At 46.6% G+C, this 288358-nt stretch overlaps 10 protein-coding genes across 16 annotated transcripts; 6 read left to right on the forward strand and 4 right to left on the reverse strand.

Annotated features, from left to right (window-relative positions):
- The first annotated feature begins 3369 nt into the window (after positions 1 to 3369).
- Positions 3370 to 19712, forward strand: LOC146199700 (uncharacterized). Its single transcript, XM_084595199.1, has 2 exons — positions 3370 to 3914; positions 16851 to 19712. The coding sequence occupies exons 1-2, from the start codon at positions 3512 to 3514 to the stop codon at positions 17042 to 17044; spliced, it is 597 nt and encodes a 198-aa protein (XP_084451325.1). The 5' UTR covers positions 3370 to 3511; the 3' UTR covers positions 17045 to 19712.
- Positions 19713 to 23112: 3400 nt separating this feature from the next.
- Positions 23113 to 24815, reverse strand: Nmd3 (60S ribosomal export protein NMD3). The gene has a single exon (XM_084595196.1). The coding sequence runs from the start codon at positions 24718 to 24720 to the stop codon at positions 23188 to 23190; it is 1533 nt and encodes a 510-aa protein (XP_084451322.1). The 5' UTR covers positions 24721 to 24815; the 3' UTR covers positions 23113 to 23187.
- A 239-nt stretch (positions 24816 to 25054) lies between these two features.
- On the forward strand, positions 25055 to 26136 carry LOC146199702 (mitochondrial ribosome and complex I assembly factor AltMIEF1). The gene is made up of 3 exons (XM_084595202.1): positions 25055 to 25196; positions 25322 to 25506; positions 25997 to 26136. The coding sequence occupies exons 2-3, from the start codon at positions 25336 to 25338 to the stop codon at positions 26033 to 26035; spliced, it is 210 nt and encodes a 69-aa protein (XP_084451328.1). The 5' UTR covers positions 25055 to 25196; positions 25322 to 25335; the 3' UTR covers positions 26036 to 26136.
- On the forward strand, positions 25057 to 88639 carry LOC146199703 (NADPH-dependent quinone oxidoreductase VAT1-like). Of its 2 annotated transcripts, none has more exons than XM_084595197.1 (7): positions 25057 to 25196; positions 72256 to 72545; positions 73107 to 73317; positions 75298 to 75468; positions 82546 to 82635; positions 84382 to 84626; positions 86886 to 88639. In XM_084595197.1, the coding sequence occupies exons 2-7, from the start codon at positions 72276 to 72278 to the stop codon at positions 86967 to 86969; spliced, it is 1071 nt and encodes a 356-aa protein (XP_084451323.1). In that variant the 5' UTR covers positions 25057 to 25196; positions 72256 to 72275; the 3' UTR covers positions 86970 to 88639. The 2 variants fall into 2 exon arrangements, with proteins under 2 accessions (XP_084451323.1, XP_084451324.1); XM_084595198.1 differs by lacking the exon at positions 25057 to 25196 and adding an exon at positions 35269 to 35469.
- LOC146199704 (mitochondrial translation release factor in rescue) lies at positions 26040 to 33960 on the forward strand. The gene is made up of 2 exons (XM_084595201.1): positions 26040 to 26283; positions 33661 to 33960. Exons 1-2 carry the CDS (start codon positions 26040 to 26042, stop codon positions 33906 to 33908), a joined length of 492 nt encoding a protein of 163 aa, XP_084451327.1. The 3' UTR covers positions 33909 to 33960.
- A 61-nt stretch (positions 88640 to 88700) lies between the features above and the next one.
- Positions 88701 to 117579, reverse strand: LOC146199705 (formimidoyltransferase-cyclodeaminase-like). Its single transcript, XM_084595195.1, has 13 exons — positions 117392 to 117579; positions 116585 to 116768; positions 112739 to 112867; positions 112541 to 112629; positions 111767 to 111946; positions 109966 to 110085; positions 109619 to 109768; positions 101687 to 101875; positions 100330 to 100491; positions 99780 to 99823; positions 95276 to 95414; positions 93339 to 93434; positions 88701 to 92227 (listed from the first exon to the last, which is right to left on the reverse strand). The coding sequence occupies exons 1-13, from the start codon at positions 117446 to 117448 to the stop codon at positions 92141 to 92143; spliced, it is 1626 nt and encodes a 541-aa protein (XP_084451321.1). The 5' UTR covers positions 117449 to 117579; the 3' UTR covers positions 88701 to 92140.
- Positions 117580 to 126757: 9178 nt separating this feature from the next.
- Positions 126758 to 204723, reverse strand: LOC146199706 (zinc finger MYND domain-containing protein 11). Of its 5 annotated transcripts, none has more exons than XM_084595206.1 (13): positions 204431 to 204723; positions 147729 to 147829; positions 144949 to 145134; positions 142044 to 142190; positions 140644 to 140730; positions 139398 to 139436; positions 134693 to 134876; positions 133155 to 133410; positions 132129 to 132522; positions 131438 to 131533; positions 130776 to 130934; positions 129280 to 129453; positions 126758 to 128445 (listed from the first exon to the last, which is right to left on the reverse strand). In XM_084595206.1, exons 2-13 carry the CDS (start codon positions 147813 to 147815, stop codon positions 128323 to 128325), a joined length of 1932 nt encoding a protein of 643 aa, XP_084451332.1. In that variant the 5' UTR covers positions 147816 to 147829; positions 204431 to 204723; the 3' UTR covers positions 126758 to 128322. The 5 variants fall into 5 exon arrangements, with proteins under 5 accessions (XP_084451332.1, XP_084451333.1, XP_084451329.1 ...); XM_084595207.1 differs by lacking the exon at positions 204431 to 204723 and adding an exon at positions 204222 to 204240; XM_084595203.1 differs by lacking the exon at positions 204431 to 204723 and adding an exon at positions 186798 to 186816.
- A 499-nt stretch (positions 204724 to 205222) lies between these two features.
- LOC146199707 (ATP synthase subunit b, mitochondrial-like) lies at positions 205223 to 206205 on the forward strand. The gene has a single exon (XM_084595210.1). It carries the CDS (start codon positions 205328 to 205330, stop codon positions 206138 to 206140), a length of 813 nt encoding a protein of 270 aa, XP_084451336.1. The 5' UTR covers positions 205223 to 205327; the 3' UTR covers positions 206141 to 206205.
- Positions 206206 to 207546: 1341 nt separating this feature from the next.
- LOC146199708 (uncharacterized) lies at positions 207547 to 239963 on the reverse strand. 2 transcript variants are annotated; one of them, XM_084595208.1, is made up of 7 exons: positions 239685 to 239963; positions 237370 to 237595; positions 231884 to 232018; positions 226222 to 226844; positions 222502 to 222820; positions 220717 to 220806; positions 207547 to 212040 (listed from the first exon to the last, which is right to left on the reverse strand). In XM_084595208.1, exons 2-7 carry the CDS (start codon positions 237533 to 237535, stop codon positions 211943 to 211945), a joined length of 1431 nt encoding a protein of 476 aa, XP_084451334.1. In that variant the 5' UTR covers positions 237536 to 237595; positions 239685 to 239963; the 3' UTR covers positions 207547 to 211942. The 2 variants fall into 2 exon arrangements, with proteins under 2 accessions (XP_084451334.1, XP_084451335.1); XM_084595209.1 differs by lacking the exons at positions 237370 to 237595; positions 239685 to 239963 and adding an exon at positions 236594 to 237193.
- An 87-nt stretch (positions 239964 to 240050) lies between these two features.
- Positions 240051 to 242822, forward strand: LOC146199709 (uncharacterized). The gene has a single exon (XM_084595211.1). It carries the CDS (start codon positions 240385 to 240387, stop codon positions 240835 to 240837), a length of 453 nt encoding a protein of 150 aa, XP_084451337.1. The 5' UTR covers positions 240051 to 240384; the 3' UTR covers positions 240838 to 242822.
- The last annotated feature ends 45536 nt before the right edge of the window (positions 242823 to 288358 follow it).

The raw sequence follows: 288358 nt of genomic DNA on the forward strand, positions 1-288358 counted from the left end.
GAAGGCTGACCGTTATCTGGTCGTCTCCCGGTGTCGTTCCTCGCCTCGTAATCATTAATGCGGTTTTAATTTCCCCGACGCTAAATTCTGAATCTAATTCTGGTTTTTTATCTCCAGTGTATGTTCTAAATTCCTCATTTGCATCATGCATTAGACAGATGTGGCGTGTCGATCGCAGGAGTAGGGCCCTGGAACGGCTGTTGCACCTCCTCGCGGACAAGAGCTAAGCGTAGGCTGCGATGAGGTGCACACTTGCTGCAGCTCTTCATGCACAATCGCACGGATTAGTTCACGCAGCTCATCGGGGTGGTGTCCGACAGGGGTAACTGATATGTGACGGCAGTAGCATGCACGGGCTGGTCATAGGTGGCGGAACGCTGTTGAAGAACCCTTTCCATCGTTGTGGCCTCGGCGAGGAAGGCAGCCACGGTCGTTGGTGGGTTGCGCGCGGTGCCCACGAAGAGCTGTTGCTGTTCCTTAACTCCACGCACTAAGTGACGCAGTTTCTTTTCCTCGGGCATGGCTGGATCAGCTCGTCTGAAGAGGCACGTCATGTCCCCGACGTACGCTTTCGTTCGGAAGCTGGGCGCGGGAGTGGATGGCACGCTCCGCTCGTTCGCGGTGATCAACGCTGGTGTAGGCCTCCAGCAGGCGACGGCGGAACTCTCGCCATGATGTTAAAACGTCCTCGCTGTTTTCAAACCAGGTACGCGCTCCATCCTCGAGGCTGAAATACACATTTCGCAGTTTCACGGTGTCGTCTCACTGGTTGAAGGCAGGCCCACGTCCGAAGTGAACGAACCAGTCCTCTACATCCTCGAAAAGGTTCCCGTGAAACGACTTGAGAACCCTCGGGATCTGCAAGGTATAGTGGGCTGGCGTAGCGCTGGCTGCTTGCGTAGGAACAACAGCGGGTGCTATCATGGCGGTCTCTGATAGTGCAAGCTCCAGAGGGAGTCCTTGGAGCCTCCGGCTAAAGCGGTGTACCGGATGTCAATCGGAGCACGGCTCGCGGAACTGCTGCCTGGAGGGGTTTCTTGCATGGGCTAGTCGTACCCAGCACACGCTCCACCAGACTATCACGTAGCTCTAAACGAAAGTCGCACAGTCCTTGGAGAGAAACGGTCCGATACCTGGATCCAGGCGCAGTCAGCAAACGTTGTTGTTGTTGTTGTTGTTGTTGTCCAAATAACTTACGGCACATACCCACAGAGGGGGATCGGCCAAGAATTGGGTAGCAAAGAATTTTTTTTTTTTTCTGGCCGCAGAACGCTAGCACGAGTCCGACGTCATCGTCTTTTTTGAAGATTAGTGCGCCACCTGGCAACGCTAGGTGGCAGTATAGAACTTCGAAGTCATAACCATCGCTGGGCTTTTGAACCCGCAACAGGTGAGTGAGGAAACTAATTATAAATTACCTAGATGATGATGAATCAACTGGGAAGACTCCCAGCTCTCTAGGAGCTATCCGCCTTTTGGTTGGTCAGGTCGATCAGCCTGGACTGGTCGGTTAGTTGGAGGCTACTAGGGTCTCCTCTTGAGAAGAGAGGGATGGGACTCACTGCAAGCAGATGCGTGCAGGCCCACAAGAGGTGGTGCGTATACGTAAGCTGTGAGGTCTTGCCAGGTGGTGCGGTAAGATAAGGGTGCAGTGTGGGGTGTATTCGAAGTGCAGTAGCGGATGAAATAAGTGTTCTGCAACTTTATTGAACCCCCGTTTGAAAAATTCTCCTGCCTCAACCGGAGGTTCATTTGTGCTGAAACTGTGCACAAAGCTTGCGAGTTGTTCTCCCCTCCTTTACGAATTAAGCTTGACCGTGGTGCTTACTTGGTATGGCCGCGCATGATGAAAAACCAGAACCGTCTGTGGTGAGACTGAGGAGCAAAAAACGCCAGCGCAGTTTCTAGCGAAAGGCAGCTGTGGCGTCACCTTGCGTCGCTGGAGGAAAGCGCTGCGGTTCAAAAGCGTCGAGGCAAGTATGGCACGTTCCTGTAATGGCGCTAGATGGCGGCACTGCTGCCATTCAGCGGAACATTTTTGTTTACGTCTTTTGCTCCTCAGTCTCGTCGCAGACGGCTCTGGTTTCTTGTCATGCGCGGCCAAACCAAGTAAGCACCATGGTCAAACCACGGCCGCTCTGCGCCTCCATTGAGCGGCCGTGGTCAAAAAGGGGACAACAACACGCAAGCTTTGTGCACAGTTTCAGCGCACCTTCGGTTGAGGCGGGGGAATTTTTCAAAAGGGGGTTCGATAAAGTTGCAGAACACTGTATAGGAATTAGAGCGAATCTGTTCTCAGATCGCGCTGTTCCTTGTGTTCAGGGAGTGGTGGGGTGGTGGGTATGCGTCTATACGTTATCATGGTATGTATGTGACGCCGTGGTAGTTGTGAAGTCCTCCATCGGAACTAAGAAAACAAAAGAGTTCGTCTGCGCGATATGTTCCAAACTCATGCCATTGACTAGAAGAAAGCAAAGCCTGAATCTGGCTATTCCGCTTGCGCCCGCATGCAATGCAGTGGCGGTTCAAATTCCTCTTCTCGCTTTTGCTTGGCTTTGTTGTTTCGCCAACCATTTGTCTCCCAAAACGAAACATTCCACCCCCTTCCCTTGGGTGCAGGGCGGTTGTACAATGGTCTTCTTCGGTACCGACAAGCCTTCCCTCTCCAATGGCTAAACCGAAATCAAACAGAATGAATGTGAATGCTCCGAATTGTGCGTGCTCGGCGCTTGATCTGCAGACGACAAGAGAGCAGCTGCTCCTGAACGCGGCCACCTGCTGTCGCGCTGTCTCGCCAAGACTTACCGTCAGGGACTGCCGGAAGTGCGTGACGCTTCGTTCAAATGTAGCTTGCAAGTAAAAAATATATAACGAACATGAAACTTACATATAAGGCAGGCAAAGTGATTCAAACGTGGAGCTTAATTATGGCGAATGTCCAAACAATCTAAAATTTGTCGCGGAGTTAACGTAAAAAAAAAAAAAAAGAAACAGCAGTAAATTAACGGTGTTGATTCCCTGTAAGAAAAGCCGTACTTGTCTTAGTACCAAAAATATGCGACGATGACGGAGTGTGTTCATTCATTCATGAAGAGATTAAAAGGCAAATATTCTTCACTGAGCGCTACGTTTTGGTGCATGGCGTTATCCAAAATGATACACAGCCGGCAATTTTCGCAGTCAGCGGTTTCGCGATATTTGATTTGTCCATTCTAAGCTGCATGCCAATGATAGCTTCCCTTGCCTCTCCAGATAATAGGCTCTTCATTCCGCAGTTTCAATAGGGCCGTTATCGTTCTGAAGCCACACGACCCATTTATTGAACGGCTGCGAACGGGCTGCACGCTTCAGTTCTGAAACAAATGATGACCAGAGCTCGTGCTTTTCGGCGTGCCAGGAACGCAGGTGCCGCGAGTCGCTCGGTGCAGCACGCCAAAACCCGAAACGGTCCGTCGGTTCAAAAAAAGAAAGCTCCAGGCCGCGTTCATTGCAGCTTCTGCAGTGAAACTGTATGCGCCATAGGCTTATCAGCCGCGCTGGCATCGTGTCTCAGTTTTTGCTTGCCTGCCATGAGCACGGGTCAGCGCAGCGAGAAACCCAGCATGCAGTCGCTGCGCGGATTTCGCGCGTCCCGCTTCGATTGACGAGCGAGGAGGAAAGGCCAGAGAAAGAGAGAGCGAAGCCCGAGGGAGAGAGGAGCCGGCTGTTCGTCGGGAGGGCGGGCTTGACGGCACTGCAGCAAGCCGCGGGTTCTGTCAAGATGGCGGAGGGCGATGCGTCGGTCGGAAATGCGGACCAGGGTTTCGGCGGCGAGATTGACCTCACGTGGGCGGACAAGCTGCGTAAGATGGTCTCCAGCGACGCTGAATGGGAAGCCATCATCCTGAAAAAGATGGAGGAAAAGAGGAACCGAGGTGACGTTCGTTTTTCTTGTGCCGCGGCGCCCGGGCTCGCGTTTATGCTAGCCCGTGGCTCACTCGGGAGGAGTGGGGGATGGAACACGCAGCGCTCCTTCGTCCGTGCCCGTTCGTTCGCTGAGATTGTAAACCGATGCGAATTGCTGCATGCAGGTTGCAGCAGGTCGAACTAGCTTGACTTGCATTAATTGCCAGGTTGCGCACCTTCTGACATTTGAAAATCGGAAGTAAAAAAAGCAAAATAGGCCAAGATGAGATGTGAGTCTGCTTTCTGCCTTTTGCCTGCGCATGAAAATGACGTGCGTTTGAAAGCGAGAAGGGTTAGGCTGATTCGGTTCTTGCGGTTGATACAATGCCATTGACTAATGCACCATTCTTTACGTTTATAAATTTCGGTGGCTGTTACCACAGAACACTACAGAAACATCAATATACTCTCATGACAATATGTGTGTCAGTAATTTCGTCAGATTATGTTCGGTGCAAGTACTGATTTCGGGTTGAGGTTAATATTGTCGCGGAATAAGTCTATCAGTAATGCACGCTGTCGGAATCGACATGGCGAAAACGTGCAGAAGCTTTGTATCCTATTCTCCAGGGTGTGCGCAACCATCACACGTGGGGAGACATCTATTCTTCCTATTTCACTTTAAGTAGAGGTGTTCTTTCGTAGTGAAACGCCTATTCGGCTACTGTGGCAGGAATTGCGGTGGGCGATGCTTTGATTCCGTTTACATCCGCGCGGCGTCCCCATTACGCATGCCACAGTTTTATGAAAGCGCGTTCGCTTTATGCGACTGCTCTTGATTTTGCTTGAGAAAAGGAACATTACATAACGGTTATCGTCGCCAGCGTGGTCTACTTTAACTTTGCAGACGAATCGCGTTAAAGACGACGTAACTGAAAGTTGAATCACATAAGAAGCGTAGGCTTTTTTTTTATTATTATTATTCTTTGCGGCAAACAACTGCGTCTTGCAAGCGAGAAAGTGGCAGTGTCGTAAAATCTTGAATCCTAGTTTCAGAAAGGTGCAGCGTCTGAAGCGCCACGTTTCTTGAGGCCTCCTCCTGAGCGCCATCGTATGTAGCGTGCGACAGGCAAAACCGTGGTTTGTGCGTATAAATAGGCAGCATGACTCAATGAATCTTGAGGTTATGGTTATCTACGCTGATTAGCCAAAAAAATTAGGAGGACGCTTCAGTCTTTCCTCAAGAATGTGCGTGATAGCGCCCAACTCATTTTCGTGACGAATTTTTGGCCTTGTTGGCGAAATGTTAAACGTCTCTAGGTGGTTCGTTCTTTTTTTTTTTTTTTTTTTTTTAAGAAAGGAAGACGCACTGAGCCTCGTCTCAATTCTAGGTCGGCACCTGCACTTAAATCGGAGGTGAATATGTCGCCGGCTCCAATCCTTATCGCAAACTTACACCCAGCATGACTAGCAGATGGATGCTGAATGGGAACCAAACTCATATGACGTCTCGAACGGTTACGTCACAGTTTTGTTACGAAATCACGAGCGACACCTAACGCAAAAGAGAGGTGTCATATGTGATTCCTTTCCGTTGCAAGCTTTACCAAATGGAGTTGGCCTTTTAAACGGCTGTTACCTTCGTTATGCTCTGTAGTCCGCTTCGCTATCCTAAACCAATGGTGCCTTCATCTTCGAAATGAGGGGTAGAGCGAAAAAGTGTTGAGGTCACGGCATTTGGCAGCGTGCCGCAGTGCCGAGCGATTCTTGCGCGCACTGGTTTCTGTCAGCGCAGAGCATCAGAGGATGTTGCGCTTGCGTCCGCCGTCTGGTTATTATCGGACAAGCCCGAGGGTTTCTGCTTACCAGCACGGGTGGGCGTACACGCAGCGAATGTTCATCCGCTTTATTATTTTTTGTTTCGTGAGTGAATGGATGTCCTCTGACATTTCACCACTCTTCTGAAGATGCGTTTCGGTATTTCCCTTTTCAGGCATTATGAAATATTAATTCGTTGTAGGTACCTCGAGAGCGGGTGTCTCCAATAGGTGCGCACGAAAGGTTAATGCGCCTTTTGTGTCCAAAGCAAGATTTCGTTTGCAATTCGGCATGCTCGTCGCATCCGTACGCAACGGTGCCCTTTAATAGAATGCAGAAAGGGGCCACTTCTGATGTAAAGAACAAAACTGTTTTTTTTTTTTTTTTTTTTTTAACGCGTGACCAAAAGCTGTTGGGCACTTTACGTAATTCGTATGGTCCAGAACAAAGCGCAACAAGCAATCTAAAGTGTGCCCGTCTTCGTGTTTATAGCACTCTTTTAGAGCCCAACTATGATGATCTGGACCTTGGATACTCCGATTTATTTTCTGTCGGCGTTTTAAAGCCCCTCAAAGTGCCACTTTCAATGCGTCGCCTGCATTGCCGACGACATAGCAGCATGCCGCGAGTGAAATTAGTGTGTTCGTCATTGTACTGCTCACGTCCACCTTGTCACGCTAAGATTCTTCTCTTTGTCCGCGGTGATGTGTTCTGCCAGCATGCGGATGGTAAATTCGTCACGTTTGGGGAAGTACTGCATCGACGCTTGTGCACCAAATGTCGGCCAACTTGTAGTCAAGGCGGGATTTCTCCCTAGAGGAATGATAAAAACCGCCTGCAGAGGCGGTTTGAAGTCAATCCCGTGGTAACGTGGCTTCATCATCGATGCTTTATATGGCCGTGATTTGGCTTTCTGCTTTCCACTGTGCCTCACCACCTCGAAGACGTATCTCGACAGATCGAGAACATGATTGCATTGTCCGCAACCGCGTAAAACATTCTCATGGATTACATAATCATTTTCTCAAATCCCGGTCATCCATGCGTGCTACACATATTTTTGGTGTTATTTAAATGAACCGGGGATGTGAATATGATCACCTAGTGCCCTCCTTATTTTCTTGGCTTCTCCCATGTCCGAGTTGTGGCCTGGTTGTGCGACACTTCACACCGAAACTCGGAGCCGGGTCTGCGCTCATCGATCCAGGCACTTGACTCAGAGGCCTTTCTGATGAACTTCGGTCTAACGCGTCTAGGCCGTCCTGTGTGATCGGTCCGGCCCCTCTGTCCGCCAGCTGTAGTCACAACTCAATAGTGTAATATTTCTCTAGGAGCGATGGGGAAAATTATTTAACTACCCAGCTCCGATTCACGAAATTAAAAAAAAAAATCGAAATAACGAAGCCGTAGTTCGTGCCGTAACATGACAGTTGTGCAGTGCATTGTTACCCGCAGGTTACGAGGCCGTAACCACTAGGGAAGCCTAACTCTGAGAAATTTATCCAACCATGCTATTCTTCAATGCACCCTAACCCACGGGGCGTCGTCTGAAATAATCGAGACCGCTTAAAGAACGAAGAAACGTGAAAAATCGCGCCCATTGAGCGACGATCTAAGCTATGTATGCAGCTGCTGCAGAGTGTTACCGATTAAGAACAGCTTTGCGTGAGCATAAGATATCTACTTCCTCCTGCGATATGACCCGGCTTTTTCGCGCACTAGCGCGTCCGACCAGGCTGAGAAATAATCGATGCTGCGGACGGCCCGACCAAAAAAGAGGGGGTCGATAAAGGTTGTTCATTATGATTTTAGCAGTGAACCCGCGGGGCTCTTTGTACACGAGCTTTTGTGCCTGGCTTGCGCATGGTTAATTATATCGCGCATGCAAAAAGCTTCCAGCATCGTTTCTGCATGCAGTGTCCTTCATTAATGGATGGTGTGTGTCATGTATGGTTACTCGGAAGTTATAGCCAGCTTATCCGCGTCTCTCCTTCGGTCTAATAGCGCCATAGTATTTTTTAATCGATGATCTTGAGCGTTTGGAAATTCTTGTACAGCTGTGTTGCACAAAATTCTAACAGAAACGCAACACTGTGCCTGCATCACTAACAGCGTTAATTAGCAGGTGGTATATCGTGATTGGTAATATACTGTCAACTGCCTGGGCACACTAACGAGCCGGAACAGTTAACTGTCTCTATGAGGAGGGAAAAAAAAAAAAACACCGTTCACTCGGTGCGGTGACACTGACCCCACATTGCTGGTCAAACCGCTCTTCCGTCATATATGCGGTTCTGTGCTTAAGACATGAATTTTGACCTACATGTAGCGCTGGATCGAGTTCACATCCAGGCCGACCATTGCAGTTGATTTCGACCTCGTAAAGCAAATTGACGCCGAAAATGATAGAAAAAATGAAAAATTCTGCGTGGTTGGAGTAGACTGACAAGCTACAATCGATGGCTCTGATCGCTAACCCCATCGTGTGGAAATACATGCTTTATTTCGCACAGCGTCACATCCTTGAAATGGCAGTCTCCTCTCGGCAAAGCGCTCCACCCATGATTGCTGTAAGCGGCACTGCATCATTTCCATGTTTTAAACGTGCCACGGTCAACCGCTTTTAGTGCGACCTTCCTGATAGTTCTCGTCCTCGCATTGATGCTGTCATGTACTGAGGCTGATTCAAGTCCTCATCAGCGGATGTGTCAATCGTTCTCGCTAGCGCGGTTGCGGTGTTCGTGAAAGAAAAAAGAAGAAACGCTTAATTATCTGTGCTTGAACACGGAAGCGCCGATCATGTGATAATTTAAGTACATAAAACACGTAACGATATCGCGATAATCAACGTTACCGTGGGGCCACGCGCACTTCACAGCCTTCACCCCTTCATTGCCGGAACCGCAGTGCTAGTGCGTTCGTACTCAGTTCAGCATCGTATCTTTTTCGTATAGTCTTTCCGTTCGCTTACTCCGCATAGTGTGGAGAGTTGCTCACCTTCATTTTACACTTGATTGAATGAGGCTGCTTTCTTTTTCGCATTTTGTTCTACTGATTCACTCCCATTTTATTCTTGGGGCAGTTCTACGGGCCGAGCTAACTGAGTAGTCTTTGGCACGTATAAGTGACCCTTGTCATTTTGCATGTGAGGACAACGAATTCTTTCGTTGTAACATTTGTGCAAGAGAGAGTCTTGCTGCTTACGAACCAGTTAAGCTTGGTTCCATTAAGCTTGATTCCAGTGAGCTCATATATTTTGAGGTATAATTTGTTGTCAAAAACATTCATTACTTAAATTTGTTGCTTACAGTGGCGCTGTTTCGAAGTGCCGGTAGTTCCTTTTTCCATAGTCCCTGTCCGTTTCGAATAAGCGGCTTCCGGCTTCCGAATGGTGTACTATACGTTTTGCAACTGTGTGCCAGTTGGCCCGAGTCTGCAAACTATCGAGTCAGAGGAAACAATACGCACGTGCTGAGTTGATATGATATGAAAAGGATATGAAAAGGAGGAGGGGGAAGAGGGGGGAAACTGGCCCAGGGCGTTTTCTGCCACACGTGAGGCTGGCAAACATTTTTGCGCGCTCACGTGGCATGAAGTACAGTTCTTTGGCATCATCCATATAATAAGCCTCTGCGCTTGTCAGCTACCCCGCCCTGCTTACGTGGCAAGGAACACCGCTGTTTTGTTTTTGTTTTCTTAATCTAAATATCGACAGAGTGCCTGAGAGCAGGACGGGGGCTTCTTCGCAAGGCCTTCTCTGAGGGGGAGCAGCCGGCACCAAAAAGGGAAAAATCGCGGTCCACGTGCGGCCCTGACGCTCGGCGGTCGCTAGCTGGAACGCTAAATTTAGCGGCGCGAGCCTTTCGACGCCAGACGCGTGCCGCCAATTTGCGCAGGGAACGAAACCGTCGCGAGCACTGGAAGAAGAGGCGAAGAAGTGTAGCGCGAAACTCTATGGCAGCATAGTTCTGTGAACCTATATTCAAATACTTTCTCTCAATTCTGTCGCTTGCATCCCCCCTTCCCGTCGTTCAAGCAGACCACATTGGTCCACTTTAGGTGAAGGGCGGGTTCGCTCCCCGTTGGCTCGCGTTTTCTCCGAGTTCTCTAGATAGCTCTATCGGCAAAAATAGTCATCTCGGCTCATTCGTGCTGCTGCCATGAAAAAAATATATAAAATTTCACCAAAACTGTCACGCTGTAAAGATCTTTGCTTATGTTTGTACTTAGGTGCACATTATAAAAATGGCCTTAAAAAATAGAGTATTGTTCTTTTTTTTTTGTATAAAAGAGAAAGGAAATAATATAATTAAGAACTATGTGGAACATCTATGCGCCTCGCAGTAAAAAAAATAAATAAATAAATAAGGGATGGAGAAAAAGTTCAACCGTCACTTGCGTTCTTCCATGAAATTGTCAGAAGTAGTGTATTTATTCCATTTAAAGCTATCTTCAACCCTGCCAATAAGCATGAAAAGATTTTATAAGCATTGCGAAGGCTTTGGATAATGCATAAGACAAAATCTAGCTAAATCCTGCAAATACTAAATCGAAGTTTTGACGCCTACTTGAAGCCATAAGCACTTCTGTAGATTAAAAACATGCGTTCAGCTTTATTGTTATTTGTATATTTCATTTTATATAATTCAGTACCGTTTAGTGCCTGACATTTATCAAGTACTTAGGACTGTTTTTAGCAGATTCCGATAAAAATCGAATTTGGAGTAATTTTTTTAAAGTTCCAATCAAAGTTGTTCATTCTTTATATTTTAGAATTCGGGCCGATTTCAAGGTAATATGGAGAAAGAACGTACGATTCTAGAGCTTCAAAATGTTTTTTTTTTTTTTTAAATAAAGAACAAGGCCTGCATAATATAGACAAAAGTTTCAGTGGCAGCATTTTATTGTGTCGTGATAGAATGTAGGGCAGAATATTGGCAATTTTTAGGACAAGCGCTCAGTTTTATATTTATTGTTATAATTGTAAAGAACATAATGCAGCACTTTTTTATTCCGTAATAGTTCTGGGGTACTGACGATTCATGAGAAAGATTTTGTTATAGATTTCTTTTTTCATCTAGGCTAAGCTTGTCCTTTTCAGCTTCAAATTTCGGACTATTTTGATGACTTTTGGAGAACGCAGCTGGCAATCTAGAGCTCCCATATTTGTGTGAAATTAAGAGCGCAACCCGCATAATAGAGAAAGATTTAGTGCAAACAACTTAAGGCATCATGTCAGTAAGTGAGGTCGGGAATGAACATTTTTGCAGTGCGTCGCTCTTGAAGCAAAGCTTGAGAATTTTACTAAATCAACTGCAGTAAGAAAGCAGGTTTATAATAGTTTTTACAATAGTAAAAGTTATATAAATATAGTGAGTAAAACTTATAGATGACAAGATTTCGGTGCGGAAGCAGCAGGTCTCCAATCTTGCAATTTTTTTGGTGTTTCAAAAACGGCGTTTTCCACTTCTAGTGATATACGATGTTTTTGCCGAGAAAACTACGCCGTATCTTGCAAAACTAAGGTTCATTCCTTTGTGTCGAGACATTTGCGCACCGCACATTAAATTTCATCGAAAGTAACAAATGGTCATGGGACCTAGATTACCGATCTTTTCTGAACACACCTATATATATATATATATATATATATATATATATATATATATATTGTTGTATTAGCAAAATTTTGAGCAGATTTCACTTGATGTGTTACGTAGGCTTTAAGTGCACATTACCACGTTTCCTATCTTTTTTTTTTTTTTTCAGTGAAGATTTTTCCATGAACTGAAAATTCGCCACGAATTAATGGGGTACATACTTTAGAAAACAAGACTCCCCTGCAGGGGATGCGTCTAAGGAAATCGCTGCAGAAAAATTAGGGAGGCGTTTAGGCTCCCCGCCATGGTGGTGAGGACCGCTCGACTGCTGTGTCCAAGGATGCAGAATCTAATCCCGCGCGCAGCGGCCGCTTTTTTGATGCATGCGAAACGCAAGGCGCCCATGTGCTGTGCGGTGTCAGCGCACGTTAACGAACCCCAGGTGGTCGAAATTTGCAGAGCCCTCCACCCACAAACCATACACAAAACTTAAGCTTAACACGTAAAGGCCCGCTTCAATCAAGCCGTATATATATATATATATATATATATATATATATATATATATATATATATATAGAAAGAGAGAGAGAGAGAGATAAATGAAAGGGAAATGAGGATGCTCGATATGATACATGAGAGAAAGAAGCCAGCAGCTGGCGAGGCCATAGCGGTGGACGTGGAACGTCCTGTGTTACCGCCAGCGTCACGTAGAACGTGATCAAGAGCGAGGGCGAGGTCCGTATACAGACAACATTAATACCCAAGAAAGTAGCAGGGGGGACAGCGGCCGATGTAGCGCAGTTGGAAGAGTACCGGACGCGATATTCGGAGGTCGTGGGTTCGGTTCCCACCATCGGCACGTTGTTTTTTCTTCTACTTTGTGTTTAATTCTCTTCCCCTAAACAGATTAGATTACTAATTTATGTAATTATCGAAGTAAAAAGTTAAAAAAAAAAGACACAGTACAATCCCCAATGCTTTCCTTGGCCTCGCCGACTGCTGGCTTCTTTCATATATATATATATATATACCGGGTGTCCCAACTAACTTGAACCAAGGGATACAAAATAATACATTTGAGGTAAGTCAGTGAAACCAATTGCATTCAACTGCCAGCCTCCTTGCGCACTACAGGCGATTTTTTGTTTTGCAACTACTTAATTAGCTAATTATGTTAATTTTTCTAATTGATTAAATATCGACTTTAGACCAAACATGTGAATTGGAAACTTGTAGAGCACCTTCAGAAACCCCCATTCCATTAATTTCGATAAAGAAAGTCTCACGTGTATCTTTTTTTCTGGGCTCAAAAGAAAGCCCGCGAAATACAAATAATACCACGTGACTAGTGCATTTGTGCGCCGCGATTGTGGTTCTCTCAGTCGTGGTTGGAGCGAACGAAATTAGCTGCGGCCGTGTCTCCTTTGCCCCGTTAAAGCGGCAGGCCGATAGGCCTGCGATGGTTTCTTCGCCCGCGTCCGACAGCCGGCCCATGTGATGGTGCAAGTATCACCGAGAGCGGCGAGCCGACAGCACCGGGATTCTAACAAACCCTCCTTCTTTCCAATCAGCGAACTTTACGGCAAACGGATGAGCGATGAGGTATCAGCCACTGAATCTGCGCATACAGGCTTGGTTTGGGTAAATGGGCGAGATGACATGGGACTCAACTAAAATTAGCGCTGCACCTTCATTTGCCGGTTCTTTATCGTCATCCGCCCGTCGCGATGTAGGCTGCTGCGGTACACAGGCCTGGCCAAGATCGCGGTGACGACGGGCGAGCTCGAGCTCGCTCCAACCATCGCCAACATTTCTGCCTGCCGCTGCAACGGGACCATCGGGTCACGGCTGCAGCTTATTTCGTTCGCTCAAACCACGACTGAGAGCACCACGATCGCTGCGCTCAAATGCGCTAGTCACGTGGTATTATTTGTATTTCGCGGGCTTTCTTTTGAGCCCGGAAAAAAGATACACGCGAGACTTTCTTTATCGCAATTAATGGAATGGGGGTTTCTGAAGGTGCTCTACAACTTTCCAATTCACATTTTTGGTCTAAGGTGAATATTTAAAAAATTAGAAAAATTAACATAATTAGCCAATTAACTAACTGCAAAACAAAAAATTGCCTGTAGTGCGCAAGCAGGCTAGTAGTTGTATGCAACTGGTTTCACTGACCTACCTCAAATATATTATTTTGTAACCCTTGGTTCAAGTTAGCTGGGACACCCGGTATATATATATATATATATATATATATATATATATATATATATATATATATATATGTGAATGTACGGATATGACTCAGAATGCAAGGGTCCTGGCAGGCTGATTCTGATATCCCATTTGAAGTGAGAAACACGAGTTGGCAGATCCTGCCAAATGCAACGTCAGGCAACTCTATACTCCCGGTCAGTGTGCGGTATTGTGAACTGCCAGCTACTGCCTGCCAGCGCCATGCTTGCGATTCTTCGTTCTTCGCTCACAGCTCTAACGTCGAATTTTCTAGTGAACGCGTTATTCCGTTAAATATCACCACAGCTATAGGCATTCGACAGCTTGGCCGGAGCCGCGGGCTGGCATTCTTTCGGCTTGGATTCATCGCTTGAGTAGCGCATTAGTAGCGCTGCTTTCCAAATGCGTGAATGTCAATCATTGGCTGTGAATCAATGGCACTGGTGCGTCATTCTCCTTGTGTACCCATAAAAGGCGGAGCTTAAGTGTCCTCCCAGTTTTTTTTTTCTTTTTCTGCCTCTGATTTTGCAAGTGCGAATCGCGTTTGGAAGGCCGCCTACTGCCTGCGAACTGATTGAATAACTTTATTTGATCAGGGTATTCTTCGCGGTTTCTTCTTTTATAGAGCCTTATACACTGGTTGGTGTCCCTATTCCGGGGCTCCGTACTTGCTTCCGCCGCCCGTAGAGCACGCTGTATCAGACCTCGTTGGTCTTCACAGCGGTCGCTGGCCAGTATTGCATCCCATTGCTCAGCACTAGGGTCTTAGTATGACGTTTACCTGGTTTACCACGTCAATCTTTTGGCACGTCCATGTTATATGATACATCGTGGGTTTTTCGCCACACCACGGGCATAAGGGCAGATGTGCCGTGGGGTTAATAATGTTTCGTTCGTACAGATTCGAGAACGTCCCTGTCTGTAGTGTTATGTTCGCCATATACCTGCCTCTTCGTTGTTGAGATGTTGAGAGAACCTATAATATGCAAGTATCGCCGAGTACTCGCAAGGCACCGGCGTAGGTTCTTCGAGATCGGATGGTCAGGGAGCTCGGCACCGTACATATCCTCGAGCTACCCGATCCGCCTCTTAATTCCCTGCCATTCCTGCGTGTCCCGGCACCCATATGATACTGTGCTGTATGGTCTGATCACTCCTTCAGCGTTTTTTTATTTCATCACAAGCCGCCTCAAGGAGTATACGCATGGCGGCCTTGTGCACCCTGCCGTCTCTAAAATTCCGGCAAGCCATTTGAGAGTCGGTTAGAATTGTTAGTGACCGTCTTTTAGGAAAGCCTTCCGCCACCGCTAGAGCCACGGCGACTTCTTCCGCTTCCGTTACAGAGCAGTCTCTGATCGATGCGCTTGCAACCTCCTTGTGTCTGGAGCATGCGAAGTTTATCACGCGCACTAAAGTACACGTGCTTCCAATTCAGTTCTAGTTCAAGGTTCTTCAGTGCAGCCGCCGGTCGTTACCATCAGCAAAACCTTCCGCAGTGCAGGTCTGAGCTGCTGGCAGTGAATGTCAGTAGATACTATAGATGCATCCCTCGGTTTCGCGCGTGACGTTTCGAAACCTTTTGTGAGCCAAGCTTAAGTATAGTGTAGTATATCATTGCACTGCTTCATCATCGTCAGCCGGACTATATCTCACTGCAGGGTAAGGGTCTCTCATATCCTTGCAATTAGCCCTGAAGAGTGCTGGCTGCATCCACTTGATCCCGAAAACTTCTCATCCGCCCACCTAACTTCCCTACTTCTGCTCAGCGAAGCTGTTAACTATACTGTCATTTCTCCGGTGCTCCTGTGTCCGACACAATGGCCATGAGCGAGGTTTACATGAACTCGTACTTTTGCTTAGCGAAGCTATTAACTATACTGTCCAGTGCTCCTGTGTCCGACAAAATGGCCATGAGCGAGGTTTACATGAACTCGGCCATGTCCTCTATTATAGGGAAAGAGTGAAAACGTATAGAAGACAGTCGAGAACCGATCAACGATTTCCTTTTCAAAACTCGCTCTTTCTTTCGAACAATCAACTCTATCCACATTCTGTCGAGTTCATATATGTGCGTAAGTGCGCTCACCGAAGTATATCTAAAAGGAAATAGAATATTGTTTTTCAGCATTCAGGAAAAATAATGAACGGTTTGGACACGAGGCTCGTGTGTCTTGCTTCATTAAAATTAGTCCGCGGGTGAAATACAGTTGGCGTGCTGAAGTGCTAGAAGGGTGAACAATGCGCACACGCGCCCCTGTTACGTGGATGGTAGGAAAAGTCAGTCGGAGAGAGATATCTATAGGACTATTTTGTGCGTGATTGAAAACGAACAGCGAGAGAAAACACGCGCGGACTAAAGTTAAGATGCACACGCAGTGCGGAGTTTTTTTCCGGCTCTTGTCCAATTTCGGTCAGCAGAGGACTCCCACGACAGGATCAATCTTCCGTGCTTTAGCGGCGGGAACGGGTCGTAGGTTCATAGAATCGAGATAGCTGCGACGGTTCATTGATGACCTCAGATATGGATCTCTTTGGCAGCGTGAGGCACGTACAGAGACAGGTAAGCAGCGGTGGCGTGTGCGAACAAATAAGGGCGATTCGTGATGACCAGCGCGCGCCCTGAGCGAAGCTACAGGTCTAGTTCGATAGCACACGACGTGTGAGCTGCCGAGGCTGGCACAGACAGCCGTGGGTATGGTACCAAGGGACAGCACGCGCCGCTGCAACATCGTCGTCGTAGTAATCGTGGTTGCGCGGCAGAATTATGACGTCATAACCACATGACCTAGTGCGGGAATTTCAAACACGTACCCAACATTTGAAATAAATTTTGCTTGTATAACGAATTGGATAAGGATCCAAATGAAGCTGAAATTGGCGAGGAGGTTCTTATAATTGATGCAGTTCAGAAATAGAAGTAATCAAATGAAATAAATTTGTTGCCGTTCGTATTCAAATCAAGGTTCTCTGCGTGCCAGACGGGCACGCAACGCATACACCGCGGATGATGACCGTTGATACCAAGCGTGATAAAGCCATAGAGGGGCACCCATGGAGTGAACGCGTTGTGGTGCGTATGACTTACTAATGCGTGTTTGGGACGTGCACTGGTGTTACAAGTAATAATTTTAGTAATAATTTTAAAAATGAAATCATTTAAACAACAGAAATCTAAAAAAATATTCGCACAATGAAAAGGCGGCGTTAAAGGCGCTTCGCGTCTGCTCTCAAGGCAACCTTATGCGTCTCTAAATCCCCCCCCCCCCCCCCCCCCCCCCCCCATCCTTTCTCTCTCGGCCTAATTCGCAGAGATGGGCATCGAAACACAAGAGGAGCAACCCTCGGTGCTGGCCTCCGTCGGGGGCCTCTTCAACAAGATCAAGTCATACATCCCGACGCGCAAGGGAGGCGCTGACTTCACATCCACTGGCTCGCAAGGAGGGTCGAACGCGGACAACATGCCCTCCGTCGACGGCAGCAGGGACGTCATGGAGTCCCAGTAGAAGCACGCCCGGTTCCGAGGCCACATTCCAAGAACGCCCTTCCTCGCCACCTCCCCTTTCCCTCCCCGCAGTGGCCAGCAGCCCTTTCGTCTCGATGGGTGTCATTGGCCACGCGACACGAGCGAGGGTGTCGGCAAAAGTGGGGTACCTAAACTTTGAATCTGGCCAGCGTATCTATCATTCGTGTGCGCTGTACTACCATGCGCGGGTACCACCAGCAGACAAAAAGAATACAGTCTGTTGCTTTTGTTATTTCTTGTCTGCCGGAAGAGTGTGTGAAGAACACACGGGAAATTAACTTTGGCCATGTAGTCTCAGCACTTCAGTTTAGGAGTAGCTATAACTGTAGTATCTGTTTTCGTGGTGTTGAATTTTAAGCAGACAGAGGTGGCAGATTATGTGAGAGAGACATTGGAAATAACATAAACTGCAGTGAAATTTTTTACCACTCTGTTCAGACTCGCTCAAATATATATTATATATACATACACCACAGGTGTGGCAGATGTGACTCTCATCAACTCTGGACCAGTCCTGAATTCCAAAAACACCACAGAGGGCTGTAAAATTTGATAGCGTATAAAAACAGCAAAATTCAAAGGTACAGAGGGCCCTAATATTACTGTTGTCATCACATACAAAAAAAGAAAATAAGATGTGCTTTGCTCTCATTCCCTACGGATGCAATGCTAGAGAAGTTGTAAAATGCGTTTACAAAAGACAATCCTCGCCATTATGCGGCATGTCAGTTCTGTGCGCATTGACAGCATACAACGAGCATGAGTCGAAGCATAAACGTAGTCACCAGTGCATGAGACAGCTTGTGCGATTCACAATACTGCCACGTTGGCAAAGCCAATTTTGTTTCCGATGCATGACCAAAAAATGCTCTCATTATTGTGTGCCACTTGATTAAAATACATATATAGCTTGTACCAAGTGCTTGTCACAATTAGTGAGCAACCTTTCTCCATGGATGTTGTATGGAATTGACTACGTCAACAGGTAACCAAGCAAAAGTGCTAACTTCATGGGAATTTTCGTGGGCCTTATGTGATCCTGCACTCGCAATGAACATTGAGACATCATGCATCTAGATAAGGTTGTGAGCTGTTATGAAAACGTACTGTGATGTTTCAAATATCATGGTTTCGTTTGTAGAAACTTTATTATTTATAATGTAATTGTATTACTTTGAACAGATGCCAACTTCTAACAAGCTGCTAGCGCTTTCATTGTTACGGTCTATGTTGTGTGAGGATGAGGTAACAATGACTAAAATGGAAATGTTAGATATGTAGACACTTTCAAACAACCAAGCTTCATTGGAAATGACCCAGCTGTCACGAAATATGTTTGATAGCAGGTACAGGGTCGTCCACTCTTAGCACAAGCACGCAAGAAGATGGTCGCCCTCTTCAAAGAGCCATCGTGTCCGACCCAACCATGTATTGAAGCAACATTGCCTCCACATTTTTCTGCGCATGTGCCAAGTTGCTGCGATGTACTACCGATTCAGACGTAGTGGCACTTTCAAAAGAGCGACTGCATGTTCGCCTGCTTGTGATAAGAATGGACGACCTTGTACATGGGAATGTGTTAGAAGTGCCTGGGCAGCTTGATGGTCTGAGTGTGAAACTGGGTACGGCAGCAGAGATTTTGCTCTCTTGCACATTGAATGTGGTGCTGCAGTCACTTTCTTTTTTCTTCAAACTCTGCATGGGCACTGTGAGGGTGCTTAACCACGTGCCATTTTCATAAACAAATGTCCTAGCAATGTGCTTAACAATCAGTTACTTGCAACACTCTGCAAGTTGCATTGCCTTAGCAATGTCTGATTTATGAAGAATCTAGTCACCTATTTCGCATATCAACACTTTGTTGACCTTTAGTTGCCTAGGATATAATATGTACAAATGTAAGCAGAAACGCCGGGCTGTAGGAGAAATTTAGAGCCTGAAATCCTAAATTTGTTATGCAAACATCCTGATGCAAGACATGCGTGGCCGAAGCTGGAACTTTCATGCTGTGATGCAGTATCAGACACAGCTGTCATTACTGGAAATGCTAACTCTCGGTGTGTTCTACTTCTACATATATACCAGCTACATATATACTTCTTCAAATAGTACCTGTCCTCCTGTAGCTATTGTATGTACTCTCTGCAGCAAGTACCACTATATCCGAGAGGCATTCTTGACTAGCTTGTGCAGTTGCTCTTCTGTACGAAGTGTTGACTTTGAAGTTAGCATTGTCTGTCCACACACTCAACGAAGAATACTTAAAATTTTTATTAAGCATGTAACAACAAGCATGGACTTGAATACAGTCTATAGCCAGGGTTCTAGATTAGAGGTGAAGAACTGGTGGTGCTGATGTCTTTCTACATGTAGACATCTGAAGGACATTTGTGCAGGTTTCACATTAAAGGTGGTATAGCTTGTTTTTAAGAGAAGACTCAGATACTAGTCCTGTTGCTGCTTCCTTGCCTTAGTTGTTAACATCTATGTGCCTAGAGTGCACCTTGTATTGTAACAAGGGCCACTTCTAGCAGAATAGATTGATGCATCTTGCTTTCTTTTTATAAATGTGAGTGCTACATTCTACTTGAGATGTATTTAGCACTATTGTTTTATCTCAATAAAGAAACTATGTGATGTTAACTGCAGTTCTTGCCAAGCATCATTTTTTTTTTGCTCTGCATGGCAGCAGAGTTTTTTCTGCGCCATGTTTTCGCTCCGTGCCACTTGGACCATTTACAGCACAAGCGGTTTCCTGTGTTGCATTTTAGGCACTCGCTCCAATGGCTGCCAACAGCAGGTAAATTTCAACAAACTGGTAGAAACTGGCAGCAACTTTCAGCTCAAGCTACAGTCATTGCTGTGAAAAAGAGCTACAGCTGGGACCATTGGCTTTAAAGTGATATATATTAGTGAATACAGGGGAGGAAGCAGGCTTAAGCCTTTTGGAGCACTGAAAATATGCTTTAGAGCATGTTTCTAGGCTCGAATAGTTTTAATAATGGCAACTTTCACTTTCTGACGTACAAAGACATCCAGTTTGATTACTTTTTATTCAAGGTTGAAGGCTTTGCTAACTATGCATACATATCTTGCAATACATGACAAACAGCTGAAACATGTACAGATCATTTAACTAAATGACCTACAATTTGCAACAAACTAGCAGCAAATGGAATGCCTGCTTCTACATTTCATAACTGGACATTAAGTTTTACTAAAGCTTTTCACTTTTTGATTTGACGTATTCAACTGCGGAGTCTACCACTTTGGTGTGCTCAAGCAATGCCATTGGTTTGGAGTTCACACAGATGAGCATCACATTTCTGCTCACTATCTTGATCCTATGCCTGTGGTGATATTTCTGGGCATCATTATTAGCCGGACTACACCCACTGTAGGGCAAAGGCCTCTCCAATATTCCTTCAATTAACCCGGTCCTGTGATAGCTGCATTCACTTGACCCCTGTGAACTTCTCAACCTTATTTGCCCACCTAACTTTCCGCCGCCCTCTGCTACGCTTTCCTTCCTTGGAATCCAGTTCGTTACTATAAGAGAGCCCCGCCGGGGTGGTGCAGTGGTAAGACGCCCGACTACTGTGCCGGAGTTCCCGGGTTCGAACCCGACCGCGGCGGCTGCGTTTCGATGGAGGCGAAACGAAGAGGCGTCGTGTGCTGTGCGATGTCAGCGCACGTTAAAGATCCCCAGGTGGTCGAAATTACTCCGTAGCCCTCCACTACGGCTCCTCTTTCTCTCTTTCCACTTTCATTCCCACCTTCCTCCCTTCCCTTACGGCGCGGTTCGGGTGTCCACAGAGCAAGTGTGACAGTTACTGCGCCTTTCCCTTCCGTGAACCAATTTATTATTACTATAAGAGACCATCGGTTATCCTCTCTCCACATTACATGTCCTGCCCATGCCCATTTCTTCTTGATTTTCACTAGAACGCTAGTAACTTGAGCTATTTCTCCGACTTATTCTGCACGCTTCCAATCTCTTAGTTTATGAAGAATCTGGAAGGATAGACAGCACTAAATGGTAGCCTTTTCCTCCTTCAGATTCTTTGCTTCATGGCCTTCTGCCAGTTGCTGCTTACATTACTTTAATTAGGCTGGTGCTTCCCTAATTTCAGAACGCTAGCAATGGGCAATGTAGGACTTTCTAACACTCTTGAGAACATTTTCAGTGATAGGCACCTTCGTGGCACCACCCCTATAGCAGTTCAAGTGTTTTTGCGCTGGCAGATGGTACTATGTCACGTGCACAGAGCATTTTTTTGCAATCAATTCTCTCCAGCCATTTGTGGCTCATCTTAAATTTACTTGTGAACAAGCATTTATTACGTTACATGCTTTTGTAGTTAATGAAAATTTTATATTAGGCTCAGTTTGAGATGCATTATAATTCTGCATCTTAAATTTACTTGTGAACAAGCATTTATTACGTTACATGCGTTTGTAGTTAATGAAAATTTTATATTAGGCTCAGTTTGAGATGCATTATAATTCTGCCACCGGTGTGTTGCCATCATTTTGACTATACTATGTACACGCAACTTGCACAACATGCCATCACCTTGTTACACTTCTCACAGTCGCTCAGTCAAATTGCATGGGATCGCATTTTTCAGATGCAATACCATTAATGGCCCACTGTGCAGCAAAACCGTTTTCTGCTAAATTTGAGGGCAAAATATTGAGGCAGCTGGTTTGGAGCAAGCCTCAGTGGAATTTTCAGCCAAAGTGGAATTGACAGCCAAGAGCACACCAAATTCGAATGGGACAGCTGTCTATGTCTGCACTGTTATGGATCAAATAAGCATACAAATTAAACTCGTACACTTGTGCTATCTTCTTACTGACGGCAGCATAAGTGGACTTGAAGATCAACAATGCAGCAGTGTCCCTGAAGGTATCCATTTCAGGTTCCGAGAAAGCTCTTCACATAATGGTAGGCTGCTGCCTCCTATTTTCCATAGCAGCCACTGTTCATTATTAAAATCTCAACTTCCAAGCCTGCATGGTCATTGTGAAAAAGGCCACACCATTACAACAGAGAACACGGTAGTTGTATGCAACTCGAGAAAGCAACTTTGTGCAAGCAATGTCGCTGACCGATTTTCATGCCAAGGATAATGTCTATGATTTTCATGCCAAGGATAATGTCAAGGATAATGATAATGAACTCCCTGATGCCATTGTCACTGAAACAGAACCAAATAAATTCAGGCAATTATTAACAGTACATTTCAAGTACTGAATGATTCTTCCGCGCTTCTTAGTGCCTGTTGTTTTTTCAGGTTGTTCTTGAGCAGCAGTGTCTTTTATGTTGATGTTTAACGTTGATGTTTTGTTTTTAGAATAGTTACAAGATGAACCCTGTACCATGTATTTCTGTTTTATATTATTGTATTATCGACCAATGTATTATGTCACGGTTGTTCCCCCCTTATGTAATGCCCTAACAAAAGGGCCCTTAAGGGTAAATAAATGATGATGATGATGATGACCTGCCAACACAGGGTGCAGCAGATGATTGGGGTTCAGCCCTGTTATAGCATTGTGTTGTATCGCGAGGACGCTCGCTATGTACTGTCATGGCTTATCGCGTTCGTCATGTCTGCGCATGCGCCGGCAGCTCACGCAGGTATAAGACAGCGCGCATTCTCCATATACGGGGGTCGTTATTTTGAGGCTGCGAGCATGCACTTCGTAATAAAGCTTCCTGTTCCTTGGCCTCGAGTCCATATATAACAACCCCAGCTAGATAAAGGTTAACTGTGCCGCCATAAAACCGGTCGACATCATTGGCTGAAGGGCCTTCTTTGAGAGGCATCTACCACATTTGTTTTTTTTTAGTAGTAGCAAACTATAGTAACACAGTTTGGCCAAATAGCCAACATTATGACTTCAATGGCATGGTCAGCAAACCAGCCGTACTCAGCTTTTTGTTTCTAAAGGCATCACAACCTAAACTAACAACACTGTAACCATAAGCTAACCTCCGTGTGCACGTAGTGGCAGATATCAGAAGGCTTAAATAATGCAACACAAACAGTAAGCTTGGATTGAACAATGATTTGTATTACACCAGACCATGCAGAGGCAATTACATAGCCCACTCTACTGGCTGGTGTCTTCACAGTTGTCCCCATCCCCCATTGGATCATCTTCTAACTGAAGATCGTCCAGCATCTCTTGCAGTGTGATGCGAGGTGCGTCACCATCCTCATCATCTGTATCAACAGCAATCTTGTCACTATCCTTGTATATGTTGACGTTCTGACGGTATCCAGCATCTTCTTCAAGGTCCTCGAGAAAATCTGTATAGTCGCGGGCCACACTGCTTGTGTCTGTTTCCATGTCGACTTGGAGACGACGTAGTTTCCAGCGTCGCCTCTGGCACCGAGACATGCGATCTCCATACACTTTCTTCACAAGGACAACCTCTGGAATTTTCTCAGACTTCAATTTCTCAAAGTTTGCATCATTAATGTTGGCATTGGCAAGGTCGAAGCCCATGGCAGAGTCACCAGGCTTCAGTAGATGGCCCAGGTGAGTACGAGTGTGGATATAGTTCTCATGTGTTCCCAGCTCGCAGGAACGAATTATCCATGCATCAGCCAGGACGTGCCTGAAGGACAGTTTTCCCTGGCCAGCGAAAACAGTCCTGTCAACATCTTTCACGAAGTTTATGTCCATGACAACATACTCAGTGAGCTGCTTAGGAGAGCACAAAGCACTGAATGGTTGGCGCCAGAACTGCTGCGAGGTCAACTCTGAAACCTGAAGCGTTGTTGGGTCCAGCAGGTGTATGGCGCTAGTCACCCTAAGGCATATACAGATCTGACTCAAGCTTCCCAGGGACCTAGCAACAGCAGGCGGAAGGCATACTACGTCGTCTTTACACACTGGTGCTATCTCCACCGAAAATGTGTGCTTGTAGTTGAAAACGTTACTGTGGATGTCATGAGAAATCAGCTGCTGTGACGTAACGCACTTGCAAGGCACCATGATCTGGAAGAAATCAACCAGCTTTCGAGCTTCGTCCTTCTTGGTAAAGTAGAAGTCAAGGCCATCATGGCACGCTTTGATGTTGAGACAGTCCTTGTGGGCTTGGTGTTTCAAAATCAGCTGTTCCAAGTAAAAGAAGGTCTTCTTGTGCTGCACTTTCTGCCTGACTTGCACAAGCGCCCGCCAGAAATCTTTGGCTTCTCGCCGGTGGCATTTCTCACACATCTGATGGTTGACCATGAACTCAACGACGAATACTTGCTGCAGCACGGTGCCTCCAAGTACCTCTTTCTGAACGGTCAGCTTAACCTTGATCCGCCGGGAGTGCGGCTCCGTCCACACGAAGTTTGCATCTATCAACCGAACAGTGTTGAGGCCCCTAATCTTTTTTAAACACAGACCGAGTAGCTCTCGCGACTCGAGTGTGGCATATACCCACTGCGCTGGAGGTTGCAGATAACGCTCGCAGCCTCTACAGAAGTAAATGGTGCCTTGCTTGGGGATGCCTTCAGTGATGTCAACGGCAGTGCGCAAGCACGCCACACACATGTTCGATGGATTCGGCTCGATTGGCACACCACACTGACAACAGAGAATCTTGCACTCATTTCCGGAGCTGCCAGTTATGGTAGCGTACTCCATTTCAATCGCTGGAAAGACTACAACTTCGCGAAGTTACCTTGCACGTGCTATTACGTACCAATAAGCGCGGCGGCCATGTTGCGAAAAGAAACTGTTGCGCTTTGTACGCCCCCTGCAGGCTTGTGATCCTCGTGAATGCCTGCAACGCCTGCAACAATACTATAAACGAAAACTAGAAAAACTAAGTTGTTTTTGAATGTATATTTATTTGAGATTTGATTATATAATTTTATAATGTTCATGCTCAACTCTAACTAAATGCAAAGTGCGAAGTCTGCTTGGTCTGCTTTCAAGTCAGCGCAAGTCAATGTCAGAGCTCGCACACTCGAAGGGTGGAAAATAGTGAAAGTAGTGAAAGTGTGTGGAACTGTAAAGTGAAAACGTGTGGAACCACTTTACAGTGAAGTGTTGTCTTTCGCTACCGACGAAAACAACTGACGGATTTGTGGAGTTTGTGTTCCAGCATATCTTTCAAGGTGACATCTCACTGCTTTTTTCTTTTAAGAATATTAGGGTTCTTTCTCTTACAGATTGATCTTGTGTACCAAATGACATACGGTTTAAGATTACTTTAATCGAGATTTTATTTCTCAAACCCTAGTTATCATATATGTGATGCCTCAAGCACCCAGCAAGAAAGCTGTCCTCAGCTTGTACCGAAGCTTGCTACGCTATGGGCATCGCTTAGAGCTGACCGACAAGAACTATTTCTTCAAAAGACTCCGAGAGGAGTTCGAAGCACGAAAAACCATCACGGAACCGAAAGAACTTCAGTTTTACTTGAACGTAAGTCGACCATGAATTCATATGCTTGCACAAAAGGAGTGAAATGAGCGAAATATTTCATTTAATCAAAGATAAAAAAAGCCATCCGGAACGTAGAGCTCCAGAATTGTAATTCAGTTTGTTCTATGATCGCAACATTAATTATGCCGCCGAGATATGCCAGTTCACGGAGCACTAGGAATAGTGAGGCCGAATTACGTAGCGATCAAGACATAAAAGCTGTCCCAAACCTGTTAATTAGCTCCCACGTGTCCGCCAGTCAGAATCGGCCAGTAGGAGCTGGGCTAATTGATCAGTGTGTGACACATTGGTGACAGTTTTTGTGATGTAGTCGTTGCATAACCCCCGCTCGCAAATTTCACATGCTGCATGTACACTGATTTTTCACTTTTTATGAGCATTACTGCACTTTTTAATCCCGGCTCCTCGCTCATTCTCAGCCTTGTACGCGTCGACAAGCAGTGTTACTAATAAGGTTCTCCTTTTATAGAAAGGGAAAGCCTTCCTCGAGAGAAAGCGCCTGGTATGACGAGATGTTAGCCAGACTAGTGAGGACAGCCTCTGGAGTGGCTTTGGCCAGCCTTCGCCCACCACGCCTGAACGCAGCAGCAACGTCCTGCATTGTGAGCATCCGGTGCGCCCACAGCATTGATCGGTCCAAAGTGCCGGTGCTGAACGAAGAGGACCTCGTCGAGCAGTTCGTCCACGGCAGTGGTCCAGGGGGCCAGGCAGTCAACAAGCTGTCCAACTGCGTGGTGCTTTGCCACACACCGACAGGTGCGACTCACTTAGCCATTGGAGAGCTTTCTGGTTAGCCAGTTATGTCTTACTAGGCGCTCAGAATTTTCTGCTGAGACGCGAAAGTGCAACATGTTCAACATGTTTATATACTAATTTATGCCTAGCTGTACAGGCTTGTAGGTCTGCTGGCATTCTTTAGTTTTATGTCTCAAAAGAAGTTTTGGCACTCTTTTTAAAATTCTGTTTACTCTCTAGCCCACTGTGTTAATGGGAACTTGTATTAATATATGTCCACTGTGTACGCAGTCACTACTGAAATATATTTCATATGTAACACATATGGCAAAACATAGGGCTCCTACAATAAAACCGAGGATATAATGTTATAATGTAAGGTTATTTTTGAACAATAGATATTTTCAGAAGTCTGTCAACAAAAGTGGTTTTACCACTTGCTGGGTGCTCTTTTCTGGAAAGAAGTCCAAGGCTGTTACGTATTTTCTGTTCATTATGCAGTTATAAGAAAATGCCATCTGTATGCTTCATATCAGCATACACATCCCCTTGCTATGGTCGGATTGGTGGCAATTTTTAAAGATTTCAATATCAGTTTTACAGTGCATCGATGGGTGCTATTGTGGAATCGATTCCTTGTTGCAAATGTACTCTACGTTGGTGGATTCTCCTAAACTGAATTGTACTAACCGCATTTCCACTTCGAGTTTTTGATCAGTTCGGCTTCACTGTGCCATCGCGCAATTAGCTAGCCTTCCTAGTTAGGTCACATGATGGAGCGATTGCAGTGGTCAGCAACTGCAGTGGTCTCAGTTTCAAACTCTGCACCAAATCGAATTTTTATTCAACACTGAGCTTCCATGAAAACTGTATAGCTTTCCTTTATAGACATTGGCTGTGCTGGGGCAGATCCTATTGTGCAGTCGGTAGCATATTGCCATAGTACTTCAGTCCAGAAATTATTGCAGCTGGTCTGTATATATACACTACCACTGTCTAAAGTCAGACATTACTTTCATTAAGATTCGAGCTTTTATGAAATATAAATGTTGCCATCGCAAGCTTCAACACAATTTTGTGAGCATGGATCCTAGGGGCTAGTTTTGCTGCCACTGACATAAAAGTGGTGATCATAGAGCCCTTTGCCGTGTAGGCAGGCAACGCAAGCTTGAACCAAGTAGTAGAAAATATTTTAAAGTGAATTTTTTTTCTTAGCAATAAATGCGTCTGCCTGACCTCCTACCTAGCCTGCTACCAACCTACACAGAAAAAGCCATAGTACTGAATTTTACTAAAACCAAAAATTGGAGTGACATTTAAAATTACAAATCGTGGAACCATGCTGTCAAAATGGTAAAACTATATATGCGCATCAAATGTACAATAATGTGCTCAAAAGATGAACAAGTGAAAATGTTCTCCCCTTTGCAAGTATCGCGAGCGATAATGCACTGTTCTTAATTAGGTCAGCGCCTGAATGCCACGCACATAATGTGCTACTATCTCGGGCACTTAGTTCTGAACCATCCAGTAAAACATTATGCCATCTAGTCGTCAGCTTGCAGCAATATGAAGCGACTTATGTTAAACCTCTGTTGATGTCAGATCACCACATGAGCAAGCCGGGTGAACAGCAGGTGCAATACAAATCGTTTGAATGATGTCTCCTAACACGGCCTTTGGTTCACCGTGCACTGCTCTGCGGTACCTTGTAGCCGTGGCTCTGCCAGCAGCATCTTTTTCTTATAAGCTTCAAGTGTACTACGACTAAGCATCTGCAATGGATACAGAACCTCAGCTTCAATTTTGCACAAAGTAGTAAAAACAGGACAAAACAGCAGGAGTGAGGAAGTAAGTATTCAGGGTGCAAGTGCACGGTACGCCGCCAAAACGGCGAGTCGTTCGTTTCTCTCCGATCAGTGATGGCGCTTTTCATGGACACTTGTGTCAGCGAACCAAACTTCGGCGGGCGTTTCAAGACCTTTACAATCCAGGTAGAACGAGGAAGATGGCTTACACAGTATGAAAGTGCACTGCACAAGGGGGGCGGAGCCTCAGTTCGCAGGTCGAGCCAACGTTTCGACAAGTGGACTTGTTGAAATGTTGGCTTGAGCTGCAAACTGAGGCTCCCCCCCCCCCCTCTACCCTTGTTCAGTGCTTTAAGACCATTAGGAGCCTGATATGACCTTAAATTTCACTGTGGCCACGTGAGGCTTAGAAGAAAGCTGCAAAAGCAGCTGTTTGAGCCATAGCAGCATGCGTGCATCTTCATTTATTCATCAAAAATTGCAGCCGGTATGGCAGCATCATGGTAGCGTCATGGCAGTTTTGAAGTTTTTGTTCCGGAATAAGTGACTCTGCACTTGACGTGTCTTTTCTTTAATTTGGTGCAAAGAAACGTTATATACATGATGTTTTTCACAACATTTTAATGGCCGAAATTTACATTGAGGAGACGACTTTGTTGGTATTTGTATAGGGCTATCAGAGCTGAACCGGAAACAATCCTTCACTACTACTTTAGGAATATACCTAGACGTTTTACCATTGACAGCTGTGAACCACAGTGTATATGTCTGCTTGAAAACTTGTAACAATACTTTGGGCATTTAGCTATAGGCTGATTATATGTTAGCAAAGATGATAATGGACAAGAGCACTTGGGTACTGCGTGGTAAGTTATGTGCCAGTGAAAAGTTGTTACCATACTGTATCCTTCATGATGTGACAGTGAAATTCTCTAATGTGTTCGTTTTGCACTTAGGTACTTGTCTTGGCAGTGGTGTGCCTTAACATAGTGGTAGTGTTGTACACCTTTTTAATTTAACTTATAGTCATCACATGTTCTTTTTTTTACTGTTTACATATTGTTGCTTTAAACTCTGCTAGATATGTCAGTGAAATCTGCTAAGGTGGATTATACAGCAAGACACACATTATGTATGTAATAGAGCTCAGTGAATAATCAGTTAGCTAAAATTAACTAATCAACTTTTTTACTTTTGAATTTTGTGGCTAACAATACATCAAGAAATTGAAGGCTGTCAACATAAAAGCTGAATCCTGACTAACTTTTTTTTTATCAGCAGTGCAGTTTGAAATATTTAACGGCACAAATTTGCAATTATTAGTTTGTAAAGTTAGCTTCCTGCAATGTCCCTTATTCAAATGGCATCACTTGCACACAGCAGATATGGAAGCCGTCTGCCTATTTTATGCTGTAAAAGCAGTTAATGTAATTTTTACTACAGTGCTACTCCTAGCAATGTTACTTTAAAAATGTGCTTTGCTTGGAGCCTTCTTTAAGCTAAAAAAAGCGTACATTTAATGTTAAACATATCGAAATGCATTGCTGATAAAAAAAAATTTAATACTGGTCTTGGTATTTATATTGACAGCCTATAATTTTTCAATATAATGTTGGCCCTTGAAATCAAAAGTAAGAAGTGGATTAGTTAACTTTAGTTAATTAATCGTTTCATCACTAAGGTATGTCACATACAAATATCCGCCTTGCTGTACAATCAATGTATACACATGCAGCATTCAAGGATCTTTTGCAGGGTTTCATGTAACTATCTGTAAACAGCTAAAAAAAAAAAAAAAAAAACGATATATGAACTGTGCTGCATTGGTTCTGTATGAACTATAATTTGATTAAAAGAACGGTGGAGGAGTGAACTTGTATGAACAAATATTTGTGCACAAAAGAAACTGACAGTCACTAAAACCAAGGTAGCGGAATGTTCCTCCTGGCCCGTGTTTCGACTTTTTTTTTATAGTACACTATAACCTCATTATATGTTTCCGGTTCATGCGATTTCCCGTTTCATACTATCAAAATTGCGGGAAGTAAAAGCCTCCCATAGAATTGCACTACGTAGCTTTCCTCCTGGCTAATACGCTCCCGGATAACAGGATTTCCCGGTTACTACGCTCAAAATTTCAACAAACTGGTCGCTTAACACGTTTAACGACCAACCGGACTTGTACTAACTTGCGAGGGGGCCGAATCCGGGGGCTCGAGATATAGAAAACTTAACAGCGGCGCTCAACCGCTACGGTTGCTTTCCTGTTGTGTCTAAGTGCAAAAGGGCGAAGTATCAAGGAAGGCCAACAAGCCAACACACGAGGCGCACGTTCCCGCGAAAACGCGACTTCATACGGAGAAACACGGCGGCTTCTTAGCCGTGCCTTAGGGGCATATGGGTGAAGGACAACTATATGCGCTTACATACGAACAGTCGGGGTAGGGAATGCAGCATAAGCAAAAACATGGTGACTATATGCCTTCGCGATCGCTTCTCCGCATGTCACTCGTGTAAGAAGGCGAAGCATCCAGAAGTATCCAAGGAAACAATCTTAGCTCGTCATTGCCACCTTCGAACCGGATTTGTTATTAAATCTCTTCCGCGGTGAGGAAATTCGGAAACGCAAATTCGGACTGAATTCTCCAAGAACTGAAAAAGGAACTGTTCATTTTTGATGTCAAGAAATGCTAATTTACACTTTTGTGCAGTGAAAGTGTCAACTCTAAATTACTTCGCGCCTAATTTTACAGACAATATTTAAAAAAATGAGGCAGTTTAGATTATACGTTTTTCTGGGTGATTCATTTTCCCCGCATTTTTTATTTTTTTTTTTAACTGATCAACGAGGTTTTACTCTATATGTAGGTATCTTAATGGTCCCCTCCTCCCTCAACCTTTTCTGGCATGAACATTTGTGTGGAGTTGCAATTGTTTTTGTTTTGAAATAGCTGTGAAGAGAGTTAATAGTGTCTGCCATGTGAACTGCTGAATCACCACTGTAATCTGTATTGCGCTGTAGTCGAAAATACTTTGAACCTTTGAGGTGCTGTGTACAGTCTTCCTGATTTTCAATAATATATCTGAATCATCGACTGCTTGGCACTGCTGCTGCAGAGGAGGAAGCATTTTGAGGGAAAGGGCATGCCCACAATACCTGCTGCTGAAGCGAGCATCTTCATGTAGGCGTTTCGTGTAAATGCAAAGCAACCCCTTCATATATCAACACTTGTGCATCCGAACTCAAGAGCCTGCAAATAATTATTTTAATCCACTGCATATAGTGCAGGTGTTACCGCAGAAAAGCATACATTTGAGATAAACTGCGCAGAATCCCGAGGAAATCATTTACAATCATTACTTAAAAAAGCCTAATTCTAGAGGACCCTCGGTAACAGCCCGTTTAGTTATAAGGGAATGGTTACTCATTAATAACCACCTAAGCACAGCCCTTGTTTACAAAGTGAAGCTAAACGGTTCTTGTAGAAAGTTCGAAGTTCAATACCTGAGGCCACTGCCCATTCAGTGCATTTGCTGTACAAACTGAGCTAGCCAGGAAGATGAACAGATAAGATATTGAAAGAGCGACCTGACCAAGAGCTCAAATCTAGAAAAGTTTGATTTGTGATATTGAAGTAATTTCTCAGCATCCCTTAAAGCAAACACAATGTATACGCTACCAACAAATGCAGTCAGGGCATACTGCTATCATTTCAACATTACACGTTTGCAGCAATCCAGAGCCATACAAATGCAGCAGATGAAAAAAAAAAGAAAAAAAGTACTGATATCTCAGCTCTAAAACTTGCTTTGCGGGGCCTGCTTTGCACAAAGCTGAACAGCCAAGCACGCACAACACGCTCCAGCGGCATGACCGACACGCATGCTCGTTCCCTCTTTGGACTTTTTCTCTGCTTCGCCTCGATGCCATTATACCTGGAAGTCTACGCTCACAGTATTAAAAATCTTGAAGGTTGTCCACAGTTGTGTACAAAGTGAACTTGCAGTATTTTGGGAGGTGTGCTACAACCATCAGCGATTTTTTAGGTGAACTGCCCTTCCCTCACATTGCACATAACGTGGCTGTTTTTTGTTTTTTTTCCATCTGCGAACGCAGTAAACAATAATAAAGCAGGGTGGCATGTTGTCCACCATTCTCATGCAGACATATTTTGCCACCAGTTACATAATTTTTTTTTTTTTTTTTTAATTTCAGGCATGTTTACCTTCTCAATATTTCCTAAGGCCTGAATGTGCTATTTTAGTGGATAAATGTTTATTTTAAAAGGGAACAGGAAATGGGTGTCTGAAGCGATTAAGCCAGTGCATAGATCTTTCAGATCACTTACCATTGACCCCTGCTTGAATGAATCCTTAGAACAAAACAGCACAAAGCTACAGTGAAATACTGGCTTGTAGCACAACTCAGACTTAGATTGGCCAAGTTACTATGACCAGGCAACACATTTTCTCTTACGCATGCTCTCACTGTTTCCTGTCTTCATCGAATATTTGCTTGTGTTTCTCTGGTGCAGGGCAGTGGAGTGCGTTTGCTTTACAGCCGCTGGGTCTGTTTAGAAATGTATACTATATTAGTCGTGGCTTGTTAATACAAACCCTGTTAATATTGACGATTCCAATTTGGGCAATTTTTCTGAGGACCAACCTCCTTCAATGTATTTACGCCTCGTTAACATGGAAACTTGCTGTCCAGACAATGGACAAAAGGGAAATGCACGGAGACCATTGGGGCCCATGTATTTTTGTCGCGTTAATATACCGACAGCGGTGAAACAATATCTCTACTGCACCATCCAGATGTTTCATTTTTTGCACAGTGAGTGCTGGACAATTGATGAACACAATTCAAAATTGTAAACGACTAAGTGATGACCCTTTTCTTTTTTTGGTTTCATGCTTCACAACGCGAAGTTGCTTAGCCAATGCACCTTACCATTTTTTGTATTTTCTGAATGGTTGTGAAAAATCTCTGTAGTGTGTGCAGAGTTGAAAGTGAAATTCAGTAGTCTTCAGCTAACGTAGTGCTGAAGTCATGTATGTGAACAGTTGTGGCAAGAACCAACTGCTCGTTGATATGGCATTAAGCAATTGTAGGCCACTATACATGTCAGGTCTGCACCATGTTGTTTAGTCATAATTTTTTCATGTTAATGGGCGTCCGAAACCGTAATGTCAATTTCACCAGCCGCTACTATGCATACACAGATTGTAATCATAGTGTGATTTATTTTATTTTTCTTTGCGATTCGCTTTTACGAACGACTCGCCTTATGGGCAGCTTTTCTCGGGAACGAAAGGGTCGATATTAACGAGTCACGACTGTATTTCACTTCACGCCACTACTTTGTCAGTACAGTAATTCATATTGTTAGCCTCTCTTGTTTTATCGGTGGTCGTAATGCCGTATTTCAGAGGCTGCTTAGTGGAGGCTAATACCAGGCACCTCCTGCGCATGCGTAGGGGAGGGGCGGGGCCACTGATCGTGCGTTGCCAGCGTCTAGGCCCGAGTTTGGATTTCGGACTTAAGCATGCATTCTTATTTGTTCTGCAATTTGCCTTTCTCCAATAGGTATTGTGGTCCGTTGCCATGAAGCAAGGCTGCTTCACGAGAACCGGAAGCTGGCGAGGAAGATGCTGCTAGAAAAGCTGGATGATCACATCAATGGAGATATGAGTGTTGCAGCTCAGAAGTTGCGGATCAAGAAGGAAAAGCGGCGCAAGCTTGACCGCAAGAATGAAAAGTTGCGCGAGCTCAAGAAGCAGTTCATGGAGAGGCAGAAAAGTGACGTGGACTCTGTCAGTGACCCGCCGTCATGACTAGCTTGTTGTGTATTTGTAGTCATCTGCAATAAATTAAATCGCGTTTTAATTGTTGTCTCTTGTCATTCCTTTATCGTACGGGAGAGACGGGTGGGATGAAGAGAGAGAGAACCGTCTAGGCGCGCGACAGTGACAAGATCAGGCACGGTGACATGCTCGCTTTGCGATGCACACTTCCGATAGCCAGCAATACCCGTATATGCCATTTGCGGCTTTGAAAATGCTGAAGAATCCAAAAATTGTTAATTGTTCCATGCAAAAATTTTCCCAGCCGTTTTATCTCGTCTTTTTTTTTTTTTTTTTTTTTTTGTAGCTAGGGTGCGTGTTCCGAACTTGCGTCGTTTTCAGGAGCGACGTTACCTCATTGACCTCCAGTCACATGATTGGTGAAAGTGCCGGAAGTGGCTACCACTTCTGGTTCTCGCGTTTCCACCAGTCAGATGCACCGTGGTCAGATGACTCGAGGTCAGGGAGATACATTTTCGGAAATGACGCAAACTCGGAATACGGGCCCTGTAGGGCCTGCACCGGCGATCGTTGACGATGGTGTTTGTGAATCGGCACAGTGATCAACAACAGGCAGTGTAATCAGTGTGGCGACGCATGCTCAGATGCAGGCTATAGGTTGGCTCCAAACAGGAGCAGCCCTTTCGTTCTGCGCTCTATACATATGTCCTTACGACTGTACCTGCACGCGCGCACGAAAATAGCATGCTACATTTAATCTGCACTGATTCTCAAATAAAGGAATCCGGAAAGGTCATGATGGCCTGAAACCCAAAACAACTCCTTTAGTGCAAACCCTTTGCAAGTTTAGGCCTGGATCCAGTTGTGGTTGCTTAAAATGCCCACGTCGCATTTTAATCTGCCCATGACAGCATGCAGGAGTACTTTTTAACCGCAGTAAACCGAATCCGGGGAAGCAGCGATATGTAAAAATTTTCACAGCACCACCACTAATGCATTTTTTTAGAGCAATCTTGAAATGGGGGGGGGGGGGGGGAGGGGGGGGGGGAGGGGGGGGGGTCTGCAGTTTTTTATATTTCTCAGCGTAATTTGCGTTCTTGGTGTCTATATACTTTCTCAGCAGAACTTAGCGACTTTAAGCCGTGGCTGATTTGCTGGGAACTTGCTTTGAAAATTGTCGCATTAATGCCCGTGCTCTCAGTAAACAATATTTCTAGAGTAGTTTACCGGGGTCACCGCGTCATGTGAGGCAGCTAAATCACAGATCTGCGATAAAAACGGCGCGTAACGTGGTGCGAAACGACGCTCTTGTTTTACGATTCGTAGGATTGTGTGCCATTTTTTCTGCGCACATACGTGGTATATTTCTTATACGTTTGTAACTGTAAAAAGGCAAAGTTAAAGACGCCACAGACACCCCCACAGTCCTCTTCAAAAGGCAGACGGGGATTTGTAGCTGCTGTCCTTTGCACATATCTTCCCACTATCGCCGCCTCTCGACACGTGAAATCTTGCCGATAAGTTGAGTCGCTGACGTGCAGTCTTTCCAGCCCTTTGCGTCGGTTGAAGTTCAAGACCAGCCCAGCCTGCGGTAAGGCCACAAACTTGTTGCATATCGATAACGCGAGCATATCGCTACTAAAAGTGTTCGACTCCCTGCGAGCATTGAAATGATTAAGCCAGAGCAGCGCACCCTTTGCAGCAGTTATTTTGTAACCGCACTGTGAGGACCTCGTTCGCGTAAAATGGACGGGTATGTAGCGTAAATGGGCAAAATTACATCGAACCGATGTTTTTTACAGCCATAGCTTCACATGGAGAAGCGTGGCGCGTCATTTGATTCAACAGCAAGCGAAATTCTTCGAACATTTCATGTCATGAAAAACACTTTTGTCTTTTTGCTTGCGAAACATGTTTTAGCGTCTGTTTTTTTAGTGCATGTGGTTAGCCTTCCCCAGATCGCAGCTAGCCTATTCTAAAGCTGTCGATAGATAGCCGCCGCCTTGAAATTACGCCTAGCATAGTTTCGCGAACTCGCCGACCGGGCCGTTTCCATGTGTTCAGCATAGGGTGCAAAGATTCTCCGGCGTCGGGGCGCTGGTCATACTTGACTGTGCACACCATTTTTCTTTCTGGTTCGATTGGCAGAAAAAAGCCTTTAAGGGAAGCTGCGCCGGTTTTAGATTTCGATGAGCTTCCAGCGGTCGAATGATTATAGCTTGCAGTTTAAACATGCGAACTATCTTGGCGCTAAGGTTTGAAACAATGGCGCAATTAGTGATTAAAACCGTGACGGCAATCAGGCTTCTCGGCACTGCACAGCGACGAGTGGGGGGAGCATGATGACGTCATTAACGGTACCGGTACGTTTCCTGCATGACACATTTGGTTTCAAGAAGTAAAAGCAGCTGGCGAAAGCAATGTCCTACAAATGTTGTTTAGCCCTATCAGAAAAGGCACAGCAGGATGTGGGCGAAGGCAACGAAAATAAGAAATTTACCGTCTGTGACGTCATCCCTGAGCTTCTCCGCACATCAGTGCTGTGAGGTGATGCTCGAGGTTTAATCGTCGATTATGCCATCAGTTTGAATGGTGGCGCAAAAACACTTTGCATGCGTTACCTACAGCCTACATATTGAATCCTTGAATATCGCAAAATTCTCGAAAAGTGATGCCACTGCTCTTTAAGTCTGCCGACCTTCCCTGAAAAGTGGGAACGGCCTTACACTCCTTAATCTCTCAACTGGAAAGACTAAGTCAGACGGAGACAGGCAGAGCCATCCTAGATTGGGTCGGACTCCAATCAGACAGAGGCCCACAGACGAAAACATCTATCCCACCCAACATAAGGGAACATACTGGTACCACCTTTACCTCGAAACATGCACCTAGACTACAACGAAGAACGCAGAGAACACAGAGCCAAAGCCATCGCTAAAAGAATGAAACGCAAAGCAGTCGATGAAGCTGCTTATGTAGACGCATCATGCGGACGACACGGAGCAGCTGTCTCGGCAGTAGTAAATGGAGAAGGTGCACCTAAAATTGCGGCCTCAACACGCACCCGTGACATTAGTACAGCTGAAGAGGTCGCAATAGCGCTCGCATGCACTGGTACACAGGCCAAAACTATAATCAGCGACAGCAAAACGGCTGTCTGGAATTTTGCAAAAGGACGGATCTCAGAGGAGGCCAAAAAGATTCTTCTCACAAATCCCATTACTAGAACCATATCCATCATATGGATACCAGCACACGAGTCTGTCCCTGGCAACGAAGCTGCGCACCTGCTGGCCCGAGATCTCTACCACCGGGCAGCGGTAGAACAGCCCGAATGCAAGGGAATTAAAGATTGCGCTATCACATACAATGAGATCACAGAATCTTACAAATTAGGTCGAAAAGTATACCCTCCCCCAGATCGGTCTCTCGCTAACGATGAAGCACGCATCTGGAGGCGATTACAAGCCGATAACTACATCTACCCTGTCTGGGTTTTCTTAACACAGACCGGGGAGGAAGAAGATTCTAAATGTAAAAATTGCAGCCAAAAAGGCACGCTAGATCATATAATATGGCAATGCGCCGATTCCCCAGGCGCCGGCATTAACTTGATAGTAGAGAAGCCTGGGAGGTTTGGCTGCGGAGCGATCCCACCGTTCAGCGGCACGCGACCCGCCTGGCGGCTGAGGCCGTGAAGAGTGCTTGTAACCTCACCTGACCTCAGCCTGCGCGGCCCTCCTGACCCGCTCCCCGGCCTGCGTGCCGGGGGCGGGAAATAAGGGGCTTCTTTTCGATGGAAATAAAGTTTTCATTCATTCATTCATTCATTCATTCATTCATTCATTCATTCATTCATTCATTCATTATCGGGGTGTTCATCTAAGTCAGCGGCTCACGTTATCACACCGCCGCTCTGGTTATCTGTCATGTGATTGTCTTTAATGCGATAGCGGAAGGCCCCATTCTTGAGCAAAAAAAGAACACGTGTGTGGCATTTTGTAGTTGGCAGGTGTCATGGCCGGACACAGATCGGTTGACTGGTTGTGTGATGTTGCGAAACAACATGGCGTATGGCCAAATTGGCAGGTGCTGCCCTCTAGGAACCGGGATCTTTAAATGAGGCCTCTAAAATAATGGCGTCGGCCGCCTCTCGTGACCACACGGTAAAGCCCATTCCACCGTTCAACGCCGATTTTACGCTGTTGACCGTCCAGCGACATTGGCTTTAGATGGAAATAGTCGTCCGCTCTTATTTTGAACCTGGTCGCTGTCCTCAAAGTGCAACTGCATCCGGTTCGACTGCGCCCGAAGCTAAGTGGTAGGCCATGCGGAACACCACCTACAGGTTCCTCCGTGCTTGCGCCACTTTGTTTCGGATGTGCGCCGCTGGGCGTCTGGGGGACATGGAGACAAGCCTGCAAACGGCTGCTAGCATAGTGGACCGCTATGCCCGCGGCTGTGGTCTCCAATGCTCACCGCAGAAATCTGATTTCGTGCATCTGCGCCCCTCGCGCTCATGCTCGACTCAAATCTATCTCACCTTGCAAAGCGGTCCCATTCAAGAATCTAAGGAAATCAGAGTTCTTGGGCTCTTTATACACAACCAGAGACGATGCGACACAATACTCGCCAAGCTCCGGCAGGTGGCGGACCAGGTGGGCCGCATGGTCCGCCGGGTTTCCAACAAGCGCGGTGGGTTACGATGCAAGGACGCCTTTCGGCTGGCGAACGCATTCGTGACCAGTCGAATCTTGTATTCGACTCCCTACCTCCACCTGCGTAAACAGGAGGGGGATACTCTCGAAGTTATCCTCCGTAAAATCATGACACGAGCACTGGACCTCCCGGTCTCCACCTCTACCAGCCGTCTCATGGCGCTGGGTATGGTGAATACTTTCAAGGAGCTTCGGGAGGCCCACATCACCAATCAGTACACGCGTCTAACAAAGACAGAGTCGGGTCGCCGTCTTCTTGCCCGACTTCACATCCAACACACCCAACTCACAGAGGAGAGATGTCGCATTCCCGAAAAATGGAGACGCGCCCTCCATGTGCGACCTCTCCCCGCCAACATGTCCAAAGAGGACCATAATGGTCGGCGCCTGGCGCGGGCGGAAGCCTTGGACCGCCATTATGGAAGCAAACCAGGAGTTTTCTATGTGGATGTCTCCGGCCCAAACCCTAGGGGTTGGTACACAGCCGCGGTCATCCACAAGGGCAAAACAGTAGATGGCCTTACGTTCAAGGCCCAGTCACCAACACACGCAGAAGAGGTTGCCATCGCCCTCGCAGCCTCTGACTCCTCCTCCAAATACATCATAACCGACTCGCGAGGGGCTTGTCGGAACGTCCAGCAAGGGTGGACTGCTCCTCTAGCTTACCGCATATACAAAAATTGCAGTCGAGATTCGGATCCCGCGTACCGATCTCTCGTTTGGGCTCCAGGTCACCAAGGTCTCCAAGGGAATGAGGCAGCTGACGTCGCCGCCTGCGCGCTTTCTCTCCGGGCATTTCCCACGGGACCCGACGTGGACCGGGATTTTGATTTCAGCCCAGTGTACAAATTTAAAGAAATATGTGAATATTACAGATCTACGCACCAAACTCTTCCCACCCCGTGCAAAGGGCTGGGGAAGGCTAACGAGCGGGCGCTCCTGCGCCTGCTCACCAATACAATGTTGTGCCCGGCTACTCTAAAACATTTTGATCCGCAATTCGACGGGCTGTGCTCGCACTGTGGGGAGGTGTCTGACATCTACCACATGGTGTGGGTCTGCCAGAAAACCCCATCTTTGCCCCCTATCCCCAACCCCACCCGAGAGAACTGGGAGGCGACCCTGTCCGGCTGCTGCACCCTAGAGGCCCAAAAGGTCTTAACACAGCGCGCCCGGGCTGCGGCAAACGCCAATGGAGTGCCTGTCCAGGCATCCCACCTAGTGTACATACCTATATGTATTATAATAATAAATGTTTTCACCACCACCACCACCGCTGTATTGTTCGATTGTATTGGACCGAAAACTTCACGCTCTTCTCGTTCATTCGGCGGTTTTTCTGGTATGGCGATCAATGACGCTGATTGTCCATGCTTGTGGCGATCTGCTGCCGAGCAGGGCCTTCGAATCGGAGTGCGGTCTGTCGGTTCTCACATGTCTTGAGCTCTGCAGCTCCAGCAGGGGCTTCTCCAAAACTCTGAAGACAGCAATGGTAAGACGTACGCCCGCTCACTATGCCAGAATTCCCGGGTTCGACCCCGACTGCGGCGGCTGCGATAAGAGGCGTCCGTGTGCTGTGCGATGTAAGCGCACATAAAAGATCCCCAGGTGGTCGAACTTACTGCCTAGCCCTCCACTACGGCTCCTCTTTCTCTCCGCTTTCACTTCCACCTTCCTCCCTTACCTTACGGAGCGGTTCAGGTGTCCACAGAAACAAGTGTGACAGATACTGCGCCTTTCCCTTTCTGTGAACCAATTATTATTATTGTGTGGGAAAGGCTGCCTGGGAAGGGGAGGTGGTGAAGGTTGGCAGTTCCTGGCCCTACGGGGCTGGGACGGTAGGTCAACGCCGCTTGCGGCGGGGGCTAGCCAGCCACCGAATTTTATCTGTTGTAGGCCGTCATTGCACCCGCCACTGCTTCGGTGGTGGTACTCGCAGTGGTACTGTTGGACCACGGAGCAGCTCCAATGACTGTCCTCCTGTCCCCAGCAGAGATGCTTATGGGAACAAGGTTAAGAATGTTTATTCCAGCCCATCCCAGTGCTTTATTCCAGCTCCAGAAAAAACTTCAAACAAGGCGGCAGGCACAGCACTGGCACGCAGACCAGCATGCTCGAGATGTGCCCCTATTAAGCAAGAACCAGCCAGAGTGGTTTTGGCATGGACAGAAATGGCAGAAAGCAGTCATAACGCAAAGTAGGCCCAGAGCCACGAAGGTATACAGTTACAGCAGCCAATGGTCAAGCGTGCATGCCTAACCGACATTGCCTACGAGTGCGGCGCTGCTGAAGCGATCCCCAGACAACACCTGAAGACTATACTATCCTGTTGAGTCGACAAAAGAATATGAGCCGCACTATCCCTCATACACGATAGCCCTGCCTGACTGTCCCTCAAACCTGAGAACTGTGCCATTTCGAGCACTCCCGAAGATGACGCGCTCAGGAAGGTCAGTGAGAATTCCTTCAAGATTCCTCATCTGTTTATTTTAATTTTTTTTTCGTTCTGTCAATTCTTGTGTGATGGCGTGTTATGTAATCAGTAGCGCCCCCTACGAATCCCTTCGTTTTTGTTATTTTTTTTTACTCAATAACCGCCGCCCCCAACATGGAGTAGGCCAGAGTCATGTCCTCTCACCGTGACGTCCGTTCTCTGTCGTATCATCTGGCATATAATCTGCAGTCATCTAGATATAGCAGACAAGTCGTGCGTTTGTCGACCGCCCTCAGTCGACCTAATATGCTCTTCACAAGTGCCGCAGAAGACTTGTCGGCCCACCGAGGGCCCATCGTAGTCCTCCACCCTTCACCCCTTTCCCCCCCCCCCCCCCCCTTCACTTGATTCTGTCAGGATTCAATAAAGTTGTTACCTACCCCTCGCGCACGCCTCAGGGGTTCACGTAGGGAGCGAGCAGACGACTTTCCCTGCTACCATAAGTGTGTCCGTGAAGTTCCGGCCGTTGTGGCCAAGATCGACCGAAATGAAGACCTGCGCAGATAATGGAGTGCTATGTAAAGTCCTTTAGTGCTATGGGACCGCGTGCGCTACCTTTCGTTACCTCTCTCGCCGTTGAGGGCGCTCAGTTGACCTGTTCGTTAAGGCTCCTCTATAGAGGAGCCTTACTGTTCGTTAGTGTTCCTGTATACGCTCCCAGCGGGAGCATATTGCCGCAATATCATCGTACTGGCGCCGCCATGTGGCAAGCTCGGGAGACTGGCACGCGCTCGTCTTCTTCGCTCTCGGTGCTCGCCCGCCAGTCGGTTCCGTGCCTGATCTTGCCGGTGCTTTTACTTAATCCTAAGTAAACCTGCTGAACCAGTTTCACTGGCTTCTGTGACATTTTTGGTGGAGGTGCGGGGTAAATCCCATGTACGAAGAGCCTCTGGCTGCCCCCTACGCCCATCTACACACCGTGGACACGACACCTGTGCACAAGGCGAGCCGTCGCTTGAGAGGCTTAGCACCCGAGTGTGGTCCTCTTGTTTCCCCACCGCGAACCACGATGACTACAGCGGCAATTCAGACCACCACTCAGTTTCCCGTGAGTGCCCAGCAGCTGATCTGCCATACTCCACGTATGCCCACGCCGTTTCATGGTGACAAGTTCGAAGACGTTGAGGACTGGCTGACCAGCTACGACCGGGTCGCTGTGTTTAATGCGTGGGACGAAGAGCGAAAATTGCAGAATGTTTATTTCGCACTAGAAGACGCCGCCAAGATGTGGTTCGAAAACCATGAGGCTACCATTTCCACGTGGCAGGATTTCCGGCGGCAGCTGCTTGCAACATTTGGCAACGATGCAAGAAAAGAGATGGCCGAACTCGCTCTACAGTCCCGAGCACAGCGGCCTAATGAAAGCGTTGCTATGTTTGTGGAAGAAATGACTCGGCTTTTCAACCGGGCGGACCCGTCCATGTCGGAGGTAAAGAAGGTGCGCGACCTTATGCAAGGCGTCAAGGAGCAGCTGTTCGTTGGCCTTGTACGTGATCCTCCACGTACTGTTGCTGATTTTACGAAAGAAGCAACAAGCATCGAGCGTGCCTTGAATCAGCGCTTTGTACATTTCGATCGCTCTGCGAACATTGCTGCTGTAGACTTCCGCTTGCCAATGGCCGGAAACGACAGGGAAGCCCTTCGCGAGCTTATCCGAAGCATCGTGCGCGAAGAGCTGCAAAAGCTGTCCTCTCTCGAACAACATCCATGTGTTGGGGGCATCTCGGATATTGTGCGCGAAGAGCTCCGCCAAGCAGTGCCATCAGTGCCATCAATACCATCACCCCAGCCGCCTGCGCCACAGATCATGACTTACAGCGACGTGTTGCGTACCCCTGCGCCTGAACAATTGGCACCCAGCAACCCTGCTCCTCCCGCACGTCCTCCACCGCAATATCCAGTTTCGACTGGTGTGCCTGAACCTCGACCACCCGTTCGCAAAGCACACGCGTAGCGCACGCCGAACAATCTGCCTTTGTGCTTCCACTGCGGCGAAGCCGGTCACGTTCTGCGCCACTGCCCGTACCGTCGGATGGGCTTGCGCGGATTTTCCCCGGATGCCCCTCGGCCGCGCTATGGCGAACGACCTCGGGATATCGACCAATACCTCAGCGACCACGTCCCACCTGCGTCCCTCCAGCGACGCCAGTCCAGGTCACCACCGCCGAGACAGTTTTCCACCAGCCGCCGTTCTTTCCTCAGGCAGTCCCCAAGTCCGCACCGGGAAAACTGAAGACGGCGACCCTCGGGGGTAGGGCCGCCGTCGATGGACACTACGACCAACATCCTCCGCTCACCGATTCGATCACACAGACCGACCTCCGACCCTTCGCTCCGACCAACAGTCCGACCACTTTTCGACGATCGCCGAAGTTTTCCTCCGACGCCCCCAATCGACGCACCGCACGACCAACGAGTCCGAGGACCTCCCGACGATCACAGAAGCTTACCTTCGACGCCGTAATTCGACGCAACGAACGACCCGTCAGCCCGACGATCCCTGACACGCCACACTTTGTCGACGGTGAGCTACATTCCGCCGAAATACCGATCGTCGTTGATAACCACAACACGACTGCCCTTGTAGATACCGGCGCTGATTTTTGCGTTATGAGTCATGGCCTTGCTACCATTCTGCGAAAAGTCCTGACTCCTTGGCAAGGAGCCCCGATAAAGACAGCCGGAGGGCACGTGGTAACGCCGCTCGGAGTGTGCACCGCTCGCGTCGAGATTCACCACGTAACTTTCTCGTGCTGCTTTGTTGCGCTAGCAGAGTGCTCCAAGGACCTGATTCTCGGCCTTGATTTTCTTAGAGAAAACGAAGCAATCATCGACCTCCGTGACTTCATGGTGACGTTTTCCACTCACCGCGCAATTTCCGACGAGTACAGACAGCACAACGACGACTACACAGACAGGCCAGTTTTGCGAGTGTGCGACGACCATGTCACTCTACCTCCACGCACCAGCTTGTTTGTTACAGTGCAGTGCGACAAACCTCCCGCCTTGCAAGGCCTCGCGGAAACGAACGTGAATTTATTGTTGAGCCTACAAGTCTGCGTCGCTCGGGGGATCTTTGCCTTGAGAAATAAACGAACTGAACTGCTTTTAACGAACTTTAGTGCCGAATACCGCCATTTACCGCAAGGTACAGCTATCGCTTATTTTGACGAAGTCAGTGCGCCATCCGCCCATTGCGCCCTTTCGCTGGCCAACGAGAACCCTCCCGAGAGCACTGGACATACTGTTCAAACTGACGTGAACCCAGCTTTGTCTCTTACCCAGAAACGCCGCCTTCAAGCAATTCTGGACACTTACCGTGACTGCTTTGCCGTCACTTCCAAAGTGAAGCAGACATCAGTAACGAAACATCGAATTATAGTTGATCCCACCGAGCGCCCTATCCGCCAACACCCCTACCGAGTACCGCCGAAAGAACGAGAGGCTATTCGGGCGCAAGTTGATGAAATGCTCCGCGATGATGTCATCCAGCCGTCCACAAGTCCATGGGCCTCACCAGTTGTGCTGGTCGCTAAAAAAAACGGAGCACTCAGATTCTGCGTCGACTATAGGAGGCTTAACAAAATTACGAAAAAGGACGTCTACCCATTGCCTCGAATCGATGACTCGTTCGACCGACTTCGCCACGCCCGATACTTTTCATCGCTCGATCTACGCAGCGGGTACTGGCAGATCGAAGTCGATGAACGTGATCGAGAGAAAATCGCATTCATTACTCCTGACGGACTGTACGAATTTAAGGTGCTTCCATTCGGTTTGTGTTCCGCTCCCGCAAACTTTCAAAGAATGATGGACACTGTCCTAGCCGGCCTGAAATGGCAGACGTGCCTCGTCTACCTTGACGACGTTGTCATTTTCTCTGCGACTTACGAAGAGCACCTCAAACGATTGACGGCCGTGCTAAATGCCATCCGCGGGGCCGGACTCTCACTAAAACCAGAAAAATGCCACTTTGCATTCCAACAGCTCAAGTTCCTGGGTCACGTCGTGAGTGCTGAGGGAATTAGCCCTGATCCAGAGAAGACGGCTGCCGTAGCTGCTTTCCCGACCCCCACTGATAAAAGTTCCTTGCGTCGGTTTTTGGGCCTCTGTGCTTATTACAGGAGATTTGTGCACGACTTCTCCCGAATAGCGGAACCATTGACTCGTCTAACAAAGGACGACCAGCCTTTCATCTGGGCCGACGAGCAGCAAAGGGCCTTCGAGGAGCTTCGCAAGCGCCTTCAAACAACGCCCGTACTTGGCCACTTCGACGATGAGGCCGACACAGAATTGCATACCGACGCCAGTAACGTTGGCCTCGGTGCAGTTCTCGTTCAGTGGCAAGAAGGCGTTGAGCGGGTGATTGCTTACGCCAGCCGCACCCTGTCTCGTTCCGAAGCGAATTATTCTACTACCGAAAAGGAGTGCCTTGCAGTTGTGTGGGCGGTAACAAAATTTCGGCCGTATTTGTATGGTCGGCCGTTTAGAGTGGTCAGCGACCACCACTCACTCTGTTGGTTAGCGAACCTTAAAGATCCTTCAGGCAGGTTAGCCCGCTGGAGTCTCCGCTTACAGGAGTTCGACGTCACTATTGTGTACAAGTCCGGCAAGAAACACAGTGACGCTGACTGCCTATCCCGAAACCCTATCCCGTGCTCTTCAAGTGAAACAGATGACTCCGTCTTTCTCGGCGCTCTCTCGACGCCAGATCTCGCTCAACAGCAGCGAGACGACACCGAACTGCGGCCCCTCATCGATTACCTCGAAGGAACCGCCTCATCGCCGCCTCGCCTTTTCACGTGTGGCCTGTCATCATTCTGCTTGCGTGACGGCGTCCTCTATAAGAAAAACTACGCTTCCACAGACATTCAGTATCTGCTGGTTGTCCCAACGCCGCTCCGTACCGACGTTTTGCAGGCATGCCACGACGAGCTTTCTGCCGGACATCTCGGTTTTTCGCGCACCTTGGCACGAGTACGACAAAAGTACTACTGGCCCAAGCTTGCCGCTATGGTTCAGCGCTATGTTAGGACGTGCCGTGATTGCCTTTAAAATAATGGCATACGAACAGTAACTGTACTGTTCGTATGCCATTATTTTAAAGATTCTAAAAAAAAGAACTTTTAGTTTTTGTATTGTATCGGAAAGTTTGTTAATTGGTATAATACTTTTCACTCGCCAGACGACATACCGCGATTCTGCTTTGTGCGACGGCAGCGCAGATGAATTAACAGCGCGCAACTGCTGGAGCGTTCAGCGTGTCAGGAGGTGGATTTTCATGCTGCAAATTCAAACGTCTTTAGAAGTGCGTACACACGCACAAATTATTTGTCTGCGCTTTTCCACTCTTATGCCAGGCGTTTTTCCTTGCTCCGTTTTGCAGAATGGTACGCTGTGTAACTCACTTTATGCCATGGAACAAGTCGCTTCCAAGAAGAACGCCTTTTTGTTTCGCCTCCATCGAAACGCAGCCGCCGGCGGTCGGGATCGAACCCGGGAACTCCGGCACAGTGGTCGGGCGTCTTACCACTTTACCACCGCGGCGGGGCAATAAACTAAAAGGCGCAGTATACTTTAGGTTTTGGGGAAAGGAAGGCCCAGTATACTTCGGGTAGAGACCACAGGTATCTTAGACACTCACACTTCGTTAGGTTAAGGTCACTTGAAGGTCAAATTTAGTGCCACGCTAAGACCGGTCCTACCTAGCGTAGTTAGCATTTAGCTTCTAAGAAAGGAAAGGATCAGTATTTGTCAAGGTCACTTTAAGGTGAAAACCGGCGTCACTCACCATGACCAAGCATGACCACGCAGTGGGGAGCCAGTTTTTGTACTTCCACAAAATCCCGTTACGTCGAAACATATATGACACGTAACCACCAAGCCACGCTACTTTACAGACCATCTCAGTATTTTCGTTGCCGGAATCGATAAAGATGCCATGTCTCACAATGTGTTTAATCCGAGCTTGACAATGAGCGTAGCCATGCACATGAAGCTTTCGATTCCCTCCAGGTTTAACCAAAGTTAAACCACCAGCTAATTTTTAGGAACAGTGTTCTGCAGACCTAAAGTATCTCATATGGCAATGCGCATCGTGTTCACGGGGAAGAAACAAAATTACGCATATTCCACACGACTGCATGCCCATCCCAACAGATCAGATTCTATCAAGCACCTCAATACAACATTCCATTGCCACTTATGGCAGTTAGAGCGGCCTGCTTCGAGTAGTGTGAGAGAGGTCGACTTACAGCGCACAAATCGGCAGCATGACAAGTAACGAGAAACAACAAGAACCGTGAAGGCGAAGCTACACTCCCATCCCTCCTAACTCCCTAATTGCCCAAACAGCGACCGAGAGCCATCCCTTCATTCAAATAAAGGCTTCATTTCATTCATTCATTATGCGATGCGGACGCTTTCCTGCTCCATTTGATCAGCTCTCCATATGACTATTTTCGTATAAGTCGAGAAATAGGTAGGTAGGTGAAAACTTTATTGATGAGCCTTAAATAAGTTACGTCCTAGGGTTGGTCTGGCTCTTGATCTCGGGAGGTGGCCAACAGTCCATGACGTGCGGCGATCTGTCCAGCCCACTCTATACCAGCCGCCCTTGTGACGCCGGTTCGGAGCTGGAGACCGCGATCTCCCAACCCTCTTTGTCCGTGAGGTTCCAGCGAGATGGTGGTTGAAATTCTCAACATTGATATAAAATGTGGTCAAAGTTGGCTCTCGGAGCTCCAAAAAGAGAGCATTCGGGTTTGTAATGGCCTGGTGGATAAGGGCTAACAAAGTCGATGAAGGGAATGTGCGAGCCTGCCGTCTCCAGGTAGTTTGCTGTTCTTTCGAGAGGGAGATGTGTGGTGGGGGATAGACAAGTCTGTTCCCTATAATGGAGCGTTATTTCATGATAGGTGACGAGCCGGTCCCTAACGCTACCCTGCGTCCACGATGTGCGCTGCTCGGTTTACGTACGCTCGAGCAAGATAGTGGGCCACTTCGTTGCCGGGGCTACCTGCGTGGGCTGGCAGCCAAACTATTTGAACTGATCTGGGCTCTGTAGAGCAAGAATTGATCATTTTTCGTATGGGAGAATGAATCTGTCCCCGTGCGAAATTCGTGATTGCTGTTTTAGAGTCGCTCAGAAGGAGTGTGGCAGCGGAGAAGGAAATGGCAATTGCTATGACTGCTTCTTCAGCTTCAAGTGAGATGTTGTTTTCATCGAGCACGAGGCTATGTGTTTGAGGTCATGCGACGCTACACTGATGGCGTAAGCCGAATTGTGGATGTACTCAGCCGCGTCCACGTAGACCGCGTCTTTGTCAATTGCATGAGCTTTAGTAATGCCTTGGCGCGAGCTTCGCGTCTGGCCTAGTTGTAAACTGGGTGTACGTTTTCGGGCAGAGGATGAATTATGAGTTTGTCCCTAATGTGTGTTGGGATGGGGCGGGTGTTGTTGGGGGGCGGACCTGATGGCTGAATCTTTAGAGAGGCGAGAATGTGTCTACCTGTATCTGTAGACGATAGTCTGCCTATCTGAGCGGTGAGCTTCAGTTCTTGGAGTGTATTGTGTACTCCCATGCGTAGGAGATGGGTGGTGGGAGCTTGTTGTGGGAGATTTAAGGCTGACTTGTATGCCTGTCTTATTAGTGCATCTACCTTCTCCTCTTCCGTCTTTGTGAGGTAGAGGTAGGGAAGTGAGTAAACCATCCGACTAACCACGAAAGCCTGCACCAGCCGCCTAAAAGGTGAGAAGACGCCTGAACTGCGCCGTAAGAAAAGGGAGGAAGGTGGAGTGAAAGTGAAAAGAAAGAAAGAAAGAAAGAAAGAAAGAAAGAAAGAAAGAAGAAAGAAAGAAAGAAAGAAAGAAAGAAAGAAAGAAAGAAAGAAAGAAAGAAAGAAAGAAAGAAAGAAAGAAAGAAAGAAAGAAAGAAAGAAAGAAAGAAAGAAAGAAAGAAAGAAAGAAAGAAAGAAAGAAAGAAAGAGGAGCAGTAGGGGAGAGTTTCGGAGTAATTTCGACCACCTGGGCATCTTAACATGCGCTGACATCGCACAGTACACGGATGCCTCTTCGTTTCGCCGCCATCGTCGGGATCGAACCCGGCGAGGAACATGTACCTGAAGAATCACTGGGTGACCAAAGAGCGATTTTCGCATGCGCAGTGAAGCTCCATAACGAGGCACGTGACGTCACGAGTCGGTGCAGCGGTGGAAACCGCCGCGGTGTAGCGGCGGAGCACCCGTGGAACGGCGCGGTTGGTTTCCATGGTTACTGCGCATGCGCAGTTGTGGCCTTGTACAGGCACGCCAAAATTCGCTTCTACTAGCTTAGTGTAGGTTTTGCTACAAAGTATCGGATTGTAGGAAAGGGTAGCAGCGGCAGTATCTGCAACTTCTCGGCGGACACCTGAAGCCGAAGAGAATGGAGAATGGTAGGGTTAAAAGAAGAGCTAAAGACATGCCGTAGTGGATCGGTCCGAGTAGTTTAGACCTACTGGGGATATTTAACATGCACTTACATTACGCAGCACGCGAACGCCCTAGTGTTTCGCTTCCATCGAAACATCGGCCGCCGCCGTATGGAATCCCCAGTACCAGCAGCGAACTGACCACAGGGGCTCAGGTTGCTGCTCGGACGCAGTTTTTGCTCGCAGCGAGCGGCGAATGAGTTTTTCTAGTATATGGTTATAAAAGTATATCTGTTGCAATGTGTTGAGCTGAAGTCTTAGCAATCATGGTATGATTCCCGTAAGGCCAAGTGAAGACCCGGTGCTTTAATCAAAACGTCACTGGCACGGCTACTTGTGCTGGCCAATACAACCACCCGGGCTGACCGTTATTGTTAGCGAGAAGAAGCTGTAGCCGTAGTGGCTAGATCGCTGGCAGCGGACTTCCTGCGGCCTGCGCAGAGGCCACAGCCGTGATCAGTGCTCCTAGGAAGTTGCTGCCGGGGGTCGTCTCTAAATTAAAAAAAATAGTTTTGCATACCGCGCTACCTTTTACGTAGATGCACAAGAAAGAATTGAGGGTTTAAGCATGCTTGAAACCTAGTGATAGAGCGAAAACTGAAAATGTTGCAGGGATAAAGCAATGCAGTCGTCTCGGAAAGCGTCAGTTTGACCTTAAAGTGACCTTGACAGCTCCTGCGGCCTTCCTTTTTATAAACGAATTTGAATCAAAGCAAAAGCTTCACTACACTAAGTAGAGCCGGCCTTCGCGCGACTCTAAATGTGACCTTCGAATGAATGAATTAAAAACTTTATTTGGCCAAAGGAAATTCTCCCGGCGTGGGTGGGGCCCTCCTTTGCCGTCTTGCGCGCTCTGTCGATCAGCTTGAGCTGGTCATCGGGCGTCGAGCAGGACAGCGCAGCTCCGGTGTTGGTGGTGGTGGTGGTCGTGGAAAATGTTGGGAGCCTTAAGTGATTACATACTAATGACGGATCGGCTCCTGGCTACATGCTGTGGCCGGAAGCTGGAGTTTCCCAGCGACTCCCGAAGCCCAGTCCGTCAGACGCTTTTGAACGGCCAGGTCAGAGCTATGGGAGGCTGTGGTGTCCGGTGTTGGTGAGGTGTTTATTGGCGCTACTTGTGTTTTTTGACATGCCCATGTAACATGGTAGAGTGTAGGGGGTTCCCCGTATAGTGGGCATTTATTCTCATATGTTGTGGGATGGTGTCCACGCTATGAATCATCTCGAAAAGGTAATTTTTCTTGCCTTGAGTATACGGAATAACACAGAGGATATGTGACCACTGCTTCTTGCGAGCCCGTAATTATTTGTGTAGCCTCCTCGCCCTAGTGGGTGATAGCGAGAGCGATTGCCGTTTCCTCAGCCTCGAGAATGTTGTTGCTCTTGATCGAGGCGCAGTTGATTTCCCTAAGCTGGTGATCAACCACGCTGGCTACTGCTCCGTATGGTTCTTTGTATGTGGTCGCGTCGACGTACAATGTGTGTTTTTTTTTTTTCCTGCGAATTAAGCTTCTTTCGCGTGCCTCCGTTCTTGCCTCTTCTGGCCTTGTGCATTTACAGATGCATGTTTTTCGGAATCGGGTTGACCTTAATTATCATTCTTACCTCCTTCGGTACGCTCCCCGTGCTGATTAGTTCTGTGCAAGCATCTCTCATACCCAGTTTATTCAGCGTGTTTCTTCCCGTTTGCGTCTGCATGAGTCTTATTTTCTGCGCGGCAAAGTGAGCCTCGACTGTGTTATTTATGCCCAGTTTAGAGAATTTTCCGTCGAGGTGTTGGCCGGTAGCCCAAGAGCGCATTTGCAGGGTTTCCTCAGGATTGCCTCCAGTTGTTCCTTTTCCTGTTCGAGCGCAATTTGGTAGGGGACACCATATACAACGACTTACAACGAGGGCCTGTACCAGCTTACATGTGTCTTCCTCGGACATGCCTCGTCTTCAGTTGGAGGTTCTTGCGATCATTCGCGTGATCTGCGCTGTGGTATTTGCTAGCTGCTTGATTGTTTGCTCTATACGGCAGTTGCTTTGTATCCGCATGCCTAGGATTTTGATTTGCAACACTTCCGGGATTTTCTTCCCCCCTATGTAGACGTCTATGGAGTTGTGCAGATCGTACCCTCTTCTGTGGACTCTGAGCACCTCAGATTTCTCCGGGGAACTTTCAAGTCCGCAATGTCGGGCGTATGCGTTGACAGTATCTGCTGCTCTTTGCGGACAGATGGCATGCCTGGCTCCTTCAATTTCTTCGAGTTTCTTTGCTAAGCACTGTGACCGAACGCTCCGCATGTGCTATTTCGGACGATAACGGCCGATCGTCCCACGTCGGCCGTCAGTGTTTTGTGCAGTGTGCCGCATGCGTGCGTCGTAAAAAGTGACATGGACACAGAGTCATTACGGAGGCCCGCTCGATATGCCGAGTGCTCTGGGACCTAAGACATCTGCGGGTGGGCCTCGAGCAAACTTGTGTATATTATGCCATAGTGTATATACTTATTTTTTATTTTTACCTACCCTGTCCCTTCTCCTTATCGCTCACCTCTGATTTCCTCTACCCCTTCCTCGCTATCCCTTTATTTCCGCCGCCCCAGTTCAGGTGCTTCATATATCAGATACCGGGGCTGGCAAACATCTTTTCCTTCCTTTTGTATATATATATATATATAATAACCACTACAACAACAACAACAACAACAACTGAGAGAAAGCCCTGTGTTGTGCGATGTCAGTGCATGTATGTTAAAGGCCCTCAAGTGGCCAGAATTAATCCACAGCCCTCCACTATGGGACTTCTTTCACTCTTTACGCTCTCACTATCACCTGCATCCCTTCTCTCAAGTCTGACAGATACTGCGCATTGTGCCGGAGTACCCGGGTTCGAACCCGACCTCGGCGGCTGCGTTTCGATGGAGGCGAAACGAAGAGGCGTCCGTGTGCTGTGCGATGTCAGCGCACGTTAAAGATCCCCAGGTGGTCGAAATTACTCCGTAGCCCTCCACTACGGCTCCTCTTTCTCTCTTTCCACTTTCATTCCCACCTTCTTCCCTTCCCTTACGGCGCGGTTGCGGTGTCCACAGAAAACAAGTGAGACAGTTACCGCGCCTTCCCTTCCTATAAATAAATCAGTTCAGGCAGCGGAGGTGGCTCAGCTACAAAGCCAGTAGCAGGCCCGTGCATTTTCTTTTCCTTCTTCCTACAGCCACAACAACTGTGGATTTATAGCTCCTTCAAATGGCCATGAGCTCATGGCGCTCGGCGACCTCTAGGGCTCTTGTCACAACCCGGATGTGTGTTCGAGTCGGAGATGAACAACGCGGCCTCCCACTGCTCTTAATTCGAGACCTGCAAACCTGCGGACATCGGTGAACTTCGATGCGTTCAATGAAATGCTGGTTGTGTTCGACAAGGGACGCGCGTGTGCCGTCACGATAGGGAGCCTACATATACCAAGGCGGTACATGTAGGCTCTCTACGGCACGACAGGTCATGACGTCACCAGAGCGTCCGATCCAGGAGTGCGTGCGGCGCCTTTCATTTGCCGTTTCTTCGAACGCCGCACCCCGTGGCCACACCGCATAGCAAACAGAAGACAACCCAATGTCTTGGACGCGTTAGTACAGCAGGCATCAGCGGCGTTTGAAATTAATTTACGGGGTAGAAAAGGCGCTGTATCTATCACAATTCTTCGCTGACACATGCACCACGCCGTAAAGGAAGGGTGGAAGGTAAGATGTGAAAGAAGATATTGAGATAGAGGTACCGTCGTGGAGGGATACGATACACCGCGCTATAATGTCTTTCGCGTCATCGCACTTTAGTAGGGAGCAGAGGTGGGCATTTGACCTCAAAAAGTGCAACCTCACCTCAACCTCAATAAAAGTTTCCTGATCTCACTCAACCTCAACCTCACGCTTTGAGGTTGAGGTTTGACAAGGGGACCTCGCCTCAATTTTTCTGATGCCACCACCGACCTCACTCAACCTCACTTCAAACTCATACTGTGAGTTTGAGGTCGGTCGCTCGAACTCAAAAAAAAAAAAAAAATTAATAATAAATAAATAAATAAAAGGTTTTTCATTTTAGAACGCTAACTACAAAATGTCATGGCACAAGTCATGTGCGGTGACACGCCAGAATGACGACATAAATTTTAAACAGCATTGAATATGACGAGGCTTACTTGTAAAGTAAAAAAAATTAAATGAACAATTGCCAGCGGGGCTACTGATTCATAGCAGACTGACCTAATAACGGCAGTATAATTGGTCAGTTTCAACTCTTCAAATTTTATTTTTATTTGTTTTGACATGGTGACTTTTAACCTATTTCCCGCTGTAATGCTTATGTGTCCTTGGTGCTGCTGGATGCGAACTCCCGAAGGTCTGCAGTGAAACGTCGCACATATCTGTGACCGTCAAATAGTGTTTCCTCATGACAATCAAGTCATAATTTCTTGGTGAAGACATTTTCCTGCGATTTGAAATCGAATCGGATGACAAAATCACAAACAATCTAATGTTTCTTCAGTGTAACGTCTCTGTTACAAAAAAAAAAGTAGACCGACCACTTGCTTATATATGGAAGTTGTAGTACCATAACATTCTTTTATCAAACTGACTTCTGACGTGGGACTTATCACAAGAGGCGGACAGAACAAAATGTTGCCATATGCAGAGACGCTTAGTTACGAAAAGGTAAAGCGTGCTTGAATTTTGACATTGCGCTACTTTCGATAATCCTGACGAGTGGGTTGTGCTGTATAGAACAAACGCCGTGACAAATTATTGGAAAGATTACCCTCCCTTCGATAATACTGACAAGTGGGTTGTGCTGTATAGAACAAACGCCGTGACAATTATTGGAAAGATTACCCTCCCTTCTACTTATAATAACTAACGGTGAATTTGCAGCCCCAAAACATTCCTTTGATCATTGATGTAAGTTAAAGAAATAATACGTTGGATTAGGGATAATTCGCACATTACCTTGAGATGCCGAGGGAAGCTCAAAAGCTGGTTTCCTTGTCCGCACAGTTTCTTGACGCAGTGGTTGCATTCCAAGTTTACAGTGCTTTTCGTTTCTTTTGCGTGGCTATTGTAACGGAAATGGCCTTCGATGTCTTCGTCAATTCGACAACTGCGCGCGCACACATCATCGTCGGTATATTTAGATTTTTTCGCTATATCTGCCATAACTACACCTGCCATAACCGCAACCATGTAATGCACCCTCGACGCCGAACGCAACAATGCGATAGACCTCGAAGAAGGGCATACCTCAGCTGGAAAGGGCGGAAACTTCCGTCATAAATTACACCAAGTCGTCGACCACGGCATGGCTGCGTGTCTTCGCTTGAAAAAGACGGCCACGGTAAATGGCGAAGAACACAGCATGTCGTTTAGATGCTGCCTTTTTTTTTTTTTTTTTTGCCGATTTCGGGCGGCTCACCGACGCCGTTTGGGGGCGACTTCCAAGCAGACGTTCCAGGAACGATTGGTGTCGATGAGAACGTGGGGCTAAGACACCAGCTTCTAGTCGGGACGAGAGAACCACGCCCACTGGGAGGAGGAAGCTCGAACACTTAACCCATGCTACGGGAGTTGTTTTGGTTTTCTTCGACTACACAATATTCGTCAAGAGAGGAAGACTAGTGGGTGGTGAGCAGGGTGGCAACGCGTCTACAGGGAGGAAGAGCAGAGTTTGAACACTGTATCTTTCCTTTATACTAACATAAGAAGCCTTCTTCCTAAACGCGATGCCCTCACAAGTCTCATAGACACTACCCAGTGCAATGTCGTCGTACTAACTGAAACCTGACTAAATGAACTAATAGATTATAAAGAAGTGCAGACAATTTTCCCGAGCTTCGATATTTTCCGCCGCGATCGAGTAGGCAGGCGAGGCGGAGGCGTGCTGATAGCCACCTATCGTAACCTTCAATGTTTTAATCTACAGATTGACTCACCCCTTGAAATACTGTTCATCTGCTCTCGTACCTCATTTCCGCCCATGATAATCTGCAGTACTTACCGCGCTCCAGACAGCGACGCCTCGTTCATTCCACTATTTCATGATGCTATTAAGAATAAAATGAACAGTCTTGTAAAACAATACATCCCTACAATTACTGTAAGTGAGCGCGTTAATACCCCTTGGTTCAATAATACATTAAAGAGTCTTAATAACAAGAAGAAAAGATTATTTCGAGCAGCCAGACGAAATAACAACCCTAACACATGGCAGAAGTATTACGTAGCCGAAAAACAATTTAGCGCCCATGTTTTTAAAGCTAAACAATCATTTTTTAATACCACGCTCCCTGAAATGCTACGCAAAAATCCTCGTCAATTCTGGAAATGTATCAATCCTAACCCTAACAACCCAATAACACTTCATGATGATGATATGGCTACAATTGCGGAGCCTGATGTTGCTGAAGTATTAAATATGACCTTCAGTTCTGTATTTACTCGTGAACCAGATGGCGACCTACCAGATTTTCCATCCTTTGGTTTTCCTGCTATGCCCGATATATCATTCGAACCCCACGGCATTGTTAAATTAATTGATTCTTTGAAACTAACATCATCAGCAGGTATTGATGATATTAACGCAAAGGTACTAAAAAATACAAAACATATCACAAGTGTGCTGTTGTCTCATATCTTTCAGCAGTCGCTTTCATCAGGCATTGTACCGCACGACTGGAAAATGGGTAAAGTCATTCCAGTACCAAAAAAAGGGCCTTCATCTTCTCGTCATAATTACCGTCCTATATCCATTACTAGCGCACCGTCTAAACTAATGGAACATGTAATCTTTTCTCACGTTATGAAATTTCTTTTATCTGTTAATTTCTTTCACGCCAGCCAACATGGTTTTATAAAGGGCTTTTCTTGCGACACACAGTTAGCCCTATTTATTAATGACCTAAGCTCTAACCTTGATCACAACATTCTAGTGGACGCCCTCTTCTGAGATTTCGAAAAGGCGTTTGACAAAGTTCCCCACCGGCGGCATTTTTTGAAACTTTCACGGCTTAATCTCAATTTCTTGGTACTTGACTGGCTTCGTAACTTTCTAACTAACCGGCAACAGTTTGTCCTCGCTAATAAATGCTCTTCTTCTCACTCCTCTGTTATATCTGGGGTACCCCAGGGCACAGTCCTGGGGCCCCTGCTTTTTCTTATCTATATAAACGACCTGCCAACTGACATATGCTCTAACATACGCCTATTTGCTGACGATTGTGTTGTGTACCGTCCCATAATCACTCACAGTGATCGCCAACTTCTTCAATCTGACATTGATCGCATTTTAACTTGGTGCAGTAAATGGCTCATGTCTCTTAACGTGAAAAAAACTTCTTTACTTTCTTTTCACAGGCGTCCCTCTGAACCACCTTTTAAGTACCTAATAGCTAATTCAGAAATTGCAGCAGTAACCACATATAAATACCTTGGCCTTCACTTAACACATGATCTTAAGTGGACATACCACGTAAATCAAATTTCTAAAGAAGCAAATCGAGTCCTGGGGTATTTTCGGCGAACACTACGTCTAGCACCACCATCGTTAAAATCACTAGCCTATGTACGGCCCAAACTAGAATATGCATGCGCTATTTGGGACAATAATCAACTTAATCTTTCTAACACGCTAGAAGCAATACAAAACCGCGCCGCTAGATTCATCTTCTCTGCATATTCTTATCATGAAAGCGTAAAGAAACTAAAATGCAATGCTCATTTATCAAATTTAGCTAACCGGTGTAGCATCGCAAGACTATCTCTTTTTCATAAATTCTATTATCATCTTCCCCGCGAATCTGTTATCATCCCTGCATACCGCATCTCCAGCCGCACGAACCACGAAAAGACAACCCATCCTCCGCAAGCCTGCACATCTGCGCATCTATATTCGTTTTTCGTTCGCACAGCAAAAGACTGGAATGACTTGCCTGCCGACGTCGTGCTCCATACAGACCCATCAATGTTCAAAGCATCACTCGAAGCAATAATATGCCCTGTAACCCACTCCCTCATGTAATACCCCTTGAATGGGGCCTTTGAGGTCGAAATAAATAAATAGCGTTTCCCTCCTGCGAAACGATGAGATGCCTGCATGGTCGACAAGCGACAGAAGTCTGCGCAGCCGCCGTGGCGTTCCGAGAAGCGAGAAGGGCCTGTCTTTATATTTCTTTAGACCAACAGGATACGCCAGTCGGAGGTATAGCGCACAACCAAAAGCTAAAGAAGCAAAAAAAAAAAAAAAAAGAAAAAAAAGAATGTTGCGAGAGGAAGAATCTGAGAATTGTCTTTTTTGATTTTTTGTTTTTTTTTTTTCTTAGGAGGAGGAGGGGGGGGGGGGGGGTAAGGGTGACGACTGGCCGTACCGCAGAAAAGCGGCCGGTTGTGAGTAAACGCCGGTGCACAAACGCGACAGGGGGCACTGGTAAGTGACCACACAAAACGAAAACCAGAAATGAGGAAAAATAGGGGTGGTGCAAGTGTACTGAAAAACTAAAGAGAAGAGGAGACGCAGATCTTCACTCGCGCATACACACGCTTGAGCACCGAGCACAAATCTCGCTCTCGCGCCCACACTGCCACTGTCCTTGTAACTCTCGGCCCCCTTGAAAGAAACGCACTTAAAAATACCTAAAACTCACAAACTCCCAGAGGCGCGCGTATGTGCAGTGGCTTACTTTCCAAGAAATGCCGAGGGGTTCCCGGGTCCGCGCTTTGTCCGCTAGTTGAGATCGGACAGCGGCTTCGGAGCCGAAAGAGCAGAAGCCAGCTTACGAACAAAAGGCGCGCCCGCCACTTTGGCTACAAGCTGTAAAACGGAGGGGAGGCCCTCGATAAACAAACATGTAAATGAAAAAGGCGCAAGCTCACGTAGGGTATGAGAATGACTGCAAGCAGTCGTCAGTCACCTGTCTGTTTTCAATGATTCTTCGAGAAGGGCACATTAAATTTATATTTTTATGTAAGGGTTAATTTAATGTCTAGGGAATAATAATAATAATAATAATAATAATAATAATAATAATAATAATAATAATAATAATAATAATAATAATAATAATAATAATAATAATAATAATAATAATAATAATAATAATAATAATAATAATAATAAAAGAGTGGATTGCACTGATGCAACTACGATCTACCGTCCTATTGCTTTCTTTCGTTTTAACTCGTACCATATACAATAGCAAAAGCAGATTTTATTTACTAAAATAAAGTCTTCGTGGGGTTACTTCTCGTCAAGCCATTTATCTCTGGTCTCTTCTGCATCCTTGTTTTTTCCACATGCCTCTCTGAAACCTCCTCTCTCGTGCCATCCTCCCCAAGCAATTCCTTGGTTGCTGGATCTTGCGCTTCCCTCTTTTCTACTATTCTAGCTTTTTTTTTTTTTCGAGAAGTTGACATACCCACGTAGGTCTGGAAATCCTTCGAGTTTGCGCAGACTTTCTTCACTTCCCAAACTCGCTCGGAATGGTGGCGGGATCTTGTTTCACCTTCTTTCGAGTCTGCAGCCGTCGTCCAACCCCACTCGTTTGCCGCGCTGCGCTTTAGCCCCCCCCCCCCCCCCCCCCGCCCCTCCTTTTTTTCGTGTCGAACGCAAACGCACAGACGCAAACTGTTCGTTACGTGCGCGTTGGTAGCCAAAAGAGTGTACACGACAGGCATAATGAAAGGTGTTTTTCCGGCTATTTTATCGCTGTGGGAAACAATAATTTCGACCTCACAAGCCGACCTCACTCAACCTCAAACTCACGCATGAGGTTGAGGTCTCATTTGCTGACTTCACTCAAAAATATTTCAGGTGTTGCCGACCTCACCTCAACCTCACCTCACTCCGTGAGGTTGAGGTCATTTTGAGGTTAAGGTTAACCTCATGAGGTCGAAACCTCATGAGGTTGCCCACCTCTGGTAGGGAGCCTACATGTGCGTCTTTTAAAAGACGGAGGCGCACGACATGTATACTCTCTACACTTTAGTGGTTTAAAGTGCCCCCTAGAATTTTTTAAAGCCCCCGTTACAACCAGCTCCTTTTCAGTTTGACTGGGCATTCCGGTATCCAGAACGTCCAACGCAGTTTCAACGCTGGCCTGGGGAGATGTATACACCCCGGTTACTACGACCCCCGTCTTACACAGCAACGGCAGTAGTGGCGTCGACGGCGGCGTCATTTGTTTGAGCCCGTTCCGTTGAACGCATCAAGTTCACCAACGTTTTAGTTGGTAGTGGTAAAGACATTCATTGCATCTAAATATGGGGGACACTTAAGCTCCACCTTTAAGGGTATGACGCAATAGCATAGGCTACCAGCTCATTATTATTATTTCTTATTCACTCTTTATCAAACTATATATTCAGTATTTTCAAAGAAACAGAAGCACTGCTGAGATCTGCATTGGAGAAATGCGGAAGCATGTGAGTTAGCTGCTCTTTAGATGCTCTTAGAGTGTCATGACTCCGAAATTTTTAGTCATGACGACTTTAATTGGCTTATACAAGTTATGGACTCCGCAGTCATGCACATTAATTGAATTTTCGATTTGACTGACTCATACCTAAACTATAGTGACTCGCATGATATGGCTAGGTGTAACATGAAATTTATATACCACTTGTCATTACAGACATTCACTACCAGTCTCGTGAATGGGGCTGGCGGAAGGGTGGCTGATCCTGGCCCTTATGAGGCTGGGACAGGTAGGTCACCGCCGCTTGCGGCGGGGGGGCTGGCCTGCCGCCGTATTTTATCTGTTGTAGGCTGTCATTGCACCCGCCACCGCTTTGGTGGTGGACGACGGCTGTTGCGGCGCGCGTCTTTCTCTCCTTCTTATTTTTCTTTCATCGCTTTTTTTCTCTTCTGTCCGCACAGGTGGCTCAGCTACAGAGCCAGTAGCAGGCCCGTGCATTTTCCTTTCCTTCTTCCTACAGTCACAACTGCCAGATCTCTATCCCTCGCCTTTCCCTTCCTATAAATCAATCAATCTCCATCCCTCTCAAGCGGACACTACACTGGACTTTACATTCACCGCGTCTTCTTCAGCGCTGGGAAGTCATTTCTAATTCTTGGGGTAGTGATCACTTGCCCATCTTGCTCACTCTCAATCGTAAACGTCTTCGCGTTCGGACAACACGTTCGTTTTCAACTGGGACAAGTTTCGTGCTAATACTACGACCCCCTTCTCGGATATTTACTCCTTCCTGTCTGTACTCCGAGATGCCTGCACTCAAGCTCTCGAATATATCCCCTGTGACGATTCCACAGTTGGCATGTATATATGCTCACCTGGCTAACCTTTGGCGTCGCGCAATCACCTCACGCAACGTTTTCGGACTCGCGGAAAGCGTCACAAAGATCTCGTACTTCTTCGACGACAATTCAAGCTTATCGGGGCATACCAGCTTCACCAGCAAAGTGAGGCTTGACACTTTACTTGCGACCGCCTTGGACAAGTACCGAGCCTATCACAACTTTGGCGCATTTTTCGTGGCCTAAATGGCAAGGCACGCGGGGACCCACCTCTTGCCGAGCTCCTTCTCAATGACAACCGGCTGATGTTGAAGATGAAGTTATACGCACCTTTTTCCCACACGCCAGCCTAAGCCTAACGCCTCCACCAGCAGTTTCCATTTTCCCAGTCAGAAACCCTGATCCAGTCGTGGATCGCCCATTCTCAAAGGGAGAACTGCAAGCAGCCCTCGGAAGAGGCCGAGCTCGCGCCACACCCGGGCATGACCGAGTCAGTTGGCAGGAGCTTCGCAATCTCGACTCGGCAGCCCAGGATGCTCTTCTCGACATCATTAATTCTTACTGGGAGACCGGAGCGATACCGGATGATCTTAAGCTTTCTCTTATTCTTCCTATCCCTAAACCTGGCAAAAACCCTCGATTTTCTAGTAATTTGCGTCTAATCGCCCTGACTTCACATCTTTGTAAACTCATCGAGCGCCTGCTGTGTACCCGAATTAGTCACTACATTGAATACCTTAGTCCTGGATTTCATCCAGCTCAAGCCGGCTTCCGCCCTAATCTCGGAACTCATGACTGCCTTTAGCTTTTGCTATATCCTGGAGGAACTCGCCAAACGCTTTACTCGTGCCCAAATCTGGATCCGCAATTTTTTGACATCTAGACCCATTCAGCTACATGGCAAAGCTCCGGGATGGGTGCCCAAAACCTATTACTTGGTTAGGGGTGTACCTCAGGGCTCCATTCTCGGACCCATATTGTTCAACTTGGCCATGACACGCGTCGCCAAGAATGTGGAACTCGGCACAAACGCAGGATTCGCTATATATGTCGATGATATATTACTGTCTGGACTGCAGCAGCAGATTACGTAGACAAATATTCTATGCAGACTGAACTTCAGGCGGCCCTTCTTTGTCTTGAAGATACACTAACCAAAATTGGCCTCGAACTCGCTCCACATAAAACAGAATTGATTAGTATCGACGGAAAACATAAATCCAGCCCCAGTATGCAAATCCATCTTCACATCGGAGGCAACACCATCACCTCCTCAAATGGGCAAATCCGCATTCTTGGCCTGCCCATCTCAAGCTGAAACAGTCCCCAGAAATGGGTTCATCAACTACAATGCCTTGGCCAGCAATGCTACACACTATTCGTCGCCTGTCCAACCGGCACGGCGGTGCGCGGCAACATGCCTGCCGTACGATGGCCCGAGCAGCGGTGGTCGGAAAAATCCTCTATGGCACACCCGTCCTCCAACTGTCGAAGACTGACTTCGCTAAGGTCGAACGCCTTCATCGCGCAACACTACGCACTATTACCGGTCTACCTATAAGCACAATCCTATAGCTGAACTTGAGCGTTTGGCCGCTCTTCCACCGCTCGCTACCATCGTTTCCGAGTCACAGACGCGTCATCGAATACGTCTAGAGAACACTGTCCAAGGGCGTCGCCTGCTGGCCTGGGGTGAACAGCGTAACGACAAAACACCAGCCCTATATGCATCACTTCCCCCTTGGGAGATGCCAGTAGTCACACGCCTTCATCGCCGACCTATAGACCGCGATTTTGTCATTCCCCTGGAGCTCCTCGCTGCCCATCACCGACAAGAGCGAATCCCTGATACGACTGACATATACACCGACGCTTCGATTACAAGCGAATTTGCATCTATGGGCTGGCTATGCGATGACAACCCTTCCCTTTCAGACGCTTATGCCTGCCACCTACCTCAAGGTACCCCTCTTCATGCTGAACTCACGATTTGGGGAGCCTTGTCAGGAGTGCCTTGCACCGGAACTGGTTCAATACGTATTCTTACTGATTCCTATGAAGATTACAAGGAAATCGCTACTACGGGTTCACAAGATGCAACTGCTACGGCCATACAGCGCCTTCTTAAACGCCACCAACTCGCGACCAGAATTGTCGTTATTCAGTGGACCCTAGGTCATTCGGACGAATCAGGGGGCAATGGGGCGGCACACGCCGCGGCTGCCTTGGCAGGTGGGATGTCCACATTTACTGCCCCACCCCCTTTGCTTCATCCTTACTCGACCTTGGGCGGGCAACACACCCCTTCTCTTGCCCTTATGCACTATTCTCGGACCTCTTCGTAGCCTCAGTCAGCATCGCATCCAGATGGCCTCACCAGATCCACCTTTTACGCGAAAAACCCACCTCACCCGAAGTCGAGAAGTCTTTTTGAATAAGCTTATCGCCCATGCGGCTTACACGCCACGTATTATAGCCCGCTGGCGTCAGTATACAGAGGAAATGATTGCGTGCCCCCCATGTACGACTCCAACGCGCGGCGGCATATCTCATCTACTCTGGTATTGCCCTGCTTTTTCTACTGGCTGCTCCGAGATCAAACCCTACCGCCTTAAATACCGTTCCCTTCTAGAAACTGATGCCAATGTAGCGACTCGCGTGGCATGCGTCTGGCACGTGCCGAAGAGAAGGAAGCAGCGCCGGCACGAGAGCTGAGGAACGCTAGCGACCTTCGCCTCGGCCGGACGCTGCCGTCGTCACCTCTTCAGCTTCTCCTCAAATAAATGTGGCACGGTCGCCCCTGTCTGGCGATCTCTACACTAACACGCAGATGATATTTGCCGAGTATGGCTCCCTTAGTGGCCTGGTTAGAGCAATATGATTTTAGTGACGACCTAAACAATGAAGATTCTGTCTACTCCCTTTTGCCCCCATCCATGGCCATGAGCCTTCTCATTCAATAAAGGACATTCAATCAATCAATCAATCGTTTTAATGGGATGTCATATCACACGTTACATTTTGCTTGCATGTTTTGCTTCTCTTTTTGCTTCCACGTTTTGCGGAGCTGTTTTCGCAAACATAGCCAAGTAAGGCGTTCGCCTTAATAATCCACAGCATTTCATCCTTAATGAAACTGAATATTATGTTCTCCACTGTAATTTAACGCAATCCATCCTCATTTTTACATAATCTACTCTGGCCCAGTCTTCAATCCAAAGTACCGTTAGTCAAACAATCTACGCCAATCCAACTTGTTTTACCCCTCACCCAGCTCTGTGTAAGCTATAGTCCTTCTTTATCTACCCTTAATCAAACTGAATGCAAGGTAACTAACCTCGATTCGCTTGCCGCGTTTCTGCTACAGCATTCCATGATGTTGGGGTTTTCGTACAACAATCTAATAAAAACTCTTGCATAAAACCATTCTTTCGCGCGCAAATCTGCTTCGCCCGCTGGATGTTGTTCAGAACTTTATTTTTCCACCGATGTAGGAGGCCCCCTACTCTCCGCCCCCGGCACGCAGGCCTATGGGACGGCGGAGGCCGGGGCCTCCGCGACTAAAGACAGGCGAAACGACAGTGTTTCTTCGCGGATAGCTTGCTTCTGGTTGGCGGGGGACTCGCTGCCGTGAGGATTTAGCGAAAAATCCTTCTTAAGAGTACTTTGGAAGACGCCCCAGAAGAAAACTGCTTCCCAGCAGTCCAAGAAAACATGCTCGATGGTTTCCTCCTTTTTGCATAGAATACGGTGGACTCCAGAAGGCCGAAATATTTATTTGCTTTGAAACCACGGTTTAGGCGTCAAAGTCCCGCTGTGTAATCTAAAGAAGAATGTTTTAGCTGCAGGAGTAATGTCCTTAGTTTTTATCCCGTAAGAACGTCTTGACCATGCAGGGCCTGCACTGTACATGGTCCTATGCAATGATGGTGGTAATAATAAGTCACAGATTATCTTTGCTACGCTTTTTTCGCGTCATATGGCTAATGCAATCAGATGAAAGTCGTTTGTAAATTGACACGCTGGTACAACTTCTTTTGAATACCGACAAATATTTTCTTGAGTACAATCAGATATAGCTGGCAAAACTCTGCCCAGTCTCAACTGAATAACAGCACGTAAAAGGGGATTTGGGGCATCTCTAAAGAAAATATGGTGGTTAGCTAACTACCGTGCAAAGAAGTGGCATAAACCAAGACCTCCAGCACGTACTCTTCGGAACAGGTTAGTTCGGATTCTTCTTTGTCAAGAGGAACCCCACACAAACACTGCAGACACCCTATGCAACTTTTGCACATTAATACAGGAACAATGTAGCACTTTTATCACACACCACAGCTTGTTGACCGAGAAAAGGTTGCAAACTGCGGCGTCCAAACATTCAGAGGTTCATTCCGCAAAATATTCCTTTTTCTTCTCTCAATTCTTCAGCCTTATTTCGTCAATAAGGCTCACTGTCAGCGTAAAATTCAAGAAGGACCCTAAGTACTAAGGCGGAGTTGTCCATGTAACATTGGCGAATACAGTTGCGCCAAAATTCCAAGCACTTTTTCCAATTAACCACACTGTCACCTGCTTCGCAGAAAGCTTTATCTTTTCTACCAACTTTCAAAATCGTTTTGTAATTTCAGCAGAAAACAGCAACATCATTTGCGTATATTCAAGAACAAGAATCTCTTCTCTGTGCAGTCAAAATCCTGTATTGCAATTCTTGTGGAGGATACTTAAACAGACCGATTCAGTGATACAAAACAACAATGGTTAGAGAAGGCACCCTTGGCGACAGAACGTTAGAACCGAGTTCTGTTTCCAACCTTTTAGTTCACAGTAAGGTGTGTTGTGTGTGTGTGGGGGGGGGGGCTGTAAGCCATTTTCATTCCACTGATATTGTGAGTAGCCATCAGACCTGCGGTATCATTGCGCCATCCCAGCGGGCGGTTTTTACGCGACAGGTCGTTCCATCGAATAGCCCCCGCCGCTGTACACGACGCTCAGGAAAAATGTGATGGACACTTAAGATCTCACTGATGGGACAGTGAGATGGGCTGCCCCATTTGTTCCTCTTCCAGTTCATCGCGGAGTCGAAAGGCGAAGACGAAGCTTATAAGGCCGCCTAATTTTTGTTGCCGACGCTTCACCTTTATCTTCTGCCTTTGTTGCAAAGACGGGCGCGCATTGTGTTGCAGCAGCCATGGACACTTAGAACCGAGCCGTAATTATCGATTGTTCCTGCAACCGTAAATGCTACCTGACGAGCACTCAGCTGCGTTTCAGGCTAAGAGCTATGCGTCATAAAGAACGGAGCGGTGCTGCTAAAGGAATGCCTGCTCGCCACCATAGTCGATCTATAGATTTATAAGGTAAGAGGTGTTGCGATATATGTTCTTGTCCACTTATCAGTTCGCGTGTCTGATGACAAAATGCGAGGACACAGTATGGTTGCGAGGTGTTTAAGGTCCAACTTTGACGGCGTATAGTCGAAGACGGCGCATTAATGTCATCCATCTGGGATTCTTTGCCGTGCATTGATATATTGCGCAGAACACGGGCGCATTTTGGTAATCGATTTCGCAAGTCTTTGGGTTCAGTGATTGGACACTAAATGCATTAAGCCACCGCGGCTGGTCCTAAATTCGAGAACAAATCGCTTCTAGGAGCATAGCTACAGCCAAGCGATTTTCTTTCCTCCAAGGTTATAGACACATGCTGTTAAGCAGATTTTATTATACAAGCTTTGCCGAAGTGCGGAAAGCGCAATCGTACCTATACTAATTTTATTTGTAAGGGCATTGAGGTGGAGAATAAAGTTGCTAAGTTTTCACAGTAATGCTGGCAGCCGCCTGGGCAAGTCACAATTATCTAACTGTAGACAGTGTAGCAGTGCAGAAAACATTTATTAGGCTATACCTTGTATAGCCTAATAAGGTAGATTGGACAGGCTATGAAGAGAGTCCAGCCTTGTTTGACGTTCCGACAGGCCCCTGGCGAGTCGCGGTTATTATGTATCTTCAATCAGAATGTGAGGCCGCGCGAGTAATTGCGGCATCTTCTACGTGCAATGCACTGTGGACCCTGAAGGCGAGGCACGTTAACTGTGTTGCTGTTGCAGCGGCAGCAGCAAAAATGGAAACGTATTTTTTTGCGGAGAAATGAAGTTTGCGGTAGAGAGAGAGAGAGCCACGATGACTCATTGGTTGATGCGCTCGGCTAGACTCTTAATCTGGTTTCACATACGCGTCAAAAACTTTCCAGTTATAAGTGGAACTTCCATTTATAATTGGGACTTTGGGACTCTGTACTGAATCAGAGTACCCAGATTTGAAACCGACCGCGAAGGCCGCGTTTCGATTGAAGCCAGTAATAGTAGTAAAAGCATTTATTGAAACAGAGGACACTAATGCTTTAAAGGGGGCTAGTTGTTTGTTGTGTCATTTGGGGCTATAGCTGGTTGTGTTGTGTAGTTGGTTGTGTTGAGTTGTGTTGCCTTGGGGCTAGGCGGTTGTTGTTGTGTTGGGCTAGTTGTGTCTCATGTCGTGTATTTTTTTATCCCGTTTGTCTGTTTTGTCAAGTTAGCGCACTCCTTTAATTATTAAACACAGAAGAGCTTGCACCACTCAGGCCACTAGGACCCGACCCGGCCCCACTAGATCTCTCACAGATATCTCCACAGTGCGGGCAGCGCCCATCGCTCTTGAGATCAAAGTGTTTTAGATACGGTAGGACACAGAAGAGTTCCTGTCTGCAGGCACCGCATAGCTCGCTCGCTGTTCATACTTACTCGGACGCCTGGTAGGGGCCGGGTAGAGGCAGAGGCGGTGGCTGTCTCAGTAATGGATTACGATTTCTCCGAACCACGTTTGATGAGTCTCGGAGCCAGGAGAGCTAGGAGCCCGACTTGTAAGCGCTCGAACGGTCGCATGAGCGGGCTCACTGCCTCGTAGGCTCTGGCGGCTTAGGTGATGCTTGTCTGAGTTGGATCAGCGGCAGCCCGTCTTAAAATTTGGGAGTCAAGAGGTGATTTTTCGCCGGCCAGATAAATGTTCACGGGCCCGACGAGAATGCACGTGATAACTTTTCTCGATTCTTCAGATTCGCCGCAGCGACAACTATTGCAACTTCCTCCGCTCGCGTTGAATTTTTAGGACCGGAAAGATAGCCCATCGAGATTCATTCCCTGGCGGAGTACAGAAGCCGTGTAGAATCCCGTGGGCAACGGCCCTGTCATGTCCACGCAATAGACGCGCTGTTTAAATCAATATCACCTCAAGCGAGCATGACCACGCTTGTCGTCCGCTGTCGCGTGAAGTCGTGTCCATGTTACGCGGGAACGGAGCGACTCAGAACATATGACACCACAGCTCTCCGACTGCAGCCAGTTGGCAGGCCCGTGCATTTTCTTTCCCTCCTTCCTACAAATGCAACACACACAACAGTTATTGCAGCACAACATTAAAGAGCAGCTGCATCACTTTTCGAGAATTTTGGGATATTAAAGGTTTCAAATCTACATAAGCTGTAGGTAATGCATGCAAAGTGTTCTTGCGCTAGCATTCAAACTGATGGCGTAATCGACGATTACACCTCGAGCTTCTCCTCACAGCACTAAAGTTCTGCGAAGAAGTTCAGTGATGACGTCACGGACGGTACTATTTCTCATGTTCGTTGCCTTCGCCCACGTTCTGCTGCACATTTTCTGACGGTGCTAATCAACATTTCTAGGGCTTTGTTTTCGGCAGCCTTCTTTTCATTTCTTCAAACCAAGTGTGTCTATGCAGAAAACGTACCGGTACCGTCAATGACGTCATCGTGCTTCGCTGAGCAGTGCGGTGAAGCCTGATAGCCGTGGCGAATTTAATCGCTAATTGCGCCATTGTTTCAAATGCTAGCGCCAAGATATTTCGCATGCTTTAATTACAAGTTATAATCATTCAACCGCTCGAAACACATCGAAATCTAAAACTGGTGCACCTTCCCTTTAAGCATGGGGAGTACTGTATACGTGGCCAGGTTGGCCAAACCCATCTGATGTGTCAGCGCTGATTTCCTATACTCTACGTCAGCAGAGTAGGGGGGGGGGGGGGGGGGGCTAAGAACACACGTGTCACCCTAATGAATTGTGATGAGCAATAATTAAAGGTTATCTGTAAATTGTGGGGAACATGCAGAAATCTTACATTTGACTGAATTAGAAATATCGCCTCTATCGATTTCTTCCTTTATAACGTGATTATCAAAATCATTTCAGGGTCATTGAAACCGGTTATGATGATGCTTTCTGTCTGTGTCAGTCTGCCTTGACTCCTTGAGCACATACCACCTGGTTCATAGTGCGTTCTGCATAATTATCTGTACAATCGCAAACACCATAAGAAAATAGGCAAGGGTCAGGTAGCGTCATTCTTCAGAAAGGTCGGAAACGTCGACAATAATCTGTGTGTGTGTGTGTGTGTGTGTGTGTGTGTGTGTGTGTGTGTGTGTGTGTGTGTGTGTGTGTGTGTGTGTGTGTGTGTGTGTGTGTGTGTGTGTGTGTGTGTGTGTGTGTGTGTGTGTGTGTGTGTGTGTGTGTGTGTGTGTGTGTGTGTGTGTGTGTGTGTGTGTGTGTGTGTGTGTGTGTGTGTGTGTGTGTGTGTGTGTGTGTGTGTGTGTGTGTGTGTGTGTGTGTGTGTGTGTGTGTGTGTGTGTGTGTGTGTGTGTGTGTGTGTGTGTGTGTGTGTGTGTGTGTGTGTGTGTGTGTGTGTGTGTGTGTGTGTGTGTGTGTGTGTGTGTGTGTGTGTGTGTGTGTGTGTGTGTGTGTGTGTGTGTGTGTGTGTGTGTGTGTGTGTGTGTGTGTGTGTGTGTGTGTGTGTGTGTGTGTGTGTGTGTGTGTGTGTGTGTGTGTGTGTGTGTGTGTGTGTGTGTGTGTGTGTGTGTGTGTGTGTGTGTGTGTGTGTGTGTGTGTGTGTGTGTGTGTGTGTGTGTGTGTGTGTGTGTGTGTGTGTGTGTGTGTGTGTGTGTGTGTGTGTGTGTGTGTGTGTGTGTGTGTGTGTGTGTGTGTGTGTGTGTGTGTGTGTGTGTGTGTGAGAGAGAGAGAGAGAGAGAGAGAGAGAGAGAGCGAAACACTGATCAGGAGCCAAATTCTCAACCCATTTTGTGTATATGCTCTGTGTACTGTGAATGTCTCCAGAGTGGAGACATTCTCTCGCACGTACATCGTGTTCTCAGCGCGCGCAGCACTCCGATAACACGCGCGGTTGCCGCCACGGGTAAGCGGGAGGGGGTTGGGGAAAGGAGCGCGCGGCCCCAGCTGTGAAGCTGGTTACAGGGACAACGCCGCCGACTGCGAAACGCAGGAACGGGCGTCAAAGAGCTGCGCTCTAAAAGTACGTATCTTACGTGAGGATGAATAGCCTGGAATGCATGCACTAGAGAGACACAAGGACAGGACCGCAGACCTTTCCAGAAAGTGATGTCTGGGCGTCGCCATCTTGCTCGCTGGACTGTTTGTGCAACTGTTGCAAGGACACTGTGCCTTTTCTTGACAGTCCACGTAACAGGCTTCAGGCATACGAGCACTTTTAGAACGCAATGCCGAATGCCCTTCAGAGGAAACCCTGGAACCATAAATGTCGACCTGCTGTAATGACGTTGTGGACAATGGCTTTACACTTGCTGGCCACCTGCGATACCACGCTCATGTTTAAGGCTGTTGACAGTGTTAGGTTTTTTTACAGTATAGTTCTTGACGCCACTCGCTCGAGGGCATTCTTTGAAAGGCATCCGTCGGTGCGTTCATATGGTATATCGACTATAAAAATCAATCATGCTTGAGAAAACATGCCAGAGAAGCTATTGGACCAAAATTGGCAGCTTTTTTTTTTTTTATAGCTGGGGCTTGATTTCAGTTCCAATATCGAACTTGAATAAAGCCCTTGTGTTCGCTTCATTTCTCGCATGCATGGATTGTTCTCTTGAAAGTTCTTCATTAAGGGCTCCTGACTTAATTAAAATGCATTTTAATTAGCACAGCGATATATACAACACGAAAGAACGCTAGCGACTGGCTGTGGTAGTTTGCATCTTTTCGTGTCGCCTGATATCTCCTTGACAACGCGGTCAGCGAAGAAACTTTTTTTTTCTTCCATGCGACAGTATACGGGAACGAGAGAGGATGAAAAAGGGGAGAGCAGATACGTAAGCATGTCGCATGTGACAACTTGAATAAGCGAAATTGAAACCTGGGCTCAAAGTCGGCATAGTGCTAAGTTAGAAGACTTCTCCGTGCTCTAGGCGGTTTAACTGCGCAAGAAGCGTGTCGAGCCGCTGGCTTATAATTAAGGCATTCAATCTGTGTGAAGCCATTAAAAGCGATAACGAGATGTGATAATGGCGGACAAGAAATCGAGATATTACTGGCTGGGCGCATCGCCAAGGAAGGTTTAAACCCTTAGGGCCAATATGATGCACGACCAGGGCCCGTATTCAGATTTTCTATCGTGCCGTTTTTGCCATTTTCGCCCCTATCTGATTGGTGAAAACGCTGGAAGCGGAAGTGGTGGCAATCAAACTGACATTCGCTTCCGTTGTTTCCACCAATCAGGCGACTCTAAGCGAGGGCGAAAACGACAGTTCTGAAAAAGACGCAAGCTCGAAATACAGTTCCAAGCCTGGCCTATTTCCCCCGTGAATATTATTTTAAGCCCCTTCTTTACAGTATACGGTCTACTGTTAAAGGGAAGATGAGACGATGTGGCTGCCGGGTTTTACAAAGCATTCATGAGAGAGGCGGCGACAAACAATCGCACAAGGTGCTGCAGTAAGCACGGCCGGCTGCTCTTTCCGAACATGCACATTCAGTTCAGTCGTTCAGTCGTGTCCGACTCTTCGTGACCCTATGGACCATGTCACATCACGCTTTCCGGTCTCTCACTATCTTCCTAACATCACATAACTTCATCTGCAATGCCTCGAGGATGCCATCTAACCATCGCGTTCGCTGCCTACCCCTTCTCCGGCGACCCTCAACCTTTCCCAACATCAAATCTTTCTCCAGCGACTCCTCTCTTCTCATCAGATGACCAAAGTAGCTGAGCTTTAACTTTAGAATTTGACCCTCCAATGAGCAGTCAGGGTTTATGGTCGACAATATCGACTGATTTGACCTCTGGCAGTCCAAGCAACTCTCAAGAGTCTTCGCCAGCACCACAATTCAAACGCGTCAGTTCTTCGACGGTCAGCCTTTTTCACAGTCCAACTGCACATAGTTCCGGCCATTCTGGCCAGTTGTCGGCTCCAGCGTTTTGCAAAGTGTTTAGGCGAGGCGATGGCACGTTCCCTTTAACAGTGGACCGTACTGTACATTGTAGCCGCATCGGTTACATTTAGGCCCCGAAGAAAGACGTAGGCATCCTTCCTGATGCACGGCGCCGTTCTCGCAGGGGCGTATCCGAGAGCGAGCATGGCCGAACCGAGCGTGCGCTCCGAGGTCGTCTTGACGGGCTTCGGCGGCTACGACAAGCTGACGGTGCGCGAGAGTGAGGCCCCGGCCAGAGCATCGCTGCGCGACGACGAGCTGCTGGTCCGTGTCAAGGCGTGCGGGGCCAACTTCGCCGACAACTACGTCCGCATTGGCCTCTACGTGCACGGACACAAGCGGCCTCCGTTCGTCCTGGGAATGGAGGCCGCCGGGGATGTGCTCCGGGTCGGCAGTGACGTCACTCGCTTCAAGGTACCATTACTTTCGTCAGTATTTGTACTGAATGTGGCGTTGCACGTGGATGCTTCTTTTGCGTAAGGTACCGGGTCGTCCGCATACAATTTTCATGCAGATGAGGGATTCCGTTGTGTATATTTCTTAGTGCCTCGTTATGACTAGGTACTCATACCGGTTTGTGTAAAATAACTCGGTACTCAATTGGATTTATTTCGGGCGTTTTACAGAAGTGTACGAGAAAATGAACTTTGGATATTTCTTTTTGTGTGTGCCTGCAATGAGCGAAGCTCTTTTGCTAAAAAGTAAATGAGCAGCAGTCCCGCTTTTGTTCAACCTTCCTTATTACGGTTATTGTGGCTAGATACCTGGTTTGGCTTAACCGAACATAGCGTAACATCACCTGCCCCATAAAAGAAAGAACCTGATCCAACTAAACCCTGAGTGGAAGCTGTGTAGCTTATATCACCCGACTTGGACTTCTCATGTGCTTCTCATGCAGATCGTTATTACAGCATAGCTAAACCAGCGTGTCAACATAGTAAAAGTGTTTCGCTGGACCCGTTCGCGTTGGCGCAGGCTGGCGATCGCGTGATGTGCTGGTGTTTCACATACGGCTTGTGGACGAACCTGGCAGTGGTACCCGAGCGAGACTGCTTCGCCATCCCGCGTGGCATGAGCTACAGCGAGGCGGCCGCCTTCCCCATCAACTACGCCACCGCCTACCTCGCCATCTGCGACTATGGGGGTCTTCGCAAGGGTCACAAGGTGCTCGTACAGGCAGCTGCAGGTATGAACCCCACGCATTACACTTTTTTAACTGCTCTCTTATGTAATCGTGGTCTGCGTGAATTGAACACGAAAGAGACATAGCCGGCGTATGCTGATGCACAGCAAAGAATAAGGATGGTAACTGAAAAGAAACTTGGGATCACTGCAGAAATTGCTTTAGAACAATGCGAAAGCATTGTTCCGTTGGTGTGGCGTTGGTGGCTCCGAGTCGACGCCTTTCTACATCAACTTACCCGAATGGCATAGCTCAGCTCATTTTGCCTCATGACCCATGACTCGTGAATTGCATGACTCGACACTTTCATGTCATGTTACGATACAACAATTCTTTATACCAAGATTTACAACTCTCATCCTGTCATTTATTGATGATGCCCCTTGGTGATGACGTCGCGAGGGCACCAACTTCTGGGGACACAGTTTGCAAACACTTCAATGCCAACATAGTCTATTAAAGCTTTCGCATTATAAGTTAGTGTGAAAATTCACTTTCATGCTGGCCCGATACCATAGCGTCCTGTTGCGCTAAAGCTCGGAGAAAGCGTGGCTGCACATGTGATTGCGCTTGAGTGCGATTGCAGAACAAAGTGCTGGAACAAAATTTCTAGCGAACAGTGCGAGAACTAGTCGCGTTTGCACAAGAGTTAAAATGACGATAAGTTACGGGTTAAAATGACGTTGCGATATTCCACTGACTCCAAGGAAGTCATATGAGTGATATTCTTCGATATTGATTAATGTAAAATAGTAATGTAATCGTGGAAATAAATGATTAGAAAGTCGAAGAAAAAGCGACCACATGCCGTGGGTAGAATAAAAAATTAGAAGGGTTCAACAGCTGCGGGTGATCGAGCGTTCTTCTTCTTCTTCTTCTCCTCCTTCTACTTCTTCTTTTTCTTCTTTTTCTCCTTCGCAATTAGACGCGGCTCTCGCGCATGCGCATAACGGGCGGGGCACACTCACGCGAAACAAAAAATTTAAATGTCGCGGATTCTGATCCCACCGGCGGCATGTAGTTGTTTTTTCTTCTAGTTTCTAATAATTCATCTCCATGATTACATTATCATTTCACACTGGTCAACACCAAAAAAAAAAAAAAAGAAACATGATTGATATCAGTGGCTGTTGCCTCCCTTTCCATGTACTTAACATAGCAAAAGGAAAAAAACAAACAGCAAGGGTTAGATAGCATAACTGTAACTCTGTACAGTGCCCACTGATGTATTGTTTGCAATTAAAATTTAACTTTCAAAAAGCTCGCTGTTGCAAGTTACTGCAGCGCTGCATCGTTTTGAGCTATAGTCACCTGTTGCATCCTTCGAGGAAGCATTCGGGTGGTCATATCATTTCCGAAATGATGGTGACGTTCGATAATTGCGGCTGTATACTTGTGGCTGTGCCTTGTTTGCGATGATGAAAATAGCGGCTACAATGGGTTGGGTGGGTAATAAGAGAGAAAAGCACTCGTATTATTTATTTGGTTGCACGCGCTCACTGCTTAAAACAATCCCGGATTGTCTTCAGCAACTTTCGCTCATATGTTAGATCCGAGGAAGGAATTAATTGAATTAATTGCTGATTTAGCTGCTTTTCACCGAAATTAGACTGTTGAAAAGAACCTCGCTTTTCATAGTGCGCGCACCATTTCCCCTCTGTTCATTTACAATGCGCTTACAATGTATATAAAAGCCAACCTGCCACAGTACATTTTCTGATCCTGAGCGACGTCGCGTTATGCCGTAACAACACTTCGAAAGAAGCGTCCCGCTTTGGTCTCCGCTTAGGAGACAATTTGGCGTCGCTTATTAGCATATTCGTAGTTTTAGCGCTTAGGTTCCGCTGTCATGGCCATTCGTGTTTACCACCTATGGACTTTATCACGTGAGTGGAGACGTGAGAAAACGTTCTTTGTTCGGACTGAGATTTTCTAGTCACCGTGGCGCTGTCTGATATTGGCCGTGCGTGCTTTCTTCGCAAGGCGGCGTGGGATGGGCTGCCACTCAGCTGTGCCACACCGTAGAGGATGTGACTGTGTTCGGGACTTCGTCGGCGTCCAAGTTCTCTCTCACGCAGCAGAACGGAGTCACGTACGCGATAGACTACCACGCGGAAGATTTCGTAGCCGCCGTGAAAAGAATTGAGCCCAAAGGTAGGTACAGTCTGCATGGCGTTTATGCATGCCCGCAGAAAGCGCTGCGTTACGATTGCATAAACGAAAAAATGAACTGACCAATAGTTGCACTCGCCTGTCGAAACACGAAGCCATGCTTGGCTTTTTTCGTGCGTGATTTCATTTTTGGACGTTAGCGCCCAACATATTTCGTTTAATTCTTTTCTTGAATTTAGCTCCGAGGAAAGAAATAAGGATTGTGCGTTATTTAGCCGGGCATGTACCTATGTGGCAGTCAGAAGTGCAGCAACAGCTTGGGTCTTGCCAAATGCTGATGCCGCTCACAGTGTTTAGTAACTGTAAGAAGGGTGTAGAAGCCCACCTGAACGGGACCTTGCTCTATCACTCATTGATCGGCGTAAGACAGAGACATGTGAACAGTGAAGGCAGTAGGCAAGGGGACAAAGCAGTCAGCATGGCGCACCCGTTGTGTCTTGTCAATTTAACGTGCCGACGCGCATCTGTCTTATCACGCGAAGCGTATACAGCTCGTTCGGTCAAAAAGTCGTCGGCGCTTCTCATGTCCGAAATATTCGCGCGGAAAAATCCTGATTGGTCTACAAGGTTGTGACGTCACATCCGCATGACCTCTTGCGGGAAATTCAAGCACTCCACTTCCCAAATAAAGCTATATAAGGAATCGAGGAAGTGTCCAAATTAACCAAAATTGGCGAGGAGGTCCTCTAATTAAGGTTGATATTATAAGCAATTCAATGAAATAAATCTGTCTATGTTCGGATTCAAACCCAGGTCCTCTGCATGCCAGACGGACACGCAACCCATACGCCACGAAGGGTTCTTTTTTTTTTTTTTTTCTTATTGCCGGTAACAAAAGTTCAGATAACAATAAAACTAGTTAGCCTAACTTTGGCTGACGTGAAAAATTAAAACTGCTTAATGCGCACCAGTTCATCAAATACACTTATCCACGCAGGTGACTCAGGGAGCGCCAGGTAGATTTCCCGCATGTAAGCCACACTGTGAACGAAGTTTTCACGAACGGAACGAACATGAACATCTGCATGGCGCACTGCCATTCTATTCAACCAGGTACTGTGGAGGCTCAGGAGCATACACGTGTCTAGGGGCACGTCACCATGGCTCTCGACAGGAAGAAACTTGTTCCCGTGTGACGTTATGGGCAACTGTTTATTTAGACTTCGCTGTAAAATGCCCCAGTGGAATACTGCATCCGCCTAAGTCACTTTGGGACATTAAACCCCACAAACCTACTGCATCCCAGCAGTCTATAAATATATGTTCGATGGTTTCTGGATTTTTTTTCCTGTTTTTTTTTTTTACAGGGTAAGCAATTAGTATTTCAGGATACAAATATGCCTTTCTGATACAGTCGTACCTTTACTGGAAGTGTATTCGGATGCAACTTAAAGAAGAAATATATAACACTAGCCCTTAAAGGCATTCTCTTAACTCTCTTTAACACATCTTTCCCTGGGCCTTCACAGTAAACTGACCTGTACAATCGAGTTGGTAACAGTTTATCTAGTAAATCTGAGTACAATTTTCATTTCCTCACAGAGCATAAGTTATCCATACTGAACTATGCGTGCAACAGCGGAAGGAAACTGTAGTGTATCTTTATCGCATTGTCACGACACTGCATTTCTTGCGCCATCACTTATCAGCCACGCAAGTAGCGGTGGGCGTATCACTCGTTCTTCATGCTATAAAAACGGCTGTGCATCAATAAAGATTGTTCAGTTCCACCCTGGCGTCCGACTGAGTTACAACAGCTGGCGACGAGGCGGCGACGGTGACGGCCGGCGATGGCCGTCGGCAGGATCGGCGAGTACCGTCTCGGCACGAACGCGTCATGGGACGAATACGTCGAGCGCCTGGAAATGTTCTGCGAAGCGAACCAGATAACGAAGGAAGAGCAGAAGAGGGCAGTCCTGCTGAGTTGCTGCGGCGAAGAGGCGTACGGGCTCATCGTAACTTTGGTGAAGCCAGCAAGACCGACAACAGCAACTTACGATGAAATTAAGACAGCGGTTCGCAAGCACCTGCATCCGAGGCCTTCAGAGCTGTACGCAAGATTTTTGTTCTACAGAAGAAACCAGGCTGCCGAGGAATCTGTTGCGGACTACGTAACGGCGCTGCGGAAGCTAGCCGAAGACTGCGGGTTCAGCGACAAGCAACTCCCACTGGACATCATGATGCGGGATCGTTTCGTATGTGGTCTCCAAAACGAAGGAGTTCAGCAGCGACTACTCGCAGAAAGCGACCTTACATTTACGGTTGCATACGACTTGGCCGCGACCGCAGAAGCAACAGCCAAGCAACAGCAAGACATACGGAAGCAAGGCCGAGACGAGACAGCGGACAACCAGGGTGTGATACAAGTAACCCGCCCGAAACAAGCCTTCAAGAGAGAGAGCTGGAACTGCTACCGGTGCAACGGTAAGCACGCTCCTCATTTATGCCGTTTCAGAAAAGCGACATGCTTCAAATGCAAAAACGTTGGCCACATAGCAAAGGCTTGCCGTTCAAAAGACGAACCTAGAGAGGCCCGGAAGACCATACGTCAGGAAAAAAGGGCAAATAACGACAAGGGCGTGTACGAAATGAGTGCATTATTTTCACTCTGCGAAGTGAATGAGCAGGACCAGAAGTTCATTGTTCAAGTCGTAATTGAAGGGCATGAAGTCCCGATGGAGGTTGATTCCGGAGCGTCGTGCTCAATTGTGAGTGAAGACACATTTCGAGCAATCGAGGGAAGCGGGTGTAAAATTCCGCTGAAAGATTCCGGAACAACTATCGTAACATGGTCCAAAGAGGCGTTACCTGTTTTGGGTCGTGCAGTAGTCTTTGTGGAATTCAAAGGCCGGAAGGCAAAGCTACCTTTGCTGGTAGTAAAGAAGCAAGGCAACAGCCTTATTGGACGAAACTGGTTTACTCCGTTAGGCATTGGCTTGCGAGGAATCCAACAAATGAGCGTGGAAGACGTGCCTTCAAGATTTTGTGAAGTGTTTCGCAGGGACCTTCCTGGCTTCAACGGACCCCCAGTTCATATCGAGCTGAAAGACTACGCCCAACCAGTGTTTCTCAAAAGTCGACCAGTGCCACTGGCACTCAAGGATGCCGTGGCCGAAGAAATTGACCGCTTGGTGCAACAAGGCGTATGGGAACCCGTTGAATACTCAAACTGGGCTACGCCACTGGTAGTGGTAAGAAAAAAAGACGGCACTTTGCGTTTGTGCGGCGACTATCGTAGCACAGTAAACAAGTCTCTAAAAAACAGCGGGTACCTACTGCCCACTACAATGGAAATGCTGACTACTTTGGGTTCAAGCAAGTGGTTTACTAAGCTAGATCTAGCCCAGGCTTATCAACAGCTTACGCTAGACGACGAGTCGGCTGAGGTGCTCACAGTTAACACGATTAAAGGACTTTTCAAGGTTAAACGTTTACCTTTTGGTATCTCAGTGGCTCCGTGGGTGTTTCAACGCGTCATCGACACACTCTTAGCAGGCATTCCCGGCGTGAAAGCTTATCTCGATGACATCTTGATATCTGGAAGCAATGCCGAGGAGCACGCCGAGCGATTGCAGACCGTACTAGAGCGTCTTCAGAAGGCACAGCTAAGAGTAAATAAAGAAAAGTGTGAATTCAAACAAACAAGCATTGAATTTTTGGGTCACAAGATTGATGACGCAGGCATACACCCCGGTCAAAGCAAGACGGACGCCATCCAGCAAGCGCCGGCGCCCAAGAGCAAGAGAGAGCTGCAAGCTTTCTTGGGGTTGCTCAATTTTTACAGCAGTTTCCTCAAGGGAAAGACGGAAGCGGCCGAGCCACTGTACAGACTCCTCGATCGTGACCATGAATGGGAGTGGACAGGTGAGCACCAATGTGCCTTTGACAAGCTGAAACAATTGCTCAGCTCAGACTCTGTACTAGCTCCTTATGACAGCAAGCGTCCTTTGGTTTTGTGTTGCGACGCATCTCCTGTTGGGGTGGGGGCAGTACTAGCTCATCGTGCAGATGATGGAAAAGAGCAGCCTATTGCCTATGCTTCACGAACTCTTGGCTGTAGTGAGCGAAACTATGCCCAAATTGATAAAGAGGGATTGGCTGTGGTATTCGGCGTAAAAAGGTTCCACCAGTATCTGGCAGGACGAGAATTTACGGTGATAACTGATCACAAGCCGCTACTCGGCTTGTTTAACCCAGACAAGCGAGTGCCCGAAGTTCTGTCGCCCAGAATGCTTCGTTGGATTTTGTTGTTGTCTGCATATAACTATCGCTTGGAGTACAGACGAGGCGAAGACAACGCCAATGCCGATGCACTTAGTCGTCTGCCAGCTCCGGGAGACGAAGATGAGCCACAACCACCTGGAGACGTGCTGCTGTTAGAAGCTGTTGAAGACGCGCCACTGCAGGCGACGGACATCGCAAAGCTGATCAAGACGGACAAAGTCCTATCCACGGTAAAGGAATGGCTGCTCAGTGGCTGGCCTTCAACGCAACTGGACAGCAAGTTCGCGCCTTACGAGGTGAGGAAGACTGAATTGTCTCTGCATCGTGATTGCGTACTGTGGGGGAATCGCGTAGTCATTCCGAACGCAGCTAGAGAAAGGGTGCTTCAACTCCTGCATGCCAATCACCCAGGGATGAGTGCCATGAAAGCTTCAGCTAGAGGACTCATGTGGTGGCCGAAAATGGACCACGAAATTGAGGAATTCGTGCGGCACTGTCAACCATGCCAGAGTAATCGGCAAAGCGATCCGAAGGCTCCAGTGCATTTTTGGATAAAGCCAGATCAACCTTGGAGTCGACTACACATTGACTTCGCGGGCCCCGTCAAGGGAGAAGTATTTTTAGTCGTAGTGGACGCATATAGCAACTGGGCAGAGGTCGAAATCATGCCTTCCATGAAGGCTACGGCGGTTATCACCAGTTTAAGAAAGATGTTCGCGACTCATGGCGTGCCAGATGTTATCGTTTCAGATAACGGCACAGCCTTCACAAGCTCAGAGATGCAAACATTTTTGAAGTGTAATGGTGTGCGTGCAGTTTTCACTGCACCTTATCATCCAGCCAGCAACGGCAGGGCGGAGAGGATGGTAAGAGAAGTTAAAGAAGCATTAAAGAAGCAGCAGGAAGGGTCGACGCAGTGCAAGATTTCGCGGTTCCTGTTTAAACAGCACACGACGCCGCATGCCATCACAGGGAAATCTCCGGCAGAGTTGATGTTCGGGCGTAGGCTGAGGACAGCGTTGGACAAGCTTCATCCGGATAGGCAACACGTGCCTGAGCTCCCACGGCCAGATACTAAAAGGTTTCGTGTCGGTGACTCAGTTTATGCTAAAAGCTTTTGTCCAGGTCCAAGGTGGAAAGCGGCCAGGGTTGTGGCTGTGAGAGGCCCTGTGTCGTACACGGTTCTGCTGGACAACGGTGAGCGCCATCACAGGCACCGGAACCAGTTGAGGTGCGCCTGGACCAGACCCGAGCCTGACCAACTCACAAGTGCGGACTACCACGTCAGGCTCCCTCCTACTGCCAGGCGGCCAGAGAAATCGCCTGCCACCGCGGAAGCAACGCCGGAAGCACGTTCAGGTCAAGCTACACAGGAATCAATCGAACCGAGAAGATCAGCACGTGTTCGACGACCTGTTGTGCGTTACGGCAATAATGATTAGCCAACATCATGATTGTGTTAATAATCTTAGGGGAAAGGAATGTAGTGTATCTTTATCGCATCGTCACGACACTGCATTTCTTGCGCCATCACTTATCAGCCACGCAAGTAGCGGTGGGCGTATCACTCGTTCTTCATGCTATAAAAACGGCTGTGCATCAATAAAGATTGTTCAGTTCCACCCTGGCGTCCGACTGAGTTACAACAGAAACAACTTCATGAAATCAATAGTGGTGGCAATAAATGCAGGAAGCACTTTTGCCTGTCGAACGTGCATTATTGTACGCAAAAAAAAAAAAAAAAAAAAAAAAAACTATCACTTTGGTCACGCAGAGAAAAAAAAAAAAAACTCGACACTATCTGCCTTATAAACAAATGAGAAAGACCAAGTCCTGCATCATGAACCGGATGAATAAGATTGGTGGAGCCGACCCTCTCCCAAGTTGATCCCCATATGAATACCGCAAACACCCGGGGCATTCTCTGCACATTTGTTCTGGACATGAACGATACCTGTGGACATGATAACCGGCCGCGCGTGTTATCCGATTGCTGCGCGCTCCTGCCAGTGCAGTGCCACCACCGTTTGCCGCTATGTGTACCCCCCCCCCCCCTTTCTGCGTGGCGGCGACGGTGTTCTCCAAGTTATTCGGTTGCCGAAGCGCCGGCTCGCTATCAGCGAATCACGGTGCGTGCATCCCAAGTCGAAACGCAGGTACGTGATTCGCTAGCGACGTCAGCGGCATCAGTGAGTCGCTGCTATCTATTCGTCGTCCAATGCTCCTATGGGCCCACGCGCTGCCTCCCGCAACCTTCATTTCTCCGACCACAAAGCTTCTTTCATGACAGCTAAGAACTGTTAGTGGAGTGTTTCTTGGAAGAATACGCGTGAAAAATAAAAACAAAAATTGTCTGTACATACATATCTTGCTGGAAATATTTGCCTCGATCTATCAAAAAGCTGGAACAGCTGATGAGCTGCGCTAAAATTTCGCATTAAGAAGTAACGTAATCATCGGCATTTTTTTTTTTTTTTGTTTCAGTGTTGGGTACAACTGGCAGTACTTCGTGCAGACGTTGGTATTTCGTGAAAGGCTGAGGCTGTTGTGTCGATGTTGGACCGCGAAAGTCACATATGTACAACCCAAGCTCAGCCCAGCCAACTATCAAAATAGGTTAAGCTTGGCTTTTCTTGGTCGGGATAGCGACGCTAGCGCGAATTTGTGCTGAAGTTTTGCCTCCTGTGAATGCCATGCTTGGTCGTCTGAAGTGGAGATTCGGTGCGCTTACGTCAGTTTTGTTAACGCCTCGTTGCCGAGTGTGCGTCGCATGGCGTGAGTTTAAAATAAGTAAAGGCGCGCATTGATGAGACGAGGCGTGGCGCTTCATTGCAGGCGTTGACATCATCCTGGACTGCCTCTCTGGAGGAGAGTTCACCCGTGGTCTGACCTTGCTCAAGCCCATGGGACGCGCCATTCACATCGGTCAGCTTTCTCGTTATTTTTATTGTTTGAGCAAGTTCGCATACGCGCTCGGTTTGTGTCATGGTCATGTAGAGATAGTAAAGTAAAGCGTGACCATGACATGCTATTGTCATTCTTCTCCCTCTCTTAGAGCGAATTGTGTGCGTAAAGCAAGCGTTTCAACCTCATACTTTTTTCGACAAGAAAAGCTACGCAGAATCAGCAAAATAATGAGAGCGATGCGTGTACATGCTCAGGATCGCGTATCATATATGACGTGCTGTACGCGCGTGCATGCATAAGTAATTGAACCATGAACGAGCCGCATTCGGCACTCACTGTTCCAACAATTTAGGGAGTATACCTCTTCTCTAGATCGCGTCATTTGTTAGCAATTTGTTAGTTCCAAGGTATTGCGAGCAAAAGGAAGCGACGGGAAATACTACACCGCGGTGGATTGTCGCTGCATAGCGATCGTTATGTGAGCCCATTCGAAAAGGATGGCGTTAAAGCTACTCTTCTCGACACGCACACCAAGGGCGACGCTTAGACTTCAGTCAAAGTTTACGTATTTCTGCGGTACTCCCATATGCATGAAAACGAGGTGAGGCATACTATAGTATGAAAACGGCTTTATGCCTATTTCGAGACGGTGGTGAATTCTTTGTGGTCTTTAAAGTAAAACATGGCATTTTTCGACGCGATAATGCGAAACTTATGCTTTATTTTTCAAGAGTTTGTCACAGTCTAGCCTAGCACTTCTGAGAGTGCGTTTGTGGTGTGCCCATGATGCACCGTCCGCACTTTTGTGCATTATCTCATTTATCCTTCCATATAAAAACACAGACCATCCTATTCTCTTCCCAGGAGTACAGTTTCTGGCGAAAATATGCTGCCAACCGGCTTTAATGTGATAGCATTCGAGCTCCTGTCACACCAGAATTCCGTCGCCGTCATAGCGATCCCTGGTTGGTCGAGGTAGGGTTGAAGCCTTGAAGGTTCGGTGGCCGCAAAGGACTAGTCACAAAGTATCACCCACAGGTGTCATGCACAAGAGTCAAATTGGAAAACAGCCCCCTTGGTACAAATTTGGGTTTCTACTTGCTCATCATACCAAAAACCGGCCGCCGTCAGAGACGAAATTTCCCGATTTATGAAGGCAGTGACGCCATGACAGAGATCACGTGACTACGAAGGACCGGTGACAGAGCGTCACCCACAGCAGTCGCATCCCATAATGGCCCCGTGGCCCACTCGAAAAATGTGAGGCCCTACCTCAACACATCACCTGTGCTGACGAATGGGGCAGGGAACATTACACAAAACAGAAAGGAAATGCAGCTGAGAACTTGAATGTTTAAAGAACCTGTTATAAAGAACCCCTTCTAAAGAACCACTGATCAGGGTATGACTTTTTACCAAACAAGCCCATAGTTTCGATCAGATATCGGATAGTCTCTGCAAAATACTACAGCGATGCGCGCGACGAAAAGCAGCAAAAATTAAATCAAAGCACTCTCATGTTTCCCTTCGAAAGCCAATTTCCCTGCTCTCTACTCTGACCGCCGATCCTGGACGGTGACGTCAGTACCCACGACGGCATTCACTGGCCCGTCTATCTGAATGACGGGTGAAGGTTGGGCGCACGCCACTAACCTCTCGCTCGGTAATCCCTCCTTCTTTCAACCTCCCTTTTATACTTTTGACAAATGCTGTTAGTGTACATATGTGACGGCCAGGCGGCGGTTGTCATCCCACCACACGCAGGCCTGTCTGGCATGGTGTGGGGCCAGTACTTTAGCCCGTGGAAGGCGTTCAAGACCTGGTGGCAGACCAAGCTGGTGAACGTGTTAAACCTGTGCAAGCAGAGTAATGCCGTGTGCGGCCTCAGCCTCGCCGCGGTCTCCGAGGGCGACCCGCAGCGCATGTTGGACGTCATGCAGCGACTCACCGAACTCTATGAGCAGGGCAAGATCAAGCCGCACATCGACTCCGAGTGGTCCTTCAAAGACGTGCGTGCATTTCTCTTAGTACTAAACGTCCGCGATCGGTACCGCAATAACAGTGATAGCGTAAAAAAGAACACGCTACGTGTTGTAAAATACGATGGAACGTAGTAAATACACAGGACACCATGCGAGCGCTGTCATCTCGCGTGGCAACTGCGCTGTAGTTAGTGGGGTCGACATAGCCGGACTAGTGAGGCAGTGTAAGTAAAGGCCCTTCGGACAGAGTCCGAAAAACACGGTATACTCGAACCCATCCAAAAAGTAACGGTAATGTATGTGCGCAGTGACGCACGGCGAAGCATGTCGCTCGAGTTTTGAAGACAAGTGTCTGAACGTCTCTTTATGTAGAAGAGTTGTTCAATACGTTGTGCCTCCTGGGCTGTTTCACCATATCGATATGAGATGCGCTCTTGTGAAAGAATGTATTCTTAAGCAAGGGCTATACCTTCCTCGCCATTGAGGACACGCCGCAGGTGACCTTGGTACCGGGACGAAGAAAGAACCCGAAACCGAACCTAAATGAGCACAAGCGAAACTGATGCGTGCATGATGCATCGCCACCAGAGAGGCGCGTGTGTAAAGTTCCTAGTTTCCTAGTATGAACAGTAGGCGAAGCCAGCGCGCACCGAGAAGCCTAGCTGTAAAACCCCTCAATAAACTAAAAGTAGCGCCAACATGTGAAGTTTGCCGCCCGCCTCCTCTCCTGCGCTCTCCTTCGTCGTTCGACCCTCTCATTGGCCGAGCGCCGTCACGTGTGCGCGCGCGCTTTTTTTTTTTGCTGGGCGTGCAGCTTCCTCCTTTCCAGCGGGGCTGGTGGCGCGCGCGCGGCACATATCGCCGTGTGTTTTGCTGCCACGCGGACTGCTACTAAATCGTTCCCGCTGGCTATTTAATTTTTTTTTTTTCAAGCATGTTGCGCTCTTTGGCCGGCGGCTGATAGAAGCACGGTGGTGAAGGCGAGTTCAACCAACGCAGACATCGCGTACAAATGGTGTCACGCACTGACAGTTGAAAACGGAACCGTTTCAGCGCAAAATATAAAAAAAAAGCGGCTACCACGCTTCTCAAATTTCACGGCAGCTTACAATTCAGTCCAACCTGCAAAGAAACCACACAGACTGCAGCTCCGCAGCCTAGTTAAGTTTCTTTCAAGCATGTTGCGCACTTTTGTCAACGGCTGACGGACTCAAGGAGGTGAAGGCGAGTTAAATCGACGCCAAAATCGTGTACGTATGGTGACACACCATGGCAGCTGAACACGGCACCGTCTCAACGCCAAATATAAAAAAAATAGCTGCTACCTCCCTCCCCAAGTTTACCGGTAGTTCACAAGTCAATCAAAGCTGCAAAGACTCCACACAGACTGCAGCTTCCGCCGCCTATAGTTAATTTGATCTGCAGCTGAAGTTGAAAATACATGGAAGACAGCTGCTGCCACACTTCTCAAGTTTACCGGCAGCTCGCAATCCAGTCAACGCTGCAAAGAAACCATACACAGACTGTTCCAAAATTGTTCCTGTCCGCCGCCTAGTTACAAATTTTATAAAGCATGCCGCTGAGTGGCCAAATGTGACGAACTACGGACACACGGAGATGACGGCGAGTTGAACCAACGCCGAAATCGCGTATATGTGGTGTATGACACTCACAGCTGAAACTATTCTGGCGGGAAATCCCTGTCAACATTCGGTAATTATGTTTCAGCAGGAAGTAATATTTTAACCTGAACACATTGCGACAAAATGCAAAGCTCTGGTGAGACCCGGCGCACGGCCGCTTCGATCGGCGCGCGCGCGGCGCTGATCGAGACGGCTGTGAAGGGCGCCTGCTCCGGAGATCGCGCGCTAGTCGCGCACCCCGTAGGTGGAGCCACGGTCGAAATGCGAGAGGAGGAGCGGCGCCGCCGGAGGAGGAGAGGAGATGGCGCTACTTTTAGTTTATTGAGGGGTTTTACCTAGCTGCGCTTTGTCCCGCAGGTTGAGTGGCGCGCGTGTAGTCCTTGTGACGTAGTGCGAGCGAGAGCGCCGCGGTTGTTTAATCCTCCGGAGCTCGGAACCCTTTGTAAACAGTGAGGGCGGCGGAAGGTAGCGATCCTGCACCGCTCTTGGACGTTGCATTCTCCCCCGAGCGACAGTGCGGATGGGTTGTCTTTGGGCAAGATGAGACGCCCAAAGGCAAAGAGGTTCAGTCTCTAGATATGACAGCTAGGTTACTTCAACCCTTACGACTTGTTGCTGATTATTGTTACTCCTTCTGACGCAGGCTGCCAAGGCCATGGAACAGATTGTGGAGAGAAGAAACGTGGGCAAAATAATACTCTTGCCTCCCGAAGATCGGGGACACTGACCGCGAAGAAACGGAGTGAAACATGGTGAACAAAGATGCAGAAAAGGCTCTCCCCGGCTATATATTCCATAAACGCTTTCTTTCTCGGGTAAAATGCCATTGTTTCAGATGCGAATCGTTACACAAGAGCTCGCAACTGTGTGCGCAGTACAGGCGTTGTACATTATTCAGAACAGCAGAGGGCAACTCGTCACAGCTAGGGCTACGATACCTTGGTAGCACGCATACTGCAGCACGACTCACTGTGCCTTTGTCAGCAATGTTACCACCTTCTGCGCTGTAACAATGACGCGGTCTACTCAGTACATTTTTCAGGGCGAACTAAATTGAATACAATCGAAAGTGGACAGCGCCATATTTCGAATTATCTTTTACGTTGTTGGAGGCAAAAGCTGATACTGTCTTGTGCTGTCAGCCTGTGCAAGAGATCGCACGACTACATCCAAGCCCAAAGTTGTAAGCTAGGACGGCAATGCCCATAGTGATGCCTAGCGAGTTCTCTTTCAGTTTACCAAATGTCACACACTACCGACCGCCTAGGGTTCCTGTAAAAGTCACTTTGCTGTTAGGCGATAGTGTCATGCGGCGAAGTAGCTATCAAGTGGGAATAAATAGGGAAGCGAGGACGATGATATGGAACAGGCATGTTTGTTTGCATAGGATAGCACGGCGTCCTAACGGAGAAAAAGAATAAAAGGGAGCAACAGAAAAATTTTTGTCTGCAGCGCCAATGCCTCCTATTCAGCAAAATTATCTCAAAACCAACAATCACGACTAAAGATGCGCGTACGAACGCACGCATGCACGCGCAGGTACACATAGGTGCACAGTTTGCATATTAACTTATGTAACTATTGCAAATTTATTGTTACTTTATTTCAGTGATATAAAATCTGGGATATAGACCAAATTTGGTGGCACGTTCTCTTTTTCCAACTCACTCCAGTGTAAACGCCAGAAATTTTAGCTAATCCTTCGAAACAACAATATCCCGAGTGCATCTGGTATGCATAGTTAATGGTGGCATGATAGAGAAGAATTTATTTCACAACAGTTTCCTATTGCTTTTGTATGGAACCTGATAAACATCGAAATAATGAGTAGTAGTATACAATAGTTTAGAGGTAATCAACAGTTATAAAAAATAGGTGGACTATATTGCTTCTAACACTACCTCAGCATATTCAAAGCACAAAATTCAAAACAATATCCACGGAACACATACCATGAATTTGGACCCAGCTGTTGGCCAGGTATTGTTGTCTTGCACTATGTTTGGAGCTCGGAAATTAGACAGAAAATAATTTTGCAGCCTGTTTAGCATTTGGCACAAGCACACATTCGTGCATAAATCTGAAGCCCTTCCCTGTGCTAAGAGGAGTCGTGCAGTCCATTGATTACAGTGGCGTTTGTTGTCTATACATAGGCGAGGCATGTACAGTAGAGTGGAACACGAGGATGTGCGGGCGAGGTACAAAAGGAAGTGCATTTGCTATATGCAGCAGGGTATAAAGTACAGTTGACATATGCAAATATCTGTCATGTGTGCTATTGCAATGGTGAAGTCTTGTAAATAAATAATGCACAAGGCTTTTACCTTGTAACTAACTCGCCACTGGCTACAGGTCCAAAAACTGCTCTGTATTTTGCTTGATACACTAAAAATAAATACAAAAAAAAGTACTGCCACCTCATGCAAGTTGAAAAGCAACATACACAGCAGCCAGTATATGCACAGGGTTCTTTACATTCTTCACATGTTTTATTGCTTGTACAAATGGATTGTTTGATCACACAGTTTGGCATAAAACACATTACAACTGCAGTCACAAAGCAGACATGCATATAGGGCAAAAATAAAAACTGAGCACACATTAAGATAAAAATATATTTGTATCACCGGGGGTGCATCTTCAGGTTAGAGAGTGACAGGATGCTGTTCACAACCACAAAAATCACACTGAACTTGTCTGCTATGCTCTTGTTTAATGCCATGCTGCCTCCTCGTCATCTCTGCACAGTTTGTGGGCTTGCCGCAGATTGCACTTGCTGAGCATGGTAGTGTATGACAAATGATGGGCAGGACACACACCCGAAAAACTCAATGCACTAGTAACACTTACTTTTGCCACCACGATAAGATGTCAGCAGAACCCACATTTGAGAGTTAACAAATGCACGGTGTAAAAAAAAAAAAACAATTGAACATGCAGTTTTGCAGTGCATAATACTGTTTTGTTTGTGCTGATGTTCATTTTGGACGGTCAGCTAATACAATAGAACCTAGTTGATACATTCCCGGTTCATACGATTTCCTATTTGATATGCTCAAAATCGCGGGCCGTAAAAAATATTCCATAGAGTTGCAATATTTTTCTCTCGGGTAATACATTCCGAATAACACTATTTCTCGGTTACTACGTTCAAGATTTTTACAAATTGTGGTTTTATAATACGTTTTGTGATAAACCGGACAAGTGCCAACGAACGTTCACGACATGAAAAACTGATCAACGGCGCTCATCTGCCACAGTCGCTTTTCTGCAGCGCCTAGGTGCGAAGGGGCGAAGCATCAACAAAAGCCAACGAGCTAAGATACGAGGTACCCGTTCCAGCGGAAACGACTTTATGAAGAAAAACACGGTGGCATCATTGCGGTGCTTTGGGAGTATAGGGGTGAACTATTTAATAACTACAAATATTCGCCTCCATACTAGCGGGCCAGGTCTGGAGGATGCAGCATTAAAAAAACGCTGCGACTGTCATTCATCGTTATGGCTTCTCCACGTATTAACGGTGTAAGGGGGCGAAGCATCGGGAAGCAACCAAGGGAGCGATTACAGCTCGTCATTGCCTTCTACGAACCGGATTTGTTACTAAATTTCTTCCACGTTTAATACAACCCAATTAAAGGCTGAATTCTGCAGGAGATAAACAAGGACCTGTTCACATTTGATGTTGATATGCGTGCACTTTTATGCAGTGAAAGACTCAATTCTAAAAGCCTTTGTACCGGTGCGGACAAAAGTAAACAGAGCATGCTATGATGAAAAAACAGCGCTACAGACGTGGACGGAGGTCAAGAATGAACAGGACGGGCGCTGACTCGCAACTGAAGTTTATTGAAAAAACACAAAGTATAAATAACCCAGCCAAGCAGCACCAAACCACACATATTAAACAAAAAAAAAACCAAATTATGATGACCCCACACACACACAACATTCAAGAAACCCAACCTCATTATCTGTTAATGCGATTGACGGTTCATTAACACATTTTTCACCCAATCGCCAGGCATATCATGCGATTGGGTGAAAAATGTGTTAGTGAACCGTCAATCGCTTTAACAGATAATGAGGTTGGGTTTCTTGAATGTTGTGTGTGTGTGGGGTCATCATAATTTGGTTTTCTTTTTTTGTTTAATGTGTGGTTTGGTGCTGCTTGGCTGGGTTATTTATACTCTGTGTTTTTTCAATAAACTTCAGTTGCAAGTCAGCGCCCGTCCTGTTTGTTCTTGACCTCTGTCAACGTCTGTAGCGCTGTTTTTTCATCATGTCACCATACCAACTCACCCAGATGTCTCTTCTATTAGAGCATGCTATTTTCTGCTACCATTTCTCACGAGTTGCATAACTGAAACTGGCAGTCGTGCTATCTGCGAACCGGTAGTAGACACCAGTGCCCTTTCACTTGGACAAATACTGTTTTCTTATCTCCAGTGCAGAAGGCGCAATTTTAATTTGAACTAAAAAGCGTGCTCCGTTTACTTATGTCCGCACCTGTACCTCATTCAACAGTTACATTTTTCAAAATCAGGCAGTTTGGATCACAGGTTTTCCTGGATAATAAGATTTTCCCCTGTTTTTTTTCTTTCTTTTTTTTTTCTTTTTTTTTTTTTTTTAAAACAAGGCTTTACTGTAGTTTCTGGTAAGGAATATCATCACGTGAGATTTGTAGTGCTCAAAAGTACAAGTTGTCTCTTCAGTGATAAAAAATATTGCGTGATGTCATTGCTTTGCATGAAATGCAGTACTGAAGGAACGTTTAAATACAGGGAGTAAGTGGTACGACATCAGCCTCTTATGCATAACCTTCTTGGTTTCAGCCTTGAAATCAGTGCCAAACTATTGCTTTGAAGATTGTTTGAAAGTGCGCTAACATTATATGGACTTCCAGTTTCACACACTGTGGTGGCAGGAAAAACAAATGCATCAGCTCAAAATCATGTCACATGCACTAATATACTCTCTGAAAAGTTATACAAATCAAGCTATACAGCTTCAACGCTGCCAATGAAAGACTTTGAGTCAAAGCAATAGTCACAAATGCATGCAAGTTGCAAGTTGAGCACAAATCTCAACCAGGACACTGAGTTTAGCAACTAGTACACTGCAGCAATGATATACCCACCTGCATTAAACTACATCAATAAGGTCACTGATTGCATCCCAAGTAAAAAAACTGACACAACTCCCAAATATTGTCATTTAAGCTACATGAAATTTCACGTGCTAGTAACAGAAGTGTGTAAACTGTCTGAAATTAAATAATGAATACAAAAAATCAAAATGTAGGGCTCAAGGAATGTGGACTTTTCCAAAGCTAAATAAGTTGCAAACAACGAGTAACTTTGCCACTATGACAACTGTCAGTATAAACCTATGCCTGCCATATCATTTCTAATAAATGGACGTAAGCGTTTTTTCTCACAGAGTTATGCTTATCAGGCTTGTCACGGCAACTTTGGGGGGCTCGCAGTCTTATTGCACATAATTATCAATGCCGCAAAGGGGCACTAAAAGGAATAAAACATCTTTGCAAAAATAAAACTACCGATTTTTTTTACTCACCACCAGTAACTTCATCGCATACATAAAACTGTGACTTTTACAGCCCTTGCCCGCAAAATGCTGAGAAAGGCTGCAAACGTTTGTTACTTTATGCACCCAGCCAGGTGCGCTCAAATGCAGTCAGGGAGCAATATAAGCTGCAGTACGAGAGTAAACTGTAAATCCATCAGGTATAAAAGTGTATATGTGTATATTATACTGTAAAATGCCTCTCAAAAGTTATGCCTTTCCCATAAAAACACACGCGGGTGCGCCCTGAAGGAAGTACAAGGAGGGAATGACCTGCATTAAGTAACATGTAAGCTGCTGCATCCACTCCTAAGATATACGCTTCTCTAGAATGCCGAGAACTTCAGCACAACCTTTTATTGCTTCTTCACGGTACTGTTCGATTTCTTTCAAAACCTGCAAAGCAAAAAATAAATATTGGCTCAGTGGTTTCTAAGGTAAGAAGTCACCCTTCAATCGTTCCTTTGTGACGAGCGCCAGCCAGCAGCAGGCTATGTGACACAAGTGTAACTGTTATCCCCGCAGGATCTAACTATTTCGCAAAACAAATTTAAACAATCCCACAGTGCTTCCCAACCTGCACTGGCACATAAAACCCCTGGAGAAAATTATGGCAAACAAGCAGTCTCTTATCAGTTATCAAAACCCTTCAATACGCTACAAAAAGATAACACTGGTATTGCCATCACATTGATTCACGTGTGTTTCATGCGTTACCTATGAATGAACAGATAATGTGACTATCAAGTGCTGCCTTTCTTTTTCTTGTAATGATAGTACACCCTTGTTAGGAGTAAAGAGTCAAGGGTTTCATATTCCCAACTGTGCTATGCACCTCTTTATGTACTGCCAATGCTTAAGGTCTCGCGAAGGTGAAAGGAACTCTCGAGAAGCACTCAATCTCGTGCCTCTTAAACTTAGGACTTCCAGGAGTGCTTACAAGAGCCCCACAACACAGCTTGAAGCCCCCTTAGCCTCCGAACTTTTGACAAAGGCTGTACACTGTCATTTTGCGCTTATTTTTCACTTTCGTTGCACATATTTCCAGCTGTTATGCAACCAGTGTTCAGGAAACATCCATAAATTAATAGCTAACAACCACGTTTGCAGTGCGTTCCATGATCTTTATGTAAAAAAACTAGATATCAGTGAGTTTCCCCCGCATCAATTTTCTCCAATAGGGGTGGAAGTCGCCTTCTCCATTGGTGACATCCCTTTAAACCTGCCCCTGAAGTCAACACTGCTGTGATGGCCAATGGACAATATATAATTTACACTGTGACACACAAACTATGGCCAGCCTTTCAATAAGATAACTGACAACTGCAAAAGTCAATTTTGCCACTTCCATTTTTATTTTGATGTGCATCGAAAAGATAAAAAAACCTCAACAGTAATAAAAAGCTGACATGCATCAATATCGCTCTTAGATTTTCACCCCAGACAGGACACAACGCTCTTTGCCGTCGGTTAGAGTGCAAAAGAAGTACAACACTAGTATACACACCTCGTCTCTGTAAACTTCATCCTGCAGTCCCTGACAGTTTAGAATGACGTTCCAGTAAGCACCAAACACACCAGTTTCCAGGCAGCGTGCACCAACCTAGAGTTGAGTACAACATGATTTACAACATGAAAGCTGACTGCCTGTTTGAAGGCCAAACTTCGTAACTTGTACGGCTTAATCACTGCTGAGCCCCCTAGCCATCAATTACCACTTTGTTGTTAAATACAAATTACAGTCTAAGACCTGCAACATTCCTTGATAACGGCAAGGAAAGAATGCCTTATGCAAGAAAGTATCATCGAAAAGCATTAATTTTAAAAATGTGACTCAAGAATGATGTGCAATGACATTTACTGCTATTTTTTCTTACTAAAAGGCTGGTTTGGTTTGATTATGTTTGTGGGGTTTAACGTCCCAAAGCGACTCTGGCTACGAGAAATGCCGTAGTGGAGGACTCGGGAAATTTCGACCCCCTGGGGCTCATTAATGTGCACTGACATCGCACAGCACACGGGCGCCTTGCTTTACGCCTCCATTGAAAAGTGGCCACCGAGGCCGGGATTCGATCCCGCATACTTAGGCACAGTAGTCAAGCGCCGTAACCACTGCGCAACCACGGCGGGTCTGAAAAAGTTGGCCACTGCTAGTCAGTGTAACAGCTTACGAGAATATTCAGTGCTTGGAGATGTTTACATTACAAGTTGCTGATGAATTGAATGTAATCAAACTATCTAGCATTATTTTCTAGCTTTCATCTCTTGTATATACATTCACTATTTATTAAGCACTAACTTTTTTTTCTCTACAGGCTTTACTAGTACAGAGCTTTTGAGATAACTGGGCGTTCTTGCACTGTTTAAGCACTACTTCGTTTTCACCTAATGTGGAAAGGAATAGGGTGGCAGTATGTGCATTAAAAGTTCTCAAAGCAGTCAGTGAGACAAAACTGAAAACCGACAGCTCTATTTCACAGCACATGGACACCTTGCTTTTCACCTCCTTCAATAAAATTCAAATTAACTAATTCAGATTGAACAGGCTGCCTTTACTACATGGAAGATATACTGTCACACCTCAAGAACAGTTTTGTTTAATATGATTAGTTATATAAATTTTCATCCTGGCACAGTTCAGTATGAACTACAGTTTGTTTAATTTCATACATGCAGTTCCAAACAGTTTTTACACCAACGTCTATCAGCAAGGTCCGCCTGCAGTCTGCTTTCTCTAGATTATAACTGGGCTGTGCAGGAGCGTTGCTAGTTCTTCTGATTCCATGATCCGTTTACACCCACTGCTTAATCATTTAGTGCTACGATGCAACTACTATCACGAACTGCTGTCACTCATGCCTACATATGTTAAGTAGACAAGTGTCTCTCTAATACCAACTGTAAAAAACGAAGTGCATGTCTTGAACTTGATGCTTACAGCATCTTCAAAAGATGCCTGAAGCGGAAGGCATGGAGGAAGTAACAAACAAGGATTAGAAACACAAGACAAGCACTGTCTTTTGCTTCTTTTTTATTTGGCCTATCATTTTTGTTTCGTGCAGTTTACCCCAAAAGTCATGCTCTACCAACAAGCTCCACTGGGGTAATCCCAGTAATTGTAGTTAAGTGCTTGTGGCGTGGAATAAAAGCATTCTGGACATAAAACCACCAGACTGTTTCTATTTTCCAAAATTTTGCCTTATGGCCCATGCCTGTAACATACTACTCTGGTTTACTCCTGGCCATAGCCAGTGAAAAAATGACCAAGGCACCAGCCTCAGTTGCCATTAAGCACTGTACTGTATGTCCGCCTTCTTTACGAAGGTTACTGCCACTTTCAAACAGACATACATATCGTCCTTATCTTTATCTTTGAGTGAAAAACCTTATTCAAAACTGCTGTAGTTCCCTGAGGCTAATAAGACTGCGGTCAATCAGCCTCACCTGTAAATCTGCCCGTGCACCGATGTTGATGATGGAGGCCAGTTCTTTGGCAGTGTCCCACAGTTTGCTCACAGACCGAGCCACTCCAAGTGGGACGGCAATGGCCTTCTTCAGGCCTGCCTGCATTGCAGCCTCACGACTGCCATGGTGCCATCGCAATGTCACTTACGAGAAAGGAAAAGAACTTCACAAGCAAACACAATTCTTATAGTCTTCTGAACAAATGAGAGCCATCATAGACATGCCACGTGTAGAGGAAACCTGATATTAGATCCGTCTTCTCTTTCTATTTGGGGATTTGTTGTGTAGTCAGCCTTCACCCGCAAATTCAAACTGGGCATCCCTGATCTAGGTCCATTCCCTGATCTCCATTCTCTCGATGTGGTAAGACAAGCAAGAATAGTTGATGGAAGACAGTGCGTAATATTGCATCCTAAGAAAAACACGTAAATTTTTTAAACAATTAACAGCCCTGAAGTTTCTGCCATTTTTAAGGCATCCCAGCAGGAACTTTCAGGCTGCTGTTTTTAAAGCTTTGATGGGAGCTTTTTTTTGGGGGGGGGCAGATAAAGGTTCTCACTGCAGACAGCACCAGCGTTTTATTTTGCTATTAATTTAACCAGGCTCATCAATTTTCAAAGAGATGAGAACAATGCCCAACATGGTGTATCAAAGGCACCACAATGGTCATCACAGCCATCCAACTGCATAAATGTTGCCTGCCATGTTTCATGCGCTCCCTTTTAAGACCCTGTTCTCCAGAAAATTTGGCATCAGCATTGGTTCTGTGAATGAAAAATCACAAGAATGCCGCTGGCAGGTGGCAGTTGGAAGGTTGTGCAATGTCACGAGACCACATTACAATAGTGACCACTTGGATAACTCCTTTGAGGTGGGAGGGTGAGATGGAAATCAAACCCTCAGAGACCCTTGGATCTCAAGTCAGACATGTGCGGCCTGGTTAAAGCAGGGGCTCGCAGGGGTTCATACCATCTCGGGTAGTTTAGCAAGTGTAATGTGGTAGCTTATGGCTGTACGCTAATTAGCATTTTGAGATAATAGGAGCACGGATAAGTTAAAAGATTAGTGGTTAAGTGAGTATTAAAGTGCAGATTTAAAAATAAGGACCTACAAAAGGAGTAACAAATGGGATCCATTAAAAGTGTGGCAATATGCCCTAAAAGGGATAACTTGTATCTTTTAACCATATCACAGAACTCTGCACAGCTTATTGTTAATTTTATTGCGAAAGCAATACTACTCGCACTTTCAAGCCTTCGCGTGACCTGGCCGCAGTTACGTCTTACCCACGTGACGCTGTGACGTCACACCCCACGTGACAGCTGGCAGGAGCTGCCAACTTGGGTCTCTCGTTTCACATGCGACGGTTATGTCAGAATCAGTCTGCTAGGACCCTGGCATTCACGTTACCCCTATAGGCCACTAAGGCACGCTCATATGGGTTGGCTTCTAGGCGAGCTCAAAAACACGTTCAACGCCATTTGGACAAGCTAGAAAGAAGGAAATGGACATCTTTTTGTGCAAAATTAGATCCTAGAAAGCCATTATCTAAAGTATGGAGTATTGTACGAAGCTTAAGAAGTCAGCCTTCACAACTACATCCTTTCGAGTGCGTGGCTCTAAATGCCAATACTACTTGTCTTCATGTAGCAGAGACTTTCTGTTCAAAGATGATTGCTCCATTAGCAGCTCCTTCACTGCAAAATGTGCTCCCCACCTTTGTCCCGTCGCCCAACACTTCTTTCCTAGACGAATTGTTCACTATGGAAGAACTCCAAGCTACGCTAGCAGTTACCAACAAAAGATCCTGCCCAGGGCCTGACCATGTTAGCTACACTTCGCTGTCGCGTCTCGGAAGAAAAGCCAAAACTCAGCTGCTTACAATCTATAACAACTCTTGGATAACTGGCAGCCTTGTAGAGAGCTGGAAGACTGCGCGCGTAATACCCGTTCTTAAACCTGGTAAGCCATCAATTGATCTAAACTCTTATCGTCCTATTGCACTGCTAAGCTGTGTTGGGAAATTGATGGAAAAAATGGTTCATTCACGCCTTACCTGGGACTTGACGAATAGGGGAATTTACCCTCCATCAATGTCTGGCTTCCGAAAAGGCCGAAGCAGTATTGATAATGTTATTGCTCTTGCCAACTGTGTCAGGCGCAGCAAAGCTGAGCGGTCTCTAATTATTGCCGTTTTTCTTGACGTTAAAGGAGCATTTGATAATGTCACGCACGAGGCGATTCATTCAGCCTTGCGTTCAATTGGCATTGCTGGACGAATGTATAACTGGCTTTCTGATTATCTTCGGGATAGGACCATTTACATGTCAACAGATCAAGGTGACACGTCCTTACATCATGTGTCTCGTGGCGTTCCTCAGGGAGGGATTTTAAGTCCAACCCTCTTCAATATATCTCTTCTTGGATTGGACAGGTCCTTGCCACCTACTGTTCAAATCTCCCTCTACGCAGATGACATCTGCATATGGTGCTCCGGAAGAAACAGGCGCATTGTGCATGCTCGGCTACAAAAAGCAATAGTTGGCATTGCATTATTTTTAAACAAGCGAGGTCTTGTTATATCTCCAGAAAAGTGCGCAGCAATTTCATTTTCACGACGTGATCTCTCCCGTTATGTACTGAAAGTTGCTGGCACTCCTATACCGTATGTCAACCATCAAAAATTTCTAGGTGTGACCTTTGATAGATCTCTTTCATGGTCACCACACGTTCAACAACTTAAGACCAAACTCTCTTCATACGCATCTATATTCCGTATGCTCTCAACGACCAGAAGAGGTTGCTCTACCGATTCCTTATTACGGCTTTATGGAGCACTTTGTGAAGGTCTTCTGCGGTATAGCCTCCCTGTTCTTCAAGGCCTCTCGCAGTCAAGCATTAAGCTACTTGAGGCCATGCAGGCCAAAGCTTTGAGAGTGTGCCTTGGTCTTCCAAAAAACACTTCCACAGTGGGAACTCTGGCGGAGAGCAGACGTCTGCCTGTAACCGTGCTGATACCGCAGGAGCTGCTTCGCGCCCAGCTGCGCTTTGCACGTGAACCTACCCACCCATTTTCAGAGCGAAGCATGACATCACTCTCCAATCTACTGCCTGCGCAATATCAACGCGCAGTACCGTCATCTTTCCCACCATGGAGGTTTGCTTCATGGCAAATTTCGACAACTATACCTGGCATCAAAAGAAAAGCCCACACCCCAGGACCCGCACTTAAATACTTCGCCCTTGAGCACATCTGTGCACGCTACAGTCATCATTGCCACATCTATACTGATGGCTCTGTCACAGCTATTTCTTCATCCATCGGCGTGTGGATACCATCAATGCACACCACAATCTCGGCAACACTCAGTCATCGCACTTCAGCTGTGGCTACTGAGTTAACAGCTCTGAGAGAAGCAATTATATATATTCTACAACAACGCCCTGCAGCATGGGTTATCTTCAGCGATTGCCGCGCTGCACTACAATTGCTTAAATCATCAAGAATTCAGGAAGAGCTCGTCATTGACATAAATAAGCTACACACAGAGGCCTATGACCTGAGTCACAGCATTGTGCTACAGTGGTTACCTGCTCACTGCGGCATCGCGGGCAACGACCTCGCAGACGCCGCTGCAAAAGAACTAAAAGATTTCTCAAGGACAATTTCAATACCATTTTCACGAAGAGATGCAGCAAGACTTGTAGCAACTGAATCATGGCGATTGCAACGCTCTCTGTGGTGTGACCCGAACCATCAATATCGACCTCTACACCGAATAGATCCCACTTGCGTCTTTCGAATTCCTCACAATTTGAACAGGTGGCATCGAAACTGTCCACACAGAATCCGCTTAAATGTGTCATACACAAACTACTTCCTACATAAAATAGGCATAGCGAGCAGGCCTCTGTGCTCTACATGTGATGTGTGTGAAAATTTTGAACATTTGGTAACCTCCTGTCAACGGTTTACTGCACATCGCAGGACACTGCGCAATAATTTAAGCTTACCTAAAGAAACAACCTTGCGCCTTGAACCTTGTGATTATGTGCGTGTGAAAGTTAACTTTTCTTAAGGACACAGGGTTGATCAATACCCTTTAAAACTCATCTGTGTGTGCTTATGTGCGTGTGAAAGTGTGCGACACCGATTCTCTTTTTTTCTCATTTATTTCCCCTTCCCCTCCCACACTCTGTCACCCTCATCCCTCAACCCTCATCAGGAGTAGCATGCTAGGCTTACCACCAGGCAGACATCTCCTGTTGCCATTAAAATATATCTCTCTCTCTCTCTCTCTCTCTCTCATATGGGTTGGTTACAGTGGGGATTTATATGTGGGCTGAGGAAGAAGAAAAAGAGAAGAAGAAGAACGCTCAGTCACCCGCAGCTAATGCTTTCACTCAATATTTGGTTCAGCAGCGTTGAACCCGTGTAATTTTTATGCTTTCGCGCTCTGTGGGAGAATATTGTGGAACTCACACTTCTTCCTCTTCAGGGGTGTTCTTTGGTAACTTGTGGGCGGCCTGTACAACAACAAAGATAGATAAAAGGAGGCAACATTAACTACAATGCAATGTGGCAGTTACACATAATAAACTGGTCACATACAAAACCAGATGGCAGAACACAGCCAATTCATCCATCAAATTTAGTGAGTTGCTATGTCTGGATTATTACTATCACCTCCTTCCAAGAACCACAGCCAATGAATCAATAGACACATCACAGATCCTCCTTTTTATTGTTTAACCCTTTTTTCAGTGTTCACTTTCAATTTTTTATCGTATAACGTGTGCTGAATTAAACTTAAGCAGGAGGTAAAAAAGAGTTGAATAAGATAATGCGCTGAAAATTCCTATCAAATATGTGTGCGTGAGCATTAGAAAAAGAATTAAAGTGAGTTATGATTGCCTACACACAAAAGCAGTTGTCGAATTGTTGAGGAGCAACAACACACCCACGCTGTTTTTTTAGTTTCCAAAATTAAAGAACAGGTGCAAATGACTGAATGATCAGACAAGGCCGTCACCATGTAGTCATTGAAGGCCCCTGTGTCGGCATCCACCATGGGCAGCAGATCGTCCATGGTGTGATGCATGATGGGGATCAGCCTTCGCATCTGCTCGTCGTAGCGCTCCCATTGTCGCTTCCCATACGTCATCTTGCCCACCATGGCTCCAAGTGCGGCACCCTGCAACCAGACATAGAAAACATATGAGAAACTTGTCCAATGCACAGATGGAGTCGTGAAATATGATGTAATCGCCTTTGGTGTCCACCAAAGGGAGGTGACACAGCCGTCATTCACAAAATCTTTGTTAATGAAGAAACATTCATCTTGGTGACTTTGCCCAAGCTTAGTGCTCTACCAACCTAACCTAACCAAGATGACTAGCACATGGCCGACCGAAACTGAATAGTTCAGCTTTACGTGAGGATAGTGATCGTTGAGTGTAGTTTGAAAACCAAGATTTCCAAAATCTTACTACACCTGTGGGGATTCCCTTAGGCCCACTAGACAAGAAGGTTGTGTTATCATCGTAACCTCTACCATCAGATGGTTATATCTACAACATAATGGAGGCCTCTCCTATCGATATCTAATGAACCCTGCATTGCACCAGCTTTAGCTGTCATATTCCCCAAAACTTCATATCATCTGTCCACCCAACACACTTAGCAACTTTCGTTACCTTTTTCTCCACCTTCAGGACATGGTGATGCTGAATGTTAGGTTTTTTGAAGAATGGAGGCATTTACTGCTATTGCATTAATACCCAATACTACCAAGCAACTGAAACCTTTAAAGATCGACTTCAACACTCTGTCCATCTCCTGATGCTATTACTCCCATTCATTAATGAAAGATACAAAAAAACAGGCACAAATAGAAGGCAAACAATTAACCACTGCACTAGCAACTTAAACTGAAAAGAACAGTAGAGCGAGAGCAATGCATTTCAGTCTTTGCAGATCACAAATTACGATGAGCAGAGAAGCATACCCAAGGCTCTGAATATACATGGTGTGCACTTTGGGCTCTACTTAATGAAAGCCTGCTATTAAGCTAAAGTACAAGACAGGTGTGCATCTCTTTTTTTTTTTTTTGTCAGCCAGTGAAACAAACAAAAATAGTAGCAATGCAACAAAATGTTTCTGCACAATTACAGGTACTACAGGTTTCCACCCTTGGTGCTGCATTCGATAAAAGTCTTTGAACCTTGTTTACTAAGCTTTCTTATAGTGCTTTTTTTTTTTTTTTTTCTGTATTGGCGCATCTCAGAGAGTTCATTAGCAAGCATACTTTAGTGAAAGGTCAAAACACTGGGGGTCAAAATGACACAAAAAGATCATTAAAAGAAAAAAAAAAATGCAAGATGACATACAAGAGAGGCTACGGCAGCAGCAACGGAACCACCGCCAGGGGTAGGGGTCCTGGCTCCAACTATGTGTATGAAGTCGGACAATGTTTTCCGTGCCAATGGTCCCAGCCTGTCATCGGGCAGCATGTATTCGATGATGCGCTCTGCTGGCTCAAATGGACCCAGTGAGTTGAGTCCAAGCCGATTGATGGCCTACAGGTTAAGCAGAAAAGCGAACATGTCACGGGTTGTGGAAGAAATATAGCACAAACCATCAACACCTTGAAAATGCAACAAGTTTAGAATATAAAGGCAATGACAGACACTTTCATTTAAGAAGGCTGCCAGCACTTCATGGAAAAAATTCAAGACTTTAATATTCATCTGCACTGTCCTCAGCATGAAGGAGACTTTAGAATGTACCAGAACACCAACAAAAAAGATGGAGGTAGCCGAAACCTCTCCATTGTCACCGTCGCTTTCAAATTATTTGCCTCAAGACATTTATGCCCTGCAAGCCACTCTGGAAGCTGCAGTGGAAGCTGGCTACCACATGTGCTATCTGACGTAGAGAATAAAAACAGCATGGAAGGGACAGAATACAGTGAGAGACATGAACTATGTCTTGTCTCGCCCACACTTCTTTTTGCAGCGCCATACCACCTAGCCCGGAGCGCCACCTTAATGATCTATTGCATCAGGCATCATTGCCATGTTTAGAATGCTTTACCCCACTGCAGTTACAAGCCATGAAGAAGCCGTCCTGGCATCTAACCGCTGTTGCACATTTATGTCACATGCACCCAAGCTTGGCCTGCTCACATACATTAGCCCACCTTCCATTGGTCGCTAGCCCTATCATACAATCATAGTCTGACAAAAATATGAATGCTCTTAGCGGGAAGTCATGTTTCCGGAAACATATTGTCACGGTGTGAAGTCTCTGATCAGAAGTCACCGCGGGACACAGGAGTAACAGAAGTCACAGTGCGGCAGGAAACTAGCAGGCCCGCTTCGACTTCAGTTTCTTCGCCTCGAGGAGACGAACGTCGGTTTCTTCGCCTCGAGGAGGCACACGCTCGCGATCAGCACAGAGGGAAAATAAAGAATGCAGCGTGTCATTGCCCCCCGGGTACAAGAAGCATCGTCCCGATGCTGGGAGTGTGGGTAGAGATAAAGAAAAAACCATTGCACGAAGGGCAGTTGCTCACACACAGAAAGAGTCAACACTATCGGTCGTAATACGGTTTCAGGCGGACCACGTGGACCACGTCCGGGAGCGTGGAGCGTCGGGACTTTTTAAATCCATCAGGAACAACCTCATAGTTTAGGTCCCCAACTTGGCTTACCACTTTGTACGGGCCAAAGTAACGACACAGCAGTTTCTCGCTGAGGCCTCATCGACGTATAGGAAACCAAACCCAGACGCGGTCTCCAGCTGTGTACCGGGCGTCACGGTGTCGGAGGTTGTATCGCTGGGCATCGCGGCGTTGCTGATTCTGAATTCGCAGCCTGGCCAGCTGACGGGCTTCTTCGGCGAGGTGCAGAAAGGTGTGAACATCTGGTTGTTGGTTGCCGTCGTCTAGATGTGGTAACATGGCATCAAGCATTGTGGTCACTTCGTGGCCATGGACCAGACGGAAAGGTGTCATGTTCGTTGTTTCCTGGACCGCTGTATTGTATGCAAAGGTAACGTACGGGAGCACTTCATCCCACGTTTTGTGCTCTACGTCGACATACATTGAGAGCATGTCAGCGAGTGTTTTGTTCAAGCGTTCGGTCAAGCCGTTCGTTTGAGGATGGTAAGGTGTTGCTTTCCTGTGTTCAGTATGACTGTGAATTAAAATCTGCTGCAGCAATTCGGCTGTAAATGCGGCTCCTCTGTCAGTAATCAAAATCTCCGGTGCGCCATGGCGCAGGACAACGCAATTGATGAAAAGCTTTGCAACCTCTAAGGCAGTACCGTTGGGTAGAGCGGAGGTTTCCGCGTATCGTGTAAGGTAATCCGTGGCAATAATGACCCACCGGTTACCGGAGTGTGAAAGGGGAAATGGTCCCAGCATGTCCATGCCAATCTGCTGGAAAGGCCTCGACGGTGGGTCTATTGGCTTCAAGAGTCCGGTGGGCTTAGTCGGCGGCACCTTACGACGCTGACAGTTGCGACACGTTTTCACATAGTGTGAAACGTCTGAGTGAAGTCGAGGCCAGTAGTACTTTTCCTTGAGCCTTGCAAGCGTGCGCGTGACTCCCAAATGTCCAGAGGTTGGTTCATCGTGGCAAGCTTGTAAGATTTCATCACGTAGACACATAGGTACAACAATCAGGTACGGCGTTTGGCTGGCGGAAAAGTTTTTCTTCATGAGGACACCATTGCGCACACATAACGATGACAGAGCACGCTTGAAAGCTCTCGGAGCGGTTGTACATGCACCGTTTAGATAGTCCATGATGTGACGAAGTTCGGGATCTGCAGATTGTCTTTCAGCGAGGCACTCTGTGCTGATGGCATTTAGCAGTATGGCCTCATCAGGAATTTCATCTGCGGGGGGATCTACAGGGGCCCGTGAGAGGCAGTCTGCGTCCGAATGCTGACGGCCAGATTTGTATGTGACAGTTATGTCGAATTCCTGTAATCGTAGACTCCATCTTACAAGACGGGTTGAAGGGTCCTTTAGGGTTGCAAGCCAGCATAGGGCATGGTGGTCAGTTACTAACTTGAATGGTTTCCCGTAAAGGTATGGCCGGAACTTCGACGTCGCCCACACAATGGCGAGACATTCTTTCTCTGTTGCGGAATAGTTCGCTTCCGCTTTAGATAGACAGCGACTGGCGTAAGCGATTACACGTTCTTGGCCGCCCTGGATTTGAACTAGAACGGCGCCCAGGCCTATGTTGCTTGCATCGGTGTGAAGCTCCGTGTCGGCGTTTTCGTCGAAGTGAGCCAATATGGGAGGTGTTTGTAGGCAGCGTTGAAGCTCTTTGAATGCTTGTTCCTGTGGTGCGTCCCAAGTGAAAGGCGTGTCTGTCTTTGTCAGACGTGTTAGGGGCTCGGCGAGTCGAGCGAAATCTTTGACGTAGCGCCGGTAGTAGGCACATAAGCCAAGAAATCGTCGAACAGCTTTCTGGTCTTTGGGCGGAGGGAAGTTGGCAATAGCTGTCGTTTTCTCTGGATCCGGCAGGACACCAGCGTGGCTTACGACGTGCCCCAAGAACTTGAGCTCCGTATAAGCAAAATGACATTTCTCGTTCTTTAACGTAAGGCCAGAGGATGTTATGGCTTGCAAAACAGTTTCAAGGCGCCGAAGGTGCTCCTCGAACGTTGGAGCGAAGACCACAACGTCGTCAAGGTAAACGAGACATGTCTGCCACTTGAGATCTGCAAGTACGGTGTCCATAAGCCGTTGGAAAGTAGCCGGAGCAGAGCAGAGACCAAAGGGCATAGCCTTGAACTTGTAGAGCCCATCCGGAGTAATAAACGCAGTTTTCTCGCGGTCCCTCTCATCTACCTCTATTTGCCAGTATCCGGATTTCAAGTCCATTGAAGAGAAATATTTCGCGGAGCAGAGACGATCCAAAGCATCGTCGATACGTGGCAGGGGATAGACGTCTTTCTTTGTAACTTTGTTTAGCCGGCGGTAATCCACACAAAACCTCAGCGTACCATCCTTTTTCTTCACGAGAATGACAGGTGCAGCCCATGGACTCCGCGAGGGCTGGATGACATCGTCGCGAAGCATCTCTTTCACTTGGCGGGTGATAGCAGCGCGTTCAGTAGGAGACACTCGGTAAGGTGACTGTCTGAGAGGTGGCACGGTATCATCCGTAATAATGCGATGCTTGGCGAGATCGGTTCTGCCAACACGTGAAGAGTTGAAGAAGGTCGCCCGATAGCGCTGGAGGAGCTGGTTCACTTGGCGATGGTGCAGTTGAGAAAGTGCAGGGTTAATGTCGAAGTGTAAATCGGTGGTAGGCCTCTCCATTTCAGTAAATGACAGCGTCGCAAGTCCAGAGGCTTTTCGAACATGCGTGATACCGCAAATATGGGCCACTACAGTCCCAGTGCTTAAATGCTGGTGCTCACCGCCAAAATTTGTGAGTAGGACGTCTGCTTTGCCGTCTTCGAGGCGAACGACTCCTCTGGCTACAGCAAGACTGCGTTCGAAAAGTAAGATCTGTTTACTCTCCACGACACCTTCAAAGTTTCGCAGTGTATTCGCAGCCACAGACGTCATCACGCTGGAACGGGGCGGAATAGTGACGTGATCATCAAGGATGTGCAGTGCTGTCGGTCGCTCTGAAGCACTGTGTATTGCGTTCTCAGTCGATAAGGTCACTGACTTAGTCTGCAGGTCGATAACGGCTCCATTCTCTGCTAAGAAATCCATGCCAAGGATGACGTCGCGGGAACACTGGACAAGTACGACGAAGGTTGCTAAGTATGTTTCTTCTTGCACAGTTACCCTAGAAGTGCAGGTACCGGTCGGCGTTATCAAGTGGCCTCCGGCGGTACGAATTTGTGGGCCTGTCCAGGGTGTAGTCACCTTTTTCAGAGTGGCGGCGAAAGGCCCACTCATCACAGAATAATCGGCGCCGGTATCCACAAGCGCTGTCACGTCGGTTCCGTCCACTGAAATGTTCAGGTCGGCGGTTACGGCTGTGGTGTTACCGGAACGTCGCGGGGTCCGGTCACGGCTGCGGTGTGGTACTAGCTGATTTCGTGTCGTCGGAGAACTGGAGCGCCGAGGCAGCGGATCATTGTGGGGCGCGTCGTGTCGTCGTGAAACGGAGTGGCCATCCCGTTGCAGCGGTGGAGGAGCTTGAGAATTTCGTCGATGAGCAACCTTCCCTCCAAAGGTTGCCGCGTCTAGTTTTCCCGATGGGGGCTAGGGGAGCGGACCCGCGTCAGGCCGGCATTACCACGTGTCTGCGAGGAGTATTGGCCCGGTGAAGGCGACCGCGAGTAGTCATAGGGCGTTCCGGATGATTCAGCCAGGTACGCGTCAATGGCAGGGGGTCGTTCACCACGCTGCGGCTTTCGCGCGTCGGCGCTAAATCCCGGCAGACCCATTCGTCGGTAATAGCAATCGCGGAACAGGTGACCAGCTTCGCCACAGTGGAAGCACAGCGGGCGATTATCGCGAGTGCGCCAGACGTCGCTTTTGCGTGGACGCACCTGAGAAATTCGAGCGGGAGGCGCTTGACGAGTGTATACAGGGGCTGCTTGGTGCTGACTTGGAGGTGGATGCTGACTGGGAGGTGGACAGGCACGACGAGTGACTGCGGCGTAGGTCATGGCCTGCTGTGGTGGCATTGTCGGGAGTGGCTCGGGTGGGTTGAGTGCCTGGTTGACCTCTTCCCGAACCATCTGAGAAAGGCTGGATACTTGAGGGGGTGCTGCCGTCGAAAATAGTTTTTGCAGCTCCTCGCGGACGATGGCCCGTATGGTCTCACGGAGCACGTCAGTGCTACCAGTGTCCGCGATGGCGGCAGCAATAGGGATGGACGGCCGCTCGTAGTGCTTAGATCGCATCTCTAGAGCCCTCTCAATGGTAGTGGCCTCGGATACAAATTCCCCGATGGTCTTGGGGGGGCATCGCACTAATCCAACGAAGATCTGTTCCTTAATTCCCTTCATAAGATATCGAAGTTTTTTTTCTTCGGACATGTTTGGATCAGCGCGACGGAATAGCCTCGTCATGTCCTCGAAGTGCTCGAAGTAAACGAGGACGCTCTCGTTAGGGAGCTGAACTCTCGTCTGTAGGAGCAGCTCGGCGCGTTCTTTCCGAAAAACGGTGGTGAAAGCTTGCAGAAACTGGTCCTTGAAGGAACTCCACGTTGGGATAGTAGTCTCATGATTTTCAAACCATGTGCGAGCTGAACCGTCAAGCGAAAAAAATACATGTTGCAGTTTCTGGTCGTCGCCCCAGCGATTGTACTGGGCTACTCGCTCAAATTTATCTAGCCAGTCTTCCGGGTCGTCGCCGGGAAAGGCTTGGAAGATGGGTATCTCCCGCGGCTGCTGCAACACGAAGGAGGGGGCAGTGGTGTTTACCTGCGTCATTACGGGTGGTTGTGTTGTCTCCGAAGGTGGTGCTGGAGAAGATGGTGGCGGCCTCGCAGTACGAGAAAATTGTAGAGGCGCGAATTCAGGATCAAGCCCTCAAAGCCGTCGGCTACTCTGATGGGTAGGCGTAATCTCGATGGTAGGAGATCCTTGAGGGCTGGAGTCTCGGCTGGTTGGAGGTGTTCGGAGCATGGGTTGCGTTACCCAGCACCTCCACCAGATGTCACGGTGTGAAGTCTCTGATCAGAAGTCACCGCGGGACACAGGAGTAACAGAAGTCACAGTGCGGCAGGAAACTAGCAGGCCCGCTTCGACTTCAGTTTCTTCGCCTCGAGGAGACGAACGTCGGTTTCTTCGCCTCGAGGAGGCACACGCTCGCGATCAGCACAGAGGGAAAATAAAGAATGCAGCGTGTCAATATTAACTTTCATGGAACATTTTCATTTGTCACAATTTTGAGAACGTGAACCGAGAAATTGTGTGAACCCAGAGCTTATTAAGCAGGGTTCTACTGTATCTGCCATTGCAAAGCATTTCAAAAATTCATAAAATCAAGTGTCTTTCCTTCTATTCGTTTCCTTAACAATAATTAATCATGACCACAAGGGTTTTGGCTAGCAGAATTGGAAATTGAATTAACACTTTTCAACTTTAACGAAAAAATTGTACCAATGTGCGACATGAAGTTGTGAAGAAAGGTCAGTATGATACAGCATATGCCAATCTTGCTTCAAATTACAAATACATTTTTGGGCAGTTTTGCACGTCATAAAGTGACTTAAATGGACATGCTGCTCGAAATTGCTGTTTTCCTAACATGGAATGATGAATGAAAATCACATCACTTCAAAGAGCTCGCTTTCCTCTTTCCAAATCTGTTTCTAGTAAACCCAATGCTTGTTTGTTCTAAATACCATCCGTAAATAAAAAACGGTGCATAATTGTGCACCTTTTGGACATGACTTAAAGCATAATAGAGATGTGCGCAATGATATTTTCTTGTCTTTAACATTCCGCTGCATTCAATTTTGCAAATTAATATTATTCCCTTTACAAGCGACATATCAAAGCAATTTTATATCGAATGTTTTATTTTATAGTGTATCATTTTACTTTATACCTGCAAAAGTTAGGTTTTCTGGCTACAACACTAATCACTGAGCGATCACATGTCTCTGCTTTTCAAAAACAGATGCATTCAAGCTGAATTTAGTGCTTAGTTGCAAAACAATCAAAAGTGCCCACAATAATGACTGAACCTTGAGCACTGCAGCTCTCTCACTCAAAACCTCCTAACGAAAACTGCAGACATACAATGCAGCCAGAATTTCCAAAAATTTGGCAGAGTTTGCGCAAGTCAAATGAAGCATGGATTCATGATCCAAGATGATGTTCTGGCTTTCATCGTTTGAGGATATGTTGCGCTGGCACAAAAATGTGATGCCAAAATGCTGACTGAGTATGCGTGTTGAACTGTGCAAAATAGAAAGTTGCACATCAGCACACTTCTATTTCGAATCCCCTTTTTTGCTGCTTGCTTCTGAAGCTACAGTAAGTATATAAATATAAAATGAAGCTCTTGGAAAGTGGGAAAAGTTCCTTTCACGTCACTAAAACAAATGTGCAAGCTATGGCATCACAAAAATGCAACAACGGAATATGATCAGTCCATATTTGCCTATACGCACACAGTAAATGTATATGTAGGAATACCGGAATGAAAGCAAACAGGAAAAAACTGCCGCTTACTTTAAGCGGCTTTTCACAGCCACTGCACTCATGTTTCAGCCAAATGCGTTCACAAACAAAGACAGAAATTTACGGAAGCAAAAGCCATGCTTCTATTTTTTTTTCTAATGTGACGGTTAATCAGAAGCCAAGTAATCCCTCACCAGATGAACCTTCTGATCCTCTTCGAGGACGAAGAGATTCTCCTTCTTCATGTAGAATTCAGCAGCCGCGAGAATGGCTTTCAGTGGTACAACGCCCACTATCTGTGAGCCAGTGACAGCTAGCTTCAAAGACTTTGCAATTCTTGTGATCTGGAACAGTTGTGAAGGTCAATCGCATGTAATCTGCACATCATAACTAAAGACTTTGCAATTCTTGTGATCTGGAACAGTTGTGAAGGTCAATCGCATGTAATCTGCACATCATAACTTAATGGCATTCAAAACGACACGGATGAAAGAAGGAAGTGTTGAGTGAATTTTCAGAAAAATGTGGTGACAATGCTTACCTCCTCATACACCACGTGAACTGGCGTGACGTCGTGATCTAAAACATTCACTGAAACTTGTGCAATGTTGCTTTCTTCGAGCCACCAGCCGACAGCCTGAGTGCTCTTGAGGAGACCGGACTGCGGAGGAAAGCACAAATGGTAAACAAGCTCTCTGAGAGGACTGTCTAGTGCACTTTTGGGGCACATATGTACCTCATGAGAGCATAGACACCAAATTTTGGCGGTTTGTTCTTTTCAATAACGCACAAAGCAAAAGTATAAATGGATCACCGTGTGGTACTCACCAAGGACAGCTAAACAGTTTATTGTTAAATTTCTCTCATGCTATTTTTGCTCTAAATGATAGAACTGATGTCGAGGTTCAATATAGGTCATACAATAAAAAAACTGCTCTAAAAACGCTGTTTCTCCATGGATTACCCTGTCAATTCTTGAGGAAGGTAGGCTTAAGCCCTGTAGTAAATGAAAACAAACAAGCAATTACGTCACACTTTTTTTATGCGTGAGCTATAATGAACATTGGCATCACATTGGTCATTGCTGGTGAAACTGAAAGCAGAACAAGACAGAAGAAATTCGGTTATAAATTATTTAGCTGTCTTAGACAAATACCACATGGTGATCCATGTGCTTGTTAATGACTTCTTACTGTAACAAAGAATAAAACGTGCAGCCTAAATTTAGTCTATACTTACTTAGGGTACCAGGAAATGAGCTGGAAGGTTGTTTGTAAATGCGTTGTGTGCAGAATGAATGCTTTTGAGCATTAGAGCAAAGCAAAGCTCCTTGAAACAGAGCAAGTGATTAATAATTAGTTCTTAAAAACTAGGTATATTGAAATTTGCAGGCTGATTGGCCAGTGCATAGAGGCAGTTTTTGCAACTATTCTTTATCAAGATATATGTCATGAGTACGGCAATGTCATGGTGAGTGACAGGCCACTGAAGGTTGCCATTAGCTGCAGTCATGGAGGCTAAACTTTCAGTAGCTGCAAAAGTTGTCTGCTCGTGTTGCTGTGTGAGCCACTCATGTGTGCATAAGCGAGGCCAATGCCGTCACACACATGGCTTCGTTTTACAGCCGTCGTATCTCTATGTTGTTGGCAGCCGAGCTTCGAGCACAAACAATAAAGAAGAGGAAGGCAGTGACCTACAAACATGCGGGAGGAAGAAAAGCCAAGCTCAGGAAAAAACCAAACGTCAACCAACGACTAATTTATGAGTAGGTGCAGACACCAACTGGTTCCTTTATATTTTTTAACAATATTTATTGCCTCAGGGCATCAAAGGAGCATGTCATGAAGGGTGAAGAGATGACTAAATTAATGCAAAAACAATGTTTGCTAATTTTATGCAATCCAGGAGTAAGCGATGGTGTGGCCTGCATCCAGGGAACTATGGAGTCTTGGAGTGCATGAATTGAGAGGGAAGAGAAGGAATGCCATTTTGAATCACTGATGGTGGTGATGAAGCGCGCTCAAAAATGTTTGTGATAGAGTGACTTGCAAGAATAGTACTTACTGCTTATTTGCTTTGCTTAAACTTGGTAAATGGCATTTCGAGAGCCCTTTAAGTTGCAAGTGAACTTTAAAGGAGAGGGAGAGTTTTTCTTTCTATTGAAATAGAATATTCAGCCACTCACTGAATAAAACAATCTTTACAAAACATACTTGAATCCCATCCATTCAACAGATCTGCACTAGAGTTCTCAGAACTCCCCAAGAGCACCTTATGTATGAAGTTGTCCAGAAAATCTTGGACACTTGTATATATAAAAGTGCCACCTAGTTTTTACTCACCTGGCCTTTTCCCCTTCCCTCCTCTCGAATGTCAAGTGCAATGCGGTGTGCCTGCTCCTTGGTGGAAAGCACGTTGATATTGTATGCAATGAGAAACTTGCGGGCTCCAGACATTGTGGCTCCCCACTGGGGCACAAATTCGGCTGGCCCATAGTCGGGTCTCCATTCAGGCTTCAGGATCTGCATAAGCACAGGAATGCATAGAATCTATAGGAAATGGTACATGGGCAACGCGATCTACAAACGGTGCTGAAAACATTCGTTGATTTGAAGGTGAATTCCAGCCTTGCAGCAAAGCATATAGGAGCAAAAGCTCTAGTCTTTGATATTGTTCAACCGTGTGACGAATATTCTGTGAGTTAGTGTAAGCCTGGAGGAATAAGAGCAGGTTACAGCTGCATCCACACACTTGAAACGCCACATGGGGAACTTGAACCCTATATGCTAACTATTGCATCCAGTCCATGGATCTCAGTGAACATTTCCTTTCCACCACTACATTTTGTGCGATATGTTTTTGGGTTAAAATGAAACTTGGTTTCTTGCACAGCCTGTGTTCAAATAGTTCTTGCTTTTAAAGCTCTTACCACAGCTCAGCCTTTAAACACTACATTTTCCACAAACAAAAACAATGACAATCAAATGAGTTTGCAGGGGGCAACCCTATGATATTTTAGGTTCTTGCTTTTAGTACAATGTCCCCCTCATTAGTGCAGAAGCCAGCTGGAAATGTCGATCACCTTTAGAGCAGTGTGTAAAAGATAGGACTCACACCTTTTCACACAGTCCTTCGTATTCTCCTGAACGAATTTGAGGCACACTCCGCCTGTAGTCATGCTGCGATGCAAAGCCGTAGAGATAAACTGCAATGCAAAAGTGATGTAGGCAACGAAGTTAGTTTCTTGTGAATAACATGCGGGTAAGTTTGCAAAAAAGCAGGAACAACCTGGGAAAAAAAAAAACAATACTTGCCTGGCACATTTAACTCCGCTGCAAGTTTCTCTCCAAACTTTCTGGCACAATAGACACACTCTTCCATTTCAACACCTTGCACAGGAATGAATGGACATACATCTAGTGCCCCAAGTCTTGCATGCTCCCCTGTGTAAACAAAATGAACAAACTTCAAGTAAATGAACATAGAATCCTGGTGCATGTGACCGATGCACCAAACGTGTAATGTGGTCTGGGTCCCCAAAGAGCACAAATATGCATACATCAGCCAAATTATGAGTTGATGGCCCCAGGCTCAAACTACCAAGGTTAGATCAGGTCAAGCTAGGCTAGGCTAGGTTAGGCTGCGCTGGGCTGTGTAGGATTGGGTTGGGTTGGGTTTTGGGAGGTTTAACGTCCCAAAGCGACTCAGGCTATGAGAGATGCTGTATTAGAGGGCTCCAGAAATTTTGATCACCTGGGTTCTTTAACATGCACTGACATCGCACAGCACACAGGTGCCTTGCTTGTTGCCCTCATCAAAAAGCAGCTGCCGTGGCCAAGGTTCGATTTTGAATCCTTGCACATAATAGTCGGGCCCCCTAACCACTGCACTCACTCCCACAGCAGGACTAAGTCAGGCTATAGGTTTAGATCATGTCAAGTCAGGCTAGGCTAGACTAGGCTAGGCTGGGTTAGGATAGGTTAAGTGAAGCTAGGTTAGGTTAGGTAAGATTAGATTGCTGATGTTCTAAATAAAACACTCAGTTCAGTTTTGACTAATAAACCGCTTGACAGTTTTCTCTGTCCACCATACCTTACGCACCCACCCATGCAAAATGTCATATTTCCTCCCATGGGCATTGTTAAAAGTCATTAAATAACTGAAAAACTTGTCATACGCAGGTGTAGATTATATTAACGCCAAAGTTCTGAAAAATACTAAACATACGTGTAGCCTGTTTTTGCTACTCATCTTTCAGGATTCGCTCAACACTGGTTTAATTGCACATGACTGACGGGTGGGCAAGATCATCCCAGTTTCAAGGAAGGAAGCTGTTTATCCCTGCATAACTATCGCCTGATTTCAATAGCAAGCGTCTCTGCAAAAATAATGGAACATATTTTACGTTCTCAGAGTGCTAAGCTTTTAACATATTTGAATAAGTTTCTTAACCCAAATCAGTGTCGTTTCCACAAAAATCTTTCTTGTGACACTCAGCTTGTTCTTTTCCTGCACAACCTACACTTAAACTTAACGAGGAGCATTTAGACTGTCCCGCCACGGTGGCGCAGTGGTTAAGGTGCCCAACTAGTGTTCCGGAGAATGCCCGGGTTAGATCCCGACTGCTGCCAGCTGCGTTTCAATGGAGGCGAAACGGAAAGGCGTCCATGTTCTGTGCAATGTCAGTGCGCGTTAAAGATATCCAGGTGGTCGATATCACTCATACCCTTCACTACAGCACCTCTCTCTCTCTTGCCGCTGTCTCTCGCACCTTCCTCCCTTCCCTTACAGCACGGTACAGGTGTCTACAGAATAAGTGTAGCAGATACAGTGCCTTTCCTTTCCTGTCAACCAATAATAATAATAATAATAATAATAATAATAATAATAATAATAATAATAATAATAATAATAATAATAATAATAATAATAATTATTATTATTATTATTATTATTATTATTATTATTATTATTATTATTATTATTATTATTATTAAGACTGACGTAGTATCTTTAGATTTCGAAAAGCTGTTTGATAAGGTTCCCCATTGTCGTCTTTTATTAAAGTTATGACGTCTTAACATTCACCCGTGTGTTCCGGGCTGGATTCGAGGATTTTTAACTAACTGTCAGCAGTTCATGGGTGCCAACTCACATCCATCTTCTATAACATCCGTGCTTTATGGTGTACCACAAGGTACAGTGCTCGTGCCTCTTCTTTCCTTAATATACATTAATGACCTGCATCATAATATTCTTTCTCATACCCACTCCTTTGCTGATTGTGTCATTTACCGACCAATAACGAACCCCAGCGATAATCTCGCATTACAATGTGACCTTTCTCATGAACAGGACTAATGTAACACTTGGCTCATGTCATTAAATGTCTCTAAAGCTGTCCACCTGCCCATTCACTGCAATCTTAAGTATGTTGTTCCTGATTACAGCATCAATAACATCCAGACTGCAAAAACTGAATCTGTCAAATACCTCGGTGTCCATACTTTATGTGACTTAAAATGGACAAATCATGTTAACCAAATAATAAATCCTCCTAACCGTGCTCTAGGTCATATACCACATAATCTTTCTCCCGGTTCTGCCTTTATTGAACAACCTGCTTTCCAAATGTTTGCACAGCCTAAGATATGCCAATGCTATTTTTGACCCATACCAAAATAACCTTACATATGCCCTTGAGTTTTTTGAGCATCTTAACAGTAAAAGCACAAATATACTTGCCCTCAGCCTAGCAGTGTAGGATAGAGCATCATAACCTTTTTCATAAATTTTTCCATGCTTTGCCCTCTGATAACCTGTGACTAAAAGGAGCCGACCGCATCTCCCACTCCAGCCACATTAATACAGTGCATTCCACACAAGCGCATACTACTTTACAGCAGTCATTTTTGCAGACATCATGAGAATGGCCCACCAAAGTCGCCACAATCACTGACACGAAACCATTCAAATACTCATTAAAAATATTTCGTGATTTTCATTATACTTGTTCGCTACTGTAAAGCACACTCGCTCATGTTATGTCTCACCAGAGACCTTTTAGGAATAAATGTATAAATAAAAGAATTCATTCCAACCCATGACTCAATTCAAGCCTACAACTCGTTGCAACAACTCACAACTCTTTTGGTATACCACACTCATTTCGACTCACAACTCATCTGGACACATTCAACTCATTTCGACTCATGATTCATCTGGGCTCACTCATTCATTCTGACCCACAACTCATCTGGATTCACTCACTCATCTCGACTCATGACTCATATGAGCTGACTGATCTGTGGAATTTTTTCAGCACAAGTGACTCCGACAAAACAATCATTTTTAGGCAGGAGACTAGTTTTTGTGCTTCAAGGAATTTGTTGATCATTTTTCATAATGTGAGTGAGGTCCCACATGTGATTTTAACCTTGTTATAAAGCATAAGCAAAGGTCTGGTTTGTGGGGTTTAACATCCCAAAGCGACTCAGGCTATGAGAGACGCCGTAGTGGAGGACTTCGGACATTTCGACCACCTGGGGTTCTTTAACGTGCACTGACATCGCACAGCACACAGGCTCCTTGCTTTTCACCTCCATCTAAAAGCGGCCGCCGAGGCTAAGTAATCAGTAGGCATAAACATATGAATGCGATTCCAGACTCACAATTTAGATCATGATTTGAATAAAACTCTGTATCTACTCTTACCTCTGATCATGATTTGAATGTGAGCCCGAGTGAGTCGTCTTATGAGCGATTCCGGTGGCCTTTGCAATTATGTTTTTGAATTATTTTAAGTTTTTAATCTGAAGTCAGTGGTAAATATGATCCTACCAAACAAAAATTAATCTCTAAACAGAGCACATTTCTAGCATAACGCAACGAAAGCCAAGAATGCCTTGTTTAGAACTACACGCAGCACTAATGGACAATTAACTTGACATTGAAGGCCTCGTGAAATCAACACTGATGTGCCCAGTGCACATATAGGCACTACATTTGCTAATGCTTGCATCACACATGCATTCATGCAGCATGATGGTGGCTCATGCATATATATTCACGAAAATCCTGCATATGTGGTTTTATTCACTATGAGGTCATGGCTTCACTAAAAATGCCAAGGAGACAGTACGCACTGCTGCAATATGTACCTTTATGCTTTGTCATGTCAATGCGCTTGTAGGCCACCCTGGCCGCATTGAGTGCTCCTTGGATGACTGCATCAGGTGAACCCACGAACGTGTACACAGTGCGATTGGTGGAAGAACCAGGATCTACACCTAATAAGGACACACCCTGTGTCGACTTGATGGCTTTTGTTATTTCGTCAATGATCTGAAATTGAACAAATTCATATTTTAAATGAGGTTAAGTTCTGCCTGTTTGCGACATATGCAGTCTCGTACGATCGAGTCAAATTAAGGCCGGGGATGTTTTCATGTGACTCTCATGGATACATATGCAAGTCATTATTATAGCAGTTATTCGCCCGGGTTACACAAAATCATACTTAAAATTTTATGTGCTAGAGTCGCAAGGTCGTAAGCATTTACCTCTCATCAGAAAGATACACGAAGGTACGCGCCGCGCTGATAAAAATTGATTTTACGGAGAAATATCTATTGGGAAGAGTACGTTAATGTCGATATACGCACTTAAACAAACATCGATTACGACGGCAAGCTCCACTGAAGCGCAACCGGTTTCGAAAACTCGCGGTCAAGTCGTGGCAGGGACACATACATGCGAGAGTATGCGCATGTTTGCATAGAATTAGGCACGCCACCTGCTCTCATGTGTTCGCTATGTGTGGCAATGCGCATACGTGATGCGTTCCGGATATACAAAAACATGAACTGTTTACTCATGTATACCATGCGCATGTATCGGCGCGACGAGACAACCAGCACAGGCAGCGAAGAGTGAAACTGATCGCCGTTGGAGTGGAAAGCACCCACCTCTTGATCCTGACCCTCGGAAAAGTTAGGCACGCACTCCACAATCTTTGTGCGCATATTGGAGCTCTGCAGGCGCCAAGAGAAGCAGGCTCTTCGGCTGGTGGACGCTGCTACACAGAGCAATTGCAGTTACTCTTATCGTCTGCTAGGGAACCTTGTCAAAGCGTCTCCGGCGTCGCGCAACAGCGGCGCCGCCTGCCTTGCAAAACACGCGAAGCGTGAGCCTACAGCAGCGCCATCCAGGCATTATCGCATTATCGTGAAGGCAAGGTGTTATCGTAAACGTCTGAAGCTTTCTTTTTTATTATTGACGGTTTATTATTGGCCGTTTCAAATGATCGTTTTTTCCGTAGTTGCGAAGTGGCCGTGTACAGTACAAAGGTACAAACGTCGCTTTATAAAGCGCGAATTTTAATTAAGCTACTGATGTTATGCTTCATGTTATACAGCCAGTCCCAACCTTCCTGGAGCTTTCCCTGTAGCGAGAGGTAATGAAGAAAGGGGTACAAACGGGGGAGATAAAAAATGAAGTGAGTAAAGCGGAGTTTTGCGCGTTCGCGTGTAAGCTAGCTTTGGAGTGCCAGTGGGACGTATAGTAGCTGCAGTAACATCACAGAGCACGCTTCGGTGCTCAAACACTTGTCACGCCTTACGCCGAAAAAGAAAAAAAAAATGGAAATTCGTTATACACATGCTGGCACACGTTGCGTACGAATTCAGTAACTCTTCCCCGCGGAACGCGCGAGATTATTTTAAAACACTGAAGCGTGCTCGTAATGTTATGGCCGCATCTGTACATTTGCAGACTTCATAAGCGGACGGCTTTTACCTGTGCTGCCTGCCCCTGGTACGCCTGAGCCATTAAGAAATTGGGAGAGATAAGCAACGACGTCGTCTCGTTGTTTCCATCGTTCCGCAGCATCCTTATCAGCCCTTGACTGCCCCTCCAGACTACTGCCACAATGCGCAAACAGAAGACTGGAAAGCAAGAGCAGCCGTACCAAGGGTACCTGCTTTAACGGCTAGCCTTTCTGGACTGATTTCAACGCGCGTTTTTCTGATCGTTCTGCCAGAAATTTTGCCATGTTACGAACCGCACCTGTGTGATTTTTGTTTGTTTGTTTAAAAGGCAGCAGGTCGATCTGCAAGAGATTATCATTAATCTTTTCTCTCAAGGTATATGAGTTCTGCTTGTGCAGGAACACCCTAGAAAGGCGCGAGAATAAAAGACAAGAATGACGAGTGTCCCACAAAAAGTTTAATACAGTCTCATTCGGTAAGCATTTACAATCTCTCCATGCAGTCTAACACAAGAACATGTTCTGCGCAAAGCAGATTACATCACAAGACAACATACTACATAACAGTTTACACACACTATGGTTGCATGCCAAAATGATGGCACAATGTCAACATTTAATATATGGACACGCTCTAGTCACAATGAACAAGTGTAGAGAACAAAAACCGGTGCACAATTTATACAAAATGAGTCTGCAATACGTATGCGACACTGAACCTCCCTTCACGACTATGCGATGTGCCACCAAACACCACCATTTGCACTTTTGTTTTGCCTAACTGTACCAAGAATGCACATGAATGATGAAATGTCGACCACACACTGCAGTCCACGTCCATAACCACAAGAAGTATCAGTGCTACACTGCCTATAATGGGGACCCTAAGGAACAACCAAACTCAAAACCTCCTATGTATGGTACTGGCAACTGCACCTTTACTTCCTTGTGCCCAGTAAAAGTAGTAGTTTGGGTCCGCTACTCATACCAAGACAGACCAATGCACCCATGTAATGCTACCACCTGTGTGCTTTTTACAAGAGAAAAACAAGCTGTTACAGTTGACGAGTTCTCTCCAGCATTCCTCCTGGACCAGTGAATTACTTAGCTATCTCTCGTTCCCTGATAACGTTTTATTGCTAGAAAGACAACTGTGTGGTTTGACTGTGGCCTTGGTACAGCCTCTGGGTGCGTGACAGCTGCTAAAGAATGAAATTGCTTGGGAAGAAAACTAAAGCCCATCCAGGGTGATTGCGGAAATAGGTTAGTTGCCAAAATATTATGTCTGAAATGTGAATCTACTGCTACAGTGTGCGGTAATCAGACAGTACAGGGTTCTTCTCAGCTCGCACTAGAACTTGTAGCTGCTCCTATCCATATCGCTGATTTCCTTCCACACGGTGACTCAATATCACACTCTTTTTACAAACAGTTGTTTTGCAAACCACTTTAAACTTGGAAGAGGCAGTGTCAGCCCTTTATGTTTCGATGGCCATCAATCTGTAGTTTACCATTCATACAATTTGCAGCAATCGAAGGCAAGTTCTTGTCTGTATGATCTACTGACTTGCATAAACTCTTCCGAACACACAAGCAGACGATGCCAGGCACAAGCATGCATAAAATGAACCTAACTTGTCAAATATCATTCATCATAAGCGCCACTGCACTTTTCACGAAAGCCTACATTATAACGCTCCCTGGTGTGATCTCTCTTTGTCTTTATAGGGCCGTTCACTCAAATACAGTTGAAAAACAGGGCTGCATCCTTCCATTGGCCACTTAACTGTTGTCGCCTGAATGGTTCATTGCACATAAACAGTAATAAAATTAGCATTTCTCATGGACTCTCAACTGCAATTTGAAGGCCGAGTATGGACACAAAACTGCACAGCGGAAAATGTTCCCAATTCCGGGTTACACGGTTACAGCAGTTGGCAGCACCAGCTGCTTGCAATGCAAGAACACAAATATAGCAGTAATTCTCTTCCAGGTCTTCAGAGTAAAGCGTAAATGTTAAATAGCCTTCACACTTAGTAATGAACATTTTGTATTTGCATTGATTGAAAACACACAAAATAAACAGCAGTGCATTACACCTAGTAACAAGTGGTGCATACCAACATAAATTTAGATTCTGCGCCCCCTATTACAAGGAGCAGAGAGGCAACATTCTCACAAGAAGCATCATACTGCACTTTTTAAGAAGCTGATAAATTACATAACCAAGGTTGAAAATATGATACAAGCTGCCAAAAAGAAAAAAACGAAAACATCTGTCAGCGCAGAGTTCAACACAAGCAAACAAGACACTAAGACAAAGCAAAACAATGATACCAGTTTGAGCACAGAAATAATTCCAGGCACACACTAAATTATGCAAGTCTTTGTTCACATTAATGACAATATTCCATATAATTACAAAAAAAATCCCTTTCAGGGAATTTTGGTCAACAAGTGTCTGTCATACAGCTATGCAACCACAAGCAATGCCAACACTGACTCGCGATATTCTTCAAAAAATTTGTACTTCAGGGCAATTCAAATTCCAAAATCTTGGCTCATTCGCTCTGTGCCAAACAATTTCAGAACTGCCTTCATTTTGGTCTTTCAAACTGCCCAACTTTTTGACTGGCTTGGTCGCTTCTCACCAAGAGTTTGCCTTGGCTTCCTATTGGCAAGAAAATTCACTTAATTCATTACACTCCTGCCTTACTGTGTCCCCGTGCTTCACAACAGTTCAGTTACTAGTAGTTTGGCAAGGCAGCTACAGCGCGGGCTTTTCCTTTCAAGCGATCAAGAATGCACACGTGCGATTTTGAGTGAGTGACCTGAAAAATCTTGCTTCCTTGTAGCATGCGCTCTTCGAGAAACAGTTTAACAAGTAGAATATCATTAAATACCAACACATACAAGACGCTGGTCCTCACAACATGGCCAGACTAAGCACACTGCATCAGGTGTGAAGAATATGGCTGCTTTGAAGTGTGATGCCACCAGATGTATAATACCGACGACTGCAAAGCACCGAGGTACTTATGAGGATCAAATGTGCATGGAATTCGATCCATTCTAGAATAAATATTTAGTTTGCCTTGGACCATATTTACTCATTTCGATAATTCAGGTTAATAATAATTCAAACAAAAGTAATGTGTTGCCCCAATATGTTCCAATTATTGCGAGTCGATAGTAACAGCAACAATGTTCAAGCAACACCCTCTACAACCATGCTATCCTTCAGCAGTCTTCAAAGAGAAAGGGATACCAATCACTAATGCAGTGACTGAAAAATGTATTCATTCAAACAATATGCCCAACCAAAGGAAGGTAAAAATCGCCAATCCTTGAAAGAACTTGTTTCCATATAAGCAGGACACAATAAATGAGACTTTGGAGAGAAACTTGAAATTATTTCTATAGAATATTCTCCAGAGAGAAAATTGTCAATGTGTCATTTTAGCCAAGTACCTTTTCACCGGTGCTGCCAACTGCACCTGTTTTAGTTTTGGTTCAAAACAGCACACCAAAATAAGAATTCTAGAATAAGTTTAAAAAGATTCGAAAGTGTAAAATCTACTATGAATGTAGTGCATTGTTGACATCTTGAGTAGCCTGTACAAAGAGAAAATAAATATAGCGCAAGTGAATTTTGACAAATGTAAGCTTGCATAAAGTGTAAAAGGAAGCCTATATGGCTTGCAACACAAAGGAGTGATAAGAGTGATAAGACCCAAGGCTATTATCAGCAGCCTCAGTAGCAGCAGCAGCAGCAGCAGCTAGATATCATCTACTGCAGCACAAGAGCTAATCATAACTCCAAAACATTCTTAACCTGGCAATATCATTTCGGGGTTTCAACTTCACTACCGAGCCCATAAAGATACAGTCCCATCCAATACACCTCCACCTATCATATACTGCTGCCCCCTTTCCCAATGGTTGACCGTTAATTTTATGTCTACCGCTGTACTTTGTTTTGGTCCCTAAGTGTGTGCTCCAGTTGAGTAATTACTTTGAAGAGAAATGTCATCAGAAAAATGGACATTATAAACATGCCTTCCATTAATCCTTGCACCTAGCTTTTTTCAAGAAACACTTGTCCCAGACGTGCAGTGACTGACAGGAGAGGGAAGGTGCCTTCCTGCTTGGCAGGAGATTGCCAGGGTTTAGCATGCCAAAGCTACAAACTCTGGAGATCATTGCAGCACAATGCTTTCGCTTAGGCTCAACCAGATGAAGTGCTCTAGTGCAAAATTTTGGTACATGCAGCATTTATAAATTTCTCCTCTCCTTTAAGAATTCCATCGCAAGACAGTCACGAGCAAATACTACTAATGTGAACTAAAAGAAAAAAAGAAAAAAGAAAGGTATGCTCCTGTTCCTTGGCTAGCAGTCTGAAAAAAAAAAAAAGAAGTAATGACGATGGGTTTGACTGCCCATTATTTGCTAGTGCCGATTCCAAGCTAGGCAATTACTTCCTTAGCCCATTACTCCCTTGCCGATAATACTAGATCTTTTAATCCAAGGAAAGAGCATTTTGAAAATGGTGCTGGAAAACAAAATATAATCAGCAGCATTGCATGGCATTTTGAACAGCTTCAGTAATGATAACTGTTCAATAATACTAGATCTTTTAATCCAAGAAAAGAACATTTTAAAAATGCTGCTGGAAAACAAAATGTAATCAGCAGCGTTGCATGGCATTTTGATCAGCTTCAGTAATGATAACTGTTAAAAAAAAAAGAATGTCTTTTCAGATGAAAAGAATGCCTGCACGGTGCAAAGATTGTACTGCATCATAACCCACTTTTTGAAGCAACCTCTTAGGAAAAAAGAGATTCTGCCAACCATGAAGAGGGCAGCGATAAAACTGCTTTAAGAATGTTGCGGAACTAGCGCAACTACCCACAACCTTCACAAGTGTGCGCATAAAAAAGCAATCAAAACCATCAAACAGAACAAAAAGGAAGCTCCCGAATTCTCAGATGGGACTCACTAGCCTCTGATTTTAATCAAATGCGCAGCGCGCCTGCTCTTACTCAAAACAGTTAAAAGCTAATAGTGTCACCCCATTCAAGCAGTTTCATTCACAAGCAAACACTACAGCATGGGTGAAACAACACCTTTACCCTTGAATACAATGTTGCAGTCAGCTCAGCCATGCGGCCAATGGGAAGGCTTAGCTCAATAACACGGACACAACAAAGCACATCCCTCTCAACTCTTTACAATCATTGTTCAAAAAAGAAAAGGCAACTAACTTGCACTACAGCATCATCAAGAGCACAAGAAACAAAGACTTGCACAATGGAGATTTAGGTATACATGCCACATTAAAGCACATGCAAGAACAGCTGCTGAGAAAAGCAGTTACTGATTACCAAAGCCACACGGTTAAAAGACCGCAATGAACATCTTAAAAAGCAAGCTTGTATAGGCCAAAATTTGCACTAAGCACACTATTAAAATGAAAAAGAGACGGGAAAAGGATCAGATTTCCTTTAACCACCGCCGTGGTCTATGTGAAATGACTAGGATGGTAATGCCTTCAGCCAACATGAACGACACTCTAGCGTGCATCACGCATCATGACATTACGGTCGCAACATTACGTCGTCTTCTTCGTCTACAGCAAAGCTCCAGCACTTAGCCCTTAAGCCTGAGAAAAAGAAAATAAAAAAATTGGGTCAGGCCAGCCCTAACATGGTGGGTGCACAGTAAATCCACTGGATTACTTTCTTCCACCAAAAACTATGCCTTGACTATCGCGGTATTACGTCTGCTCAAGTAACAAAATGATATAGTTACACATACTGAAAACTGCTGTCACTAAAAAATAAAGAAGGGGCCAAACTATATTTACAGCGTACTGAGCCAATGCTCACTTTCAAGCAGGAGGTCTGTGAATTGCAATAGGTAATTTTAAAGCTGATAACTGCAGCAAGTTTACAGAGCTCTCCGATAGGTCTAGGCCTGCATCTCCTAAGAGAAAGTTCAATGCGATCACTGCAAGAGTGTAAGAAGTAAAATGGGAATGGCAAGCGCTTGTAGCATTTCCAGCATACATAACCCAAGGCAGATAACATTCCGTGTAAACCACTTCTGAAAAATTGGTATGCAGCGCAGAAAATAAAACTTGTAAATAAGCGGGCCAGATTTTCAACTCCAGTAATTTTCCCAAACCTGAAGGAACGAAGTTATTTGCACAACCAGGACATTCCTCTTGTAAAATCACACTGAGAGAATCTGAAGAAAGCTTTTCTAACTCAATAAATTTCCAACCAAGGTTACAGCCATGATCACCTAAACATCAGATAAAAAAATATAACAAAACAAGAAATATCATAACCTCTGCCAATCATTCGTCATCATTCACAGTACGTCCGCTGCCATAGGCCTCTCACACCATTAACCACTCATTCATACCATCTAAAATTGCCACGTAGACTCCCTAAGGTTAGATGCCCATAACAAAAAACTGTGCGTTGATCTTGTGCAATGAGGAGGAGCTCTGTGGTAGCAAATTTCATTTTATGACATGGTTCGTCATTACTTTGTGCGCGATAAAAATGTGCGTCGATGTGCGGCTGGACCTATACACTTTTGCCAAATCCAGCCTAAAACAGCACAGTCAACACTGTGCGACATAAATCTGCTTGCTGCTATCGAATTATACAGTCGAACTCAGATACATCGAACCTGAAGGGGATCACGATAGCATGATACAATTCAACACATAAACAACAGCAATAGATATTAATGAAAAAGCATACATATATAAACAGTGCACCTGTGGCCCCCTTTCTTCTTGTTTGTTGCATTTTGTGCTCTGTATTTTCAGTACAAACCTTTACCAACTCACCAAATTCAATGTTTCACTACAGTTTTTAAGCTTAACTGCAATTTAGAACAGTGGTTCTCAGACAAGGATGTGCCAGGAACCCCTTGTGTACCAGTGGAAGTGGTGGGGGACCCCTTGAGAATAAGTGAGAGGGAGGAGGAGAGAATCTTGTGCGAACTGTTGCTGCAGTTCCGGGAGCAAGTGGTGGAATTGGGATTCAGTCGAGGCTAAATTGGCCTCTAAAAAAACATGCACGATAAGCCAATGCGCCGCGACCTGCAGAGGACGTGGGGAAGAGCCAACGCGTCGGCGCCGGTATGCATGCCACTAGAAGATCCGGATTCGACTTCTCCCAACACTGTGCTGCTCAGCTGCCCAATCATCAGCCGAGACGCTTTGCTTTGCAGCTCCGTCCAGCAGTACGCCCAGAGCTCGAGCTTCATGCATCAACAAACGCCATGCACTCTCCCTCTCTAGCACACGTGTACTCTCAGTTTCTTCACTCCTCTCACATTTCTTTCACTTTGAGAAGCTGAAGTCAACTTTGAACATGCCTGCTTTTAACCCTACAAAACTGCATCTAGCCAGGTCAGAGCAACTTTTTACTTTTATGGGCATGGGCTTTGCAGAACCCGAAAATCATTCGCGGATCCCTTGGGGTCTGCAGACCCTCATCCGAGAATCACTGATCTAAAGCAATACGCTGCACTGACACTAGTAGTGTGTTCCTTGCAGCAATAAGCCACTCGTCAGTGTATAGGTATACTAGATGCTGCTAGGCCTTACGTGCTTCGCACTAAGTAATAGCAGATGGTCCTTTGGAACTGGCCAATCCACACCACACTACACCCAATCCTGTTACCGGTACACAAATAAATAGAATAAGATCATCAAAGTAAAGACACAGCTGTCCTCTGCAATGCCTTGGGCAGCAAAGCACCCCAGGAAAAGTAGAAGACAGGCTCACTCGGGGAAACTTTCCGTGGTCCCTCCAAAGCTCCCACGGGTTCCGAAAGCTGCTCTGCGAGTTCCGTTCGCCCCCACTGGACTTCATGTGTGCAGCGCATAGAATCCGCGCACGGGCTCCATCTGCGGGCTGCACGCGCACCCAGGAAGATCTATGAAAGCTATGGAGGGATTATATTTTGGTGCAGAGTGAGCTGGTGTGTTTCGGCTCCGTGGCTGTGAAGTTACGGAGCCGAAACACTCCAGCTCACTCTGCAGCAAAATATAGTCCCTCCAAAGCCTTCATAGATCTTGCTGGATGCACGTGCAGCCCACAGATGGAGCCCGTGCGCGGACTCTATGCGCTGCACACATGAAGTCCAGTGGGAGCAAACGGAACCCACAGAAGTAGCTTACAGAACCCATGGGTTCCGTTGAACTCAGTTTGAGAACCCCTCCTTCAAGGTAAGCTCTACCCCTGTAGCTTTGGCTGCACAGCAACAGAAAGCTGTCCCAAATATAGTTAGGTTGGGACGTGGTGTGGAAAATGAGCGAGAAACCAAAGACCACCCTCGAGTACAACCCAAGGTCACCTCGCCATGTGCTTTCAAAAACACTAGCACTTGCAGCACGGAGCCAAGCAGCTGAGAAAAGTGATAAAAGAGTGCCACTAAGTGCTACTTGATGAGTCGTTTTCTGTTGTTCCAAACTTTCCTATAAATTTACACTTAATGTTCAAGTGGATAATCTGTGTATTTAAAGCAGGACAATATTAGGAAATATTTGGGTTTGATATATCTGGGTTCAACTGTATTGTTTGCTCTCATCTTTAAGCAGCATGATTAGTAAGATCAGCAAATAAGTAACTGCAGCCAGTGCGTGATTTTTTTTTTTTAATAGAAATAAATTCATGCAAGTATTTGGCCACAGCAATTCCATAGGCGTTCAGTGTCTTCAGTACACAAGTTTGTAATGGGGGACAGTTAACACTAGAGACAATGCTTCGCATGTGCGCACGTTTCAAGATATTACATTAACAATGACACAATAAACAATGCAACCACACTGCCATCCTCTGAATCCACTTTGGTAGAGAAGGTCAGAAAACTAGTGTGCAACAATACAAATAATTTAAATTTGATAATGCAGTCGTATCTGCCAGTCATCCGAGTGTGTGCGCGTATCTTTAAAAAAAAAATACAGGCGAGTGTAATTATACTAGCACTGTAGTATTGCATGTATTCCAAGACCATTGTTTATATTATACAACGAAACTGCAGTAAAATTAAACATTTTCTTCCTGCAAGTTCCACTCAAGCACAGTCCACCATATATACAACACAACTGATGACATACTCTAGACTCTGACTGCTCATACTGACATGAGGAGGTGTTATCTTGCATAAGCTACTGCTTGCCTCTGTAAATGTACGCATTCTTGGAGCGTGATACAGAAGCTCCAAGATTTAATGTAGTAGGAAAGCGTTGCAAAATGTCACTCTGCGGAAAGAGGGAAATGCTCCAAGCCTCAGTTAACCAGGTAGAAGTTAAATCTGGACAAATAACAGTAAAAGCTTCAGTTGCCAATGCCACGGTCGTAACTCGTCGAGTCAGGTTCTATGTACAAACAGGTCAGATATGCACTCTGAAGTCTCTTGAACAGCTGGCAAAGGATGGGACGAGTTTGCACCTCAACGCACCTTAACACCACAGAACACTTGCTTCCCACAAAACCTGGTCGCATGATGGTAAACTCGAGAGCCTTCTCCACCCATGAAACAGCAGTACAATGTTTCAGTCAAACGCCCTTCATTGTATGAAAAGCCCACTCAAGGTGAAAAAAGAGCTTTTTCAACTGCAGCCGGTGTTTTTTTTTTTTAATCTGATATTTTTGCAGGCAGATTACATCTTGAAGTCAAATGCACAGAACAATACAAAAGCTGGGGCTGGTGTTCGTGTATCGCCCCAATTTTACGTCTCTTCTAAAGCAAGGAAGTTTCCGAGAGTTAAGGGAAATAATCTATGATTAATTACATAACAACCGGAAGTACATCCAATCTCGCTGTCAAACTTAGTATTGCACCGGTCAGAAGAGAACTGTGCTGAACAGTGAAAAAGCTCCAGCTCTTTTATTTCCCCCATTGGGCCACTCACAATGATTTTCATTGGCAACCCTTACAAAAAAAATAAAAAGAACCACTTCGCCCTGAAATTAGAAACGAGTTCATAGAAAAAGTACAGGAGGATGGTCTCTGCATGATGGTGGTGTGAAGAAGTCTCGTTGTGAGATGCGCGACTGGTGAATGAGAGTGGGGAGGAGACGAATGATGACTGCTGTACAATCACTGCTTGCGTCGGCAAGAGCGCTTGTGTTCTTTGTGCCAGTGAACCTGCTGACACTCGACACTGCAGTACAGGGTGTTCCAGCAGCAGTGGTAGATTGCTTCCGCTTCACAGTTGTAGCACTGTAAAAGTGGGTTTGGCACTTAGAAAAGCTGAACGGAGTGAAGCGACATTCCACATAGTTTCCCAATGATACAATTCTGACTGAAGCCGATTGGAACGACCTGCAAGGCTATAAAAATTGACATGAAAAGTTTTTCAGGGTGAAGAGGAGACGACATTCACTGAACTTCACTCCACCCTCCTTCCCCATGGGTGCGCCTGCTCTCAAGCACCCTCAGACTGTATCACGCAAGTCCACAGGTACAGTATGGTCCACTGCTAAAGAGAGCGCAAGATTAGCCTAGACTCTTTGCAAAGCGCTGCCGCCGACCACAGGCAAAAATGGACGACACCAAGTGCTTGTCCAGGAAGAGCAGTCGGCTGTGCTTACTACGCATATACACCTTGTGCAATAGTTTGTCGTTGGCTCTCTAGGGAGTGCTTTGTAAAGTGCGGCATCAACACTGCCTCATGTTCCCTTTAACAGTGGACCGTACTGTACAGTTGGCAGGAAGAGTTTATACAGCACGCACATGCTCGAGAATAAATTTGCTACAGTGTAGCCTTGGAAACCGATGCTAGCAGTGAAGCATGCACATTCTTTCCCCACTTGCAAGCATTTCAGGTGACTGGCACGTGTGACTTAACTTAAATGATCAAATCAACGCTTCTGCGCACGTGACTTGAAGACCATTGCTTGCTTGTTGTGTTATAAGGCAAAAGCCGAGCACCCTCGGACATCAGAATGACACAGAAGTCCTCATTTACAGCATATGTAATGGTAATAGTGATGGTGTTCGCCTGAAATAAGGGAAAGAAATTGCTCACCCAGCTACTGGGCAGCACGCACTTACCCACTGCTTCTTCTTGGTGTCTGAAATTTCCTGCCGGTGTCGCTCCTGGAGCTTCAGGATGTCCTGTTCGCGGACCTCCTTGTCCCGGGCCTTGTGCTGCTCCAGTTCCACGCGCATACGTTCCAGCACCGAGCTCACTTCCTTCAGCTTCTCGGCCTCGCACTGTTTTTGGACCTGCACAACAGCCAGAATGTTGCACACAATTCTTGCAGTACCCTTATATGAAACAAAGCAGAGATCGTCAATCTCTGCAGCCCTGGTAACACCCCTTTCTTTCTAATGACCTTAATGACCTCAATGGCTTTCTAATGATCTCGACTAATCCCAAGTGCCTAGTCTTCCACTCCTTCCTGTCTCGCAGGCAAAAAAGCCGCACAGCATCAAAGACTGCCAAACCTCTGTTAAAGGGACAGTCTACAGCTGAAGACGAGTATAAAGAGATAGTGGCACATTCTGGTAGATATCTCACCACTTGGTGGCAGTATGGAGGGAAAAACTCGCGGTTTAACCCGGAATTTATATTTTAAATTGATTAAGAAGGTCAGCTTTTAGCAGATGATGGCGCCACTAAATGGCTTCTGTTTGTAGCATCTGAAGTGAATATAGTACGTTTTATGACTATGCCATAGCGTCATACAGACAGGTATTGGTGTTTATATCGACTTAAGACAGCCTAATATATTTTTTCTTCCAAACTCTTAAAGCTACTCTTATTCCTTAATCTTGCTTGAATTGCTCTTAAAATGAATTCAGAAAATCACACAACCAAAGACGCTGCCATGCTTGTAGGCGGCGGTGCCATCAGCAGCGCTGCTACAGGCAGAAACAGTTGTCGATATCTGCGGTAGATGCCACCGCGTTTACTTAGTTTATTTATTCATTTCATTCTTTTTAAATCTATTTTAGTACACTCAATTATAATTTTAACAAAATCTGCCCATATTAGATAATCACATGTTCCGGACGCGACCTAGGCAGCGGGGCAGTCGTCATGTTTATAGAGTTGTATAGAGTTACTATAAAAACTTCATGTCGTGTCCAAGATGTAAGTGTTTGCAAGACGCAGACTACCAGCGAGAAAATGAGATTACGGTAGTAAAAAATTAAATCTTGAATGTTTCTGCTGTATTTCTCAGCTCCACAGCCGGTTATTCGTTAATTTGAGGATAGAGCTTTCGAATGAAGCAGAAAAAAAAATTGTTGAAAAAGTCAGTAGACTGTCCCTTTAGGAACGACAAGCTACTGCAATACAATTAGTCCAAAAATAAAGTGGACACAAGAAAAAGAGGGAGTTAAAGCACATGCTTGAAGAATCAAAATAGCCCTTCAATGGATGACATGGGTTTCATGGTGCTCCTTTTAAAAACCCCAGACAAAAAGGAGCAAATATTCAGACATTTTTTTCTATTGACCTGTTGACACATCATAGGGGCATCAATCATGAAAGTATGCATCAATGCGCACTGACTATTCCAGGAATGCGCAGGCATACACACCTCTTCCCGGACCTGCTGCACCAGGTGCTCCTTCTCCTCCCTGTACTTAGCCTCCAGCTTCTCACGAAGCTCCCTGAACGCCTGTCGGTACTTTGTGTCACAGTCGCATTTCACTGGGACCTCTTCCATGCTAGATGTCTTGCTCGTACATGCCAGCATCTGAGAGCACATTAAAGAAATAAAAAAAAAAAAGAAATACATCATCTTTCTTTCAGACCCTTGTATGCACCACTCAATTCTCCTCAATATGTTGGCACTGAAAAGGATTGACCCTCAACATTTGATTCCATTCATTTACCTAAGATGGCTGCTGCTGTCATATTTTGTTCACAAGAAACATTTACATTCACAAATGCTTACATTTTTATGATGACAATTTCACACTGTTATCAGTGACCACTTACATGGACTCTTGTGATGACAATGATTTGATTTTAATGACAAAGGGGCAGTTTGGCAGAGAATGCCATTGCTTGACTTCCACAAACATTTATACCTCAATTTTGTTCACGACAAACACTTACATCATTAAATACATTACCAATGACAAATGCAGGTGGAACATCATTCTAACTTCTTGATTTTATTAAGAATCCTGTAGAAATCTAGGTAGCAGAATGTTTTTATCTAGACTGCACAATGCACCCATGCAGCAAACAAACCTTTTTCTGCGTCTGTGTTGATGTGGAAACTCTACTGCTGGGGGATTCTTGACAGGATGATGACACTACATTATGGTCCTCAGATGATGACTCGTCCTGGAACGAAAAGGTGATTGGTTTAGAAGTAAAAAACCGCATAATTAACAAGGTCCACCCTCCTTTGCTAAGCATTAACCAGCTTTCTTTTTATGCCAAACAGTGACCTTGCCATCGAATGTTTTATTCGCCTGGTGCTCTAATTTTGGTCTCCAATGAAAGCAACCCACAAAGAATTATGAATGATCATAAACTTAACACAACTGCTACAGCGTAGCAAATGTCTTTTTGGACTCGTCCCAACATATAAGGTGTTGCCAGGGAAGGCAGGCTAAAAATATACATACAATATACAAATATAAAATAATAATAATAATAATAATAATAATAATAATAATAATAATAATAATAATAATAATAATAATAATAATAATATACATATAGCCTTCAGACATTAAACCTTGCTTCCTCTGCTCTGTTCTTATTTTGTGTTCATTACAAATACTTACAAAATCAAGTGAAACAGTGGTCTAATGAACTATAGCATACTTATTAATCCCTACTTACATTAAAAGATACCACTGTTACCCGAGTACTTTCATTTCATCTGTATTGCCGATTCAGACCTTGCAGTATGCGCAATCAGGCAGCTTACTTTTAAGCGGAGTCTTTTTGGGGGTGATGACGAAGATGGTGCCTCTTCCTCAGAGGACTCTTCCTGTTCTTCAGAGCCAGACTTTTCCTCTTCCTCCTCCTCCTCATCATCATCCTCTTCTTCCTTCTCCTCTTCCTCATCTCCAGATGTGGAGTGGGTAGGTGCGGGAGGGGGTGGAGAAGGTGGAACCACACGAGGAGGCCGGCCCCTCTTTCGTGGCACACCAGTCGGTGCCGTGCTTTCACCAGCACGGCCGCCCCTTCGCTGCTGCTCCAGCAGCTGCTGGTGCCGACGCAGCTCGTCTAAGGCCTTGTTGAGCGCCGTCGTGCGCTTGGCCGCTATCACCTTCAGGCTTGTCGTGATTGGCTTAATGTTTGCCTGGTCCACAAGTGCCCTGGGGAAGGTTGCAAATGAGCCTCAGTCAGCAGCTCTTTTCAAGACCAAAGAAGAAGGTTAATGGAAAGAATGTTGGTCCATCTTTATCACTAATGGTGGCTACAGGCATAAAATGGTGCTTGAAATTCTCGAGAACCACAGCCCTCCTCTCCCTGGTAACCGGATCCAGAAGCTACATGGCTGCCACTGCCCACCATTCTCAGCACAACCATCATCCTTCTCCTGGTGTCCTGTGTATTTGCCTTTGCAATGTATTAACAAAAAATCACATATGAGCACTTGGCGCAGCTAGCTTCGGAGATATTGCAAATGAACACACAGAAGAAAGGGGAGGAAGCAATTGTTAAACTTATTTAAATCATACCGTGCACATGTAAGCGGGTCCCAGAGAAGCGCCTAGAGCTTTTGGATGGCTGCTGCTCATGCAAATCCATTACAAATGCTGATGGTAACATTGCGTTGCAGCATACCAACTCCTGCCATCTCTAGGCTAGGGACACCAAGCATTATCTAACTAGTGAATCTTCAACAACTGCTACCCTTTTGTGTAGCAGTGAGATGAGAGCCAAACTTGAAAGCTCCTACATCACACTATGCACCTCAGAAGCCAGAAAGCGAGAAAGTACTAACCTCTGATGGTAGCCACCAAAGAAGCGAACGTCATAGCACTGGTCGTCGACTCGGATGACCTTGGCTGGCCAGAAGGGGAAGCCTTTCTGCTTGGCAAAGACCAAATCGTGTGGCGGGTCGCATGGCTGGCAGAACCAGTACTTGTCACGCTTCTCGTTGGACATGCGGTAGCAGGCGCTGCACTGCCGGATTTCGTTGAGGTCATAGCTGCAGTCGCGCAACATTTGACGGGCCATGTCGGCCATGCAACTGTGTACTGCAGAGGAAGAGAGAGAGAGGCGGATGGCAAAAAAGATGCGTTTAAAGAACCGTATGTTCGCTGATGGCCGCAGCTGGCTGCCGACATGTCTTGACAAGAGCATAGATACTGTAGATTTCAGCTTGCAAAATGGTATTCCTGATAACTGTGCTGCTAAATGAAATAAGCAAAACATTTAACAAGCGTTTTGATGAAAACTTAAGATACACAGCGTTCTGCAAGCACAGCCTCAGTCCCGCCCATTCGCATTGGACGTAGATGATTCATTATTTAAGCATGCGGCTAATTCAAAACAAAGCTCCGACCTCCTAAGCATCATGGCTAAAAAAAATGCCCCGTCAATTCTAACTTAAACATATTTTAAAGCAATTTTCGGCCCCCTAGGACTTATTGAAATTGTGAAAAGCTGATTGGCACGGGCAAAAAAAAAGAAAATCTCTTTCCCCCTCTACTCCCTTCATTTTATCAGGACAAAAACCAGCTCATGCATGTATGTAGTTTTCTCTGCCACTCTAGCGTCTGAGCAGAACTTCGCAAAAGCACTTCACAGTATTCTTTGCATGACAACAAATTCTCTACAGGTCTCCTATGAATGACATCTTGCAGATCCACCTCATTTAGCTAGTTGTTCCTACTAATGAAAAGCACGCACAAACTGACAGACCCACATGTTTACCTTAACTTGTTGCATTTACTTGTGACATACGTAATGTTTCCAAAATCTCAACTATGAGGATAACAGAAAAGTTTCAGATTAGTTTTCTCTGCCACTCTAGCGTCTGAGCAGAACTTCGCAAAAGCACTTCACAGTATTCTTTGCATGACAACAAATTCTCTACAGGTCTCCTATGAATGACATCTTGCAGATCCACCTCATTTAGCTAGTTGTTCCTACTAATGAAAAGCACGCACAAAGTGACAGACCCACATGTTTACCTTAACTTGTTGCATTTACTTGTGACATATGTAATGTTTCCAAAATCTCAACTATGAGGATAACAGAAAAGTTTCAGATTAAATACCACAAGGTGCTGTACGGTGCTGTAAAGCTTCAAGTGCTGCCGCCTGAAAGTCTGTCTATGGCATTGCTGGCAGTAGATAGGAGCAATCAAACTAGGCTACACAGCGAAATACTTTCACCTTTTAAACGCTGCCATCAGAAAGCAAGAAAATTAAGACGTTCAACTAACTACAGTATAGTTATACAGCACACTCTTTTCCCAACAACAGTCAAAGTAGAAACCCACAAGCACACAGACACAAAAGAAAGCCTACGCACTGCCGTAATAGATGACAACGTTGTGAACGATGGTCTGCGCATCAGCATGGAACTCCTCGAGGCTCATATACTCGCTGTTTCGCGTTTTCTCCTCCATTGTGATGAGGTCCATTTTCTGGTAGATCAGATGGTTCTGCTTCCAAGCATCCCCTTCAGCCGACAGCAGCCGATGCAGGTCTTTCGTCTAAGCAGCGGGGGACAAGCAAGGCACGCACCAGTCCTTGAACGCAGCACACATCCACCAATCAGGCACAAGAGCTTACAACCACACATGGCTCAGGAATGCAGAGTGGCCGGTATCCGAACAGAGAAGAAACGACGTTCAAATCTGTTAGCGCAATGTATTCTTCAACTGAGCACCCGCACGTTGCGTTGAAACAGCTAATTCACTGCATCGAGCAGGCCGTTTCATCATCTTGCATGCGTTTCACGTAAATTTGCCAGGCAGTAACTTCGCGTAGCTTTCGACACGATGAATCTGTGCTCGCAAATCAAAGAAATGTTCTCAAGGACACTGATGTTGTGTCTGTTTCTACATTGAGTGCCTTGCAATTGTACGAAAACAAAGGATGTGAAATGTTTCTAAAACTGATGATGTGCTAAACCATTACTGCAGTGTCTGCAGGAGGTACAAGAAGGTATCACGAACTATTATTCAGCCAATACAGAAATGCTTCTGAAACTTGTGGGGTAAGAACAGATTGCCATTGAACATCTTATATGTTGCACACTGAATACAAACATAGAAAGGTTTCCTTTCTTCAGAAACTTGCAAAGTAAGGTTGAATTGCTTTTGAACATCATAAATGTGGCAACTGCACCAGCATAATGTTGTTCCTTTCTGCCATTTTCAAAATGGAATTGCAAGAAGTAAATGAAATCACAAAGTTTCTATCGCGATTCCACTGTGGCTCTTTGTGTCAGCCACAAAGACCACATTTAGCCTCACTGTTAAAGAAATTATCACTATGTATACTTCTTGTGCGGGCTGGTACTTTATATTACGAGGCCTTACTAGAAAAGGTGGCAATACCAACAGCTAAATCAAAACAAATTTCAATGCTGTAAAATTGTTTACAGTGAAAGTATTTGAAATGATAAGTATTTTACAGTGGGTAGCAGTTTACATCGCCGGTTTTCAATCCATCAGACAATTCACTATTTGAAATATTTAAAAATATGTTATGGAACAAATGCATTCTATCTGCTCAGAAACTAATTTCTACTCTGGTTCCATTGGTTTCTTTTTTTTTTTTTTTTTTTTTTTTTTTTTTTTTTTTTCCGATAAGAAATAAAGAGCTAATTAGAGAGCCTTCTCTCCTTTCATCCTCCTCCCTCCAATATAGCCGAAACAGGCATTTTCATTTTTTTTTCTATACACAAATTCAATACACAAAAGTTTACAGTTGCGCACACTGCTATCACACTAGAAAAAATTGACGCCGTCGTGCCCTGCACTGCTGCACTGTGGCCAGATCTAAGACGTGGGTGTCATAGTCTACTGATAAAAATGGCCCCAACTGCACGCAGTAGCAACCACCTGGAGGCAAAATGAAAAGCAAACCCCACATTGCACTCAAAAATGGTGCAATGAAAACAAAGGTTGCAAAGAGCATGGGTTTTTGGCTTGGTTTATGCTTTCCTTTAGTCCTTGTGCTCTATATTAATTAACAGGGCACTTATACTTTAGCAGCAGCACTTGTGACAGCCAACTTTCTAACATCAAATCAATCGAGTTTGCACGTAATTGAGGCTGGGCCATGTGCCATGCATTCGCAAGGTTTGGTCAGCATAACAGGCAGGTAGCCCCAGAGATCAGAACCTGCTAGGCCTTTGTTCCACTAAAAACAACCGCTTTACGCATCCAATTTGGAAGCTCCGTGGTTTTAAACAGACACTACACAATCCCCAGTAGGCACATCCAAAGAAGTCCCTACTTCCTTTGCAACCAAAAATTTTCATTAAGAGTTGAGTGGTATGAGCAGGTAAACAAAATGTAAAAATATATGCCCAAGACTGAAAGTGCCGAATATCTGCCAAACCCAAAGTTTTTTTTCTTTTTCAAACACTATACATGCACAGGCCTGGTGCATTGTATGGCCCGCAATGCACCTCAATGCTCAACGACCCCGTAAAGGACTGATCATCATCTGCCATTACGACCACCACGGGGCAGAATGCTCTCCCCCTAATCTCAAACAGCGTTCTACAAAAATTGTTTGCATCCAGGCATGGTTTGGTTTGGTTTGTGAGGTTTAACGTCTCAAAACTACTCAGGCTATGAGAGACGCCGTAGTGAAGGGCTCCGGAAATTTCGACCACCTGAGGTTCTTTAACATGCACTGACATCGCTCAGCACACGAGCGCCTTGCTTTTTCACCTCCATCTAAAAGCGGCCGCCGCGGCCGGGATTCGATCCCGCATCCTTGGGCAGAGTAAGGGTAGTCAAGCACCCTAACTACTGCACCACCACGGCAGCGCGAATTGACACAGGAAAAGCCTCTGCTGAGCAAGGAAAGCACGGTAGGATACACTGTGTGGCCTTTGTAGTATACAGGCCACATGCAATGGTTGGCTGCAAGTTAGGTAGCAATGTCTGTTCAACGCACTTTCATTTCTTTCTTATTCTTCCACTGGTCAGTTTCCATGCCACTCTACATCCCAGAGCTGGGCAAAGATGGTGCACGCATCAGGTGGCCGCAAAAGTACCACACACAAGACACACGAAGCCAACAAGCTTTCACACTGTGGGTCAAGCAAGCAGTGAAGCTGCTGCCGATGTCCAGATGCCTTCCCAGCATGAGTGGCCACACTATGCAGCTTGGCAGTCATTGCTAGACATTGCGTTTTTGCCTGCCACAAGTCTTGCCAATGAGAAGATTTAAAAGTGTGTGCGTGCAAATGGTGACGGGGCAACCATGACATAAGCACGTGCATGTATCCTCACTGTGCAACTTAAGCCAATTTCCAGTGAGTCTGGAGCCACATGATATGAAATTATCAAACGTGGCTCGTGCATTCGACTTTTGCGCTAAGTGAAGGGAAGCTACTTAACCACTTCCGTTTCACGACTATCATGGCACGGGCAGTTCAATGACCAAGCCCTTCAAAGCCTGTTGTGTATATGTGCCCATTCCAGGTACACAAATGCTAAATTCAACTAATACAATGCTAAATTAAATTGTTTCTAAATTCTAAACTGATCTGTACAGAGAGAAAAAAGGTTCCTCTATTTATGCTTGTGCCCTGGTCGCACGAAGAGGGTGTGCCACTACAGTCAAGCACTTATTACCGATAGCAGCCCTTACAAAGGTCTCAAGTGTTGGCCCCCTGAGGCCTTTCCCTCGCTATGCAATGGCTGCAACAGTTGTTTTAGGTGTAATTGTGAAAAAAATTAAACATCAGGTTTTCTACAGAGCCATTCTTGGGTGTGAATTTCAAGCGAGTCAAAATGGAAATGGAAAATTCAAATACCCAAGAAAAAGTTAAATCTCACTCACAAGTGTTCGAATTATACTATTTCTTCGGGATAACTAAGATGTACAGCTAGTTATCAGATGTTTCTCATAATAATATGCCATCCCTACAGCAAAGGGCATGACGTAAGGGCATGACATAAGAATGAACTGAAAAGCTACAGACTTTGTCATAAGTGTAGAGCTCGGGGGGTCTGCTTCTGAGCCACTTTGTGCAGCTTGTAATGGATTTCCAGCGTTCCGAATATTTTGACGGTAAGAAGATTTTTTGTCCTACGCTAAACAATTGAAATGACCTCCACTAATGCTAAATCGGCACCACTACAGGGCTCAGAAGCAAACCCCCTGGGCTCTACACTTTTGACAAAGGCTGTATGTGCAAAGGCACAGCAAGTAAACATTTATTGCACTCAGCTTTTGAAAAAAAAAAAAAAAAAGGAAAGATGTGCCAACCTTTTAACTTTTATTGTTCAATAGTTCCTTTTTCTTCAATTGCTGCAATTATAACTAGAAGTACCCTAATGATTCAAGGTGGCAGGTATAAAAAACGTCACACCATTCTCCCTAACAGGGTATCTGCAACATACACTAAGAATTTTGCTGTCCAAAGTTTCATTTCTTTTCATTTTTTCAAGCACGTACCACCACAACACGCATGTATAAAGGTGTACTGTGAAGTAGTCAGCGTGTTCCCTTGGGCAAAATTTGTTTCAAAGCCCAAAAGTGTGGCCTATAAATTTACCCAGCGCCAAGGCTTACGATTTTCCTGGCACGCATTGATTCAATGTACAATGACAGCGAGCCTTCTGTGCGTAACTAGCTTGAGAACACGAGCACAGCACACCCAAGGCTATACCAGCCATGTAGCATTACCACAACCACTGCGGTCGCCAAAACCAACAATATGCGACTTCTACTGCCGAGCAGAGCCTCTTACAGCATTTCATGCTTGCGGCTTATATGAAGCACAGCGTGGTTGGCTGCATGCGCATTCAAACTGCACGAAAATAAGAGTGACTGTGTTTTGAGCAAACAGGGCAATAAAATGATCCCACAAAAAGAAAATAAACTTTTGGACAGCAAAATGAGTAAACACAGGAGTGCATTCATTCAAGCCAGCAGCCACACTCAAGCAAGCAGTGCTAGCAGAGAAAAAAAAAGAACAGTGGTAGAGGAGGAGAAGGAGGGGAAAGGGGCATGAAGATGCTTGATTGAGGTGGTTCCTTTACCTGGGCCTGCCGTGGCAGATGAGGGCTTTGAGGGGCAATCTATCAGATTCCACATGAAAAGTGCACATGTGTCAGCTGTCTCACGCCATGAGAAGGCTTGCACAAAACTCAAGACAATATGGGCTAAACAACATGATGAATGGCATAGGTTCTAGGTCAGACTTTAGAAACAAGTCCACAATCGACCTGGTTTGTAGACCTAGGAAGCCTGCTTGCTTGACTGGGTGCATTCTGCCTTTCCTTCTCGATTGTGCGTTCATGCAAGAGCAACATGAGCACACAACAGGCCAATCAGAAACCAATCAATCAGATCTATCAGATGCACTGCACTCGAAGATTCTCCTCCTTGGCTGGATCAAAAGCATAATATAGCATAGCTTTGACAGAATGGTGCCCAATACCACATATTACAGAGGCTTAAATGACTATAGCAGCACAGATTTTTTTAAAGAAAAGAAATAAAATTACAAATAAATTACTTCCAACTAAGGTGCCTAAACAGCTAGCAGGCATTGTTGAGATGTGACAAGCTTGTCAATGTTCCTTGATCTACATTAAAGTGTGAGGCAACAAGTAGCAGTGCCAAACCGTTTCATTTTTCTCTTACCATTTTGAAATATGGCCCTTTGTTTAGTCGACTTACCTTGAAGAAGTAATTGAAAAAGCCATAATCTCTTAAGCTACCGAACAGCACTATAACTTCGCCATGGCCAAGCATACACAATAAAGACTATAGGTATCACTAGTACGAAATGCCTTCTTTTTCCATTTAACTAATGCGTTCTAGAGTCAAATAGCCATCAAAAACTTCTGTTCTAAAAACTCGTAATTTGCAATAAGATTTTACAAAGCAGGAAGCTAAAAAGCGAGTAATCAATCTCTTGCACAAGCATGTTGCAACAAAAACCTCTATTACCCAATCACAGGTTATAGCCACTTGAGTGAACATGACTTTACAATTTCTTTAATTTTTTTTTTTGCCTTAAGAGCTGGTCACAGCATCCCTTGAACATTTCACATGGCACCATGTGCAAGCAAGGTCACTAGCTGTATGCTTCAAGGCAGAATGCCCTCCAGGCTAGCATTCCTGGGAGAGTGCACTATTACAAAGCACATGCTGTGATGATATAACACATACAAGGCATTTCCTACAAAAAAAAAAAAAAAAATGCTTTTTGCAGGAAAATGAAATGTCATGCACACCTGTTGAGCATGAAAAGAGAACCAAATCAAGAGCATGCCATACCTTGTCTTTGAGGCGAAGACATGTGTAGCTGAGAAGAATGTTCATGTCGTCCACTTTCAGCTTCAGTGGGTCCTTTTCTTTTAATTGCTGCACCGAAAACAAGCTGACTGTCAAATTTCTCCTCATTGCGGTGAAACCTCACCAACCCTGTCAGTAAAACCTCATTAATTCAACCTCCATTAATTCAGAAATTCGGATAACTCGAACTAGGAGCGTTGATCCTGGCCTGTGTAAGTCTTTGGCATCGGTAAATTCGGACAAGAGCAGGCTCGCACTTGGACTGGGAACTGAATCAAGGTATGACTCGCACGGCCAGTGATTGCCTAAGTAGAACTCTCGAAACCTGAACCGCCCGAAACAGCGATGCCCGCGCACTTCGAATGCGCTATGACAGGCACGACGACAGTCGAAGTTCCCCACTTCAGAAATGTACCTCCCACAGAGTTTCGTTTTCACTTTTCTTAACTTCACGCCAGCCCGTTGCTGTGACCGAATGTGCATATTAGCCAGCCGCATCGTTTCGGATGCTGGTTGGCATGCCATTGTTTTATTTTTATTTTAGAATGGTGTCACGTTGTTCTAACACCTACACATATATCCCTCGCGTGCGTCCACACACTGCTTACAGAATGCTGAAACTGCGCGTACGGGACACGCGCAGTGAAGCATCCTCAAAATATAACAAGACTGTTTTGTTATCAGGCACCGCTGACGCTGCATCGCACTGCAAAAAGGGTAGTGGAGACCTTTATGACTTTGGATCACTTAAACATTCCTGGCAGTGCGCGCACCAAAGCCCTTGACAAAAACCGGGAAGTCTCATTCTCGCTTGGTTTTCATCTCAAATGCAGACATGTCATACGGTGTCCATTGGGTAAATTTATTGAGTTTTTTTTTTCAGGCTTTTTGGATAAATTGCATTTTTGGTTCATTTGAACATTTTTTTTATAGCTTCTTGAAGCTGAATTAACGAGAGTTTACTGTATAAGTGGAACTGAAACACACTTGCCAGCCCTTTTCAGAGTTTCAGTCGACTGCTTTTAATTACACTATGCGGCACATAGGTGTCTGCATCATTCACTATCTTATAGCTAAACAGTGTGGCAACGCAGAGACAAGTCAACAGCTATATCTCCCGTCGTTTGAAGCAGCTGCATTTTTGCATGCTTGAGTAGGCCTCAACAATAAAAACAATGCTGCACAACGCAGCTACTGACACTTCAGTATCCACCCAGAATAGTTTTGAGCCAGAGAGCAGAAGCTTAGTGCATTACGTGCAACAAAATATCATAAGGATGTTGCTATCCACTGTAGAGACTCACTAATGCTGCGTCAGATAAGATCAACACTACAAGCATCCCAAACACAAAATTAACGAGAAGCAATTAACAGCCACTCACACAGCATACGGTGCAGACAAACTTGTCCTCATTGGAGAGGTCTTCTTTGACACACACAATGTGGTACACCCGATGACAGGTGGTGCAGAGAAGCACGTCACCACCCCTGTGGCACTCAAAGCAATACCAGTCATGGCTGTCTCGCTGCTGCAAATAGAAAAAAAAAAAAAGAAATTCGAGGACACTTTGGAGACTAAAGTGATGAAAGGCGAAAGCCTGAGTGCTGCATTCTGCTACACGACTGTTGCGCATGTTGCGAAGAATGCTGCTACGAGTAAAGCGAATGACTACTCTTTCACATTCTGCGAGTGCATTTATTCAGTGAATTCTGCTTGGCAGTGACGAAATCGCGCTCCTTGTATCTTCGCAGTTCTACGTTTACTGTTCTGTTGTTGATTTTACCGGGTGTGCAGTATTAATTAGCGTTAAATTAATTAATTAGATACATGCTATTAATTAGTAAATATTAATTAGGCGCTAATTAGAAGTAGTAATTGATTAACAGTTAGTAGTCAGCAGTTAGCATTTAATTACGCGACTGTCACTAATTAGTACTTAACACTTAATTAGTTATTAATTTGCACTTATTAATGAATTAGTCATTATTGTTTGATTAGTGCTTAATTGGTCATTAATTAACAGTTGCTCATTGGCATATTTATTTATTTATTTATTTATTTATAATACCCTCAGGGTACAGTTGTACGTTACAGAGGGGAGGGGCGCATACAGGATATATATATAGAACAGAAGGTTAACAAAAGCGTACAAATCTGAAAAACAAAGCAAATAAAAAAAGAACAAGGTACATGTGCAATTTAGGAAATTTAGGAAAACGGCATAGGTGTTAAAAACAACAATATAAAAATATAATGAGCAACAGTATACAATGATGTTATGCAAATAACCATACAGTAAGTTTTAAAACTAGGCAAAAAAGAAAGATTGCAGCGCGGATTTAAATTTTTGTTCTTCAGTTATACTTGTTAGTGATGCAGAGAGGTTATTCCAATCATTACAGGTGCGGGGAAGAAAGGAGTTAAAATAGGCATATATGGCCATATAAGGCACGCATTCGCGTATACTGTGGTGGTGCTCTATGATTGGTTGAGACCTTCATGACGTCATCCCGTCTCAACCAATTAGAGCCGCCGCAAAAGCATGACACTTTTGCTGACGACAACGATGAGGCAATAAAGGCTTTCGCCTTAAATGCTACAAGCACATTCACTATACCGAACTCAGGCCAGGTTTCAAAAAGCCAATGAAAAAGACAGAAAACAAAGAAAACTGGCCATCACAATGTAATGCATGCATCCCTAAACCAGATGGGCAATGCAAACATTCAAAGCTATACTGCTTTTCATACATCAGGTGCAACGTAGCGAAAGCTACGCAAGTAGTCCGCAAGAAAAAAAAACAGGAGGCGTATCACTACGCTCTCGTTCTGTGGCCGAGTGGTTCCTGAGGAAACGGGCTCTATTCCGAGCATACACGTTTGCAATAACTTGCTTCGCATGCCTAGACATCTTCGCAGTGCGGATCTTGTAGAAAAAATGCGCACCGAAGAACCATTTCCTCAAAAAGAGATGCGCAGCATGAAGGGCACAGCCAGCGCCATCTAGTGGCACAGCTGGCAAGGTTGCAGGACAGCGAAAACGCGGCACGAACGAAAACGACATAAAAAACATACAAATTCACCGAATCCGACCATTTCTCCCTAAAAAAGGTGCTTTTCATGAAGTTGATGGCAAATGTAAGATGCATTAAGCTTGCAGACAAAGCAACTATCATTTCCTCTCGTCAAGAGCAGGCACTATATTTCATCACGGATGCGGAGAGCGCAAACAAGAGCTGTAGCTTTGGCAGTGTTGCACTTGATGTATGAAACGGAGTATGGTGTGTCACAAGCCCTTCGACCAGCCATTATATATAACTTGGCGTGAATGACTCATGATACAAAACGGATCATGTGCAGCCTATTTCGGTGCATGTTCAGTACATGTAACCTATATTCTGTTGAACTTAAACAAAGAGTTAATTTTTTATTCAGTGCAGTCAGCAATTAAAATGCATCCTCTGAAGCATTTTTTTTCTTTTCTTGTTATTTTTATACAGAGGAATGCAATAATGCTAGCTACATTCATTAAGAGCAAGTGTGGATGTCATTTTGTCCATCAAAAAGCAAGGCATAACAAAAATACATACATGAACTGTGCTAAATGAGCAAAAATAAAAGTGTGGCATTGCTCTTGCTACATTAAAAAAAGGACTATGATACTACTTTCATTTTTTCTCAACATACCATTAACAATTTATACCATATTTATATTAGTGCACCAACTAAAGGGTGCTTGCCCAAAATTTCAAGGCCAAAATAATGACTATGCTCAGTTTAGTCTTCCATACATAAATATATTTTAGGGAATAATAATATTATTCATTAAAGCTTGGAATACTTGTTAGCTTCAGATTAATGGTTGCATGCATTTCGAACAGGCTACAACATACAACACTCTGCAATGTCAGGCTTGATGTTAAAACCCTTAACAGCAACAGCAGTAAGCTCTTCTCGTGCCAAAGGACAAGAATTGTCAGAGATTAGCATGCTACATTTGGTATCCCGCCTCAGATGGTGGCACAGCTGGCCAGCTGTACATGTCTGCACATACAGTGACATCACAGCAATGTTACAACCCTAAGCAATCGAAAAAATGTCATTCAGAATACATCTCAACAATATTATTAGCAAGCCACAAGAAATGCTTCACGACAGATGCATTTTAGAGCAGGAAAAAAAAGTGAAATGCGAAAGACATGTGTCACAGTTCCTTTAACCATGATAAGCCAAGTTCAGGCACTGCACATGCAAATGAACAAAAAAAGAACAAATATTAACACGCACCACCGGTTGCTCGGGCAGCTGGAAGGCTTCTTGTTCGACGCCCACTTTAGAGCCCTTGGAGCCGACCTTTTTCTTGGAGACAAGTAGGCCGTCCCGCACAGCAAACCCAAGTTGCCGCTCTGTGTCTGCTACATTTAGGTGGTGCTTTCGACGCATGTAGTTGGCCACACGGTCCAGGTTGCTCACCTGAGTATCACCACCATTAGAAAAATCACTGCAAACATGACGTGACCAAACAGTTAAAAGCAATAGCTAAGTTCCCAATTTATCTTGCCGCCGGGACGAGAACATAAGCATGTAGTGCCTGGATAAGCGATGCCTCAAACACAAATGAAAATAATGGGAAAAAAACCAGTAAAAAAGAAGAGAAGAATGCGCACTGAAGAAAAGAAATATGCCGTTCATCAGAATAACAAGTAGTCGTTTAGGCAATTTTGCAAGTCATGGGTCGTATGCAAGTGCCACAATAAGTACTGCAAAAGACCTCTCAAGATTGAGGACAGCGTTATGCTCCAAACTGCTACCTTTGTCGGTGCAGGCCTAGAATTTGCATGTGTGCATAAATGCATGCATCTGTGTTGTGTGCACGCACATGCATTCGTGTGAGTCCCCGATTTAAATATTTTTTTTGGCATAAAATAAAAAGCAGAGCTACACTAAGCTTTTCTCTGGGAATTTATGCCCCATAAATAATAATAAATCTTTTGCCTTTGAGTGACTGACATCAGGTTTACACACAAGAGAACTGTAATAAACTTCATGCCACCTAATCATTGTGACAAGAATCTTCATGGCTGAAGAAGTAGTAGCAGAGGTAAAAATAAAAAGGAAATAACAGAGCACAACCCCGTCAATCTGCGAGCGGCACACCAGAGATGTCACTGGTGTCACTGGCTCTCGGTGTGAAGGCCCAGGACATTAACAACCTCTCTTCTTGTTGCCTGCCTGCCTCAACATTGAGCTTCACAGCGTTTATAAGACACATGAATCAATATAGTATAGAATGCCTAAGAAACCTATTCAATGAATACATTCACATGTTTATTTCTGCAAAAAGAAAGGGAAATAGAGATGTACAATATTTAAGGAATAAAAAATAGCTCTAATGGAAACAGAAACACAGGAAACCCTTTTGTGGCATGAATGCTCAGATTGCCACATTTCCCCTCTTTTCCGTTTACAGTCGCACCCCTTCTTCATTACCATCTCTTAAGCTCTAAACGCTTTTTATCTTTTCAATAATATGCCATGCTTGCCATCATTATTACCGCATTAGTCGATTCTAAGCAACCCCTTTTTCCCCAATCGCAAAACCCAAAGTGAGGGGGGCTACTTAGATTCTAAAAATCTAAAATTTAAATACCCTTCTCCCTCCCGCATCTTTCCCATCTATACCTTGACATGGCGGGGACGAGAAATAATTTATTTGGTAAAGAAACTTGGCTAACACCTTCCGCAAACATGAATGCAGTGCATTTAAGTTTAAGCCTTAAATTTTTAAACAACAACACTCAACAATGCGCTCAGCATTGGGGAGTAGCCCATGTGCAAGAGTAAGTAATATACTCTTATGCAGTCGTTTGTGACAAAACCTGTTGTAGTTGTGTCCCCTCCATGAATTTTTTTTTCATCCAAAAGCCTTCTGTTCACTTTCAACTGATTATACCCCATTCATTTGACACCATCTGTAAAATTACGCATGCATGTAGAAATATATCTGGGAGTTAGCGGGCCAACTTGCCAATCATGTTCTTTCATGGGAACGTGCAGTAATGCTATACGCAGGGTGCATGCAATAAGTAATTCCGGCGGGTGGGAAGTGCCTGCACAACAGCAGTTGAAGTCATGTCCCCCTGTTTAGCTGTGACATCTCGACAGTGACCCCTCAAAATTGTACCAGTATCCAACAACTACTCTTTTCAAGTTCCCTCACATTTTCATGTTTCCCGAGACTATTCCAGTCAAAATTCCCTGACCACAGGTCAGGTGAAAAAACGCGATTAAAATGGATCCATTATAATCGCGTTTTCTCACCTGATCTGTGGTCACGGAATTTTGACTGGAATAGTCTGGGGAAATATGAAATGTGAGGGAACTTGAAAAGAGTAGCTTGATGGAGACTGGCAGAATTTTGAGGGGTCACTGTCAAGGATTGCTAATATTCAAAGCAGCAATAAAATTATTATTATTATTATTATTATTATTATTATTATTATTATTATTATTATTATTATTATTATTATTATTATTATTATTATTATTATTATTATTATTATTATTATTATTATTATTATTATTATTATTATTATTGGTGAAATGGCAAATGTTGCAATGAGAAAGATTTTCTCTCCTTTTCTGGCAGGGCTGACTTTGTCCTGAAGAAATTCCAACTTCAAACTGTGATTAATGGAGTAAGTGTTGCCCCTGGCATTTACCTAGCAGGCCAACTACTCAATCACGATTTAGTCATGGGACCTTGTATAGTGTGACACGCAAAACACACGCTGCACTTGAACCTGTATAACACTCAATTTACACTAGAAGTGACGCACTTAGTTTTTTGCGACATCCGTGAGATGTACTCTTAAGTCACGCACTGCCTTTCACAGTGTGCAAAGACAGCTGTTCTGCAAACTGTCTGTGTGGTGGCTGTGCGACTTTTCGCTTCTGACCCCTAGATGACGAAATTCCTCTCATAGCTAATGCTATACAAGGACCGCATTACAGCTTGGCAAAGTGCATGCAGAAATTACTAAAGTTTTAAAATGTCAGAAACATACCTGCTTTTGTTGCCGTATCGAATCAATGGCATCCCAGAGATGTTGGACTGTCTGTGGGCAGGAGAGTCTACGCTTACACGTGGCCATGTTGGGGCCCACTTCTGTAAACCAGAGAAGAGCATAGTACGCCAATGAAAGAAAGCACTGGTCAGGCACAAGCACAACACCAAAAGCCACACTTGATCAATGCTTGCCCATCTGGTGACTACGTCTTATTAATGGCCTGCAATATATAAGCTAGTATTTTTATTACTAATGACTACCTGTGTCACACATTATCCACCAATGCTAAAAACATCTGCTGCAAAATTATTTGTTTACTGTTGTCAGAGTGGACCTCTCCAGAGTCCCCACCACCTCTATATACATGTGTTCCTCATGGCAAGGCATTTGCTAGACAGAGCATGTTTGTCATCAATAAGATCAATTTGCTTTCATGCTGCAGCAATTGGATCTGCTTCAAGAATAGTTTCGCTATACATCTGCATTTCTCCCACATAGACAGCAGCCGGTTGCATGGGTGGAACTTCGTGCACTGGACAGCAGGCACTGGGCGCATGGGTGCGCATGGGTATAGGTTGCAATGGAGCAAGAAATAGGCAACAGGATGCGGGAAAAGTGCCACGCGGCGAATAATCGCGCCGCGGCTACAGTGGAACAAGCACAGGGGCACGTCGTTTCTAGACCGCGCGGGCATCGGTCGTATCGACCGTGATCGCATCGCACTTTTAAAGCGCGTCCTCGATGTAGCCTACAGTGCTTCTCAGCAATCTGAGATCGATTGAACGACAGCTGCGCGCTACTATCACGCGCTACGACGACTACCTGGATCAGCGCGGCTCGAGCGAGGAGACATTGCACGGTGGCCTTCAAGTAGCGGGAATGCAAGTTTCGTTGGCGCAGGGATGTGCCACACAGCCGCACAAAAGAGCCAGTCCCCCGGCGAAAACTGTAAATGGTGCTAATCGGTCACCCCAATGCGGTCCCAGCAAAAGTTCTTGTGAATTTCCGAAGGGGCCTCGGCTAAGTTCGCGTTTGTTCACGCTGCGACTATCGTAGTCGCTATCGACATATCGTCGACAGCGATTACGATATCGCTATCGACGATACGTTTTATTAGCCGGCCAGCACACTGCAGTGTAGGGTAGGCACCCTACACTGCAGTGACATCGAGGCACCCTAATGCAGTGCGCCTTTCAGCGCCCGACGGCGGCGGGCGATCTGAAACAGTGTCAACGGAGCGTTGTTAAGTGCCTCGCGAGTGCACATGCAAGGTTTCGTTGTTCTTACGCAAAGCTTATGCAGCTGTTTCGGTCGAAAAGCCGTCGGCGTACGTAGGGTAGCAGCAGTCGACTGCACGTCGCAAATATTCGTGCGGGCAAATCCTGATTGGTGGACAGGATTATTACGTCACAACCACGTGACCTCGTGCGGCAATCCAATTGGTGAAGGGTCCAAATGAGGCTAAAATTGGCGAGGAGGTTCCTCTTCGGGTTCGAACTCAGGTCTTCTGCATGGCAGACGGCATGCAACGCATAGTCCGCGAAGGGCACCTATGGAGTGAACGTGTTGTGGTGCGTATGACTTACTAATGTGTGTTTGGGATGTGTACTGATGTTAAAAGTAATATTAACTAAAAATTTGAAATAATTTAAACAAGAAAAATAAAAAAATGCGCAATGAAAAGGCGGTGTTAAATTCACTCCGCGTCTCCTCTTCCGCCCCCTAACTTTTGTCCGTGGCACGGCATTGAAGCGATGCTTATTCCTTTTCACATTTATGAAGTGAGTGAAGTGAAGTGAAGTGAAGTGAAGTGAAGTGAAGTGAAGTGAAGCTATGCTTATTCCTTTTCACATTTATGAAGTGAAGTGAAGTGAAGCGATGCTTATTCCTTTTCACATTTAGGAAGTGAAGTGAAGTGAAGCGATGCTTATTCCTTTTCACATTTATGAAGTGAAGTGAAGTGAAGCGACGCTTATTCCTTTTCACATTTATGAAGTGAAGTGAGTGAGGTGAAGCGATGCTTATTCCTTTTCACATTTATGACTTTCCAAACACGTTCTGCATACACGGCAAAACGCAAAATAGTGCAGTATCTACACACACCAATACGACAGCAAGACCGAAAATGATACATGTCAGGATACGTTCGTTAGCTAATTATAGTGACATATACCCTTTGTATGCGTCATGCACTCGCACCTCTATATTGGCCCAAGCACAATCACATCCACGACAGGGCTCGGCTGCCTGAGCGCGGCCTGATTGCATGTGGCGGTCGTGGCCAGCGCTGCTCAGTGTGATACTCAAATACTATGTAAACATTGTTGATTCAGCTACTCCATTGTGTGTGTGTGCTTTCGTTGCCGACATTCGTCCAAACAAAAAAAAAAAAAAAAAAAAAACAAAGAGAGAGAGAGAGAGAGAGAGAGTAATTTTAAAATTTTCAGGCCGCTCGGCTCGGTGTTTTCTTAGTTCGCAGAAGTAGGTTACGAAGAAAGGAGGGAAAGTATACAGGCTGCCATTTTTTTATATATATCGCTGAATGAAGTGTTATTATAGCATCACAATCGCAATCTTTCAAACACTACCATCGGGTCGTAAAGCTAGAGACCGCTCGATACGGACAGTTTAATTACGTCATCATTATGGTCATTATTTGCCAGCAGATAAAAAAAATTCTGCTCGCTGCAAAAATACTTTGCTTCTTTTATGTACCGGCTGGTCTATATTTTTGTTGTTATTGTTCTGTTTATAGATTTGCATTTTAAAGTCGACCAGCTGGTTTATTATTTTTTTTCTGTTCGTACATTTGTATTTTAAATAAAATACGGGGGATGTCGGTTCGGTCTGTGCAGGTGGTTCGTATAGCAAGGCGGGCATTAATATGTATACACCTTACAGAGCTTAATGATTAGACAATTGGTTTGGTTTGGTTCGTGGGGTTTAACGTCCCAAAGCGGCTCGGGCTATGAGAGACGCCGTAGTGGAGGGCTCCGTAAATTTCGACCACCTGGGGTTCTTTAACGTGCACTGACATCGCACAGCACACGGGCACCTTGCTTTTCGCCTCCATCGAAAAGCGGCCGCCGAGGCCGGGATTCGATCCCGCGTCCTTGGGAACAGTAGTCGAGTGCCGTAACCATTGCGCCACCCCGGCGGGGCGATTAGCAATTAACTAGCTATAGTTACTTCCTTTTATTTCAATGGGTTTAGGGAAGGTCACTCAAGAAAAAATAATTCGCACGAATTAAACAAAACAGCTAAGGACTCGCGACATTCGCTCAACGCGCTTAAAATAAAGTAAGGTGAGGAACCTGTCAGGAAAATGCTACACGACAAGCGGTACTTAATAAAAGTGGGAACGATTTAGCAGGATGATCGTAACGCGGAAATGGAAAAAGCATTCAGGCACTTAATGAGTGGTTCAAGCGGGCAGAAAGAACAGGAAATCGTCACTGGCTACTCAACGAACTCCGTAAAAAAATCCAAAATATATCTTCCCCGGCGAGACTTCGTTATGACAATATATATATATATATATATATATATATATATATATATATATATATATATATATATATATATATATACCGGGTGTCCCAGCTAACTTGAACCAAGGGTTACAAAATAATATATTTTAGGTAGGTCAATAAAACCAGTTGCATACAACTGGCAGTCGCCTTGCGCACTACAGGAAATTTTTTGTTTTGCAATTACTTAATTAGCTAATTATGTTAATTTTTCTAATTTATGAAATATTCATCTTAGACCAGAAATGTGAATTGGAAAGTTGTAGAGCACCTTCAGAAACCCCCATTTTATTAATTGCGATAAAGAAAATCTCACGTGTATCTTTTTTTTCCGGGCTCAGAAGAAAGCCCGCGAAATACAAATAATACCACGTGACTAGTGCATTTGCGCGCCCCGATTGTGGTGCTCTCAGTCGTGGTTTGAGCGAACGAAATCAGCTGCGGCCGTGTCTTCTTGGCCCATTAAAGCGGCAGGCCGATATGCCTGCGATGGCTTCTTCGCCCGCGTCAGACAGCCGGCCCACGTGACGGTGCAGTAGCAGCGAGAGCGGCGAGCCGACACCACCGACATTCTAACAAGGCCTCCTTCTCTCCCATCAGCGAACGTCACGACAAACGAATGAGCATGCAGGCTTGAGTAAAGGGGCGAGATGACATCATGTGACTCGACTAAAATTAGCGCTGCACCTTCATTTGCCTGTTCTTTATCGTCATCCGCCTGTCGTGATGTAGGCTGCTGCGGTGAGCAGGCCTGGCCAAAATTGCAGTGGCGACGGGCGAGCTCGAGCTCGCTCGAACCATCGCCAACATTTCTGCCTGCCGCTGCAACGGGACCATCGGGTCACGGCTGCAGCTGATTTCGTTCGCTCAAACCACGACTGAGAGCACCACAATCGCGGCGCACAAATGCGCTAGTCACGTGGTATTATTCGTATTTCGCGGGCTTTCTTCTGAGTCCGGAAAAAAAGATACACGTGAGACTTTCTTTATAGCAATCAATGGAATGGGGGTTTCTGAAGGTGCTCTACAACTTTCCAATTCACATTTCTGGTCTAAAGTCGATATTTAATAAAGTAGAGAAATTAACATAATTAGCTAATTAAGTAATTGCCAAACAAAAAATTGCCTGTAGTGCGCAAACAGGCTGGCAGTTGTATGCAATTGGTTTCACTGACCTACCTGAAATATATTATTTTGTAACCCTTGGTTCAAGTTAGCTGGGACACCCGGTATATAAAGCCCCAGTAACTTTGTTCAATTTTTGACGACGTAAGGGAAACACTTTTTAGAACAATAACGAATGAAGTTTACAACAACTCCGCGCAAAAAAAAAAAAAAAAAAAAAAAAAAAAAAAAAAAAAAAAAAAAAAGCACTGCTCGGAAAGCTTCATAACGAGTGGCGCGTGCGTACTCCGGCATCACTTCGTGTCTGCTCGTTGACCCTTTGCGCGTTCCCCCGACCCTCGAATCACCCCGATCACACGCAAACACATGTATCTCGTAGGGAGGCGTCCATCCCTCGGAGACGGTAAGAGGGTCTCAGTGTTCTGCCGCGGAGATGTCTTGCCGAAAATAGCAGAACTGCTATTCACACAATGGATGGAAGAGGAGCACGGATATGGGATCAAATCCCGGCCACAACGGCAGCTTTTCGGTGGAGACGAAAAGCAAAGCACCCGTGTGCTGTGCGATGTCAGTGCACGTTAACGAACCCCAGGTGGTCGAAATTTCCGGAGTCCTCCACTACGGTGTCTCATAGCCTGAGTCGCTTTGGGACGTTAAACCCCATAAACCAAAACACAAAACGTCCGTGTACGGTGCTATATACTGCTCGAAATTAATCCCGAACACTCCATTATGGGTGTCTCTTTTTTCCCCTCTTCAACTCACTACTTCACCCGCTTTCCTTCACGGCGTGCTCAAGTGTACGCCGAGAGGTACCTTACTTCCCTCATTCTCGACTCCTGCCCCGCTGTATTTCATTACGAAGAGTGGGAGGCCGATCTGCCCTACCGTGACAACTCTGGAAGCCACCGTGCGCCATCTTCTCCTGCCACTATATAGTGCCCCAGGATCATGATTGTTTTCTCCTCTCTTTCATTTCTGTATTTCCGCTCTTTTTTTTTTTAATCCATGTTCCTTTATCTTGATTGGCTTAAGACTGCGATAGCTGCGCTGGGGCAGGCATTCACTCATATTCACTCATACTTTCTTTTGTTGTTGCTGTTGTTGTGGCTGTAGGAAGAAGGAAAAGAAAATGCACGGGCCTGCTACTGGCTCTGTAGCTGAGCCACCTCCGCTGCCTCGTGCACACAGAAGAGAAAAATGAAGAAGAAAGAAAAAGAATAGGGAGGGAAAGACGCGCGCCGCAACAACAGCCGTCGTCCACCACCAAAGCGGTGGCGGGCGCAGTGACGGCCTACAACAGATAAAAATTCCGTGGCTGGCTAGCCCCCGCCGCAAGCGGCGTTGACCTACTGTCCAAGCTCCGTAGGGCCAGGAACAGCCAACCGGAGCGTCGAATACGTTCTTTTAGTTCACAGAGAGAATCTTGGCCGCGAACGTCTACCGCCATAAGCACAAGCGGAAAGAGATAGTCGGGAAGGAACGCTTTTCGATCAATGTTCATCGAAGGCAGCGAAAGAGTGCTACACGAACAGCTAGAAACATTATATAACAACTTAAACACATAAAGTGCGCGGCGGCTTACAGCTGCGTGGCCGAAAGCCATCCCGCAGTCCACCCCTCCCCCCTCTCTCACACACAAGCACGCACACATTATTCATCGCATTTGGCTTACGTGCACAGCGTGTTGCCAGAGCTACAGCGGCTCTCCTGCCACGCTGGGCTCGGTAGTGCTTCTCGAGTCACGTTGGCGACCTTCTGACATTTCGCGACCGTAAGTGCACAGCCCGCGTGGGCCGCAAGTCAACGCCGCGTCCCCTTCCATACACTGCTCTTTCTGACGCTGGCGAAGGAAGTCCATACAAATGACGCGCCTACCCTCCCTCATTTCATCACACTGACGCGCCATGTGCGACACACTGAGAATGAGACGGTTATTGCGCCTCTCACAACCTCATAACCAATTTTCGAGAGACAAAATTAAGCGGCGAAGAGCACCTAAAAGCGCTTGCCTAACTTCCCTCTCCATTCTGAAATGTCCCTTAGACCCTGGTAAGGAAGGCAGTTGACATTCAAGGAATATGAGATGGCTACACATTCGGATGACGAGCCTGCCGACGCTGATGCGGTCATTCCCCCTTCGGTGCTGCATGGATCACAGAGTTCTAGATCGAGACATGACGAGAGAGAGAGAGAAAAGGGGGTGGGGGGGGGGGGGGGGGGGGGCCTTGGCGCATGCTATAGCGTTAGACAATCCCTTCCCGTTAGCTTACAACCCCCCCCTCCCCCCAGTGGTATATATTGCCACCACGTAACAATATAATATGCGTTTAGGGGCAGGGGGGGGGGGTGGGGGGGGGGGGGGTTGTAAGCTAACGGGAAGGGATTGTCTAACGCTATAACATGCGCCAAGCCCCCCCCCCCCCCCCCCCCCCACCCCTGCCCCTAAACGCATATTATATTGTTTCCACTGCCATTTTTACGCACACACGTTCATACACTACCAGTGCGATCCCAGCCTTCGATATACAGCCGCCCAAATATTTAACTGGCCTGAGTGACGGCCGGATTTTCTATCATTCTGATCGTTACAGAGGAGCTAACCTTCGAAAAGTACAAGTATCAAGGCATATATAGATTAATCTTGACCTTCTAACAAGTTTTATCCGCCCTAATGCGCACGAGAACAGAAAAGGCGGCCATCGCTCACGCCAGTTAAAGATTCGGGCGGCTGTACATGTATGCTATTGTTCCGTTCTCTTCACGCTGGAGCCCCTCGTGCCTTCCGGCGCTATTAATTATGTTTGGCCGACGTTCAGACGTTGTATTAACGTTAGGGCCATACAAAACCAGCAGAAACCCGTGGGAGCCCTGACGTCAAAGCTACGCAACGACTTCTCTCAACCAACGAGGCTTTTTCATGACGTACAACGCCGACGCGATCTTCACCACAACGCGATAGCGTAGCTCGTCCGTCAAGAGTGCGCAGGCTAAAGCGTGAAATTTGTTACAGTAAAGGCGGAATAAGTAGAGCATGCTGCGTTCTAGGAACAACTGAGGAGAGGCGCACATCGGTCAGCGGCATTTTGACTGTACAGTCGACGTGCACTCTTGTGTAGAGCGCTCGGGAGTCACACGTCCCTGTAAATAATGCCAGATATCGCCGCAACTGGTAGGTTCTTGCGGCACTACTCGAGTGAAAATAGTGCCACAGGTAGCCGCAACCAAGATAGACACTAGCACCTAGCCCAGAAGTCTGGAGTTGGAGCCTATTTTCGGCTTTTGTAGCCTGGTATGTCTTGTTCGAACGCTCTATACAAGGGTGACGTCGACTGTACGCTCTCCCTCCGCTTTGAAATAGGCAAGCGACACGCTTCAGATGTGGAGTTGTAACAGGGGCATAAATGCGTTTTCCCCGCTTAATCGCGGCTGACAGTCCAAACCGCGGCTGACAACAAAAAAAAAAAAAAAAAAAAAAAAAGTATAGTGAAGAAATGTAGCGCGGTCTGGTTGGACAAAATTAAATTGGTTTTAAATGTGTCCAAAAGTAGTGTGGTAGTTTTTAAAACCACAACCCCCTAATATGTTTCATTAAACCACCGCTCGGCATCCACTTCCTGTCATCTTCCCCTACTTTTATTTGGTCTCATATGGGTGTAAAGTGCATAGGAGCGGGTGTGGTGTGTCGATCTCCGCAAGTTTTCTAGTGACTGCGCTCGGTTCGTTGTTTGTCAGTCACACTTATCACAATTCCAGGCTGGAGCACCTTTCAGAGCATTGAAACTGTTTCTCAGGCTCAGTATAAGACCATTTGTAAATCTGTTCCGTTTTCAGAGCATTTCCGCAGTGTTCGTTTTGCTGTTTGGACAGCTCGCTCAGAGGGACCATTTGTTTGGGCGTACCTCGGACTTTATGTTACATGCTCGAATCTCCCGGTCATTGCTGAATATATTGAACTCTTGCACTGCGTATCAAGGTCCGCTTGTCGGTTTCCAGTATGTTGGGGGACTCCATGAGTGGCAGACCATTATTTCGTGATGAGCGATGCTTTCTTTTGGTGATTCATCATGAAGTGCCTTAAGTCTGAATACAATTAGGCTTTCCCAAAATATGAGTTTATATTATATAGCTTCCATAGAGCGTAAATTACCCGTAACGGTTCACTTGCGAACACTGTAAATACAACTGCATGACTATTTCGTTACTCCTAATGTTCTCTACGGTACAGAAAGAGCGCCAAAGAAAGGTGTCTATAGCCTTCTGGTTATGAGAAAAACATAATTAAGGAGTGCGGGTCTCGCCAGCAAAAAAATCAACGTGACAGAAGAGCTCGAATCAACTGGCGAGAAAGCGCACAGACGCGTCATTCTCATCAAAGCGTGTAAACCAATTCTCTACCGCGCGTACATGGACGTCCAGAGAGGAAGGGAAAGGAGGAGGGGGGAATTTCGGATGCAATATTTTACACAGCTTGTTCAGAGCGCTCAACTGCCACATATCCGAACAAAATGTCCTTCACGACAGCGAGCCTATTTATTTTATGCGTTACGAACTAACTTGGCCGGTCGCATCACGGTCGAAGATAGCCAATGCCTCTGTGAGACGTTTTCCATTTCCGAATTAAAGCATATTTATGCAGTGCTTGCGCGAGAAGTTGGGTTTTGGCTTGGTTTAAATTGCCGGCTACATATAGCTGAAAATCTTGACCCTTCCAGACAAAATTTTGGCCATCCATGCCCCCAAACCTGACCAATGAATCTACCCCTCAAAAAGGTGTAAGTAGCATCCTTACTGTGTGAACCATTTCAAGACGACTGAGATATTACCTCACAATTATTTCGACTTCAGTATACATTTGTTTTATCTGTACAATTTAGACTGCAAGCAGTACGGATTTACAGGTTGCTTTCCAACCCCCCCCCCCCCCCCCCCCTACCTTCTCTACCTCACCCCGGTTGTCTATAAAACTCCTTTCAAGGATGAAGGCGCGCACTAAATGTCTGGCCCCAAAGTGACACGCTGATACTTTTCCTACGGCGCTGCCTCTATCGTTTCAGTCTTAACATCGTTATACAGCTTTAGCCTCTACGATGCCTTGCCTATTCGCTCCTGTTTTGCTAGCGTAGCTCTTTCCTTGTATTGTATGCTAATTTAGCCATCGGTTTTAATATCCGGAAATGCTGACTAATAGCATGCGCGTCAAACTACGAACAAGCAGATCGAGAAAGTTGAGGAAATGACGACGCGTGCGCGAAAGGCAGCCGCGAACCTTCCCTTGCATATCATGGTAACGCAACGTCGGCTGAGGGAAAGAGAAACAGAAGCTGGTCAAACGGTCAAACGACGCAGACGACGCAAAGCTGGAGCTTGGTGAGGGAGGGTTGCCCCAACGTCAGCCCACGCTATGCACGCAAGGTCGACGTCGTCACGCCTCCCCGCGTCGCGGGCGCACGACTAGCGCGACGGCCAGCGCCAGCGCGGCGCACACATCGCCTCCAGCGCCACGCGGCGGACTGACGGAGTAGCGACAGCCGACAGGAGCAGCAGCAGGCGGCAGTTGGGTTCGTCCCCGCGGCGGCGCAGGTCGGTCGGGGCGGGTCAGCGGCATCGGCAGCCGCGCGTGCGACGCCAGAGGCCGCGGGCTCTAGCACAGCGATACGGCCGCGCGCGCTAAACGCTGCCACATCGGCGGTGCCCCCTCCTGGCGTCGCCGGCAGCGAGGGCACTGACTGCTGCACCATCGCTGTTGCCGGGGCCGCTCTGCTCCGTCGATTGAGGGGGAAAACGCGCTGGGTTTCGCGGGAGCAGAACGATGGGACACTTCTGGGGGTTTGTCACCGTTCGCTGCCCGCTAGGCGTTACAAAGTATTGAGGGACTCTGGTGTTACTGAACACTTTCGAGCTGGTGATCTCTGTTTTTATTTTATTCAGAGCTCCTTTTTTTTTTTTTTTTTTCAAGTTCTAGTCGTTTTAAAGGTGGTATGCAAAACATTTAGGACATAACAAGGCAGGACATCTCCATCAAGCTGCGAGCGGCCTATGATCAAAGCACAGAAGAAACTGTGGCACGTTTCGCTATTAAACGCAAAATGAGGAAAAAGAAAACTGGTGTTTCCCTTCGAGTTCGTTTCCCTGGTCGACACTGTTTTGTTTTGTGGGGTTTAAGGTCCCAAAGAGATTCAGGCTATGAAAGACGCCGTAGTGGCGGACTCCGGAAATTTCGACCAACTGGGGTTCTTTGTAGTAATACCGACGCAAGAAACGGGCCGGAGCTGCATTCAATTTCATTTATTTCCGTCTGGCATAAACATACAGAGAGAGGAGCTGTGTAAAAATCGTTTAATTTCTGTTCCCGGCTAATTACCGAGCATAGCACCGAAATCGCGCCGAACTCGAGGCCGAACAGTTCCGAAAAAACGGAAATTCCCCGTCCGAACGGTATGCGCAGCAAATAACAGTATTAATCAAAATAACAATGCTTATTGCATACAACTTCACAAGCAGGCGAACCCGTCCTCGCTAACGTGAAGTTTGTTGGTCTTGGGCCGAAAAATAAAACCGTTTCAAATGTAGTCGGATATGTGAATAGATAAAAGGTGAAAAAAAAAAAAATATTGAAGCAGATATTTCAGAGATACGTATTAATTTACAAGGGATACAAGATCAAAAAAGAAAGAAAAGCGAGATGAATATCGTGGCGTATTCCACTGGTCGATTTTAGCTGGGCTCCTGAATCAAAACAGAGCGAATCGGCCTTGGTCGACTAGCCAAACAGGCAGAGCGCACGGCGGAAGTAATGCTAAACCGGTTTCGGAAGTTGAGGTCGTATCCTATCACAACATGTGTTGTGACTACTCATCTCCACCAGTATCCGGTGGACATATATACGTAGACGAAGGTGCGGCACTCCTAACTTGCGTCCGCAGGCGGTTAACGCTCTATATGTTGTTTGATCGACGCACTTGGATATAAGCGCGCGAGAAAACGCGCGATGCCACTGAAAACAGCCAAAAGGAAAAACTCCTGCAACTTTCGGAAGTGACGACATCGCCGACTATAAAAGGTCCAGCGAGATCCGAACCTGATCAGCAGAGTAAGAGCGCTCCGTGGCACAAGGAGTCTTGTGCAAGAAGCTGGACCCACATAGTGGCCTCGCTCCGAGCACCTCTTTGTAAATAGATAAATGAATGCTTTTCACCACCACCACCAAACGATCAGCGGAATACGCGCAACCTAGGTGGACCAGTAAAATTCGAACTTGTCATCGCGGTGCAAGAAAGACTGCTCCGACACGACCGGTGGAAATTGCTGTTAAGTGAAAGAGTTCATTCAAACAATTAGGGTTGCCCTATCAGACAATTGAAAAAATGACTGTTTTAGTCTTTCGTGCATAATAAAATTACTTTCAAAAAGGAATCAAATTACATTTACTAATTACTTCTTGTACTTCGTCTCAGAAGATATCTGCAGCACTGCGAAAGGCAGAAGGAGCCCTTGCAATTGTGCTCTTAAACTGCCTCTCGCCCCTGCGCACTATAATAGAATTGTGCTCCTACTGTCACCCCTGCCAATTTGTGGGGCGAGAGGCGCGTAGTAGCACAATTGCCTATTGTGCGCGTGATCCTAATTGTACCGGGGTGCCTCTGCGTTTCGCAGTGCTGCAAACATCTGAGACGAAGTATAAAGTCGCGCGTATTTAATTCATCCACATTACCCCTTACTGCTTCAAAAATAATGAAATTACATAACAATAACTTCCGAAGGGTAACACCTTTACTCATAAATTAAATTTTGGATTTTGATACATACAGAACGAAGATAAACAGAGTGAAAGACGGACAACATGCCTCATTCTAGACGCTAAGCAGTAAGTACACATTCGTTGGTATATTCGCCAAAATTACGTCCCAGACAACCATTCCCACCCTCTTCTTTCCGAACATACGCGCCATTACAAAGATAATACAACAGCAGCAAAACAACGAAAACAGAGGCATGGTCGTACACTCGTCATTTTCACTGCTCTGACGACCCCAACGAGCGGCGAACCCACCCCACCGTCTTGCTGTCCGGGGCTGTCTGCCTCCGCTGTTTGAAGCCCATCTGGGTCAGGCTATTTATTACTTTGGTGGACCTACAAATATGGCCGCGCCAGCTTGCGCTCGGTAATGGTCGTGCCACAGGCATCTCCGACACTATGATTAAAACACTGTGGTACTAGCTTGACGCACCTATAGAAATAATTTAGCTGTAACTCGATGGAGTCGCATACCTAAATGGCCCAACTCATATACTACCGACTGTCGACATATACCACGAATCAGTATACGTATCAGCAGTCAGTCGGCTGACAGTCCGACTGCTGGTTTCTACTTGGCACAGTCTGCAGACAGGGTTGTCTTCACCGTCAGTCATGATACTAAGAACAGTAAAGCGCCCTGACAGGTCAACTTTGCACTTTAAAGCACGAAGCCAATAAAGAAAAAAAAAGGCCATCACTCAGTCATATGCACTTTTTCCACTCCATTCCCGTGACGTCGTGCACTCAGAATGCAAAAACTATGAAGAACTCTGATCGGCAGTATACCGGTTCTGCACTCAATACTGCCCAAATTATAGCGACAAAAATACACAGGCCCGAATGGGCTCTGTGCTAGCTCTCCTTGTCCACTCTCCGGACAGACAAGAGTCTGCATAATAACGGGGCATAAACAAACAGTGAAGAAGTTGGGTTCATACATAGAAAAACAGTCCATATCAATGACTGTCGCAAAACGATGCAAGACACCCATTAAGGTCTGTCTATGGGGTGATCATAGAAAGCGCTTTCTTCAGCCTTTTCTAATGAATCGACAGAATGCGAGTCGAGTTCGTTAGTTGAGGGAAAGAGCGAGATTTGTGAAGGAAACGCGTTGCTAGTTCTCATGGAGGAAGAGGAGGATCCGACTCGACTTTTGTCGAGATCAGGTAGGCGCAGCTTCTTACAGGCGTAGACATGCGCGCGGTTTTTCGGGTGATTGACAACAAAAGTATCACAAGCACATTGAAAACTCATGCAGTTTTACACATGGTGAGAAGACTCCAAAGGACAGTGACAAAATGGAGCCCATACGGCACCCCCTTTTAAAGAAAGGCTTCGCTTCTAGAGTCAATTCCACACTGAATACAACTTGGCAGATACCCGATAAACAATAGCCAAGAAAGTCGTGAAATTGGCCGCGAAAAAGACAGGCGAAGTTTTTAAACATAGAGTTTCTTACTCTTACCTAGAGGGAAAGCTGTGCTGCGCCGTCTATAGGAGTTTACACGGAGTTTCCAGACGGCCAGTTCAGCCACCATGGGCGCTCAAAGCATCATGGGCCGGAGAGCTACCGAGTGCAGAACTACAACTTTTGGCCAAAACTAATGCAAAGATAAACGTTGTTCTACCGTAAATAATGTCCTAAGATTGAATAGTGTGACTATAAATTGTAAAAAGAGAGAGAAACAGCATGTCAGTGTGAGATTTGTCCAATATAAGCGATGGCTCTTTCTCCTATTGGCTTAGTTTTGAGCCGCACAAATACCAATATTTCGCACTTAATAGGCAAACTTTGCAATAAAAAACGTTATGAAAATATTTATGGTTGTACAATCACATAAGGAAGTTTTTAGTGGCATTTCGAAAAACAGAAACCATTTATTGGCGACGTCTGCTTTTGCGCCTTCGCTACTATGGCTTTCGCGGTCTATGTACGCACCTTCAGATGATGATGATGATGACGAAAAAGAAACATCGTGTAACGCCACTCCACGTACCCGAGAAATTTGTGGTGCGGGCGGAGTCTGACTTTGGACTCCATCTTACCTTATATATGTCCCGCAACAAGTAGCACACCGGCCCATGATTCTTAGCGCGCCCATGGTGGCTGAAGTGCAGCGCCCTCAGCTTTCCCTGTTAGTGTAAGGAGTTTTTAAAGGCAGATACTGTGGCTCAAAGCCAGATACTTTGGCAACGTCTAAAAAAAGAAGCGAGCATGTAGCCAGGTTATGTTTAAAGAGCCCTTACGGAGGCTCTTTCTCAAGAAAAGTAAATTGTAGAAAATTCTTTAAGAAAGGCACCAGGTACAAAGCCACATGGTCGCGGCGATATGATCGAATAGTTACCAGGGAAAAACGACATAGTAATCAGCAAGTGTTGCCCGATAATTTATCCAATGGCTGGTAAAACAGAAATGCGTGTCGATAGTCATCATTTTTGTCTCCTTTTCCGTCCGTGAAGGGGGCATAGCAATTGCAGTCTTAATAGCAGGCGAAATACTTCCTAAGTAGATATAAAACCATTCAGCATTACAAGATGAACGCCGGACAGAGCACCGATGGTTCGTTTACGCATGGCTATCGAAATACCGCCGATGCCGGGAGATTTGTTCGGCCTCAATGCAGAGATAGTATACTGCACAGTCTATCTGGGTTAATTTTGGAAGAAATATGGCTGCGACCCAGTTGTAGTTTCGTAACAAGTTATTCAGCGCTACATAAAAGACACGGCCACACGAAATACGCAGGACGGGCGCTGGTGTCCGTGTCTTTTATGTAGCGCTGAATAACTTGTTACGAAACCATGCTTCACCAACTAGCCCAGAAACGTGTTTTGCTGAGCGGGATGTAAGTGTGCACACGTGTCAGGAACAGTAATACAACCGTCCATACTATATGAAGGGCAAACCGCGGGATAGTTTTTCAGAGCGGAGCCGACACACAGAAGAGGCTGCCTTTTGGGTTTTACAGTACCGGTACAGTTCGGCGAGGCTGCCTTTTGGGTTGTACAGTATTGGTACAATTCGGTAAAGCAGCTGCGTGAGCAAAGCCAGATGCACAGACAGGCTTCGTTCGAAGAGCAGAACGCTTTCACAGCCCGGGTAGCTGCGTGTTCGCCTCCTATCTGTTGTCCCTTGCCTCTTTTGTGTGTATGTGCAGTAACTCTACGACCAACATGGAATGAAGCCTTCGCGACTGCGCACAAGCGGTTCATGTTGCTAAGCGGCTTCGAAAGCACCGGCGTGCGATTCGTTAGTTGTTATTTTGAAGGCAAACAAGTGAATGCTTCAAGGAAACATGTCTCAGACTGGTATGGCAAAATGGTACACAGAATTCTGTTCAGGTGTACGGGTATTTAAGCTGCCTTGATATTATACACCGCAGAACTGGCCATATGAAAGACTTCATATGGCCAGTTAATTTGTGTGTGTGTGTGTGTGTGTGTGTGTGTGTGTGTGTGTGTGTGTGTGTGTGTGTGTGTGTGTGTGTGTGTGTGTGTGTGTGTGTGTGTGTGTGTGTGTGTGTGTGTGTGTGTGTGTGTGTGTGTGTGTGTGTGTGTGTGTGTGTGTGTGTGTGTGTGTGTGTGTGTGTGTGTGTGTGTGTGTGTGTGTGTGCGCGCGCGTGCGTGCGTGCGTGCGTGCGTGCGTGCGTGCGTGCGTGCGTGCGTGCGTGCGTGCGTGCGTGCGTGCCCTCACAGTTCGAGTTTGAGGTGAGGTTGAAGGGGACCTAAACCTCTACTGTTGAAGTCGTTTTTTTTTGTTTTTTGTTTTGTTTTTTTGCGACGCTGACCGAACGCTTCTCGTGAGGAAAACTAGAGACCGCAATTCCTGAGGCGAGAACTGCGCCAACGTCGAACTTTCCAAGTTCTCATCTATCACCTGCCAACCTTGTTGAAGTTTCGGTCGAGGGTGTTTCTGTCATGGCCCTTATTGACACTGGTGCTGCGATTTAGGTAATGGACGCAAAAATCTGTAGCTGTTCAAAGAAAGGCAAGAGCGACGACGAGAGCCAAGAGAGGGCGACCGGCACTCAGACAGGGTTGAGCGGTCAGGTGAAAAATGACTTGCTGCAGGCTCAGTATAGGCTCGGAATGCTGAGGCGTCGAGTACCGGTACCCAAAAGCTGGAGCAGATAGTGCTGACACTGGGAGAAGGTTTCGGCAATAGCGGGCAATATGCCCAGTCAGTCCACAAATGTAACCAGTTGGCCGAAATTATCTGCTGTGCGCCAGAAATTGCGTGGTCTTGGAGCCGGTCGAAAATAGGGTGTTGGCGCTTGCACAAGCACTGGCGGTAAGGTGTAAGCTGGCGGCCGAGGTCTTACAACGATGTCGTAGTATGTCGAGCGACCGGCGACAGGCCTTGGGATGACATCGTCATAGGTTATAGGAAAGGCGACAAGTCTTGAAACTGCATCGGCGTATAGACCTTTGCAACGAGGGCCTCCTAGGCGTCACCATATTGCTCGCTGGGCTGTTGTGTGCGTCTGACGTCAACACGGTGGAGGCGGCAGCAGAACCGGTTTGCAACAGTTCAGAGAGGAGGCATTTAGAGGAGTAGCAGCGACAGCAGCTGATGACGAACAGGACAGATGGAAGCACCTCAGCAACCTGCTCCTGAGTAGACTGCCGCAATGCCGAATAAAGGCTTTAATTTGCTGCTGCAACGAGGGGTTCTCGTCTGCAGGCGTCGGTCCGGCAAGCGATTGAGCCTATGCTTGGGGCTGACGCGTCAACTTTCACGGGCTCGGGCTTACCCGAAAGCCCGGGGCCAGGCCAACTAATTTTTGGCGGGCCCAGGCTGAACACGCGACTGTAAAAGATGGGCCTGGGCCGGGCTCAGGCCTGCGAATGAACGGCTGGTTTTATCGAATGCAATACCAGGTAAACATTGGGCCAGTTCATGACTATTTCCAGACTGCAAACTATTTTTTTTTAATACACGGTAATGCGACATGACATGTTAGGCATGTCCGTAACGAGAAAACGAAAACAATATGAAAAGTAAGCGAATATGCATATAAAACATGACATACATATTGTGAAGTTCGCTGTACTTTTCGAGGAGCCATTGTGTCCTCTGTGTAGAACGCATGACAAGAAGTATCGGTTTTGAGATTTCGCGGTACACCTCTGGTCCCTGGTCGCGGCCATCCCGGAGCTTCTGGGAATACTTATCGTCAAGGGCAGCCCGACGGAGGGTCGGCAGCGGGTGTATTGTCGCCGGCGGTGCCGCCGCCAAATGACCCGTTTTCACCCCTGTTCCCCTTCGTGCCGTCGATGCCTTCTCTGCGCGCAGCTCTCTGCAGTAGCCGTATTGTTCGAGAGCGCCTGCATTTTCTGCCCATTTTTGAAGAAGCAGGTATGCGGTGGGCGACGCGTGTGCGCGCGCGCGCGCGCGTGTGTGTGTGTGTGTGTGTGTGTGTGTGTGTGTGTGTGTGTGTGTGTGTGTGTGTGTGTGTGTGTGTGTGTGTGTGTGTGTGTGTGTGTGTGTGTGTGTGTGTGTGTGTGTGTGTGTGTGTGTATGTGTGTGTGTGTGTGTGTGTGTGTGTGTGTGTGTGTGTGTGTGTGTGTGTGTGTGTGTGTGTGTGTGCGTGTGTGTGCGCGCGTGCGTGCGTGCGTGCGAGGCACCAAAGGGTTCTGTATGCGCCGGAAAAGGCTGTAACTTTTGTTTTTCCTTTTTGTTTTTACCCAGAACGGAGCGGCCTAGGAGAAGGAGGTGACGAACCTTGGAATGTCAAGAACCTTTAGCTTCAGCTGAAGTAGATCATCACAGGCTGAAGACACGTGCTATGAGAAAACCACCGGCTTAGCATTTCACAGAAACCAGCGTGACTCGATCTGGCCGTGCATGGTTCGGCGAACGGCGTCAGTTTGTCGCGGACACAGAGAGCATGCAGCTTGCTGACCTCCGATGCGATTCCTCAGGATCGCGTTGAGAGGGCAATCGACGCACAGCGAGACCTTCTTCAGTTTAGCAGTGCCCCAGAGCCTTCCTATACGATTGGGAACAAAAGGACGCGGTTTCTGCGTAAGCTGCCCGGCTTGAGTCGCGACAACACGTGTCAGGCCTGATGCGCCCACAAGGCGGTCGCGCACGGCCACCTCCCCCCTCAATCAAGATACTACCGGAGGCGTGTCCACAAACGCGCGTGTGTGAATATGTGCAAGTGATGTGTTCAAGGACACTCTCCCGGGGGCCTCCATCTTTCCAGGGACTTTTAGGGAGCCCGAGCAGTATAAAACTCGGACACGAACGTATACCTAAGTAGACGATCCTCCAGACGTATTCGTTGCTCTGACTCGTAAAATAAATGCACCCTTATAATTTCTACTAACCCCGACCTTCTTCACTCAGCGGCACCCCTGCCCTGGCTGGGTCGTTCGTCGTCTTGCCAGAGGATGGTCCAAGAGGAACCGGTATCCCACATCTAACAACGCGAAACGCGCGGAGCCCGACTCCATCTCGCCCGTGCCGCGTTTCGATAAACGGGAAATGCAAGGCACCCGCGTTTCGGTGCGACATTAGGACCATTCTTTTTTAACTTACGTCGACTATACCAGTGTATACCCTGTGTTGTGTTCTCTGTTTGTCTATGTTGCGTCGCAGTTCTGGGTATTATGCAGTGATCAGGTACATCAGTAGACCAACGATCGAACGCTCTAAACACTGAAGCACCGCGTTGTGGTGCATAATGAAGCGGCACATGTTTCCACAAGTTTCTTGCAGCAAGAGACGGTCTAAAGTTTTGAACAGCGGCGGTCCAACGGGAAAAGTTCGCCGAAGAATGAAAAACGCCTGCAACTTTTTCACTTTCTCTCCTACTCTCGACGTGAGATTTGGGTGGGCATGCACCGCTGACCAAACTAGCCGATAGGGTTTAATTCATGTGACCCTGTCATCTTGTCAAGAAGCCAAGATACAATGCGTCACTCCCCTCTACCTGCTCAAACTGTAAAGTATTTTACAATATCGCGGTGGCTAGCTAGCTTACGAGAGTGCTTGTGCGCGCGGTGATAGCTGCGAAGTTTAGAGGGGGTCCATCCAATATTTGTGAGCAGCTCTGAAATAAAAGTAAAGCAATATGCTCGTCAATACTTGACACGCAGCGGCCGGGTGCATATCTTGCAGAAGCAGTGTTAGGGCAAAAAGGGTCATCGTCTCCAAATAAAGGGCCAGTAAATACGAATAGCACGCTGCATGAACGAATTAAACACGGGGGAGCGAGAAAACAAGAGCAGAAATCACTAATATGCATGTCAAGGGACGGTGCCTAGCAAGCGAAGCAAATTTGTGCGCATAGCTAGTCTTTTTCTTTCTTTTTTTTTTTTTTTTTTTTTTTACATTTCGGATATATGCGCACAATTTGTGCACGTAGACCGGAAGTAGCTGCGAGCCCATTTTGTGCCCAAATAATTCTGTGCGAGCCGAGCGCGTACATGAGAGTGCCAGGGGAAACAAAGGCGGAGGCACCCCGGTCCAATCAGGATCCCGTGCACTGCAATAGGCAATTGTGCTCCTACGCGCCTTTCCTCCCCTTCCCCCTCCCCTCCCCCCCAAGTTAACGGGAGTGACAGTATGAGCACAATTCTCTATTACTGTGCGCAGGGGCGATAGGCACTTAGGAGCACAATTGCAAGGGCTCTTCTGCCATTCCCAGTGCTGCAGATAACCACAACTACAAGAGAAGGAATGGGGTCGCTCTCATAGTAAACAGAAGAATGGGCAAAGCAGTGCTAGGGTACAACCCCAAAAACGACCGAATGATTTCACATCGGATCCAAGGTCACCCTTTCAACATAACAGTTATCCAAGTCTATGCACCGACCACTACTGCTGAAGAAGCTGACGTTGAGAGATTTTATGCGGACCTATGCCTTTTAGACCGCACCCCATCATCAGACGTCGTTTTTCTCACAGGAGATTGGAATGCTAAGGTAGGGAGTGAAGAAATATCCGGAATTACAGGCAAGTTCGGTCTTGGTGAGCCAAATGAAGCTGGGCAGAGGCTAGTAGAGTTTTGTCAAGAAAACAACCTGACCATAGCGAATACTCATTTTCAACAGCACAAGAGGCGCCTGTACACATGGACTTCACCGGACGGTCTGTACAGGAATCAGATCGATTATATTATTTGCCGGCAGAGATCGAGAAGCGCTATACAAGCAGTAAAAACAAGGCCTGGGGCCGATTGTGGCACCGATCATCAGCTTCTTGTTGCCAAGATTAAGCTTCGATTGAGGAAAACGCAGAAAACTAGAAGGCCTTTCAGGTATAATCTGGATCAAGTTCCATTAGAATATGCTGTGGAAGTGAGGAATCGATTTCAAGAATTAGATCTAGAAGACAAAGAGCCAGAAGAGATGTGGACTGATGTTCGCGATATAATACAAGAAGTTGCTACTAAGGTAGTTCCAAAGCAAAAGAAGTGCAAGAAAGCAATCTGGTTATCTGAAGAGGCTTTGCAAATAGCTGAGGAAAGGAGGATGGCAAAAGTTATGGGGGAAAGAGAAAGATACAAGGTTATCAGTGCGGATTTTCAGAAAATAGCAAGGAGAGATAAGAATGCCTTCCTGAAAATACAGTGCCAAGCAGTTGAGGACGACAGCCAATTAAGGAACACAAGAGCTCTATATAAGAAAATCAAAGATATCAAAGGAAGCTTCTGTGCTAAGCTGGGCATGATAAAGGACAAACAAGGCAAGGACCTCACTGAAGCCGCAGAGATAAAGAAGAGGTGGCAGGAATACACAGAAGAACTGTACAAGAAGGACCCGAATGTGCAAACCCAACATAAGACGGTTGTGATAACTGATCTCGAGCCGGGCATCCTGAAGAGTGAAGTTTAATGGGCCTTAGCCAGCCTTGCTAAGAACAAAGCTAGCGGAATTGATAGCATTCCAGATGAGTTGCTTCAAAACCTCAACCATGACGCTGTTAACATTCTGCATACATTATGTCAGAAGATTTGGACAACCCTGCAGTGGCCACAGGATTGGAGGAGGTCAGTTTACATCCCCATTCCAAAGAAAGGCAGTGCCAATGATTGTTCCAACTACCACACGATCGCGCTTATTTCGCATGCTAGCAAGGTGATGTTGAAAATCCTCCAAGGTAGGCTGCAGCAGTATGTGGATCGGGAGCTTCCGGACGTGCAAGCTGGGTTTCGCAAGGGCAGAGGAACTAGAGACCAAGTTGCCAACCTTCGCTGGATCATGGAAAAAGCAAGAGAGTTCCAGAAACCCATCTACTTCTGCTTTATTGATTATGCGAAAGCGTTTGACTGCGTAGATCACAGCAGATTGTGGCAAGCTCTCCAAGAGATGGGAGTTCCAATTCACCTCATCTGTCTCCTCAGGAACCTGTATGAAGGGCAAGAGGCCACAGTCAGAACTGGGCATGGTCTTACTGATTGGTTTCCGATTGAGAAAGGAGTGAGGCAAGGCTGCATACTGTCGCCCTGCCTATTTAACCTATATGCAGAGTGCATCATGAGGAAGGCCGGTCTGGACGAGTCTTCAGCTGGAGTGAAGATTGCTGGAAAACGTATCAACAATCTTAGATATGCGGATGATACCACTTTAATTGCAGAAAGTGAAGCGGAACTCAAGATACTTCTGATGCGCGTACAAGAAGAGAGTGAGAAGTTTGGGCTTAAACTGAACATTAAAAAGACAAAGATCATGGCGTCTTGCCCTATCAAGTCCTGGAGCATCAAGGGACAAGAAGTGGAAGCTGTGACAGATTTTCTCTTCTTGGGCTCCAAGATTACCTCGGAAGGAGACTGCAGCCATGAAATTAGGAGACGCTTGCTTCTGGGAAAGAGAACAATGGTTAGCCTTGACCGCCTAGTAAAGAGCAGACATTAGTCTGCCAACCAAGATCCGTATAACTCGTGCTATGGTCTTTGTGATGTATGGATGCGAGAGTTGGACTGTGGAAAAGGCTGACCGCCGAAGAATTGACGCGTTTGAATTGTGGTGCTGGCGAAGACTCTTGAGAGTTCCTTGGACTGCCAGAAGATCAAATCAGTCAATATTGTCGACCATAAACCCTGACTGCTCATTGGAGGGTCAAATTCTAAAGTTAAAGCTCAGCTACTTTGGTCATCTGATGAGAAGAGAGGAGTCGCTGGAGAAAGATTTGATGTTGGGAAAGGTTGAGGGTTGCCGGAGAAGGGGTAGGCAGCGAACGCGATGGTTAGATGGCATCCTCGAGGCACTGCAGATGAAGTTATGTGATGTTAGGAAGATAGTGAGAAACCGGAAAGCGTGGCGTGACATGGTCAATAGGGTCACGAAGAGTCGGACACGACTGAACGACTGAACTGAACTGAGGTCAAACAATGGGGCTCAATCCTTATGGACTATTTGTGGCGCGAACTCGTATGGCGTAGCGATCATGGTAGCGGTATGGTATTTTGCGAGCTCTCTCTCCCTCGTGATGAACCACGTCTTAGCTCTCATATGAAGATCCGTCACAAATAACGTAAAGTTTATTCTTCCTCCTCTTGTCAAGGAGACCTCGTATCGTAGACATTGTACAAAGCATCAAACATCGCACTCCATATGCCATCCTAAACATCGATGTAAGAGGAGCACTGCACAACTGATGTCGGACCAGATTTATTTCTCCGACATTGCAGCTCGCCAGCGTGGCGGCTGGTTATCCACTGGCTGTTGGCTGGTTATGCTCGATAACCCAAAACCCCAATACAGCTGCTAACAACGGAGATATCGTTGGGCGCGCGTTGTCGAGGTATCGCGCATTGTACTCTCCGCGAAGATCTTCCCACGATCTCGGAAGTCACAATACTTCAACAACAGTGAAACGTTCGCTATCACGTCAATCACCCGTGAGTCAGCAACCTCTCTTCAAATGCGGGAACACTACGAGTGGCGTCACGCCCCGCCTGCCTAGATACAGAGAAGCACTGCAGCAGGTGTTAGTCATATCCAACACAGATGAGACGATCGCGCAACGAATGTCAGGTTCTACTGAACACTGAAATGAGCAAAGGTTCCCTATCGCACACCCATCGTGCCAAAAGGTAGCACGCACAACACCGCCCGTAAGGTGCGGAGAGAGCTGCACTCACCGAAAAGGCGGAATGATCTGTAGGAGAACATGCCCGACAGGACCATAGCAGTTGCCGGGGAAAGCGTCCTTCTTCTCGCGTACGCAATTTTGGCGCGGTTAGAAGCGTCGTCGCGCTCACGTGGGCCGACTTGGCGTTTCTTAGTCCGACTCGGGCGACGGCATGCGCGCACGAAATGAGACGCAGGATGCACCACCCGCAACATACAGCACAGGAGGCTCCAAAATGCTCCAAAACGGTTCTTGCAGGGCGAGTCGCAACCAGCAGTCACCGCGAACGCGCGTACTTCGCTGTCACGCACACAACCAACGCGCGCGCGCACACACACACACAAGGCGACGCGTCGTTTCTTCCGAGTAGTGAGTGCCTCAGTCCGCGAGGCAAGCGGCCACCGGTTTCCCGCGCTTCACCCGTCGGCAACGCGGTTTATGGCACCAAACCGAAGCCGCGCCACAGTCTGCACCCCAACCCGAAACAAGAACTGATAAAGCGCCCCTTCTAACCACGAATAGAAAAAAGAAAAAGCCCCCCAAAAAATGCGGGAGGAGGAGTCGGGAGAAAGTAAGAGATAGCAGAACGAAGGATTGACAACAGAGGCGACAACAGCGTCGATGATTCTCCTTGGTTGAGAGCGAAAGAGGGAAACGCAGAACAGAAGCCGTTGCCCTACTGTTGTAAAGTGGCCGCCGCCCGCGGGATGAGGTAGGGTAGGCTGCACGCGGAAGCAGGGAGTGAGGGGAGAAATAAGTGGGTTGAAAAGGAGACAGGCCAACTCTGTAACCAAGGTCAGTGCTACTGAGGATGCTGATGGCGCGCCGGCCTGTGTGCCTGGGGAGGGGGTAGGGTGGCTGCAAAAAGAGGCAATGTGCGCTTCGGCTTTTTTCTGCGCGACTCCCACGGTCGTGCGGCGTCCTTTTCTTTATCTCCCCCGCAGTGCTACAGCAGCAGCAATTGTGGCGACCATGTTCCTTCCGGCTAACAAGCCGATAATTGCCGACACGCATTTAAACCTGACGGCGGCGCCTCCCTTTGAACGGGGAAGAAAAAGAATAACGAGCAAGAAAGAAGCCTGTCCAGGACAGGAGCAGAACGCGGCCTGGGTGTCGCAGCGCCCAACCGACCCGAAGGAGAAAACTCACAAAAACAGAGTCGTCGGTGGGTAGACGGAAGAAGAATGCCCAGCGGGAGGGCTATTGAGGGTGTTTGGGGAGCTGAGAAGCCAAATGACAAGCAGAGGCGGCTGCCAAGCAACAACGCATCTCCCCCGGCGATGACCACCTATCGGTCACTCGCAGCGGGGCCCTGGAGTGGCTGTCAGTTCCACTACCGAAACACGGCACATAGCGGATTAAGAAACTTCGATATGCGCTCGCCAGGTGTGACGAACAGGCGAGGCGATAAACAATAACAGCGGGGAACGCAAACAGTTTAGGGTCTAGACGGAGAGTCGGAAAAGGATGTGAAACCGGAGCGCTCTTCTCCATCAACTAACTGCACTCGTCCAGGCGAAGACGGGAGTGATACTTGAACGCCAATGTGTACACAAGTCATCCATCACCAGCGCCGCATCCCTAACAGAACGTTGCAGATGGAGCATCTTCCAGCACGTATGCGTAGCAACGACGTAGCAGCATCTCGGCACATGTGATGCTCGAAACCTGGCGCACAAGGCTAACAACAGGACACAGTCCTATCTGAGCCATGATGGAACATAAATATTATATTATTAAATCCAAACACTTTCCCTCTCCATCTGCCTTTGATAACCAAGTACGTCATCGTTCACACCGAGATTGGGCATCCGGCACAACTAAATAAAAGGAAACTAATTGTTGCTCTAAATTTGTCCTGCATTGCCACGCATGGAGAGAAAGCAAATAATGGAGTCAATCAAACGGAGGGGCAGTTAATTTGTTGGGCCTTTTTCACTTAAGGCGCGGTTCACAAGCGAAGACTGCAACGCAGCTGCCTGCACACACGAAGAGTCTATACGCCCGGAGAAAAGAGAATGAGGATCGGAGCTCGCCGAAGCTGGCTGTGTGTAATATGGGGGAGGACCTGCAATCGATAAGTCGATACCGAGCGCTTAAATCACCTCGTCGCTCCACGTATACACTTACGTGCTAGAGGCACACGCGAAGCCCGCTAGAGCGGCCGCCTGACCGGGGCTGTTCTTCCCGGGCAGGTTTCAATCAAGCCGGAGGGTTCGACCTCTGGACCACGATATCTGGCACCAGAGGCAACCTGTTTCGATCGACTTCCAGCAAACACGTGCCAGGCAGGATCGTTATGCGCATAAGGCGTAGGTTTTGTGTGCGTATGTACGTCTAGGCAATGTCTACAAAGCACACGCGCGCGTATTTTTTTTTATTTTTTTTATTGGTTGGGTTGTTGCCTTTCAATACCGTCCGTCCTTGCCTGACCGTTGGTGCGCTAGGCTTCCTTGACGTCAGGAAGAGAGCAGTCAGCATATTGGGCGGAAAATTACAACTCGCGCTCGTTGTATGACTGCTTTGATGACGAGCCACGGATAAATAAAAGAAGCTAATGTATGCCACACATGATTACGTCTGATTATGTTAAACACGCGTATGAATTAACGACAAAGTAAAAACAACGGCCCAATAGGTACGAGTCACTTGCTTGGTCGCCTATGGCGGTCCACGTAAAAAAAAAGTATAAAAATGAAATGGGAGTTAACACAATCCACCGCAGTGACTCTGATGCGGAGTACATGGGTTCGAACTGACCGCGGCGGCCGCGTTTCGATAGATGTGCAACGCAAATGAGTCCCTGTGCTGTGCGAATCCATTGCAAGTTATAAATCCCCAGGAGGTCGAAATTATTCCAAGAGCGCTTTACTGTGGCAGCTCTCTCTATCTCGTCTTTCATTTACACCGTCCTCCCTTCCCTTACAGCGCCGGTCAGGTATCCAAGGAGATGTGTGAGAGATGCTGCGCCAGTTGTCTTATAAACCAAACCCTTTTTGTTGTTGTTGTTGTTGTTGTTGGCTTGCGAAAGCTGTTGCCCCAACCTTCCAGCACTCTTCGTGCAAGTTCGATTACACAGCCTGTGATCACGCACCGCATAATATTTGCGCTCTAAAATGGCTTAAACCGGTGGGCGGTGGGAGGGAACAGTGCTATGCTCAGAACACAGTGCAACAAGCTCAGGGATAATAGGACGCTGATTCTACCCCGCCAACAGTGGCGCATAACCAGTACCTCGGCGAGAAAGCAGGCGCCGCTCACTGCACAGCCGTCAACGCCCCCTCCCTCCCCCTGTTTCAATCAGAAGTCTAAGTCTGCCTCTGCCTGCGTGTTCACTGTGCACCGCCCTCGCGGCGGAAAGGGAAGTCAATTCAAGTTCGGGAGGGCGGAAGGGGTGCGCCCGGCCGCGCCGCGGAGACGCAGCGCATCCGCTGTGCGTGGGTCGCATTCCCCGTTCGTTCTTTGTATTCACGGCATTCTATGGTCATAAATGAATTGATCGGTTGCAATCGCTGGGTTTCACATATTTTTCACTCGCCTGATACAATGTTTTCCACGCCGCCAAATGCGCTTTACGAAGCGTAGCGACGCGACGTTTGGATCGCTGCCGTCCGGATTTTTCGCAAGGCGTTCTTCCCAAAAGAGGACACACAACCTTCCCCCTGTTGCCCCGCCGGGGTGGTGCAGTGGTAAGACGCCCGACTACTGTGCCGGAGTTCCCGGGTTCGAACCCGACCGCGGCGGCTGCGTTTCGATGGAGGCGAAACGAAGAGGCGTCGTGTGCTGTGCGATGTCAGCGCACGTTAAAGATCCCCAGGTGGTCGAAATTACTCCGTAGCCCTCCACTACGGCTCCTCTTTCTCTCTTTCCACTTTCATTCCCACCCTCCTCCCTTCCCTTACGGCGCGGTTCGGGTGTCCACAGAGCAAGTGTGACAGTTACTGCGCCTTTCCCTTCCTGTGAACCAATTCATTCAACCTTCCCCCTGCGTTCGCGATCCTTACCAACGCGACAAAAAAAAAGAAAAAGAAAAAAAAAAAAGAAATCGGGAAACTCGTAGCCATCTGCAGTATCTGGTGCCAATCGGCATGCCCAACAAAAGGAATGCGCGTGAACTAAAATCACCGCGCGCGCCCAGTGGGCCGCGCTCGTGGACACAGTTGATCATATACAATCTTTATTTAACCTGTGGTATATATTTCCCCGTCTTTCCTTCCACGCTCTGCCGCCATTTTCCTTCTCAGTGCACGTTAAAAAACCCCAGGTGGTCGAAATTTCCGGAGTCCTCCACTACGGCGTCTCTCATAGCCTGAGTCGCTTTGGGACGTTAAACCCCACAAACCAACCAACCAACCTTCTCCTTTTGGGCATTTTCCTTTGCCATAGTTATTCGTGGACACTGGACAAATTTTGCATTCGTTACACGCCATCTTGCTCCAAACAAGTGGTCGAGTGGCTCGCTGCCAACTGTTACCTCACCCCACTCTAGCTTAATTTTGCGGCAGAGAATTTGAAAGTACGGTTAAAGAACTAGCATTCAAGTCGGGATTTGAGGCAGGAGTCCCTGGCAGACTTATTATATCAATGTCTTGTGTGTGTTTGTGTTGTCTTGCGAAAGTCAGGCAATAAAGAAAAAAAAATAGGATTGAGGTAGGACGTTATTTCAGTGAAAGAGAAAAGTAGGCATGATATAATCCCTTCATGACTTTTGTTTTGTCACTAGAAAAGCATCCAGCGATGGGTCCGCAATAAGCTTTGAGAGCTTTGTGACCTTTCTGGCAGGAAGGAAAGCACGCATGTGCATTAAAAACCACAGATCGCTTTTTGAGCCGTGCTATAATGGAGTTTTTCGCTCTCACAGCTGTATTCGCGACCGCGTGCGAGCACAGCGTGGACAGAGCGATCAGTATGCATATGCCATCCTTTCCTTTATGTCGAGAAAAGTGGCAATCGTCTCATCATAAAGATAGCTAAATATTTTCAAAAGTCTTCTGCCTAATAACAGTTGCCTGCGGCAGTGTCAAGCCCCGGTAATCATTCTTGAGTTGTCAGGCTTTTCGCATTTCGTTCAGATTTATTATTTTTTTTTTTTTTTCATTTTCGACTCCCGCTTCATTCATTTTTATTCTTCTTCCATAGTCATTCCATCCCTCTCCGCTGCTCAATACCCAATCCACGCGATTTTCAATTACATGGGTCTATGTTTTTCTTTGTTCTCTTAATTCTCTGAACTTGTCCTAGTCCGTAATTTTCATTTTGTTCAAGACTGATTTCTGATTTGTTGTCTCAAAGGTGGCAGATACAGTGGTCGTTACAGCGTGTATCCTGTGTTCGTCCACTTTTCATTCCATATATGTTCCTACCCAGGGTTAGGTCTGGCGAGGCGTTTGTACATCTGCTGTTGCATATAGTCTCGTGCTACCTTATCGATTGCTCAGGACAGTTAGGCTAAGATTTTGGACTGCCTGGCATACCATGTTGCCTCTGGGGCTAGCTCTAGTGTATCCCCATCTCTCTCTCTCTCCTGCAGGTGTGGTGCGCTACTGTCAGCGCACGTTAAAGATCCCCAGGTGGTCGAAATTACTCCGTAGACCTCCACTACGGCTCCTCTTTCTCTCTTTCCACTTTCACTCCCATCTTCCTCCCTTCCCTTACGGCGCGGTTGCGGTGTCCACAGAAAACGAGTGAGACAGTTACCGCGTCTTTCCCTTCCTATAGATACAAAAAAAAAAGTCCCCTACTATTAATAGCTATAGGCTTTATTTGGCCGCTAGTTGCAAAGCCTTGATAAGTAACTCCGGTATACCGATGCCTTTATCTTTGGTTGGGGTGTATACATTAAGTAGAAACAGACTTGTATCTCCTCGTTTCTTGGGCACAACCTCTAGGAGGACATAGCCTTCCTTATAATTTTCTGTTGTATCATATCCTGGTGGTATATAGATATGCCTTAGCCCGGTAATTTGAAAGGGCAACTAGCTTGTTGCATTGCAATAATGTGCTGTGGACGTGGTTGTTAGTTTAGTTCAGTGGGGTTTAATGGCACATAGGCTACTAAGGCCATCACGCGCCAAGCGCGAGGTTTAGTCTGTTATGCGTGTGATGGGTCTGAAAGTCCTTTAGGAATGAAACAACACATGATGTATTTACAAGTGAGTCACCTCCTAGAAGTAGGCGAGGATGAAAAGGAATGTGTTCATTGAAGAATTGTGGGAAGATTTTTTTTTTTTCATCTTGTCCAATTTTTGCATGAGCAAGAATATATAAAGCTGTGTGTAAGGTGTGTGTGTCCGATGCGCAGGCGACATACGATGACTTCAATGAAACGTTCTTTATGAGAGCATGACTTCTATTCTCCTATGGGCGGTTTTACCAAGTGAAGCTTATTTTTCAATTCTTTATTCCATTCTGACTGCCAGTTTTCTCTCAACTTGTAGTGCACTAACTTTAAGCTGTCCTTGTAGGGAATGCGTACTTTCTTAATTGTTTCGTGTTGTGCTTGTGCAGCACACTCATCTGCTCTCTCATTGCTTTTAATTACAACATGACTTGGAACCCAGCACAGCATTATGCTCTGTCCCTGTGCTGTGGCTTTTGCTATGTTTTGTATGATATTTCCAATCAATGGTGCAAATGAATTTGCAGGGTGAAGTGCTGTGAGTGCACTTACGGAATCGGTGTAAACGACACTTTTCTTCATATTTTCGTTTATTGTTTTTTTCTACTGCTACGGCGATCGCATAGCGCTCGGCAGTGAAAATGGAAACGCACTGAGGTAACCCTACTATTTTTTTCTTGTTTCTCTTCTACTATGGCACTGCCTACATGAAATGCTGCTTTAGAACCATCAGTGTAAAATGATTTATAATTTCTGTATTTATCACTGAGGGTCAAAACCTCTTGCAACAGGTGTTCGTGTGGTGCCCGTTTTTTTTTTTTTTTTTTTTTTGTAGAATTTATAAGTGTTAAGTCACATACATCGGGGAAACTGTACCAAGGCGGCAGTGGGTGGCTTGAAGTCGAAATTGCACATTCCCCTGTTTGCGCCGCAAGCCTCTGCAATTCCACTGCCATACCTCAAATTCTTGCGAGGAGGTCACACTATTAAATCCACCCTCTGCTGTAATGATGTTAAGCCGTTCTCGAATGCGGTTAGATTTTCCGTCACTCGTTGGAGCATAGCCATTACTTGGATTTGGAACGGATTGAATCCCACTAGGCATCTATTTTAGCATTTTCGTTTCCTATCCAGCCTCTAGGTTGTCTACCCTATCTCCAAGTTACCTACTCTTTCGATGAGTGCATTATAAGGTCAACCCTAAATGGTGCGGCCTTTGCTGGCTGCGGTACATCACCTGCAGAGGGCAGCTCGTTTGTTTTTTGGTGCGGAAGGAGCGGGTTTTTCAGCTGCGGGTTTGTCTCTCTCCATAGCCTCGCGCACGCGGGCGTGGGTGTTCTTAGAGGGGTTTCCGCAGATGTTGGCTGTGACTGCGGTTGTTGTTGTTGTGGCTGCAGGAAGAAGGAAAAGAAAATGCATGGGCCTGCAGCTACTGGCTCTGTAGCTGAGCCACCTCCGCTGCCTAGTGCGGACAGAGGAGAAAATAGAGAAGAAAAAAAAAGAAGAGGGAGAGAAAGACGCGCGCCGCAACAACGGCCGTCATCCACCACCATCGAAGCGGTGGCGGGTGCAATGACGGTCTACAACAGATGTGGCTGGTTAGCCCCCACCGCGAGCGGCGTTGGCCCACTGTCCCAACCCCGTAGGGCCAGAAACTGCCACCAGGACGTTTGCTCTCTCGAGGTCATTGAGAAGCAAGATGGTTGTGCGCCGTTTCAAAATTGTGCCACGAACTAGCGCGTAGGGATACTTTTCATTTTTAGTAGAGGACTATACTTGCGCAGTCTTTGCAGCGTTGCACTTAACGATCTCAAACGTGCAGTGGTGGCGTACAGCAGCATGTGAAATACATCGACATCAATGCCCTTCATTATGTATTTTATCTTGGAAGCCTCATCCAGCCCACGAGCGTCTTTTGCGACAAAAACCGTTATACAACTATACTCCATCCCATAACTACTTTCAGCACTGCGGAAGCTAGGAGGCTTCTTCAGCCAACGACGAGGCTGTTCTCCACGCTAAATCGTCTGCTCGCGGCGTACGCGGTATGGTCTTATTAAGACTCGTATGGTCTTAATCAGTTCGGCGCTTCGTTCTTGTTTACCTTCTGGAGCCTAGACGAGGCGCAGAATGGCCCCATGTATTGTGCTGCTGAGACGATCGAGAAGAAGAGCTCTTGATAACCCAGTAGGAAGAGGCCACATCTCGTAGGGGCCAGGATGGAGAGAAGGGAGTTCAGCAGCAATGGAGTTGTGTCCGTCGGATTCGCGCCGCAACGACATTGCGACTGAATAGAAATGTTTCGCTCGGGTCGCATTATGTGAAACAGCCTTAAGAAAAAGCTTCTCAAAGACGCCGTAGGAAGCAACGTTGGCAGGTGGCATGAATGGGTCATGGCGGTCGTGGTCCCTTTGACAGATATGACAGACCAAACCCAAAAGAGAATCTTCTGAAGTTTTGAATGGCATGTTGAATGACGTCACGCTGCTTCTCACATCCACATCATAAGTTCAGCGTATGCAAGCGAGGCCGTGGCGATAATTTGAGCCTATAGTGGCGACATCTGGTTTTTCTATCTGAAACCATTTATTTTTTTAATAATAATCATTATTATTATTATTATTATTATTATTATTATTATTATTATTATTATTATTATTATTATTATTGGTTCATAGGAAAGGAAAGGCACAGCATCTGTCACACTTGTCCTGTGGACACCTGAACCGCGCCGGAAGGGGAGGGAGGGAGGTGGGGCAGTTCCTGGCCCTACGGGGCTGGGACGGTACGCTAACTCCGCTTGCGGCGGGGGCTAGCCAGCCACCGAATTTGTGTCTGTTCTAGGCCGTCATTGCACCAGCCACCGTTTCGGTGGTGGACGACGGCTGTTGTTGCAGCGCGCGTCTTTCTTCTCCCTCTTCCTTTTCTTTCTTTCTCTATTTTCTCCTGTCTGCACGAGGCAGCGAAGGTGGCTCAGCTACAGAGCCAGTAGCCGGCCCGTGCATTTTCTTTTCCCTTCTTCCTACAGCCGCAACAACAACCGAATTTGAATCTGTTGTAGGCCGTCATTGCGCCCGCCACCGCTTAGGTGGTGGACGACGGCTGTTGCGGAGCGCGTCTTTCTCTCCCTCTTCTTTTTCTTTTTTCTCTACTTTATCTTTTCTGTCTGCACGAGGCAGCGGAGGGCCCCGCCGGGGTGGTGCAGTGGTAAGACACCAGACTACTGTGCCGGAGTACCCGGGTTCGAACCCGACCTCGGCGGCTGCGTTTCGATGGAGGCGAAACGAAGAGGCGTCCGTGTGCTGTGCGATGTCAGCGCACGTTAAAGATCCCCAGGTGGTCGAAATTACTCCGTAGCCCTTCACTACGGCTCCTCTTTCTCTCCTTCCAATTTCACCCCTACCTTCTTCCCTTCCCTTACGGCGCGGTTGCGGTGTCCACAGAAAACAAGTGAGACAGTTACCGCGCCTTACCCTTCCTATAAATAAATCAGAGGCAACGGAGGGAAGGGTGGCAGTTCCAGGCCCTAGGGGGCTGGGACGGTAGGTCAACGCCGCTTGCGGCGGGGGCTAGCCAGCCACTGATTTTTATCTGTTGTAGGCCGTCATTGCACCCGCCACCGCTTCGGTGGTGGTGGACGACGGCTGTTGTTGCGGCGCGCGTCTCTCTCCCTCTTCTTTTCTTTCTTGTCTGTTTTCTCTCCTGTCCGCCCCGCCTGGGTGGTGCAGTGGTAAGACGCCAGACTACTGTGCCGGACCTCGAGCCCGACCTCGGCGGCTGCGTTTCGATGGAGGCGAAGCGAAGAGGCGTCCATGTGCTGTGCGATGACAGCGCACGTTAAAGATCCCCAGGCGATCGAAAATGCTCCGTAGCTCTGAACTACGGCTCCTCCTTCTCTCTTTCCACCTTCACTCCCACCTTCCTCCCTTCCCTTACGGCGCGGTTATGGTGTCCACAGAAAATAAGAGACAGTTACCGCGCCTTTCCCTTCCTATAAATCAATCTCTTCTGTCCGCACGAGGCAGCGGAGGTGGCTCAGCTACAGAACCAGTAGCAGGCCCGTGCATTTTAACGCGGTAGCGTTAAGGAGCTCGTGTCGCAGAAAAGCCGGTGTCGTCGGCGTCCATGAGCGATAAATCCCGGCATGCACTTCATAAATAAACATGCACTTCATAAATAAAAAGCAAGTTCCAAGATGGGCTGGGTGGGAATCGAGCCAGGGTCTCCGGAGTGTGAGACGGAGACGCTACCACTCAGCCACGAGTTTTTTTTTTCTTTATTGCCTGTTTTGAGTACACATCAATTCAAAAAGGATCCACAATAATGGTAAAACTCGCAACAACCAGACTTCGGCTGTCACGAAAGGTTTAAAATTTTTTGAGGACAGCCAGTTCATCGAGCACACTGATCCAGTCAGGTGGATCAGAAAGCACCCGATACGTTTCTCTAAGGAGCAGCACACTCTCGATAAAGTTCTCGCGTACAGAACGCGTGTTGGCATCTGCATGTTGCACTCAGCCACGAGTTCGATGCTTGAAAGCGGTACAAAAGCGCTTCTAGTGAATGCGGTGTTGCCGTAGAAACATGCCGTAGAACGTTATACTGCAGTGTATATCGGTAATTATGAGCATGTTACTTACAGAAGTCGCAGTTACACGGGTAAATGTAATTTGGTTCACATGAAGCGAAAGGCGCAGTAACTGTCACACTTGCTTTGTGGACACCCGAACCGCGCCGTAAGGGAAGAAAGGAGGGTAGGAATGAAAGTGGAAAGAGAGAAAGAGGAGCCGTAGTGGAGGGCTACGCAGTAATTTCGACCACCTGGGGATCTTTAACGTGCGCTGACATCGCACAGCACACGGACATCACTTCGTTTCGCCTCCATCGAAACGCAGCCGCCGTGGTCGGGTTCGAACCCGGGAACTCCGGCACAGTAGTCGGGCGTCTTAGCGAAGTACGTTTCCGCTACATTTCTTCTGCAGTCTGCGCACATGCAGAGCCATCTTGCGGCAAACACAGATGAACCCCTCCTCGCAATGTGCGGCGCTGCCCCGACACGTGGCGCGCCACTCGCCCCTGATGTTTCGCCGTGCACCCTCACAGGTTGTAGAATCAAGCGTCTTTCCTTTCTTTAGATCACTATCTTCGCTCACCCGCTTCTCCCCTTCGGGCCGCGCTGGTACCGGTGCGAGGATGCCCCAATACCCTTGCGTTTACTAGTAAAGTTTTCTCGACGAGGTGCAATAACGCTATCGCGTTAAAATAAATTGGTTCACAGGAAGGGAAAGGCGCAGTAACTGTCACACTTGCTCTGTGGACACCCGAACCGCGCCGTAAGGGAAGGGAGGAGGGTGGGAATGAAAGTGGAAAGAGAGAAAGAGGAGCCGTAGTGGAGGGCTACGGAGTAATTTCGACCACCTGGGGATCTTTAACGTGCGCTGACATCGCACAGCACACGACGCCTCTTCGTTTCGCCTCCATCGAAACGCAGCCGCCGCGGTCGGGTTCGAACCCGGGAACTCCGGCACAGTAGTCGGGCGTCTTACCACTGCACCACCCCGGCGGGGCCGCTATCGCGTTCCACTCTTGAAGGCGAAGCTTAAGCGTCCTCCAAATTTTTCTTTTCTTTCTTCCTACAGCCACAACAAAAGCAACAGCCTCTTCGTTTCGCCCCCATGGAAACGCAGCCGCCGGCGGCCGGGAGTAGTCGGGCACCTTAACCACTGCACCACCGCGGCGGGGCATTTATTTTATTAACGAGCCGAGCTTCTTTTTTAGGCATAGGCGAGACAGAATCATCACTCAAGACATAAAATAAATTTTGCGCTCATTGATGCTGATGTAGGTGAGGTAAGCACAACGCGCTGTTTACGATTAACGAGCACACGACGAGCGAGAGGTCCAGCATCGAAGCGCGCCGCCACGTTGGCAAGGTAATTCTATAGCACGCGGATCGCGAATGCTAAGCTCGAGAAATAGCGTATAAAAAGCGAACGGACTCTAAGGCTCGATCTGAAATAACTTTTCATAAATGCACACTTCCGCAAATGTCATGCCATATGGCCATTTGATGCGGCACTGCGTTACGTAGCGTCAGAACGTCGCATATCTGCACTCATCGCAGTTTTGGTAGTGCTGAAGAAAGCTTCTGGGATACATAGTATATCAGAGGTAGCCGAATATATACTCTACAACACCTAGCACCCTAAACGCATAGAAATCAGTTTACTAGAATGTCACGACGGCTTAGAGTTCAAGAAACTGAACATAAAATGGATGGAACTTACCTCAACGAGGATGCACTCGCGCTACGCTGATTACAAGGCGAGAATCGTCCCTTCCCTTACAACACCAACACCGCCTACCTTGAGACCTCGTGCGAGCACGTATACAGACCTCGTCTCTCGCATGGGCCGCGCGCTCTCACCCAAATTGCAGAGGTGACTTTACGGATTCGAATACTGGCACCTTCTCAAGCGAAAGGCGCACCGGGTTCCCCTGCAGCGTAACGTGTGGTTGCACCGTTGCACAGCTGCGCTTGTCACTCGAGCCAGCCTTTATTTCCGCTCGTTTTGCAGAAAGGCAACGCATTCGCATGCTCAGTGTGCGTACCAACTGATTTACCCTGCCTTTTGCCACTATCAGCTACCAGAACCCAGCCGTTTGTCCAAGTCACAGAGCATGCACTGGATGTAGTACTCTATCGTTAGTATACTCCATTCTTGAAGGCTGTCGAGTGCCTCTTTTCCTATGATTTTGCAAGAAAACGTGCCAATATCTCTGAAGTAGGTGTCTCATGATGTTTTGCAGAAATACCTACACCTCGTACACGGTACTACAATGCTCTAGAATATGCTTGAGCACTGTAACGGTACACACCGAGCGAAGAGGCTGGTGCATGTCTGCCTGCGCGCGCGCTTTTGTGTGTGTGTGTGTGTGTGTGTGTGTGTGTGTGTGTGTGTGTGTGTGTGTGTGTGTGTGTATGTGTGTGTGTGTGTGTGTGTGTGTGTGTGCGTGTGTGTGTGTGTGTGTGTGTGTGCGTGCGTGCGTGCGTGTGTGTGTGTGTGTGTGTGTGAGTGAGTGAGTGAGTGAGTGAGTGAGTGAGTGAGTGAGTGAGTGAGTGAGTGAGTGAGTGAGTGAGTGAGAGGGGGGGGGGGGCATCGCACCGGATGCGCTAATTTTCGTGACGCCGTAGACGTCGGTGCGTAAATCCAATCACAGGATTTTGTTTTGGCGTGACCTAAATTGGCTGTGCCCAATGAAGGATGCGATGAAGGTTGCAAACCTCACTTTCTGAATTGAAGTTAATTCCATAAAGTTGCCGCTTCGATTCTCCCGAGATGTAGGCGTTGCGGGAACTTGACCTGTTTGACCATGACGCCTGCCCTCCTCGAGCGAGAAAATTCCCATGGGAAAATTATGGTTGCTGGAAAACCACTTAGGATCACGTTTTCTTTTATTGGCAAAGAAATCTCGTGGAACGAAACGCACTGCGCAGAAAGGACTGCTATCTCTTTCCTCCGAAGAGGCGTCCGTGTGCTGTGCGATGTCAGAGCACGTTAAGATCCCCAGGTGGTCGAAATTACTCCGTAGCCCTCCACTACGGCTCCTCTTTCTCTCTTTCCACTTTCACTCCCACCCTCCTCCCTTCCCTTACGGCACGGTTCAGGTGTCCACAGAAAACAAGTGAGACATTTACCTTTCCCTTCCTATAAATCAATCAATCAATCTCTTTCCTCAAACTGCTAATAACTGTTGCCCACCCCTCCCTTGAAATGTCGAGGATTAGTGCTGCTCCGTTGACTGGATAAGTTACCCGCCGCAGTGGCTCAGCAGATAAGACGCTCGGCTACTGAATCGGAGTACCCGGGTTTGAACCTTACCGCTGGCGGCCGCGTTTCGACGGAGCGAAACGCAAAGGCGTTCGTGTGCTGTGATATGTCAGTGCACGTCAGCTGGTCGAAATTACTCCTTAGCCCACTGCTATGGCAACCCTTTCTTTCTCTTTCTCCTTTCAATCCCATTCCTACCTTACCTTATAACGCGGTTCAGGCGTTCACGGAGATGTGTGAAAGATACTGCAGCACCTTTCCTCTTATATGGACAAATTTAGATTGAGAAAAATAAATAAGCGATAACAAGTCACCAATTTAGACAGGCATTCGCATATCATTTCCGTAAACGGGAGGATGTTCCCCAAAATTCGTCTGAGCGAATATGCCAGGGAGGAGCACACTCGTAATAATAAGGGAGAAATAATTCATTGGAATCCAGCCGAACGTAGCCACGTGGCTACAATGGGCAGCTGTGGAGTTTGCACAGAAACTTCGTCGCTGCAGGAAAATTTGTCCCGGTCCAGTGGCCAGTACGAAAAGCGACACCGGGACAATACCAACGCTGTATCCGAATTCCACATTAGGTACGCCGTGACGGTATCTACCTGTAGCCAGAAGGCCATGGCTTCCATGGGGCGTACGCATGCTTCGCGCGTGAAGCAACAAGTGATTCGGCGAATGAGTCAAATGCCGGGCGAACGCCTCCGCAGTCGCATATGGCGCTTTAGATGTAGTTATTAGACCTTCCTCAGCGACCAAAACTTTGGCAGCGACGGCGTAGGGCTCAACGAAGCTACAGTGAAGATGGGCTAGCAAACAAGCAGCGCGTGTAGTCACAATAGTACAAAAGTAAAAAAAGAAGAAAAAAGAAAAAAAAACAGGTCAGCCGCATTACGCTATGAGCAACTCCGCCTTCTCATCAACCCCGCTGCGGTGGCTCCGCGGTTATGGCGGTCGACTACTAAACCCACTGGTGCCGGATCAAATCCAGGCAGCGGCGGTCGGTTTTCGATAGAGCAAGGCGCCTGTGGTCAAAATTCCCGGAGCCCTCTGCTACGGCATCCTTCATAGAATCGCTTTGGGACGTTAAACATATATAAACCAAACCTCTAAACCAGCCTTATCATCAAGATCTGATCTATACCTATAAAGAAATTGTGCAAGTATACGACAAAAGATGAACAGGCAAGCCTTTCGATAAAGCTAAACACACACACACACACACACACACACACACACACACACACACACACACACACACACACACACACACACACACACACACACACACACACACACACACACACACACACACACACACACACACACACACACACACACACACACACACACACACACACACACACACACACACACACACACGCTCGCTTCTTTAGCTGCTTGTGCAGTTCCCTCTCACATGAACGACGGCGCGACAACGCACTCCCCTCCCTCTCAAATAAAAGTATAACGAAGAGTTACGTGTACACTATCGCAAAATAGAGGGCGCGCAGCGGTCGGCACAGGTACTAGACATATCGCGCATAAGAATCCAATCTCTGTATACTCACGGGCGTCTTCTACGTTTCGCCCTTCTCGAAATGTAGTCGCCGTGACGCTTCCCGTGATGACGCGAACTTGTGCACAACGGCTGAACGGCGCAGCTGTGTAAGGCACGGGCATCGCGACGAGCATTAGCACGAACAAAAGCTCACGCTGTCTTGTCAGCGTTGGAAAAGCGCGTCGCGAGCCGCTCGCTCCGGAAGCGACAGGGTCGTCCTCGCGGAGAGAGCGCGCAAGGGACGCGCGCCCGCCCGACACACGGCACCCGGCCGTATCGATCAACACAGCCAGCTGGAACACCGCCCTGCAGAGCGATGCCCCCAATACTTCCGGCTCAAAACGGAGATTCTTTGTGCACTCATTGCTAGATGAGTCAAAACCACACGTTTACTTTGGAACTGCCCACTGGAAGATGGACAAAAGTGAGTCTGAAATCTCACCTTATCTTTCAGCCATTCGCAATCGCCCTGCTGCGGCAGCTGACCTTTGCAGTAGCCGTTAGTCTACAGCCATCTCTCTATCTATATCAGCGTATCTCCAGATCTGGCGAAGTGGACGTCACTGCCGGCCACTCAGCGGCTCGATGAATGCAAGGAATCGGCAAACCCTCGCTACAGACGCGGTAAATGTGATGTGACCCCAATCAAGCAGCCATCGTCGGAGCCGCATGTATGACGCGGCAAAAAGAAAAAAAAATTAAAAGAACTTTGGACCGGAAAAAAGGCCGGTCCAAAGCTGTCACGCAACTGCGACGACTGTGACTCGTAAAGCTTAACGACGTACCACATGTGTAGACTGCGACCGTCCACACTGCGTGATCATAGAGCGAAACAACGGTGAGCTCTCAGCCGTATACGGCCAGGAAGAGGCTCTGCAGCCGGGCGAGAAATGCCGCTTTCACCGCGTATTGTGAGCTAATGGTGTATTCCAATGGGCGATAGCCCTCAGAATTCGCTAAGAAGCAAGGCTAGTCCAGGAACCATATACCGTCTCGTTCCAATCAGAACTCCGGAAAGGAATCCAAATCGTCCACTGAAGCATGCTTTTTAGTTTAGCGGCAAAAGAAAACTTGCTCCGGATCGCTAACACTTCGCCACTGACTGGGGCTCACGATTGCAACAAGCAATCGGCAAAGTGCTCAAAATACGCTCCTCACGAAAGCGTTCTCACTTCGCCAACTTCTATCAGGCAACTTGATCGCACAAGCAATTCGTCGGCGACGTCGTGTCAACGGACTTCACACTCGCAACTAATCCAAAGTATGCGGTAGACAATTGTTCTGGCAGAGGCACACCGATCTGCATGGAGTTTAGCAAGCCGCGCAATGAGTAAGCAATGCATATGCATGCATGCGTTTCCTTGACCACAAGAAAAATCACAATGAAACTGCAAGAAGAAACGGAAACGTCATGCAAGCCAATAAACGCGCAGGTGCAAAACAAACGCAATAACACAGACTCTCGCCATTTAACACTCAAACGCGAACCCATCGTCACCCACTATAGCAAGCATCATCAAACCCGTTATGCGCTGAATTATCATTTGTATTGCACGATGATGGTCTAAATTAATCAAGAGCCTCTTCACTGCGCGGCGTCTCTCATACACCTCATGTGTCGTTCAGGGACGTTGAACAGCGTAATTTAGAGTTAAAACCAGTTCCGATTTCGCGAACCAACGTTGATCGCTCGCCGTGCGATGGCATCGTGCGATGAGCTGAGCGCCGCCAAAGCACCGCCGTTCATCGCGCCGCTCAGGTTCTGTGTTTGTAGAAAACCGCGGTCATTGCACAAAAGCAGCTCGCGCGAGAGAGAGAAAGCACTTTATTAGAGTATGGATAATCGGGTGAGACGCAGATCCCCCTTTCATCGTCTATCTCCCCTCTGGACGTCGGCCGGAGTCAGTTGGCTTTCTAAACAGTCGCCGAGGACTGTGCGGGTACGTAGTTTCCGCTCTGGCTCTTTTTTTTTTCTTTTTTTTTGCGAGTTTTTTGTTTCCCCATGGCCGGACTCGAGCGGCGGCTCGCCGCCGTCGCTGGAGTCCGGCCGTGGTTTTCCTCGCACTGTTTAGCGAATAACCTGCAGACGCTCGCTTCGTCTGGAGCGCGCATACGAGAGCATCGAGATAGTTTAGTGAAGGCTTGATAATATAATAAAGGACAAGAAAGGCTGCTGTTGCTCGATATTGCTAATAAGTATCGAGAGAAGCGGGAGAAGTCACTTCTCACAAGTCTCTGTGCATATATACTAGGTGTGGCACCACTGCTCTGTGACTAATGGGATGCGTCACCAAGAAGCCCTGTGATCAGTGTTTTTATTGTACTTGTTAAAAAGTATGTACTCGCGTAACTACATTTCCCTTGACCGAAAAAAGAGGAGGCGCTAACAGAACATAACAATAAAGACGCGCCGCTCCTCCCCGTAGTTTCGTGCGGGTGCGCCAGCGGTAAACGAAAGGCGATAGCGTCGTCATAGCGCGACGCTTGGTTAGGGAACACCGCCCTTGCTGGGGCAGCGCCTCGTTTTGCCTCACCGCCGCAGCCGCCACCGCATACAATGAGAGCATCCGACTTCTTCTGATCGAATCAGGCAAGTACCCCAAACAAATTTTGTATTACAAAATACTAACGACAAAATGGAATTTATGTGCGAAATTTAAGCTGCGAGGATTGCGCGGTTTAGCTGCGAGAAGCATTATACAGCGCGCTGGTAATTGTGCAAGACGCCGTATACAGCGGGGCACGAACTGCATGGGTTCGCAAATACGTAGTACGTTTTTTGTTAGGCCTGCAAGACCCGACATTAAGAACGTCCACTAGCGTATATAGAGCTCGTTCGGTCGAAAATCTATCGCCGTACCACAGTTATTATTATTATTATTATTATTATTATTATTATTATTATTATTATTATTATTATTATTATTATTATTATTATTAATAATAATAATAATAATAATTGGTTCACAGGAAGGGAAGGGCGCAGTATCTGTCCCACTAATTTCTGTGGACACCTGACCGCGAAGGTGGGAGTGAAAGTGTAAAGAGAAAAGAGCGTAGCGGAGGGCTCCGACCTAGGGATCTTTACCGTGCGCTGACATCGCACAGCACATGGACGCCTCTTCGTTTCGCCTCCACCGAAACGCAGCTGCCGGCGGTTGGGATCGAACCCGGTACTCCTGCACAGTAGTCGGGCATCTTAACCACTGCACCACCGCAGCGGGGTCCATACCCCAGTTTCGGTTCGAGTTTTGTTGACTGTCAATAGGTTTATAGGAAAGGAAAGGTACAGTATCCGACATGCTTTTCGGTGGACACCTAAACCGCACCGTAAGCGAAGAAAAGTGGGAGTGAACGAAGGGCTGCCGTAGTGGAGGGCTCCGGAGTATTTTTGACCACCTAGGTATCTTTAACATGAACTGACATCTCACAGCACACGGACTACTCTCCGTTTCGCCTCCTATAGAAACGCAGCCGCCGGCGGTCGGGTTCGAACCCGGGTACATTGAGCCTCCGCGGCGTAGCCGGGTTTTGTCGGAAGTGTTTGGAACGTGCTAAGAGGGCTATAGTTGAGAGGGTGTCTCATTCACACTGGCGACTCCTGAAGGTCGCGAGACCATTTCGTCGACTCGCGACAAGCGACGATCTATACCGAGTGTTCATACCTGCATGCGACTATATATACCTTCACGACAACCCTCTCTCCGAACGATATTTGAACGAAGAGCCGACTTTTGCACCTTCTCGCGGCCCCTTTCGTCTGCTACAACGCTCGGGGTAAATCAGCTCAGACTCCTTTGAGGTATGAATATGTGCAAATATTTCAGCGAGGAAGATCTTACGGTTATGCCCATGTGCAGTGCTGTTTCGGCAGCCAAAAGAGCTCTATTTCGACGAATAAGGAAGCGGCGGTGGTGGGCGTGCGGATCGCGAAGTAGCAGATCACGAAACGTCACATACCCTAGTTTCGAGCGCTTTACGAAGAATACGGATACAAACGCCAGCGAGAGCGCTCCATCCTCATTGTGATCCTTGATACATGCACGCCCAATAACTGCGTGCGCAGCAGGTCGTGCACACGCGCGCATGCACTATTGAATTTTCCCGCCTTATCTGAAGGAGACGGAAGCTCCGCGGTTTGGATGAGGAGCTCTGCTACTTGAAGTCGCGTCGCAAGAAATCGGTCAGTGAGCGACACCCTCAAAGGATTACTGGCGACTTGTTCGGGTCTCCCCCTCCGTGACGAATTCAGTAGCGCGACTTCCGCGGGTCGCCCGTTCACACTTGCTACTCACGGGGATCGTGAGACCGTTTTGGTCGAAAAGCAACTGTCGCAAACGGTCGCATTGGTCGAAAAGCGACAGTCGCAGGCCGCTCAACCACTGCTCCGTTTTCCAGCTTTGCTACTGCTAGCTAGTCGCAAACCGGCAAACAATCAGCGGTTCAGCTGAGGTGAACGTAAGTTAGCTTTACTGTATGTGAACAGTCAGGATAGGCAAAATCTGGAAAGCGACCCGCAGGTCATATTTGCGAGTGTGAACATCGGTCGAGCTGCACGGCTCTCTGGTCGCATGCGACAGCCCGTCGCGCACACCCTTCGCGACTCGCAAGTGTGAATAGACAGGCTTTACAGCGCGGTTTAGGTATCCACAGAGAACATGTGACCGATACTGGGCCTTTATTTTCCCGTAAACCAATTTACAAATAAGTTCTAGGTGTCCGCCGAAAACCGAGACAAATAAAACACCTTTCTTTCCCCAAAAGCCAACTTAAACAAGAAATATTTTAAAATCGCAGAATGAATAGGCGGTGTTAAAAGCGCTATATAGCGTTTACTTTTACGGCGAAACCTGAGCGGACCTTCTTCTTTTTTTTTTCTTTTTTTTTTTTTTAGAGCGCAGCTCTTTGGCGCCTGTTCCTGGGTTCCCCGTCGGCGTCGCCGTCGGCCTCGTAACCAGCTCCGCCCCCCTCTTCCTGCGTGGCGCCGACCGCGCGTGTTATCTGATTGCTTCGCGCGCTCCCCCGTTCGCCGCTGCTTATACCTCCCGCCCCCCTTCCCCGCTCTTCCTGCGGGTGCTCTCCGGTTGCCGATCACGGTGTGTGCATCCCAATCTTTACTCGCTAGCGGCGCCGGCGGCATCAGTCAGTCGCTGCTATCTGTTCGTCACGCAACGCTGCCTCCCGCAACCTCCCGATAACTTAATTGCTCTCTTCATTTCTGTTAGTGGAGTGTTTCTTGAAGGAATACCTGTGAAAAATTAAAAAAAAAGTTGTCTGTAATTGTACATACGCGTCTGCTCGAAATATTTGCCTCAATCTATCGAAAAGGTGGAACAGCTGATGAGCTGCGCTCAAATTTCGCATTAAGAAGTAACATATTCGCCGCCAATTTTTCCAATAACTTTGTTCCACTAGCCTTGATGAAAGAAGACCTCTTTTGCTCCCTCATGCAGGCAGATATTTACAATCGTGGTAAACCGACAGACTCGGTGGAGACATACAATATATCTCCGCAACGGCTTCTCGCCTTTTCACCTCAAAGCGTCGATCGAGGCGTATATTGTCGCGGTCGAGACGCGACGCGATACCCCTACGCCATTCCCACCGCAAGGAAACGGGTCCGTGTCCATGACCCAGATATGTCATCACGAGCACGTGAGTTAGTTCGGAAGGGGTGCATTCGAACGCAATTCCCCCATCAACCCATATCGCAAAGAGGACTCATGTTTCAAGCACGAATCGCGCGAGAGACAGGATATACGTTCTGTTAATTGGAGCGAAAAACAACGAGCGCGAAACGAGCAATCGCACGGCGCTTCAGAGGCTCCTTCGGAATGCTCCTTCGTGCTTTACACGTGCTCCGCAGTTACGGGTTCCGCCGACGTAAATGCGCACAACCGCCGCCATTCAGCTAATCAGAGATTCCCGAGCAGTGCTATAACTGCATGCCTTCTAAAGCATGTTCGTGAGAATTCGCAACACCATTTCGAATCCGATTTCCTATAATATACCTCAGATGGCGTCAACTACCATCCCTGTCCATTGAATCTAAAACAGCCCCGTCCTGATCTAACCCGGCAGTTCAGCTTGGATAACGTTCTCGGAACAGTGGACCGGTTTGAAGCGAAGCTTCCACTGGGCAACGACGTTTCACCAGGTGTATACCTGAGCATGACACTTTGCTGGCCGCCTCTTTCATATCCACTGTCTCCCGCGCAGCGCGCAGTGCACCACAGCTGGCCCGCAGCCTCGACACATGCGCGCAGGCGACGAAAATCAAGGGAACAACGACCGACGAATTCAGTCCCCGAGTCGCTAACAGCAGTCGCGCGGTGGCTGCATGGGAACAGGATGCGAGACGTTCGGCGGGAACACGATGAAAGTTCATGAGGTGGGTTCCTCGCCTGGAATAACTTAAAATGGAATACGCGTGCAGGAAATGTCGATGCTACAAACTTTACATAGTAGTGTTACATAGTGATGTTACATAGCGTTTCCGGATAAGATGGACCAAGGTTAAAAGAAAAACTTTAGCGTTCTTCTCAACTCAAATCAAGTTAGTGTTATTTTGAATTATAAGCGCCTACCTACATTAAATAATAAACCTTTTTTAAAACATCGATCGCTCTAAGCGCTCAGGTGTGAATCGAAAAGTTGTCCAGCGCCAAGAAAATAGTCCAACCCAGGTGTTTTCGACGAGATCGCCACAGCGCAGCCTCCGTTTTTATCCGGCAAATACAGAAGCCTGCGAAGTTTAAAAAGATACCACGTGATGGCGCGCTCAGTACGTCCGAATTAGTCCCAATGCGCCGCGATTAAAGCGCTCTCATACGCGGTTAAGTAAAGCGCTTCCAGATTGGCGTATCTTCTGTGATGTTCACAACAGGGATTCGCCCGCCCCAGTGGTACAGCGGTTAAGGCGCTCGACTGTTGTGCCCAAAGATACGGGATCGAATCCCGCGGCCGCTTTTCGATGGAGGCGAAAAGCAAGGCGCCCGTATGCTGTGCGATGTCAGTGCACGTTAAAGAACCCCAGGCGGTCGAAATTTCCGAAGCCCTCCAGTCTCTTATAGCTTGAGGCACTTGAGGACGTTTAAACCCCTTAAACTTAATCGTGATTCGTGACAACAGGGCTTCGCATTTCCGTTGTGTCGGAGATAAGCGCCAGAGATGCAGCAGATGCGCCGGAAAAACACGCGCTTTCAGCAGTCCTTGCCACTTCCTTCGCGACAGCAGCAGAAAAGCGAAGCTCTATCGTGAATAGCGTATAGCGTATTGTTACCAAGTCGCTGGTGAGAGCACTGTAATCGCGGAGCATGGGCACACGGAGCCCCGCTGTCACCTGGGCCGGCTTGCACGATAAAGTCCGAGCTAAGTCCAGACTTAAATGGTGTCTTTAGAAAGACCAAGCTTATTTAAGACGGCTCGTGTTCCGAACGTCGAACGCTTCGGGTTCATGTTCACCAGAGTGGCTTCCCAGAATGGTCTCAGCAACCACTTGGGGCATTTTTCCTCGTAACACAATCTTAAGCCGCAAAAAGCAATGGCACGGATTTTACACAACGCAAAATTGACGGAATGTGTACATTTTACGACAGGGACAGTGCCAGCGCATCCCTGTATTCCCCTAATTTCTCTACTTAGACACCTGGCGTCCTTGTGTCTTAACCAAGACAGCACTAGAGTCGTAATCATACAAGCGACTTATTCAAATCAGGACTGAAGCCCAGTCTTGGCTCCATGGTCTTAAGCGGCCATGCTAGTGGCCTATTCTTTAGACTCCAGTTAAGTCTGGACTTAGCTAAGACAGTCGTAAGATTGTTTTGTGCAAGCGGGCCTTGCACGATAAAGTCCCAGCTAAGTCCAGACTTAAATGGTGTCTTTAGAAAGACCAAGCTTATTTAAGACGGCTCGTGTTCCGAACGTCGAACGCTTCGGGTTCATGTTCACCAGAGTGGCTTACCAGAACGGCCTCAACAACCACTTGGGGCATTTTTCCTCGTAACACAATCTTATGCCGCAAAAAGCAATGGCACGGATTTTACACAACGCAAAATTGACGGAATGTGTACATCTTAAAGCAGGGACAGTGCCAGAGCATCCCTGTATTTCCCTAATTTCTTTCCTTAGACACCTGGCGTCCTTGCGTCTTAACCAAGACAGCACTAGAGTCGTAATCATACGAGCGACCAAGTCAGGACTGAAGCCTCTTTACTCCAGTCTTAAGCCGCCATGCTAGTGGCCTATTCTTTAGACTCCAGTTAAGTCTGGACTTAGCTAAGACAGTCTTAAGATTGTTTTGTGCAAGCGGGCCCAGGAGTGCTAAATCCGCTACATATACACCGCCTCGCACGGGTTCTGGACGGTCACGCCATGGGAACACCGGCATGCCAGGAAATCAGCCGTTATAACACGATCGCTCTGCACATACACGCCTCTCATCCTCCTCCAGGTCCAGTGGATGAAAATAAGCTGCCAGCTTCTACTACGCACGCGGACTTCATGTTAGCCATGGGCGCAAGCGGACAGATGCCAGCAGCTGTCCAGCGTATACACTTGCCGCGCTTACCTCTTCGCAGGCGCGGTTGGCTCTTCGCGGAACCAGATCACGCTTGAGTCATCCGCATCCGTTTGTCGTCAACTGCCTGAAGGGCACTCTATACGCCATGTGTATATTGTGGTGGTGATGACGACGACGATTTGTTATGACCATGCCCTATATGAAGTGGGTGGGCGCCTTCGAGAGATGCGCCTCATCGTCCTATAGGCTGGATATCGAGGTACCTGAAATGACGCAGATCTGAGAATCGTCGCTTTAAGCAAGAGCAGCAAGAGCTTCTTTCGAGCCCCTACGCACTTTTCTTCTTTATACGCTTGGGCCATTGGGCCGCAAATCCCAACGTTTCGCGGTGCGGCCGGGAAAAATCTGCGAACAGCCACCACGTTGGCATCACGCCAGGCGCTGTTGCGGTCTGCAACACTACACGAGTTGGTCGAGACCAGCCTTCACCAGTTTGCGAAGTGGGGCAAACGGAGCGAGTATATAGCTATAAAACGAGATATATATGGAACCCGAGTATAGGCCAGAGTGCTTTAGTCAAGAATGAGGGCTAACTCATGCATAAAATGGGAGTCGATGCACGGATACAGTTCGGAGAGCTCGAAAGGCTTTCGAAACTTGGAAGCAGGCTGGTGCCGATTACCTTCAGATGCTGCAGAGAAAAAAAAAAAAAAAAAAGAAAAAAAAAAAAAACGCAATTGAAGTTTAACAAGCCTCGTTAGAGAAATGTCGCGTGTGGATGTGATAGTACTCAACTCGGTGCCATATTCGACGTGGCTCCGCAATCCTTGATGTGCTTTAATTTTAGTTGCAAATTGTTAACGGTCACTTGGCGATCTAATAATCACGCTACTGCTATGCGCCACCCCCACTGATAAAAAATTACCATCCGATTATGAAACAACAGCTTAAACTTGAGCTTCGTTGGCAACCGGCTTTCTTCCTTTGAATATGAGAAGTTTGTGCGAGCTATAATCGAACACTAGCGGACCAGGACGGCTCTTCAACACCTCCGCACGCAGATCCCCGTCGGCGTACAACGCGGAGCGTATTTAAAATTACCTGATTGTTTTTGTTTTTTCCCTTCCGAAGTACCTCTTCACCGTATATGCACAGCCAAGTGCGGCTGAAAATTACACTTTTTGCGTCATCACCGCCACTATCTTTAAGCTGACTACACCCACTGCAAAGCAGGGGCCCCTTCTGTATCCCTCCACTTAACCCCTTCCTGCGCCAGATATATGTTTCCATCTAATCGCCGCAAAGTTCCTAATCTCATTCGTCCCCTATGGCTTTCTGCCGCCACTGAAATGCTTCACTTCCCTTGGAATCCAGTCTCTTAACCTTAGAGCTCATCGGTTACTTTGTCTTGTCCTGCAGGCCTATTTCTTCTTGATTTCGACTACTATAGCATATCATTAACTCGCGTTCGTTTCATGACCCACTCTGCAGCACGTTTCCTGTCTCTTAACGCTGCACGTGATTTTGGACGAGATTTTGGACGGAGAAAAGTGTGAAACGTTTCCTATAAACTAGCGGACGCTATAACTAACATAACGCACATAACATAACGTAGATATTGAGTGAGACAGAAAAGAAGAACAGAGATACAAAATGCAATACGCATGAGACAGCAGAGAAACAAGGGGGCACTGTTAACGATAGAGTGCCACGGGATCCAGGCGCGCGCTACCGGTATACCAGCAACTTGCCCAGAACATGCGCTCAGTTCTGAAGCCTGCGTCACTTCCGCAGGGTTGAAGACTGGGCAAGTTCCGCAGGGCATGTGCCTGCGTGCGTGCGTGCGTGCGCGCCGTGCGCGCTTGGCCGCGGCGGCCTAATTTCGACGGAGGTGAAAAGCAAATGGCGTGTGGGTGCAGGCCGATGTCTTTGCACCTCAAAGGGACAGCGTGGACAAACTGAAGTTGACCAGTTCCGATATTTGGCTTAGTGCATTCTGGAGGCAAAGGCTCCACCTTCACTGAAGGCTAAACTATATTCTATAACATAGGTGAGGCCACACATTAAACACAGTTACCCCTTTTTGGGTGCAAAAAGGGTGCTCCAATTTCCTCGGGCTAAACACCTACGTGAAAAGCGGCGAGAGTTAAGGCACGGCAGTTAACAATCGCGGGTTTCCGGTTGGCTACCCTGCGTTGTGTAAAATGGAAGAGGGGCATATAAGGAAAAGCGAAAAATAAATGCGGCCTGAAAGCCAAAAACCGCTGCACCAGTGTCCCGAGCCAACAGAACCCAGCATCCGCTTTTCGACGCCAAACAAATGAATCTGCACAACGAAGGGTGTTTCACGGTGAAGCAGTGCTGCTCTACCCATTGGGTACGTGCTATAGCCCGGGGACAGCGTTACACCTTTAAGGGTGTAAAAATATTTAGTGTGCAAGAAACGAAACGCAGGATTCGTCATCACGTGTCGACTTCGCAGGTGAACAGCGGCACAGCACGTCGAGTTTCAAAGCGACAGCATTTGAAAGCTCGATCGGAAAAGAAATGCGGCGTAGGTAGGTCGCATAATTGCCAACACCGGAAGTGACAACTGTATACGTTTCGATGTATATTTATGGAGTTCGCATCGCCGCCTCTAGACGCCTTCGGGGAAGCATACTGGACACCCCGAACAGATTGGTTGTGTGCAGAAAGGCGTAGAGGACCGCAAACACAACCATGAAAAAGTTACACAAAACTCACGTCAAGACATCAACAGCTTGTCGCCGTGAATTTCGTTTTCAACGCGGACTTCAGAGGCTACAGGCCGTATTTTGATTCACTTCAAAACAATGCTCACGGAATCATTTTCTTTGAAGACATTACGAACTTCATTCGAGAGGCGGCGATATTTTTAAACGCATCTTTCTCAGCAATGACAGCACACAAGGAGGAGTCGGGAATGTCGGTCAAGACATCTACAGAGCGCCTACTACAGTCGGGCGCGCAGAATTACGACGCATGATTGAGGCCCACCTCTCTAGTCAATGTGTAGTTCAAGACATCTATACAGAACACCTTCTATAGTTGGGTGTGCACATTAAGATGAAAAGCTGATTGAGAATTTGAGGCCCACCTCTCAAGTCAGTGTGCCAGATTGTCTGGAACAAACGCTGGGCACAAGGTACTTGGACTTGAAAATCAATTGTCCTTGGTAAGCGGAAGCAAGATAAGACCAGGGCTTTTGTATCACACCAGTTGGGAAACGCCGCTTCAAAAAGTGACTAGATTTTGTATGCATTTTTCGGGTGTGCCTAAGAATTGTCGCGCCATCTAGAAGAGGTCAATAGAAGCCCTCTGCTACTGACGCCTCAGGTCATTCTCATGAATAAAGGTTTATGAATGAATGAATGAATGAATGAATGAATGAATGAATGAATGAATGAATGAATGAATGAATGAATGAACATTGCCTTTTGGAAATACTTTTTTTCTTTCTTCTTTTCCATATTAATTAACTCCGGCTGCTATCTCTAAGAATTTTCGCTACTGCAAGTATTCAACTTTATTTTCCATGTGTTGTGCATTTATCAATAAGCTGAAAGTTTACAACTTAAACGCAGTTTCCTTTAATGGCCGCGGGCGCCGCTATTATTCGTATACACCCGAATTTTGACCAACCAAAATTGCCGCTTTTTTTTTTTTTTTTTTTTATACATGGGCCCTATGAGAAGTTTCGCAACTGGTAATATTGAAGAGCTCTGGATAAGACAACCCGAAGGAGTGAAGGGGCAAGTATGGGGCGCTGCATGCCCCTCCAAAACATGCATCCGGAAGATCATCAAGCAAGGAGTGCGAGGACCAACATTATGATCAGGAACTGGTCTAAATTAGAGGAGCCTTCTTCGCAGATGCTGCTGGTCCCAACGTTAATAGAAATTGGCTGGTCCTGTAGGAGAGGCATCGACAATATCGGTAATGCATGAGGGACATATGATCATTAGACTTTCTATTAGGCACAGGAAAATTGCAGAGTTGGAAGAGGAGGCGACTGCCATGGCAGCTTCGCATCCCTAGTTCCGAATATATCATTATGGATTCGCAGACTATACGTACAGCAATTATATTCGGGGCAGAATTGCGCCGCTAGCCTGCAAAATCCTGAAACAATACGGGGTGTGCGCTTCGAGCAAAGAACCTTCTTTGGGTACTGGGTCATCAGGGTGTGGAGGGAAATGAGTCTGCACAAGCTGCCGTACGGGCTTCTCTCCCCCAAGGTCTCTTCTTCTCCCTCCTTGAAGACTCGGACTATACAGCCGTTACTAAACTACGCTGATGCATACAGCACTTGCGCTTATCAAGACAAAAGTTCCTGGGTCAAGCCAGGGGATTAGATAACTTAGAACATTGTAATTTACACCGATTACAAACAACGTCATTCATTAATACAGGTAAAGCGTCATGCTATCGAGCCTAAATCTTTCTCAGCCGAGTGTAAAGTTTGTAGGCAGAAAGTAGATTTGTACCATATGACCATATATGGCTGCCAAGATAGCAATCAACGTGGGAAGGATGGGAGACAGCACAGTACACTTCGAGGACCAGCGAGCCCTCGTGAAAAGAGCGGGGGTGGCTTAGCAAACGGAATCCCGGACTAAGAATCAGACCAACCTGCTTATAATTACCTCTCTTTTCCTTTCAATAAAATGCTCTCATCATCATCAGCAGCAGCAGCAGCAATGACAACGTCGCCTTTTACTGCTCGACGTCAACGAATTTTTCAATGAGGACGAAAATCGGGTGCAGTTGTCCTTCAGTGCCGCTTTGAAGCATGGCGTGTGGTCAAAATTATCCGGATTCCACTGCGCGTAGTTTTTCTCTCTGCCCTTCTTTCACAGCCTTCTCCATCACTTCTGAACCCAGGGCCCGGAGGGAATTCAATCCCGACTGCGGCATTTGCCTTTCGTTGGAGGCGATGCCAAAGCATCCGCGTACTGTGTTATGTCAGCGCATGATAAAGAACCTCAGGTTGTCGAAATTACCCGGAGCCCCCAAATATGGCGTCCCCAATAGCTCAAGTCGTTTCGGAACGTTAAACCTCATAAACCAAAACCTATTTCACTCAAGGACGACTGGGCGAGTTGGTAACGGTTCATTTTAAACCAGCCAAAGGACGAGACACAGGGAAGAAGAGAACAGGACAAGGCTGGACTAACAACTGAATATTTATTAAAGGGAAAAAGACAACGAAGACTCGTTCTGAAAAGCGCGCGCACAACCCAGCCGGTGAAATGGCAGGAAATTGAGAGGAAGAAAATTCAAAGTTAAGGCCTAACTAACGACTTTTTTAATAAAGCGAATTTCATTGCCGTCTTCTTTCCCTTCCCTCACTAAGCGGCTGAGGTGTCAACCGACACGTTGCGGCATCCTTTCCTTTACACAACAACAACACACACAAAAAAACTGTAAATTGGTTTGCAGGTACGGAAAAGTGCAATATCTGTCGCATTTCTCGGTCGACACCTAACCGCGCCCTAGTGGAAAGAAGGAAGGTGGGATCGAAGGAAGAGAAAAATAGGTGCCGTATTAGTGGAGGGCTACGGAAAATTTTCGGCCACCTGGGGGCCTTTAACGTGCATTGACATCCCACAGCACACGGACGCCTTTGCGTTTCGCCTCCATCGAAAAGCGGCCGCTGCGGTCGGGTTCAATCCCAGGACAGGAAAGAGCATCGTGAACACCGTCTCCGAATATACGACAGTTATCGCTGTACCGCGAAGATCGTATATAGTAAAAGTTCCACTGCGCGCTCTCTGCAATGACCAATAAACTGAACTTTCATGGCGACGCGCTCTCTGCACGATTCACCCTCTCCAGTACTCGGATCACACGCAGCCACAAACGGGCACAGGCATGAGGAGGAAGCAGTGGTCCGTTCTCTACGTAAACCCTCGAGAGAAAAAAAGAAGAAAAAAAAATGTGGATACCGGGCACGCCATTGTTGCGCCCATCTCCCTATCTGCAGGCATCAACCAACGTCGATGGCACGATAATTGCCTGTCAAATGCTGGGCTGAGCCTCAGACAGACATCGATCGCTGGCGTTCGCGCAACACAGGCACGTAAGTACTACGTCTGTAGCGCTTCTTCCACCGTTGTTATGGATCAACAGGCCGATGCACCCCGTAAAGACTAGACTCACACACGCAGTTTCCCGTGGACATTACTTTGTCTCGCCACAACTGCGCCTGCATTACACCGTGCTGAAATATTCACGTATCTAGTATACAAGGCGCGTCTTCATTTCACAGACCCAAGTGGCAATTACTGCGTAAGGTAAAACTGTCTACAGAATTCTGGCATGCTGTTTTGCGGTGTTGCTGCCAGTTGGTTTTCTTCCAGATTCGAGCGTTTGTCGATACATGCGGCGGCAGCCCACTGATATTTGCAGACAACTTCCCTCCAGCTTAGCCCGGTGTGCACTGAAATTCCGTAAAGAGTTTTCGCACATAATTACCATATACTAAAGCGACGTTAACGACATGCGGCAACGTTATACTGAATGTCTCGGTTTACTTCTGTGGATGCTTGGAAGAGGAGTCGACAGGTTGTCAGCGGGACGACCCGTGGGCTTATCCGCCGCAACTGCTGTTATACGAACAGGTACGAACAGAAAGGAGAAGAGTAACAAGATGATATATACATAACGTTCAGTGCCTACGTATGTGGATAAGGTAACGGATACAACCTATAATCCGGCCTTTGAGCAAAGAATTTTGCCATCCAAACCGAATACACTCCCGCATGAAAAAATCACTCCAATAGCGATCAACCGATTCCCGTTCGCTTACAGTGTGATATGGTGAACAATGCCGCACAAGCCAATGGATTCATTAGAATGATTGAACTGACCAGTCCTTTACAACGCCACGAGAATGGTGCAACCAAATAGCGTTCGAAGAACGCTGTAACCGCTATCTCGCCGCGATAACAGCGAGTACACGCTGAAATCGTAGCTCGCCACAAAAGAGATATGCTCGTTTCACGGCTCGCTTTTCACCTCTACTTCGCCGAACATGCAGTTAAGAAGGTAGCACTGGCTTGCTTGCAAATAACACTACACCGACTTTTCTAGGGGCACTACTACTGTCGAGTGACTGCGAGTGTGATATACGTTCAATGTGACCAGTCTAAGTGATGATATGAGCCATCGATGGTTTCATAACACGTAGCACATTATCCACAGCGTGTTTGGCGAGCTTCCTGTTTTTTTTTGTTTTTTTTTTTTTTTTCACCTAAGCGTAGGGGGCAGAACGTACAGGGTCACTCAATATAAAAGGGAACGAAGAACACTCATCAAATTATTACTCCTTAATTATATCCAGCAAGCATGCCTTTTCGACTAGAATTCATACTATTAAAAGGTCGTTTTCGGCTTCAGCAGAGATACAACGAAGTTCGCCTCTTTTGCCACAACCGGGAGCTCCTTCACCCGCTGGTTTGAATAAAAAGTTGTACTCTCTCTCCCCCTTTCCTATTGAGCGCTCCTCTTATATACATGCAATCCGGAAACTAAACGTAATGACAAGCCTGTGGGACTACACCGCTACAAAGTTCATGCTTGAAAGCCGAGATCCTGCAACAATCACCGCCGGAAGTTCATGCGACGTGGCACCGGTTACCTTTCCTTTTTATCGACATGGCGTTTTTGTGCGGTTATTTGCACCTTTGAAACTGCTACCTGAGCTAAACAGTAGGCCAGATTATAATCACGTTGATTTTATTGTTAACGAAGGTTAGTCAGCACTGCGGTAGGCAAAACACAACTACCGAGACACGAGTAAAGAACACTTATATTTCTGAAATTCCATAACTCTGCTTTTCCGTATCCTTTCTAAGACTGGAAATGGGGCAGAGAAGTGCAAAAATTTGCTTATACGGTTCAATGCAGGATGGAGCAGCGACAAAGGACGTTACATTTTTTTGTATTATGGCCCCTAGCAAAACGTAATGTGCTGCGCATGTACTACCAACATGGGATAGCTTTTATTAATCTTAATCAACTGTTAGATATTTCAGGTTCTGTTAGTTCAGAGCTCAAGTATAACAAGTATAACTGAACAGATGTGCAAGCGCATCTGTGGCGGAAAAATTCGTCTGAAAACCACTTCTCACCGGGAAGATTTAAAGCATTCAGGAACAAGCTTAACGGGATCGAATAATAATCCACAAACGCATAGAATCAAGCTCGGTACAGCACAGCGGGCAGAGATGACGGACATTGGGTGGCCAAAAGAGCGAGAAATAGCTTCAAGGAACCGTCCGGAAACGCCGGGCGAGCCAACGACGTGCGTACGGGCCGGCAACTAAGAACCGGTTGATTGTTCCTGTGCCCCAAATTGACGCTGAAGTGCCGCACCTCGGTGGCTGTGAATCAGTTTCTACACAGCCATGAGCAGCGTGTATGAGAGCTGTTTGCTCCGAAATGGTGGTCACGGAACAACAACTCCTTCAAGCAATCACTTATCTGCTTTCGTTTCCCTTTTGTCGCCAACACATTCTGTAAACCAGATGCATATACGTGTGATGCTCTCTGCTTTCTGTTTGCTTTTCGTCGTCGCCGATGTGCGCAGTTGGACTCGTAGCATGACCCACACCAGCGGCGGCATGCCCTCGACTAACATAACCCAGCTGCTCTGCCTCTGACCGATCGCAGCGGGTGAAGCGGCACGTATAATCCCCCTACTCCCGAGTTCTGTTCTGGCCGCTCAATGAGGCGTGCGCAGCAGGATCGAAGGCGGCCCGGGACAGGATGCGGCGGGCGCGAACGTTGTCACATGCTAGCGCGGACGGTATGCCCGCACGATTGCCCCGCTGATGTGTCCATGCACGGGTTATCAACCAAGAAAGTGATCTAGCAGAAGGCACTCACAGCGCAGATGCACACAAAGGCACACGCTCGGACCGCGAGCATTTGTTGATATCGCTAGGGCGAGTTCGGCCGCACGCGCGCCAGTGGGGGGGCAACCTGCGCTACGCGGCCGCCGTTAGGGTGGGGAGGCAACGAGGAAGGTGTAACGGGAATGAGGCAGAGATCACGCTTCGAAAGGAACCGAATCCGTGACAGAATAGAGAACTTACGTTTGCCGAAGCCCGAATGGCGCGAAGGTAACTCCGTCTGTGTACGTCTGCCACAGCTCTGGGCAAGCGCAGAAATTGATTACGTCACGATTCTGTGCTCTCTCGTACCAGCCCAAGAGCGAAGTAAAAACGATAAAAGGCGGCATGGACGGAGCTGTTGTAGCGGCTGGGAGCGTGCCGAGCGGGCTCACGTCTGTAGAAAAGTAGAAATGCGAAATAAAACCGCGATGAGACGAAGCGATGCAAGATAGGAGAGGCTCTCGCGGGCCCTTCGGAGCCCGTAACTTCGCCAACTTTGCTTTGTCAAAATTATTTGGTATTATTTTGGCAAATACGTCTTGCTTTTATCGTAGCGGCGTCGCGTCGAGCACTGCGTTTAGCTGGGCTGTAGCTGGGCTTAAGTTACTGAGGTCTTTTGGGTTATCACTGCGTCGCTGCGCAGGGTGGATTTTGTTGCAAGTTCAACCTGCGCAGGATCACAAGCGCTCACAAGCGAATAAAAGTGTAATCCTGTAAACGCGGATACAAACTCGGACAACCATTTCCAGCCCCATGCTTCTTTCTCTTTTCTTTTTTTTATTTGAAAACACGTTTAACGAAGGCGCTGCAGTACTCCTATTTTAGAAAAAATCCGTGTGCAAATGGTATGTTTTCAAATATTGTTAAAACAAGTAATTTTGCTACTGGATTGTGTTTACATAAAATTAGGAATAATACGATTTGTCTGTTTTGTTTTTAAAGGTTGTTGTACATACCTGATCGTCCACGGCTTGTAACCGGCACGACCGCATTGGGATTGACATCACTTCACGTCTCCTCCTAGCGCCTCCTAGGCAGAGGACGTTCGGGGTCAACTTCTCCTGCTTTTAGTGCCCGTAAAGCTTCGAAACACCAAATATGTTGCAACTTGCTGCAGTCAAGCATCTTTCTCGACTTCCTGCGAACACCATCTTGAGAGTATCGCTGCCAGCAGCATTGGCTCGCTCATCGAGCACCCAACCTGCTCAACCTGCCTTCACTAAAGATGGCCGTGAAATCCTTCACGTCCCCAATGAGCCCCCCGAGCGAGACTTGGTGAACTTCCCTCGACTCAAGAGACCTCTCTACCCTGGCAAGGTGAGGATGGGTTTCATCCCAGACGAATGGTTTCAAGCTTTCTACCACAAGACTGGCGTCACCGGTCCATACTTGTTCGGTACCGGACTGTCCGTCTACTTACTTTCCAAGGAGATTATGATTGTGGAGCACGAGTTTGTTACTGGCACCGTTCTCGCACTTATGGCCTTTATAGCTGTCAAGAAGTTTGGACCCGGGGTGAGGGCCTACCTTGAGAAAGAGTGCGACAAAGAGGAGCAGGAGATAGACCAGTTCCGACTTAATGGTATCGAGACCTTCAAGGATTCAATCAAGCAAGAGGAGGTCGCTCAGTGGCAGGCGCAGGGCCAGAGCCACTTGTTCCAGGCGAAACGCGAAAACGTCGCCCTGCAGCTAGAAGCTGAGTTCCGCAAACGCCAGATGACCGTATACAACGAGGTGAAGAGGAGGCTCGACTACCACCTCGAGGTGCAGAATGTCACGCGAAGGCTGCAGCAAAAGCACATGGTCGACTGGATCGTCAACAACGTCCTCAAGAGCATCACGCCGCAGCAGGAGAAGGACTCTCTGCAAAAGTGCATCACCGACCTTAAGGGCCTGGCGGCTAGGGCATAGAGCCGGCGTTTGTGTGGGAGATAAGGGAGCAGCAGCAGGAATAAAGACATCATCGTTAGGCTGTACGTTGGCTCTGCTCGCTTGATGGCCTGTTTTCTGGTCTCGCTGTTCACCTGCAGCAGAAGGGTGCGACTTCCGTGTGGTCGTGCGGGTCTCGTGTTTATTTTTCAGAACTGTTCTTTGAACGGAGCATATCGCAGAGCGAAGGAAACGCATAGCCGTCCCGATGGTAGTGCAAACATCTCTTTGAAAGGCAGGCCAAAGGGCCAGCATGTCATTTAATAGGGCATGTATTTGTGTAGTAAATTTTGCTACTATTCAGTCACCATCCGTCATTCGGTAAACTGCACCTGCGCATATGGTACAAGGCATGCAATCTGTTGGCGCGTAATCTGCTTCGACCTGTCATGTCAGCATGCCATTTACCAGTGTATCATATTTTTTTGTGTGTAATAGGCAGCCCTCACATTTAGATGCTTGCAACGAAAAAGTAGGTATATGACTCACCCTTATGTAAGGCACACTTCTGTCTACCCTAGTTATGGCAATGGAAGTATACTCTTGGTGCCTGTGAGGAAATTCATTATGCAAAATGATAGAAAGATAAAGGCACCACTCCTTGCCCAAAGCAACACTTTGCAAAGGATTTGTCTTCAAATGTGCTACCGAAAAGTTGTTTCTAGTGGCAGCGCTGTGGAAACACCCTTTTCGCACTCAAATGCTGCTCCGATTGTTGCCGTGTTCGGGCGCCATGCGGCACAGTACACACAAGTGGAAGACACACATGTAGTAGCCATGAAATGTAAATGGCAACTGAAAAGTGAGCCGGCTTATCCTAGCTTGTCATGGCAGTGTGGATGGCCGAGGAGTTCGGATAGTGCCATCTTTTGGTATTAATGCTTAGGGTCTGTGCAACGACTGCAAGTTTCATAGTCATAACGTCACTACTGTTGCAGTCTCGCAATGTTCAAATAGGAATGTTGTGCAAAGCTAAAAGGAAAAGCATATAAGAGATACTAGCAAAATTCCTGTAAAAAAAAAAATGTGTCTTTTACATTGGAAAATAGAGAACATTTGTTCAATACATTCTGCTTCCGTTCAGCCATTACTCATCCTTCGGTAATCTGCATACACAGCTTCAAGGCATGCAATCTGTTTGATGTTGGCTTCTTTGGCATACCAATTTTTCCCTTTCATTCTCGTACAAGAACATACTGGCAGAGTAAAAGCTAAGGATCTCGTACAATGACGACTATTGTCAGCAAACGTAAGTTTCAGTTGTGCTTTCAATGACTGCTTCTGAAAAGACCAATACTTGCATAAACAGCATATGCCAAATTAGTGACCCACAATACTGAATGCCAGTTTGGTGTTAGAATTGATGTGAAAGTGACCACTGAACCTGATTACAAGTCGATCGCTTTTATTCTGGAAGAAAAAAAAAGGTTCAATTCCAACTCAAGGCAGCTTTATCAATTACAAATATGTCTTGAAAACTGCAAGCAGTTATTTAGGAAGTTAACATGTGGCCAGCAAATGCCATGCAATCATGATGGTGTACGCAATTTCCACGTTACTGCAACCCCACACAGAAACATGCCCCAAAAATGACACAGTAGCGAATAAAAATGACGTGCAACCTGCACGTTTTCCCAACATTTCCTAATGAATGTCTCAGTATCAAGGTCAAATTCATATACAGAAGAATACAGCGTAGCAGTGACAGGGACAAGAAAGACATGCAAAAAAACTTCTTGTCCTTACCACTACTGCACTGTATTCGTCTGCATCATGAACAAGCCAGCCACTACGTTTTAGGCAAATTCATATACTTCAAAAATGGCACTCGCTTATTTCACTTTGCTTCAACAGCCCCTGTTGTCCTAGAAATTGGCCAGAGTATAAAATAAAGCATGTAACGTTTTCAGTCGAGGTGTTCCCGTATGCAAACCTTCGGCCTCTTATACTGGCATGCAAGTGGAAAAAGTCGTGCTCTACACTTATCGAAATGTGCTGTTTCGATAAAATGTACAATAATCGTCCCCACAAAGGGAAAACGAATAAGCCAGCAGCAAGGCCATGATAATTGTGAGCCACACTTAAAGAAATGGAACAATCGGGTTTTTTTGCACGTTTTAAGCCCCTGGACAATAGCGCGCGCTTACTTCGTCGCAATTGTTTGAACTGCACACGAAGCATAAAGGCCCTAATCTTGCAGGGGTCGTATTCAGTGTTGGCGTTATTATCGAAAGTGTCGCTGTCTCCCTGACCTCAAGTCATCGGATGACTCAAGGTAAGGGAGATAGTGACACTTTCGATAACAACACAGACTTGAAATACGGCCCCTGTTGTGCTTATGCACTTAACAAAAAAAAAAAAAAATTCTACATTCAAATAATTTCGACAATTATTCACACAGGATAACAATGCCAAAACATTTAGGCTTATGAAAGTAAAGACCCTAAATACGTCTGTGCATCTATAAAGGTAACTGTGATGTGTACAAATAAGCTTGTTTTTTCCCCACAAAATTCAAACCTGCGGCACTGATATTAATGCCTTTTTTTTTTGTTTAGTTTTTTATATACAGTGATTAGGAAGCCCACCTGAAAAGTTGTGCAAGGGTGTGTCCTTGTTCCTCTAGAAGGAAAGGTGACTTAGAGACTGCACGGTATTGAACTGGTCTTTAGAATGGTTGCTTGCTACTGCGCTAAAGAACTACGGAAGACTACAACAATTTTGCATACAACATGCCAATCAAACCCTCAACAAGGAACACTGCAGAATGACCAAGGAGGAAGTTCGTGACAGCAGTTTTCGTATTCCTTCCCACAAAAGCACAGCAACAGTGACCTTACAGTGCACACAAAGGATCACTCTGTTAGCCATTCACACCACGCATTTTGAAGCAGTCGCGAGATAAATGCACTAGCACACTTGCAGCGTGCAGCAAGTCGTCAGAAGTGCTCAAGTCTTTCTTCAACGCCGCTTAAAAATGAGTGCGAATCTATGAAAAGGCACGTCACAATTCTGTGGAAAAAGAAATGTCTTGCATCAAAGCACTGCACTTATATACATAGGCTAGCTGGCTACAGCTCTTCATAGTGTGTGCGTGGTTAATAGGATATTTGTAGTTCACCGGACACAGTTGCTGATCAGGCATTTTGGATGAGGACATTTGCATAAAGAAAAACAGAATGTTGCACATTTTTCCCTGACCAAAGAGAGCAAGAGAGCAAAAAAAAAACAAAAAACACCACACATCTCACTTTTGAGTCGCAATACACATCATACTTAGAGCCTCCTTCAATATATCGCTTTTGCAATGTTCCACACATTGCTAGTCGTAGTAGAGAGAGAGAACAACTTTTATTTAAAATGCCTGCAGAATCGGTTAGGCTCCCTCCAAGCAGGGGCTAGTCGTAGTAAGTGAGCAAGAATTCTGCCTTCAAAGACAAATAACTGCCCCCCCCCCCCCCCCCCTTTTTTTTTTACACTTTCAGAGGTAATTAAGTTAGGGGCCACTTAAGTTTGAATGTTGAGCTTTCCAACATCCGACAAAAACAGGACCTGAATGCGTGTTGTTGATATATGATGTTAGGATGCCCGGGAGAAAAGCAATAATGAAATTAAGTCACGCTTCACATAGTTAACCAACTTATGAAAAAAATCAGACAACACTGTCTGAAAATATTCTTCAAGATCTGATGAGCAACATAATAAAACTCGGTGCCTTCAAGCATATTTCCATTCATCAGCTACTTCCACTGAGGAAGATTCAGAAGCATGTGTGAAATTGCTCTGTGGCCTTGTACAGTTATATATTATCGAACTGAATATGTCCTCCTCAATCCAAGGAAACTTGTTCTATTTTTTTATTGCAGTCGATAGGGTATATTTCTGGCAGTAGTGATTTATGAAAATGCTTGTGCTATAATGATGATGTAAGCATGACTTGCTAGATTTTAAACGGAGAAAAATACAAGAGTACACAACCTGGAACTGCACAGAGCACTTTTCTCTGCATCAACGCACTGCTGTACGTACCATCCATGAAAAAAAAAAAAAAAAAAAAAAAAAAAAAAGAATATATCAATGCTTCCCCACGTTTTCTTCTTTGACTCTCTCTTCTCTTATGTTAAAAAACTGCACCCACTGTTGGGCATTTACAGCTGCCAGGATTCGATTTTTTCAAAATACTTGTATAATCACTGCATGTTCAACAACTAAATAGTAATCTATACGGGACTTTGCACGGTGCAAAAAAAACAAGTTGCCGCATTCAACACACATCCACTAGCTTTTTCTCTCTAAGTGTTAAAAACCTTGACCTAATTTTGCTGGGTCGCGGCTAACGCACCTTCAAACTGCAGTTTTTCTTTTACTGCTAGCAATTATTTGCATGGAACTCTTTCTTCAAGCAAAGTAAATCAAAACTGACAGTGGGAAATGGTACTTGCAACATAGCTCACAAAATTTTGTGCAAAAATAAAAATAAAGTTCAACGGAACTACACCAGTTAATATAGCTGGCAATAATGTAAGAAGAAAGCAAAATCAAAGCTGGTGCTGAACTGCAAAAAATATATGACTACTACCGTAAGCCAACACACTGAAGTGTTGCTATCAAAAGTTCATTTCCTGTGCAAACAACGGTTCTGGCAACAGCACAGCCATCTCTTGTATAGGTATGTACAGCAAAGAGAAGGGAACAGACCGGTCTGTTCACAATATACAATGTGTGGACCTGTGCTCGTATTAGACATAGCTCAAGCAGAACATTCTTCTCGTATTTACAACCTGAACAACAACTCGAGCTCGAACGTTTTTGTCACACACCCAATGGCAATATTAAAATTAAAATTCAGCAACAGAAGGTGGCGGAAGCAAAACACAACTCGTAAAATAAAAAAGGACCAAAAAAAGTAGAGGAGGTAAAGCTTCTCGTATAAAAATGTCCAGCACGTCCACGTGAAAAACAAAAGACCAAGTCGCAAGCAGCAGCAATTACTGCATTGCAGAAATAAGAACAAGCCTTCCGCACACAACACCAGGTCAGCACGAAAGGCCCAAACACAGAATCAATGGTTCTGATCTCTCTATTCTACAGCGTGCCCAGGTAATATAGGCTCCTCTGAGTAGGCAATGCTTTTTCTGCTCTCGACTGTTAGATTAAACATTCTCATTGCTTTTTACCAATTAGACGCTTTACAGTCAAAGATGCCGCTTAGAACTGGGAACTGCCAAAACTGAACAAAAGGCAAGCACAGAGCTGGGTGAAAATAAACGCAAATACATATATCTGTGATATTTCTTTCAACGTGGCATCATTCTCAAGCAGCAGCACGTGCAAAGAGGGTGAAAATTTTTTCTATGCCTCTATATCAGCACTACTTGTACCTTGGAATCCAAGGAGCAGAAAAGCACCAAAAAAAAATTAAATTAATAAAAATCGAGGAAGGTGTCATCACACAAACCTAAAGATAACAAGGCTCAACAAAGCACCTGGAACAACACAGTGCCGCAACAACGCAACACGAAACAGAGACGTGTGTTTGTGTCACAGCAAAAAGTGGCAATGCCAGCAGTGCTGTCCATTGTCTTCGCGGTGCATTTGTTCCCGAACATCCTTGTGGCTCTCTCTTGTGGCGGCGTCCAGCAACAAAGCGGGACCAACATAACGTCGAGCTTCCCCAGCCCCCGACGACAGGACGGCTCTGGGCCCCGGCTGCGTAGAGGGGTTATTCTGATCCGCAGTCGCCGCGCAGTTGTGACTCGCGTGCGCTGCACCCCTGGCCTGTGGTCAGACGGGGGTCTGGTGCGGCACGAAGCCACTGCTCGCAGCATGCAGCGACATGGGGGGCAGGGGAGCCTGGCGTTGATGGTTCTGCTTCGCCGCCGCTGAAAGCCAAGGACGAAATTCAATGAGAAACAAACAACCAAAAGGCATAGCCCACCTGTAGCTTGCACACTTGTCTTTCAAAACTTAAGCTGCTGTCAGCCAATCAATATTCAACAATTTGTACATTCAGTTGCTCCCCCATTTTGGCAAGCATCACCTTGGCCTCTCTGAGTATTGCCTGTAGGAGGCTCAGCTAAAGAGCAATCATTGAAATGCTTACTAGTGGCCCTAGCATACTAAGCAAAAAATAAAAAATATTAAAAAAAAAAAAGAGACTTCCCAGCAAACCTTGAATAATACCATCCAAAGCTCCATAAGGCCATGAAGCCAGAGGCAAGCAGAGTGTCAAGGAGTGGTTTTGAAAAAAACTCACCAGCTGTAAGAATAATTGATTACAGCGTGCACACATTTTTAGCTCTGACGTTATTCTTACTGCCATGATTAAGGCCCCTACCTTCCTGCGGAACAAAATATTAAATCCCACAGAAAATTCTACAGGGGGTTCAAGAATGCACCCCGGGTTAGTTTAAAGCTAACAATGTGCAGTCTATTTTTTTTTTTTTTTTTAGCTTTTCAATGTAGCTAAAGCATCCTTCACCATTAAGCTCAAGAGCTGGTAGAAGAAGCCAACTTTTCAATGACCTTGGGGCAAAGAGTGCAGCGTGCAAAGGAGAAGGTGGCTATGGATATGCGAAGAAGGAGAGCTGGAAACAGAGCAGCATAGACACAGCAGTTATGGCAGTGTTGCCTCTAAAATGTGGTCAAACTATATGGTGCTTCCGTATTTTAGTGTGCCGTTTATATTTTCCTAGTAGGCCTTGCTGCTCTGCGCAATTTGAGATTGCATTATAATGGTAATACAGTCGTGCCTCGTCAATACGACCCCCGTTAATATGGACGACTCGAATTATGGACAGCTTTTCTAGGGACCAAACTTTTCCCATGCATTTACGTCTCGTTAATATGGAAACTCGCTGTCCGGACAACGGACAAGCAGAAAATGCACAGATACCATTAGGGCCCATGTACTTTTGTCGCGTTAATATGGACAGTCATGAAAACGAAATCGTTACGCTGCTTATAAGATAATTTCTCCTCTAGATTTTTTTTGTTGACAGGCACCATATGAACGTAGTGCCAATGACTGATTGATAACCCTTTTCGCTTGTGGTTTCATATTTTACACTGCGAAGCTGCGTAGCCGATGAACATTGCGATTTTTTTGTATTGCGTGAATTCACTTGAACAATACTCTGACATCAGCTTACGCCTTGTAGAAAGTTGGATTCAGCAACTTTCAGCCGACTGAATGCTGACACGTAGCAGGGGTTTATGGGAGATGAAAAGTGTAAGTAATTTATTACTGAAACGGCATCGAGAACAACGTGCACCTGCATTGCAATACTTTCAATTGCATCGAATTTGAAGCATAACAGTGACTCGGGTAATGTTCTTGTAGCTCCTAAAGCCAACTTCACTGGCCTACATTATACACAAAAGCAGACCTTATCTTTAGCAGGTTTTTCTTTTTTTTTTTTTTTCTTTTTTTAGAAAAAAATTCCGATTTGTTATTACGAACGACTCGCTTTATGAACAGATTTGTGTGGAAACCTATATTAACGAGGCACGACTGTAATACTCTCTTTTTTTAACTCCAGCAGAATTCCCAAGCCCAAACTCCGGCTTTCAACATATTCGTGCAAATAAGGTAAAATAGCAACTTTTCCATCTAGTAGTTTCTACCAATGCATTTAGCAACAATAGCCCCCGAAAAAAAATAAACAGAACGTGGCCATTAACACGATACCGAAAGAAATGCTCAAACCATGATTTTTCATGGAATCATGGAAAACTAGGGGGCTTAGCAATCATCCCTCCATCTTTCCACCCTCTGCCGGACACTATGGCATCAAGAGAAGATGCTATGACTAGACGACAGGCATGATAACCGTCCAGTGAAGCACAAACTGCACTTGTGAACTATCTAAACTCAGTCAAACTTCATGATGCAAGAAGGAAAAGGAAGTCGTGAAGAGAAATAAAATGCACGCATTCCTACGGTACTTTCATCCAGCATTCAAGGACGTGGGTGAAAATATGTTCTTCGTATGCATAAAGAAAGGAGCGCCCACTCCTGCTCATGGCATTAAATGAATCGCACCTCTAAAAATTGCCGCCGTTCAAAATCTCAAGGCCATGATTTAGATGCAAGAACCAGTTATACGTGTTGCCCGAGAGATATCTGACATGAACATGGATTCATCCATGATTAAGGCACCTATTCTTCCGCAGCGGAAAATTTTAAATTTTGTAAAGTGCTAAAATAATCCACGATGTCCTGCAGGGAGCATCCGGGGCTTTAGCACATGCAGCCTTTTGCATAAAAGCTGCTGTTCTCAGTTCTGTACTCGCTTGCCCTTCTTTGCCATCCCTATTCCTCATGGCTGTCACTGCCTTCTCTGCTTTTCCAACCCCCTGCTTCCCAGGTTTGCAGTCAATCCTTGTAGCCATGCATGCCAAGCGATATGTCTCAATGGCTGGGGTCACAGATAAGTTGGCTTTTCCCTGTAACTCACAATGCGAGTGGGCGAGCTTTCTGTAGACATCTCCGAGAATGAGGAAAATGGGATTCGCGGTATATCTGCAGTGGTGGAAATGACAATGGGCTCTTAGCAGCAGTATTTTGGAGTATCTTGCCTCCTACAGCACATAATAATAAAAAAATGGGAGCTTTAACAAAATTCCAAGCTTTGGAAATAGCAAGTTCAGGTTTACCCTGTAACCACACATGCACAAAAAAATAATTGACTCTGCACCCAAGTTTCGTCACTAGGAGCAAATTGCTGAACGCTGTTACTTTCACCAAGAGTGAAAAATGACTAGCTGTACTAGTAAAATATCTGCACAAAATGCAATAATCAATAGGAGCGTGCGAATACTCGAATAACTGAATATGAATAGAAGAACGAGTACTCAAGTTTGCAGTTCACGAATCGAGTATTCGGATTAGTGAATAATATATTTTATGGCACGCTAGCACCGGCACAGGGAATACGAGATACAGCAAGACTTCATTAATTTGACCCCCTTTATTTCAGATAATTCAAACAAGGAGCGCTGCCTTCAGTCGATACCTATGTAAAACAGTGGCATTGGACGCTCATTAAATTGGAAGGGAGGAGGGGGAGGAGGTCACATCAAGGCGTGACTCACGAAGCCAGTGATCATCCAAATAGACCTCCTTGAACATAAACTGCTTGGAACAGTGATACCCGCAAACATCAGGAGTGCATTCTGTAGCAGGTGCGACGGCTACAGAAAGTACCCCTTTCGCCGGCGTCCCGCCGGGGTGGTGCAGTTAGTTAGGGCGCTCGACTACTGTGCTCAAGAATGTGGGATCGAATCCCGGGCGCAGTGGCTGCTTTTCAATCAAGGCGCAAAGCAAGGCGCCCGTGTGAAATGTACAATGTCAGTGCACGTTAAAGAACCCCAGGAGGTCGAAAATTCCGGAGCCCTCCACTACGGCGTCTCTTATAGCCAGAGTTGCTTTGGGACGTTTAATTCCAAAACCAAACCAAACCAACCTTTTGCCGAAATGTAGTCCAGCAGCATAGTTTCAGTTTTGCTTCTCTTAAATTCACACCATCTCGCCGCTGCTATTGGGCGTGAGCATCGGCCAGTCGTGCCATCTCGGACACTGCTTTGCACGTCACTGGCCTTTTAGTTGGATGCTTTGCACTGATTGATTAGCTTCGATAGCTCGGTCAGTTCTGTCCTATCTGTTGGTTTCGAGCCTTTCGTTCTTTCACGTTTCTTAATTTGGTCGTTTGTCTCCTTAGACAGGTTACCGCTATTGTGCCTACCTATATTACCTCCTACATCTACCACGCCCTCCGTTATGATAGTTGTATTTCCCACTTTCAATTTCCCTCTCTCAAGTCCACAGGGTGTCTCGCAAACCCCTATCCAAAATTCCTGACTTTTTCAGGTTTTCCCCGATTATTTCAGTTCAAATTCCCTGACGAGTGAAGAGGCTAAAAAATGTAGCTGCAGATGATAATGAGCATAGACAAATAATTCACAACGAAAAGATATTTATTAATCATATTCTGCGATTTACAATAGCGAAAAGGCTGTCATTAGTGCTAATGGCCATAAAGAATGTCAAAAGTTTAATGAAAATCGAAAGTGCACTGATGCCAGCCTCAGAACACGCAACCGCCCACACCGCAAACAGCCGAACCAATCCAATCTAATCCAATATGGCTGCACGCGTGTTTGGCAGCACAGCTTGCCGATCGCTTTCGCGCCAGCCGCTGCCGGCGCAATTATTCCTGCTTTTTGTCGCATACTACTCTAACACAGCGCTTCCACATATTTTATTGAGTACCCACCTCACGTTCAACTTGGTTTTTATATTGTGGCAGCTCAGCAATGTGCTTACGTCAAAGTAATATATCGCACTTTGCCTTGCGGAGCGGCTGCCGCGCGCTGGAGAGACAGCACACAAAAAAATCTGCATGAATAACATACATGCTGTGCGCTAGCTTGAAATGAACATGCACTGCAGAATGTATTGTACCATTTTCCTTGGCAAAATTTCTGATGGTTTCCCTGACAATTCACGGATTTTTCCCAGTGCATAAAATTTCCCTGACAATTAACAGTTTTCCCATTTGCTAGACACCCTGATTCACATGCTTCCTCCATGCTTCTAGTAATGCTGACCAGTCACGTTTTGAGGACGCTTCACTTCCCGTGAGTCTCCGCACAGTCCGTGTGGTGAAGCATCCTCAAAACGCAACTGGGCTGTTTGTGAAGAGGCACCACTGCTAATGTGTCGCACTGTGAAAAGGGCCGTGTAGGCATTACAGTTTATCCCGGATATACTGAACTAGGATATATCGAATTATTGCTTATATCAAACTCTCAAAATATCCCCTTGAAAATTTCATGCAGGATTATAGGTGTAATGTTCGCGCATATCAAACTGCTGCTCAGAGGGATATTCAATATATCGAACTGCATGCCACGCCCCTGCAAGATGCGCCTCTCCTAATGGTGCCCCCCTATGATCATTTCTTTGACGCAGATCCGGGTCATCTGAAAAACCTTGGGATCCTCCTGACACCGCTAACACTGTAGAACCGTTTGATGGGGTGAACGCAGAGTCCATTTGAAAGTGGATTATGTCTGGTGTGACCGTTTTCAACGCGACACTGCTATCATGTGGGGTCGAGCTAAAATACAATGCAACGGCTGTCTTGCGGTGAAGCCAGCCTAGAGATGTGGAAATCAACAGCACCCTATTATGACCGAGTTATTACAGGGTTTCTAGTGTGCCGGTACCGCAGTTACACCTTTTATAGCGAACGGTGGCGTTTCCCAAAGCACCTTCCGCAGCAGCTTTGATGTGAGCCTCAACCACGACGGCACATGCGCTATCCTGCTCTGGACGCTAGGTGCAGGCAGCGTGAGCTTTGACACGCCGGTCAATTTGTCCTGCCAAATATTTAGAGCATGTGCTCGTGTCCACAGAGCGGCAGTAGGAATGTGCTCTTCCTTTTTGGGGCCTGCATGGGTGCACATACGTGCACCACACTGGTCGCCACTCCTGAGGCGAGCTGTGGGCTGCTGTATGCCGGCATGCAGCATAACACTGCAAGAAGCGTGCCACTAGCTTGGGTACAACATACATACTGACTGTTCTGTATTACAAAGTAGCTCATCTCCTGGCATGTTTTATTATATAGAACTATTTCACAATCCCCTTCGAGTTCGATATATCTGGAATCGGCTGTAGAGAGATTTAGCATGCCTGTGACACACCAGCGTCGACATGTATCAGTTTACCGAGCGCCCGTTGCACACGGCCAGTGGGAAGGGTGAAGAAAGGTGTGGCCACTGCATGTGCGTAGAAAGGGTCTGGTAAACTGGTACACTTCTAGGTAGGCTAGTATGTATCCGGATGTATGCTAAAAGCCTATACTGACAATTTCTAAATTGTATTACAGCGCAAACCACAAGAAGCGACGACGACAGACAGAGTGAAAAGAGTCCCTTCTTGTGGTTCGCGCTGTAATACAAGTTAGATATGAACCAACTAGCCCGCCAAGCAACCGTTCTGGAATGACAATTTCGCTCAACAATCCTGATAGTACACACAAAGGCTGTGTTGTTATCTCAAATGTTTGGTTTGGTTTGTAGGGTTTAACGTCCCAAAGCGACTCAGGCCGTGGGTTATCTCAAATGTATAGACATTAGCATTCCAGGTCTTCATTAAATAAAACTACTGTGATACAAAGAGTTCTTGGCAGTTCTTTTTTTTTTTAACTTCCAATACTTCATACTTTATGGCAATTCAAACGTTCTACCTGGTCCCATGAAGACTGACTAAAGATTCCTTGAAGGCATCGTGTATATTTCGATTCGATTTGATATTCGATTAGAGAGTTAGTATTATTTGGCATTTACACACACCCCTAACAGTTATGTTTCTCAAACTAAAGCCCCTAGGTAGTATTTCAAGCCTGCCTTCAATGATACTGAAGAGGCATAAAGCGGTACATCATTATCGAAATGCAACGAGACCACTAAAAAAGAAGAAAAAAAAAAAGAAACGAATCGGGTGACAATGTGGGTAGCACCACCAATACACATCCCTAGAGAATGCTCGGAAAGCAGCGCTAGTATAGGAATTCCATCAGAATACTTCTTCCTTGGCAACACACAACGCGCTTATGCTCGAACATCGGTTCTACCACGCCCAGCCCTACGTTGCTGCATTTGAACAGTAAACATAGGAGTGATAACTGTAGTAATACTTTATTTTTAGCCACATCGACAACGCAATAAAAGTAAGTGGTAGTCATATCCAAAGGTGTTTGAAGCGTGCTTTCACAAGAATGGCAGACAGCTGCACCTTCAGAAACTTTATGAGGAAATTTCTCAAATAATGCTCATCATGGACTCCATTACAGGTGCAGATGACTTCTCATTGCTGCAGTGCTGCAAGCCCACAAAAGTGAATGCGCGAAGGCGAAACAACATAACAAGAGGGAAAGCGTGCGGACAGTATTTCATGGATACACCTGCATGATTTGGGTCCGAGGCCTTTGTTTCAGACTTCCACATTTTCCTGTTCAATACGGTCAAGGGGAAAATTCTACCAGACGAAAACTGGGCAAGGTAAAGCAGTCGCCACGAATACACTGCTAGTGTGCTTTCGTGCTGTGACTGTGCCCGCTCAGCTACAAACCGTTTCTGTGCATGCCACACATCGTGGGAACCGAAAAAGGCAGGAGCACTGGTGTTCATTCATTGTGTTCGTTAGCAAATTCACTGTATTGATGGCCAATGGGAAATGCACTTCCGTTTTCTCGACAGCGAGCGTTTTCTCGTCCGTCGCCAACAAATTTCTTTTACACCGTTATTGCGTGCTGGCGGTTGGCCACATAAAGAATGTGCAGGTTTTATTTATGCAACAAGCGCAATATCATTCATATCGAGCCAGCAGGCGCCCGTTTATGAGTGCTGCAATTTTGGTATGCAAGTTCTGGGGAGCACAATAAAGCGTGGTTTTCAGGCAGTCTTTCGGTACTTGGAGTGTTAACATGCTGTGAAACTTAAACCGAACAGCAGGTTCTCCTCGTCACCTATTCAAAATTTGAAATATTTCCATAACCACGCTTTCTGTGAGACAGTCATTGGAGGAACATGCTGCCGGCATGTAAAAGAGCTGCCCTCACTTTCGGTATCATCTCCGCCAAAGTCTTTCAATGACCTTTTGGTACAGATACAATTCGAAAGTGAGTAGAATCTCAATTTTCAGCAGATGATTCGAGGAAAAAAATAATGATATTCATGAACATACGGTGATATCGATTTTGACAGGCACCAAAGTCATCACTCAGCCCAGATAAGAGCTGACATGAGCCATGTATCAGCGTGATTGAAGGGTAGGGAATCGAGCATGTCAAAGCATCAGCAAAACTTAATTCACTTCATGCGGATAATCAGACTCCTGTTATTCTATCATTTGTACTAATCTCTAATACCATCAGAAAAAGAGCATGTGACCACTAAAACAGTTTCGCGAAAAATGCTAAAATCCGCAATCTTTTGCAGAATCCCAAGAAACTTGTGCAAGGTAAAGCCCAACCAAAGAAATGGTAGCACGGTCTGTCACTTTGGATACAAAATTAGCAGCTGAAGTTTTCACAACTCCTGCCGCTAGCAATGTTTCCACTGCGGCCCCTGACATGAATCTCGGCGTTTTTGATCCCGCACCACAGTGGGTGATCACACACTTCCAATTCTTTTGCAGATCACAGACAAACATCCCATTCAAGCACAGTAACTCATAAGACAGAATCAAATGCCAGCTCTCAGTGAAAGTTGCACTCAACAAACCTACTACTTAAATTAAAGAAGCATTTTTCTTCTCTCTTGAAAGCAATGTGACAATCAGCGCAGACCTGTCAGTAAAATTACATGGATGAGCACATTTGCTTTGTAAAACTGGAAATTTGCTTTGTGGGAGTCAGGGAAGTCGACTTTTGGCTAGCAACATAGTGCCACTGCTACTAACTGGCCAATCTGCCCATTTGCGGAGTCGACAAAAAAAGTGCGAGACGAAACTAACAGCGAAGCGCTAATATGCAATTCTCGCTTACCTTTACTTGGGTACCTTTTTTCTTTTGTCTCCGTGTAGTGAGGTGCTGGAGCGTCATCAATGGAACGAAATCTAAAGCGACTTTCAAAGCCTGCAGAAGAAGAAAAAAAACAAAAAGCACGCACACATTGCAACTTTAATGTGGGTTTCTCTCTTGCAGCAAGCTCAAAAACATGACAGCATGCAGCATATATTTTGCGCCGAATGCCGCCGAAAGCACTCGGCAGTAAAAGTGCTTCAACGAAATTGCAACTACCTGTGGTTTGTGCAAAAAGATAGTGGGCCCTGTTTTAAAATGTTATTTTTCCTTGGGTACGGTAGAAGTTCAAATGTCTGTCCCTTAGCATTTGACAATAATGGCCATTAAGGTAAGTGAGCGTGAAATGCCAAATTCAACTAAGATTGATACTACACTGGTAATTAGTACAAAAACTGGCAGTAACCCCTAAAGTGGGCTCTGGCTTATGACCGAGCTCTTACGAGGCTGAGTCAAAGCTCATTATGGTAAAACTGAGGTGATAGCATGCTTATAAGGGGAATTGAACAGTTTGTTGGCTGAACCTATGCCCAAAACACACACAGAAAAAAAACTGCGCTTACAATATCCTGTGCGAATTGGAAAACTCTTAGGAAGCAAGTCTAAATGCTGCCTGTTTCTTCAATAGTTGCCCCTTCATCAAATCAAATTGCATTGGCTGTAGCTTACAACCATCCCTTAACTGTACGCATAACCATTTACTCTGGCCAACTTAAATAATTAATTATCCCAACAGGCAGAATACCCCTACCATTTCAGGCAGAAAAGGAATGTGACAGCACTGCATTGTCTGAGCAAAAACTCGGGTGCATCAGTAACCCCCTAATGTCCAACCAACAAGAGCACGAAAAAAAAGTCAGACTCTGAGAGTGTCATCACAAGTGGCCCACCCCTACATTGCAGAAACAAAATATTGATAGATAAAGAAAAACAAAAAACATGACTACTGCAGAATCAAATATTTTTGTTGCAGTAATCTTAGTGCCTAAGAACAGAAAGACTGTGCACAAATATTCAAGCACATAGAATAATGAATGCCGCAATTCGCAACTGTACTATCGCCTCGCAATGTAAAAGTACAACCCAACGCATTCTTTACTCCATCTCACAAGTTGTCTACAGCCCAACGAAAGGTGAGGTCAATCTGGGCCAATCAGGAAGGCACGCACCACAGGATTGTATCCTGCGTGACAGCTGCCCCTATTAAAAATTGATGGCGGAACAGATGCGTAGGGAAGGCAATGGCATGGTGTGCGCCATCCCCGCTGGCCCAAATCGACCTTACAGTGCTGCCGACAGCGTGAAAGATGGCGTATAGGCTCTTTTGCCATAAGCCTGCTTCTGCAGTGAGTGCTCTTCGAGCAGGCATATTTCTAGCAGCTGGCACCTGAAACTTGCTTTAATAAATAAACTGAGAAAGGAACTTAGTACAATAATTTAAGGAAATGATATGCCATATTCACTCGCATAATGAACACTTCATACTTTGGCTATAAGACAATATGGTTTTTCTGAATATTTAACCCGGCGCAGTAAAGGCATTCTATCGTATGTTCGAAAATAAGCGACAATTCATGTTTTTACGGTATGTACCGTATGTAATATGCCAAGTATTATGGGGTTAAACAGGAGGAACAAATGACAACAGTTTGCATTTTTACGATATGCACGATATGTAATACGCCAGGCATACTTAAAAATAGGCGACATACAAACAGAAGGAAGCAGGAAAATTCAGCCCCTTCCCACCTGAGGAGGCCGACACGGAGTTCCTGACGGAGGAGCTCCTCTGCGGTGGTGTGGGTGACGGCCGTGTGGGGGCCACCAAGGCCGTGGGCTTTGCTGCCTGGTGTGGTGGCTGTGGAGGGGCACCCCTCTGGGGAAGCTGCGGGGGTGCACTAGTGGGCAGGGGTGGAGGGGCACTGGTGGGCAGCGGGGGTGGCCCACTCGTAGGCAGGGGAGGCGGCGCAGTGGTGGGCAGCGGTGGCGGCTGTCCCCTTGGCGGAGGCGGTGGGCGCCCCACGGGTGCTTGGCCACGCGCAGGGGGAGCAGGAGGCACCGCTCGTACCTGCAGTCGAGCGAAACTCCACTGCTTGCAAAGGGGGCTAAGAGAGTGCGAAGAGTTTTATGAAAGCTTCTAAAAAAATGGCAGGCCTTATTACAGCATGCATATGTATAGGATGCCCTATTTTGTAATCGACAATGAGCAACAGGGTGATTCTAATAATTACACGATAGCTAATCGGGCGAGTTGATGATACATTTTCCAAAAAATAACCCAAACAATGAGGACGAAGGGTAGAAAAACAGAGGACAAGCTTGTCCTGTGTTTTTCTACCCTTCGTCCCCATTGTTTGCGCTGTTATTTTTTGGAAAATCTAATTAGTTACATTCAAATTCCAGTTCATTCTGCATATTCTTTTAATTACTGCAATATGTGCTCATTTTCAGTGGAATCAGTCAGTCAGGCAGAGTGGACAAACGGTAAGCATCAAGTGGAATGTGGCAGAAATACAACAGGCTCTTGTTAAGGCAAATTCAGTAGAGACAAATTGTCGGATATGATGAGCAACGCAAGACTGGTTCCCCATAGAACTCAATGTAAAAAAAAAAATTTATTTAAGATGGATTGTTTCATGTGACCTTTGGTAAAGATATTTCGTAGCAACCACAAACCCCGGTAACCCCGCCCCAATATGGTTTCTGCGGACCTTTGGGGAAAACTGCGGTGGTAGGACATGGTCTGACCTCGGCACTGTCAATGTATCACGTGCTGCGTGCTGCCACTGACAGACTAAATGTCACATACGGGCAAAGCACGCCTGCCTGTTGCATGGAGGCTTAGAAAAACTGTGTGGCCTCATTTTCAACCAACCTGTCATCGCAAATCGTGTGGAGCAGAGATGGTCAATCGCATTTGTGCACCACCTGTGGTGCACCAAAACAGGTATGCCACAAGTGAAGCAAGATAAGAGAGATACTGGCTACCCTGTTGATCATTTTCGAAGCACTCAAAGCAAGATCGAGAGCAAACATTAGCAAAATAAGAACAGCAGCCACTGTGGGATACAGTGAGAAAGAAGAAATGGTGAAAAAAAGAGAACTAGACCAAAGCCATTTTAAGGTAGAATGTGACATAGTTCCATGCTCTCTGCATTCAGCATACTTATTTTATGCACAGTGCAACAAAAGCTCCATTAGCATTTATCATTTTTTTTGGAAGGTCACACATGGACACCCCTAGCTCTCACAGTGAAGCCCAACTCATGCGTCCTCCATTTATGCGACAACCCCCGCTTTACAACAGACTGGCATGGGCACGGCGAATCCACCATGGGGATAATGCATTAAAATACTTCGATTATATGACGAAAAATTACGCACCCCTCCGCTTAGTGTGACAGCCGGTGGCCGCTGTCCAAAATTTATCGGCAGATACCATGTCAGACCATACAGCATGCAATCGCGATCAAGACTGAGATAAGTGCACACAACGGTGTGATCCTGCGCACGACAGCCTGTAGTGACAGCTCTACCAGTGGCTCTCGACTCTGCGCGTGCTACCTGCTACAATCAGCAATAACCAGTTGTATGAGTGCATTTTTATTGCTTTGAGCTGTGCATATGCCATCATGCCATAAAAAAGCTTATCTACTTTCGCCGAAAACGTAACAAATCACACAGAGTTAGCACTTGCTCTTCATAATGTTTGTTCTCACCCCTTATTAATACCCCTCAGAGATTCTTTAAGATAATATAACGAAACAAAAAGAAAAGGGAGATGGGTGTATGCATCGGTGCCAACTTGCACTTTGGAGCCAACTTTTCTTTAATTCCTTTCCCCCCCCCCCCCCCCCCCCCCCCCCCCCCCCCCCCCCCCAGTGAAGGGTACGAGTTTGGGGATCGGCATATATGTGGCAATGTATGGTCATATTGCACATTTTGACACTTGTGGTGCTTTGAGAATATGTTCCAAGAAATTGCATAATTTTTGAAACCTTAATCTGAAGAAAAAAAAAATGCAGAAAATATTCCTGATCTCTCACAGGACCAGGCGCTTTCATAATGAAGGGGAAAGAATCACAATGAATTTTGGCAGAAAGAGTAGCAGGCACGTTTATAAGGCGAACGCATCATTTTGGCGAGATTTCCAATCATACAACACCCGGATTATAGAACGGTTTCCCGCGGTCCCTTGAAAGTTTTATAACTGATGTTCTACTTAAATCTGTTTTAGTGTCACATCTGTTTGTTAAGGTGAACTTTTGAGAAGACATATTTTCTGATCCCTTCATGTTTGCCTGAACAGAAGTATGCTTAATTACATATCGTAACGGCTTTGCATTCATTACGTGCATTCCACCCACAAGTATGCTTAATAACATATCGTAACGGCTTTGCATTCATTACGTGCATTCCACCCACTGCTTGCAAAAAAAAAAAAAAAAAAAAAAAAAAAAAAAAAAACAACTGGGAGCACAAGACTCGGAAAAGAGGGCAACCAAAAAGTGCGAGCTCAATATTGTTATTTTCTATTTGCAAGTATGATTAGAAATGTAAATTCATGATCAAAGTAGCATGTGGCCAATATTATTGAGGACAAAAAGGGCAAAGGGGCACAGCTTTAACACTTAAAGTTCAAGTGATGGCTCCTGAAACTGTTTTAGCTTGTCTTCTTGTGCAAGCAGTACCAGAATCACTGAGCCTTGCTCACCAGAAGTGCTAAATGCAAGTACTAACTGCGCGCCAATTTCTACCATCTATAGAAGTCTTCATCATCAATGTCATTAAATTTAAATTTTTTCCAAAAAGTGCATTGGCTGCATATTGCCCCTTTTTTTCATGCTGGCCATTTTAAAAGGCAGACGGCGATTTGCTCCTGGTCTCATGATAATTTTTTTCCACCATCGCGAAACGAGGCTGTCTGGCTCACGTAAGGCTGCCACCAACCATGAACAAGCATGAGTTGTCACGAAATTTCAAAGTAATGATGATTCTTCTTAAGCTAAGCCCAGAGAGAGTCCTCTGCAGTGTCACCATGTTGGGTCACTTTAGACGCACCCTCTAAGCCTTGAAAACCGCCATCATTGACGACCTCACAGTTAATATTAATACCATAAAACCCTCTCTTTTGTGCGTGCCTGCAAGCACACATACAACACCGCCAGTGGATCTTGAAACAAAAATTTAATTTGCAAGACTGCAAATTCTGAATGCCTATTTTCATTCAAACTTCGGGCTACTCTAACTTAAATTTCCCAGTCCTGACTAACCTGAACTAGACCGACCATATATGATTATAAACCAGAAGTGGACAAAATGCGTATCACAATCAAAGTAACAGGATCATCTAAAATCAAATGCCTCCAGGCCTGGACTGCACAAGTGTACCATTAGTCCTCTGGATGTATCAACCAAAGCCCCAGTGATAGCAACTATCTCTGGAAAGATGTAGACAATATGGCGAACCTTGTGTGCCTGGTGAAGGTTGCTGGGCACGCTGACATTGCGTGGCGGGGGAGGAGGGCCCGTAGGCTTGAGCTGAGGGCCCCCCGACAGGTCATTGCCGTCCCGAGAGTCTGGGGCTCCAAAGCTCTGCCTACGCGCCAAAGGAGGAGCAGCATTGGGCACCGCCAACCGGCTGCCTGCCACGGTGCCAAACTTGGACGCCGTGCTCGCCACCGCTGTGGTGATCACGGCGGGGCTCTTTGGCGGTGGCGGGGGCTTGACAGCGGGTGCACGCAGAGGCCGCTTGGCCCCGCCCCCTAGGCTCGACTGGGAGGCGGACCTTGTCACCCCCGGGGGCTTGCTCGGGAGCGGAGGGCCCGTCCTACTGCGACCTGATGACGGAGCGGGACCACTGTCTGGCGTTGCCATGGCACCGAGGCTGGGCTTGTGGCTTGACGGGGGAGGAGCAGGGGGAGGGCCACGTGGGCTTACGTCAGCTGGGAACGGTGCAGGTGCACGACGAACCGGTGGCGTTTCACTGGGCAACTGCGGTCTACCACCAAGGGCAGGACTAGAAGAAGGAGGTTGTCGGGGAGGAGGGCCAGAAGGCGCATTGCCTGCAGCAGATGACGAATGTCCAGCCCCTAGAAATAAAGCGACAGACACAAAAAACAAACACTGCATCAGTATTTACAGTTTCCAATAACTTTTAAGCCCGTGCCAATTTCGAGGTTGATCTGGTACAACCCAAGTAGGTGTAGGAGATGGAAGATATGGTGCGGCACGTTACACCAAGCATGACTGGTACACTAATATAGGGGTACCTCCAAATGTGAACCTCACAGCCCAACTAACCAATGAATCGATCTTAGATTTCAATAGAACTTCCATTTCATGCATTTACAGAGGAGAAAAACAGTCGAGTTAGACAAATGTGCTGCGGTAGCTGCGCCGAAAACGATGCTGGAAAACAATTTACTTCGGTAAAATCCGAAATACAGCTAGTGAACATTTCGTTCAAGCCTGCTGTGCACAAGGGCACGATGGTGAAACAATAAGACCCCCACTGTTCCCCTAAGAATATAGCGTTTGTGCACAGTAAGAAGGGCCGATCTGCCAATGCAGGACAGAACGCAATGAAATTTTCAAACGTTTTGCTGTGCCTTACAAAGGCCATGGACAGGCAATAAAAAGCCTGCCGCAGCCCTTTTGTCATAGCAGGATGTTTTTGGATGAGCAACAAGGAAGGGCGCTGCACCAAAAATATGCACTGGCATAAATCATAAACCAGAGAAATTTTTGCTTGCATTCTTGTTCTGTCACTAGATGTCTTGGCTGCTACACGTGCCTGCCACCTTATTCAGCACATAAAATGCAAGAGTGCTGCAACATCAGCTATTATCACTAGAGCCGCGGCACAGCAATACAACTACACTTCTATGTCATCTGCAGCTAGTTCCTTCTAATACCAAAGCTGCAGTTTTCCAGCCGTACAAAAAGTGTCATGACACAAGATGGTTTGGTTTGGTTTTGGGGTTTTAACGTCCAAAAGCGACTCAGGCTATGAGAGACGCCCATAGTGAAGGACTACGAAAAATTCGTCCTCCTGGAGTTCTTTCATGCACTGACATCGCACAGCACACAGGCGCCTAGCTTCTCGCCTCCATTAAGAAGCGGCCACCGAGGCCCGCAAAGTAAAAGGTAGGCATGTGTGATTCCTATCATCTTTTGTGAACCAAGGTGTATTACTTAAAAGGTTAACAGCACTTATCACTAGTGTGTGCACTAATTTGGTTGCTGTGAACTAATAAGGAACAAATGGGCATTAAAGGGACTATGAAATGGCTAGAAAGGCCACTGATAAATGTTTTGAATGTGTAGACCAAATGCTTCCGAGCCTTCGCCCAAAGTACAACTCCTTGGAACAAAGGCAGCAATCTATTACTAATTTTTTTTAAACTGTGTTTCTTGAAATTCGTAGGCTGCTCGGTTCTCACGTGGTGCTAAAATTTGGAACTATTCTGCCATGAGTACATACGTCACAACTACAGACAGTGACAGGCTGCCATTGGGTGCAGCCGCGACAGCCACTACGTCACGGTCACACTTCCGGTAACTACGAAAGTCGTCTGCTGGAGTGCTGCATGCATGAACCCCTGAGCTTGGCACTTACAGCAACAGCACACTGTAGTCTAGTCTCGTCGTTGCAGCATCGATTATTTGTGCAGCGTGTTGATAATTAAACGGAACATGTGTGAAAAAGGTCTGCCCACAACTGCATCGCAAAAGTACACAAATTCGCACCGGTTAAATGGAGCACCGGATGCTGCCAGGTTACCGCAGTGATGCTGTCCACGAGCGTTGCGGCCGACGACACTCCGGCCGTGCGCTGCTGTCTGTCACTAGGCCTTGTTTGTTTGGCATCGAAGCCACAGTGGATGCATTTTAGAACCGGCAGCTTCACTGCCTCTCTAGCGTAGACGCTTGCATGCTCCTGTGCACAATTTTTGCGTTTAGCTGCGGAAATCAGTGACAGCCTGCGCTGCGAACTGCATGAGCTGAACTGCTCTGTGCTGTCGATTCTGGCTCGGATGATGCATACACGAGATAAAACATGCGTGCACGTTACGCATTGGCAACTCATAAACGATGTGCGAAAGGAATTAAAAAAAAATTACCGACGATTACGTTACTTTCTAATGCAAAACTTTCATCGGCTGTTTCACCTTTTCAATAGATTGAGGCAAATATTTCGAGCAAGACACGTATGTACAGACTTTTTTTAATTCTTTACACGTATTCCATCAAGAAACACTTCACTAACAGTTTTTGGCTGTCATGAAAGAAACTTTGAGGTCGGAGAAATGAAGCAAGCAATTAAGTTATCGGGAGGTTGCGGGAGGCAGCGCGTGGGCCCATGGGAACGTTGCGCAACGGACAGATAGCAGCGACTGACTGATGCCGATGACGCCGCTAATGAGTGAGGAGGATGTGACTGCGTTTTGGCTTGGGATGCACGCACCGTGATCCGCTGATAGCGAGCCGGCATTTTGGCAACCCGAGAGCACCCTCGCCGCCACACAGGAAGAGGGGCGATGGGGGCGGGTATAAGCAGTGGCGAATAGGGGAGCGCGCGCAGCAATCAGATAACACGTGCAGCCGGCACCATGCAGGAAAAGGGGGGCTGAGCTGGGGGGCTGAAAGGGGAGCGGAGCTGGTTATGAGGCCGACGCGAAACCCAGGTAAGAGCGCCAAAGAGCTGCGCTCTAAAAAACAAAACACCACACTAACCTCTTAATCTCAATTCTTAAGATTCGCGGACGACTAATTGCATGGTCACCTCTAATTCGATATCCAAACTTTGTAGCGATCTCTTGAAATTATCAGTTCATGCTCACACCAATGATATGTGTACGTTCCATTTGTTATGCACCACAAGAGATGCCTCTCGCTGACTATCATGAAAGCGCTCGTTCTTGGGCTAAAAACGAGGACAGCATACTTGCACCCATGCAACTCGCACGCTCGTCTGCCAGCATTTATGCAGAGCCATTACTATCATGTCGAATCCGCAAGGAGGACGACCGCCGTTCGTCAAAGCGCAGAAGACGGTACCAAAGCTAAAAGCACGGGAGACTGACCGGCATTGCGAGAGAAGAAAGGGTCTTGTAGAAAGTCATACTCCGCAGAAGTGCACGCTAATTTGGGCTCAATGGGACAGGGATATGTGAAAGGAAACGCTTCTCTGCGGCGGACGCCGGTGTGGACAGCAGCCTGCCCATCTGCAGGCATGCGCTCGCGAACGACCTGGGTCATTTGAGCTGCTGTCGCACACAATTTTGAGAGGTCAAGGAAATGCAGTAACTGGTGGTGAGGAAGACACGAGACTAGGTTGAAAGCTATGCAAGCGCAGATGGGAAAGGCAGAGACCGATGAATGCATGGATGACGCTCAGAAAAACGGGCGCAACAACTGGAATTCTGCGAGCCTAGCGTCACCCGATGACGTTTCATAGGTGGGGCAGAGTTCCTGAGCAGTTTTCGTTTTTTCTGGTGTCTCTGGGTGTTCAGCTGAGGAAGGAGAGGAAGAGCATCATTTTTAATTGCCGATACCTCCGGTGTTAATGAAACTAGCTGAAAACTTCTAGCGATGAACTGACTTGTGAGGGAGTACCTATCTCTCGACTGATTTGCTTTACCTTATTTTAGGCATTGCATAGTCCTTTTAAGGGCTTGAGACAGAGCCATACACAGGTTAATGCTCCCAAGAAGACACTGGTTCACAACACACTTTACACAAGAACTCCACAGCAGGGGGCGACTTAAAGGGCCCAAGAAAAGCCATTTACTAAAACAGCATTTCTCAAATAGTGGTCCATGGACCCCCTGGTCTGCAAAGTAATTTTCAATGGCCAGCAAAACCCACACCACAAAAAAAAAAAAAAAAAAAAAAAAAAAAAAAAAAAAAAAAAAAAAAGAAGGTTGTGAGACAGCTCTGGCCTGGTTAGACACAGTTTTGCACGGTTAAAAGCACACAGATTAAAAGCCCATTTAGTTTCTACCTGCCACGGTGGTGCAGTGGTCAGGGCGCTCGACTCGAAGGATGTGAGATTGAAATTCCGGCCACGGTGGCCGCTTTTCGACAAAGGCGAGAAGCAAGGCACCCATGTCCTGGAGCCCTCTACTACTACAGCTTCTCTCATAGCCCGAGTCAGTTTGGAACGTTAAACCTCACAAACAAACAAACTTTACCTTCTCAAAGCGAAAGAAATGCAAGAGGAGTGTGGAGACTGAAAGCACATACAAGAAAGAGGGAGAGAGAGAGCATCTTCGGCATTTGCTGATGCCAGCATCGGTTAAACTCCAGCTCTGGCTGCTCTGCTGGATGGGGCTGCAATGCAAATCGTTTTGGGTATCTGGCCAGCAAACGACGTAGTATTGGGAAGAGTCAAATCCTTTCTAGCGGCATGTACACCGCCGCTGATGCATCACCGCTTCCCCACGTCCTCTGCAGGCCGTGGCGCGCTAGCTTATCAAGTGAGCATCTTCTAGAGGTCAGTTTAGCCTTGACTCAGTCCTAATTCCGCGACCTACTCCCGACTGCGTAGCAGTCTGCCTCACCCTTCCTCCCCTGTCTCAAGGGGTCACCTGCCACTACCACTGGTCCACAGGGGGTCCCAAACACATCAATGGCTGGCAAAACTAGAAATACGCGCAGAAGCAATAGATATCCCATCAGTCCTGCAGGCAACAGAAAAATATTTAAGCCAGCTTCATTAATGCTGATCATATTGGCAATCGAAAATGAGGCTCCCCTCTCTCCCTCAACTTGGTACACGCCGGTGCAGAAGAAAAAATGAAGAGAACAAGCTGTGACGGCACCCCACCAGGCTCCGTCCCACCCTTGTCACTTGGGAGCGTCCAACGGAGAATGGCTGCACCCAGCAAGCCCCGATTTCATCAGGGAGGTTTGCATGCGGGAATGTGTTACCCTAATCGGTTATGAGTGGTCACCAGCAGCACTTCTAAAAAACTGTTTTTAAGTTACACTCTCCAAGCAAAGCCTTTAAATTTGACTCGAGTACTCCCAAAGACTGCCTCTATAGATTTCTTGCATTACAATAATCCCCCAAATATCACTTCAGGGTTCAAGTTCGGGGCAAAGTAAATGCATTGTGACTAACCAGGTGCTGCATTCCCTGTGGGCCGCAACTTTGGCATTCCACCAGCAAAGAGCCCTGCCAAACCAGGAGGAGCGGCGACCTTCCCAGAGCCGTTTGATGGTGTAGAAGAGCTGGAAGAGCCTCCTTTCTTGCCACCTGAAGTGAAAAAAGAAAAAGGATGAGGGTGTGGGTACAACAGCTTTCTACACAGCTCTCTATAAACCCTCAACAAATACAAAAGTTTGAGGTGGTGAGCAACCTTAGCAGACATTTGCAGTGTGAAAATGGCACATAGGCAAGGAAAGGAGCACAGAACGTCAATTCTGACTTCTAGCTACACTTCATTTAGAGCATGTGTAGCGGGACTACTATGAGCATTGGACCCGTGACCAGCGAGGCTGAAGGCCAAAGTGAATGCAAAGCCTGGCCTCCACATAAAAGTGACTGCAGATGACAAATTTAATAGCTATAACACTGCACCTACTGGCTTATCCTTGGCTTGTCTTGGCCCTGTTGCTCCTACCCAGCATTTGGACTTGGCCGCTCTACCTGTTTTTGACATCCTGCTCATTTCCCTGTGCTCTGCCAGAAACGTTTCCATGAATTCCAACATCCTGCTCTTTGCAGCCAGTATGTCCAAGCCCTCGTGTCCTCGTAGTGAGCTGCTCGCTTTTTATCAGTACATGACCCATCCTGGCTACAATATCTTTTGCCCTCTTTACGCTCAGGACCCTCTCTTGCTGCTGGTGCTAATCAATTCCCACTTCCACATTAACAGCACCTAGCCAGCTTTTGCAGTTCTGCTATGACAGCCCACGTAGCCTCTTTACGATGCTTCGATTTCCACCTCCTAGCCCTAACACCTATTCCAACTTGCAACTCTTGTTAGCCTCACCTCTTTCCTGTTCCAGCTCTCATGCCATTGCTGCTCGTCTTCTCACCACGCTGACAGGGGATGCACAGAAAGTTTCTGTGACTTCTACATCGCAAGCTCCTGCCATGCAATTTTCAACAACGACACCTTCCCTCAATGTTTGGCCAAAGCCATGTTTGAACATTTCAGACTTCAGCCTACCTTCTTGGACTGGCCAAGTCCTTCCTCTACCGTTCCAAGGCCAACTGGCTTCAGGCACCCCTTCCTATCAACGATCCAGCCAGTGCCTTCAATGATGATCTATGCCTGGGACAAGATCTTGTCATTTCAGATTCTGACCAAATCCCCCCCTTACAGCCGCTCTGAAGAGTGCTCTCCTCTCTATCACAAGCCCGTACATGGTGAATAACATGCTCCCTGTGCCTGCACTGCACAAGGTATGCTCTCCACCCTAACCAACAGTCCAATATATGGACCCATAATGGCCCGTACGTACCTTCCATCCCAGGTAGCCTGAATGATCGGCCCAATGTTGATGTGGGCTGATAGAGCAATGACCCTTTGTCGGGTCAATATTGCCAACATGGTACCGATATTGGGCCACTGTTCGTACTCCCCGCCCTGCCTAACCTTCACATTCTCTTGCACCTGCCCCTGCCAGAGCTGCCAGTGTGATATGACAGCCAGCGACAGCTTTGGTGACAATACATTCTCTCCATTTCTGTCAAGGGACATTCAACTGTTATGGACCTCAATGCACAGCTCAATGGCTTGCCCCTCACTACCGGTACACTGCCCTCTTGCAAGTCGCATGATTTTGACATGGCAAACCAGCCATTTCACCATTGTTCCCTCCAGGCCATTGCAGATTGCTAACTTTGTCACTACTGACTTCTACATCACCTTTGCACTAGACCTTGTCTGGCCTTCATAAATTCATGCCTCTTCTATCCACTATACCGAGTCCTGATCTGCATAAGCCAAGACCACAGTGAAGCAACCAAACTTATCAACACCAAGGCTTTTCACAAGCACTGTACTGCCCTGAACATACTTTTAAACTCCATAGGAGTACCCAAGCCACCCACTGTATACGTAAACTAAAGTGTCATTATATGCACAGCTTTTCATGTAAACATTGAATGCTCTTGTTCCCCATGCTCCTTGCTAATGCTAATCATGTGTGTAAACACTGCTTGTGTTCAGGCCTCCTGTCCCCAACAAACTGTACATCGCCATTTCATCAACACTTTCCTTTTATTCCTCACACACTGTATTAAAGAAATGGGGCAGCTCTGTAGAGATACTACCACCAGCACTGGTTCCGCAGATGAAGACAACAACCAGACTATGCATGAATGCTGGTGCCAATTAGAGCAGCTAAGCAACTGGCCCTTGTCACGATGCCCCCTTACCTATGGACTTGCCCACGCACACTCCGCTATCATCTATCCACCATCCCATGTCACCTCCACCCACCTTCACTCTCCAGAAGCATCGCCCACCACTAAGCCACATACCTCCACCCTCCATAAAGCCTCCACTCACTAGAAGCCCGTGCAGCAGTGGAATAAAACAGCAAGATTGAATTCAACGACACAGTGGGGATAGGCCCATGGCCCTCTAGAAGCACCACCGACCACCACCACAACTAGCTAGGTGACTGCACTCCCACCCATCACAACACTCAAGAAAAATTGTGTGTGAAGCTTCGGCTTACAGTAAAAGCATCAATGCAATCATCAGGGTAAACAAACTGCTTTTACAACTTTTTTGGATCATTAACTCTTCTTAGCTTGTTCCTCAGTTTCATGCCGTCGGCATCTACAGGCAGGTGTGCTGAGGTGAGGAAGAAATCTATCCTAGGGGAGAGGAGAAAGAGTGAAGGTAGGAGAGGATGGTAGGTAATGGGTGGCCCAGTCGCTTGGGTGTCAGTGTCGCCTGAGGGAAGTGGTCCGCTTGAAACCCACCACTGGGCAAGGCTGGGTGCAAGTGTACACTGGCACTGAACCAAGCTTATTTTAAAGGTATATTATACACTTGGAAGAGGCTCCGCAGACACTGCAAATTCTGTCAGGGCCAACCCAGCTTCAGACACCTAAATCTACAAAAGTGGTGCATGTTATCGTGTTCACAAGAGGGCTCAAGTTCAAATTTGTAAGCACTAGTCTCTAAACAGATATACATGTTACCTATCTCTGCCATGAGCAATCTTTCTAACGAAGTTTACTTCAGAGTGTCACTGTAGTCCTGATCATGGATGGATTTGCCTCTGGCTGTCCGACATTGCGAGAAAAAATTACTTGCTGTCCCCCTACAGCTAACGCTCAGACATTTCCCATAACTCTCCAGTGAGTTTGTTTTTTTTTTGTTTGTTTGTTTTTTTAACTCATGAACTTAGTGGAGTCAGCAGTCATGCAATGTGAGATAATAACTGTTTAACTCAGTGATGTTAGCCAGCTTGCAAAGCATGCAGGTCTATTACTGCAGCACGTGGCAATTCCCCAGAAAATGTTCAAGATATGCCGCCACCCTACTTGAAGCCACTGGACTCGGCAATAATGATGTCAGACACTTATAAAACATCTCCAACATTTCATATTATGTGAAAGAAAAGAGCAAAATCCAAGCTGATACTGTGCCTGACTATCCTCAGTCAAAGTGAACAGGAAGAGATGAACGATGTCTTACAAGCAATCTGCAATAATTTCGTATTGGGACCAATGACATGAATGTCCACATTACAGCCTGATGTGCGAAAGCAACACAAATACTCACTGATACACAGTCACTATACCAATGACTGTCAGAATAATTTGCTGTTGGGTGGGAAAATGAGTGGTAGTAAACTAAGAAGACCAGTGTTTAGCCTCATGGTAAAAAAAACTGCCATGACTAAGTACATTGCCAGGTTTGCACAAGCAAATGTCGTTGTGTCAACTACATCCACAAAATGACCTGACGCTGCAACAGTAAGGGTATGCAAGACTAAGTGCTAGTAAGCAAACTGAAATACAAATTTCCAAACAGTGCTAACATCTATGCACCAAAATGTTCAAAACATTTATTATGATAAAAAGAATTCCTGTGAATAAATAAATTCAGGGCACTGTTTTCTATGAGCTAAAAGTCAGTCAACCTTTACATTTATGTTCACATACCTAAGATGGAGAACGCAATAAAAGGAAAGGCTGCTTCATGAAAGACAAAAATTAAACCTCAAAGTCACACTGAAAATCAGCAAACTGATGTGTACCAGGCATTTTATGCTTCTTAATTTCAATACAATTCCCCACCACATTACACAAACCAAATGTAAGACAAAATAAAAAATGGTGTCCACTGACTAAAGTTCAATTTGTGGAAATAGCACCAGGTAAGTTCACCGAAAAGTTCGGTGGAGTTTAAGGTCCAGAACATATATGATGTGGGCAGTCAAGAGTTGCATTAGCATTGAAGTGAGTAGAGCCAGATGAGTGGCCTAACTCTCCCAAAAATGAGGAAATGCGATGCTGGGAGATTTATAGAGAAGTCGCGCAGTGACATTGCATAGGCATGAACAATGTGCACGCGTGCTGTGAATGTAAGTGCCATATATCTGAAGGCAAGGGTGGCCTGGACAGTCAAGAGATACTCGGAGACAAGGGAGCAAATGAGTCCGTTTGTTCCCCACTATGTGATGATGGTCAGGGACGCATTTCTAAAGGATGCGAGATTAGGAGCAAACTGAGTACACAGAACTGCTGGAGGGAAAACTTAAAATATTGTCCCACGTGTCCTGCGCAAAATGCTGTTCATCACCTAATCCAAATGATGAAGCCTGATCATCTAATGACAAATGAAGTAACTGCACTTACTTGTGTATCACTCAATCTGCTTTTTTAGCCACATTCGTGAAACTGAGAGGTATGGCCCTACATGAATCATGGTCAAGGTGGAGCATTAAGCCAGGCTTGAACTCGGAAAAGAAAGAAAAGAGAGAATAATGCCAATGACACTTCTTCAGAAACTGCTGTGTTCAAAATGCTTTCAAGCTTCCACAAACTATCGGAGTTGCTGCCATCATTACAGCGGAAACAACTGTTCTTCGTAAGACTGTCCTTTTTTTTTTTTTTTTCAAGAGAGCCAAACAAGGAACTCTCACTCACAGAGCTCAACATTCAGTTTCAAACGCTAAGAAAAATTCAATACGAGGATAAGAATCAAGCCCCACCATGTCGTTAGTGCATCAACAATGCACTTGAGAGGCATCGTCGTAAGAATCAAATTTATCCATTTTTCAGCCCCATAGCGAGTTATACTTTTTGAATGCAGGTGATCTTTCTCGGGCCATCATCTTAGCATGGAGATGTTTTTAAAAGCAATTTTAGTCGCAGCATGCTCGATTTTCGCGTCACTGAAAAGTGCATCCCATAGTGGGGGAAAAGCAGCGGAACAGCCTTCCCAGTGGCAAGGTCCTTTGTTGCAAAAAATTGGCAGTGTCTAAGCATCAAATTGGCAAAACTTCCATTCACAAAGTCCTCATCTGCCCGCTAAGAAAGGGCAGTGAAAAGCAAGCCGTGCAGGTGTTTGCAACAGTTAACAATGAAAAAACAATAAGCCCATTTTGCCTGCAACAAAGCGGATGCCTTACCATCAATTATAGGTGCACTGCGGTCATTAGTAACCGCCTTCCTTAGCATGGCGCCGCCACGAATCTGCGACAGCAGGGCTGATCTGTCTGGTGCAGCAGCCGTTTTTGCAGGTTTGGGTGGCCCCAGGCCTCCCATGGGGGGAGGAGGCGGAGGTGGTGGAGGCATGGCTTGTGGCTTCAATGCCAGCAGCAGTGCAACTAAAAACCAGAATTAACTAATGTGCACCTGAAGGGAAAGCAAAAGCAGGCATTCAGTGCAGGCCATTTGCAAGATCCAAGTTGCAAGTATCGATGCATTGAAATAGAAACAACACAGACAGAAGACCCCTTCTCTCTCTCTCATTTATTCATACAGAAATACAAAAGTCTCTGCAATAAAAAAAAACAGCATTTTTGGATAATCTGGTGCTTCTTTCTAGTATCAGTTGACACAAGGCAGACAAAGATAAGACAACTGCAAAGACATGCACAGCACTAGCTTTCAGCTATTTACTGTTTCAATTTATGCTTCAAGAACTAATTTATTCAGTACTTTTATTATGAATGAACTGACACATCAATGCATTCCCCTTATCCCCTACACCAAATGCTAAGATTTTTCCATGTCCATGGGGCAGCTTTTCTGTATCATGCATCGCTGTTCTCCATAATAGGTGTGGCATATAGTATGCAAGGCTCAATGTCGCAACGCAATTGGGACACCATAGTGGTGGGCTATGGTAATTTCAACCCCATGGGGTTCTTCAATGTGCAATGACCTTGGAAAGTATGCAGGCACCTTGGATTCCGCTATTATTGAAACGCAGCCAGGATCGAACCCCTGTCCTCTGGCTCAGCAGTCAAGCACTCTAACCACCGAGCCACCACAGCGGGGCCTCCATAATACCATCTGTGCTACATGGGAGCACAAAACAAAGCAACGCAAAATTTTAAACCTAGTGTTTTGCATGCGGCATCTTTTGCCTCACCTGATATACAATATTTTGAGAATTAAGCTCTCTTTGCGTTGCCACTCACATGGCCTTTAAAAACATGAGCAAGATTTTAGCAACATCTGCTATCCCTTTCAGGCAATCCTGTGCGACAAGTGCCCTCGTGCCACCATCAGATACACAGAACAAGCTGGTAGCGTGGTGAACAACAGCATGCATGCTAAGGTACACACACTAGTAGCGTTAAAAATGAAGGTGGACTGCACCACGCTAACAAGCAGAAAGAAGTGCTGATCGTTGTTTTGTTTGTACAATGCCAAATGCCAGCATACAAATGACTTCAAGCAAAATTCAGATGAGTGAGGAATCACTAGGCACAATCAAAATTCACAAACTCCTGGGACCAATGTGTTTAGTACAATTTTATTCATGTGGCGCATTTCATCCACATGACAATATAGTCCAGCAACAAGACAAAATATTCTGGTACCTAAAAAAAATACACTGGTTTGAATTACCGAATAATGCAATTTTATGCCTGTACACTGGAGGCCTGACCATGTAGAAATGCATTACGACATGCAGGACAACAGAAGCTGAGGGCTACAACAGCAAGAGCTTTCGACACGACCATCCGATCCGGAAGTGGTGCGAGGTGCTAACGGACGCGATTTGCGAGGGCATTCAGGGAGTGTTTGTAGCAACTGTTTACACGGCGTCATTGCCCCTTCCGGCGCCAACCGCACGCTGATAACACTACGGGCAACACTTATACAACATACAGGTCTACAGCATTACTTCGCTCTAGGGACGAAAATATGCGAGGTCTTAACACGGTTAAGGAATATGTTGCGCAGCTCTTTGAACTGCATCAGTAACTCACGATACTACAGACGTTATCTGCCGCAGATAGCTATTTGCAAAAGCTTTGCCACACGCCTGGAATCTTCCATCGCTAGTATAGAGTATCGTTTCGCCAACACATTCGGTACGCACATAGGAATTCACTATCTGCCGCTGCTTTGACCCTTCACGCAACACAGAAGCCTGAAAAGATGTCACGTATTTACATCCGGCAAACGGAACCATATACATTTCCTCTGCTTAGATTAATGCTTGTCAGTGTTTTCCCGCAGCATTGCTACAAACTTGTACAAATTATCCAAAGTCTCGAGTGGTAACAAGCAGACTAGAAAGCAGTGACGATCTTGAACATATCATTAGGACGACGAAAACTGCGATCAGGTTGGTGCGTACGGCACATAATCCGTGTGTGTTTATGCTGTCCGTGGTTAATAAACTCAGTACAGGAGCCTAACTTGCGCCTTGAAGTATCATATGACATATATAGAGCCTCAGAGTTCGTTCATGACGCGAACTTACCTTCACGTTATGTCATTTTGGCCGCGATGAGTCGGCGATGACCAACTTTCCGCGAAAAAGGAAAACACCCAGGTGATAAAATGGCCGCTTACACCCACTAAAGCTGGGTCACACAGAGAGAGCCGCGATCAAACAAATTAAACACTGGCATTTCACTACTAGGAACACTTGCGTTACAATAAAAGACTTAAACTCCGACTAAGTCACAAGCATATGCGAAGCACAGTTGTTTATAATAAATATTAACAAATCTGAAGCAGAAGGCAAGTGAGAAGCCCCCTTGTGGCGAGATTTTGCAAAACTTACTCAACTTTATGATGAGCATACTCATACTCGTGCATATTTATAAATAGAAAGTAGCCTCGGTTCACGTTTAGTAATTTCTTTTAGCTTAAAATAGGCAGTGAATGTAATTGCTGTCGACTAAGCTGCCAACTTTAGTATCGACATGTGCATCATCATGTCATGATCACATCGATCACATTTCCAACTTTTGTATGCATCTTGGAAAAATTACGATAACATCGGTACAAGAAAAATAACTTGTCGTGCCCACGTTATGCAAATATTTACGCTGTGCAGTGCCATGAGTGTGAAACGATAGACATAATACTCGCCACCTGAAAACTCGTGCATCTCCAGAGCTTTCCGCGTTAGTTTGCTGCGTGTGTGTGTGAAGCACGGTGTGAAGCGTACGGGCATGGCCATGGCCGAAGGCGAGGCATCGGCGGCATCGGCTGCAAAATCTCAGCAGCTGACCAACAGTTCGTTTCGCAAGTCCTTGTATGCGCTGGAACAGTGGCCTAGTGCAATTGACTCTCTCCGGAATCAGAACCAGTCGCCAGAATTTGTGAATATGTTTTGTGGCTTGATAGATCGGACGCTGTCCGAACTGGAAGTGATTTCTTCCTTGCTGGATAAGCAGTCTAAAAGGCAAGAACTGCAAGGCGGCGAAAAGGACAAAGAAAAAGTGGTTCCTAATACTGGAGCAAGTACGTCAAAAAGGACAGAGGTGCTTGGGCAAGACGGCAGCAAACCTACAGACGGCCTGAAAAGGCAAGGTCCCGAGGCGGCACAGCAGGACGCATCTCAGCCACCGGTCGTAAAGAAAGCACGCATGAAGTACACTCCTTTGCGCAAGCCTAGCGTTTAAAATGACTGTCATCCTACACTCTTCGTGCAATAGTGATCGTTCCTTGTTGTTTTACAGGACCTAAATATTCAAGCAGTGTGTATTTTTGTCACAAGCTCACTCATCCAATTGGCGCAGCGCGTTCTATTTGGTCGCATGTTCCTACACTCCTTGTGCTAATTTCAAAAATGGTCACCCCATATTGCTCACCAAAGTGTACTCATTTGTTTTTACATTTTTGATGCGTTCGGTCGTATTTAAAAGAATGATTGTTATCTAATTCATGTAGCCAAGAAGACGGGCCTTACTGTATATTTCGCTTCAGTTTGAACGATCTTTTGCATTTTATCAAAGAAGACAGTTGGGCTAGTTGGTGCATTTGATTAAGTAACTGCAACATAGCAAGTAGCGTGCCGTCCTGTCGTGCTGTCTCGCTGGTTGCCTTCTGTCACTGTCACTCATCTGCTACATGCTAGTTGCTATGTTGCAGTCACATAATTTTGTGTTTTAATGTCTTATATCGGCTTGCTGACCTATGACACGAGGTGTGAAACCAAGAATTCACATTCATAACCTTTCAGTATGACATTTGTTCTCTTTGTTTTGAAGCAAAGTTGCAGATTTATATTTGCCGAGATCCTGCAAATTTCATGATAACATCCTGCATTGTATTGCGTTAGACTTTGTGGGCTCATTCACTATAGGAAGCACTCACATGACGTCATTTGCAAGTGGCGCCAGCAGCTGGCACGACATTTGATATGTTTGTGGTCTCGCATGCAGCCGCTAGAGCCAGCCACAGCATTTATCTCGTTGTAGTATGTAAACTCTGAGTACTTTTCACGTCTTGTCATAGTTGAACTTTGTCCAATTGTTAAAGCATGTGACTATTGTTAAAGCATGTGACTTTGTGGACATGCCATGAATTTTGTAAGACAGTTTGTGAAAACACCTGTCCTTACGGCTGCGGAAATACTAGCTTGTGTGCAACATACAGGACTGCTGGTTACTTTGCGTTGGGTTCGATAATATCAAGGCGTGTCTTGTGCATGGGTTACATTTTGAATAAGTTTTAATGAAAGGATGTGTCTAGCAGGCAGACTTCTGGCTGCATGTGATGGTGCCAATGGCTGGAGCGCTTGTTTGGATAGAAATAATTTGTAACATGTCTGTTCGCTTAGCTAGCCGAAATTCTCATTCCCAACTACTAAAATTGACCAACCCTTTCCACACCAAACTTTCCCTGGCAGCATAAAGCCTTCAGAATTTCACAAAGTACAGCCACTGAAAATAGGAGTTTTCGTGGCGCCAGTGCAGGAATCGAGGCAATTTATCATATGTTGTTTCTTCACAGTGTTTCCTGAAGTGAATAACTTAAATTTTTCACCTAATGTGAAAAGCCGCAAGTCATATACCTTCTGTGCAGTGCACTTTTGCTGTCAACCTGCGGCACAAGCTTGACACTGGTTGCTGCCTAACTGCAACACTGAGGTTATATCTCCGTGCAAAACAACTAGACACATGGAACATTTCAGAACAAAAAAAAGGGACATTGGTGCATTTAAAAACGTGCAAAAACTTTGCCAATCACTTATGATCTAGGGCATTAAAAACTTCACACTGCATGAGTCGGCGTTAAACATGTGTACTAGCTTCTACGTCTGGTAGTGTGGCCTTAGTGAATGCTTCCTTTGTTCACGTGTGTCGCAGCTCTGTAATACTTTTCGTGTTAAAACAAGCACAGGCAGTTTTGTGTGTACAACTGCTTCACATTCATAATCATTGCCCATTGTTATATCATACCACTGGGCATTTAAACTGTATGCAGGACGTTACATTCCATTTGCATTCTTTTCATTTTTAGTAAGGTGCATTTGTCATGTTTTCACGAATATATGACTTTCACGTTGATCCATTTTTACATGTAGAAACAACCAGAAACTGGTAGCATTAGTACTTCTCATTTTAGAACTTTGTCTGTTGGAGCCTTTTTTTTTTTTTTATAATGTTGTGCTACTGCTTGAGAAATTCTTCCATTTAGTTCACCACCCTCATAGTATGGTCTGATAGATAGCACTTCACATTGCGAAGATTTTATTAAAGTGATGTTTGTCGTCACGGCTGTTGGCAGCTTCTGTCATAGTGCCGCTCTGAAAGGGCTATAGACACACTGTTTTTGCTTGCACGTTTGTTTTTTTAGGCAGCCACTAAATAATTTAAAAATATATTTCTTCTTGATGCTGCTTTGGGTTGTTCTCCTCAGCCAAACAATGGCTATATCGTGTAGTTGGTTGCTTGAGTGCTGTCAGCACGAAAATAGACACCCACAAAGAAAGACGAAACATATTGCTGAGGCACATGCATTGTGCTTCATCTTTCATGTGTCTGTATCTATTCTTGTGCCAACGCTACTCAAGCTGTGCACCAACCAGCTCAAATACAACCAGTCTTACAGTATAATTGGTGTTAAGGTCATGTGGGGCATAAGGGAGGCAGCATTGCAGCAGCTGATACTAGAGCTGTGCACGAGCTCGGGCAGGGCCAAGGTATATTTTTTCTCGGAGAGGCCCTTGCTAAGAACGTTTTAACCATTCCAGCCACAAGTTAGGGCACCGTAAGAAACTTAAGCGCAACCAGATTCACTATCCAGGAGCGCCACAAATAAATGCCTCAAGCCATCATCAGTGCAGAACTTGTTTTTGCATAATAAGCTAGAATGATAATTCTATGCATGTGCTACAAATTTGTAATCCTAAATGTGAGAACTCAACATTTCAAATTCTCAGTTAAAACTCATCATCCTGATTTTTTCCTTTCTGTATCTACGAATTTGTCATCTAAATGTGGGAACCCAACATTTCAAATTCTTAGTTAAACTTATCATTCTAAATTTTTTCCTTTCTGTACCGTTTCTTCAAGTGCAGTTATAGCATGTCGGGCCCAGGCTCAGGCTCCTTCGGTGCCGGGCCGAATTTGGCTCAGGTCTGTAACATAGGACACGAGCCGAGCTTGGGCTCAGTTTTGACCCGAACACACCTCTGGCTGGTACATCATTGGTTGTCATTCCAGCTCATGAAACAGGCTGGCATAAGTTTTTCAGTGAATGGGCACTATGATATCAGTAATTACATTACAGTTTTTTCGTTCTTCACTTTATATAAACAAACTCACAGCCATTGTTCAGTTCACAAAAGCGAAACATCGTCAGAAAAGGTCACTGTGGGACGTTAAACCTCATAAACCAAGCCAAATTAGCTATTGTAAGCTACGAAAGATGAAATATATATAGGCTTTGCGCTCACTGGCTGATTTGCAAGTAAAAGGCTCGCATCGACACCTAATTTGGGATGCATGCCCGGTGGACAAGTATTGACACCTATTTTGGAGCACGTGCCCAGTGGGTAAGCTGCACCCTCGTTCAATTCAAAACGGTGGCAACCCGTCATTTTCGGTATGCTCGCTCCCGACAAATGCGTCTTTGCTGCCGAACAAATATCACCTGAGCCAGACAATTTTTACAAGGGACCAGGAAAAATATTCGAGTTATCAAACGACCCTGAAAGCTGCCGAAAACTATGCCACAGTAAATTTAATGCACGCTGGAACATGGTTGTCTATATATCCGAGGTCAAAAATAAGTGATCCGACGATTTTTGTCTGTTTCGCCAAGTGCTTTGCTTTGCGCGCACTGTTAGAAATGTCGGATTTCTCCAAAATTATAAGTGCCTCCGCGGCGGTTCTAGCAGAACGATACCGTAGCAGTGGTCATAGGATGCTGTGCCGCACGGACTGTGCAGTGAGGCATCCTCAAAACGTGACGGTTCAGCGTATTGTGAAGATCGAAGGGAGCACGTGTATGCTAGAAATGGAAATACTTGTAGCGGCGTAACGCTGCCTCATTATGTAACTAAAAGGTAAGCCACGCTCAAGTTCGAAACGGCTTGATTGGCCAGTGCGCGCCCGATGGCAGCGAGAGGGCGGGTGAAGTACTCAAGCTTCACCTCTACTTTCTTTTTGCTATTCGATTAATCAGTCATCTTTTATTTGTGACTCCCACATGAACTCATTAGCAAACGGTCGAAAGATAACCGTGTTTTATAAAAGACCACACAGGTAGACAAGTAAAGTCTCTGCATTAATCAAGCCACACGAGCGCTGCGTGGCCCATGGGGCAGCTGTCTGGCTCGGGATCCAAAGGCCCCGGAAGACAGGATTCCGATCTCGTCCATCATCGCAGTGATGATTCCAGAGTTGGCAGCAACTGCCTACTCAGCAAATGTCATACGGCTTCATGACGTCACACAGTCCTACTACTAGTCGGTGCACGGCCGTGCCACCTGTCAACTACCGCTTGCCTTGCCCACGATTTTTCACTGACAATGCTGACGCCCAAATGTCTGGAGAGCGGAAGTGAAAAAGAAGCAATGCACGCGCTGGGCTACGATTCGGCAATGGGGGACTTCCGATTACCATCACGCCTGCCACAGTGACCACGCCTCTGATTTGCGGGCACCATGCACTGTTCCATGCAATGTTATATTCATTTAGTTGCGTTTTAATGTGTTCAATGACACGAAAGTCGCGATCATGCCTCCAGCAGGTGGTATAGCTGCAGCACCGATTGGCCGGCTGTAGCATGACTCGGCGATTTAGAAAGAGACGTAATATAAGGTCTACAGCTTGTACAAACATTGCGCATAGTTATGACTCAGTAATTCATTATGCAACGTAGCATGACTCAGCACTCTACAAAGAGCGTTAGTTTACCCCAGGGACGGAAAAAAATGTGCGTTGGCTTCGGCGGCGTCCACTGCTTGAAGCCTCAAAAAATAGCTTACAGCGTGCGAGCGTTGGTACCCACATGTAAGAAATCACAAGCATTCCTCTGGTAGGTGGGTTGTTGTTGGGTGACAAACACCGCACTCACCTTCCCCATTCTGCCCTGTTTAAAACCTCGAAAAATCATGGACAATGGCGGCAGCCTGTGGTGGTTGGCACGAGACATGACCAGCCTCTAACAGGTCGGAGCTATAGATGCACTGGTGTGCCGGCGCTCATCTAAGTTTCGATCATACTGGTCGCTGTAGGTGTTATTGGGCGGCGCGTTTGTGACGTCATGAGATCGGATGGCATAGTCGGGCTGGAAAGAGTTGACGAATTAAAATTGGCCGCTCCCAAGCTCTTTCACGTGGATGGGTGAGATGTTAATCGAACACACCCGAACCCTTGCACCCATTATTTGAAGCCTCGCAGCCTCGAGAGAGAGAGAGAGAGAGAGAGAGAGAGAGAGAGAGAGAGAGAATAGAGTAGAATGTTTTATTTACACCAACGGATGAAGGAGCTGCGGCCCATCTGTCGCTTGGAACGGATGGCGGGGTGCCCGCGCGCCTCAGACGCAGACCGGCAGACGTTGGCCAGCGGCGTCACAGGCCAGCTGGATGGCGGCTAGCTGGAGCCTAAAAAATCACGAGCATTCCTCTGACAAGCAGCCGGATAGTGTCCACTTCTGTAACCACAAGGAAACTATAGCGTCATTGAACTCGAAACTTTCGCACAAAAGAAAAGTCCACTGCAACTGTACATCCGATATATGGTTTAAATCACCTAAAAGTAAGCTGGCGCAGGACACTAATTCAGAAGTGATCATCTATGCATCAGTGATTTCTTAACGTAGCGATAAGAAAATACAGTGGATATCGGTTATGCCGAATTATTGCTTGTATTGAACTATCCGAATATCCCTTTCAAAACTCCATGCAAAATTAAAGGTGTTCGCGTTTATCGAACTCTCGTTGAGGGGAACATTCGATATATCGAACTGTGCGCAGTGCCCCTGCAAGTCGTGTTTTTCTTAATGGCGGCCACACGATCATTTATCGCGCGCGGAGCCAGGTAAGCTGCTTAGCCTGGGGTATTTACTGACAACACTAACATACAAAACCGCTTGAAGAAGTGGACGTCGAGACCGATTGAAAGCGCCCTTCGGCCTAGGTGCTTTCAACGTAAAAATGATGCGAAGAAGCCGAATACCGTGCACTTGTGCGTTGAAGCCGGCATAAATTACCGATGGCTAGCGGCGGCTATCGCGTGTTTGGCTTCGCTGCTGCAGGAGACGAAGAAATCAAGTGTACCTTATTTCCAGTGCATTGTAGCGTTTATGTGCACCAGTAACAAATTTAGACCTCATATGTTCAGTGGCGGTTTTTCCCAAAGCACCATCCAAGCCAAACAAAACGGTGCTTGAGCCTCCCGGTGCCACATGTGAAAGAGCACCACGAGCCCCTGCCCTCCTATCTTCTTACCATATGTATTGAATGCGCGCACTCGCGCCCACGGAGAGGTCACATGAAGGTGCGCCCCTCTTTTCGACGCCTGATGCTAGGTAATGCACTTCTATGGTACGTACACGTATGCCTCGCGGCTAGTGAACTAGTTCGCGGAAGTGGACTGCCAATGTGCCGACGGCCCGCACGGCGAGCCGCCCGCTGCGTGGGTACAGCTAAGACAACAATGAGAGAATACGGAACGCGGAAGCGCGTCACCTTCGCATTTTGCACAGCGCCGCCACCAACAGAAGACAAGAATGGGTGACACCAGAGGCATGTTCGGAAAGAGCAGTTGACCAAGCTTACATTTCATGCGCCTTTACTGCTGATTCGTATCTCACGTCGGTGGCAGCGCTTTACAGAGCGTGGAGACCTCGCGTTCCCGTATTCCCTGTCATACTGTCGCTTTTAGCAGTACATTGCACTCACGCATCTGAGTCACAGTGGAGCTCATTTGACGGTTCTATATATTGAACTATTAGCGATCGATATATCCAGAATCGACTATAGGCTGCTGTAAAAAATAGTAATGCTCTCGCGTATGGACGGTATAATTTCTATTGATAGTCTCTGATTATATATTTAGGGGAATTTGAGATTGGGTTTCTCTGCCTTGCTGAGAGGCAATAAAAAATGTCCGGGGAGTACTTAAAAAGTCACCTTAAACGCAGCAAGGCGAAAGCATTTTGGCCGCCCTGCTGCATTCTTGGAACACTCCTGGTAGCTGGAGAGAAAGCCAGAGAGAGACAATTTCCTTCTCTCACACTCTCTACTTTCTCTCTCTATAGATCGAGGTAGAAAGTGGAGATTGAGAGTCTCTCTACTGTTTCTCTATAAATTGGGAATGAATTGTAGAAAGAAATTAGGAGTCTCTGCTGGAGCGAAAGATGGAGAGACGGAGAAAGAGAGAGACTCTCTCTCTTTCTCTCTCTCCCTATCTATCACTATCGGTCACTATAACCAGAACCCCACCGATACAACGAGGACATATCTCGCGCCCAGTTTCTGCGCACTCTTTCTGTGGATGCCATTCCCGTCGAAGGCGTCGTTGACTCGTCGCCCCGCAAATTTCTCGGGGCCAGCTCGAAGTAACATACGCCGACATGTGTATGATGCAGCGGCAGAGCAACTGTGACTCTTAAGTGCTATAGGCCAACCCTAAAAGCGGCGAATGTCGATTAATTAGTGACCGCACTCATCGGACTTCACGCCAGTTAATATCGCCTGATCGTCAAACATTTTGATTTCTGCCAATAAACATGACTTTCCTGGCACGGCCCAATGCAGCACTCTGTGTGCCTCATCTCCATTCTCCTCACCGCTCGACTCGGATTGGGCAGTTGGTATCGTGTGAATACGGTTTCCATCTTGACCACCTACCCTTTTTCACTTTTTATTTCTGCACCGAGCATGGTGTCGAGAGGAGTCATACGCCAGCGCTGGACACATCGTGCCATAATACTCGCAATAAATTAATTGGTATACGGGTGACGGGTTAAGCTGGAGAAATGTTGTCATTGCAACCATTTGATTGGACAACCCTTATGTTGCAGCAGGTTTATGGTAATGGCTCATGTTTTGCTCATTACACCTTTGGGGACCCTTTCTTAGCCGATTCGAAGGTGTGTTAAAGGCGTTTTGTGAACGCCGAAAAGAGCATGCGATATGGAACTACATGCATTTGGCTATATCTGCAGCGGCGGTGAACGGAAATACGAACAACGTCGCGTCTACCCATCTCCGCAGTTCGAATTTTTGCTCGCCGCGTTTTTACCTAGTTATAGCGATTAAATCGCTCTAGACGACATATCACTATCCCAGTGTACGAGATCGATGGAAAAAAAACTCGAACTGCGGAGCGCGTATATGCAGGCGCCGCGCGCTGTTCGCATTTTCTTTTTCTTTCTTTTTTTTCTATTTCGAAAGTGCATTATATTCTCGGCAGTATATACAGAAGTGATCTAATTACCGAACACGGAACATAAGACTGTTTTCCCGGAAGTGGCGTCCTTTTCGCGGTGATCGAAAATACTCGATTGTCCACAGCACGCACCAGAGGCTTGAAACCACAATTTAGAACCCGCGTGACGTAGCGCAGGCATACTTTTCGCTTTTTTATATGGGCCCTAATGCTAAAAGCGTACGATCGAGCTTTCAGTAAAGCCGTCTGCCGCTGGAGACCGAGGCCTTGTGTAGTGCAAGGGGAGGGAGGGTCATAGTCTCTCCGGCCGTCGCTGTGACTACAGATGTGTATGGCTAGCCCTCGGCCGCTGCGCCGTTCTTGCACTGTAGATAATGTCATGTAAATAGTGTATAAAGACGCCTTTTGTTCATCTCATCAACGCTGACTCAGATTCATCGCTACCGAGGGAGCAGGAAGCTCTAGATCACGAAACGGGTGACGACAGCTACGGACCCATACCCTAAGGCACAACACTGGCGGCAGCGGTGGGATGTCCCAGGCGTACATGGTGTACAAGGCAACCTGCAATTGTCGAGAAGCGCCAACACGCGTATATTGCAGCTCGTTGACATACGCGGCCCAGCCGTTTCTATATACATACTTCCTTTATTTGCTTGCATAGGGCGTGCTTATGACATTACCGTCCTTCCTAAACGCTGCATGGCAGTTTTGTTTATTCGAGACGTTTTCGTTTTTTCTGTGAGCGATAGCAGCGGTTGGCGGCATAACCGCGGTGAACGCTTCCCGTGCCTTTAATGCGAAATGAAAGCAGTGCAACATCGATATGTACTGTCGATAGAAAATGCACGACATGAAATGGGTCGCACTTCACGTTAAATCAATGCGGCGATGACTGGAAAGCATCTTTCTTATATATAGCATCTATATTCCGCGTTCGGTAGCTGCCCGTTCGGTTCATTCGCTTTGTGTTTATGCGCACAGTTACCATTGCAATTATAAAATATTACTGAAAATATATTGTTGCGAAGAAGAAGATTGGCAGTGGCGCGAGAGGAGCCCTCGCGCTAGGCAGACATTAAAATCATCGTTCATCCTGTCGCCATGTTGTGCCGTTTTTGCTTGTCACCACGTAACAGTTTGGTTGGAGGTGCGGGGTATCTCATCCCCATCCTCGCCTTGGAGTATCGATGCCATTTGTAAGCAGGGAGCATCGATCGAGGGCCCTGGAAGATCGCCGAGCAGCTTCGCCCCAGCCCTTCCTGCCCAGGCCCGACCAACTACCACCGCCCAGATCCCAGCCCGGACCTGAAGACAAGGAGAACAGACAGACCAACCAGACCCGAGACTAAGGACCCGAAAGACCCGAAGGACCCAAAGGAATCGGACATGTACACGCAACCCCCGCCAGGAGCTCGTCGCGACCTCGAGCCATCGGTCCCATGACTCTGGTGGCGCATGGTTGAACAGCTCCAGGGAGAGCGGATCACACAAGCATCATCGTGTTCATCGTCATCGTGGTGCCAAGTGCATCATTCTTTTCTATCTTTTCGTGAACATCTACACGATCATGTCACCATCGACTTCAACGAAACAATCAGAACGATCGCTCGGTGGTCCCGGGAAGTGTTGCGGAGAAGACGACCGGCAGTGGCGCGAGAGGAACCCTCGCGCTAGGCCAGACATTAAAATCATCGTTCATCCTGTCGCCATGTTATGCCGTCTTCTTGACTTGTCACCACGTAACAATATGTATCGTGAAAGATACATCCTCACAGTCAACTCTGACGAGTTCGGCTTGCGGAAGCGGAGCGCACTCCTTTGCAGTCGCCCCGGCCGCTACTGCTGTTTACAACAGCTGCCACCATCCAAGGTGTCGAATAGCTTGAGCACCGCGAAACAGTCTCTGCGCACTGCCGCTGCCGTAGCATCAACATCGTACGCACAGTCCAAGATGGCGTCAAGAAGAGCCGGAGCGGACTTTCCTTGGCTCATACGGGGCACCACCATCAAATTAGCTGTGCCCAGGCATCGAAACTAAAATCGTCTAACCGTTGCCACTCAAATTGGCCAATCAGGAGGCAGCACGTGACGGCAGCCCGAGAGGTTCAATCAGCGAGCGCGCTGATCGCTGGCTGAAATCTGCTGCGGCACGAAACTGCATGGTTGCCGCTCGACGGTTGTCTGGAAATTTGCGGACGTTTCAACATGACGCTCGCCCTTCCTCCATGACGCTCGCCAATGCTTTCTTGCAATGCACTCCTCTCTTGCAGAGCAGCACCAGAGACTGCAAAGGGGGCGTTAGCAGGAGAAGCTTGACGTTCTGTGTGCGGAATCCGGGCGGTTTGACCGGACACAAAAGCGTATATACATATAGTTTGCAGGCCACCGGGCTGTGGGCCATGTACATCGCAAACCGGAGGGTGTTTTGGTCTCCGTGTTGAGATAGTTTTCTTTTTTTTTTTCTAAGCAGCCCCTCACGTCGCCCCGGACCCCCGGACCCGCTTTTCCGAACGTCCCAAATATATGGGAGCGATATGCTGCTCTTTTTACTCTTTTTACTTTACGGCGCGATATATCGCGCCGTAAAGTAAAAAGAATGCCGGCAGCCCACTCTGGGGGGGAGGAGCGCGCTGCTCGATGGAGCCTGTGTGCCGCGCTTCCCGCCCATTGTTCACATGCAGCGGTTTATGGCCCTTTTGAGAGAAGCCTCTTCTTGGGCGGTTTGAAACTCTGTAGCGGAATTTGCGAGCTGTCGCGCTGAAATGGGGGCGCTCACAGGGTTTTTTCTCACACCTCGCCGATCCCAGCTGAACGCAGCCGCTCTGTGTATCTGTGGCTGTGGTGTTTGAGTGTGTTTGACTGTTTGTATTATTTTAGTATTGTTTTTAAAGTTGGGTCTCTCGGCCATCTCTTCTATGGGGAAGATATTGAACGAATTCGTGCAGTGCACGCTGTGCTCGTGAGTGGATCGAGCATCCCCGCATGCCTTCGAGTGCTTTCAAATTTGAAGAAAGCTCGCCGATTGGCTCCGAATAGACGCCTTCCCGATTGGTTACTGAGATGGTCCCCAGAATGCTGGATGCACTTATTTAAGGAGCTGTTTTGGTGTCATAAGGGGAGACTTGGGCAGGGACTCTCGGTGGAGAGTCGGAGGAGTACGTGTTCAAACCGTGTAAAGCTTCGAAGGAACCGCTACGAGTAGCGCGACGCAAAGTGTAAAAGTTTCGTGTATAGTAAATAAATTCATCTGCATATTTGTGCCAAGAAGTCCGCCCATGAATGAATGAATGAATGAATGAATGAATGAATGAATGAATGAATGAATGAATGAATGAATGAATGAATGAATGAATGAATGAATGAAAAACATTTATTTTTAAATACAGGGAGGGCGCGGCACCGGTATTTACAATCAGTATAGTGGATTCCCCTTTCACACTAGCAACGCAGAGCCCATTGGCGTCAGCTGCGGCCCGGGCTCACTCGACCAAGGCCCGTTGCGCCGTCAGGTCAAAGCAGCCGAACAGGGCAGCCTCCCAGTCCTTCAGCGATCCTCCATCGAAACACAGCCGCTGGCGGTCGGGATCGAACCCGGTACTCCAGCACAGTAGTCGAGCATCTTAACCAGTGCACCACCGCGGCAAGGCATGCTATCCTGTAATTTATGTGGCTGGCAGCTAGCTGCGTTAGTCTGATGCTGCCGTCTTGCTGAGGTCGGGCCAGTTGAAAGAGAAAATGAACAGCTGATATTTATGGAATAGTGACCTTATGGAATAATGCCGCGTAATGACATTTTATGAGCAATAATTATATATCCCCCTTTTTTTTTTGTCGCAAGATTAGCTTGCTTTGAGAAATGGCTGCTGTTCCCATGACCTCATTCCCATTTATTGTCAGCAGCAAGAGCGTATACGCGATGCGTGCAAAAAAAAAAAAAAAAAAAAAAAGATATTGTAGCGCTTTTTCACTAAATAATAAGTTGACAGCCAATTTATTAGGCATCGTTGTCTTCATGTGGGATATGTTCTTTCATACTTTCATAAATCTCAAGTGACTGCACCGAAATAGATTTTCTTTACCAGACGGCTTGTTGCCCAACGCCATGCCATTGTTGCAAGGGTATTCAGTTTTTTATGTCCCTTCTCTACAAACACAGTATTCGGAACTCGCACGAAAGGCTGCCAAAGCGAAACATTTGCGGTTGGTGCTTAAAATTAAAAGGCCGCTCGTCTCCGCCAGATTCCAAGAGTTGCAACTGTATAACAGCGTACAGCTACACGCGCGCATACCACCGCGATCTTTTTATCGTCTGCTTTCGGTTGTATTTCTTGTTAATTCGAACAATAAGGAAGATTTTGCTAGCCGCAGCACTTGTTAGCAGCTAAGTTGCGGTCGCTGGAAATGAAACGATGAGGGAGGGGAAGGAAAAAACGGGGCGAAAAAAAGAAAGGACAGGGGTGGGGCATGTAAAAATCCTAGAAAATAAAGAAAGAGTAAGTATATAGCGCATCATTCGTATCAGCTGAACAGCTTCGACTCTTTTTGGCTGTTCAAGACGCTCTCTGTGTAAAAGACTGCGTAGCGCGTGCGCTTTCTCCGTATAGAATGTCCCCGCGCCGCCGCTACTACCATCGCGTCCCCACATACCAGAGAGGAGGAGTGGCGCTGCGGGCAGCGGTTCGAGACTAGTTTCCTCCTCGTCACGAAAAGGTCTAATGTGGCAAAAAAAGCGTCATATTAGTTAAAACATACAAATGGCATATTGCGTATGCAGTTTACAGGTTCCCGGGCGGTGGGATGCATGTATATATTTCACACTCGGAAGCAGTTGAACTGTTCCTCGTCTACAGGCTTTTAAGACGAAGGTGTTAAATCTATGTTGCAACGTCTCTTTGTGATGTACAGAAAAGCGGAGCGCGCAGCTCTGGAGGGCGACCCCCAAGAAAAGAGAAACAGCAGCGCCGAGGGGATCCTTATACTGCAGCTTACTGGAAGAGGAGTTTACTGTATGGCATGATACACAGCTCGCAACATGCGGCGAAAGACAATTTAAGGCCTGCACTCGATTTCTCGCCCCACCACGAAAAAGAACTGCGTTATATGCCCGAAGCGAGGTCACAATTTACTCAAAATTTTGACTCGGACGGTCTCTTATTGTACACATCAATCTGGACGCATTTCAAGCGCAGTTTTATGCTGCATAAAGTTCGTGCTCTGACCTAGAGTACTTTAGAATGCATCGAGGCAGTCTGGTTCATTATATTGTACTTGACTCGAGGATTAACCAGGTTAATTGTAGCACTGACAGCGTACGCTGCCCGGCGGGTTTCCGTAAACTGACTGAGTGGACAACTCACAACCAGGCACAAGTATTCCCCAAAAATGACATTACGCTGACACTGTAAAAAAAAAAAAACCTCGCCGCACAGGAAAGCTGACTGCTCACGTGTGGAGCGCCGAGTTAATAGAGTTCGTCGAGCTCACAACAAGGCGAATGCTTCTTGCGGCAGATAATGTTGCACTCTGAAATGACTCTAAATGATTTCCTGAAACCGAGGGAAGTATAAGGAATGTCTGATGTGTGTGATGTTTATAAATGGTAATTTAGTAGTGTATATATATATACATACATATATATATATATATATATATATATATATATATATATATATATATAGTTACAATGAATTTCATCATGTGACAGAACATTTATACACTTGACAAAATTTAGAACTATCAGCGATTAATTTTCAGTAACGTTAAAGCGCAAGCTACGAATCAGTTGCTGCGAAGACATCGTAAAAACTGCGCTTGGTCGCTGTCATGTTCTGGTATGGAAGTTTGAAGGCTGAAGATTTCTTTAACATTGTAATTATTGTTGAGCAGTGACTCGGGGCGGTTCTGTCGTTTACTTCCAAAACAGGTGCCTGGTATAAAACTATTCCGAAAGAAATAGAGTTTATCTTGTCATGTGACTAGTAAATATGTATTTATTCCAGAACTAAACACCGATGGAGTCAGGTTTACAAGCCGTCGGGCTGGGTGGGCCATGCACACATGCACACTCTGAAGTGTTTGGGTCGGCGTCTTTAGATCTTGTTGTTGTTGTTTTTTTTTTCTTTTTTATTTTTCTTCTTCTTCTAAACGGCTTTTCGAGTCGCCCCTACCTCAATTGCTCGGCCGTCGCAAAACTTCGGGGCAAATGCTGCTTGCAGAAGGCTGCCGGGCACGGAAGTAAAACCAAGCCAGCAGGAAAGGCCTTGGAAGGAGGCGCGCGCTCGGCGACGTGGTCTGAGTGTCGCTCTCCCCGTGCATTGTCCGCACGCTGCGGTTTTGGTCCTGGCGAAGCCGCCTGGGACGATCGGAGAGTGTAGCATAGGGAAGGCTACGGACCTAAAGGCGTAGAAGCCGGCGCGCCTAACGGGGACGCTTAATTGCTCCTTCGGTTTTTTTTTTTTTTTTCTTCGGTCGGCTCCCGCCGATGGCTCTTTTAGCGAGCACCGTTGGTGGCCGCTGCGTTTGAGGGTGTTTATTATTATTATTTTTTTTTGCCTGTTGGGAGAGTGGGGCGCATGCTGTACTCGTGAGCGGAGTGGCAGCGTGCCATTGGCTATTTCGAACTTGAATTTATCTCACTGATTGGACCCTGTAAAACGCGCTCCCTATTGGACACTGAAATGCTGTGTGAGTTAATTTAGGGAGGTGCTTTTTGGCGCCAAGGGAGACTTGGAACACAGACTTAGAGCAGAGACTTTGGACTGGGGCTCTCGTGGAGAGTAGGAAAGAGAGGGGCGGACCGGGTTATGCCATGCGCTGACCGCGCTCCGAAGAACCGCTACTTGTAGCGCGACGCAAGTTAAGTTGTCGGCCAGGCAGGACAGGGTGTTGCGGACGTACCGTGGCCTGCATCGTTCTAGTTTGCCTTTGATGGTAGCGACCACACCGGTCGTAATGTAAATAATGTAAATAGTGTAGATAAATTCATCAGTTCTTCATTCGTACCAAGAAGTCTGCCCATGTCTCATCTTCTTTGCAACGTGTCGCACGCCAAACGAACCGCTTCTCCACTGGCACGAGGGACCTGACGTTGCAAAACGGAAGCAAGAACAAGGAGAAGACCCACCAAGATTAACTGATGGCTAAGCCCGTATGGAGCTATTTTACTCCCATTGTCAGAAACAACCAGTTTGCTCGAATGACCGCTCAGACGAAAGGGGGTTCGAATGATTCAATGGGCTACCAGTGTACAAAAAAAAAAAAAAAAAAAAAAACACAGTGTGCTCGAAAGACAGCACAGACGAAAAGGGGTTCTAATGATTCTAATGGGCTCTCAGTGTACAGGGTCGTCCACTTCTAGCTGAAACACGGTCATTGTCTTAAAAGCACCATTTCGACCGACGCGGGTGCATATGCAAGCAAAACGATGCAAACACTGAGCGTCCTGGCTATGGGGCTTAGCAGAGCCTGCCAGTTAGCGTCACTCCTCCGCCATGGCGGACGCTGTGACGCTCTGAAGACCGTGGTCGTGTTTCAGCTAGAAGTGGACGACCATGTACATTGATCTACGCGTATTACGTAATATTTACTGTAACAGGTACTGTAAAGATTGGTTTCCCAAACGTTCGAGCATTTCTCTAAAGCGAAATGTGCTCATTACCACTGTTACGCATGCACAGAAGCCTTCAACAAAAAATAAAAGAAGAATAGAAATGCATAAATGGGTTTAACACGCCATGCGACATCGGCTATATGACGAATGATGTAGGGGCGGGCCTCGCTATCGTCGACCACGTGGGATTGTTTAACGTGCAGTCAAATCCCATAGCCGAGAAGTGCCTTTTGGAACGGCCGGGATCGAGCATCTCGTTTTCGAAACGCAATCAAGCGCCCTATCACTGGGACACCGCGACTGAGGTTTAACAGCAAAAGAAAAGAAAATAAAAGTACTCAGACAACTCTATCGTGGATACAGAAGGCACAGAGTGGCTTGTTCAAACTGGAATTTGCTATGCACAGTCTGTGGTCGTATGTTTCTATAGTTGCGGTATTCAAACAGAAACGGGTATATACGATGTTTTGAGCATTTTCATTAAGTTGTATTGATTGCAGCAACCTGTTTTGCTTTGGCACGGCGCCTAACGACAGCAGCGCTTTGTTTGAGACACTGCTAGTCTATCTCAAGCGCCGAAGACCGAGACTGATGATGTCCTTTCCAGCGTGACATACTCGATATGTTCATACTTAACCAGCCAAAGGACGAGACGCAGGAAAGAAGAGGACAGGACAAGGCTGGTCTAGCAACTGAATGTTTATTGTACAGAAGAAAACAACGAAGACTCCTTCCGAAAAGCACGCGCACAACCCGTGGAATGGCAGAAAATTGGGAAGAAGATGAAGAAGAAAATTCAAAGCCAATTCAAAGTCAAAGCCTAACTAACGACTTTTCTAATAGATCAACTTCCTTACAATGAAGGCTAACCGACGCCTTAGCCACACACTTGTCCTCGGCTTTAGCAATGTAAAATGCTTCAACCAACTCTCTACAGAGTTGATTACCATTGCTGTAAATTACACCCGTTTTATTGAAATCAGGCGCACAAAGGGACGGGTCATGCTCCGACTTACACTCTCGGGATTGCACATGTAGCGCCAGATTAGAACTCGTCTTCCCTCCCAGAGAATTAGAGTGCTCCGTCAGGCGCACATTTAGACATGTGCCTGTCTGCCCGTAGTATAGCACCGGCCACAATTGAGCGGAATGCGATAAACCACATTCTTTCTGCAGGTGGTGAACTTTTTCTTATGTGACACTGCACGACGAAAACTATCACGAGCTAGACTGTCGAGCCCCTTTCTAACTCTGGAGCACAAGCCTCCTATCTTGTTTCTCGCTGTAAATACAACGTCAACGTCGTACCTTGCCGCAGTCGGTGCGAAACGCCATAGGTATGGCAGCCACCTTCTATCGCCGCGTCGCCCCACCAACATCAACCTGCCCCGTTTTGCTCTTCCTCGAACGAGTTAAAACACGTTCTGACAGACGAGCGAGATGGACAGTTGGAAAGCCTGCCGCCAACAACATCGAAATTTGTTGGGAAAATGCATCTTCAACACGGTGATGGCAAGATTTACGTAATGCGGACTTGATGCATGCGTAGCCAACCCATCCTTTACCAACCTCTAGTGGTCCGATTTAAAGCTATAAGCAGAGGCTTCCCTGACCTGGGGCTGTAGCTCCACACGTGATTGTCCTCAAAGCACAGGTCCAAATCCAGAAACTGTATATAGTGATCTTTAAGAAACTCATATATCGTAAAAGACAGGCCCTGACCTTATTCTTTGAACATTCGTAACAAATCTTGCGCCATACTATCGAAACCATCCTTATCCAAGAAAATGAGGTAGTCATATCAACGTAGCGAAACGTATACTATACCGAAGGCATCCAAACCTGGCTTCAATGCGGTGTCAACTTTAGACAGAAAAATGTCGCTGAGCACAGGAGCGACCTGCGACCCAATGCACACCCCTGACTTGTGGATGTACGTGCTGCCTTGCCAACAGACGAAAGTGGAACTATAAGGTAAAAGGATAACAGCTCCAAGAAACTAGCAACCGATATACCGCACGCATTAATAAAAGCCAGTTCACCACCTGCAGAAAGAATGTGGTTTATCGCATTCCGCTCAATTGTGGCCGGTGCTATACTACGGGCAGACAGGCACATGTCTAAATGTGCGCCTGACGGAGCACTCTAATTCTCTGGGAGGGAAGGCGAGTTCTAATCTGGCGCTACATGTGCAATCCCGAGAGTGTAAGTCGGAGCATGACCCGTCCCTTTGTGCGCCTGATTTCAATAAAACGGGTGTAATTTACAGCAATGGTAATCAACTCTGTAGAGAGTTGGTTGAAGCATTTTACATTGCTAAAGCCGAGGACAAGTGTGTGGCAAAGGCGTCGGTTAGCCTTCATTGTAAGGAACTTGATCTATTAGAAAAGTCGTTAGTTAGGCCTTGACTTTGAATTGGCTTTGAATTTTCTTCTTCATCTTCTTCCCAATTTCCTGCCATTCCACCGGTTGGGATGTGCATTTCTCTGAAGCGAAATGTGCTCATTACCCCTGTTAAGGATGCACAGAAGCCTTCAACAAAAAATAAAAGAAGAATAGAAATGCATAAATGGGTTTAACGCGCCATGCGACATCGGCTATATGACGGATGATGTAGGGGCGGGCCTCGGTATCGTCGACCACGTGGGATTGTTTAACGGGCAGTCAAATCTCACAGCCAAGGAGCGCCTTTCGAAACGGCCGGGATCGAACCCTCCCCGTTCTCGAAATTAGCAGTCGAGCGCCCTACCACTGAGACACCGCGACAGAGGTTTAAAAAAAAGAAAAAGGAAGTACTCAGACAACTCTATCGTGGATACATAAGGCACAGAGTGGCTTTTTCGAACTGGATTTTGCTATGCAGCAGTCTAGCTGCGGTCGCATATGTTTCAGTATAGTTTCAGTGTTCCAAACAAAAACGGGAATATACGATTTTTGAGCGTTTGCATTAAGTTGTATTGACGGCAGCAACCTGTTTCGTTTTGACGCGGCGCCTAACGACAGCAGCGCTTTGTTTGAGACACTGCTAGTCAGAGAATCTCAAGCGCCGAAGACCGTGACTGATGATGTCTTTTTCAGCGTGACATACTCGATATGCACAAATATACCTTTTTTTTTCTTTTTATTGAGCGTGGGGTAATAGCCTGGTAATATTTCTTTTGCAAGAGGCATATAGGTAAGCAAAAGCGCACAGGAACCGCGATACAAGCAAAAAGCATTCTTGTACAAACCGCACGCGCGCACGTAAATCACTGCGGGCTGTCACGCGACGCGAACACGCATCCACACTGAGTAGGATTCGCCGCTATGACGCTAGGTGGCGACTCTGCTCGATCTCGAGGCCAATATTAAAGGTAGACACCCCTTTCTTTGCGCTTCTGTCACCAATCATGCAATCAGTGCCCCTACCTGCACGCTTTCCCGTGCCGATGTTGTTATCGGGCAGCTCTCAATCTTTCAGGTATATGGACACGAGGGCGACAGGTAACGCCAGGTAGCGGTAGGTACTTCGCGCGTGACGTCATTGAGCTTCGATGAGCGTGGAATCTGCATACACCGTTATTACTGCACGCCGGAACAGGCTGCGGAGAATGTTTTATAGAAAACCGTACGTATTCGCCGTATGGGCCTTCTGATGGCGCCGTTGCTCGCGGTATTGTAAGAAGAGCGCGGACATGAAAAAAATAAATAAGTAAAATAAAAGCCGCATGTACTTTATTTCAGCTTCGGGAATAATTATGCATCGTGAGAGATATTTAGAGCTGCTCTTCGGCGAAATAGAGGGTGCCACTCCTTTGGCATTGTCCGGGCCTTGGTGAGTAGTTGCGGAATTGAAGAAAAAAAAGCTGGAGTCGCGGCGCTTTCGTGTAAATCGACAGAATAACAACGGACATGACATTGGTCTCCTGCAGCAATAAACTGATGGAAGGACAATAGAGTGGTCGGCGCCCGGCGGTGACACTTCATACAGCACCTCTGAATATCATAAGACCGCTGGAGCGGAGTAGTGGAACAGAATATTGAGTGACTGCGAATTTTATATTGTTCATGCTGCCGAAAACTTCGGGTCGGCCATTCATCACTATGTATAGTATTCGATTATTTATTTATCATTTTATTTATTGGAACCTAAAGGGCCCCCAGGTGGGACATCACATGAGGGGTGGGCACTCGAACGGTGGTTAACAGCGTTTTTTGTAAGCGATTACAAAGATGATGAGGCTTCTTCGATAGCAGTCTTGAAATGAGCAGGGTCGGAGATTAGCGCAAGGCTGCTGGGAAGGTCATTCCAGTCGCTAATTGGGAGAAGTGGCTATAGGCCACCTTGCGTGCAGTTAATTAGAAAGGCTGCATTTTCTTATCCGTACTTTTTTTTTTCTCTCTGTGCATTTTTATACGCTTTTTAAACTATTTTTTAATGTTATATTTGTCTCTACAATCGTGACAGTTCAGGTTACATTTATATTTTTCTGGGCCGCGGCACTCTTTACCATCTGGACTTATCTTGTTCGTTTCTATAGCCAATGTGTTATGCTTTTCTTTTCTTATCCTTGAAACCAAAGCTCCTGGGAGGCTCACCATGTTCTTCGACAGCTAGGTAATAATTTCGCAGCGCCTAATAACAGATTTTCAATGAATAATTTCAACACTGCTCTCGCACGCTGCACGTATATAATCTCACTGTTCAGCTCACTGCGGCCAGTCCTTAAATGCGTCTTTATTGTCTGGTTGGCCTCAGCCGAAGAGAATGGCTTTCCCTCTTGAATTAGCATACAACGTGCTCTTCCGGCTTTCCTTCCTAAAAAAGACAAACGGCGCCCTCTAAGCAAGCAACCCTTCCCCCCCCCCCCTCCCCTCCCCCCAGCCTACTCTTTTTTTTAAGCCTCCTAAAATCATTTTCGGTAAGCTTTTTAAAAAGCGTTGTTTGGTGATGGCCTCGTTTTACCAGTAGGCCTCGATTACCATAGCGTCTAATAAAACGTGTGTCACCTCGTCGCCGGAGTGCGGACTGAGTGCGACTGAGTTATTGCCGGCGGGACGGCCGGCTGACTCGCCTCGCTAATTCCAAGTTTCCCTACCACCGCTCTGCGGTCATAAAGTGTTGTCAAATGGGGCTCTTCAACGCCGTCCGGGGCCCCCCCACTGTGCCGAGTCCTGCCTGCGGCTCCAATGTGCGCCCAGAGCGGTAGCAGAGGCACCCTACTTATGTGGGCGAAACCACCACGGGGGAGCTAGCGAGCAAAAGGCGCACCTCGGCGCTCTTCAAAGAAGGCGTGTTCCGCGCTCCCCGTTCCCCCTCCGGAGCAACATTTAAAGAAGGATCTACCATCCCCACTCGCCGCCACCACGCCGCTGTTCTCTGTTCGGGGCTTTGTGCGAATTCCCCCCACTCCTACACCCCGGAGGTCTCTTCTTACCGCGCTTTCGCCGCGGAACAGTACGCACACACATGGCGTGCAAACTCCTCGCTACTTTTGCACCCGCTCCCCCTCTCAGCGCCTTACCCGTACAGAACACTAAAGCCACAACCAGATCTTTCCCGTTCCACTTCCAGCCGCGTTGCTTGCGTCGCTGCGCCTGCCATGCGCATGCGGTTCCCCACGTATATCTAGCAACAGTGTGCAGTAAAGCGGACCTTCACAGCCGTGGTATAGTGCCTAGAATATATTCTAGGCACTATAGCCGCGGGCCAAATGCTCCAACGAAAGTGCCTTTCGCCGCTTACTTTGTGCACGGAACAAAACCCCGCGAGCAGCGAAAAAACAGCTCTGGTTGCTGTGTCGTATTCCAGATGGCGCCAGTGGTGTCGGCCTGCGACGGGATGGGGACGTAATAGGGACGTAACGACGAGGACCATGTGCGCGAACATGCTCTTGTTCTCCTCACCTTCCTCTTACACTGCTGTGGATGTAGATGCCGGAGCTACCGGCGGCGGTTCGTTCTCAAATGGCGTTGCTCCAGAATCGTTGAGAGGGCTTACAATGGGTTATGAGACCTCTCCTAGTCCTCCACTTCATTTCTTTTCCTCAGTTTCACGCTGAAAACGTTTCTGTGCTATGAACTGTACTGGAATGGATACACGTGATTCCCAAACAGCCTGTGCGATAACTTCTCGGCCACGTACAACCGCTAATTGTATGTAAACTCGTGTTCGAACCCTTTGATGCGCATAGCTCAGAGATTCAGCATAACGAAAACGTACTAACGGCAGATGTAAGAATCACCCTCCCATCAAGTATATATTTTAGTACTGCAGTTTAACGGGTAAAAAATGTCGAATCTTTGGAGTTTCCACCAGACGATTGAGGAAGTGAAGTACGCGGTATTCACGCTTGCAGTGAATACCGCGTACTTCACTTTCTTATTGCGGCTTTTGATCTCATGTCACCAGTTGCCAACTTCTTTGTTCTACAGTAGACAACGTATACGCGAGAAAAAAAATATATATATATTACCGGTTGTTCACATATTCTAAAGACAAATCCTCATATAAATCGTAACATGCAAGCGAATGCCTGACAATCACGAATACCATAAGTGCAGACAATGTGCTTGCTCAGTTAAGTACCGCAAACTCTCCAGAGCAATCACTAACCCCATCGCGCAGGCGCTAATTAGCCAAGCAAGTCACGACGAAGCCTCGCCGAAGGGCAGACTCTATCGAATGACTGCCTCACCGCGCATTTACATGAGTAGACGAAGAATGAGCGACAGCCAAAATGGAGCCAGCGCCGAAGGCGGCGGCCTGATTGAGCTGCAGCGAGAGCAATCGATCGCCGCCAAGTGAGCAGGAAGCGCTGGGCAAAGGCAGCAGCAGCAAGCCGCCGTCATCATGCGACGCGACGTTTCCATGGCGGCCCATATCTCGAGCCGTCCAATGGGCGGAGGAGAGTCTGGCGGCGTGCCCGCGGCGCCTTTCGTCGCACTTTTGTATGTTTATCTCCCTGGCCCATGTAACCGCGTAGTTGCAGGCCCCGGCACTCCGGCGATGGCGGGGGAGCGCCCCGGTCTCCGTTGAGATACTCGATCGTGCCGGCTCGCCCCTTCCATTTGTCTTTACTCCTCTGCTGTTTTTTTTTTCTCTCTCTCTCTTTTCTGCTGCGTTCTTTGAGTCGAGCGCCGCAGCTCGGAAGCAGTGGGTCTAGCGAGAGTGAGAACAAGAGGGATGGAAAGAAAAAGCGCGGAGGAGAAAGAAGAGTAGGAATTACGTTCTAGTTCTAGCCCTTCAATTACTTCCTCCTCTGGCCATGTAGCAGCCTTTATGTTTCTGCGTAGTTTCTTCTCCTTTTAATCTTCTTCGCTCTTTCGTTTATTGTCTCTCCTGCTCCTCTTGGACTAACGTTGCAGGGATTTCCCGTCTTTCACTCTTTTTACGGTATGGATCTCCCGCGGGCTTTAGCCGCTAGGAGCACTTGCCGGCTGAACGGGATTGTGTCGCTTCTGCGTCGGATCTCCCCCACATTCCCTTTGTACTTGGTTGTGTGTGGATGCGCGTCGTTTCGTGCTTTCTTTTCCTTTCTCCCCTTTCCTTGTAGCGCGATCGATCGTGGATAACGCGCTTGCCTCGAGTGCGCATGCGTCGCAACCCCATCGATTTTGCACGGGGCTTCCGGGGTATTGCGTTTGACAGCGGAGGTAACGGAAGGGAAAAAGTATAGTGCATTTGTTTGAGTTTTGTTTCGGAATATCTGCATAGGTTGACATCGCGTGTTTTTTTTTTTTTTTTTTTCCTTTTTTTTTAATATTTGCGTGCTTTCGCAGTCGTCAAATTCGGGCGGAGGGAAGCGGTGGAATGCCATTTTTTATCAGTTTGTTTTTGCTGTTATGAAGCTACAAGCCAAGCGGAGCAGCGAAGGTTCACACAAAGAACTCACCCTCTCTACCGCTTTTTCTGTGAGGAAGAAAGCGAAAATTTCGCGCCGCATCTAGTCCCCTGCCGCATATGTTTGAGTTCGGAGTAGGCAAACTATATTTTTTTAAAGCCTTCCATGTCTTCGTGTGTACAGATTCCATTTTTCTTTTATTCTGTTCAGTATACAAGAAAAATTCACTTGTAGTTTGTCATGTAGCGCTGTTGATCGATAATGTGGACTTTTTATAAAGCCGGGCAAATAGCATATTTGAATATGAGGAGTGCATTCAACTCACTGTCTGCCGCTCATTGTCTCCGTTCTTGCCCGTCACCTGTTGTGATTGTTATACTTAATGCGCCTGTGAATATGTATTGTAGTAAAAGAAAAATAGGAATAAAAGTGCGAGTTCGTTGATAAACTCTTACCACAGCAGCTATAGTTTCATGTGCGAGAAAACAATGTAAACCGCTCATTGGCCTCGCATAGTATGCGCGCTATCGGGCCGCTTTATTGCCGAGTTTTCGGTGAACCAAACATTTAGAACAGGGCTTCCGTGCGCATAGGCTGAATGCTATAGTCTGAAAGAACGACAGTGTGGCAAGTTGTGGTTAACTTCTTGCTATATGCGCTCCGACCCTGCTCTAAAACTAACTGCTGTCAAGAGAGCACCAATCTCGTCCCATTTTACACTTCATAGATATCGCACTGACTATTTCCCAATTTATAACCTTCCCATGGCCGCGTTGTTGAAGGCAACATATACTACACACGCGCAGGCAATGATAGGTGTGCCCTTTTGTTTTCATATAATGTGCGTTGTTTCGTTTGGCGCACATATTGCACACTATGTAGTTATGCGTCAGTGTTGCGATGCAATGCGGCACTAGAGCGACATTGTAAGTTGAAACTTGAAGTACGAAAAGCCTCTCCGATAAAATTCCACGCCGCGAGCTACAAGAGCGGAGTATATATATGCCACCCTATTGGCGACCGTAAGAAGGATTCTGCTTGTGGTCAGTTTCCGCTAAATGTGAGTGCACATTGGCTAAACACTTTTGTATAAGTCGGTGTAAAACGAAGAACCGATGACGATTCGAACTGCAGATTGTCGACACGTATCTGCAGGCATCCACCGCGCAAACGGAAACGCGCGCACGTCGTCGTCCCCCTCCAAAGTTGTTTTTAGCGATGTGAAGATCGCTAGCGCTGAGTGCTCCTGAACGTCGGCAAAGTAATAGAAATGCTCCTCGGGTTTCATACTGCATTGTAACGGGTATAGGGAATCTGAGCTCTGGTTTGTCTGCGTGCCGGCAGCGCCGCATTTCTCGCGTGGTGGCGAACCGAAACATTGGTTTTGCGGAGCAAACGCTCGACTCCTTTGCACGGCGCGAGGTGCGTATATTAAGGCGAACGCTTTTCCATGATCAGGGAAAGAAATCCCATGCGCGAGAGTTGTGCGCGAGATTTTCCAACGCCTCCTTTAGGCTTTGGATCTGTGCGCGAAATTCCGCGAGATTTGTTCTCCTTGTCTAGCGTTCCTGCCATCTTCAAATCCACACTTACTACTATAGGGACGAACACAGCGCTGTGTTCGTCCCTATAGTCTTCCTTCAACGCGCGCCAAGGAACGCCATGCTACAGGAGCGATGGTGTACCGTTCAAACTCACATTTGCCGGAAAAAGTGTGACAGATACTGCGCGAGAAGGAGGTGGTGAAAGGTGGTTGTTCCTGGCCCTACAGGGCCCGGTGGGTCAATGCCGCTTGCGCCGGGGGCTAGCCAGCCACCGAATTTTTGTCTGTTGTAGGCCGTCATTGCACCCGCCACCGCTTAGATGGTGGACGATGGCTGCTGCGGCGCGCTCTTTCTCTCCCTCTCCTTTTTCTTTCTTATGTACTTTCTCTCTTCTGTCCGCACGAGGCAGCGGAGGTGGCTCAGCTACAGAGCCAGTAGCAGGCCCGGGCATTTTCTTTTCCTTCTTCCTACAGCCATAACAACAATAACAGATACTGCGCCTTTCCTTTCCTGTAAACTGATTATAATTATATGTAACACTGCAACCAACGCCGATAAGAGGCAAATGATAGGAGAGAATAGGCGTTCGCCATTCTCCTCAGAGACATCTTAGAAGAGACCCTCTAATCTTTTTTTCGGAATCCCACCAAAGCAAACCCGAAGTATACGAAGTACTAGATGTTGCGTCATAGGCTGCCACAACAGTATACACTAAACACTAAAGAACGAGAAGACCGATTCCCGTGTCAGCTTCTCCGTAAGATTTTTTTGCTACCTGAAGTATATCGCTTAGAATCCTCTCGCATTTTCTGTGGAAACAAAACGGGACAAGTTCCCCCTTGTGGCTTGGAGACCGGTCGAAACGGTACAATAGTTTATTAACACGCCCAGAAACTGAAACGGGGGAGGGGGGTGGGGTCAGCGAACTGTCATGCGCGTCTCGCTTTTCGGGCGTGACTGTTTCGGCAGATCCGCTGCGCTTTCACAGTGCTAATGCTCTGAAAGCAACCAGATCGAGCGATATCCAATGTGCTACTCGCAAATGTAAACGGACCCGTGATGGACACCTGTCTGTTCGTCTCTATGCAACGACTAAGAAAGTGTTGACGAACAAAAAATGTTAGTTGAAAAACAAGCCTTGTTCAGAGTATACCAGCTATAGCGCGCCTTCATGCGGTTCGACACCACAAACAGAACACCCCATTCGTTAGCTCCACAGGTTTTATGAGTGTGGAACGAATTTTCTCAGAGAAATGAAGCGCATTGCAAGCATTGCATAAGAACCGAACTAAAGGAACATTACTATTGGTTTCCCCTATAGTTTCAATTTCATCATGCTTCATACAATACTATTTATGCTTAAGCGCACGGAGCATATAAGCGCGTCGCAAACATTACAAGGCTTTTCAGTATATATATCGCCCGCGCAAAAACACTTCCTTTGCTCAGTATGCTTGTTCTAGCTGATTGCGCTGCTTATGTCACAGTGCCGCCGACTAGTACTCCATTTCTCTAACATGTTGAATACTATATTGCATAATTACATAGCGGACTTATACGTGCTTTACGCATATTAACTATCACTTGGAAGCATATTTCGCGGTCAAATGTGACCCGGTCATCGTCGTCAATCGGCGCGGGCTGTCCGGAGCAGACGGGACAAGTTTCTCTTCTTTTTACCCGTCGTTCTGCCGGCTCCCTAATAAAGTTATACATACATATATATATTTTTTGCAGAAATCCACGCACTCTGACCAATTTGGAAGACGGCATGTGGGCGGTACATTAATTACGACATGTCAGTATGTATATACGCATGCGAATAAAAAAAAGGAAAGAAAAAAAAAAAAACGCACGGCGCATGCACGTGGCGAAAGCATACATGCGAGAGAGAGGAGCATGCATGCAGTCGGCGCTTATGCAGTTTGTATCTTTTATGCTACATCCGGTCCTATATATTATGTTCCTGTGCATGGGTCGCGTCGGGGTGCAGGACAGCGTGCTGCAGTGGCCTATTATATATAGTTCATAGCTTGGGGTTGTTGTATCCATCAACTTTATAAGGCTCCCTTCACCACTTCGCATCATGCACCTCGTCACTGCATAATGACGGACCGTATAAGCGTCGCTGTTGGGACGACGACGCAGCCCCGCCGGGGTGGTGCAGTGGTAAGACGCCCGACTACTGTGCCGGAGTTCCCGGGATCGAATCCCGGCCTCCGCGGCTGCGTTTCGATGGAGGCGAAACGAGGTGGCGTCCGTGTGCTGTGCGATGTCAGCGCACGTTAAAGATCCCCAGGTGGTCGAAATTACTCTGTAGCCCTCCACTACGGCCCCCTTTCTCTCTATCCACTTTCACTCCCACCTTCATCCCTTCCCTTACGGCGCGGTTCAGGTGTCCACAGAGCAAGTGTGACAGATACTGCGCCTTTCCCTTCCTATGAGCCAACCAACCAACGACGACGCAGTTCTCTCGGGCGTCTTCGTGGATAAGGAAGGCCCCTCAAGTCATTTGTCGCCGTATCCAGGGGAGCTGCGCTGACTTGTATTGGGCGACTACGCTGTCGAGTCCGGGCGTTGAAGGTCCGTTCAATAGAGAACGCTTCTCTTTCGAATTCGGCAGTGGTTTAGGGTATCTCATATGAGGGTAGCAAACACGATTGTTTGACGCCTCGAATCGGAAAATCCACTTTCTAATCTTCAGTCATGCCGGGCTCAGCGCGGTCAAACAGGCACTTCATTTCTTTTTTTTTACATAATTTGATGGACTTAATGGGGAACTATAGGTCTTGGTCTGAAGGAGCGCTCCTTCTTTTCTCACAAAGCACGTGAACACGCTCAAGAGCTCCTCTCCCACGTCGTGAATAAAGGCTCAAGAGCCCTGTATACAGCACCGGGTCGAGTCAGCGTCGAGTAAGCGAGGTCGCCATTACTCGACCCGGTCGGTGTCACATGAACTCGCTTTATAGCTAGTAAATCATCTGATGAGAAGAGAGGAGTCATCTGATGAGAAGAGAGGAGTCGCTGGAGAAAGATTTGATGTTGGGAAAGGTTGAGGGTCGCCGGAGAAGGGGTAGGCCGCGAACGCGATGGTTAGATGGCATCCTCGAGGCACTGTTAAGTTATGTGATGTTAGGAAGATAGTGAGAGACCGGAAAGCGTGGCGTGACATGGTCCATAGGGTCACGAAGAGTCGGACACGACTGAACGCCTGAACTGAACTGAAGTATCGCAGCGGCGCGTATACAGCGTCGAGATTCGAAGTTATTGTACAAGTTTCTTACTCGTATTTGAATCCGTTGCCTTTTACTGTCGAGATCTTCAGTTATTATTTTTTATCGTTGATGATGGCTAAAAAGCATTCAACTTCGCTGAAGCTCCTCGCCGCTCCGACGGCTTTTTGATCTCAGAGTTTCGCATATAACTCGACTCCCTGACTCGACAGCGTCTATACATGCATACTTCAAGTCAAGCGGGTAAGCGAGTTAACCTACGCCCGGAAAGCGAATTAAAGCGACCCGCTCCGCCGCCTATTTTACTCGACCCGACTGCGTTTTTTACTCGCCACTTGGTTGCCCTCAGACCAGGGCTCCGCAGGCTACTGCCGCCCATCGAGCTCGCTGTATCAGGGCCCGTATTCCTTGTTTGCGTCGTTATACCCATACCACAAGGGAAAATTAATGTCATTTCCACCGAATGACATTCGTTCAGTTTAATGTCATTTTTTCGACGCGCTGCATGCTACACGACCAAAACGTTGGTGCGCCTTTGCGAGAATGATGAGCGCTGTGAACGAAAGCAGCCTTTAAAATCATATTTATGTCTTGCACGACTCGTAACCAACCTATTGATTACGACTACCCATTACGAAGTTAGCGATTGCGCCGGCCGCGTTTGTTTACGAAAGGGTATACGGAACGTGCGCAACGTACATTTTACACACTCCAAGCGCAACACGTAAAATAGGCAGCGGCTGGTGTTTTGACCGACGACGCTTTTATTGAATCTTCGAGCATCGCCCGACGGCGTAGCCCACCACAGCCCCTTCGAGTCTCGTCATCGCAAGATCGTTTGTTCGGCATAAATGCCCGTTGAAAAATGCCGTACCCGCAGCCTCATCAAGAAAGCAGACAACAAAATAGCATCACTTTCTGCGCCGGATCCCGCGACCTTACCGAAACGGTGCAGCCCGCGAAGAGCGGTGGACGACGGCGCTCTGGCCGTGCGCTACGCCCTGGTCGCCGCTAGGCCTAAACGGTTTCGCATCGAAGCCACAGCGGACGGCGCGTCGGGAATAGTAAGGTGCCTATTCGTGGAGCTGCTTACTGTAATTTCAATGGCGTCATAAATTTTCTGACGGTAAACGGAAGGTGTAATTTCGGCGACGCATTAGCATTGGAGCTACGTACTACGTACAGCACGAGATCGGATGAGCTGCCTCACACCGGCGCTGCGGCTGCTACGGAGCGGTGAGCAGAAAGTCGCTCTGGTTACTTACCACCGATCCTGAGTAAAGGTGATTTTTGAGGTTCCTTTATCCAATTAACCGCGTATTATTTAAGGTCAACAGATTTTGACATGTTTTCGGACGGTGGCGAAAGGGAACCGCTGTGCCTGCGCCCATATGGACTGCGGCAGCCGCGGCCATTGCCGCTCGCGCTGAGTGCGGTGGCAGGTTGGCTGGTATCGAGGGTTGAATTTTTTTTCGCGATGCTATTTGGCATGTTTCACATAATTTATTGACTAGCTACAAAATTGTAGATGCACAGTCGTATTATAATGCCTGCGGCAATACACATGCCCTCGTTAGTCGCATTCGAATGAGTTCCTCAAACTCATTCGGTGGATAATATCGTTTTCATCGAATGTCATTACATTTTCCCGTGTGGCAGCAAACAAATGTCATTTTGAACAAATGTCATTCGATGGAAACGACATTAAATTTGCCGTGTGGAAGGGGTATTATGACTGTCGAGTTCATGTATCATGGGCTATGGATCGATATACGAAGTACGAGCTGCGCGCATCCAATGTAAAGAAGACGTTTTGGAGCTCCTGTGCATCGTCATTGCAATGGTTAAAAGCGGCAACTTGTCCGTACTGATCGAGCTGGACCTTGTCATATATAAGAAGGGGGAAAAAAAAGTGTGGGGGGGGGGGGGGGGGGGAGAACAGCAACATTGGACTGAGCCACATTGTCAGTTTGTCACTGCTATAGTTTTCTTCCGGGTTAGGATGGGATCCTGTATATTATAGAGCCCGTGTTCAGATTGGAGCCCTTGAAGTCGGCGGCTGGCTTGGTGATGTGGGCAGGTATACCCATGTGCGACATGATTAGGGCGGTCGATTGCTTCGGCTCATAAGAGTCTGAAACATGAAGGCCGGCACCTCCACCTGCAGATGTCACGGGGCAGTGACGATGCTGAATACAGCAAACGGAGAGACTTGTACTGCACTTAACACTTTATTGAAGCAATACGGCGGCGGCGATAGACGGAAACACGCTCGTCCGTCGTCAGAATACGAATGCCCGTTGCACTCGTCAGTGTCCAACTTGAAGTTTTGCTACTCGCTTATTACTTCCGTAATAAGTTTCTTTCTAAGGATGCACCTAAACTATAGCTGATCAGTCATAAGGTCAGTCATATATACATTATAAGTCCACCTTTATTCGGAAAGAAGTAGTGGGGTTCGGCGGAGTGGTTGCGTGCTCGTCTCGAGCTGCGAAGGAACCGTGTGAATTCGACTCCGCGGGCTTTTGCAAAACATTTGTTTCTTTACTTCTGATTTTCGCGTTATACAACTATAACGCCGACATCGGCTTTTCTGCGACACGGAGCCATTAACGCTATCTAGATAAAAATCGTAAAGCCACGTCTCGTGACAAACGAGCATTAACAAAGAGTACATCCGTGCGCTAAAGTGATAAGGCCGCATCATGGCGACCGTTGAAAAACAGCAAATAAAGATTTGAATGGTTCGCGGCAATATGTATACCGCACACTGAGGGGGCTAACACAGGAACACTGTCGGCGCTTCTATATATATAGGAGCACCTGGAAGCAAAGCAAGGCTCAACGCTGAACGCTAAAATGGTTCATGATGGGCTTGCTTTATAGATTGTTGACCGCATGCATAGGTTTTAAATAGGCTAATCTTCCCTGGCATATTACGTGGTGTCGCCCGTCGAGCAAGCAACGTTCTTGCATAAAGTTGCCAATACTGCATGCAGTGCTTCGGAAAGCATGCATGCAGTTTGTTAGCGATAGGGTTTTTCCTTATAGATGGTAGACTGCAAGTTTAAAAAAGAAGTAAAGTACGCGATGCCTATAATTTTGTATAATGTACAAAAAAATTCCATGTTCTGCATGGCGATTATTTGTTTGTTTATATAGTTGCCGCGGTTGTTTGCTTTTGCTGGCGCTGCTTTCAAGCTGCAAAAGAAGCACATGTAAAAGACGCCTCTACAGTAAAGCGAAATCTTGCGCGCCACGTCGAGTCACTGAAGTCTGGAGAGCCGGCACAGAAGTAATTGGTTTAGCCGGTTCGCGCATTTCACGAAATAGACAAGAGGCACCGTGCACTGCAGGTAATCATTAATTATATATGCAGCGCGCGCACCCGCTTGCATGCTTTCCGAGTGCTTCGTCGGCACGTTCAGATGTTGTCAAAGCCGAAAATAGTGGCGATTTTCACGACATGAACGCCTCTTTGCGGCCGCGCCGCGACCTCGTCAACGCGGTCATTGATTCATGCTGTACGCCAGTGCAAATAGGTTGGCAGCATCGCGATGTGCCTTTTGGCACTTGAAGGATCAAGGTGCGAGAACCGGGAGGTATCACTCCGTTGTTTTCCCACTGTCAGCATGTTGGAACAGAAGGTATATATATATATATATATATATATATATATATATATATATATATATATATATATATATATATATATATATCTTTAGGTGCAGCAACTGCTTTTGTAAAGCCATTTGCATGCATGCTCGCGGTGTTTTCAGATAGACGACCTTTTCCTTCTACGGGACTGGGGGTCGCTATTATAGCTTTGCTCCCTTTTAAACAAACGCCTGGCTATACTCGTTCACATCATGCTCGTGATGCAACCGTATTTATATATGTCTCCAACTAACCCGGTGTGTGCAAACGGCATACACTTGACCCCTGTAAAAGGCTCATCCACCCACCTAACTTTTGCCGCCCACTGCTGTATACGCTATTATGCCCGAGCAATCGGCCATAAATTGTTTCAGAGAGGGACGCCAGCTGCATGCTGGCTGTGGTTTTTCGAGAATGCGACCGCGGACCGGGACGTGTTGACCGGGGACATCAGGACAAAGCTGCACTGATCCTTATCTTCTCGACATGGAGAGGCGCGTCTTCCACAAGATAATTAAAGCTTTTGTCGGCAAACGGAACGGGCATCCTTTGATCCCCCGCACCACTCTTGAACAGCGGGGCGACCCAGGAGCCGCGGCACGACACCGTGTTACCGCGCAGCGGGAGATGGCTTCCCTATCTGTTCTTAGGGAAGCGGATGTGGATTCAAAGATGCCGCTTATGTCACTCGATGGTCATTAGTCGGTACTGGCATGGACCGTGGGTGTGGTTCTCCTGGGCTCTTACGGCGGGGAGATGGGTGCCCTATCGCCTGGCCGGCGCTGTGGTTGGAACCTTCTCAACAATGGACCGGGATGACGGGGCGGACCGGAGCAGCTGCAGGCCGTCGTATTGTGACTGCACTGCGGAAGATTGCTTCCTTAATTGCTCTCAGGGAGGCGGCTGTGGATTCAAGGAAGCCGCTGCACGTGCGCGCACTTGAACCAGCGTTTGTGCTGATGGGATGTGTGCTACATCGCCTGGCCGGCGCATGCGCGAAGCAAGATTTACGACTTGTGGATGGGACCAGCGAGGACATCGCCGTTTTTTAGAGAACAGGGGCGGCCTAGGGTCAAGTGCGAGGAGGTGTGTGTGTGTGTATATGTGTGTTTGTGTGTGTGTGTGTGTGTGTGCGTGTGTGTGTGTGTGTGTGTGTGTGTGTGTGCGCGTGCGTGCGTGCGTGCGTGCGTGCGTGCGTGCGTGCGTGCGCGCGCGCGCGCGCGCATTTGTGTGTGATGTGCTGATTGGACAGCTGGGAGGAGCTAAAAAGCTAGGCGGAGCCAAACGAAGCGGCTCAGCGCCCATTCGATGTTTGGGAAACTGTGGATCGTGATCTTGGGCGGAAAAAGGAATTTAAGCAGCCTACAAAGGTTGCTTTGGTGCGACTCGCTTGTGCTCTCAGTTGATTAAGAGCTATCTCACTCCCTTTAACGTGCTTGCATGTTAGCACATATGTTGTAAATATGTAAAATAAACCTCAAGTTTACTTTTCTCCTAAACCAATCCTGCCGTCGTCTGCCTTCTTCAACGCCTTGCGGAGAACTCCTATAGGCCTCGATGTCTCCGGTCATATCAACGCTTTCCTTCCCGCGGAATCCAATTTTCTACTAGATGGATTGTTGGTCTTCGATAGATTGCTATAATGGTTGTTATTCAATCAGATCCAAAGAACTTCCTTTACGACCGTAAAGGTAGCTCTTTGATATACTTTTTATTTATTGCGATAACAATATAAGCCTTGCATAAAAATTACAGAAAGGCATTTGAGTCTCCTTACGTGCGGAAATAGGGAAGCATTAGGTGGATTCAAGACTGTATACGCTCGTTCTGCGTTGCGTTGCTTTTCAGACGTCTACAAGTTTGATTTTACTTTAGTCACTTTACTACCTTTAATGTTTTTTTTTTCTTTTTTTATTCTTATTCATTCTTCATATTCGTGTTTATTATTTATTTATTTTCGTTCTTCTTTTTCCTTTTGATTTTCTTATATTTTATTTATTTGCTCTTTTATACTCACTAAGTTACTGCCGCTGTTCTCCTTTCCCTTACTATGTTTTCAGGAAGTCGACGCGAAGAAGCGGATTGCGCGCGCTCGGCTGCGGAAAGAAAGAATGGTGGTTCGAGTTCCGGCGTGGGCACGGCAATTTACTTATTTCCTTCTTATTGATAATTTACAGCTCGTAACGACACGTCGTGGTGATCTCTCGTGCAAGAAATGATTTCGCATTAAAATGGATTGTAAGGGCCGGTGATGAGGAGCTGTCCGCATCCGGCCGTCGACCTCACTCAATAACTGTAAAACTCTATGTGGCCCCTGCATTTCACGCCTGCATAGGAAACGGTACATACTGCATGGCGGGCGCTTCATGGCATTTAAGGTTTTCTAAAGTTACGCGACTCCCCAACAGAACAATCTGTTCCAGCTTACCGCTATCGATAACGCGAAGTGTCAGCTGAACATGCATATATCGGCCAGCACACCCTGCATGCGGCTAAAAAATTCGTCCAGCCCTCTAAGGGAGCCATGTAGCGCGGCTGTCACGCAGCGAAACTTTACCTTGGGCTTCGGAGTTTACTATCAGCAATCGGGTGCCATAACCACTGAGCCTCATGCAACGTTGTCAGAATTTGCATTAATTTAGACAGTGGGGCTTTATGCGAGATTGTTTTGGCCGCACGTCCCCAACGCACAGGTACAGTCGATTGAAACATCTGGTATATATATATATATATATATATATATATATATATATATATATATATATATATATATATATATATATATATATATATATATATAGGCCTGAATCTGCCACGATTTCAGAAGTCCTTTAAAATGTACGAAAATACATGCCGTTTCTTGTTTCGTCTCGCGAGCTGAAACACAAGCTCCGCATGAAAGCGATATCTTTTCCCGCAACATTTACTTAAGGGGATGTATATTCATGGCTGCATTGATGTCACGAAATCGGCGCACATATTCATCAAGTCCGCACGGCGCGAGGCCCGCGCGGCGTCGCGTGGAAAGCATGTAGAGAAAAGCTCCCTTCCCCGCGCGGGAGAGCGCGTAGCTTTGTACGCGTTGCCGTCACCCTCTTTCCCATTGCCCGGGGAAGACGGTGATTCATCGGACTGGAATCAGCCAGAAAAATCGAGAATCTTCTATGGGACCTAGCCAATGACGACGCGCGGCTCGACGGGAGGAGAAGTGGGAGCTATAACCAGCGAAGCTATGTGTGTGTGCGCGCTAGCTTTGGCGCATGTTAACAAACAGACGCGGCGCGCCCTATTTAAAGCGACCGCGCCGCTTGTTGAGTCAGTCATTCAGTTCGTCAAGTGTTTTGCGACGTGCTCGCGCTTCGGCTGGACTCCCGGGGATCACCCGCTGCTGGCAAGCCCACGGACTTTCAAGGGAGCGGCGCTCGTCTCGTATGGCGGCCACATCGTGACTCTTGAGGCGTCGGACTGCAACAGTGCCCGGTGAACAATTTGGTGTTTGTTTATGTACTCTCTCGTGTTTCATCTGTTGTAAAGCATCTACGTTATTGGATACCTGTGTAATTGCATGCTTAGCGTTTGTATTCTGTGAACCTTTCGTCTATGTATTTCAAGTGATCTTGTGTATTCCTTTGTATCGTCTCTTGCTGTGCATAAATTGTGTTTTGTTTGTTACTTCTGACTCCGATCCTTTCTCTGGTTTGAACCGGCGACCGCTGGGCACCAAACGACCACCCCCTTCTGTCACTACAAGGTAGTCGAATTCCGGCTGAGCTTGCCACGCAGGTCGAGGGCATCTCCTTCGCGACCGGAACAGCTACCCCCACTCACTCTAAGGGTGTCTGGGAGTGTGCGCACCGTTAAGGGCGCATCGTTAATAATACCCCTTAATTATTAACGGGTGACAATTAATCTGGCGTCCGCGACAGGACGTTTGGTGCATTCAAGCTCAGAGGACGGAGAACGAGTTGGAAGAGTTTACGAAGAGGTCGTAAACTGTGTAGCAGCAGAGCGATAGCGAGAGGTAGTGCCGCGCGGAAGCGTTTAGGCGAGGTTCGCTAAGCAGTGTTTAGGCTACACCCAGACGGTTCGCGCTTCAGAGATGAATCTGAAAGAGTTGATTGAGGCTGGCACCCAGCTGGGGTTGTCCGGTGCCGAACTGCGCAAATGGGTTAGCCAGAGAGAAAAAGAGGAAAAAGAGAGGGAAAAAGAAGAAAGAGAGAGAGAAGAAAAGGAACGAGAGAGGGCTCGAAAGGAAGCCGAGGAAGAAAGAGAGAGAGCAGAAAAAGAACGAGAGAGGGCTCGAAAGGAAGCCGAGGAAGAAAGAGAGAGAGCAGAAAAAGAGCGAGAGAAGGCTCGAAAGGAGCGTGAAGAGGAATTTCAGCGAGAAAAGGAATTACTTACTATGAAACTTCAGCTCCAAAACTCAGGGAACACCAACGGTTTAGCTGAAGTGCATAGCGCCAGTGAAGGACATAGCAGCTTGCGTATAGACGCAAGTAAATTGATTCCGAAATACGACGAGAGAAGAGACGATCTCGACGCGTTCCTCTTGCGTTTTGAAAGGGTCGCCATAAATGCAAATTGGACAGACAGTGAATGTGCTACCATCTTGAGCACTTGCCTTAGCGGCGAAGCATTAAGTGTGTTTGGAAGACTTCCTCCTGAGGATGCAGGCAGCTATCACAAAGTGAAAACTGCATTACTTAAAAGGTTTAGATTTACGACGGATGGGTTTCGAGAGAAGTTCAGGACTGGAAAACCTATGGACGGCGAAACGGCAACACAGTATGTTGCGCGACTGAGTCATTATTTTGACCGCTGGACTGAACTCTCAAAAATTAAACTAGAGTATGGCGCACTTCGCGAACTCCTAATTAAGGAACAATTTCTGGGTAGCTGTCACCCTGGTTTGTCACTTTATTTAAAAGAAAGAAAGGCACATACATTAGATGAAATGATGGAGCTCGCAGACCAGTATTTGGAAGCCCAGGGAGGCGAAAATTTGAGCAAAATTGTAAATTTGGAAACCCCTCGAAAGCCCGAATTCCGACAGACACAACCTATTGTAAAGTCACCCCCGAGGTGCTATCTCTGCGGACAGCTAGGCCACATCGCACCTAACTGCCGTAAACTTGTAACCAACAATCCATCCTCGTGTTGGAAATGCGGACAGAAGGGCCACAAAGCGATGTCGTGTCCCGACGCTGACAAGGCAGCTCCGCAGGCGGCATGCGCGAGGACTCTGTCAGAGTCGGAATGTCGCCTGGAGGAAGAAGATGCCGATGGCTTTGTTGAGCTTAAGAACGGCAGGAAAGTCCGCGTGGTGCACGACTTAGAGGAGGAGGAAGCAGAGAAGGTTGTTAATCGGAAGGACAAGAAAATCCGGGTGGTGAACGCCGTAGTACATGCACAACCTGGATCTCCGGTGAATCGGATGCCGGTTTCGAGGGGAAAGATAGGAAGAAAGTCCGTTTCTGTGCTACGAGATACAGGTAGTAGTGCCGTAATCGTTAGACGCAGTTTGATTCAGGAGAATGATCTGACTGGAGAGAAATGCCCTGTGAGGCTGATTGACGGCTCCATTCAATTGCTACCTGAGGCAAAATTGGAAGTGCAGACGCAATACTATTCTGGGAAACTGACAGCCCTGTGCATGGAACGCCCTATCTACGATTTGGTGTTGGGAAATATCAAGGGCGCAAAATTTCCCGAGGATCCTGAACAAAGTCCCGCGCCTGTGCGCTGCAAGGAATCTAAAAGGAAAAAGGCAGGGCGAGGAAAGCAAGGCTATGAGAAGCCGGAAGAAAAGACTCGAGACATGAAGAACCAAAAGGGAGCACCTCAGGAGAAAACCGAAAAGAAAGAGACGGCTCAGAAAATTAAGTCAGGAATGCCTAGGCCGTCATTGATGCAGGTAGCCCAAGTGTTTGTCCTACTTATGGGGGCTTTACTTGGGATACTTCACCTTCAGCGGAAGGAATACCGGTGCCTAGGAAAGAACACTATTACAGTGATTCTTTTTGTTGGTCTGTGCGCGTTGACACAGGTTCCCGTGTATCCGTCGGCGCTACTGATTGTAGGGGCAATTATCGGCACACATTGGTTGTGTGATTTGCAAGAGGATAAGTCCTGCCTCAGGGAATTTTCAGTAGCCCGATCGGAGAACATAGAAGCGTCTCAAATGCGAGAGACTAGAGCGAAGGCAGAATCCCTGGCGGACAGAGGCGTATCACGCACTGATCGCGGGTTAGAATTACGCTCGGAAATTTAGGTTTGTGCGCTTCGCATTTGAAGAGCTGTGTGTTGTTGATTCCTATGTGTATCCGACAACAGTGTGGTGCTATGTTTGTGAACATCATGGCATTGATGTGTGAATTTTGTAAGGTGTTATGGCAGTTGTGAAATTTGTGCAATGTGTGGACATTTGCCCCATATATTTGTGAGCGCATGCATGTGCGCGCGATGTTCGTGGTTGTTGTGAATATTGTGGGACAATATTCTTTAAGGGAGGGGCAGTGTCACGAAATCGGCGCACATATTCATCAAGTCCGCACGGCGCGAGGCCCGCGCGGCGTCGCGTGGAAAGCATGTAGAGAAAAGCTCCCTTCCCCGCGCGGGAGAGCGCGTAGCTTTGTACGCGTTGCCGTCACCCTCTTTCCCATTGCCCGGGGAAGACGGTGATTCATCGGACTGGAATCAGCCAGAAAAATCGAGAATCTTCTATGGGACCTAGCCAATGACGACGCGCGGCTCGACGGGAGGAGAAGTGGGAGCTATAACCAGCGAAGCTATGTGTGTGTGCGCGCTAGCTTTGGCGCATGTTAACAAACAGACGCGGCGCGCCCTATTTAAAGCGACCGCGCCGCTTGTTGAGTCAGTCATTCAGTTCGTCAAGTGTTTTGCGACGTGCTCGCGCTTCGGCTGGACTCCCGGGGATCACCCGCTGCTGGCAAGCCCACGGACTTTCAAGGGAGCGGCGCTCGTCTCGTATGGCGGCCACATCGTGACTCTTGAGGCGTCGGACTGCAACAGTGCCCGGTGAACAATTTGGTGTTTGTTTATGTACTCTCTCGTGTTTCATCTGTTGTAAAGCATCTACGTTATTGGATACCTGTGTAATTGCATGCTTAGCGTTTGTATTCTGTGAACCTTTCGTCTATGTATTTCAAGTGATCTTGTGTATTCCTTTGTATCGTCTCTTGCTGTGCATAAATTGTGTTTTGTTTGTTACTTCTGACTCCGATCCTTTCTCTGGTTTGAACCGGCGACCGCTGGGCACCAAACGACCACCCCCTTCTGTCACTACAAGGTAGTCGAATTCCGGCTGAGCTTGCCACGCAGGTCGAGGGCATCTCCTTCGCGACCGGAACAGCTACCCCCACTCACTCTAAGGGTGTCTGGGAGTGTGCGCACCGTTAAGGGCGCATCGTTAATAATACCCCTTAATTATTAACGGGTGACAATTGATATATAAGCTTCATTAAAAATAATAAATAATAATATTGTTACGGGGCGGCAAGCCGATGAAGACAGGAGACAGAACATGATCGATGGCGATGGTATACAGATGATGTTTTAATGAATGATGGCGGACCTAGCGCGAGCGCACCTGCCCACGCCATTGCCCGCTTCTTCTTCTTCGCCCGTAACATTATTGTTAATACTTCACTTATTTATTGTGATGTCCCGGTTATAGGGCTCTTTTCAGGGTGGAGAGCAGGAATCACACACGAAATAGGGTCAGTAACAGATTTAATCAGAGCTGGATGCCCCCGCTCATCCAATGATCTTGAGGCTGCGTCTGGACGCCGTGCACTTCGGTGACCCAGTGCTTGAGGTGGGAAATGATGACCATAGCTACAGGCGGCGCGCTGATGATGACGGTTTACACGGCGAGCAGCACTTACCGCTACCGCACAAGCATCAGCACGCATGCGCAGATCACCTCGAGGGTAACAGACGACGCCACTTCACCACTTATCGCGACCCTTCTTCGCATCCGGCTTTCGGAAAAAAGGCCACATGAGCAGGCAAAATTGGGGAGAGGTCGGTGGCTCCCGGATCCCAATTAAGGTCCACGGCAGAGGCAGTTAGCCATCACAATAATGCTTCAGTTCATGCCCTGATGTGATGTAGTTGATGCTTATTGTGTGGTGTAACATTTACGGTTTAATGTTTTTGTGCTCAATCCTGCTTGGAGTCTGCAGTATTGTTAATAAATAAATAAACTATATAACAGCAAACGATGTCATATATGATCCCCGTACACAAGCTGGAGGCCAGCGCAGTGTGACCTCGTTTACGCCGCAGCGCTGCTTGCAAACGAACAGTATAAGTACATCGAACCGCATGCCTGAGTCAACAACGGCATTGGGTGGCGTAAAAGCGATCGCACCGAGTCAAACCCTCGAACTAACTGCTCGCCAAGGCGGTACACGACCCCGTTATACACAGAGTCAGGACATCCGACACGCCTTCAGGAATACATATGGCAAGAAGCACGCTATAAGCACCTGCAGTGAGTGCTCTTCCCTGTATACAAGTACTCGACAGCTATAGCGCCGGCTCGACTCGACGGCGAGTAAGCGAGATCCCCCTTGCTCGACCTGCTTGTATACAAGGCTCGCCTTTAGCGAGCGGCGGCGCCGACTGTGTCGAGATCCGAAGTTATTGTGTGAGGTTCCTGTTCGCGTTTGATTTCGTTTCCTTTTACTATATAGTCCAATGACCCTACATTTACTATCGACCGCTTCGATTATTATCTTTTGTCGTTGATGAAGGCCTTGATGCTATCGTTGATGAAGGCCTTGATAGCATTCAACTTCGTTGACGCTCTTAGCCGCGCCATAAGCTTCTCCTAACTCGACTCTCTGACTCGTTAGAGTTTACTTAGCACGTGCTTATAGATTAATATGTCAAGCGAGTTAACCTACCCACTGCAGTCGAGTTAACTCGACGCGCTCCGCCGCCTACTTTACTCGACCCAGTTGCGTATATACATGAACACGACAACTGCGGCGCAGCTTTATACTCGACCCAACTATATATGTCGAGTTCATGCCATGCAGGGCTTATGTCGCAAAGCAACTGCAATATAAAAATCTTTGAGTTCAAAAGTTTCAAGATAAAATACCAATATTATGAGATGGCGCAAACACCCTGAGGAGGCCTTCCGGCCTATCTGCAGATATATAGGCTGGCAGATAACGCTGTGCACTTTAGGCAGTAACTGAATTATTTTAATAAATTACCCTAGTTTATCCATTTGTGTTGGTAATTTGTAATATATAACAATTTCTTTCCCGGTCTAGTAATTGCCATTTAAAATTACTTGGAGCGAAGGTTGCAAAACAGGACCATCACAGGAACACGACACAAATAACGCTTCATTGGTTCTTTGGTCCCCTTTTGTGCATGGTTGTCCTTCTTTGCGCTGTCTCCGTTCCAATTGGTATAATGAATCACCACAGAACCATGTTTTATTGGAGCAATTGATTACTCGAAAAGTTGCTTCATTAAAATGCACCCCTATTCGGAAGCAGGAACGACGCGAGAGTGATTCACGCCACACCTCTTTCTTCTTTCACTCCCACCTTCCACCCTTCCGTCACGTCGCGGGTGAGTTGTCCACCGTGAAGTACAAGGGAGTTAATTGCAGCGCCTCTCTAAATCAAATGCCTGGAAATTTCATCGACGAAGACAACGACGCTTTAGATACATCTATTAAACATGTCAGCGTCAACGATACGGGCGAAGAGCGAGCAACGGCACCACAAACGCTCGGCATCAAGTGAGTTTTACTGACTGAAAACAAGTATCGAAAAGAGGGTAATATATACTGGCGAGTTGGAATGGCTTTAAAATTCAACGCGAACGGACGCAGGCAAAATCCACACATGCACGAACGCTGACCGCGACACTCGCATCTTGTCGCATCAGAAACGATCAGCGGCATTTATGCAAGTTTAATGAGATTGTCCCCTTTTCGAAGCACCAGCAGCTGTTCCAGCAGGAAGATGTAACTCTGATTATTTACGGCGCAAAGTAGTCGAGAAAAAAAGAACAAGGTAAATTGTTTTCAACACAAACGGCAGAACCATGCGAGAACGCTGTGGTGTTTTGATCGTTTTCTTATATGCATGTTAGGTGGGCGGATAAGAAGGTTAAGAAGTTCGCAGGTGTCAAGTGGATGCAGCTATCACAGAACCGGGTTGATTGGAGAAATATGGGAGAGGCCTTCGCCCTGCAGATGGGTATAGTCACGCTGATGAATGATGACGATACATATGAGGCTGCTTCGATGAGATTGAGGCGCTCAGCAACATAACAGCGATACATGCGCAACTATTATACTGCTGTTGTGCGATTGTAAATACGTATACTGCAGATCGAAATGACGTTTAACCCTTTCGCACGCGCCATTTTCTCCTTCTTTCTTTCTTTTTTTCATCAAAATGAGGTAATTTCCCGCATAAATATTCAGGCCTTACAAAAGACAACTTGTTTGTTTTCTACGACAAAATACCAGCTGTAAAGGTTCTGTACAGATTTGCGAAATTTCATAAAACGTTCCATTATTTCTGGAACAAGCAGCGTCAGAATGCCGCGGCTTATCAAAATGTCCTGAAGCATTATGGAAATAATTTTTATTCCGAAGGAGCCATTACACGTGAAGCTGTGTAAAAATTGTTATTACTTGTGGAAAATTATATCTGCATAAAAATGGAGCCCGGACCCGTCGTGCTCACATGAAAGCATAAGGTAAAGAAGGGGGGAGGATACATCCTCCCCCCTTCTTTACCTTATGCTTTCATGTGAGCACGACGGGTCCGGGCTTAACTGCATGCTCTGAACTGCAAGCGCGCCGGACCGGGGTCAGGGGAACGATAAGTTAGCAGGTTATATTTGCGCATCTACGAGATCTTTGTTCAAAAAGCCGACCGAGAACACCTCGTTGTCACTTTGTGTTCTTCAGATTCAGCTTCTTTGTCGGTCATTTTTTATTTATGTAGTCGGAGTTTACTTGGTATACCAGCGAGCAATTGACCTCGTGATTTAATGTGAGCACGACGGGTTCGGGCTGGACTGCTCTGCACTGCAAGCTTAGCGCGCCGGACCAGGGTCAGAGGAACGATAAGTTATAGCAGGCCTGCGCCGCGGGTCCTGGCTTGAAGCCGCGGGCATATCAGGCTGGGACTTCCGTCCTCGGGTCGCGGGCCCGGACCTCTAAATGAGGCTCGCGAAATCCTCAAAGCTATACTGTACAAAGTAGGGGTAGTTAGAGCAGCGGTCCAGTGGACACGCGCAGGTTAATTGTTGTTTTGGTTGTTCTCCTCTAATTTGATGTTGCTATATCGCGAACAATCGTCATCCTCCTCTTCATCGGATTCCTGCACATGGGCCCACGCCGGTCTGCAGAATTACGACAGGAATCTATACGCTTAATTCCGACGGCGCCGTACAGCGAAGTTGGATAGATAGAGAGATTTAGCATACCGTGATCCGCGACCTTCTAACGCACGTGGGCGGGGCGTACAAGCTGATTGGTCCCGACGCGGCAAGTATATGTGCCGATATCCAGTATGTGGCGCCATCTACTGGCGTCAAGGGGGTCTGGGCATGCGCAGTGGAACGCGAAGTGGCGGATCACGGTAGCGGATCGCGGATCACGGTAAGCTAAATCTCTCTAGTGTGTATATAATCTGTAAGGGTGAGCCGCGCCGCATCGGCGGCGGTTGCGAGCGTGCAGAAACTTTCTTGCGTATTGCATGGAGTGGCGGCGCGGTACGGGTCAGCGAATCCTGAAGGAGGATTCATTCTTGACAATACGTTATGCCGAGGTGTAATATTGCGAGAAAAACGAATTCTAGCATGCTTTTCTGACGCCGTTGTCTGCGGTTGGCTTGGCACGGAGGGCTTAACGGACGGGGTGGAGCTGGGCGGCGATTGAGCACGCGGTTCCTGCGCCGCCGGGCGTCTTTGTAGACTGCGTTACAAATAAGCCCCACCGTCACTGATGCCACTTGATACATAGCGGTAAATATGCGAAGCGCAAGCCATGAAAGACCAGCTTAGCAGAGCAGGTGATCGAACGCCTTTGCCCACCGCTGCGAAAGCGAGTGTAATAACGTAATAGTTTCAGTATGCTCATTGTCTTTAGACGGTGTCACCCGTTAATAATTAGGGAGGGATTATTAACGATGCGCCCTTAACGATGCGCACACTCCCAGACACCCTTAGAGTGAGTGGGGGTAGCTGTTCCGGTCGCAAAGGAGATGCCCTCGACCTGCGTAGCAAACTCGGCTGGAATTCAACTACCTTGTAGTGACAGAAGGGGATGGCCGTTTGGTGCCCAGCTGTCGCCGGTTCAAACCAGAGTAAGGATCGGAGTCAGAAGTAACAAAGAAAACACAATTTATACACAACAAGAGACGATACAAAGGAATACACAAGATCACTTGAAATGTACAGACGAGAGGTTCACAGAATAACAAACGCTAAGCATACAATTACAGAGGTATTCAATAACATAGACGCTTTACAACAGAAACACGAGAGAGTTACATAAACAAACACCAAATTGTTCACCGGACACTGTTGCAGTCCGACGCCTCAAGAGTCACGATGTGGCCGCCATACAAGACGAGCGCCGCTCCCTTGCAGGTCCGTGGGCTTGCCAGCATCCAGCCGAAGCACTGGCGAACACGCCGCAACCACTGACTGACTGACTGACAGCACAAGCGGCGCGGTCTCTTTAAATAGGGCGCGCCGCGTCTGTCTGTTAATCCGCGCCAAAGCTATAGCGCGCACACACACACTTACGGTTTCGCTGGTTAAAGCGCTCCCTTCTCCTTCCGTCGAGCCGCGCGTCGTCATCGGCCACGACCCGTAGAACATTCTGGAACTTTCTGGCGTATTCCAGACTGATGAGTCCGCGTGATCGCCGGGTGATGGGAAAGAGGGCGGCGGCGACGCGTACAAAGCTACGCGCTCTCTCGCGCTGCGGAAGGTGGCTTTTCTCGAGCTTTCCATGCGACGCCGCGCGGGCCTCGCGCCGTGCCGGCCTAATAAAAATGTGCGCCGATTTCGTGACAGACGGTGATAACTTAAATACACAGTGTATTGAAAGATGCACTTAAAGAACTAATATAAAGTAACGATTTCAAGAAATTGTAAAATAGCAAGTGTATACGTTAGATCGGAACGAGCGCATTCGGATACGATTGTTACTATAGATTCGCCCCGTGGTACTGCGTGAATGAAACTATAAGGGCACCGTGCATGGTGGCACAGTGGTTAGGACGCCCGACTACTGTACCGGCGAAGTACCCGAGTTAGAACCCGTTCGCTGCCGGCTGCAGGTGTCGATGGAAGCAAACCGGAGAGGCGTCCGTGTGCTGTGCGGTGTCAGTGCACATGCATAGTGGTCAAAATTTTAGGAGTCCTTCACTATGCATAGTGGCGTCTCTCATTATAATCAGAGTCGCTTTGGGACGTTAAACCCTACAAACCAGACCAAGCCGAAACTAAAGGCGAATATCACTCGCTGAAAGTGACATTAATATCCTATACTTCCCCGGCCGGCTTAAAACCATGCATGGCTACGCTTAACCGAGGTTAGCGAACTTAGCCAAGGTTTGCTACACAGCTCGCCGTCATTCTCTTCTACGGCAGCCATTGCACATTAAGTACAACCGAAGCGATGCGCTGATTGTCAGAACGAAGCTGCATTTACAAATATCTTATTTATAAAATTATGACGTGATTTCTGGAATGCCGTCCGACGACACACCACAAACCGTACGGGAGTCAACGATACGGCGGATGTCTTGCACCGACATCGGAAATAAAACGTGGTATAATTTGCTAGAGTCTATAGAATACTGAGCCGAATATCAAGAATGGATCATTCATGCGGATCGTTGACCAGCACAGAATTTGCATGCATGGTAAGAGCGATAACCGCGACACAACCACGTTTCTGCTTAAGCAGACATGGCAGTAATTGAATTACAGTAGTGAAAGTACTGTAATTTAATTACTTTTTTGGTAATTTGTAATGTAATGAATTACTTTTTCAGTTTGGTAACTTAGTAATGTAGTTAATTACTTTTTGATAGTAATTTCGCGGCAAAGTGATTAATTCCTCTCGAAATTACTTTTACTAAAGTGCGCCATCACTCCTTCAATAGACAACAAAGTAGAGTGCGCGAAAGCAGGAACAACGTGCTGTAATCCGAAGCCAGCGTAACGGATTGGCAAAAGGAGACAGAATTGAGCAGAACTATAGTCAACTAGAATACTCTGGAGAACAAGTTGCTGTTTTGTTTAATAGCTTTACTTAGTTTTTGCATTTATGGAAACTAGAAAGTAATTTCAAAGTAATTGAATTACTCAGTTGAAGTAATTGTAATGTAATTTCATTACTGTAATGAAATTACAGTAATGTAATGTAATTACTTTTGGGGAGCAGCAATGAGTAATGTAATTTAATTACTTTTCTGCGATTTTCAGCAAAGTAATTTGTAATGTAATTTGATTCCTTTTCAAAAGTAATTTTGCCATGTATATGCTCAAGCCAGATGCCGCCTGTACACCGCGGCTCATCCGCTATGCGTGGAAGCTATATATCTCTGCGGCTAATGCGACGCCAAAGATGACCATATTTTAGAACTACGTATATCGTTCTTTGACATCATATCTTTCTTCTACAATGACAGACTACAGTTCAAAATAAGGCCGTTTCATCAGTGGGACATTTATGATAGCGTCGATTAATTCCAAGCGCCGTCCGCCGCGGCTTCGAAGCGAAACAATTTAGCCCTAGCGACTAGGAGACACGGCGCCGTAGTCCGCAGCGCCGACTCCACCGCCCCGGTAAGTGTTGCTCGCAGCATCCGGTGCTGCACGCGTTGCGAACTCGTGTATTTTCACGATACAGCCAAGGCCGCACATTTTTTGACGTTCCGAACTTCTGCTCAGCAACAAGTCACGCAAACGATACTGCAGAGACAGGACGGGGCTACATGCAGTATACGCAGTCGCTGGGCCGTCGGCCGTGCAACCGAAGACGTCGGGCAGCACAACACACACTGCCTATTTGTGATATAGTGGCCAAATGATGTACATTGTCGGGGCAGATCCGCTCGTACTCTTCGCGCACTCGGGCGCTGGCGGACCGCTTCACTAAACCGACACCGCCATGACCTTGGTTAACGATGCAAACTGAGGTCGCCCAGCTCGGTTAGTGGCAGCACTGCGATTTGGTACGCCGTGTTAGAAGGGTATACACATATGGCGCTCGTATACGACAGCGCCATAAGACACGAAACAATGCATATAGTTAGCGAGAAAGACTCATGCTTGGGCTGCGGTGATTACGCGGCACTTCCGCGTATCCCTATCGGGTAGTAAGCATATGCATGC

The sequence above is a fragment of the Amblyomma maculatum genome, chromosome 2 (assembly GCF_055883805.1).
Source record: "Amblyomma maculatum isolate TAMU_Amacu chromosome 2, ASM5588380v1, whole genome shotgun sequence".
Taxonomy (NCBI): Eukaryota; Metazoa; Arthropoda; class Arachnida; order Ixodida; family Ixodidae; genus Amblyomma; species Amblyomma maculatum.

Bases quoted from the DNA above. Each gene is read 5' to 3' on its own strand.
- LOC146199702 (XM_084595202.1), top strand. From the start codon at position 25,336: ATGCCTCAAGCACCCAGCAAGAAAGCTGTCCTCAGCTTGTACCGAAGC. The intron at 25,507-25,996 runs GTAAGTCGACCA...CTCCTTTTATAG, and splicing joins AACTTCAGTTTTACTTGAAC to AAAGGGAAAGCCTTCCTCGA.
- LOC146199704 (XM_084595201.1), top strand. From the start codon at position 26,040: ATGTTAGCCAGACTAGTGAGGACAGCCTCTGGAGTGGCTTTGGCCAGC. The intron at 26,284-33,660 runs GTGCGACTCACT...TTTCTCCAATAG, and splicing joins GCTTTGCCACACACCGACAG to GTATTGTGGTCCGTTGCCAT.
- LOC146199705 (XM_084595195.1), bottom strand. From the start codon at position 117,448: ATGCGCACAAAGATTGTGGAGTGCGTGCCTAACTTTTCCGAGGGTCAG. The intron at 101,876-109,618 runs GTGAGGGATTAC...CTTAACCTGTAG, and splicing joins AGGATCAGAAGGTTCATCTG to GCCATCAATCGGCTTGGACT. The intron at 95,415-99,779 runs GTGAGTTCCACA...GCACCATGGCAG, and splicing joins ACCCCTGAAGAGGAAGAAGT to TCGTGAGGCTGCAATGCAGG.
- LOC146199706 (XM_084595205.1), bottom strand. From the start codon at position 148,584: ATGTCTCCTCGCTCGAGCCGCGCTGATCCAG. The intron at 134,877-139,397 runs GTAAAGGAACCA...CCCGCTGCTTAG, and splicing joins ATCTGCCACGGCAGGCCCAG to ACGAAAGACCTGCATCGGCT. The intron at 133,411-134,692 runs GTGCGTAGGCTT...CTTCCTCTGCAG, and splicing joins CGTTGTCATCTATTACGGCA to TACACAGTTGCATGGCCGAC.
- Nmd3 (XM_084595196.1), bottom strand. From the start codon at position 24,720: ATGGAGTACGCTACCATAACTGGCAGCTCCGGAAATGAGTGCAAGATT.
- LOC146199703 (XM_084595197.1), top strand. From the start codon at position 72,276: ATGGCCGAACCGAGCGTGCGCTCCGAGGTCGTCTTGACGGGCTTCGGC. The intron at 72,546-73,106 runs GTACCATTACTT...GCGTTGGCGCAG, and splicing joins GTGACGTCACTCGCTTCAAG to GCTGGCGATCGCGTGATGTG. The intron at 84,627-86,885 runs GTGCGTGCATTT...CTTCTGACGCAG, and splicing joins CCGAGTGGTCCTTCAAAGAC to GCTGCCAAGGCCATGGAACA.
- LOC146199707 (XM_084595210.1), top strand. From the start codon at position 205,328: ATGTTGCAACTTGCTGCAGTCAAGCATCTTTCTCGACTTCCTGCGAAC.
- LOC146199709 (XM_084595211.1), top strand. From the start codon at position 240,385: ATGGCCATGGCCGAAGGCGAGGCATCGGCGGCATCGGCTGCAAAATCT.
- LOC146199708 (XM_084595208.1), bottom strand. From the start codon at position 237,535: ATGCCTCCACCACCTCCGCCTCCTCCCCCCATGGGAGGCCTGGGGCCA. The intron at 220,807-222,501 runs GTGGGAAGGGGC...CTTCTTCTGCAG, and splicing joins CTCCGTGTCGGCCTCCTCAG to GCTTTGAAAGTCGCTTTAGA. The intron at 212,041-220,716 runs GTAAGCGAGAAT...CTTGGCTTTCAG, and splicing joins AAAAAGGTACCCAAGTAAAG to CGGCGGCGAAGCAGAACCAT.
- LOC146199700 (XM_084595199.1), top strand. From the start codon at position 3,512: ATGCGCCATAGGCTTATCAGCCGCGCTGGCATCGTGTCTCAGTTTTTG. The intron at 3,915-16,850 runs GTGACGTTCGTT...CCTAATTCGCAG, and splicing joins GGAGGAAAAGAGGAACCGAG to AGATGGGCATCGAAACACAA.